The sequence below is a fragment of the Xiphophorus hellerii genome, chromosome 23 (assembly GCF_003331165.1).
Source record: "Xiphophorus hellerii strain 12219 chromosome 23, Xiphophorus_hellerii-4.1, whole genome shotgun sequence".
NCBI classification, from domain to species: domain Eukaryota; kingdom Metazoa; phylum Chordata; class Actinopteri; order Cyprinodontiformes; family Poeciliidae; genus Xiphophorus; species Xiphophorus hellerii.
In genome coordinates, this window is record NC_045694.1 from 18,345,266 (window position 1) to 18,633,623 (window position 288,358).

At 37.7% G+C, this 288,358-nt stretch overlaps 8 protein-coding genes and 2 long non-coding RNA genes across 12 annotated transcripts; 7 read left to right on the forward strand and 3 right to left on the reverse strand.

The window, feature by feature from the left end:
* Positions 1-20,626: 20,626 nt before the first annotated feature.
* On the reverse strand, positions 20,627-26,372 carry LOC116713933 (uncharacterized). The gene is made up of 3 exons (XR_004337953.1): positions 26,361-26,372; positions 21,309-21,313; positions 20,627-20,736 (listed from the first exon to the last, which is right to left on the reverse strand). It is a non-coding gene; the product is annotated as an uncharacterized LOC116713933 (long non-coding RNA).
* Positions 26,373-51,900: 25,528 nt separating this feature from the next.
* Positions 51,901-174,907, forward strand: LOC116714359 (A disintegrin and metalloproteinase with thrombospondin motifs 2-like). The gene is made up of 22 exons (XM_032554880.1): positions 51,901-52,228; positions 55,880-56,304; positions 109,246-109,420; positions 142,520-142,725; positions 151,463-151,546; positions 153,038-153,194; positions 154,001-154,106; positions 154,312-154,455; positions 154,979-155,111; positions 159,061-159,174; positions 159,268-159,413; positions 160,081-160,241; positions 164,250-164,377; positions 164,471-164,594; positions 165,025-165,105; positions 165,205-165,368; positions 165,470-165,626; positions 165,727-165,862; positions 166,834-167,041; positions 167,167-167,296; positions 167,935-168,021; positions 171,594-174,907. Exons 1-22 carry the CDS (start codon positions 52,141-52,143, stop codon positions 171,887-171,889), a joined length of 3,450 nt encoding a protein of 1,149 aa, XP_032410771.1. The 5' UTR covers positions 51,901-52,140; the 3' UTR covers positions 171,890-174,907.
* On the reverse strand, positions 151,047-160,074 carry LOC116714360 (uncharacterized). Its single transcript, XR_004338046.1, has 3 exons — positions 159,860-160,074; positions 152,219-152,223; positions 151,047-151,056 (listed from the first exon to the last, which is right to left on the reverse strand). It is a non-coding gene; the product is annotated as an uncharacterized LOC116714360 (long non-coding RNA).
* LOC116714358 (adhesive plaque matrix protein-like) lies at positions 172,385-175,648 on the forward strand. Its single transcript, XM_032554878.1, has 2 exons — positions 172,385-174,213; positions 174,244-175,648. The coding sequence occupies exons 1-2, from the start codon at positions 172,413-172,415 to the stop codon at positions 174,723-174,725; spliced, it is 2,283 nt and encodes a 760-aa protein (XP_032410769.1). The 5' UTR covers positions 172,385-172,412; the 3' UTR covers positions 174,726-175,648.
* A 6,387-nt stretch (positions 175,649-182,035) lies between these two features.
* On the forward strand, positions 182,036-185,058 carry LOC116714929 (uncharacterized). Its single transcript, XM_032555750.1, has 2 exons — positions 182,036-182,288; positions 183,681-185,058. The coding sequence occupies exon 2, from the start codon at positions 183,683-183,685 to the stop codon at positions 184,451-184,453; it is 771 nt and encodes a 256-aa protein (XP_032411641.1). The 5' UTR covers positions 182,036-182,288; positions 183,681-183,682; the 3' UTR covers positions 184,454-185,058.
* An 8,447-nt stretch (positions 185,059-193,505) lies between these two features.
* LOC116714436 (C-X-C motif chemokine 10) lies at positions 193,506-194,676 on the forward strand. The gene is made up of 4 exons (XM_032555023.1): positions 193,506-193,661; positions 193,754-193,874; positions 194,140-194,214; positions 194,335-194,676. Exons 1-4 carry the CDS (start codon positions 193,598-193,600, stop codon positions 194,414-194,416), a joined length of 342 nt encoding a protein of 113 aa, XP_032410914.1. The 5' UTR covers positions 193,506-193,597; the 3' UTR covers positions 194,417-194,676.
* A 1,153-nt stretch (positions 194,677-195,829) lies between these two features.
* Positions 195,830-205,831, forward strand: LOC116714435 (putative monooxygenase p33MONOX). The gene is given in 9 exon segments (XM_032555022.1): positions 195,830-196,137; positions 198,134-198,231; positions 198,321-198,499; positions 198,671-198,782; positions 198,951-199,078; positions 203,250-203,374; positions 203,546-203,660; positions 203,662-203,725; positions 204,595-205,831. Coding segments are annotated over 8 exon segments (957 nt in total). The 5' UTR covers positions 195,830-196,137; positions 198,134-198,203; the 3' UTR covers positions 204,801-205,831.
* Positions 205,832-219,706: 13,875 nt separating this feature from the next.
* LOC116714738 (glutamine--fructose-6-phosphate aminotransferase [isomerizing] 2-like) lies at positions 219,707-236,568 on the forward strand. Its single transcript, XM_032555468.1, has 19 exons — positions 219,707-219,842; positions 220,757-220,864; positions 222,487-222,597; positions 222,745-222,867; positions 223,416-223,474; positions 224,560-224,694; positions 225,855-225,916; positions 227,570-227,649; positions 230,668-230,785; positions 230,980-231,143; positions 232,016-232,111; positions 232,300-232,397; positions 232,522-232,642; positions 232,841-232,998; positions 233,997-234,111; positions 234,288-234,415; positions 234,621-234,788; positions 234,913-235,074; positions 235,601-236,568. Exons 1-19 carry the CDS (start codon positions 219,836-219,838, stop codon positions 235,643-235,645), a joined length of 2,058 nt encoding a protein of 685 aa, XP_032411359.1. The 5' UTR covers positions 219,707-219,835; the 3' UTR covers positions 235,646-236,568.
* Positions 236,569-238,030: 1,462 nt separating this feature from the next.
* On the forward strand, positions 238,031-254,694 carry LOC116714406 (mitogen-activated protein kinase 9-like). Of its 3 annotated transcripts, none has more exons than XM_032554969.1 (12): positions 238,031-238,263; positions 243,743-243,889; positions 245,457-245,586; positions 245,850-245,908; positions 246,062-246,200; positions 246,908-247,073; positions 247,268-247,339; positions 251,299-251,481; positions 251,610-251,734; positions 251,819-251,882; positions 252,823-252,894; positions 253,014-253,150. In XM_032554969.1, the coding sequence occupies exons 2-12, from the start codon at positions 243,774-243,776 to the stop codon at positions 253,148-253,150; spliced, it is 1,263 nt and encodes a 420-aa protein (XP_032410860.1). In that variant the 5' UTR covers positions 238,031-238,263; positions 243,743-243,773. The 3 variants fall into 3 exon arrangements, with proteins under 3 accessions (XP_032410860.1, XP_032410857.1, XP_032410858.1); XM_032554966.1 differs by lacking the exon at positions 247,268-247,339 and adding an exon at positions 249,061-249,132 and having other exon boundaries at positions 238,033-238,263; XM_032554967.1 differs by lacking the exons at positions 238,031-238,263; positions 247,268-247,339 and adding an exon at positions 249,061-249,132 and having other exon boundaries at positions 243,774-243,889; positions 253,014-254,694.
* A 678-nt stretch (positions 254,695-255,372) lies between these two features.
* LOC116714407 (uncharacterized) lies at positions 255,373-260,127 on the reverse strand. The gene is made up of 2 exons (XM_032554970.1): positions 258,953-260,127; positions 255,373-255,779 (listed from the first exon to the last, which is right to left on the reverse strand). The coding sequence occupies exons 1-2, from the start codon at positions 259,888-259,890 to the stop codon at positions 255,542-255,544; spliced, it is 1,176 nt and encodes a 391-aa protein (XP_032410861.1). The 5' UTR covers positions 259,891-260,127; the 3' UTR covers positions 255,373-255,541.
* Positions 260,128-288,358: the final 28,231 nt, after the last annotated feature.

Sequence of the window (288,358 nt, forward strand, 5' to 3'; positions counted from 1 at the left end):
TGTTAAGCATCAACAAGCTCATTCAGTGAGAGGTTTGTTTCATGGACCACAGCTAAATTAGGGATTTAGTGAGAAATTTATGAAGCTGTAATGCAGTTAAAACTCAATTAGATTATATTAATCTTCATGCATTGATCTGAGACAAAACTTAATTGAAAATCAATGTGACAAGCAAATATTTTAGTTTTTCAAGACACATTACTTCAGAGGGGAAAAAAATCTAAACTGAGTTACAAACATAAAAGAGCTGATTTGTTGAGTAGAAATTAAGAATTGATCAACAATCAATTCTGTTTGATTGATAGTTACTAGACATATTTGGCAAGTTTACTGCTTAAACTTTACAAAATTAATTATACATGGCTACAATACATCTAAACTATGAAGGACCAAAACTGACATAATTAAAGAATATATATATATATATATATATATATATTTATCTTTAATTATGTCAATTCTGATCCTCCATATCTTTTGAGGTAAGCTTTCACCAAGCCTTTAGTTTAGTTTCCCTATCCGTAATTCTGCTACTACCATGCTGCATGAGAAAACAATATATTCAAATTAATGTTCAGTGTTGTACATAGTATTTTGCATGTTTGTAAAACAAAAAAAAGTTGAGTTTTGGTTTAATCTTCTTTTACATGTTTGCTCTGTTCCCTAAATGACAGCAAACACACTATCTTATGGCTTCCTTTCACAATAGTTTTGTTTTCGTCTCTCTTCCATGAAGGTCATATTTATGGTGCTCACAACTAATAACATTCCTATCAATGGACACTCAAGCCACATCTTGGGGTCTCTGCAGCTTCCCCAGAAGTACCACAGGCTTCGTGACTGCTTATCTGATTAATGCTCTTGTTGACCCGCTTGTTTGTTTGGGTCGTGTCTTTTTTAGGTTTGCACTTGTGCCGCCCTCTTAACAGTGTTCCTTGACATAATCAAAGCTTGGCATATTGTTTTATAACCTAGCCCTGCCAAAACCTTTCCCCTGACCAGTCCGCTGTGTTCCCTGATCTTCATGAAGCTCTTTATTCCCTAATGTTCTCTAGTAAATCTCTGAGCTCTTCACAAAACGACTAGATTTATACTGAGATTAAATTACAAACAGTTGTGGTTGATTTACAAATCAGGTTACTTTACACGGCAAATTCTTTGCACTTCATGCAGTTTATGGTATGATAGTAAAAAGAGCTGATTAGAAGTGGATATCGCATTTTTAAATTAAATTAAGATGCACTGAAATACAGCAGGAACACCTCACTGAGTTTTTTAAAACCAGCAGAAAGATTCTATATACTGATAATACTGAAGAAAATTAGTTTAAACTGCATTATTTTGACATATACTGACATGCATCTAAATAAATCAGGCTTCTTATTGTCAGAAACATTTTATTTGGTTATGGTTTATATTCTTTGGAATTTAGTGTCATTATCTGTAAGACATAAGACTATTCCATCTTAGTATTCTGTCATGATGGTCAGATTTGGATATAAATGTTCTCTGTGTATGTACATCATTATAAAAAGCCTGTTTTCTGAGCATCAGTAGTGCTGCATTATGAATTATGAGTTTGTGGATCAAACTTAAACCCAGATTGGTTATAGAAATGACTAATTCCTGGAACCTGAAACAACTCGGACTAAAAACACCTGCAATATAAGGTGCTAACAGGGTCCCTAGGATATCATAATTATTTGCTGTCTGAAAATGTACACCTCTAAACTTTTTCTTTGGAAGGTAAAGGCAATCACCGGATTCTTTTAAAAATGAACATGTTCCTACAGCGGTGCATTGAAGCGGCGTAATGCGGTTACAGACAGCACAGAGGTCTGAAATGTCTGTTGTGTAAGCAGTGGGGAGTCTTTGAACTAACTTTTCCTGTTGCGCAACCACTGAGGGCACCTGTACTCGCTATCCTGCCATGTCTTTAACCTGTGCTTGGCGACACCTGAGTGTTTGTTCTCAGACAGCAGTGTATTAGTTTGACCTTTGGTCTGTTCCTGCAGAAATGGCAGCCTTTTCCATCATATTGCTGCTCAGCCTTGCAAATCCCAGTAGCCAGTGTAAATACCAGGTAACACTCAGATGGCTCACTCTGTTCCTCTTTCTGTGACCTCCAAGAAGTTGAAAGAGAAATGTTACTGAGCGCAGGATGAGAGTGGAAGGTGATGGATAGCCCTAAGCAGTGTAATGGTGTTGCCCTTCTGTATTGAAAGAGAACAAATATCTTCCTGGGCTGTATGATGTGTGGCCTCTTCTCGCATCATACGTTGTGCCAGGTTGTCTCATGTGGCCTTCTTCGGATGTTCTCTAGATGCTGGGGGGGAAAAAAAAGACAGAGCTGTGCGGACAAACAGCCTGACAAAAACGATGGGAGACTTGAGGAGGAAAATGAGATGAGACAAAAAGAAAATGCACCAGGGATGGAGCAGATATGGTGTGACATTGAGAGGCAGAGAAGAGAGATCTCAGCTCTGTCAAGCTTCTTGTCTTCACACGGCACTGAAAGATGGTCCATGGCTTTTTCCTGTTCTAATGATCACCCTGCAGGCTTGATGTCTTATTTCTGAAAGTAGGTAGCATTTTCAAAATCTCACACAACCCTACAATCATACACATTTTTCCTTTTGTAGTCGAGGATAGGACAAACAAAGAATTCAAATCAAATTTTCTTGAGTCCTTTGTCTTAATCTAAACCCTGGGCACAATCTTTGATCTATATTTTAGACAGTCGGAGTACGTGTCCAGAATAGATGAAGGTATCGCAAACTTGACACTCCTGTCTCATAAAACCTAGCAACGCTGTTCATAAATTATTGCAAGCCAAGGAGAACTGTGGCCCTGAGGGGTTTGGAGGAGACCTTTAGCAGAGCAGAGACTGCTTTACACCTGTAATATAAATTAAGTGCAGAATGGGGAGGGGAAGGGATGGACACCTGAACCTGGGAAGCAATAGATGGAGCTTGACTTTAGCAGCACATGATTTATTGTTGATGGTTGAAGCAAGGCTCAATTCAAAATCCCACAGCTCTCCTGTTTTAACTTCATGTAGAATGTTTCTCTTAATAGGTTCACTATTATGCAAAATTCACTTTATGCATTTTTCTGTACTTCCAATGGGGATCTATTGCTCCAGCTGTTTTTTGGGAATAAGTAAATGTTCTACTGGTGTCTGCTAAACTACCAGTTTCAGAGACCATTAAGTTGTTGCCACAATTTATTTTTAGCCGTGCTACTAACCCTAACCCTTCACCAGTCAACTCAAGTGGAGCTCCACCCACTTCACTTCAAGGCAACTCTACATTTGTTCTGCTGGTTTTACTGCTGTACAATAGTTGCTGGAAAAGAAAAATGTTTTGTTGTCTGCTCCAAGACACAGCTTGTGTCCATGCATTTTCTCAGTCATGGAGAACAGAACTGCATGGCTTAATTTTATTTTTGCTTACAATGTCCCTGCAATATTGCCAAAGAAAGTTGTAGTTTTGGCAAATCAGTTTAAGGAGGAGTTGTTTGGAAGTTTGAAGTTAAACTACCAACAGTACACTGCAAGATTTGTTAAATACTTCAACTGAAGGAAAGTTCTGTTCCTACTGTTCATCATCGTCAGAAATCTGTACATGATGGCAATGTTTTTGTGTCAGACATTACCAATATCATCTGAATGTATTTATTTTTGCGTGTTGAGATAAGTGCTTCCCCTCTAATCTTAAATATACATTTAAAAAAAGATAGTATTTGTGGGAAAAAACCCCAGTCTTTGCTGAAATAATGGTGACATAAATGTGCATCAGATCCGCAGTGTTTCATCCTTCAGTGGTTGTGGCTTGATGGTTGATCAGGAGGCTCCACTTTTGCTTCTGAATCTGCTTCAGGATCAGAGATATGATTGTACCATTGTGCATCTGCTTGTTGTAGCCATTTTCAGGTGTTTGAGGTGCAAAAGTAAACACTGAGATGGGAGGGCTTTGCCAACAGCAGCTTATCTGCATAATTGTGACATAGCGCTAAAACGACACATTCATAAATGAGCTACAAACGGTCAGAACTGATCGGGTGAAATCTCAATATCTGAGAATAATTTTGGTTATTACATGCAATGACCATGTTTTATATAGCCTACAGACCTGACCTAGTGTATTCTAGGAAGCATAATAGGTTTCAAGCATTTAAAAATGTACAAACATTGGAAGTGCCATAAGATAATAATGAGCAGCAAATGATTGTAACAATGCTGCAAAAGGCTTAAAATAATTTCCATAATTTCCCACTAAAAATTAAGGAAAATGCAACCTTTAATGAGAGAGAGGAAAATCTCAAATTATGAAAAAGGATATTGTAGTAACTGGAGAGAAGAAAAATATGGGCCACTGGCTAAAATAGATAGGCTCCTTTGTCGAGATATATTTATTCGATTGGGAAAACAGCAAATCAAGGATTCCTTGCAACTCTTATGAACTTGAAAACTAAAGTAGATTCTTCTTTCATGCAGAAATTATTTGATTTATCAGTACAGCCAATTTACCATATTTATAAATCCTGAGCCAGTGAGACTGTATTAATAATACTGGTGATTAAGACTTGCAATTTTAGTCCTGTTCCATCTCAGGAGAAAATCCAATCTGCTGAGTGCTTTAACCTGAAGAAGTACTTCACTCTGGAACAAAATGTCTGCCAATCTAAAGTTGATCATGATTGTGTCCACATTCTCTAGTAAAGACAGTCCTTCAGGTGAAGAGGGGTCTGAATTACCATGTTGTGCTGTAACTTCACTATAAAACTAGAAACATTAAAAAACCAAATCTAAAGGTAACAAACACACACCACTGTGACACTGTTTGAATACCTGGTGATCATTTTATTAGAAGCCACCAAGTGTGGCAAAATCCCATGAATTGTGACCCTATAACTACACTTTCCCGAGCACTCAATCATTCTTGTTTTGCTGTGGTGTGGAGAGACATAGACACTATATAAATCTCCTCAATTTCTGTGATGATTCTTTACACATGGAATAATAATAATAATAATAATAAAAGAAAACACGTTTATCCTTTCTTCTGGATGAGTCATTATTCTCAGATTTTTTTTTTCTAATTAAATGTACCAGATTTCTATTGCAATTGTGATAAATCCACATAGGGAGCTGGATAAGCAACAGGTGGATTATCTGGCTTATGACAAAACCAGCATTGTTACTTGGAAACACAAAAAAATGAAAAAAAATCTAATTTAAAATGCACAAAACCTTAACGTTGTGACATTTTAGTTATATAGTTCGTGCTATTTTGAAACAGAGTTTGGCTGGTTGTGTACTCTTTTACTTGGTCAGCTGCATTAATCTGTATTGCTTATAATTTATACAATTAATAATGGGGACTCTCAAAGGTTTAACTATTACTGCCTTTGTAAATTTTCACAGACAACATTAGACAAGAAACCAAGAGATGAGCAACAAATTTAAGTCTTAAATCTGACTTCTATCAGGGTGCTATAACCTTGAAATATTTTTATTCATCTGAAAATCTGAAGTGAAGTTCAACGTGCTGACGTTATCTAACCAGTCTTTTCAGAATGTCTAAGATAATGTCTGAGATTCTTCCTCATAAATTTATATGCATTAATATTAAGACAGAACATTACCTTTTTGAATTAAGTCTTAAGCAAGCGAGGATGAAACTGTTGGAAATTTTGCCCGTCATGGCCTCACTCCCTCTCTCTCCCCCTTCTGCTTCCTGAATGTTTGCTCAATGTGGGAGAAACAATCAGCAGTTCTGGAAGATTCCAGGGGGCTTCCATGAAAAAATCATGACTCAATTAGAGCTAGTTCAAAATTTCAAACAGAGCGATCATTAAAAATTCACTGGGACTTCTGACTGCCACTTTTAAATACATCGTTTGTATTGCTTTAGCTGCTGAGGACTGGGTCAGGCTAAGCTCCTCATTTAGATGCTTGATCTTTTGATTTGCTATCAAGTTGTTGCCATGGTTCATTTAAGGTCCCTTGAGAAAGTGATTAATGTTGGCAAAGTTGCAACTTTTTATCACAATATTTAACCTCTGCTAAGCCATTTGTTCTTTGTATCTGTTTAACCAAAATTTCACACTATTTATCTTGTACATCTTTCCATGATTTAAAATCTCTCTTTACTCGGATTTAATGAGAACAGCCAGGTGTTAAAAATGAAGTGAGGACTGCAAGGTGCAAGCACTTCCTTACCTGCATACACTCTTGTGCTTTTTCTCTCTATGCCAGCTCTTACACAGGCACAAACACCCCTTCACACACTATCTCCCTGCTTTTCCCTGGTTTCCATGGTGAAGGACCCGAGAATTCAAGGACAGGTATGTTTTTAAATGAGACTTTGCTAGCATTATATGTCCACTGATACACCACAAGCCATGATTCTCAAAGGCAGGCTGAGTTTGTCTGAAAGTGAGGGAGATTTGAAAGTGTAGAATTCAAAGAACATGACACATGTTGGTATTTGTCTGTTGGCCTGCTGCAAGTTCTGTACATCTGCAGTCCATGCTGTGTTTGCATGTTTGCTTGCGTGAGTGAGAGCGTGTGTGGATCACATGTTTGGCTGCTTCCACATACAAGAACAGACACAAACACAGACATGCTCCAATATGGTCTCTGATTAGGAGAGCAGACTGCCCGACTTAAAACTCAACATAAAAACAACCAAACAAGAACGGTAATGTAGAAAGAAAATGTAAACGTGATGCTATGGAGAACAGTTGAATCAAGTACATAACATTTGCAGTTTGTCACTAAGCTTTCAATGCACTCAAGTAAGAATAGCTCAATTTCAAGGAGGCAAAAACCCTGTTTAATCTGATTTAATTTCGGAAAATAATGTAATTATACACCAGAGAATATATTACATTATTTGCAGGTTCCAGTACTTAAGACAGATCAAATAAAAAAAAAAACCAAATCAAAATAAATCACATCTTTGCAAAATATGAAATTTGGATAGAACGCTATCTATCCGACACCAACACGAAGTCTAAGCTAATCATCTTAAAGTAACTCACACAGTAACATTATACATGATGATTAGCTTTGTTTCCAAAAGACAAATATGTTCATCAGTTAAATTTATTGATCTTATTTCACTCCCTGTAAGACTGTTGTGTTACAGGCAAACTTTATGACAAGATTCTAACCTGAAAAATTTCAATTAACAAAGACTTGAGACTTGAACTTTGGGTAAAATACTTTTTAGGGCTTACGTTGGAATTATTCCTCTGTAATTCAGATATAGCTGAAATAAGAGATTTCAAACTGAAGGGTGTGTTGTTCTAAAAGATTCAAATGGATCAGTCCTCTGATTGTGATTTTTGTGACAAGGATATATGGCTATTTAAAATTTTATGTGTTATTGTGTAATGTGTGGTCATTGTTGCACTTTAATAAGAATGAAAATGTTTCGCTGCATTCACAGGACATCAGATGATGCAGCGTGTAACTTTACCAAACACAAGTCACTTCAGTTCTAAAAAAGAAATGAAATGCATTTTGATATGGTTATCAACCTCCTGAAGTTGTCCCATTGTAAACTAAATGTATAGGTAACTAAGTGATGGGAATAACCTTACTACTTTACAATGTATTTGTCATTGTATTTGTCCTATCTTCAATGGTTGGTCTTGTTACTATGCTCTCAATGTTAGGGACTGCATACCTCCTGTAATGCACAAATGTATACACAAGCTGTTCTGCCCCCCTATAGCACTCTAAACCATATGTCACCCCTGGAGGAACAGCTATCGCACACTGCTGTCTCCGACTGTGAGTTTTCTCTGTCATGCTGCAAACACCGCAATACAGAAGTCACACACTGTGGTTTTACTTGCATGTAACGGTGGGTGTATACCTGTACGGTTTTGTGTGTCCCAATTACTCAGTCTGTCATCACACTTGTGTCCTATATATCCAACGTAGGTGTGACTCCAGAGTTAAAAGGCTTGATTTTCTATTTTTATTTTTTTTAATTTTTATTTATTTATTTATTTTCCTGTGTGATGGGTTGAAAACTGGGGGATTCTCACATCTTCAACACATCTGCATGACAAGCATCTTGTCTCTTTGTCTCTCTTGTTCATCCCCATTAACTCAGTGTCACACTTATAACGCATTAGTTATTCTTGAAATTACAAGAAGAAGTTGTGGCTCAAAAGAATATTAGTTTAAAGGTGTGCACATTTATGTATGGAAGCAACAAACCCGCTATAAATATATTTCAGTCATTATCCTAGGATAAAGGAGTAATTATCTTGCTATCCCAGGTTTTTGAAACTCATTTCCTTTTGATAACCAGTCACTTTTAAATATGACTAGTATTAACATAAAGCTGTTTGTGGATCCTACTAGTTTCACGTGTTGCTCATTTACATGGTCCACATTAATGATTAGAGTGAATCTGATCCCTCCAATACTTTCTTTGATCTTATCTTACTTAAAAAACTTTTCTCTTCACTTATGTGGAAAACCCCTGCCATACTGCTTCGTCGTTAGTTCATCATGTTCCAATGGGTGACTGTTAAGTAAGGTGTGCCGTAATATAGCATAAAATGTTTATTTATCTTTCTAGGTCTGTCTGGCTCCTGTAAAGGGCCAGATGTGGCCTAGTTGCTGTAAAATACCTAGATATATTCTAAAGTAAACTTTCAGTTTCTAATCGGTGTTTCCAGCAATTTCACTACATCTAGATAATTTGAAATCAGGGTCAAATTGATCTCCGATACTTAAAGTAGTTTTAAAAGGCTAAGGACAAAAACTAAAACTACTTTGAAGCTGTAACAAACAAAGTAAGTAGCCTTTAATATATATATATATACAGTATATGTGTGTATATATATATACATGGAGGTTAGTGAAAGCAAAAATGGAGCTCCCCTGCCTTCTCTCTGTTGCTACTTTTGTCTGGAGAGTTATACCCAGGCTCAAACAACCTGGAGGAATGTCTTAGCACTGTCCATCATTCTTGTATACATGTTGCTCACCCCTCCATCTTGCTCTCTGCTACGTGGAGCCTGCTGTGAATACACAGGTTAGTTAGCATGACCACTGATGACGTTAGATAGCAGTTGTCACTATTAGCACAGCATCATACCCTCTGTCACAACATAGTGACAAATATGTAAAAATTAAAAAAAACAACAAATAAGCTACTGCAGCTTTAAAGCTGTGCGGGAGTGGTACTTAAACGTAATTGGAAGAGGTGTAAGTGTTGTTTTGTATTTGTGACAGACTGAAGAAAATCTACAATTTCTTTTCAGAAGAATGTTTTTTGGATAGCTGTTGACCAAAAAGCACAGTAGCATAATGGAGAAAGCGAAGTAAAAGATCTTGGCACACGCATTGTCAGCATAGTAGTGGAGGGCTGATGGCTTGTTTTACAGCCACAAAGTCCTGGGCACCTCTTTAACCATCGCATGAAAAAAAATAACTTCTCTAAATTAGTCAAAAGTGAGGCTGTCTGACAACTGATACGTGTTAAAGATTGGATCATACGGCAAATCTGTGACAAAATGGCTGAGAAGTAGAAAACAAAGATGTAGTAAAGACTCGGCCTAGTCTTTTTGTCCCAGCCTTCAAGTTAACTGCGCTGCTTTGGCAGTAAATTTTAAAGAGCTTTGGACGAATGATAACCTAGTAACCTAAAACAAACTAGAGCAACAAGTGTCTGCAAAATAAAAATCTTTAAAGTTGCTTCAGGGAAAATGAAAGGTGCAAGTCAACAGGTTAACCACCATTTACACTGAGGACAGACAATGTCAACTTTGGCTTAACACAGTGATTTAAATATCCGACTGAAAGGAAAACATTCTAAAAAGACTGGCTTGAAGCAAGCAGGAGTATACCTCTTCAGTTTAGACTTTCCTGTTTATGACTTCTTCTTGCCAAAGCCAGACAGAGGGAAAAAAAAATAGATCTGGTGTGCATTCTTCCTCCATCACACTCCCTCTCTCCGTGTTTTATCTTTAATTGGCTGTCATCTTCCCGTCTGCTCCTTCTCTCTACGTTTGCCTTTCTTCATTTCCTTACCGTTCCCTTTTTCTTCCCCCTGTCTGCACGTCTTTCGCTGTGTTTCTTTTCTTGTTTATTCCCTCAGTCAATCTCGCCATGCTTCTCTCCCACGTCCTGCATGGGCTCTCTGTTTGTGTCGGATCCTGGCATAGGTGGCACAGCTTCCATATGGAAGTGTTCAGTAGATGATATAGAACATATGTGACCCCAGCTCGCTGGCTTGGGACTCTGCGGAGATCACACCGTGTCATTAGTGGCAGTGAAAACGCCAGTGCTGCAGTGCAAAGAAGGAATGGAAAGGACAGATATAATTAGGTTAAGGAAGGGGGAAGAAGTAAAAAGGACAAAAAGAGCAGGTTATAGTGTTGAGTACATTGTGTCCTTTGAGAGGCTTAGTGTGGGTGTGTGCGTGTGTGTTCTCAACCCCTACTGGTTACATCTGGGAGCTAATGTGAGTCGAACTGAAGCAGAAATGCCAGGTAGGCGCTCACGCTCCAGTGTGCACTCACTGTTTGCTTTGAAGCTTACTCTTCTGGAACCAGTCTTAACAAATTGATTTTGTCTCAACAACTGCATAACAAGATCTGTCAGGATCTATTAACTTTCTGTTCTAAAGGGGGGAAAAAAAGTGCCGAGTACAGTGCAACGCTTTCATAACGACTACCAAAATGTCAGCATGCCTAACGGTGAATCTGAGGTTTCACAAAGTCATGAAGACATGCGCTGATGTCATACAGCTGGAACAGAGCTCATAACGAAAGAAAACTACACATTTTCCACATGGCGTCTCACTGGGAATGAATCTATTTTGATTGTTGTTTAATTTGCCTGACTTGTGGAATGATTTGGTCAAGCCAGAGTTATTTTTGGTTTGACTTGTGAAAGTCAGCAGAGCCCAACTTGATTTCTCACACTTCATACTGCATGAGAGATATTGCTCATATAAAGCCATTTCATTTCTTTATGAAGCCACACAAGAAGGTTTGACAGATATGATGTGCGCTAGCCTCACAGTATGGGGACCTTAGGATAAATATTAAAGATTTAATAAAAACTTCCAACAAAATAAGAAGCAACTGGCATAAAACCTTGCATGCCTGTGGAGCCAGTTCTCCTGGACTAGATGCAATATACATAAGGTTTATTAAAATCAAACATATTTAAATCCTTGAAAAACATAGTTTAGTCAGTTGGATCTATAAAGAAGAAATGTTATAAAAATAAATAAATTTGCAGTATAATAAAATGTATTGTTTTAAAAAAGTTTCAAAATTTTTCAGGATTTCTTCAACAATCTGTACAGAATAGTAGATCATTTTCAAAAGTCCCCTAAATCTCTCTTGCAGGTGATACAGCGTTCAAACAATTCATGAAAAACATTTCAACAAAATAAGCTTTTCATCACTTGAAATTTTACAATTTCTTTATTTATCAATCCAATGGGGTAATTACTTTTTCTTAATACCCAAATTGTGTTTCTTATTACAACTGAGAAGTTTGCAACTGTTAATTTTATTGACCAAAAAGTCAATTTAATCTTTTTCCAAACTAAAACTTTAACTCTGGCCACTCTTCTTTGCAGAATTGAATGACCTGTTTAAAGTCACACGCAGCGTCTCAGTCTTAAAACCTTTGACTAAGCCGCTTTTAATGAAATGTGTACCCCAGGAGTGTCAAACTCCAGTCCTCAAGGGCCGGTGTCCTGCAACTTTTAGATGTGCCTCTGCTGCATCACACCTGAATAGAATAATTAGGTCATTAGCAAGGCTCTGGAGAACTGATCTACACAAGGAGGAGGTAATTAAGCCATTTCATTCCTGGTTTTGTACCTGTGGCACATCTAAAAACTGCAGGACAGCGGCCCTCCAGGACTGGAGTTTGACACCTGTGACCCGAACCCCAAACTAGTAAGATGTTTTGGGTGAGTTGCACATGAGCACATTAGAACACTTCTAGGCAAGATTTCATCCACATGTAAGTTATTTCTTGACAAGGCAGCATTTATAGTTCTCAGTAACTTGGATGTCAAGACAAAAAATCTTATTGTGCTGGTTGGCCAGATTGTGCAGTTACAAATCCCAGTTCCTTTGATTTTAGATCAGATCAAGGCAAACCACAAAACAAGAGTAAAAACTGGACAAATATGGGTCAATAAATGTCAGCAAGGTTTTATAATACCAAAATGGTCTTTTTACCTTTTAGTTAATCCTATGAGGTATCTTTTTAGTAAAGGCCTGTGAAGCACAGAAACACTAGCAAAGACAGAGTCACCACAGCTTAAAAAAAACTTTAAAAGTCGCTGATATAAGAGAATATGCTCAATCCAAGTTAAATGAGATTTTTGTGTAATGTGTGTTTCTGTATGCATTGTATTAAGCCACATTTATAAGATTTTTAATAAATGTATTAATGCATACAGAATAGGGAAATAAAGCTGAAAATGCATAGCAGGAGACAGATGAATTGTTAAGTCAATAGCCTGAGGACAGAGGAGTCACGGTTTTGAATAATTTAAGGGAAATAAAGAACATTTTGAAGTAAAAATGTTCCAAAATTAGTTGATGATGAATACTTTTACGTATTTAAAGCTAAAAATAAGATTAAAGAAGATAACAGAGGATGAGAACCATCCAACAGTGGGAAAGATGGCGTCTGGCGGAGAGAGACAGACAAAGCCTGTTTGCTCAGGCATTGATTCGGGGGGCCCCTGAGGCTGCGTCTTCCATTTACCAATTTGTGTCTTTCCTACACTCATCCTCACCTCTGCCCGTCTTCCCTCTCTCCGGCAGATCATTCGCAGGGAACAAACAACGCCGCTCGGGAACGCCGGACCCTGGGTTGCCAGGCAACCACACACTGACTTGATGGAGTGGAAGCAACTTCAGAGGCCTCTGTGAGCACAGCATCAAGGTTGCTATTAAACTCAAGTCTCAACCCTTCACACAGACACATACACATGCAAATAAGGCAAACAAATCTGAGGGCGTGTGCTAAAAACAAATAACATTCAGAAGCTTCTTTTAGTGAAACGACTGCAAACTCAGGGCTGCAACTTTACCGCAGCTTTCTCTCCAGGTCAGATGTGTGCTTTCTCCACCTATACTCATGTTTTTTATAAGTTGTAAAGGAAGTACTGTTTCCTTCCTGTAAGCAATGGGTGTGACTATGATAATAACAGGGGCACTTATTAATTAAAGGGAGAAGAAACACCCAAATTGTCCACTTACACGAGAAGCTGACAAGTAAAAGACAACAGTGGATGGCTTTAAGTCTTAGGTTGAATGAGTTTTTCTGACCAGATGTGCATGTGTGCATACTTACATTTTAGTGTAGCCACTTTATATTAAGCTAAACTTGTTCTTAAAGCCATATGAAAGCATCAGTGATGGCCTGAGCAGTCGCAAATGTTCTTCTGGCGGAGAAGCACTTTGGGCTACATTAACTCAATAAAAGCAGCAACTAAAAGCATTGTATGTTTGATGAAAGATGAAAATCTTGCAACCTGTTATGTTGTTGCTAAATAGAGCAAATAATTAAATAATAATACTAAGATCAAGGTAATTTTTTTGTTTGGACTCCTGTATTTCTGAAACTCGCTTTGCTTTAAACAGCACTGTTGAAAATATCCTAAATGTAAAAAATATCTGCCACTAATTGTATCAAAATTTTGCAGCATTTTAAAAGTGGCCAGCATATAACTGGTCAATTAATGGGAGGTAAGTGGAAATAGTCAATGAATGGACATGGAATATCCAACAGTAAAAACATCATTAAATGTCGACAAGAGGAAGAAAAGATGGTGTAAAATTTAAAAGTTCAAAAACTTTATTTTGCTGTCACTCGCAAAGAGTCTAAAGAGCTTCACAAGACTTCTATATATATATATGTATATATATATATATTTAAATTTCTTTTAATCTCTGGACTTTTTTCTGATTATTATTATTATCATCAAAGTTGTTTCTAAGTTATGTAGACTCAAAGTTTATTGTGTCCAACTTTCTTGAAGTTTGTCATAAAATACAAAGCAATAAACCAAAGAACGAACCTCATCTGATTGATCACCAGGCTGAGACACCGAGAAGTGTTCTGAACACTGTGGCAACAAGATAATCGGCTTGTGAGAGAATAAAGTTTGGGCAGCAGAGAGGACAGGCACAGAAAAATCCAACTATTGTTCACCACCACCAAGGTGCTCTGTGCTGCTGGGAAAGCTCTTTTTGTTCCCTTTTTGTGTTTTTACAGAACATAGAAAAGCTCTGACTTTTGTTTCAGTTTCTAAATACCCCCTCTGGGAAGCTGCATTTCATGCTATTCAGAGGATATGCTCCAGGTAGAGTGAGCAGAATACGAAGTCTAAGCAATGGAATAGCCAGAGGAGGGTATTCAAGTTTTGGAATGCTGATTAAAAGGGTTGAGAGCTACATCTGTGACACAAATGATGCAGGCAAGATCCAGTGTTTGCTTCAGTGCTGGGAATAAGTTCACTTCAGCTGTTGACAGCGTACTGAACTGAGGCGGCTGCACATTTGTATAACAACTGCATTTTAATTAGCTCCTCCTTTAAGCATTGTCTGATTCTCATATCAACAGTGGGTAGCACAGTGGCGCACGGTTGTTGATGCCTTTAAACAAGAAGATCTTGGGTTCAAGTCGCATACAATTTCTCCATTAGGTCAGGTTATTTGTTAAATTTTTTGCATGTGTGTGTGCACGCATGGTTATTTGTCCTGTATATGTCTGTGTTGCCCTGTGACAAACTGACCTCCTGTCTGAGGTGTTCCCTCCCTCTCGCCCAAAGACTGCTGAAGATGGATACCAGCCACTTTGCAAAGACAAGAGGGGATAGATGATGGATCATTTTAACATACAAATAGACCCAAGATAAACTCAAACAAAGAAAATCTAACATTACAAATTCATAGTTTTCTGGGCAGTTTAATTTATTTATGCATTTATTCTCATAGTTTATGTTTTAGATCTGTTTTCCTAGATCAGTGATTCTTTCTGCAGGTTTCATGTCTCCCTTTCTCTTTCTCTTAGCCCAGTGGTTCCCAACCTTAGTCCTCAGTGACCACTGACCTGCAAAATGTGTTTACTTGCTGCTGTACACTTGACATAAATGAATGGGTCATTAACAGGCTTAACAGCACTTTATGGTATGCAGAGGAGGTCATGTAATCATTTGAATCAGGCTTTGGTGGAACAGAGACATCCAAAAATGCAGGACAGCGGTCCCAGGGTTGGGCACCACTACCTTAGCCTGCCACTTTGCTCACTTTCCCAGCTGCTTTCAATCTCCTATTTCCCTCAGTGTGGTCTCTTCTCCAGCTGCCCTTACTTACCTCTGATTAGCTCCTCTTGTTCCTGTGTCACCTCCACCTCAATATTTAAGCTCACTGTATTGTTCCCCACTGACTCTTTCTGAAATTCATTGTCATTTTCCATCTTCCCTGCAGTGCCACCAGTTTTGTAAGTTATTCCATTTCTCATTAAATGTGCACTCTATGATTATCCAGAGTTGTTGTCTGTACTTTGGTCCACTCAAAAAATCCCCTTAGATGACGGCAAGAGATTATTTCTACAATGAGAAATCGCCTTCTGACCCCCAAGTTTTAATCTCGCATTACAAAGATTTTGAAATAAATGTATGATTCTCTTAAGCTTAAAAAGGGGTTGATATTTTTCATGTGTTTTTAAATGTCAAATATTTATACATGGTTAATGTCAATGAAGCAGATGGATAGTTACAAATATTGACACCTATTTATAGTCAATCTAATGAATGGAATTCCTCCAGCAAAGCTGAATGTAGTGCAGCAAAGTGTTTTTAGTGGTTAACAGAGTTCAGATATAAAAATTAAAGTAAAAAATGGAGAATTTTTTTTGTGTGGATTTGAACACATCCTTCGGCTTGTTTGTTTATTGGATTGGTGCACAAATGTAATTCCTGCACATGTGCTTGTGACTCCTTACACATAAACAGCTGGTTTGTCCTGATTTATTTGGATGAGGTACTACTATTGTCAATATGAGCGTTGTGGTGTGAGTGAGCTGGTCCTCACAAGTTATTCTCTGCTCCACTCTAATACATGCCATCATCCTCTTAGTAGACCGCAGGTCGACTCCCCACAATAAAATGTTGCAGAGAAAATTATGGGCGCAGTTTGAAACTTGGATTGTGTCTAAGTCATTGTTCTGGGTTGATACTAGACCTTTACAAGAAACGATTTTTATTTAATCTGCAGATGAAGTCATATAAGAGAGAAATAAATAATGAGGAAATGTCATAAAACTAGATGAATCAAGAAACATGCCATATTTAGTTATATGTTAATATATAAATATGACTTAATTTGCTATATTCAGCTAGGCAGTTTCAAGTCTGGGAGGCCTGGGAGCTTGAGGGCTCTGAGTCGTATCTCGACTGTTTATCTGTGCTTTTCTGAAGCTAGATCTGCTATGGAAACTCCTCCAATCAGGTGCCATCATATACCACTGGTGCCAATGAGGACTTTCCTTTCTCCAAAATCTCTGTCCTACTTGAGCCCTTAGTATTTCTCAAGCTTTCTATATTTTTGCTTGGATTCAATATGTCTGCCACTACTGCGTTTTGTGAGCCTGTCCATCACCACATTGTCTGGATGGTTAGCCATCACCTTATTCTTATCAGCTGCGATCAGGAAGTTCCACAAGATCTTAACTTCATTGTCTTCAACCAACTTTGGTCTTTTTTTCTCACTTTGACTGCGGGCCTAACAGGAGGTATATATTTGTACATGTTCCATATATTTTTGCATAAATCAAATAATTTTTTTGTGCTTAAGTTGCAGGCATAATGTTTGTTTTTTATTATATTCAAGAGAAGAAGCAGCTAAATTGAGTGTATTTTCTACAGCAGAACCAAAAAGCCCAAATGTAAAGGTGAAATAAGAAAGAGACAGCCATCTCCCTCTGGCATTTGTAAAACAGTATATTTCCTGGTTGGTATAATGGTTTTATCTCTGAGGAAGACCTCCTAGGAGCACTGTCTACAGATTGCTCCTCACACCATCTCTTACAGGGTTATTTGTTTGTCAACAGCTGTTTCAAAAAGGGGCAGAAGTGTGAATGGAGATGGGTGATAAAAAACTAAGACTATTTCACACAAAACATGCGGGGGAGAGATTTTTCATTTACCACGAACTCATCTCACGCGTTCACTCATCTAAACCTCAAATTAAGAAACAGAGGGTCTCTCCAGCTGTTGCTAAGCGTGAGGCAAGGGGTTCTAAATCCCTCTCACTTATTTTATGGTGACAGACATAAAACCAATCATTCTATGATGCGCTGTTTATTGCACTTTTGGCTCCACATATATTAGATCAAATCTGCTGCGAAGATGCCTCTGGCAATTTGGCCGCTGGGTGGGGTCTGTTTTACCGTGGCAAGCCGGTTCATTTTTAGCAGAGCCCAGGGGGAAGCGGTGAAGAGCGAGGTCAGGAAAAATTGGAAATTTGATCACCCTCCAAAAACAGTTAAATGGCCTTCTAATAACCTTGGGACCAGCCTCAGAAAATGGCCCCGGGGCCAAAGATGTGTGTTTGCATTGTATTTATTGTGTACAAGTTTGAGTCTTTTATTTATGTATGTGTATGTATATATATATATATATATATATATAAATAATCTGTGTATGTGAAGCATAAAAAGAAAGCAACACCATTTCTGCATAAGGATCACAGCCTCAATAAATGCTGGCCATGTTTTCCCAAAACAATACTTTAGATGCTGAGAGGGATTCATGCTCTGATTTTGTTGTTTTTGCCTGTGATTTTAAAATGGGACACAATACTATACCGTTTAAAATGCAATGTCCACAAACATGCTTCAGAGTTAGTTTTTGAGGATTGTTAACGTTTTCTTTTAAGTTTTAAGTTAAAGAGGATAGTTTATAGTTTGTAGAGCTTGAGCTAACGGAGAACAACATTAAGATAATAATCTGGATTAGTACATGGCATTAAAATTGTTCCTGTTTGCTGGATGATTTTAGGGAGTTATTTTGGGTTCATTAATAACACTGTGTATCTTTCATTACACATAATAAAGCATGAGTGGCCCCTGACTTTTTGGGAGAATGCACAAAATTTTTGTAATGAGATTGTAGTATTTCAAGATTGATGTTATGGTACCTTCCTATAGGAGGACATCGGCTGTTGAAATTCCCAGCTCATTGTTCTCCTCCTCCTGCTATTAACTTTTCACTTTGGTGAACTACGTGTCATGCAGATGTGAAGAACAGTTGTTATACAACTACATATTAGTCACAGAAAGTTTGAATCATCACATATTTTTCAGCTTATGCAATAAATGGTCAAATAAATTTCTGGCGCTAGTCCCCTTTAGTCACCAGACAGAAAATACGCAAAGGAAGAAAGACATACAGCAAAGGTATCAGGGTTGGAAATCGAATCCCAGACTACTGGACTACAGCCTCTGTGTATGGGACACCTATTCCACCTCTACACCATGCACAGCCCCAAAGTACATGTTTGAGTTTGTAAAGAAAAATACTAGCAGTTCTGATATTTTTAATGTAACTGGACTTTAAATTCAGCCTGAGTATGAATATTTTTTCTTTTTTTCTGTGAGCTAAACTTTGAATTAGTTTGTGTGGGATAGCTTGCGCATAAGTGTTGAGACATAAATGGTAAGTGAAATATTAAAACAGCTTTTAATAGGTCGTAACACAAGAGGCACTTATTTCTGTGTGCAAAACAAAACGTGTCACACTGACAAAAAAAAAAGATGAGATAAAAACAGCTAGGTTATCGTGAATTAACAGGATAATTAACCGCTGGTCTCACATCATAAATTAATTGCAGGCATAGACATTTATAATCTCCAACAACCCACGTTAAAAATACATTTTAATAAGATGAGGCGTCACTAAATACTGAGAAATATCTAGTTCACTTTCTATGTCTCTGTAACCACATGTTGGTCAAATATCCTATAACTTTCTGCTTGTCATATTTGGAGTGTGTTTGAATTTTAATGAATATATTTCAGCACCAATTTCTTTAAGCTGTAACTGAAGAGCTTCCGCTGTCTGACAGAAATTTCTATGTGGTCTTCCTGTTGCAGAAAGAACCCACCACTTCTCCTCCTCCTCCTTTTTTAGTCTTCATTTTAAAGAGAATGCCACCCACCTGGAAACTGGTGAAATACTGAAGGTGTGCAGCTGAATAAATTAATGAATGGCCAACACTAATGAGGGGAGGAATTTATTTGCACTGTTGGGGTGTGTGTGTTTATGTAGAAGAAAAAGAGGGATTAAGAGAGGAGAAACGAGAAATTTTCACAAAATACACAGAGGTGTATTTTCACGATTTGTGGTACATTAACCCTACAAACGTAAAGAATTTAAACCCTCCAGTGTTTTAGTCCACAATATGATCATGAAGGCTTATGTGGAGAACAAAAAATTTTGTTTACTTTTGCATTAATAGAGCTTGCAGCGTCTAGTGGTGATGAGAGTTACTGCATGCAACTCGTATACAAGAGTGGCAATATGTGAATCCATGCATGTGATGGGGTACAATATGGCTATTAAATATATGTATATTCTTAATTTAGTATGCATTTAAATTTAGCCTTCTTTAATTTGATACCCCTAAATTAATTAATGTGCAATCAATTGCCTTAAGATGCCAGCTAATTTTGTAAGCTGAGTTTACTGGTGTGATGTAACCTGAGTATTTATTGTTAAAATATACCCATAACAAACTCATTTGTAATTTGCAACAAGACATGCAAGGAACACAGCAAACATGTGATAGTATGTGCTCTGGATAAATGCCAAAAAGCTGAGTGTAATGTAAAACTAATACTGTTCAGCGCCCAGATGACACCAATGAAATCTAAGGGTAGAGAATGCTTTTCTTCAGCAGAGACAGGGAAACCTGGTCATAGTTAATGGGAAGATGGATGGAGCTAAATACAGGACAATTCTGGGAAAAAAAACCTCTGAGTTTGTAAAGTACTTGCAACTGGGATGAAGGTTAATCTTTCAGCATCACAAAGACCTTAAACACAGTCAGATACACAATGTAAAAAGTTTCATCAAAACACTTCCATGAGTTGGAAGAACCCTCTCAAAGTGAAGACATCAGTTCACCTAGTTGAGATGACTGACTAATTATTTGCATAGTTCCTCTACCAGTTATCTGACTGATATTGCACTATTGTGAAACAATAGTATAGACAAAAAATTATTTCAGAAAAAACCTTTCAGGTTATAACTTTTCAAAATAAATTTTTTTCCCACTAAATAATTATGCGTTCATTTGTACCAATCTTTCTGAATATTTTAGAAAGGCACTACAAGTCCTTTCAACTGACTTGTTGCAAGTATTATGGATTTGCATGCTGCATGTATTTTGAACTTTTCTGTCTGTGTATTTTGGCAGAACTTGATTTGATGATAATTTATTTCAAACATATCACCAACAAACATAATAATAATAAAGACTTTCATGTTTCTAACTGTAAATACAATACCTTACTATCAAATTTACTTACTCAGATACATGTAAATCCACCACTTATTCGGTGACTGTAAGTCTGAAAAGGAGTATGATGAAGTTTAACTTGTATAATCATACCCCTTTTCCATACATTAATTCATAGCATAAGTAGTCTTCCTACTTGGATCATGATGAGTCAGTAATGGCACTAAGTCGATGTTAAAACAGCTGGAAAATATTACATTTAGGAATGAGGTGTATTTGCCTGAAGAATACGAACAGTTTCCATTGTTTTCAAACAGACTCATTAGCTAGGAGTCATATGCACTTGCCCATGTTGGTACAAAGACATTTAGAACTGTAATATAATGTTAACAAAGGTATCTTTTCATTTTGTTATTATTATTTTGTGAAAGTGCTGGCAGGTGGGCATATGTAGTACTGGAAAGGACCAGAGGTCATTTGGCAGCAGCATTCAGGTGTATCTGGCAGTCAGTACTTCTCTCACTGGGACACACCCTCTGTCTAATTCTGACCTGCCAATCTCTTATTGGCATATGGATGTCGGCCAGTGACAATAATGTGGCATTACTGCCTAACAGCATGGCTAATATTCTAATTGATGCTTATTCAGATCTAATTGAGTAGTTTTTGTTACCCAGATTTGGCATTTCACATGAAAAAACTCCCAACACAGGCCTCAAAGCAAAATGTGAGGCCAATTTCTTTCCTCAGTTTGAGTTTGAGTTTACTTTGTCTGATAATTATTGTTAAATTAGTCTTACATAAACTGCGTCTGATTAGTACAAATAGTGATTTCCTAGCTTGATGGTCAATTACCTGATTTAAAGTGTGTTTGTCAAATTTAGGGTAGTATCCATTTACACCAACCAATATGCATAGCTGCTCTATTGTTTAAATCCTCTATTAAAAAAGTCTTTTACACACTAAACATAAATCAGAGAGAGTACTGGTAAACAAAATCTCAATTCTACATGAGACAACATAAAATAACTTTAAAAAAATGTAGTATTTTTCTTAGTTCCTAACTATCATTATTTTGCTTTAGTAGATCCAAATTTTTGCAAGTTATGTAAATGAACTTTTTGAACTCAATGTTTAGTGGTGAGGGAGGCATTGTAATCTACAATAAAATGGAAAAATGTTATTGGGAGGAGATGAGACGATAAAACTGGGGAAGTTGTTAAAAATATCTTCTTAGTTGTTGCTACTCATTAACAAGACAGATGGACTAACCCAGTGTTACTTTGCTGTTTAACTTTGTGGTTATTTGTGCTTACTGATTATAAACTCCTGGATTTGGAGCTTAAAATACACAATTTTCTTGGCTGTACCTCAAATTCCCAACTTTTTTTTTGTTTAATGCACACTCCAGTGTATCGGGTTTACCATTTCTTTCCTCCCACACTTTATCCAAAGCTTTGGATTTTGGATTTTTGGATTTCCCGTCATTTCAGTTTAGGTTTTAAAAAAATAAAAAACTTTAATTATTTTCACTTTCTGCATTCCTCTGGAGTTACACACAACTGCCTGTAACTCTACCACAATAAGTCACTCATGCTTAGATGGTTTGAGGCTGAAAGCTGTTTGGCCTGATGCAGTCTAGTGAAACTGATGTCTTGCGTCGCTTTATGTCCAGGATGGTTTTCATGTTAATTTCACACATGCTCTTTAAAATCTTGGTTTTCTTCTACAGGCCACATCATTTTAAGCATGAAGGCTATTTATATCTAAATTATAAAGGCTATTTGGACCACATCAAACAGGCAAATTGACCCTCATTTACAACATCTTTGTTGAGGCTAAGCTGACAATATTGAAATGTGGGCTATAAGATGATATTTTCCAAAGTACTAATCCCATGATGAATAGCTAAATTGGCAGCGTAATCTAAAAGAGAAACAAAAGAGATTCTGAGGACAAGTTAATGCTTCAAACATAAAATGTATATTAAAGCACAAGTATTAATTTCAGATGTTCAAAAATTTAACAAGGTGGCGCCAATTTTTTTTTTTTTCTGCTGTAGAACATCTTGAAATGAGTTTTCTACATAAGGTTAATTAACTCAAACTTTACCAATGAACCACAACACTGATTTCATGGTTAAAATGTTCAGACTGAATAGTGAAAGTGGAAGAAGGTCTGATCATGAGTTATTTATGCACATTGATTCATGGGTAAAGTGATGTAACCATCTGCCATTTGGGGTTGAGGATGGGCTTTGGGTTCAGTAGCTGAAGGTCTGACCTCTGGAAAGGTTTTCTCTTTGCTGTGTGCCTTTGGATAACAAAAAATAAAGCAGTGAAGGTAGAGATTGTACAGCTGTCGACAGTATGTGCTAATGGTGTGTATAGAAAGCAGATGTTTCACTGAACACTGACCCGTGTGTGTTGACTTTATGGATTTTTGTTTTTGCTCCAATTTGCCAACTGCTCATATGGCACAAGAAATTGAAGACATTTGTCTAAAGATGTACATTAAGGCAGATGTACTTGTTTTTATGTTGTTATGGAGGTCATAACCTAACAGAACACTAAAACTTTATTTAAATGTCACTTTATTTGCTGTATTATTGTTTGGGATCCAGTTGTGACAGTCATTTCTACAATGACGAAGTAAGATAATGTAAGATGAGAAACAAGTTAAGTTTGTCTGCCTGATTTATGATTATGGGAACTTATTAATACTGAAGCACTCACAAGTCTGTTCATTTCTTCATGTTTAGATTGGCTCTACAGTTTAAGTTTTTATGTCTTCATTATCTTTTGCTGCCTCTTCACTTGGTCTAAAGAAGCCGGGAGGTTCTGATTATCTGTGAGGCATCTCTGGCAATGTGCAGATGCAGCAATGAAGAGGTTGTCCTGAATTTAAGCAATTCCTGCAGAATTAGAGACAGATTTTGTAGGGGCTCTAGTGAGATTACAAGGTTTACCTGATCCACACTGATAGTTATTTTTTCTTTTTTCAGTAGATGTACACACTAAACTGAATTTGAACTCTCGTTTTATCAGTGGGATCTGGGAGTTTATTAGTCATGCTTCCAACAGCTGTATTGTTTTTTTACATTTTAAATGGCTGATGCCTAATTTTAAGAGTTATGCATACCAGTGTTGTATAAAGTACTGGAATCTCAGAGTCAAGTAAAAGTACAAGTACCTCTCCAAAATACGACTTTGGTAAAAGTCGAAGTCACTGACTGAAATGTTACTTGAGTAAAAGTCTTAAAGTATCTGAAACTTCTTGTACTTAAGTATGGAAATTACTGTAAAAATGGATGTACTCAAGTAATGTAATGAAAAGTACAAGTAAAAAGTAAAACAAGGCAAGTTTGAATGACATTTCTTATATCTTGGTAAACTTGTCAAATAAACTTAAAATAATGTACCCAACCAAGTGCAGGCAAAATGAAACCTGCTAATAAATTGTTCCAGTTTTAAAGAGTAGCACATGTTAATGGTTTGTGGTTTTGAACTTGCATGCCTTTCCTATATTCGTTAAATTTAGTCTAAATTGCTATCGCTATGGCTTCTGTCCCCCATTGAACTAGGGTGACCAGACGTCCTCTTTTTCCCGGACATGTCCTACTTTTCAGACCTAAAAAGATGTCCGGGGGGAATTTAAAAATTGTCCGGGATTTTGGTCAATTGCCTCAAAACACATTACATAGCTTACAGTGGATTATAGGGCACGGCGCTGCGTGTCACGTAATCCCTGAGCCGCGTCAGTGCGGGCAGCACTCTTCTCTGTTCGACCCACCCTCCCACCCGATGCAAGGTGTTCCGATTTCTGATTTCCCCAACAATGGGAGAAGCGAAACAGGTGTATCCTATTGGAGGTGATGAACAAGCCAGGCAAGCAGGCTACGACTTTGTTCGGTAGCCTGCTTGCTAATCAGTAGGTGGGGTCAAAACACTTCGTTTCTCTCTCTCGCTTTTTTGTAACGAGTAACTAAACCACACATTGAAAATGTATCGGAGTAAAAGTACGCAATTGAGTTCGGAAATATAGTGAAGTAAAAGTGAAAGTCATCAAACATTTTCATACTCCAGGAAAGTATGAAGTACTCCAAAATGTACTTAAGTAAAGTAGTGAAGTATTTTTACTTCGTTACTATACAACACTGATGCATACAGATGTTAAGATTAATACTTGAGGAAGATAATTCACTGACAGACGTGAGGGGAAAAGAAACAAGGATGTGCTCTTGAGTTGACCTGTAATTTCCTTCATTTATACTATGTCGTAGTTTAAGCGTACTCTGTGACGTAAACATGGATTTACACATTGTTTTTAGGATTTAATTTCAACACATGGTCTACAGCTGTCGATATTCTAGGTCATACACATACTTTGGACAAGCAGTGGGCAACATAGAGTTTTATCACAATATTTTTTGGTACTATTGTGATAAAAGTGACAAGAGATACTATTGTTTTTTAACAAGCTGTACAGCTGTGAGTTCATGACAGCAGTCCACACAAACACAAATACTGCTCTTGAAAAACATACCCATTTTTATGCTGCTTCAGGACATCAGTCACATAAATAAGTGTGATTTGTATTACTAAACTGCTCACAGTAACTGGATTTAATCATCTTGTCAATTGTATTGATATTTATTGATACACTCATTGAACAGAAAAACAGTAAAATTAACAATCCCAACAATACGGACAGTTTTGGAGTTTTTTAACATCGTTAATCAGAATTTATCGTGATGACAATAATTCAATTATATCACGATAATAAATGTGTCACAATAAATGATAAACGATATGGTAATTTGTTATACAACTGCATGCCCATGTTCCATGAAATAAAGATTATACTTATTATTTCCACATTGTCATAATGAGGTAGTTATGTGTTGAATTTAATACAATTTAAAATAACTCTTTAAAATGCGCAAAAAGTGAAGCACTTTGACTACTTCTGAATCAAGAGTATTGATTTCACTTAAAGTGCATCAAAGAACATGCTGTTCCAAAAATCCTGGGAATGTTCTGTAAATCTACTTTTAATGAACTAGGAACAAATTGTACATTTTCAATATTAGTCCTGTTGATCAGTGATCAAGGGCATTTGAACGATTTTGATCATCGACTGGCTGACTGGTAAAATTGAAGTTGAAAAATGATGTTTTACATTAATGTTTCCACTATGAAAGGACAGTGGACAATTTTTGAGAAACGAATAATAGGAGTCAAGGAGTTTTTCACCAGCAGCACACAAGAGTCACCTTTTGTCCCTCATAGATTTGTTGATGAAATCTGAAATTAGAGAAAGCTGCTTTTCTACCAATGTGTCCCACAGATTTCTTTACTGTTGTTCATTAACACTGCTTATTTTTGGCAAAAACCCTTTGACTTTTTGGCATAAACTTTGGCAAAGCATTATAAGAAAAGCAGAAAAGATTCTTGTCAGAGTCCTTAAGAGTCGATATTGAAGGAAATGCAAACACACATACAGACATTGTACAACATAGACAGCAACCCTCTCACAACTCACAAACACTCTTGAGTTGCAGCCTTGGCAACTGTTTTTCTGTCTTTTTTTAATTAGAGCAAAAGATCAGAGAAATACCAAGTGTCAATACTGCAGAGAATGAGAATATGGCAACGGCGACCTTTTAGAGCTCTTTGATCTTTTATAATGTCAGGGATGGAGCATCTTGTTCTTTTCTGCCATACGTTTGGGTCCTCTGTCACACCCTCGCATGGAAAATCTGAGAACTGCATTGTAATAAGAAAAAAACAAAACAACTTATCAAAGAAAGCGGTAACAGTCTCCTGCTATTAAATGTATGATGCATGTTAAAAGGTGTTTAACCGCATTAAGATGTTCTCGCATACTTTCTGGTCATTATACGCATGAGGCATTTTTTAGCAACATGGCAAATGACTAAGTAGTGGCAATGTCCACCTCTGACTGTGAGGAATCTGTTCCTAAATCCCCTTGATGTCACACAACAGGGTGCAGAAAAGGCTGAGAGTTTTTCTTTACTTTGAGCTATTCAGGTGAGCTAGCTAATTAGCACTATCGGTCCAGTTTAAAACATAAAAAATAATCACAGAATCGTTTGTGAATGTATTATGGAGATGTGTTTTGGGAGTATTTTGATAATCTGATACATTTCCATTAATGAAATGGTAAGAATTTAATGGTGTGTCAGTAGGTCGACCATGAGTCTACTCCAAAAACTATGCACGGCTCATAAGGCTGGTGCTGTAATTTTGGTTGTGAGAGATGCTCATTAATAGCTACATTTGGGAGTTTTGGGGAAAAAAACATGGACTTGACTTTAAAATTTGAACAAGCACATATTGCATGTCTTCTCCTTGTCTGCTGCGATGCAGCCTTCCCAGAGCTCGCTGTGAAATGTGAGAAATTGACAAGTTTCTCGTAAGGTTAGGTTGTTTGCCCACAATTAGCACAGCTAGGCACCAGCAATCTTAAGCTTGAATGATGACAAGCACCAGAGAGGTGAGCAGCACATACACAAGCTTGATTGACATTGCAAAGACATTCCTGGGTCCAAGACATTTAGCACAAGCTGGATTTAGTTATTGTTGATATCACTCCCAGAAGCAGCAGCATAGATCTGTCTTATAGAGAGAACACATAGAAGTAATGTAGATTACACTTGATAGATGTTGCTGCTAAGCAGGATTATCAAGCTTAGGAAGTGATTATTTTTTGACATAGAACCAGGTAGGTTGAAAAGCTTTTCTTCTTTAAATGAAATTGTTTATTAAAAAATGCCTTTTGTATTTAATCTGGTTATTTTTCTCTGATATAAAATTTAATTATGACCTAACACATTAACAGATGACAAAAGCAAAACTGAATGACTCTCTAAGGGAACAAATATACATATGTATTTTTTTGTTGTGATGTATTGTAAAAGTTACATAAACACATGGATCAGTTTTAACTTCATAGGAAACCAAATTGAAAGCTATGAATCCTCACTAATTGGCATCAATTATAAACTTAAAAACAAGCCTTTCACAGTAATTTAACAAAATAGAATGGGTTGAGAAATGCATGAAAATTAGCTGGTTCAACAATACAGGCAACGACTCCCCTGGTAATTGCAGTGAAAACGGGGGGGAAAAAAAACAAACTTTACTTACCAGAGATTCTTCGGATGAAATTGAGTCTTGGTCCATTAGGATAAATCTGTCATGCATGCATCTCCAAAGCGTTATTGTGATCATTACCTAAAGACAAACTAAAGCTGGATTTTATGAACAAAACTGAGCTTTGGTTTGTAAGTTGAATTAACAAATCTGGGATAGAAAGAACATTGTATGACCTTCCAACAAGTTTACCATGCCCAGATCAGTTTGATATGAAAACCGTCATCAGGCCTGACGAGAAAAACTTAAATGGATGAAGAAACCCCTCCCCAAAAAGGATTTTATCAGTCTATTCATGTAATGCAAGAAAAAAAGAACCTTGAATGAATTGTGGTGTGTGTGAAAAATGCTTCATTCCCTTGGTTTTGCTTTCCTAATTAGACCCAGTTTGAGATCAACATCAATGCTTTGATGTTGCAATGGACTGTGCTGGCCACATGCTCCTTTCTCCACATTCCCTGAGCATCAGGCTGAGAAGGAGATAAATCATCCAGGCTAGAGGCCCAGTGGCTGGGATCATCTCTTTCTGCAGAGATGATCCCATCTCTTCTTTGTGTGGATGTCCGTATTAGCAGTTGGCATGAGTTTTTGCCTCCGGCTGTGAGGCAAGGGAGGATTTCAATGTGGCAATGATGGCCTGGTCAAGTTGAAAGCAGTCTTATCTCCTAATCCTGTTAAATAAATGGCCTGCATTTAAGTTGTAAGTTGGTTGAAGCAAAAATGGAGAGTGAAAAAGTGAAAATATGTTATACCCATCAAGATTAAACGGTGCTCCTTGCTTATTTCCACTGATAGGAGGTGAGAGGAATTAAATAATAGCCACCATTATGGTATTTGTTGTTTGTTACTTTAATTAACTATATCATTATGAAATTATTATTTCTCTATAAATAGAGAAAATAAAGTTTTCCATCATACCTGATAAGAACTAGATAAAAAGCAACTCAAAGAAATGCAAATAAGATCAGCAGTACATTGATTACATTTATCATATGGGATCAGAAAGCTTGAGAGAGAGTAATAAACTATTTCTTACTGTGACATTTGAGCATAAGTGGAAGGCACATAAGCTTAAGTGTACTACTATATTTGTGAAGTTCATGTAAAATATATGCATGCTCATATGTGGGTTAGTGATATCATGTGCATGTCTGACTGCCAGCAAAGTGGGTTGGCCTGGCTTGTGGCCTACGTTTATTTAGCTGTGAATTCTTCCTTTTGATCCAATGACTCACAGCCTGTTTGTGTGTCTAGAAAACTCTAAGCTCTGGCAGACAGTGTCCAGTATCACAGCAAAATCCTAACTTCATTTTGAGTCGGCCCTAGATTTTTGGGGACGATTGGAACACCTTGAGGGACCTTTAGAGACCTCGGCACCACTGATGAAACCACGTCATGGGTTTACAACGCTCGCTCACACACTAACTTATTGGATATTCTGACTATTATTACACTTTTGCTTTTTAAACATATTTCAAATGAAATTATTGTAATTTTTTGTATTAAGTAATGGGGAAAAAATTAAATCACTCAATGTTTATTCAAAAGTTGATTCAATCTCGATTTTAAAAAAAAAGTACCGCATTGCTTTGTTGCACGACTTCTGATCTTGATTTGAAATCCAGCAATGAACACAAATATTCTTCATTAATTATGTACCAATATTGCCATTCAATTTCTTTAAGATGCAACTTGAAATATATTGTAATGCTTTTGTTCCTTGAAAAGATGGCTTATTATCCTCAGTTATTATCGTCACTAACCCTACACTCAGTTGACGCTGTACAATGTAGGTCTGACCTGCAATGTGAATCGTGGATTCAGGAGGAGTAATGTAACATTAATGTGCATTTCCTTATTTCAAAGCAAGAACATGCATCCTGGGGCACGTTTTGTTCAAGTTCCTTAAACGGATCATTTAGACCCAGACTGCTTAACAAAAGCGGAGACTTGGGAGTTTGAGGCCATGTTTAAAGACTTCAAAACTTTGCTCTGTTTCTGAAGCTATAGAGTAGTTACTGTGTTGTTTCCGGCGTCATCACAACTAATTTTACTTAATTGTTCCACAAATTCAAGGAACTCAGAACATATGCTGTTACTAGCTTAAATGGCACACTATGTATGTTCCTCATCGGTGGTTTTCTCTGTATGGCCACAGAATATAAACAGTATTCCTCTTGCTATCATGCGAGAAGAACCACCAAACTCTGACAGACAACTCTTATAATCAACACATGCTGTGAGGACAAAGCACCAGGGTATGTGTAAAACAACAAAAGCTCAACTACTTTTTATCTCGTACTTCTTGTCTGCTTGCTCCTCATCACGAATGACAGCCCTGATTTGAGCTTTCACACAGCAGTTCGGCTCAGACACTCAAGCCTGTCTTGCTGAAACTGTGGATCCAGTGTTTTCTAAAACATGTTGAAATGGAACAATCCAAGATGTCTCTCTCACTGAATTTGTACAGTACATCTTGGGGAAGAATTCATCACTCCCATTTTTTAGTGATGTACTCGCAATGTATTTCTGCATTGATGTAGAAATAGATCCTGGTATTGTTTCTATCGTTTTCAATCTTTTAAAAACAATTCAGTAAAAAGCAAACAGACAAAAGAGAAAAAAACAACAAAGCTACAGTGCATTTCCAAAGCATTCATACCCAGTTAGCTATGTCATTTTCTACATTACCATCACAAACTAGTTTTGTGATTGTATTTGATGAATGTGCATAGATTTGTACATTCTTTCTGGGATGGAGGATGAAATACATCAGGTTTTATTTTTTCTAGGAAGAGAAAGAAAAACAATACAGTACATACTTTTACTGGGTTATACCCATATTCCACTTAGTAAAATAATCTCCTCAGTAATCTGTTGTAAAATGCAATAAAATCCAGCTGTTAAATGAAGACATCAGAGGTTTGTTAGAGTACTTGTGAACGTAGAGCACCAGGAAGACGAAGATGAGCATGCTTTAAACTGAGCTAAGTTATGAGACAAAGTTTTTTGGTGTATTCTGTTGCTTTTTCAGGGCTATGTTTGACTTTATTTCATTATTAATTCTTCATGTTTGGTTCATGAGCTTTGGAGGTCTTCCCTTTTTTGGCAGGGTTGTTGTTGAGCCAAATTCTTTCAATTTTCTAATAATAGATTTAACATGTCTCCAGGGGATAATCAGAGTATTTGATTTTAAAACCCAGCCCAGGGTTGTTTATTTCCCTTAGTTTTTGTATGAATGATTATTATTATTATTATTTTTTGTTATTCTCTCTTGAAGCTTATTCAGTATGTTTTCTTACAATACTGCAGGTTCTAAGTCTCTTCAACACTGAGCGTGTCTTGAAATTTAAGGTTTTAGCACTGAACAAATACTTCATTCAGGATGGAGCATCATTATTTGGATTTTTTGCGATCATCCTGAGTTGTGATGATCAGACACAGACTGGGAAGAAAGCAAGATAAGAGAATTTATAAATAGTGTGGTTGTGTGAGAAACAGACTTTGCAAGGCCAAAGGGACATGAAGGGGGTGTTAGGAGCAGTACTGGCAGTACACTCTGTAATTGTGTGTGTGTGAGAGTTTGTGTGCGTGCCATGTGCGTGTGTGGAGCCCAGATGGACTGTACTAAGGTTACTTGGAGAGAAGAAAAGACTCATGTTGCTTGGGAAATGGACTGGCGTACAAAAACTTGTTAAATTTGCTACATCTTTATAGAAAAGCAGATCTGCTTTTCAAGATGTTGTTGTCCTGCATCGTCAGCTGTCAGAATTCACTTGTGCTAAAGATGGGTTTAGGCGAGGAGGCGATGAAGCCAGAGAAAGGCAAAGACATAAACAGAGAAGGTAAACAAGAGAAAGCTGTTTTCTGCTTGTGTTCACTAAAGTTTGCTTTATACTTGCATGGAATTAGGTTTAGGAAAAACTCCTACCAAATGATTGTCAAAGCAAAATCCTAATTCAGATTTGTTTGCGTACACTGTGTTGATGCTTTGACCACACTCATCTGCCAAAACAACCTTGAGGTTTGTACATGATATGAATATGGTCAGATGAGTAAACTGTAAATAATGTTAGTTTAACTGTAAAATTAGACTTACAACAGGTCTTTACTGATTATGCAGTGAACACAATTTTGCTGTAGAGATGATGGTTTTCACAATAAAACTACATTATTTTCAGCAGTTCTGTTCTTTATTACATATGACTGTGGATTGCATTCTGGTAAACATCTTATTACAGCCTCCTTATTAGTTCAGGTCTGTCTGAACTAATTACCAGATAAGGCAAGCTGTCAAGGATTTATTTATTTATTTATTTTCTTTTCTTGAAAATAGCAACAATTCTGCCATGAGTGTCATAGCTCTCACATGCCTGGTTTACTCAACATTTACACAACAGCATCTCAACCTTCTGAGCAATGGCCAAACAAAAAACACTTCACTCACCTCTGGATGCTGGACGCTTGAAACGGAAAATGAAATTGATTGCATGACCAATACGGCTTCTCAAGGAGCATAAAAATTTCACAAAGTGACAGATTACTCTTTTTAGTCTTCATGGTAAAATAAAAATAGTTATGTTAAAAGTAAAATACCTGGTCACAATTCAGCAGAACACTATGAAAACAAAAATGCACACCTATTCAAAAGGAGAACATGTACTTCAAGCATGCATTTTTTGTTTATTGTAACAAAACAGGTAAACAGGCACACCTGGTAAACAGGCACGTTTACCACATGTTACACAAAATCTGAGCAACATCCAGCTTGAGCCTATTTCTTGTGATCCCCTAGACTCTGAATTACTGAGGCATTACTGTTCTGATCACACCTTTTCTGCAGAAAGCCCAATAAGCATCCAACTCACTAACCCCCATCGATGTGGACAGATGACCGCGTTATAGTCCCTGTAACCTAATAGAAAAAAGAAAAAAAACACTTAACACTCAGACAATAGGAACAAACCAGAGCATTGAGGAGAGTTGGAATATAAACAATTCTAAGCACTCTATGTGTGCTTTTCTGATTAACTTGTGTATTGCATCTACACTGGGAAACAATGCAACAAACAATCCAATGAATGAAACCCTGCCCACTCTGATGTCATAGAAATTAAGCATTATATATCTATGTAGTTAGTCATGCTTGCCCTCCCAGTCATCCACACTGCATACCCGTTGGCTCTATCAATATTTATTTTAGCCGCTGAATTTTGAATCACAACTTATATAATGATTTGATTATGCATTGACACAAATTATTTTGCATCCAGTCTTTGTGAGTTGGCGTGTGTGAGACAATCTGCGGCTTCGCATGAGCTGCAGGGGCAGTTCCATAAAGTTTAATTATATGTTGCATTCCCAGTAGAGGGCCTGAGATTAAACTAAATTAAATTGTGTTGGGGTGCATAAAACGTTTCTGTGCTGCAGAGCAAATACATGCAGCGCAGCTGAAGTGACTGAAATTGTGGCATCTCTTTCGCAGGTGACATGTAGTGACAAGTTAGAGTCCATACGGTTTTGTCTAGTTTGATCTTGTGAGCATTAATCAAGTGCAAAAAGTTGATGACATAATGTGTGAAGAGGTCAGAATGTTTCGAGAAGTACTTCCATGTGTCGTCTTAATGACACATGGAAGTTTTGGGCCTTAGTTTTAAAGTGCTACCAAAATCATTTTATATTGACTTCATTATGAGAAAGTTCATATGATTATTATGAAGCTTTACCAAACATGAACAGCTTAGTAAGAACCTTTTGTAGCTCACAGTCTAATGTTCTAGGTTAATAAACCAAATGCTCCTCATGAACAGTGCATTGATGTGGTTTACTTACTTTAAATTGACTTGATGAAAGCACTATATAAAAACAGATAAACTTGACAAAAACATACATAAACTGACTGACAACCAGGCATTTGTATACAATAGTGGTACTCCAGAGAAGATGTTAATAATTTATTGAACTGTAATTGTTGGTGACTTAAAATCCTATACCTCAAGCACGAGCTGAGTTGAGTCGAGTCGTGCAACTTTAAATCCAAGTCTGATGTTTGTCTTTTAGTGGCTTATGTGTGTCAAGGTTGTATAATTATTTTTGCCATCTGTGCCTTTAAATGGACAATGAAGCAGCCATAAAATGCCCAGATGTTTAACTACACTTTTCAAGAAAGAGCAAGAGGTTTTTCTTCAACAAAAGTCTAATGCAAATATTTTGCAATGTTTTTCTAATTTTATGCTGAGGTGCAAAGGTCAGCTATTTTTTATTTTTTTTTAGTTTTTAAACTAAATGCATTTTTTTAGCTTGTACAAACCATAATCCTGACATGGACTCAGTTTGAGTCTATTTTTTAAGATATTTTGGTTCTTGTAGTCTGTAAAAACTAAGATCAGAACAGCATAAGCATATGGGCTCATTTACTCCCTCTTTTGAGAAACGGAGGTACTGCTTACCATACCTTTTGCTTTTCAGTGTGATTTTGTTGCCAGTTGGCAAAACTGCATATGCAATAACAACATTACAGAAGTGTAATAAAACAGGAAAAGGTTTAACTTGATTTACGCTGTATATGCCCTCTAGAGTGAGGCTCAGTTTGTCTCATTTGGCTGAGTTCACATATTAGTCTCAAAAACAAACATACAATCCCCGCCCCCTTTTTTTTCTTTTTCTTTTGAAGCAATAATGGTGACCACACTTGAACTGAGCCAGATAAGCATAAAATAAGAATAGAAGATTCTTTATTTTATTTTACTTTTTATTGTATTATATTATTTTTAGTATATCTATGTATGTAGTTTAGATAAATAGAATTACATTTCATTCCCCATAAAGACCCAGCAAAACTAAAAAGAAAAATATTAAATTGTGAGAGAATTCAGTGTGATTGCAAGTTGGAATTATTAAACGAGTGCATGTTTACAGGACATAAATACCTCGATACCCTGACCTTCACATCATTAAATAGAGTTTACTTTAGTTTCATACTTCATTAGCATCACTAATTGAAAGCAGACTGGCCTCCAAAAGAATACATCTGTCCTTCCAAGTTCTCTTAAATGATATCTGCTTTAGAGACACAAACATTTAAAAACATATATAAACCTTATGATTTGTTATGGAATTGGTTTGTACTCATAATGGTTTTAGCCAATAACTATTACTTAACCCGTTTTTCACATGTTAAACACTTTGGATTCAATTCAAGTCTTCCTACATCTCTGCGTAAGATTTCCAGTCCCTGTTCTTTGCAAATTAGAAGTAAATTTGTCTCTGGTGAACCCCAGAATAAAGATATTGGATCATTCCTCTCAAAGGCTTTTCTGTAGCACTCAATATGGCTCAGAGTGCAATTTCTGCTTATTTTAAAATCATGTCAAAACACGCCAAGAGCTTAATTAGGATTTGAGCAGTGATTATGTTTTATTATTATAGCAATAATAGTATGGCATATTTTATATTTAGCTGTGTTAATCTGTGGATAAGTCGTTATAATACTGTAACAAATACAGGATTGGAACATGGAGTTGTTTACAACACTTAGGCAGCCTAATGTCGTACTGTTTTTTTTAATTAACGCCTGGACCTGAGGACCTGTTTTTTTTTGTTTTTTTTTTCTCTTTAACGGGTTACTTTTGCAGTCAGGCCATATTTTCTGCATACTCACAGTACCAGAAATGAAGACCAGTAAGTAAGCGCAGACATGGCTTCCATATGGTGTTTCCATATATGTTCTCTGCAGAGAGTTTCTGTGTGAAAATAATTATAGAAATCACATCCAGTCCAGATGCAGTTCATGTGGTGAGTGTCTGCACATGGCAAAAGTTAGCAGCGTACTGAGAAATTATAAATAACTACTGGTGAAGGAGGGCGGACCTGAGTCTTTAAAGACTTTTCCATGGCTCAAGCAATTGTGAAGCTACTCTTGGTTTTAGAGAGACATCATTCCAAAAGTTATGCATTTTCTCAGCAGGCATTTTGTATTTATTACATATGTTCCACAAACCTTTCTCATTTCATCAAAGACATTATCTTATTTCTCCATCAGTCCTGTTAGGTTTGCATACAAACAAACTAAAAATAAAACGGTACAAAAACACACCAAAAAAAAAAATCAGATTCCAAGCTGAAACGGATCATACATGGTGATTTTTATTTTCAAACATATTAAATATTCAGTTTTCAGATGTGAGAAACAGAGAATGATTAACAGCTTCTGTCTTGCTTAATTTCCACCTGAAACACAACACTCAGTAATACCTTTAAACAGATGCAGCAGTTCATTCTCAACACCTTCAAATCACAAATCATTTCAATAATTTTACTTCCGCTGAGCTTAATTTGGTAATACACTGCCTGGCCAAAAAAAAAGTCGCCACCAAAAAATGGTCACACTCTCTAATATTTTGTTGGACCGCCTTTAGCTTTGATTACAGCCCGCATTCGCTGTGGCATTGTTTCAATAAGCTTCTGCAGTGTCACAAGATTTATTTCCATCCAGTGTTGCATTAATCTTTCACCAAGATCTTGTATTGATGATGGGAGAGTCTGACCACTGCGCAAAGCCTTCTCCAGCACATCCCAAAGATTCTCAATGGGGTTAAGGTCTGGACTCTGTGGTGGCCAATCCATGTGTGAAAAAGATGTCTCATGCTCCCTGAACCACTCTTTCACAATGTGAGCCTGATGAATCCTGGCATTGTCATCTTGGAATATGCCCGTTCCATTTGGGAAGACAAAATCCATTGATGGAATAACCTGGCCATTCAGTATATTCAGGTAGTCAGCTGACCTCATTCTTTGGACACACAATGTTGCTGAACCTAGACCTGACCAACTGCAGCAACCCCAGATCATAGCACTGCCCCCACAGGCTTCTACAGTAGGCACTAGGCATGATGGGTGCATCACTTCACCTGCCTCTCTTCTTACTCTGATGCACCCATCACTCTGGAACAGGGTAAATCTGGACTCATCAGACCACATGACCCTCTTCCATTCCTCCAGAGTCCAATCTTTATGCTCTCTAGCAAACTGAAGCCTTTTTTTCTGGTTAGCCTTACTGATTAGAGGTTTTCTTACGGCTACACAGCTGTTCAATCCCAACCCCTTGAGTTCCCTTCGCATTGTGCATGTGGAAATGCTTTTGCGTTCACAATTAAACATACTCCTGAGTTCTGCTGTTTTTCTTCGATTTGATTTGACCAAACGTTTAAGTAATCGCCGATCACGATCATTCAGGATTTTTTTCCGACCACATTTCCTCCTGGAAGACGATGGTTCCCCATCATCCTTCCAGTTTTTAATGATGCGTTGGACAGTTCTTAACCCAATTCTAGTAGTTTCTGCAATCTCCTTAGACGTTTTCTCTGCTTGATGCATGCCAATGATTTGACCCTTCTTAAACAGACTAACGTCTTTTCCACGACCACAGGATGTGTCTTTTGCCATGGCTTGTTTAAGAAATGAGGAGTTACTCATTGCATCAGCTGGGGTTAAATAACTTGTTGCCAGCTGAAAGATAATCGCCTATGCAGTACTTATCCAACTAGGAGGCTTGTACCTATTTGCTTAGTTAAATCCAGGTGGCGACTTTTTTTTTGGCCAGGCAGTGTATAACAAACTTAGACTTCTGCAGTTATTAACACTACCTGACATCCTCCCCATTGATATCAATTCTTCATGTGATTAATTGGCCACTGCAGCAGAAAGACATATTCTTCACACTTCACTTGTGCATTTATGCTCATTTAGTTCCCATATCTCCGTAGAACCAGTGTGACATCTATTTATTCTTCTTTTTTTTGTGATGGTTCACATTAGACTACCGCAGTATCGACTCTGAAACCTGCACAATGCACAGGGGACAAAAAAAGGTTTCCATTCAATTACTAGACCCTTCTGCCCCCTCGCGCTCTGCAGAGCCGATAATATACCTACAGTATGCGCCCATGTGTGGGTGTCTGCACACTGGCCACAATGCTATCATTCCTCTCATTCCTCTGAAAGCAAGACATGCTTCAGAGGGATTATCTCACCTCATGAACAATATGGTGAATAAAGGTTCTTTGTTCATGTATAGCAACCTCATGTTCTATTCTACATGCTTTTACACACAGAAGCAAGTAAAATTCATCCAATTTTTTTCTTTTCTTTTCTGTGGGGTAACGAATTACTTTACAGTGTAAAATTATCATGTTACCTTGAAAATAATTGAGAAAATGAATTTACATCCATTTTGTTACAGTACAACCACAAATATTTGAGGTATTTTGTGAGGACTTCATATGAAAGTCCAACACAAAGTAGTGTATAATTGTGATTTGGGAAGGAAATTTACTTGGTTTTCAAAATCTTTTATTTATAAAGAATCCAAAAATTCTGGTATGCATTTGCATTCAGACCATTGTTACATTTGAAGAGAAAAGACAGAAGTTTGCAGCCCTGAGGACACAGTCACAACTATGAAGTTTGGGGCGGTAGCATCATTTTGTGTGGGTGTGTTGCTGCAGGAGGGACCGGTGCACTTATAGAGACATAAAAAGAAAAGAACATTAACGTTATTTGAAAATACTGAAGCAATATTAGAAGGATGCTGATTCAAAACTGTAAGAAGAGAGGTTAGATTTCTTTTATGCCGTGTATGTAAATATCTACTTTCAAATGGATGTTAACATTTATGTGATCTGGGGTTTACACAAAACTAAAAGTTCATCCATCATACCATCACCAACCCTGGATGCTGAATGCAAGATTTGAAAAAGAGACAAATGATGTGATAGAAACTATTATAAAAAAATGTCACAAAATCAAGTTTTCATATGATTTAAAATGATTTAAAACTTCATTTTAATGTGTTTTAAAAACAGAAGTAAAATCATTACATTCCTTCAATTTTTCCTTTTACAAAATTAACTTATGTCTGTTAGCAGGAATGCTGGTTCATTACTGCAGCAAATTTCAGTAATCATATTTATAGGGGAAAAGTGTTTTGGCTTGCATCCAGACTGAATTTGAAATAGAGAAATGCTGTCAACTTTCTGTGTTTGATGTTCTGAAATGTACTATTTTAGTTGTTTCTACTCATTAGATGCTTCCTGTCTTAAAAAGTACAAGTGAATAGACAAGCTCCATCACCATGGATGTTCCTTGTGCAAATTTGACTCATGCTGTCATGCTTTATAAATGTTTTTTCTAAAGTCTATGGTCAAATCATTAAAGTAGTTTCCCCTGAAATGTTGAAATGCTTGGGGAAGATGTCACAAAATACTACTTTTTTAGGTCATGATTGTTTGAGCATTTTACATCATCACAAATGGATAATTTATTTTCAAGAAGATTGACTCCAAGAAAATGAACAAAAAAAACACACAATCTAATCAGTGCAAGCATTGTCTATAATTATCTACTAACTTCAACATTTTACTTTATGCAAAATTTGAAAGTGACTGCTTCAATAAGAAATACGGTAACAAAAGTTTTTAAATATATATATATATATTTCTTAGACAGAGTTTGAAGTTTGGGAGTATTTCAAGTTAGTTGACAATTTATCTGCCATATTTACTAGTTAAACAGAATCCCAGCACAACACACTGAGCGTCTAACAAAACAGATGAAATGACAGCTTGTGTGTTGTTAAGGTATTAGAAGAAGATTTGTGCACTTCTACAAAACACAATTCACAATGCAAAAACACTTCCCTTGCTTGTTCAATGACTTCTTTCAATGCATTTCCAGAAACATAAATAAGGTCAGGCTAAACTTTAAGAGAAAAATGTATTTAGTAATTTAAGAAATACAAATACGGAAGAGGATTACGGCCACCGAAAAAGAAAAAATAAAGATTTCTGACTTTAAAGTCAGAATTCTGAGATTAAAGTCAGAATTCTGACTTTATTCTCAGAATTCTTTTTTTTTTTTCGGTGGCCCTAATCCTCTTCCATATACAAAGGTTTTTAAAATGAATGAAATTAATATCCCCCTTTGCCCCAGATTATTTGCTAGTAAGTGTAACAGAGTAATAGAAAACCCAATAGCTATGTACAGTACACCTGCTAATTCTGTTTGAAATATTCTTTAAAATGACATGTTCAAAATTGTAGCAACACTGAGGTCAGTCAATTAAATGACTGAGAATTGGTTAGTGAAGAGAATAGAATATACTTTATTGAGCCTCAAAGGGAAATTGCTCCTTTGTTGACATGCTACTGAGACAGAGATGGAAACAAAGGAACCAGATGAACTAATCAGAAGAGATATGGTACAGCTGTGGCAGGACAAAAACTGTGAAGTTGAGGCAGGGAGACCAATTAACAAAAAGGGAGCTGAATAAACACTCAAAAATCAAAGGGAAAAGACTAGAGAACTAACTCCAAATGTACAAAGAACAGAACACAAGAAACTAAAAATGAATGAATGAACTAATGTGACAACAACTTTCCAACAATGAAATGAACTAAATATGCCAAGAACTATCCAACATAAATAAACATGAAGGAAGTAATCAAAACACAAATGAAAACCAGACCACAAACACAAGGATTTGAACAAAATGTCCCTTTGTTCAATAGCAGCAGCCTAAGTAAGGAGAAACAGACGTCGCTCTCCCCAACCACGTCATCCATAGAATAAATTACATACTATTTTAGTTTACTGATTATGACTGTAGTTTCAACTTTACTAAGGCTTTTCATGTCATGAAGCGGTCTTTGTTGCCTGTAAGTGAAAATCCAGAAAAAAATTATATTTTGACCAAACATATTACATTAGCCTCATATTTTGTTTTTTTGGCGTTAAGTATTTGCATTGTCGAGAACATGACTGTACCCAGACAGCACAATATGAGTGAAACAACATTGATTCAATGACACATTTTCAACATTGTTTACTTGGCTAGAATTGGATGATTGATTGATGGTTGATCCACCATCATTTGTTGACCTCAACCAAAAATCAACCATTCTGACCATAATTCAACGTTGAATTACCATCATGTGCTATCAGGGTAATATTCTGTCAATCACACTCATGCATTAACTTGATATCTGATATCTCTCACTATTTTGCAACAGCAGTAATACTTCTTTTTTAAATATATACTTTATACCTACGCCGTCATTAAGATTTTTATTTCTGTTGATGAAAAAAGGGGTACTTTCAGGATTCGGATTTCCTCTTTTGCCATGGTGGATCATGTTATCTGCCTTCCACTGATAAGAGCTTTGCATATCCTTGCACTCACGCATATATTATCAAATATTATTTCAATGGTTAATATGAAAGCCAAATCTTCAGTTTATACAGTATGTGTTCTAATTTGTAAAGAAAAATGTTTACAGTTCCAGCCTTACATTCTCTCTTTCTGTTTTATTTTGAAAGGTAAAAATAAAATCATGTTCGATTTGAAAGAGACTATGCATGTCCATCCAACACACTGGATCCTATTAATAATTTATCAGTTGAGATAAAAATCTATTTTGAGCTTTTCTCACAATTAAAACTATTATTTTGAAACCAACATTAGTTCAGCTTCTGATAGTGACAGACTTGGAGTTTGCCAAAACAAGGCCAGTGAATAAGTGATGGATGGTGGCGGGTACAGAACCATGAGCTTACAGCAAGATTTCCTGTCTGAATCTCAGCTCTGTATGCCTGTCTGTGTGGAGAAACTGATCCAGCTTTCCAAAGCCTGGATAATTCCTGGAATAAATCTCTGCACCATTTCCAGAGGAGGAGATGAAACAGGAGAAAAATGGACAGCAGACAGAGCAGGAGATTAATCAATCAGTCAGTCCTTTAATTAAATAGACCGCTTTCAGCAGTCAGTGTAGATAAGTGTTTTAATTACCGAAAAACCACAAATGCAGCCAAATTTGCTTGGATTAGATATCCACATAAATAAAAGTAAGATAGAAATTCTAAAGTTAATAAGGTCAAGTAAAAATGTTAGAAGTTGTAAAATGGATAGAACAAAATCAGAGTTCCAAGTGCCTATCAACCAGCAGGCAGATGCAAAGATAAAAGAAACGGATCACAAAAATATGCAGCGATTTATGGTCAGACTTGGAAGCATCACTATAAGTCTTAAGTATAATTTTTTTTTTGTCTGAATTTAAAGGTAGAGTGCATCTGACTCTTTAATGAAAACATGCTGGTAGCACCGTAGTAGGGGGATATAATAGCTGAAGGCTATGCTAGACTGGGAAACTATAGGAAATCCTGCATTCACATTTCAAAGTACTCCATTAGGTTGACAGGGGACTGGGATATCTTTAAGATTTGATGGGGTTTGGGCATTGGGAGTTCTGAAGGTGCAATGAAGAATGTGAAAATCTGTTCTGGCTTGTAGAGGGAGCCACTGCAGATTGTACAGTAGAAGAAATATGGTTTTATTTATGTTCTTGCAAGGGCTCTAGTTTCAGAATTTTGGACGAGTTGAAGACTTCTTTCAAACTCAAGGAATGTCAGAGGCCAGAGGTGAAGGCATGAATTAAGATTTTGTCAGTGTTGTACAAAGTAGAGAGAAGATCACAAATATTTAAAGATAACTCTTAGTTTCCTAAAGTTTGCCCTTAAAGTAGCTTAAAGTTACTGGCAGGAAATTGAGGGTTTCCATTTGATTTACTTTGCTAAAATCTAATTTGCCCCTTCATCAAGACACAGTCATATCCATACTGTATATATCCATATATGGATATGACTATCCATATATTTCTGGTTCAGTGAACAGTAAATCACCAGGCCAAATTATTGCCAAACAATAAATCAGTTTAGAAAATCTGACTGCATAAAGTAGGCCAAGCAATAAAACCCACCCCCCAAAAAACAATCATGCATCAATCTAAGAAACAGATTAAGATAAAATTATTCATTAGTCTGGGAATGGTTACAAAGCCATTTCTGATGCTTTTAGACTTCAGTACACCACAGTGATTGTGCAAAAAGTAAGAAAACAAACTTTCTCTGGGACTGCGGACCTACCAAAATTACTCAGAGATCATATCGAGGATATATCTAAAAGAGGGGTGCTCACATCCAGTACTCGAGAGCTACCATCCTGTAACTTTTAGATGCATCTTTACTCCAACAGGCCTTGATCAACTATGAACAGGCCTGGTAACGAGACATTCATTTGATTCAGGTGTGTTGGAGCAGGGAAGCATCTGAAAGTTGCAGGATGGTAGCGCTCAAGGACTGGACTTGAGCCCCGCTGATCCAAGAGGCCGCTTATGAACAAAGGACAAAATATAAAGTCTCCCTTGCATCAGTTAAGTTCAATGTTCATAATTTCAAAATAAGAGAGGGGACTGGGAAAAAATTATACACACGGTTGCTTTTCCAGGAAAAACTCAAAAGTATCAGTGATTTTGAGGGCAATATTCTGTAGACTGTTCTGAAAAAAAATCTGTTGCATCTGGTGTTAAATTACACTTAAGTCAAACAGGGTTGTGGTAGTATCATAGTCTTGGTTGCCATGCTTCTTCATGACTTGTCATAATTCATGGAGCCATGAATTCTGGCATCATCCAGAAAAATCCCAGACAAAAATATCTGACCATCAGTTTGCAACCTTGAGTTCAAATGCACATAGGCTTTGCAGCAGAAGCAGAAAAACAAAATTCATAGACTAAATCATGGAAAACATCTAATACATAGTCACCATTTACAAATTAAACATGCCAACAAACTCCAAATGTTAATCCTCTGGAATGTATCAAATAGCCAAAGTGAATTTGGAGATGGAAAAGGCATTCAGCTTGATTTTGATGAGTCAGAAAGAATCCGATGAGGTAATTGTCTTGCAATAGCTGAACTCATCATTTGGCATCCTAGCTAATCTCAAAAAATATTCTATTTATATTGCATAATTTAGATTTTTTTTAAGCACCTTTATGCATTTAACAAAGTTGTGATGTTTGGGTGACTATTTCAAGCTTCAGGTGGCATACAACAAAATTTAATAATATTTCCTCTGATTGTACGTTGTTGAAATATAACAAATGTACGTTGTTATATTTCAACAACGTACTGATGCATACCGAACCACTGTGAAAAAAATGCATGTCAGAATTTATCAACTATCACATTGAAAGCTGTCAAACAAATGGATGGAAATTTTATCCTACTGATGCTATGAAATTACTTTCCTAGACCTGAAAATGTTCTTATTGCACTTAAAACCCTGAATAATAAAGCCCCATCACATATCAAAGATCTGATTATTTTTGTGAGTTCCCAGCAAAATGATTCTGTGCACACAAAAAGTATCTTTATGTTGATTTTTCACTTGACTATTGGGTAGTTCATTGGGTAGTCTAGCACCCTGTGTGAAAATAATCAGGTTCAAAATGGCATGATGTTTTTCTTTGTTTTTATTTGTGCATGGTATACATCTTAATCACCTGCCAAGCAAAACAATTAAAAAGTAGATGCATTTGCATTTTGCTTTGTGAACATGTTACTGCTCAAGCGACAAAAAAAGCCCCACTGTCAGTAGAGGTAATCAAACAGAGATAAATTGCAACTGATGAGCAAAGAGAAGCATTCACTGTAACAAGCTATGAACAGCTGTTGCCTGTACTTGGAGCTTATTAGACAACAGGGGCAGGTGAGCTGATCAGATGATCAGCTCTGCACCGGTGTGGTGGCCAGCTCTGAAATGGAAAGAGAACTGAAAAACTTGTAGAACATGAACATGGTTTGACATTTGTGACACTCGCTGTTAAACAAAAAATCCCCTACAAACAAGAAGAACTTGAATGATTCCTAATTCAAGAAGTTACATGAAGGTGGTATCGCAAGAAATGCAATGTGTAGAATAAATCCTAAACCTATTCACCGGCTTTTGGAGGTGAAATTTGTGGTTTAGTTGAGTGCTATAAGTCTGTCAAGTTGCCAGTTGTGATCACAACCTCACAGATGTGGTTTAGGAAAGCACATCTGTGCATCAACATGAGATCAATGAAAAACATTTGCTTCAGTTTTTGGCTCTCTCTTGTAATTATAGTAGAAAACAACACTTACTACTGGGCAGAACCTTTAGCTTCCTGTGGTCAGTTGTCATTTAGACAACTCTGCCTCTTATTTCTCCATCTTAGTGGGATGTCGGATTGCCCCGAGGGTAGCTGTAGTTACTATCCAGTAGCTTTCCACCATCAGTATGTGAATGTATGTATGAGTGGGTGAATAACTAAATGTAAGGTAAAGTGCTTTGAAGTCCTATGGACTTGATAAAGCAAGTACAAGCCAGTTACCATTTACCACTGTTGGAATTACAGTCCAAACAGACTTTTAATTATTGAGGCTCATTTTGACAAAGTGGCTGTAACTCTCAGTTCTGCAATATTCCAATAAGTGTAAAGATTAATATCATCTGGAAAAGAGATTCCTCATAATCTTCTTATATGAGAAAAAGATTAGGGAATATTAATTTAGATTTGATCAAGAGGATAATTTGGAAAACAAAATAGCTTATTTCCGAACAGAGCTTAAGGGAGCTTTCCTGTACTGTATTTTATATAAAACATCCCTCACTGTAAAGCTTGCATAGCCCTGAGTTGAAAGGAGTAAGTAAGCAAATCTTCATTCCCTAGATTCATAGTCATCACTCAGAACAGAGGTCATATAAGCCTTTAGATCCGTTAGGAGCATAAAAGAAAATTGACCATAGATACCCGATGAGAGCTTGGATAACATATGGTGCTTAAACAGTCAATAGCAAAGTCTGTATAAACCTGTCTGTGTGCGAGGCCGACATAAACGCACCTGGTGGTCCAGCAGCAGACTGCTTTGTGCTGGCACTGTAAGAGGTATTGAGTCCGATAACTGAAATGCAACATATTACACAAGCCTTTTGTAGAGACAGTTATCTATCTGTTGCTTTTAACTCTTCGATGTTTGATATTCGTTCAACATGGGAAAGGTCATTTCTGCAATTAGCAAGAAACAAATTTAGCAATGCGTGGCGCTGTGTAAAAGTATTCATAGCATACCCTTTGAACTCTTTCATATTTTGTCATAAATAACAACAAACTGTAAAGTATTTTATCTATATTCTATGCATGAAGTAGAGTTTAATATAGTGCATTCTGAAAAATCAGAATAATTATGTACATGTATGTCACATAAAAATCTTCTACAAATAATTGTCATTTATTATGATGAAAAAAATACTTTTTTTTTTTTTTTTTCCTTCCATGCTTTGTTTTATGCTTTGTTCCACACCAGCATAAGACAAAAATAGAAACAGATAATTTTTGAAAGACAAAATTTATGAGGCAGGCCATCCCCTGTTTTCGAGTGGTATCTGCCCCTCCAGCCAAACTGTGGCTCCTTCATTTTAAAGATAAACTTGGTGTTCAGTCATCATTTCCACCCAGGTCATTTTGTGGGCAACAGAAAGGAGGAGACCCACTGGCAGACTTCAAGTCCATGTGTCGTCTTCTGTTGCATAACAATGACCCTCCGCATCTGGACAAAAACTCTGTATCTTTCTTTGTATTTATATTTCTGGAAAAGTGACATCTCTTGTAAATCGAACAAAATAGACGTTTTTAATTTCTAATTTTGTAATGGTTCAGCTGCCTTGTTTCAGGATCAAACTTCCTACATATCTAGCTGATGCGAGTTAACTTTCTGGAGCCGATTATGTCAGAGTTCATCGCTTTGGCCTGATGCGCTGTCGTGAGGTTTTGATGCCTCATCATGTAACCTCTCTGAGAAACAGGGAACACCTGTCCTTGCACTCATAAGTTATGCTAATACATGCAGACACATGGTGGCCCGCTGCCTGACCTTGCTAAGAGAGCCTGTGTCATTGGAGAGAATAGTGGTGACCGCGCTGCAGGACACTCTCTGGCATATGTTCACTCAGTATAGTCTTTAACAAATCCAGTGTGAGCTAGCTGTTTAAAGCTGCTTGCTGGTATAAGCAAACACTGTATAAAACCAGAATAAAGCAATAAAACAAATCTGGCCAAAGATCTGTTTGATAGCCAAATGCCTTCTAATAAGAGGCATTGTTGTTGTATACAGTATGTAACAACACAGATGGAAAACTGTAATAAAAAAACATAGCATTTTTAATGGCTATGGTAATTAAGATTTTGTGGCTGTTGTACTGAAAAGAGAGGCTTGTGAATGAACAACACAACTAAAACTGTTTTATGTACAAGCTAGAGTCAACTCATGTAGCACAGCTAGCTGCTAGGGAAAGTTTGAAAGTTAATGTTTAAAACTCCAAAAAGTTGACTTATTGTGTATGATTTTTTTTTTTCTTAAGCTACTGTTAATGTGTCTGTAATCATTATCCTTTTTGTACACCTAAATGTGTTCAAGTTACAACCCTCCTGCATGGGACTGCATGATATTGGAAATATAGCTGCAATTTGCTTGTTAAATATTCCAGTGACAATATTGGTCATGGTAAGCCCACTCTTCATGTTCCAACCCCTTTCCTTCAGCTGAACCACCTTAAACAGTGGCTATGTTTCCATTACAAATGTGTGCAAAACTTTGTCGATATTCCATTGTCAAAGAAAGTAATTTCCCATTAAATAAGAAACGCAACTAAAATCAAATGTGAATAATGTGTTTTTAAGTCATTAAAAGCCATTAAGTCATTAAAAAGATAATGCACCATCTTATTTACTTATTAATAGTCAAATGGAAGCTCAACAACTGAAGGTAGCTATGATTGATTTTATGTATGTAAATTCTAATGGTAACTCTATGGCAGCATGAAAACATGAACTGCAGTAACTGCAGGATTTACATTTAAGCACCTTTGTATGCTAATGTTTATTTTAAGCATTTTATAGAAGGCAGATTTTCACAAGCCTGTATTATTTAAGTCATTACTCACCCGATTTTGCAAAATGCGTCAAGACTTTGTGCCCCTCTTTCTTCCTCTGGCTGCAAAAGACTTGGGCTTTAACATTGGTTTCTCTGTTTCCCGAAAATAACCTAACAAACCTGATGTAGTACTTGTTGGAGAATTTCATTGCCTGTTGTCTTTGTGCTGTCTGATAAGGCAAAAATGACTCAAAAACTGTCTTGAGTAAGACATTGAGTTCCACTATGTCTGTCATTAGCACTATTTGTCAAGGTTTGCTTTACTTTCGTATGGGGTGGAGCCGGCATCATGTCACTTGAAGGATTTCATGCCAAATGGCAATTCACAGAAGTGGAACATGAAGTATTTACATAGCTTATGTAAATACATAAAGCATTTCTGAATTTGAATCAAAATTTTCAAGCCAACAAAGTTTACAACCTCCAAAAGAAAATAGATACAATAGTGACATTGCATTATACTCCAACAGAACAGCTTTCCCCCCCACTTGTCTAACAAGATGGCTCCTTGTCTCTGCATGCAACCTGTTTGCACATGCACAGGCAATGGACATTTGAACACTATTGTCAATGACAATCGCACAAATTATGCAACTGCACACAAACTCTCCCAAACAGTCATGCAAGACTTTGTTTGAGTGGCTGTTTGTCTAAGAAGAGGGATATTATTGTCTGTCTCTCCCATTTGCCTTCCGAGTGCACTTTTCAAGGTGCAGGGCTTGGTATCTCCATAGAAACAGCGAAGCGACCAGGAGTGAGGGGAGGGAGAAGAAGGTGGGCGGGTGGGATTTAGTCGTGGGCAGGGAACATGGGAGGACGTTTTTAGGCATATGGGGGGCGGCTGGTCTTCTGGTTTCAGACAGACGAGCAGGGCACAGAGACTTGGGAACACGGTGACATTTGTGTCGTGACAGCGGAAAATAAAAGTGAAAAGGGAGTGGCTTTCTCTGGAAGGGCTTCTGTGTGCATCTTTAGTGACATCTTTGCATGTGTGCTCCTGAACAACCTTGAGGAGAACTGGTTTCTCAGAGCCCAGGTATAATCCTGATTCTTGGTGAAGGCTGACCTCTCGCTGTAAGTCGCACACCCCCTTGATGGTCAGTGTTTGTGAGGCACAGACCTCCAGGTATTACTGGATTGTGTTTACATGTACATGTGTCCACGTTGGCCCAGAACTGTCCACCTCTGTAGATTCTTCTTTTCTTTCTCTTGTTTTTTCTTTAATTTGACCTTTATTCTACTGCAGTCACTTTTGGCTGTCTCTTTGTCTTGGATGACAAAAAAAATACAAACGTTTTAGAGAGCAAATTTCTCTTGAATTGTTCCTCTCCTGACTCTTCACATCTGTCTGAAGATGATTTTTCGTTTTACCCATGTTGGTTGTCTTTTCTGAAACTGTAATTGTATGGAAACACCTACACAGCAAGTTAATTCGTGACAATGTTATTAATTCATGGCCACATAGAAGAAACTGCAATTGTAAGTTGGAAGAAGCTCTTCTTTTCAATTTATCAATGTCTTGTTTTGGCTGCTAAAGATATTCTCACCCTTGAAACTTTTTCATATTACTTTTAAGATACAACCACAAATATCAAATATTTTTCATTAGGTTTTTAAGGTTTTTGTAAAGATGTTTAACAGATACAACTGGAAAGTTTACATTAGGAGATGGATGTAAAAAGTGAGAGACTGAACAATAAAAATAACTTTAGAGATGGAGAAACAGAAGAAAAATCTCACTGAGTACACTCACTTCACAAATTGAATACCAGTTTGCAAATCACAAAATGTGATTAAATGATTTGTAATCAGAATAACATGGTTTCTGTTTGGATAGAATTATCTTCCATTTTCAACTAGATTATAGAAAAAAATCCATATACAATAAAAAAGGTAAAATAGCCATTTACTTTAGTGTTCAATTCACACTACAAATCAGATGTCGATTAGCCACCCGCACTGCTAACTCATATTATTTTACAGTGTTAACATGTCAGAGTGCCTAATCCCAATGCCCACTTGCAAATATGCAAAACTTACACACCTGTCCAAGCCAAATTGCCCAGGACAGAAACCCTTATTGCCTATATCAAACCCCCCACTTCTTGTATTGAAATAAATCAATATTTGAAATAAGTTTATGTGATTGTAGATGGATCTCAGTGTATTACAGTGATTTATACTTTTCCTGTTTGCAGCAGTAAGAAGTTACCTTACTGATCCAGATGACAGCAAAAAACCCTAATGTTATTCTCCCAAATCAAGTTTTAGTCATTTTCATAGCAAATTTCTAACAGAGGATAACTAAAGAAAACCACAGATGTTTTATCAAGAAAATTATGGAGTGTAAATAAAAAAATATATTGTTTAAATATTAATGTTTGAAACCAAATAGTAAATGAATGTAAACTAATTAATTAAATATAATATGGTTGTATATCGCTAACCTGTGTTCTGTATGTCACAAAAAGCTAATTATGAGATCATAATGATGAGTGATACAATGAAGGCGCTGAATATTTGCTGTTTATTGTGTATTACACTGTCTATTGTGTTGTAAAATCCGATGGCTTTTAGTACATTAGCGAAAATCAATGAGCTCCACAAGCTGAAGATAAATCCAGACTGGATTTTCAGATGGGATATTTTAGATATGTCAGTAACAGATATTTTTATTGGTAATATGTTTATTGGATCATACGTTTTGTAGTTAATCTATTTTAGTGTTCAACTATTTGTTTTAAATGCATAAATTCACTTAAAAGGCTTTGCATTCTTAACTAACCTCTTCACACTTTTCTCATGTTAAGCCCATTACCTGTTTGCATTTTTACTGAGATTTGATGTGATAGACCAGCATATAATATTATTACAAAGTATAAAAGTTGTTATACAGTTTTCATTTTTAAAATTTTTTTTTACAGTAAAAATATTCTAAAAAGAAGGTTTGCTGAATTTGACTCTGTAGTTCCCATAAAAAGTCTACATGGGAAGGAAGCTCACACGGTACATCTGTTATCCCATTGTGAAACATTGTGATGACAGCGGATGATTTTTCTTTGGGACACTAAGACAGTAAGTTGAGTGAAGCTAAACACAGATCAATGATGGAAGAAATCATGTTAGAGGCTGCAACAGACTTGAGTCTGGGAATACGATTTGCCTTCTAGGGAAAACTGCAAGCATACAGACAGAGCAGCAACTTAATGGGTCTGAGCTAAACTTACCCAAGTGTTAGGAACTTCTTGTAAAAAACCTAAAATAAACTAAATTAAGAATCGGTTTCAAGGCTGGCAAATTGTTGTTCATGCTCACGCTCCCCATCCAGTCAGTGTGAATTTCATCTATTGTATAAAAAATGGAGAGAAATGTAGTCTCTGGATGTGCAAGGCGGGTAAAGACGTGGCCTAAAACACTTTCAGATGCAACTGCAGTGAATTGTGGCTCCACAAAGTTATGAGTTTATTCTGCTTTCCTAGGAAAACTAAAGAAAAGCTTCGCTGCAGCATGATGCTGCCATTGCCAAGTTTCACTGTGGGCATGGTGTGTTCAGGTTAGTAATTAGTGTTAGATGGATTGCTCTGGATTTTATCAGTATTATAGTAGCAGAAGCTGAAATCATTGCACACTTTACAGGAAGATGTATACTTTATTTTAAAAAAAAAAGAAGAAAAACTTCAAATTTTACTTCAAATACAGATTTACTTTGTGTTACTCCATTACATCTAACTCCTATGAAATGTTCACAAAATATGGGAACACTAATAGTTTATTGCTCATGTCTGTTGTCTAAATTATAATGCACATCTGTATTTAAGAGTTTAGTAGTCAACAAGGGTAAATGATGTGCTAAATGAGGGCAATGCATGCTAGGAAGGACTGGAAGGAGCTCTCCTTTCTCTGCCTGTAAATTGGACCCTTGGGTCCTGCTAATACCCAGCACGTTTCCCGCAGGCGGCCGCAAGAGGCGCTGGTGCTCAGCCAGTCCAGGACGGCTAGCTGAATATTCAAAGTTTATGAAAAGGCTTGCAGCATGTCAGGGACCGCTGGAGCGGAGCGCTGAACTGTAGTTATGAACCTGGAAAGAGTGGCCAAGTTGTGAAAAACGACTTTAGGCCGAGGCCCCTCTCGCGCTGGAGGTGTGATGAAGCAGCGAGCTGTCAGCGGGCCTGTCTGTCAGTGGGCCAGCGCTCCGTGAAACATCTCCCCATCTCACACACGGGCTGTGGGTGGGAGCTCAGTGCCCGGTGCGAGTGTCAAGGCGGCAGGGGAGGAGGGAGACGTGGAGCGGAAAGAAAAGGAAGAGTTGAGTGAGAGAGGGGGAGAGAGTGAGAGACCTCGACTGAAAGAAGGAGAGAGAGCGAGAGGGAGAGAGAGAGACACCGAGGGAAAAAGAGAGAGAGAGAGAGAGAGGAGGAGAGCTCCGTCTTTCCCGGTGCACTTGGCAGTCTAGTTGCGGGCTGCTGTGCTGTTGCTGTTGCTGTCGTGGCGTGGCTGGTCTCGCCAGGCGGGGGAACTTCACCACACTGGAGCCCGGAGTCCCACTCTCTCACCTGCGCAGTTCGGAGCTGCCATGGCTCTCTCGCCAGGATTGACTGTCCTAATTATTCTGCCGGCCTTCCTGCTGCACACCAGCGGCCTTTACATCGCCAGTAGCGTTGGTGAGTACAGTACAGCCAAACGTGGCCAGTGTTTATACTCCGTATCTGATCTGATCTCTTATCAGCGGGGCTCCTCTGAGCGCTCCCCGGAACTCCGCTCCAAACTGTCCGGTTTTCTCATGCTTGCTTCATCTTAGACCTGCCTTTTCAGCTTCTTTCCCCAAAATAACACAATTTGCAACTTCTGTGCGCCCTGCTGTTGTGCGCGTACTTTCCGAGGGTCCCTTGGCGGTGCAACTGCAAGCAGTGTTGTGATTTGCTCTCTTCCTCCCCCCTCCTCTCCCATCCATTCACTGGATTAAATTCTTCTTTTAGAGAAGCACCAGATTTACCGATCACACTGTCGGGTTTTGCAGGGAAGTAGCCGTAACGTTATCTGATTCGGCCGCTGTCGCATCTATCGATCTGTGACAGGACGCATGGAGTCGGATGTCAGCCTATTGATCACACTATTATCAAATCGTTCCTCAAACATAGAGAGGTCCAAGAGGGATTAAGAGAGTGTGCTTGATTTTATCAGTCAGCAAACTTTATACATTTAGACTTGATGAGTGCGCCGGGGAGATGCTTGTAAGGAGGTGACACACCTGACTCATGGATAACACTGGCACCATGAAACGGCCTTGGCTCACGGTGTTTGCGTGTGTATCAGTAGGTGTGGGAGCATCTCTGTAGTGTACCTAAGGTCACTGTCACGTGTGAACTACGGTTAATAACATAAGAGCATCTGTAATGTATCCAAAGTAACGCTTTTTTAAATGCAAACTATTTATTATAAGAAAGATGATACGTGTCTGAAATATTAGGTCGGTTTAGTATCGTGTTTGCACGAATGCTTTTCCTTCTTCTTCTTCTTCTTTTTTTTTAAAAGTCGGGCAGTTTGACAGTGATAAAGCAGCGTGAGAAAGCTGCAATTAGCACCTTGATCTTGCTCCGGGTTTCCGGTTGTCGGTGGAAGGGCACAGAAGGTGTCAGGAGCGCAGCGCGCACTGCTGAGGCTGCCGTTTCCAAATGCACGCAACCTGAGCGTCGGGGTCGCCTCTGGGTGCATGGGTGGGGTCTGCTCCTGTGTCTATATGTAGGGGTACAATCGGAGGGGATTATAATATGATGGTGGGGAGTGGGGGTTTCGAGTCCCCTCATACCCCCCAAAGTCAGAGCAGAGCCTCTTTCAAAAGTATTCACGCCCCCGGAACCTTTTCATACTTTGTCAAATTGCAACCTAAAATTGAAATGCATTTTACCGGGGGCTTTGTAAGGCAAATGAAAAGTAACGCATGATTGTAAATTGGATGGAATATGATACATGGTTTTGCACATTTCCTCTTACTAGAAAAATGTGACAAGTGTGCCATGCATTTGTAAACAGTCCTTCGTATTTATGCTGCAATTATTGCTGTAAATCCTTTGTGCTACTACATTAAATTTTTTTTATCCATCTTTCTTTTTTCTTTTTTGTGCAAAATAGCTTAAAGTAAGTAAAATTGGATGGACAAAACTATAAACAGACATTTTCAAATCTTTCTCAATTGGATTTGTGTCTGGACTTTGACTAGGCCTTTCTAAAGAAATGAATATCCTATGATCCAATTTTCATTGTGACTTTGGGTTAGAACAATGTCTTACCTGAGATTAAATGTCCTGTGCAGACTTAAGTCTTTTTTTTTGGCCTTTTTTCAGCTTTTCTTCCAGGACTGTCCTGATAGTTCCACCCATTTTCCCCATCAGCACTGACCAGCTTCCCGAAAATGTCACTGCCGAAGAATAGTGTCTGCATGATTCTGCCAATTCCTTGCTTTCATGTGGGGATGATGTGTTTTCAGTGTGACGAGCAGATTTAGTTTTCCGTTAGTGTTTGGTATACAGGACAGAAAGTCCAGTTGTCCAGTTTTGTAGAACACAGACCTTCAACATAAAATATATTGAGAGTCTGACTACCGCAGAAACTCGAGCACCTTTGACTATGTGCTGGTTGTGTACCCTAAATTACTAGTTTATAAAGTGTAAGTAGTGTGATTTCTTTTGATCTTTTTTTGAGCATTGGATTTCTGCACTCTTCAATACATTGCAGTTTGTTTCCCCCACATGAGCTATGAAACTCTGCAGCTCCTCCACTATGACTACAAGCCTCTTGATTAATGCTCTTCTCACCCTTGGAGCGTTGTGATTCTGTTTGTCCACCAAAGTCATCTAACAAATCTGTGAGGCATTCACAGAACAGCTGGCTTTATTCAAACATTTCATGACACACAGATGGACTTTGTTTCCTTCTAAAACTCGGATCCACTTTGTTTTATTTGTGGAGATCAGAGTAAATGCACAACCATTTTTTAAATTTTCTGTTTAAAACAAGTTAAATTATGCAAAACTTTGTTTTGCTATACTATGTAAAATCACAATAAGCTACACTGAAGTTTATGGTTATAACACAACTAAATTTGAACACGTTCAAGATTTATGAATTACAGGCATATTTTTAAACTAATGTCTAATCTTGTAGTCCTTGTTTAAATGTCATGTTATCTACATAGATCACCTTGATTCATATGTAGTCCAGTAAATTAAAGGGTATAAACCGCAAATTAATATATCTATTCTGTATGACACCTGCAAACTATCCATGTGTAAAAATTGGTAGAACATACAGTGTGTTGAGAGTCTGTCTGCAACAGAAAAGAGCAGACCTACATAACACCCAAAAAAATCATCAACTAGATATAGAGGAAGATGTTCTCTGCACACATTTACGACAACTCTCTTTCTCTATGTCAATAAAAATGTCTCAGTAATTTCATCTGGCAGAGGATTTCTAGAGAATTTAAATAAAAAATCTTCACTAAGTATTTCATTTTTCAGTTTTACAACATTGAGAAATATACATGTAAAATTAATAACATAATACAAGTTTTAATAGTTAAAAGCTTGATCTTAAATGCTATACATTTTCTATATAACTTCAAATTGTAGCTAATTTGATCGATAACATTAGGAGATTAATAACAGCGGCTCCAGAAATGATTGTGAATTGGTGTGATGTAAATAAACTTGCAGATTCTCAACTGATTGATGCATCTTTTGTCAAAACCCCTTCTGTGTTGTAATCTGTTGGACTTTGAGTTTGAGTTTAGCTTGATAATTTTGGTTTCACTATCTTATGTTTTCTTTTATTTCTGTTTTTGATTACTAGTGTTACACTTTTATTTCAGTGCCTGAGTTACCTAGTCTCTAATAGCTGTTCCCATCTGTTCATTCTCTCTCTCATCTGTGTAGCATCAAAGTGCCCAGTATAAATACTTCTTGGTTTAGGTACTCCATGTCAGACTCTCTGTTATTCACACCCTGCTGTTTACAGTCTGTTCCTGGCTAATAAGTTCTGGTAATTGAAGTCATCTTTATTTCCACAATGCTTCTGCTATCCTGGTTTCTGCAAGTGGATCATTAGCTACACCCAAAACATAACAGTGTACAATTCCACGATTTTTACCTTTGTAACTTTTAGTGTTTGATTTCTTACTTTTTTATTACTTATCCTATAACTTTGTTTCATTCCCCATCCTACTGTTCTTCACTCTCCTCTTCACCCAACAACATTCTTTACATCTTTCTTCTGGATTGATTCCCTAATCCAACACTGCTTTTCCTTTTTCCCAGACTCCCTGCAGCATATCCTGGGGGACTATGGACTGGTAAGGCCGATCAGTGTGGATGCAGAGGGCCGCTTTCTGTCACATGCCATCTCGGGTGGTCGCGTGGCAGCGGGGCAGTCCCGTAGGCGCCGGAAGAGGGAGGTAGGAGAAGGCAATGATGAGTGGGAAGGACATAGAGGAGCCGAGGAGAACAGAGAGTACCATGCCAGTCAGGAGAGGCTTTACTACAATGTCACCGTCTTCGGCCGGGAGTTCCACCTGCGCCTGCGCCACAACGCCAGGCTGGTGGCCCCCGGAGCCAAGATGGAGTGGCACGACGACAGTGACAGCATTCGGTACTCTGAGCCCCTGCATGACGAGTGCCTGTATGTGGGGGACATCACAGACACACCAGGAGGCACCGTGGCTCTCAGCAACTGTGACGGACTGGTGAGTGGACAAGCAGTTACGAGTGGATGTGGGGCTCACCACGAAAGCATCTGGCAAAACACGAGGTGACACAGGAGAGCGCAAAACCCATCCAAATGGATTGGGTTACTCTAGGGCTGCATAATACATCACAAGTATATCATTAAAACAGCAACAGGAAGATAAAGTGATAAGGTGATCAAGCCATTTAGAAACTACAGCTATCCTGTGTCGAGGCCAAAACAGCAGATGTTGTCTGGAAGGAACTTTTTCAATAAAACCTTCTTCTTTAAATCTAAATAATATTTTCTTTTTTCCAGTAGCTGAATTGCACACTGATTATTTAGGGACTTTAACACATTTTAATTGATCTTTTTATTACTTTTTATTAATTATTCATCTCAAGTCATATAGTTATCACATCATTCACCAATATTACTGCATATTGCATGTTTTCCTAGGTTTCTCTGTGGTGTGAGCTCCTTCTCCTGTCACATCCACTCCTTACAACTCTAGACCTGCCATGAGATAAAGCTGAATCATGTTTTAGCCTCTTCAGTCTTCTCAATATACTGAAGGAGTTTTCAAAGGACTACATCAATATTTCTATAATAATTTCATATTAAGCATAAACAGGTATGAGGTTCTTATGATCACTTTGAGCAAAATTGCCATAGAATCACATTATTAGCCCAAACGTCCAAAACAAAAATGCATAATGTAATTGCATTAATTTAATACTGCAGAAAGGTTTGCTGGGATATTGATATGCCTTAAGGAATTTAAACATTTTTTTAAACATCCTTTCATGTTTTTTGATGCCCTCCTACTTTGAATAGTGTGTGTGCGTCGGAATCAAAGATGTGGAGTGTTAACCTGCATCAGAGCATTTCTTTTGCGTTCACACCCCTGTTTTGTATTTTTCACATATTTTAGCATCGACTGTTTGTTCCACCCTGGAGGGAAATTTGAATGCTCTTTGTTGGCCGTCTAGTGGTCAGATGATTTTTGTGAAAAACTCAGAAAGTAGGTCATGTTGTCAGTTTAACTTTCAGTTTCAATCACAGTTTCAATGACAGAAGTTTTGCATAATCCTGAATGAGATTACATGATTTTTTTCTATATTGGGTCTTTGATGCCATGTTTCAGTAACAGTTGTGTAATTGCTGTAGCAGTGGCACACATTTGCATTATACATGGTGTATCTGTGTGATGGAAATTTTAAACATTTTAGTGATCATCACTAGTGATCAAATGTTTTTGCATCAAATGCGCCCTAAATCGATGTTGAGTGATTTACCTAAGTTAGCATGCCTTTCTAAACAACTGAAATACAAGAACAAATATGAAATAGTGTGATGGGAGCATTAGCAAAAGTGATGGGTGACACTTCTTTAGTTCCTTCACTTTGAGTGTCCATGTTTTTTTGTGACCAGAAATATTTCCAAAAAGCAGAACTTGTCTTCCATGATTAAAAACATTAAAAAACAAATAGTCTTGTCTCAGCCAGATAACTGGTGGTAACAGGTGGCAGAGAGACAATAATGTATTCATCTACCCTCCAAATTGTAGTTTTGAATCCAACAAAAATGAAAGAATTAAAAGATTTACCCAATTTATGCGTCAGAGTGCTTTGACGCATAAATTGGGTAAATAATTAGGGGAAATTTAAAAAAAAAAGAGTGAATTAGAATATATGCAGTCTCAGCTTTTTGAGTTGTATTTGGCTTCATTTCGATGCAAGCAGAGAGAGCAGACTAAAAACTATCAGTCCAACAACACTCAGGATTTAAACTGCCTCCATGAAATGTTTTGTTGCCCAACAGTTGCTCAAATAACTTTTAATAGATGGAAGGAGAAAAAAGGAAGGATATGGCAAACTGTTGGTGAATGACTGTCAGTGAGGGAGCGAAGTGAGATGTACACAGTGTGAAGACTGTGCACAGAAACTGAGATGAGAAGATGAAGAGAGACAGACCCAGTGCTAAAGGAAGAGGTGGAAGGGACGACTGTACGAGATAAGCCTAAGGCAGTGCAGGAGGGAAAAGGAAGGTAAATATGGAAGCAATATGCAAAAAAAGGAGGATATGTACAGGAAATGTCGAGTTTGGGGAGGGAGGGGGTGGTCCTCTCATTAGGGAAATGGTTCATTAGTCAGTCAGATCAGCCCACCATTGAAGCTGAGCAGCAGCAACTGGATCGATTTAGGGTTGAGGACACTGGGGACTGAGTGAGCAGCTGAGAGAGCAGGCAAGAAGCCAGAACAGGACTGGTCTGACATGCCCACTTAGCTTGATACCAGCCAGCGGCACCTCACCGCTGTTACTTCTTGTTCTGCATTGTCCTTTCAGGCCTTATTGGCAATGTCTGGAAAAGCTTGCTGCTAAAGCAAAGTTGTAGCAGATCACAGATCCGTCAGTACCAATCATTAGTTTGTTAACTGCACTCTTGTTCCACATATCCAAAGGATTTATTAACACATGTAAATTTCCTATCATTTGCATGCGGGAACAGGTTCAGCTGAGTATAAATGTCTGCAGAGAAGCATTTTTTAGAGGTTATGGGCACAGGGAAAAGGACCAGGCTTCACTGCTTCAAAAGCATATAGCATCTTTGAATGCAGGATGTTGAGTTAAACAAGGATTTACATGTTTTGTCAGCAGTTTTTGTTTGTCGTCTGTTACATGTTGGCTGCAGGGCTTTAGAGGTGGGCTCATGTTACGGAGGTTTCACTATTTAAAATGTGAGGGCTTTACTTTCTTTGAGACTCTGGCTTACCTAATGCCAGATCACCTTAGATTTTAACTATCAATTTTAAATTCTTTAACAGCAAATATTCGTGGGCATCTTTTGTTATGAGTGTGTATTGGCCCTGTGATGTGTAGAGACGCAGTTACACATGACAGTTCCTCATTCTTTACAATTGATTTTTGTCTCACTTTTAATTCCAGGTCATTTTATTACCAATAATTACTTGTCTGTCTTTTTATTTTACTCATTTATTTCATTTTGGTTATTCGATTGTGTTTGTAGTGCTTAAATGTCCAAATCATTTGGTGTTGTACTTGGCTGCATGAAAAGTGCTCTAGAAACATAGCCTGGATGGATGAATGGATAAAAATAAAATGCTCCACATCTTATTTACAAAGTTGAATGGATTTGATTCAAGTTTGTAGCAATATTAAGAAAGCTTGGGTTGGCTGGCACTCTTTCATAAATGTGTTTTTTCCGTGGTCTAGAAAAATTGTTGCTTTTTTGGAGTGATGTTAGTGGCTCCATACAAATGACGTAGAAATCACCAACAAAAGCTTCTCAATGTCTAAAATGTATTATTCAATGAAGGTTTATACATTTTGAGTAGATGAGAAGCAATATATTTCAAGGTTAGAAAGGAAAAAGAAGCTACCTTTAATAAAAAAAAAAAAACTATTTAGTGGAATTGTGTGGTTGTGAAACTGAGGAAAGTTGGTCTCAGATACATGTAAACAATAATGAAATCCTAGAAACCGTTTCTGATTGCAGACGGAAGAGGATTAGTGAAGAGAAATTGGACCAAAACCAGGATCTGAATTCCTGAATTTCCTTCGTCTCTGTGTGTTTGTTTAGAGAGGCTGTTGATTGTTCTGGCCTGATTCTGTGCACATTTGGGTTTGTATCTTTTGTCGCAAAGATTGGATTGATGGCTATGGTTATGACAACATTGCGATTTATGTTTTAATGACAGATGCTTATTTTACTGCATCTCGACATGCTGAAAATGACGCATTCATTTTCACTTCAAACATTTCATCTTTTTTCATTCCACTCCTCTAAGGCTTGTGCTGCTTTGAAGGAACTCTATATTCTACTTAAAGTTTTGCTCCATGTCCTTTTTGCCCAGTTTCTGAGAACATTTCGTTAGAGCATGTTCCCCAAGCTCATTGTTAAGTTTTCTCCATTATGTAGTCGTGACTCTTCAAGGTAAAGTATCCTTGAAGTCGATAAAGCACAGTGAGAGATGCTCTATTCAGAGACATAAGTATATTACTATATTTTGATTTATTATGAACTCCAAAGTATTTGACCTGATATAAAAAAGAATAAATTATGAGTCAAACACAAGAATTGAATAGGCAAGTAAGTAATAAAGTTACATGACTCAACCTCTTGAATTTCCACAGAATCATTTTTCACGCTTCAACTCTAGAATAAGAATTTATCAATTTATAAGTACAGACTTTGACAGGTGAAATGTGCACATTAAAATAATATTTTATTGCATTTCTATAATTTTGAGTTGAAGATTTTTGAGAAACTCAATATCTATTTTGATTTCAAACAATGCAATGTGGAAAAATCCTACATTAAGAAATGATTGTTTTAATCAGAAACACTGGTGGGACAATTACAGATGCTCCTAAAGATCCTGAGGCATTTTTAAAAATTCATATCTTTGAATCATTTGAAGTTAATTAGTTGATTGGCTTCTCTTGAGAATAAATGACACGGCATATGCCAATTCATCTTAGTCACTAGAACACTAGAAAGAGGGCCTATAATTATGTTTCCACTGAGTCAGGAGGCTGGTCAAAGGGGTTAAAAGAAAACTCTAATGCTCACTGTAAGAGAGCCGAAACAGTCTCCTTGTGGTCAACAAGTTTCCATGAGACCAACAGAAAATATCTACAAGCAGAGCTTTTCTGTGGGAAGCCAAGCAGAAAAAACAGCCTTTTCTGTCTTACCATTACTAACATAAAAATGTATGTATATAGATGAAACTGAAACAAAGGTATTTAGCATCAACGAAATAAATTATGTAGAAAACCACATTAGGTTTATTGTAAACCATAATGAGGGATCTGTGATGCTGTGAGACTGTTTCTCTTCGAAAAGCCCTTCTCATGGTGTCTACACCTCTTGTCCAATGATGGCTAGAGATATTTTTCCCAATTTATTTATTTTTGCTGTTGTTTCCATGAAATGACATCAAATTTAAAAGTCAAAGTACTTGAAAAATCTGACATTAATTTAGGTGCTACTTTTTAAAAACAGTTTGGGAACTTCTGTAAACCTATATATTGTCCAAAGAGGACAATGACCCCACTTTGTGTATGCTTCAACTTTGTGAAATGTATTATAACTCAATATTCTCCTTTTGCCAAAGGGAAGTTGAATAAAGTATTAATAGCTGGAGTACCAATAATTATGCCACTGGTTTAAACAGAACATGTATTTCATCTTATTTTTGTAAAAAAACCAAAAAATAAAAATTGTTTCTTAACATTGAATGTTTTGCCAAATGAATAAATATATTAAAATTAAAGTGTAGCTTTTATTACATTTTCTGTATACGCTTATGCTACTGCAGTTAAAGATGATGTTTAAAGGCATTTTGTGCACAACTTTACCATAAGTACCTACAAAATAGTCCACCTCTGTATAAAGAAAATAGCTCTGTTTCTCAGTGCCTTATTCGTCAGATATCAACCTATACTTTGAGGACTTTATGTTCTTTTAGATGGACCACAGTAATCAGTAGATTCTGAGCGTTAATGTGCCAGTTACAGTGTGAACAGAGTCTTACAGGGAAATGAAGGGCTGCACAATTCAACTATGGAGAGGACTGATATCTTTAACAATGTGTTTCATAGAGGAAGTGTGTTACATCTCATCCTCGGTTTTACAGCTGCAAACCAGGTGGGTGCACACCTGGATGATTAAATACTGCTCTGGTGTTAATATTTGCTGCGTGTTGCATCCCTAAATAAATGCGCAGTATATGTGCATCAAATTTCAGACATGGGTGCAGAAATCAAAGCGCCGTTCACTCGTCTTGTTGCATTCGCCCCGCAGTTCCCCCTCGTTCTTTCTGTGTCTTGGCCAGCAGCAAAGCAGAAGGACTCTCCTAATGATGGTATTAAAAGAGTCAGGAAAATGACAGAGAAGGTGAAAGACAAAAGAATGTAAGAGATAGCTTCTTGCTTCCTCACACCCACAGATTCAGAGCTTCAGCAAAAAAAAGGAAGGAAAAAAAGAGAGAGACAGCGAGAGGAGAGACAGTGTTCCTTTATGAGCACTCTTTGTCTGTTTTTAGCAACAGCTCTTCTCCTGTGCAATGATCAGACAAGTGCTGTTCAGGGTTAAGGGTATTGTCCATCATCTATGCAGAAAGTTTACAGCTGTTGAAATTTTTCAACAGTTTTTCAACAGCACAAATTACCTCAAGTTGATTACTCTTTAGCCCTTATTCCACACAGGTGATACTCTTGTATTCTTTTCCTTGCTGTGCATTTTGTGTGTCTGATTAGCACACAGCATGAATGCTGTGACTTTGTGCTTGCATTGAAAACACTCTGACATAAATGGCAAAGAGAAATGCCAAAGAATTGACAGGTTGTTTATTGATTCATTTTCTTTGGGTTGGAAACATTGCTTTTAACTCGTTCCACACAGAAGCAGCCCACTCAGTGTTTCAAAGCTTTTCTGGAGTATACAGACCCTGAGGAAGATGCTGCCTATTTGCCGATGTCACAAAGATGGATGAGGCCAAAATTTTCTTAACTCCTCTCTAAGACTGTACAGATACAGAATTTATTTTATGCAGGATATTTCATAAATCTTAGATTCCATTTTTTTACTGAATATTTCCACTTTGGGTTTGAGCAAGTGTTGCTTCATATAGGGAGCCATTTCATTCAAGTTAAATAATGCTATTTATAAATTATTATTAATAAATATTCCATTAAGCAAAAATAAATATAAAGCATTTTTTGCACCTTATTTGTTTAGTTTTAATTTATTTGAAGATTTATTTATTTTACCCAATGGGACGCAGACTTGCACATTACACTCTCATGCAGATGTGCTGAATTTCATTAAAACTCCACCCCCAAATTTAAATACAATATCATGACATAAAAATCCTGCCGTAAAATCCTTGAAATCAAAACGGTGCTAAGAAAATAAGTCCCTGAAATATGTAAAGTAGCTTTACAAAAAAAAAAGTCACAACATAAAAAAACATTATGAAGTGAATAAAAAAATGAGGACCCCATTCTCATAGCTTCAGGTCTTAAGTGTATAAGCTGCTTGATACTTGGCTTTCACTTAGTTTGTTCTTTTGGTTTAGGTTTGACCCTAATTATAGCACGCATTAAGAAAAGTGTTATTTATATCTTAATTTCTTCAGCAGTGTTAACATCAACCTGAAATTATCATATCTTTTTACTCAATGCACTTTAGGGGGGGTTGTAAATACCTTTAAAAACTTTAACATAAGTTTTACATTAGAGCGATTCAACATTAGATTAATATGCAGTACAAGTCTGCTTAACTAAACGTTATTATCACTGAATCAACTTGGCATATCTAAAAGTTCACCATCATCTGAGCCTGACCAGATGTCAGCAGCAAAGTTTGCAGACTTGCACACTTTCCTAGCGTATTAAAGACTTGATCTGACAGCTTACTTTGTGGTGCACTTAAAGGGAAAGTACATTTTTAGTGGGTCATCAGCTTTGTCAGTCAGAAGCTCTCTAAATTAAGCATTTCTTCAGCTTCTTCTTTTCTCATGTGACCTTCCTACCCAGCAATTTATTTATTTTTTTTATAAAACCTAACGGCTATAAACGTTTTGTGGTATTTATCTATAAAGCTGCTATACAGCTGCACTAAAATACAAACTGTTTTTTATACAAATACTTAAGTATTCCCATAAACAAGTTAACAAGTCAAATTTGTAATACATTTTAGATCGTGGCAATGGTGGTGTGAACTTATAAAAACTTGTTTAAACTCATTTTGGTGATTTTCTACCCTACATGGAGTCACTCTTCCAAACAGAAGGACTCTCTGTGAAGAAAATGTAACTGTATCACCTCTACGCAGATATTAATAATGCAAGAATTATTACACTTGAATGAAAGCCTAAAATGATAAGAGTAATTTTGCTGTTTTCTGTTGAGGCTTCCTGTTATCGACTGGAATGTCTTGCTCTCTAATAACCAAGCGGATATGTTCATGATGTATTTATTTCCATTTATTTATTTTTTTCAAAGGCAAAGTAACAAGTTTTACATTTGTTTCTGAATTTAGTTTTAAGGCAAGCGACTTGGATTGAAATTTGATAAGATTGGTAAGAATCTGCACTGAATTTGATTATTTTGATTTGTTCAAAGATTTACAACAGGATAAGTTAATGAACATTATTATCTTAAGTGAATTTTAAGTTTAGATAACATTAAATATTATTAATATATACTTTCTCAACCACTTGCTTGCATGTCTGCTTAGATCTCAATCATGTCACAGTTTATAGATGGAGGTGAACTCCGATTCCTAATAATCAGAATCGCAATAAATCGTGTCAGTGCCACTTGCCCCAGCCTGTAGCCCATGGAGCATGCTCGGCCATTACCTCCACATTAGGAGTTAATAGAAAAGGCAGCTGTGTGCCGAGCCAAATCAAAATATCCATCCAGCCGACCCAGCAGCTAAGCCTGGTCAGGCGTAGCAGCTCTGGGCCCTGCAGTGTGTTATTCCTCCCTGGGTCACACGATAAGCAGCTCTCAGCTATAATCAGCTCAAATTGAAATGATGACATCAATTATAGCACAACACGTAGCTGTTATTGACCCTAGCCCTGACTGACTGTAAAACAAACCCCAAAAAAGAAGAACAGAAAAAAAACAGTGGAGTGAGGCCTAGAGGAACCACAGGGCTGGAGGGAGAGCCTGGTACACTGGATAAGAGGCCAGTATACAGCATGAATGAAGTGAGGAAGAAGAGAGAGAGAGAGAGATGCCCCCTAGTATCTGATTGCAGTTTAGCTCTCCTCAAACATACAATTACTCAATCTGGAGCTATTATCAGAATCAGAGGAAAAGACGGAGAGAGAGCGAGAGAGACGTAGAGTAAACTCATTCTGAGGAATGTTACACTGAGCAAACGAGTGCTTTTACCAGAGCTGTGATTACTGCCACTCACTCCATGCACTTAACCAGCCCCCTCGCCGCTCTTCCTCCCCTCGCTCTCTGTCATTCACACAGGGCTGCCTCCGTTTATCTGAGTGCTTCAAATAATAGGACTCTCTACAGAAAATAGAGCAGTGGAACCCCAGCAATTTAAAGGAAATGCCTGTGTGATGTCATAATACAAGTGGGTTATTGTTATACTATATACTCTACAGCTGATGTGGCAGCTATATATATCTATATATCTATAGATATATAGATGTATATAGATATACTGTATATATAGTTTACCAAAATGAGATTATGTTCTTGTAAATATGGCTGTGAATAAGCAGATTTGTACTCATTAATGATAGCAAAAAACAGTTTTTTGAATTGTTTGATTTGATCTATTTATCTCAAGCAGGTTTTTAAAAACAAGAAGTCAAGCAATCAGTAGGACAGATAAAACATGTGCATACATAACTAAGAACAAAATAATTAGTTTTTTGTGTGGTCTATATAATTAATTATCAGACATGTATGTAATTGATTGCTAAACTAGGTTTTCATCAATTCATAATATATTAAACCATATGCGATTGCATCAACCCGTCCAGGGATTGCAGGTGGACACAAGCTTTTCTGGCTATAATCTGTATAATGTACATGTACATTGTCTCTGTTTGGTAAATTTGCAGTGGAAGGAAAGTGTGCATGCTATTGTGGCTTTTTGTTACAAATAGAAATCTGAAGTGAACATTTGTTTATAGCCCCTTCACTGAGATATTTCTAAATAAAACCTGCCAACACACGACCCTTTACTTACAGTGCGAAAGTGATCCTTTACTCAGGTGGAAGAATTTGTTGATTTGGACACCTATCAGTCATGCACATCATAAATTTGGCCTTTATAGAAGACTACCATAAAATGTCCAGATTAACCTTTGCTTGAATCAGGGGTTAGGGCGACCCACGTTTGGAGGCCTTTAAAAGAACATAAAATACTATGTTTGGCAGAAAACTAAAACGTTGCGTAACCCTGAGTACAATCTCATTATTATGGAACATGGTGGTGGCAGCATCATGCTGTGGGCATTCCTTTTCCTTTTTTCTCTTTCCAACAGGACAACAGCTGTTAATATACAGACAGGAGTCGCAAAGGAATGACATGTATTTATGAAGAGTGATTTTTAAATAGTATGAATCACCAATATCTGAGGGCCCAACATCTGATCCTCTAGTGAGTAATGATTCCTTTAGCTGGAAAATATGTAGATAAAAATGTAGATAGTTCAGACTTCTTTTTCCTTCATATTTCTTCATCATTGCAAACTTGTCTTATCAAGCGTGTAATAATGTGCATAAAAAATAGGGAAATAATTTAGAAATGTACAAGGCACAAACATGAAATGCTTTTTGTGCCTGTTTGACCAGTTCTAAGCATGGGAGTCCCCCGGGCTGCACAGCCATGCAGAGAACTGATCGATGCTCGCAACATCAGCAGTTCTGCAGATCTCTGCAGCCTCCGTAGGGCTTGTTAGAAAACCAGACGAGACATCATCCTCTCATCCCACCGTCTTAACAAGCTGTCTTCCAGCCCCACCTCCAACTGACCCTGCCCACATCATCTGGAGCTTATTTTACCTCCCGTTTCATGTTTCCCCGCAAAACAACATCATAGAGAGCGTACGAAAATGTGAAAGGTGTGGACACTTGTTTATAGCTATTTTTGGTAATGGAGGTATAATTAGCATGTACACTTCAAATCAAAGGTTACATCCTTGATTTAAGAAGCTTGAAAACTTCAGTGCCTGATCATGGGGGTATGTTATGTTTGCCAGCTGTTTCTGCCTCATATGCTCTTTGTACTGCTGCCCTCATACTGTTGATTTGTTTTATTGTCTCTCATTTGGATTTTCTTCTTTTCTTCTGCTTTTTTCTGTAACAAAAACATTACACATTCTTTGTGGTTGTGCATAAGGACTTCAGGAATTGTAACAGTACAGGCATATGTAATATATTATATAATGACATGTTGTATTCTAATAACTGACACTGTGGGGGCTGGAGTGAAGAAACAGAAACAAATAGACATGCTTTCCTTTGATCAGTCTGACTTATTGTTTGCCAACGTGTACATGGAAAGCTTTGGATATGGATGTACAATTACATAACCTGTTTGCCAAGAAAATAATGGACATTGTGAGAGATTTTTTATTTTTTTTTTTACATGTAAAGCACAGTGGGATATTTTTTAGTGTGACATTAATGCTTTCTTGATGCATCCTCTCAATTATGGCAAGGAAAAGACAGCGCTTAGTTATTAGGAGGTAACAACCAGGCTTTACTGTTCTGGAGCAAGTTTTGTTTTTCCAAACTTTTGCTGATTTTGATTTTTCTGTGAAAATATTGTATATTATAGAAGCTCATATGTTTAAACATCGTTTTGTCCAACAAATAAATCCTTCAAATTCTCTGAAAGAGATGGGAGTTTTTAAACCACCTGGAAAAGGAAGCAATTGTAAACCTACCCCCATTTTCCCCTCTTCGAAGCTCCTGATGTTTCTTGTGCTTGTAGAAAGAAAAGCTTGAAATTTTCAGGTACCCGGAGAGAACCCACGCATGCACAGGGAGAACATGCAAACTCAGTGAAGAAAGACCCCGGGCCGGGAATCAAACCCAGGACCTTCTTGCTGCAAGGCAACAGCTCTACCAACTGCGCCACTGTGCAGCCCTCCGGCTTCCTCCCACAGTTCAAAAACGTGACTGTTAGGTTAATTAGTCTCTAAATTCTCCCTAGGTGTGTGTGTGTGTGTGTATGGTTGTTTGTCTCTGTGTTGCCTTGCGACAGACTGGCGACCTGTCCAGGGTGACCCCACCTCTCGCCTGGAACGTTAGCTGGAGATGGGCACCATCACCCCTCCCGACCCCATTAGGGACAAGGGTGTTTGAAAATGGATGGATGGATGAAATTTTCAGGTGTAATTTGTGTCGTGAACAAAATTTTATCAGAATTTTCTGCATTTGACTGGTGGATTTAGTAGTTAAGACCAATTATGGGAAAACTGGCCCATTTCAAACCTTAACCAATTGATTGTTGCATCACTAATACTTATCGTCGTATACTGTAAATGAAATAGTACACTTCTTTAATAACATAATCAGACTAAGCAAATCTTGTTAGACTGTTTAAAATTTTAATTGTCTCTGTACAAAATACTAGGACATTTGAAGCTCCAAGAGTTTACATATTAAATGTAAACTTTCAGACTGGTCAAAGGAAAGCATGTCTTTATTTGTTCCTGCTTCTCCAGAGCTCAGCATTGCCCTTATTGGAAGAGACGTTGGTGGTACACTGGACAAGCTGACGGTCAGTTTAAGAGCTGACACAATGACAAGACCATTAGCTTCTCACCTACACCCAATTTAGAATCACTAAATTACTGACAACTCTATAGACAGACAGGGGGAAACTTGCACTGCAGCTGTTTTGTTGTCGTTTGTACTGAGTCTGCACTCAGGATTTAAGATTCTACTACAGTATCTTTAAAAGACAATAATATTATATTTTTTCTGGTATTGAAATGATACCTTGGAAAGTTCCAGATTTAAAAAAAAAAAAAACAGAAAGACGAGCTTTTTAATAGCAAAATCTTAAATATGATTTTTAAATGTTAACTAATAACACTTAATATTTATTAAGTATTAAATTGGAAATGATCACATTTACCAATATGGTTAATGCAATGCATTTCTTTGGTGATAATGTGTCCTTTGTGTGAATTACAGTTAAGATTTTCAAAAATGCTCAATTTCCTCCTCTTCTTGTGGACTGCTTTTGAAAAAGGCAAACAGCAAAGCATCCATATCTTTTATTATTGCTTCCTTCATATTTGGGTGCTTCTATGTTATTTTTAGATCTTCCTCTAGAAAAAAAACAGTAGCAAAAACAAAAAGAAAAAAAAACACACACACATAATGTCACACTCAGTGTGTGTACCCTGGTTTATTTAACTATTCACCCCAGCTTTACTTTTTAGTTATTTTTGTTGTTTTTGTACTAAGTGCGCTGTATCATGTATACATGCCAATAGTGTCTCTCAGCAGTTTCTGAAACTGTTGCGAAAAGTAACATCTTCAGCCATAAAAAGATTCCAGCGATGCAGACGCGCCGTCCAGTGCCATTTTCCAACCACTAGCATTCCACACTATGGTGGGAGACTCCTTTTAAGATAAAATGCATGTTTCACTCACTTTTTATTTGTTGTAGGATTTAGAGAATTATAGGTGATTCCATGTTTTTATTTATTCTACAAGTTCAAAGCATAAATCATGGAACATCATGTACTTTTCTAAGATTCATGGCCCAGCATGAATCGTTTTACCATATCTTTTTACATTTTAACATTAATCTTTGTATTCACTCACTGTTCCGTTTAGTTTTTGGATCAAATTCTACTTTGTGATTAAGATATAGACTGGCAAACATTGTTTTTGGTCAAAATTATTTGTTTCTCAGTTCTGTTTGCACAAACTTTAAGGTGCAGAAAATATATCCTGATTTATTCAGAGTGTAAAAGTAATGGGTACATATAAAACATTTTAATTGACCATCTCCAAATCCTGACTCAGGACTACAGTCAGGTGTTCATTCATATATTAAATGTTATTTTTTAATTTAAATGCACATTTACTGATAACTATATTGTTGGAGCATGAGACGTTTTTGTACCCTATGAAAATACTAATAATCTTTTAGAGAAGGAGCAAAAATTCCTGCAAGAAATTCCCAAACTTTGTCAAATTCTTTTGCATAAAACTTGTTAAGGATTACATTGGCCTTGTCCAGGAGTGCCAATCATCATCATAATAAAGCTCTGTTTACGTACATTATGTATGTTTGCTTTGGTATATTTAGTATAGTCATATCTGAAAACATTAATAGGAAAAAATGGGACTAATAAAATAATAAATGTTTTAATAGCCCTTTTGTGTCTTTTTGGCTATTGCTAAAAGCCATTTATATTTTTAAGGTCAATTTACATTTGCCCAAAGGTCTCCCTGTAGTTAAGTGATTGACAGCATTGCTTGAAGACAAAGAAAAAAAATATATATTTTTTTCTCTCAAGGTAATCTTTTGCCTCTATCACAAATACACTGACACACATTGACACACAGGGGTGTATGGACTTTTTGTCAGGTTGCGCACCATCTCCACAGTTAATTTCTAATCCTCTTGCTCCCTTTTCTCCTTTTATTCACGATTACAAACAGTCACTTTGGCCCAGTGCAGGGATTCCACATTACTAGCACCCGGTGGAAAGCTAAATCTGGGGGATTCAAAACGTGGTTGAAAGAGAACAGAGCTGTTCAGACAGGGAGCAGGTTAGATGTGTAGTGAAGAGCTGAAATGAGACTAGAGAAGAGAGAGTAGCATAAAAACAGAATGAGGCTTTTCCATTTGTTCTGTGCTCTTGAGCTTCTCTCCTCTCCCAGCTGTGGGGTTTTCCCTCTCAGGGCGGGTGTGGCTGCAGCTGACTGATGCGACTGTGAAGGGACCCTTCTCTGTGTTTCTCTCACTTGAGTATGACAGAATGAAGCTGTCATTCAGTTGTGTCTTATTTCCCAATTCCTTGCTTTATTTCTTACAGCTGCAGGTTTAAAGCTTTCTACCAGCACTGGAGTCCATCCAGAATGAATAGTTTGTATGGATATTGCATTTGTGAAATTTTTTCTATACTTTCCTCAATGTTTACCCTTGTCAGTGTGTTGCTAAAACATAGGGATAATTAAGTTTTATTAATAAATGCTCCAGGAGAAGGTCTCAAATACTCTACCTTCAATTTTCAAGAAACAGACTTCTTGGAAAAGCTTATGTTTACTTCTAAAAGTGCGTCAAACAGGCTTTCTAGTATTTTCACTTTATCAGAAAACATTCATCAGAATGTACTTCTTGTCTGTACTAAATGAGGATTTCAAAGAATTTCTCTTCTCAGGTTCTAATGAATCACTGTTTTTTTTAATAGCAAGGACATTTTTTTTTCATCTTGGTTGTAAACTAAGGACTTTCTCAGTCCACCAAGATCAGTTCTCCTACACAGTGTAAAGGTGCCGAAGTTTGAGCTACACTGACCGTCAGAAAATATTGACTTTTAAAAGTCACTTTTGGGATTTAAGCCTCAACCAGCCTTTTATTTTTTATCTCAGATCCCAGATGTGTTAATTGTGTAAATTCCTTTCCTGTGGAATAAACGTGATTGTAGATAAATGACTTGAACAGCTCAACTGCTTTTTACCATGACGTGCCATAAATCCAGTTATACGTTGCTTCAATAAATGAAGAATACATCCCCCAAATCTGAGGTCGGTTATAGGATAATTATGGTGTTTTTTTTTTTTTGGCTGAGGAAAGGTTGTAGTTAACATCTGTCTCTAGAACACGGACATAAAATTTTATGACTCGAATCTGTGTAAACCCATTACACTTTTTTGGCTGAGTATATCCGCTTGTATAATCAAGGAGGCTTTTGGCTGCGGTGCACAAATGGTTTGCTTTAACCAGCTACTGTAGCCAATGTTTATTAGACTATTCATGTATTTTCTGCAGTGGATGAAAAATTATATATATATATATATATATATATATATATTTTTTTTTTTTTTTGCAGAATCAAATAAAGACTTTGTAGAGGATGGGAATATGGGAGGGCTTCTCAAACTTCTGGTTCAACGGTTAAATCCTTTGTTATTGTTCTTATTCAGTCCTTTATTACATTTGCAAAAGCATTTGCTCAAATTTATGTGGATAATAGTATTTTTTCCACATCTTTCAGTTGTTTTAAAGTATTGTTATAAAATGTATAAATTTCATTAGTACAAAGTTTTGGCACACAAGGAAAAGTGACCATTTAACAGGAAGAAAACTCCAGCAGAACCAGGTTCAGTATAAGCAGACATCTGACTCCACCGACTAGGTTTGAGATAACAGCAGATACGCAAAAAAGCAACGGTACAAGAACCTGTCTCTGTTGAAGAAAAGTGAAAAGTCCACAGCAGGAGAAGGAAAACGTTTATTAGTTAGCAACATTATCTCAGCCAATCTGCATCCTAAAGAATGCATCGCAGCTAAAACGATTACCAGGCCAGGTATATGAGGAGAGAAAAACACTAAGAGAAAACAAAGTTAACACTGGAAATGACAGCAAATTATGCAGAGTAGTAGAAGAAGAAAGCAGCTGAGTGTTGAGAAGCTTTTAACCTGAGATCATGATCTCTGGTCTTCTGTAGCATAATGTGTCACACAGCTCTGTTAGCTAATCAGCAGAAATGGGAAAGAGAGGGGAACAGGCTATTTGAGTAAAGGTGAATGCACATAGGGTGCCCAAAGATGGGTCCCATTAATTTATTTATATCAGTAGGCACCTCTAACACACTGTCTTGCTGAAGCCTTATGAGACAGAACATATTACAGCGTTGAGCCGTGGCTGGTTTTATCAGAAGCATCAGTGCTTGTTAATAGATCAAGCTAAACAAGATTTGCTGGGCACTGATCCTTAGAGCTCTGGCAGCAGACCAGACAGCTATGCTGTGCATTGTTTAGTGTTAAATAAAAGGGGTTTATTTTTGCCTTTGAGGCAGATGTGTTATAATTCTCATAAGTCAGGAAATCACAAAAAGAAAATGAGTAATTAATCTAAACCTAACCATATCCAGAGTCAGAGCATAAATAAAAGTTTTAAGCAGCTCTCAATGTGACAAACACTGCTTGATGAGGACCTGAGTTAATATTCTATCCATGCACAATAAACTAGATGGTTGGTAAAATAAAACAATTTCCAAAACTACTGCAATTGCAATCAAAGGTGAATTTATTTTAAGCTTTTTGCACATCCTACCAGGAGTGTGGATTTTGTGGAAGTAGCTGTACAGACCTCCTCAGTCAAGTGTTAATTCAGTGAAACAACCTATTACTGATTGCATGTGTGAAGGTAGCATGAGACTGCATGAAAGGTGCTCAGACCAACTTAGTGTTGCGAGATGGTAATTCTTTGTCTGATGTGCTTTTTTTCTTTCTCTTTTTCCTTCCTCTGCTGCCAAATCAATCATTATCTTGGTATTACCCTCTCCTTATTTCTGTTGTACTTTCCCACTACAGTGTGTAGAGGTCATAACCCCGACTGAGCCACAAGCTGTTGCTGCCCGAACCTCAGAGAGCTCAGTTTACAATGTTACTCTCACACTCTCTGGAAGAAAAATCTAACTCACTCACCTTTATTCCTGCAGAAAAGGAGTTTATATCTCAATATCGTTTCACAATTCTGATTTATTTAAACATTCTTGTCCGAAATATGATTTTGTAAATGTCAAATAAATACTTTTACTGCATCCGACCATAAATGATACAACCTACTTTTTAAAATGATTTATGTGCATACTTTTACATCCAAAGCCAGGATGCTGCCTCACTTATTCATCTACAATATGGCATTTTTTTAAAAGTTTACAGCATATGTGGTGTGATGCGTAGTGGCATATTGACAATGCATACAACATAGCAGCTCCTGTAAATTTACTGAATAATGGCTTCTAATTTCAAGCATTGTTTCAGCATCCTGAACCATCTAAAATGCTGCTGGATTTTGATCCCATCATTGTTAGAGAGGAAGGTGAAACTTTAATTTGTTAACCCTAGATGACACATGCTGCTGTGCTCCAAAAGGTATCATTTCTACCTTCTTCTTCTTCATGTTGTTGAGTGTTAATTTGTTTCACGTTGAAGGCTCAGTTCTTTAGTGATTGTATTTTTAGACTTGGTTGTAGAAATTCTTTATCTCCTTTTAAGTGAAAGCGTAAAAGAGGTGGCAAACTGTCTATGGAGAGTCCTTTTTCAGATACTAACGGAGGGAAGGAAAAAGAAGTTGTATTTACTATATTGCTGCAAATGGCTTTTGATTTACAGCAGAAATGTGTGCACCATCTCTCCTTGTGGAATGCATTTGTTTACTCTCATTTCTCCTCAAATGCTGCTGGACATTACAGCCTTCTTTTTCTTTTTTTTCTGAAGCTCATCTCTCAATGTCTAGAAAATGAGGGGGTGGATGAAGCAGGGGTTGGGGGTAATTTGGTTAGAGGAGGTAACTATGAGATATGGCGGAGAAGAAGGCAGGCTTTTTGACACAGCCATTCGCTGGTGCTATGCCGTGATGTATAACGGCAATACGAGCTGAGCTTGCAGAAAGCAGAATGCGTTGCACAAACTACACAATTGTGCACACGCGCACAGTAAATTGCAAACAAATTGAACCTATAGGCTTTCCTACTACCGGATGAAGTGCCGAGCGCGGGCCTGTGTGAGTTCTTGGGATTAAGGTGTCTGTTTGATCTCTGTCAAAGTATCACATGAAAAAGAAGGACTGTGGAGGACATCTCTCAGCAAAATTGCATAAGATCCTTTTTCACCAGGAACTGAGGTCACTTTTCCTTTTCTTTTAGAACATGATGGTTTAAGTGCTGAAACATAACAGGCACCGCTCATCTCAAAGCAGCAGTAAAAAGCGTCTGGTTTCCTCTCAGACAATGTGATTGTATTAAAAATGTCGCTGTTGACTCTGTATCCAGGTCCCATAATTGGGGGTAATAAAGGAGCATGGTGTTCCCCCTGTGGATGAAATCTCTTTTTAGAAGAGAAGAACGATGATTTGGAGTGTTCAGAGAGAAAAAGGATGCACATGTGTCTGTGAATATGTGTCTCTCAGAGTGTAAGGGTGCACAAGCACATATTTATTTGTTTGAAAAAGTGGTGGGTTTCCCTGGTGATTGCCAGTTTGATAGCTTTCCTCATCTTTTATTTTTCAGCTGGCGAGTTTTCTCTGAGGAAAAGATGTAATAAGTTTTTTTTTGTTTTTTTACATATGTGGCATGTACAGTTTGTAGATTTGGGAATAGAGGTACGTGTTAAATCCTGTGGCTCAGATGTTAATATGTGGATGCTGTGTAGATGTATCAGTGTTTTAATTGGCACCACAAATATATGCAGTAAAACATACACTCAGGCATTTATTTAAACACTTGCACTGCCTCAGGCTATCTACACCGTCTTCTGTGTCCCCTAAATGTGCTTACATCTATCTCTACTGTATACATCAGTTGATTAATGCTTTTACATCTCATTTAGGGCTGACTTCGCACCAGCTGCCTTGCCAATTGCATGCTGTTTCAATGCAGTAATGTTTTTTTTTCTATTGGGGATATCCATGCTAGCTGCAAGTTAACAACTGCTTGATCCATGCTGCAGCTTGGTGTCATTTAGAAAGTTAGAGGAGCCATATGACATATTTTTTGTATTGATATAATTGGAGGCCATTGCCAATGGTAGTTTTTATTATGGAAATGTGTGACTGGTCACCATTTGGCATATTAGAAAAGAAGCCCAAAAAAAAAGAAGTTGTAAATTGTGGACTTGGGCGTCTTCCTTACACATGGTGTAAGTGAATGCTTTTTTTTAAAAAAAATGGCAACATGCCACAGCTGGTTTATGATGCTGAAGTTATTATTTTATTCCTGCACGCTATTACATTAATGGGGTTTTCACTGTTTAAAAAAGCAGCATTCGCTCTATTTCATGCTAAAAATACCAAATCTGATCCAGTCTAACTGGATGAACAACACTACTCTGAGCAAATATTCTTTGAAACTCACTTTGAGATTTAAGAGAATTTGTTTTGTGAAAAAAGCCAAAGGGGATTCTAGGTTTCCTCTCATTTCCATCTGGAACAAAAGAAAGGAAATTTACCCATTAGACCGCTGCTGGCCCTTTCCAGCAAAATGCAGGTGTTTACATCTGATTTTTTTAACGCACATATAAAACATTATATGCATGTAATTAAACTGTCAGGGTGTCAAGTCAGCTGTTGAATCTCTTTATAATAGGAACCAAAAAAAGAAAATATAATACTCATGTAGAGTTGTGAGTTCCTTTTGCATTAGCTCCACTTTTGTGGTTATTGCAGAGTTGGGGGAAAAAATCATAGACAAGAGGCTGTCTTTCACAGGCTTATTGTCTTTGCACATGGATGTACAAACAGAACAGAGTGGATCGACAGTCAGCAGGGTTTAAAAGTTTTTGGTCAGACTCTAAAGAAAGAGAGAATAGAGTAGTTCAACAAAAATAAAATGCACAATATGTTTCTGAGCAGGGCAAGCATGAAGACAGCACTGAGTTATCTGGACACCAAACTGCATGCCAGCTGTCATGTGGAAAAAAGTTCATAAAATGCAACTTAAGGTGAAAATGTGCTTTCTTTATGTAATTTGATCATTTTCAAAAATTCAACTCCATCTCAGTCAAACAATGTTGTGAGATGATCTCACAACAGGTAGTCTTCATTCAGTATGCTCCAGGTGGTCTTTTATACCTGTTAAAACTGACAGTTCAACTTCATGCTGCTGTTTCCTACATATTAAGTATATTTTGCTTGTAAAATTTAGAGATTGTTCAAGTTTTTGTTTTGGATAATGCAATATTTGTACAACAGATGAAGGACAACTCCTGCTAAAAACTTTTTTATTTTAAAGTAAACAATTTCTCTTGTTCAGCTGTGGGCTTATCATTGAGCTTTCAGCTCAAGTCATTTTTATTTGATTGGTTAAAAAAAAATTCTGTCTAAAATTGAACAAAAAAAAAGCAGGAGAAAAAATCCTTCACTACGACTCTTTGATTTTCATATTCTGAGGTGGGGTCGTCTTGTTAATGTAATTATCTCTGCATTTATCAAATACCTTCTACTTCCTCTAAAGAATGACATAAAATAGGAATGGCTTGTGATGAAGAACAAAAATGCAGGAACCGTAATGTGTCACCATATAACATCTGCAAGAATAGACTATCTGCTGTTTCTTTTTTCAGATGTGAAACATTGAAAAAAGAGTTGGCATGTTATGAACGAAACAGGTCATCTGATGTTCAAATGATATAACTTTACACATATAAAGCACAAAAGAGTAAAATGTAGACTTCTATTGGCATTTTTTTTCAAACAGCAAAGCCTTGATATGGAGACAGATTTTTAATATTTTCATGTATTTATGACAGATGAAGAGCCAAGTGATTTTACCCCCTTGTTTTGTCGCAGAGCTCGGAGCATGCCTAGGAATATTCCCTCTCAATTTGTATTTGAGTGCCATGAATGCAAAGGTGCTGGTGGATGCCCTCCTGTGTCATGGAAACATCAATTTTTAATCTGGGATCTTTAAACACATCACATAAGCAAACTAATTCAATGACTAATAAATGCAGTCGGGCATAATGGATGGACCCAAGACGTCTGGCACATTGGAGAGTGCAGAAATTGTAATGGGAGAAGAGGAGTGCAGAGAGGCGATAATAAATTAGTGTGTAAGTATTATGACCAGTAAGGAGGTTGATAATTGATAAAGGTGAAGTGTTAAATATGAAAATGAATCAGTTTTCTCTGAGAAAAAAAAACACAATATTAAAATAATTTGAAGAAAGTAGTTCAATCTAACTTTGCACACTTGACATATGGAATAGGTCAGGTGAATGTAAAGTATTGTTTCTGATTAATTTTTATCTTGCTAACCTTTTAAAGACTTAGGAAATAAAACGTCATTTGGTTTGGTCAGCCCTCCAGATTTCATTTTTTGACACGGAGACGTGAACGTCGACAAACTGGACTTCAGCCACACCCTTCTTTTCTACATTTTCACAAGCGGCTCCGATGGTATCCCTGGCTACCGCTGGTAACCTTGGTGATACCGGTGGAGATATGCTGCAGTCAGTGGGCGTTGCCAGGGCGTGATATGAAAGCATAGCCGGATCTCTGTATGCGTGTGTGTGCATGCATGTTTAGGGGTGTTCTTGTCTGAGATTCTGATAGCAGCCCCTGCCAGAGCCTTCATTTTGACATATCCTTTGATGACTGCATTGGCATTCGAGCAGCCACAAATGCACACGCAGGAGAGGAGAAGGGGGGGTAGACATGAGGAAAAGCTGCAAAATATGAAACGGGAGCATCCAAGTTCAGGTACACACTTGTATAAAAATCGATTAATTAATAGAGGAATCCAGCAGCATGTGAGAGAAGATGTTAAGTGTTTCTTGATAGTTTATGCACTTCTGCTGGATAAACTAGTGGTTCTGTGTCTTTCTTTGGGCCTTTAAGGCCTGTGTGTATCAAGATTGACTCCTCTGCATGTGATTTATGGCCAAATAACTGGGCTTAATCAACATTATTGCACACCTACAGTATCACTACTAAAGTGGAGATAGGCTGCTATGACTGGATAATAAAATAATCAATACATAAATTAGCATCTTTTATGCCATTTTGTGACCTGCAGTTTCAGCTTGAATAGCTGCACTAAGAAAGGCAAATGTTTGAGCAAAAATTTTATTTCAATTATATTTAGTCTTGAGGTTTTGTCTTTGGTTTCATAAATTGTCGGTGGTATGTATTTCTATTCCATTTTTTTTAGCACAATCAAGTAACTATGATATTTTCAGTTGTTATGAAAATGCTGTATATATCAAACATGACTCAAAAGTAATTTAACTTTGCGATTTGACGCCTTGAATTAGCCTCTGTCTCTTTAAGAAGAAGAAGAAGATTTTTCCGACACTCCGCCTTCAGCATGTCATCACAACAGTGTTTGTCCATTATGCCATTTACAACCATTCTAAAGAAGGCTGAGAAGTAATGTGTATGATAAACTCAACAGGGTCCAGTCGCCAACAGTTACTTTTGCTCATTAGGCCTTTTGGGGAACAACTTTACTTATCCCTTCTCTAAACTAATTTAATTGCCAAGCTGTAAAACTTTAATTCTGACAAGAATTAGGGAAAAAAAATATTTTTAGTCTTAGTAAAGAAAAAATAACAATCAGCCAAAGCTGACAGTTAACAAATGAAATACCGATCCTTATTTCGCTACCCTTTATATGTCCTTCATGCTCTTTCCTTTTACTTCTTAGAAACACTTCCCACATTATCCCAGGATAATCTACAGAAAACAGCAGAGCCCAGAGTGGAGGAGATGTTTTTGCGGGGTGAAGCTACTAGCTTCCCAGAGAGGGTTGAGGCGGAGGCCAGCGATGTTCACTCATCTGTCGAACACGCACACTGTCTGTCTTGCACCAGAGAGACTCCCTTGGCCTAGGCTGCCTTCATCAAGACATTAGCAATATGCTACAGGCAGCGTTTTTCTCTTACTACAAAATCACACAGGCCTTACCTCGACTCTGAAGGGAGGAGTCGAGAGAATGTTTTACTCACCAGCCGTAGACAAAATAATGTCTGTTATGACTGAAGCCAATGACTGTTGTCAAAATTCCTCAACTGAGATCTTTTCGTTTTCCATCTCTAGTTCCCACTGTGGTTCCTCTCTTCTTTTCTTTTGCTTCCTCCCCCAAGAGGAAGAGGTCATTACTAGATCCCCCTGTAGGTTCTCCTGTAATCAAATATTTGACCTAATGAGGGGATTTAATTACTAGTTGCTCAGCTCTGGAGGTGTCGGATTACCAGTTCCCCTTTTCATTTTCTCTGCAATTCATCACCGTGCTGTCAGCAAGATGTGTAAGTGCATGTGCACTTTTGTGTTCGGTACAAGAAACTGTGTTGATATTTTCTTTGAAACCGCACAGTGAAGGAGTGAGTGTGGACTTGTGTACAAATTTGTAGTTTGTTGACTATTTGAGACTCAGGAAACAGACAGCTTTGTTTAACGTGGGATGTTAGCCACACTAAAGCACGTAGATTGTCTGGACAATTCAGAAATGTATTTTGCATTCTTCCTGTGATATGCCCAAAGAAATGTGATGATTCCAACTACAGGCTGCTTGATATTCAACAGAAAACACACACACAAAACAGTCTTCATTACAATGCATGAAAAAACAACCAAAAGAGAGTATTCCTCTGCCCTTGTGTTAAAAAATGTATGTTAGGCTAGATATTGAAATGCTAGGAAAGCGAAGGCACAAACTGTGTTTTGAAAAGTTTTGGTTAAAAGTATGTCTTGGTTTAGTGGAGCTTCTTGCATGAATGGCACCGCGGGTGGGTCACTCTTTCTGCCATCCCCCAAACAATTATGATGCAAGCTGTTTTTTGACATTCCAGGAAGGCTGAATTGCAGTGCACCACCCTGTCTAATGCCACCTTGGGAAACTGCCCACATGGCCTGTACAAAAGTTCCTTAGTACTATACTTTTTAGCTGTGTTTGTCAATTCATTGGCAGGCCTCCAAATAAATAAATAATAGTAATAATAACAAAACAACAAATGAGAGTTGGAGGAAGTATTCTCCTTATGAAATTCTGACATTTAGTAAAATCTGGAGCAGAGGTTCTGGGGAGGGGGGAAAATAGCTGTCATAAAAACAGACAGGAGAGAACATTGGAGGAATTTCTGAACATCATTAGCGAATCAGTATGCGACAGATGCACAGTAACGTGGCCCACTCCATGTAGATGAAATGTAGAGGGAATTGTGATTTCTTATGTTAGACCCTTTATTTTACAAATGAAGAACTGCTTTTACTCTTGTGTGAAACACACGTTAGCCTGTTGACTCACAGGAATATTAGCTTTCCAAAAACATGCAATGATCTTTTGTACTGCAACTGGTACAGAATACTTTAATGAAATGTATTAACAGGAAGTATGTGATATTTTGTTATTATATTTTCAAATGTACATATACAACTGATATTAAATATTTATGTGCACTGGTCAGTTAGGATAAACAGAATTATTTCTAGGCATGCACCAATAAATTGGTACCGATTTCCTTAATTTTGGCAAGATCTGAGATCGACCAATACTTACATGTGAAGCCAAGCTTATTGACCTCGGCAAAGGTCTAACAATCAACCACTGTCCTCTTTTCTCTGCTGTGAAAGAGTTTTGACTGACAGACCCAACCACAAGGTCATGTCTGTACATTTGCAGTTAACAATAGTCACTCCACAGTCACCGACTCATCAACTTCCTTGCTGTATTTCATAACATTTCAGACAAAAAAAAATCAGTATCGCCCAAAATTGGAATCAGCAGGTCAGGCTTTTTAAAGATTGATAATTGGCAATCAGCCGGAAAACTGCTATTGGTTCACCCCTAATTATTTCTAATCGCTACATGCCAGAAAAACATTTATTGAATTTGGAAGCATACATGTGCTTGGATTATGAAGGGATTAGACAATTTGGGAAAACCCAGATGAAGATGCCACAAGCTGTGCAAGCTTCTGAGCAGTTTTTAACATTATTAATAATAAACAACACCTCAACCACAATACTGTCCTTTATGACATCATAAGAAAAATCAACCAGGATATCAGGAATAAAATTGTGGACCTCCATAAATCTGGCCAATCCTTGATTTACTTTGCGGGTGCCTTAATGTGCCACCTTTGTCTATTCAAGCAATATGCATGTGTAAACTCAAAAGAAATCCACACCCACTTTGCTCTTTAGGAATGAACATAGGTTTCCAGAGATGAACTGGTTTCAGTATGAAATGACCTATGAAACCTAGAAACAATAGCATCCACAGTAAATAGTCATTATCCGTTTGCAATGTAAAATGCCAAATTACACGTCACAAATGCACAATTTCCTGAAACATGTCTCTGGTCTGGAGGAACAACTAAAGCAACTATTTGTACTTGTTGACTACTGTTACGTTTACAAGAAAAATGTGGGTGTACTGAAGCCTAAAAGACATTTCTAATGGTGAAGTTTGGGGGGTGCCAGCATAAAGTTGTTGGGATGTTTTACTGCAGGAGTGCTCTTAAAAAAATAGATGGCATCACAACAAAAGGACAGTATACGTAAATATGAAGGCAACATTTTAACACTTCAGTCTGAAAATTGAAAGTTGAGCCTAAATACTGAGATAAAAATAGTACTCACTATTTAAGTTTTATTATCCTCCTGCTATATAATAAATAATAAAACTTATTACATAGCAGGATGGCCCTCCTGCTATGTAATAAAACTTAAATAGTGAGTACTATTTTTAATGTAAAACTTTATATCAAAATTTACCTGCAATGAACATCTCATTGCACCTTGAGTTCATCGGGGCTTTGTGAATTTTTGTTTTCTGAATGCAAAAAATGAAAGCAAAATAAATTTTGCATTCAGAAAACAAATAATCCCTGAATTCACCCTTAAAATGTGTAAGACTAAATCTCATATTTCATCCTCTGCGGACCACAACTTAGTCTGTCAGTTTTCCACATGGCCATATCTAACGACAAATTAGGCTATCAATTGGTTCGTGTTTTGAAAATACCTACAGCTTTACCTAAATATCTGTGGTTATTAAAGACAGGCATCATGATGCTGGTCATGCATGTTCTTGATAAGGTGCTGCACATGCTGGTAAAAAGAAGCAAGAGAGTGGAAAGATCAATTTTTGCTCCACTTCTTAACAACACAGACATTTTTATGTGGTTGCCCTTTGCCAAATCCCGTCTCTTTTCTCCACAGGACGCCCCAAAGAATGATCCCTTTTTGCCTCCCTTGCCTCTGCGTTCTAACCATGTGGGAGTTAAATAATTGTGAGCCAATTTGAGGGAATGTGCCATATCTTCCATTTTCCTGTTTAGGAATTATTATGCTAATTTCCACACACGAATGAGCATGTATGCATTAACAAGTAAAACTAAGATAATCACTCAATTCTAAAACTGCACGTTACTTTCCTAGTGACCCCTGTGCTAGCATAACAACCAGGAGCACTTAAACATTGGGTTTATTAATTAGAGATGCAAATCTCTGAAACCCTCAGAATTTGATTAGATTACAATTCATTGGCTAAAGGTCTGATTCATCAAAACATGATCATAAATGGATCTCAGTTTACATCTTCTAAGTACCATGTAGCCAAACAAATTAGCACTTTTAAGCATCTAAAGATGCACTAAGATTCAACTAAGTGCCTTCCCTTTTGTTGTTTCTAAATAACCTTGGCAGAACAATTTTATAGCAACACAGCCAGATATATAGCCGTCATAAGTACAGAAGAATAAACGGTAACACTTTATTTGACGGGGTGTGCATAAACATAAACTGTGCATTAAAGTGTCATTATTTACAACATAACACAAAGTTGGCACTTCTAATGGACTTAGAAGTGCCAAGTTGCAACTTTTAAAGCAACTTTGCATTAAAGGTGTCATTATTTACCAAATGACACTTCATGTCAACAGTCATAAACATTCATAAAGACTCTTTCATGTTCATGACAGATGTTATGTCATGTTTATGATAGTTTCATGTCAGTCTTATGCACACCCCGTCAAATAAAGTGTTACCGAATAAACAAAGTGGCCCACTTCATTGGGTAAAGTGGTATCAAAATCAAACTTACTCCTGAAGCTTTCTGATATAACATCATTTCATATCAACTCGCTGAAAAATAACCCAAACTTGTTTTGTTTTGTTCTATTTTGCTTAATTCTCCCTTTTAGAGTAAAATATTCAAATTTACCACATTGTTCTTGTGTTTTTAGATATTAATATCTTCAGCAGGGTTTGTATATATATAATGTATATGCTCTTTTCAATAGTAACCTGTGTAATTTGGTCATACAATTCACTAACTTCAATAATATTTCATTGTTTAATTTAAATTATAATTTTTTGAGTCATTTGTCACAAAAGCTTGCTTTCAATATCTGTTTTCAAATGGGTATAGCCTATGTACTGTACATTGCAGATAAATACATATTCCTAAATGAGTTGGCAAGAAAGAATTCAGTCAAATTGATATGTCTGAATAAACAGCAGAAAAAAGACTTATAAAATAGTAGAAAATGTGGAAAGAAAACCAGCAAATGACTGTTGGTGTGAGACGTGAGGTAAAAAGCAGGGAGATCTGACAATAAAAACAGAGAGGGAGTGATTACTGGAACAAGAGACAGGTGAAAATACTTAGCTAAAAGAGGATCAACTGTGGGAGATTTTGTTGGAAGGAAGATCGCTAGAATGTCAAAGGGGAGCACAGAATAAATTGACCAATCAGAATAGACACAGAGAAACACAGGAATTAGTGGAACTACACCTTTACACAAGAGAGCATCAAGGAAACACAATTTTAGACAAATTAAAAGGATCACATTTACTTCTGAAGCTTTCTGACATTTCATCAGAAAGCTTCAGACATTACTCGCTGAAAACATTTGAGAACGGATATCCGTTCTGTAAAGAACTACATCGATGTTAAATATGATGCAGATGAGAATTTTGTCTGCCTCAAACACAGTGTAAGCCACAATCATATAATGTTTTTCATGCCAACAATGACAAGAGGAGTGATGGGTCCCTAAATGCTTTTCAAATATGTACACCCATATGTACACAAACACTCAGTGGGATGTAACTTTCTGTCTTAGTATCACTGTCATCAGTCTCTGCTGTAATGCCAGGGTGCCAGAGGCTTTTCAGTTGTTTGAAGTGTAACAAGCTGCTTCTGTCCTCATACAAGTCACCGATGGGGAACCTGAGCTGAGCATTATGTGAAGGAAGGGGCATCCCCGGGAGACGACCCAAAGGAAACAGAAAAGGGTACAAAAGCATGTACTTGTAGAAAGGAAAAGTGCATGGCACTGACACACAGAGAGCCTTATTGTGATCTGCAAAAGCGGACAGAGGGGACTGAGAAGCAGCCAAAATCAGTCCGAGCATCGGTGTCACTTCCTCCAAATCCTTTGCTGTGGGTTCTGTGAGGAGCTTTTCAATGAGTTGGTTTATGATCGTCTTGCCAAATTCTTTTAGACTTTGTTTTCTCTTCTGACTGTGATTTATTGCCACGGCTTCTCTACTGTGTTTTCCAACTAATATCTCAAGTTAAACTTATCATTTGTCTTTATTTAATGATAGCTTTAACATTTTGAAATTATCAACCAAAAGGCTTTTTAAATGTCAGCATGGCTGCTTGGGGAATTAAGTTTGTGCTTTTACATTTATTGTTTGAAGTCTGAGTAAAAGATTTAGAGGTTAATGAAGAAAATAATCAACAGAATTTGTGAAAAAATGCTGATGGGTTATTCTGTTTGCTTCGGTTTGTACATATACATTGATTACTGTACATATGTCATATTGGAATTAATTAATGCAGCTAATAATGTGTTTTAAAATATTTACAGACAAAAAGTATCAACATTTTTTATTTTTCTTTAAGAAGCACATATAAACTTTGACTGTACACACAGAGAGACAGCAGTGAGCTCCATGATTGGGTGCACAGAGACCATTCAGTGCAGGCGCTGCTGCTCACATCTCTATTGGCGTCAGGGCCAAAAGAGGAGACATCAGGTAATTAAAAAGAAAAGTGAGAGAAAGAACAGGAGAAGGGAAGGCAGGGAGACAGGAAGAGTGGGAGGGTAGGAGAGGAAGAGGCCAGTAGGGAGAAGGATAATGGACGACCTCATGCAGCTTTGGCTGAGAACATAACCTGTTATTAGCAGGCTATCAGCCACAGTCATGTTAAGTTTTATTTATATATATATATATATATATATATATATACAGGGGTGTGATAAAAAAATTGTTTAATAAAGGCATGAAGAAATCAAATGCCACATTCACTCAGATGCTTCCACTGGTTAGCTTATTGGAGCTAATGTAGCAGAATCACAGCAGAAAAAGCTGTAATCCAAACAATGTAACTCCTTTAACACTGAGAAAGTAGCACTTCCCTTTATTCAGAAAGGTGTAATGAGACATCATTATCAACAGAAAGTGTTGTACAATTGTTGCTAGATCACAATACCATGAAGTAATCCATCTATAGTTTTCCTAGGGAGCAACAAAACAGCTCAATTTACAGCTCCCTACCAAAAGCTTCCTGGTAATTTAGTTTGACTTGTATCACTTACAAGAAACATTAATCATTGTGAATGTTTAGCTGAAGGAGTATAACGGACAGTATCCAACACTATATTTAATGGAAAGGTAACATGAACCACGCAACAAGTTTTAGCAGAGCTTTTTTCATGGATGGGACATTATGACACATAATGTCCCTTGTGTTCTCAACACTGTTATACTGCTGATATTGATAAAGAAGCTTTACCCTCTATAACAAATTGTCAACGCACAAGAAAGTTGCTTATCTTTCTTCTTTAGAGTGTAAACTGCACTGTGTAACTTCATCAACTGTCCATGTTTGCCAGGGTCCAAATAATTCCTCTGCAGGTGGTTGCATGAAGCTCAGAATTTTGTGACAAAAGAATGTGATATCTAAAAGGTGGTGCCACATATATAGCAGACAAAGAAAGACCAGGAGTAAAAAAGCTTGAGCAGAGGATGAAAAAGGCCTTTGTATAATATATCTGCCAGAGAGCCCAGGGACACATTTTCATTGAAATATCATTTAGAATTTACTTAGACTTACCTTCTTTTTCTTTGATTCCTATTAGAAAGATCACAAAATAGTGCATTATTGCCACTAATGATTTAGTCAAGACCACAAAATTATACCAAGACCAATACTTTAGGAGAGGAAAGATCTTGTCCAAGACCAAAGCAAACCCAATGTGAAGCCATTATGAACACCATAACACAGTTATTACAGTGTCTGCTACAGACAGATCTTTAAAGAAGATCTGTTGGTAGCAGTTCATTAGCAAGCTAATCCATAACAGGGCTCTAGACTAACTGGCTGCACTAGTGAATGTAACTCTTTCAGGTAAGTGCACTCACTGTTGCAACATTTAGGTGAACACAAACTTAAGAATGTAGGCACAGGAAGCAGCATGAAAACTTTCAAGGTAAAAAACTTTATTAGATTAGATTTTCACTCTAAGTTGCAGTAAAAACTGATGTTGCAGCTGTGGTTTTGGTTTTGGTCTTGGATAAACAACTTGAGTCTAGCTTTTCTGAGACCGAGACTTCGAAAATATATTCTGCAGACCGCTCTCAAGTACCACACTGCTAATTGCCCTTTATTAGACAGTAGTGAAAACAGCAGCCTAATGACTCAATTGGTTTGGTGCAGCTGGTGCAGTACATGCATGTGTGTCAGATCCAAACAGCTTGCTTATGTGGATACTGAGAGGTCTGCTGACATCTTTACGTAGCCCTGTGTAAAGGTGTCAGAATGTTCAGAAGAAATAAGCTGGTTACAAAACTGTGCAAATAGTTTCTGCTGCACAAATTCAGAAGCTACACAAATAATGCAGTTATTTTAATAACATGTTTAGCCCTGTTATTAAGATAACGATGCTAAACATGGAAGCAGGAAAGAAAAATATTAATAAAAAAATACATAAAAAGAAGAACTTGCCAAATCAAAAACATGGCATAGTCCCTGGACTATGACAGAGATAGACGGCAAAGTGGTGCAGATGTATATGAAACCATAGACTGACTTCACCTGAGTGAACTCTGCAACACACATTTGATATGTTTGCTCACAAAATATGTCCAACGCTTCTGTCCTCCAAGCTGGCCACAAACAGCTTGGACCAGTGTGGTACACAGTGTTACTGACTTTTAGCTCCGGGCTGAAAGTTTTGTCCTTTCTGTCTATCACATCTGTGCTGAGAAAAAATAAGGGGACCAACCAACATTATTTAAGAACTTTATAACTTTTACAGGGGATCTCACAAGTGTCTGTTTATGAGTGCATTCATCCGGTATGTACCATTCAAAGTTTCTTGGCTGATTTGGGATCTCGGATGTTTTACAGCTTTGACCTGCCAATACTGATTTGTCCAATTTCTCTTTAACAGTCTACATATAAATGACATTAGCATGAAAAATATACTTTATAGAATTACTGCTTTGAATATCATTAATTATTAATAACATTTAAAATTTTAAAATGACATAGGTTGAACGTTTAATAAAAATAAAGTTGATATCCTTTCTAAGTCTGTTTCCTTTTAAGAGCTTTCTGCTTGTTCCATGCTTCTTCAGATTTAAGTTTTAAACACCTCGCTGATAGAGAAAATATTTATCTTGAACTATTTTTCACTCAGAAACAACTTATCAAAGAGCATTATTCCTGTGAGTTGATTAGTTTCTCTCACTAATCAGCAAAAAGCATCCAGTTGAAATTAGCCCAAGTCCAGTCCTCAGTCCCCCATTGTGGACCGTATACATGGTTGTATATGGAGCCATGATCAAATATTAAACTGGAGTTATTAGACTTGCATAGCAGGAACTTTGCCTGTGGCTATGTCCACCTTGGACTTCTAGCAGTGAAGAAAACAAAAGAGAAAAAACAAGATCTCATTGCTGAGAACAAACATCAGCAAGAGAGGAGTTTACCAGAAGTATTATTAAGAAAACGAGACAGTTCTTGGTATTGTTTATGTTTTCTGTTGTCAGGGTTACAGCAAGTGGATTTGGCTTGTGTCAGGTGCCTGCTGGTGTGACCTGTGTTTTTTGAAGCTGACAAGCACCCCCCACCCCCCACACACACACACACACACACACACAAAAGAAGTTCCTTGGAGCTTGGATTGTTCATTTTCACACACCCACATGGGCTTGCCTGCTTAGAAATGGAATTGCTTGCATGCAAACACAAACTAACTTTGCACTTGCTTAGTTTGGTTGGGGAGGATAAGGTTGTGAAAATACTGGAATTTAAATTGATTTGGACATGGTTCATTGTGTTTTGTGTCCTCCAATTTACATCATATCTGGACTTATGAAAAGGTCTGGAAGGATTTAGTGTTTAGCTAGAGATGGAAAGAAATTTGTTCCAAAAAACTTGATTAAGGTTTTGAGCTGGAATCCAGAAAATTCAGGAAAGCATGATGCCGAAATAAGCCTTTAAATGTAACAGGGTCAAAAATACTCATCTCTGTACATCCTCATCTTAAACCTTTAACAAAATGAAGAGAGCATCCTAACACACTTGGGCAAAAATGAATAAGTAAAACAAAAAAAGTCACACAGGCACATTATTCATGTGCTGCTATCCATTTGAACTTCATGCTGTTTCCTCAGTAAGTGAAGAGGTGGAAGAGTGGCCCAGCTCTCTGCCTCTCTCTGCTCCAGCTGATTTGAAGTGAATGAGCCTCTCGTTCTGTAAGCTGTGTAAATATTTCAGCAGTTCATACGCCTGCGCCAAGCCCAGCCACAGTGCCATGTCACTGACCATTAGTGCTGACCTGCTGCTTCTGGTCCTCTGTCCTTTTGTGTTTTTGTTTCTTCCAACTTCGTTTTCCTTGCTGTTTTTTTTTCTCCTCTCTTCTTACAGTGCGTCCAATTAAACAAAAATAGAAGAAGAAAAAAACTATTTATTTTATATGAGATGTTAATGAGAAATCCAGGGTTTCTACAGTCTTAAGCAGTTTTAGAATTATATAAGTTGGTATCAGTATGTTCCACGTCAGGACCAGTATGAAAAAAAAAATTAGAAAAATAACTTGCTTTGTTAGACCTTTATTCCCTGTCCATGTTGCCTATGAATTCCCTTCTGGCTTATATATTTCCTTCTGTCGTGTTGTCCCTTTTTAAATTTTTTTCCTAGTGTCCTTTCTTTTTTCCCATCTTGGGTTTTTCCTGTCTTTTGTCCTTCCATTATTGTGTCTCACTCCCCTTGTCTTTCTGCCTTTTTGTCCTAAATTGATTCCAACCTCCCTTGTGTCCATCCTCGTTTCATATTTTGCACCCATCTTTTCTCCCTCTTGCCCTCCTTTTCTTTCCTTCCTTCCTTGTGTCCTTTCTTTTTTCTTTTCTTGTATAACTCCCTTCCTCCTTAGTGTCTTTTCTTCCTTCCTTCCCTCCATGTCGCCTTTCCCTCTTTCCTTCCTTCCCTCTGTGTCCCACATGTCTTACTTCTGTCCTCCTGTCCAGTTTGTGTTTGTGCAAATACTAGATTTTAAATCTCTCTGCTGTAGAAATAAATGCTATGAAGTCAGAGTGAACATTAGTGTTTTGTATTTTAAATGAATAAAAAAGGACAAAGAAATCTGGAAGGTTGTACCTTTAAAAAATGTGGGAATGTATACATCAGAAATCTGTAGGGAAATGATTCCCACTCGAGCCGATTTGAACGAAAACACTTGAGGAGGTATTTTTACACAGATAACCTTAGGTGTGTTTACCTGTTTTATTTGATAAGGTGAGAAATCTGTCAGCTAGATTGTGGTGCTGACAAATAGCCCTCCTCTGGCTCTGAAATCTGTCTGTCAACTCAGTGATCTGTGTTGGCAATAATGTAAAAAAAAACCACACACGGTAACTTGTTTGTGCTTCTCTCCAGCACATTGTTTCCTCACTAAGTTAGCACATAAAAAGCAGCATCAAAAGTGATTTTGTTTTAATTTGAGCCAAAAGTTTTACATATTTCAGAAAGAGTAGTTTTCTAAAATATTTCCATTGCAGACTTTTTTTTAGACATTTTCATGTGAGAGGATTTTTGTTTTAGAGCAGAGGCTCCAGAGCAGATGACATTAGTTGCACTACATGAAGGGAGGAAATGTAAAGGCTCACCCGTTTTCCGTTACTTAGTCTGGCGCTTCTGATCAGAAGACAGAGGGTGGTTTCTCAGTGTGAGAAAGAACTTGACATGACTTTGTTTTTTAAATGTTATACTGTGCTAGTTTCTGTCTTTTATACCCAGAGACATGGATGTTTATGCACTCCCACATAATACAGAAGGTGGATCAATCAAAAGAACAACCAGCTCAGTCTGTCAACTCATGCACAGTCTGAGTCTGATCGATCCGAAGGCAGATCTTATTGGTGTTCTCTCTGTTTGGGCTGGTACACAAACACACATATACTGTATTTACTCACACACACATTTAAACATAGATACAAATCCTTTTTCTTACACAGAAGTTTCAACTGCTTTTATAAAAATCTACCAGCTATTTCCTTAATTTGTGGCTTATTTGATGAACATTGTCACCATAAAATATTTTGCGATCTTATTGCTCAGGAGTTGATAGGTACTGTAAGTGGGCATTTCAACTGCTATAGATCTATGAGCCAGGAGCATTGCATGGAGTCATTTAATCTATGTGTTCATTATTCTTTGGCTGATAAATTAATATTAGCATTGTCCAAAATAGATTTTTTAATAATCATTCAAAAGTGCTGAATAGAAATCTAGTGTAATCCATGACATCTGAAAGGTGCTATAATTCAGCTGGGTGATAATTGTTGTGTTTTTAAACATTAATTTATTAATGAGCTCACCTCATATTTTAATTTTGCTTTGAGCAATGTTCTTCTCCGTTTGTGTTGGAGAAATGTGCTCTTGCATATTTTGTCGCATGACAACCACAATGTGGTAAACCAATACAAAGTAGTGCATAATTGTGAATTGTGAAAGAAAAATGATACACTGGTGAACTACTAGGTTCATAAAGACCCAGGAAAAGACCAGGCAGGTAAAGTTCTGAATGGCTCTGAACATCTTCCATGCACCAAACCCATCAAGACAGGACAGAGCTTGTTCAGAGAAGCAGCTAAGGGTTTCATGGTTGATCTAGAACAGTGTTTCCCAATCCTGGTCCAAGGTTTTAGGTGTTTCCCTGCTTTAATACACCTGATTCAGCTGATTGCAAATCAGCAAACACCTTGAAATCAGCTAGAGTTAAGGAAGGAAAGGCCTAAAACATGCAGGACCGTGTGCTTTGAGGATCCAGGGTTGGGAAAGATCTACAGCTGTGGTTGAAAACTCTGTTGAAAGGACAACTATTGGGTATGTAGGCTGGAGCACAAATATGGCTTTTTATGAAAGAGTGGCAATAATAAAGCTATTATTGAAAAAGGTTTTGTTTGCCTGCGACAGACTGGCGACCTGTCCAGGGTGTACCCCGCCTCTCGCCCGAAACGTTCGCTGAAGAAAGGCACCAGCACCCCTCCTGACCCCACTAGGGACAAGGGTGTACAGAAAATGGATGGATGGATGGATGGATGGATGGTTTTGTTTGTAGTTTGCTGGGAGACATGGAGGACACAGCAGTAATATGAATGAAGGTGCTACTGCTATGGTTATATGAGATCAGAATGAAACTTATTTGGGCTTCTCCACTTTGTGTGGAGGAAAACTAACACTCCACATAACCCTGAACATACCATACCTTCCCATAGTTTAGGGAAATATGGCGGTGGCAGCATCCTGCTGTGGGGATGCTTCTTCTTTTGGATGAATAGGGAACCTGAGGAGAATTGAAGATGAAAATCCAGAGCCGTCATGTTAGAACATGTTTTTGAAGGTCTAGTCTTGAAACAGGGTCAATAGAAAATGACCCTAATCATACAGAAAGAGCAAAACTGGCTATGATAAAGGATATCCCAGTCAAAGCCCGAGATATAAATTTGTGTGAGAATCTGTATGAAAACTTGAAAATTACCTCTAAATGTGCAAAACTAGTAGAGGCATACCTCAATAGATGTACACTTTAAGTCCAGCAATGCATGGATAGATGCTTAAACTATAGCAAAATGTAAAAAAAAATATTTTCTGATTTCTGCCAGATTTACTAATATCTCCCACAAGTCTGCCTATTGTCTATACCCACTTATTGTCAAAGTGAAGGTATTCTGAATATTAGATGTTGTTTTTAGTGTTTATGTCTGCTAGGTTTTGTTCAGTTTTAGTACTTCTGCCCATATCCTGTACAACTTTTTTGAATGACCCTTGAAATAAAGCTTTGGTGAATGTTTGCTCTGTCAATGGTAAAGCATAGCCCATGTCTTATCTGTCCTGGGTAATTAAAGCTAAATTATTGATACAGTGATGCATTATTCAGGAGGGACAATTAGAGGTAGAAAGAATAGCAAACACAGGTAGCTCCGCAATATCTGAACGGAGTGTGTGCGTGTGTGTTGGGGAATAAGGGTATACTACAGCCTTTATGCCTCAGAAACATCTCTCCCAGCAGCCCCAGGCCAGTGTTCCTCCATCTGATTTCCCATCAATAATCTCTCTATATTTTACCATTTTCATCTCTCTTCCCTCCATTATATTTTATTCTGACTTAACCTCTCTCTTCCCCGCCATGTTTCTCTGTTGTACCTGCATTTTACTTTCCTGTGCCGCACCCATTAGCTTTTTCTTCTCCCTGTTGCTATGACATTACCTAGCACTGAGTGTCAGACTTTTCTTACAGGATGGGGGTAAAGAACCAAGTCTTGTTCGTGTAATTTAATTACCTCTGCCAAACAAAAGCAATCTCAACCTCCAGGTTCTTGAGGCATTTTTCCATTTTTTTTTAATCACACCTTGCTTCCCCACTCCAATTCGTTGGCCCTTCATCCCATTTTTTATTCATTTTTTTGTTGGTTCCACATTTTTTGTTTTACTCTGCTTTTAATGGACCATCCCTCTTCTTTGTTTTTTGCACTGAATTTTTAGGTCCCATGTAAACTACAAATGAGATATTTTACTTTTCTTGGTGCTATACCTGTTTAGCGAAATGGATTGTTGATTTTAGTCAAGCATACACAGTCGCAATCTGGTCGAGTTTCAAACCCTGCGTACTTGTGTGTTTGTCTTTGTGTTTTGGCCTAGGCTTGACCTTGCTTATAACAGTGATGGTGAGGTTCCTCATTAACACTGGACTGGAGGAAACAGGGTAATGAGGGAGCAGGTTGTCTTTAGGCACACAAGTACTCTCTCTCTCATTCACACACACACACACATGCACGCCCGCGCATAAATGCCAATACACTGCGTTGTGTTAGTGCTAGCATGCACCTGCTGACACCTGTGCTTATGCAAGATCTCACATAAGCTTCCTGCTCACTCACTCATACACAAACACACTTTCTGAGTACTTCTCAGTCTCATGGCCCCCCCACTCAGTTGTCTCGCCTCACCTTCTGTTTAGTGTTTTTTCTCTCCCACACACATTCTGCCTCTTCCCCTCGACTCTGTCTTCTTCTCCCTGTTCTTCCTACTAGACAGACCTTGCAAACATCACTGCCCAGATTAGGTGGACCTGCAGTTCCATGGTTGCCCTCTGCTGGTAGTCTCTTTAAAGGGCACACCTGAAAATAGTGCTTTGACATGTTTATTTTTTAATAAATGTTAAACAATATTTTTTTTTTTTCAAATCAGGTTAAGCCATTTGAGCAACAATATTCACCTTGTGTGTTTGTCAAGATTTTGCTTAATTTGACCATGAGAGTGTCACACAGCCCGTTCGTAGCTTTGTAAGACCATAAGAAACATGAAGAACAATAACTGGTAGTTTACCGTTTTACACCAGTAAGCTGTATTAAGATCATTAGGACAGTTAGGTGGGATGCACAGTGGTGCAGGTAGTAGCAACATTGCCTTGCATCAAAAAGGTATTTGATTTAAATCTTAGTGTGAGATTTTTCTACCTGGAGTTTCTATGTTCTCCGAGTGCATGTGTAGGTTCTCTCAAGATACTCCATTTCCTCCCTCACGATAGATGGATCTATCCATCCATGATGGATGGATTGATGGATGGATGGATGGGAGGCGATAGGATGACATTTAACAATTGTGCATACAGTAAGACCGTTTTCAATGCTGAATGAAGAACATTCACAACTGCTACCTTTACAAATCAAGCCTGTCATACAGTATTGCAAGTTGCTATCCATCCATCCATCCATCCATCCATCCTGCATATTATGTTCAGAGGTTAGAGTGTTTAAATAAGTCAAGTTAATAACTTTGGTCAAATTAATCAAATAAATACATGTAGATGCTTAAACTTGCCCTGCGACAGACTGGCGACCTGTCCAGGGTGAACTCCGCTTCTCGCCCAGAACGTTAGCTGGAGATAGGCACCAGCATCCCTCCCAACCCCTCTAAGGGTGTTAGAAAAAGGGATGCATGGATGGATGCTTAAACTATAGCAAAATTAATACTGTGGCTTTTGAATCAACAAGCATTGGCTTAAGAATGAAGACCTTTTTTTCAGAATATATCTGTTCAGAATTACCATTAGCAAACTTATGAGTGTAACACTGCTAGCTCTCCATTTGTGTGGTGGAAAACATATTGGGTGTAGTAACAGCAGCAATACAGTAGTGTTTACTGAGCAGTCAGTTCCTGTGTGATTTAGTTGCAGAGCTGCTTAAAAGTCGAAAACAAATTTTGTGGATATTTTAATTGATTAGCACAGTCAAAGCTGAAGGGTTCTGAATTTGGATACGGAAACTCTGTTTTTTGTTGTTTTTTTTGGTTCATCTTAGATTCTGTCCTCTTTGACCCTTTGCAGCCAAATATACAATGCATACATTGAAAAATACAGTTTTACCAGAACAAAGGTCATAAAATGGTTATTTTAGTATCTTATTTTCAAGTTAGCTAAAATAAATAAGACTTCTCAAGTTAAAAAGTGGAAAGGCTATATTGGCATGTTCTTTGATTGCATAGTGTTCATTGTTTGTCCAACGTTGAGGTCAATTTTAAAAACCCGATTCTTTATTTATTTAATTTTCTTGTCTGGTTTTCTAGTCTGAGAAGCTATTGAAACGTTGGCTACACAGAGCTTGTTGTCTGGGTTTATATACAGTAAATATGGCTGTGTATCTGAGGCATTCAGGTGTTGTTTTTTTAGGAGTGTCATTCTGTCAAAATGCAAAAATTATTTTAATTCAGAGAGGCATTGTTCTACAATGTCATACACAAATAATTTTCTTTTATGATGAAAAATTAAGACGTTATCTAACTTACCTTGCACGCCCTATATATACTGTATATAACATCAGGAATTCTACAGTCATTTCTAAAATTCTGAATGAAAATAAAAGTAAAGACGTAGTTGCTGGTTTTTAACACATTTCTGTAGAGGGTGGCCACACACATCAAGGAGACAATCTGCTTTTACTTTGCTGTAGCACTGACAGACAGGCCTACTGTGCATAAGTACATACGCACACAGTGGTCCAGATAGAGCTCCACTTGACTGCATACTTTGAATTTTTTGAATTCTACGTTAAGACCTTGGATGCATTTTAATTCCCTTTTTGGAAATACAAATGCATTTTTGTGGAGGAAAATAAAATGTCAGTCTTGTCTTTGACATGTGTCTGATTGTAAGACTGGAAAATGTACACTTGTGTAAACTTCTAAAAGCCAAGATGACTTCCCTTCTTTTTCAGTTTATTTTTCCACTGTCTTTCCTCCCCATCCATCCACCATGAGTCTAATTAATCCTTCCAATTTCCGTGCTTTGATCGCCCTCCTTAGAAGCAGTGTGATTTGAGCTGCCGACACAGTGAGAGGGAGATCATCTCGCTACCTTACTCCCACCACCTTCCACTGGTTTTGACAGTTTCCAGTGGAGAGGAGCAGGAATGTGAAAATAAAAGAAGTGAGACGCAAAGGGAAGGGACAGAAAGTTGAGGAAAAACTGTTTCACACCAGCCTGACACATGTGTCATAACACCTGCTGATAATGTTAAAACAGTCCTACATAAGGTAAAAAAAAAGAATAACAGGTTACTGTCACGGTAATTTGAGCTTGAAACACTCGGTGTTTCTGTGTAGCTGAAGTAGATAAATTCCTCTAAGAAGACACAGTCAAAGCTTTTTTTCTTTTGCTACCACAAGACCACAATTCATGTTTTGTTAAAGTAATTTATTTTGTATTTTATTGTCTGACTACTTGTACCATATTATAATTCCAATTATTTTGATTGTGATCCTTGTTTGCACCTGTGACATTTAACCAATTATGACCAATTATGGATATTAATCAAGATAAAGTTATTCTGAGCATCCTTATGACAGTTTGCTAAAGTTATTTATCATGGTTTCTATGCAACAAACTACAAGAACATTAAACAACCTACATATGTCCATTTATATATACTCCTAATATCCCATGATTGGTACAAACATTCAGATTTCAGATAGTCTCCTGTCCAAAACCAACAAAATGACAAATTGGTAATGTGAATAGTCGCCATTATGTCTGTCAGTAAAATAAACAGAAAACTTCAGACTGGCTACCAACTATCTAACATCCACTGATTAGGTTTCCAACATTTACTTGCACAATGTAACAGGTTCTCTCTCTCTCTTTTCTTTTGCATTAATCTTCTACCATAAATATATTAATTATATATCATATAAGTTGACTCGAACGTAAAAGTTTATCCCAGTTTTTTAGATTGCAATAAAATTTAATGGATAGTTTAGCATTTTGATTTGGCCACAAAGAAGACAAATTTATTTATTGTTCATAATAGGGGAACTTCATTGTAACTGAGAAAAGAAACTACCTGTCTGATACAATTTTCTTCTATTCAGAAAGCTCCCAACATTTGTACTTTTCCATATGATGTGTCTTCTCATCATCAAGCCTTTAGTTATAATTGATTGGTTGCTATTTAATCAATCGTGAAGTTAGACCAATGACCTCAACAGACCGACGTGTCTGTGCTTGAGTATGGTTGCAGTAGTGTGTTCATTTTACATGTGCGTGCAGATGCCTGTTCTTCCCTCACATGAGGGGTCAGAAAGGTGGCGAACAAGGCAGCAACTCCCTGATAAAGCAGACATTTGATTGGCTCTTGCTGTTGCTCTGAAGCAGCCCAATTGGCTGCCGAGTCCAGCTGTCAGTGTGGCGAGCAGGTAGGGGTGGATCTCTTCACTCTGCTCTGTTGCTAGGTTACAGGTATACCCAATAGATTTGGAGATATGGAGATAGAGTAGAGATAAGGTTGAGGATGGGTGTGGATCGGTGTGTGTGTGTGCGTGTGTGTGCAGATGTGTCGCAATGTATTTGCACACGTGTGAGGGATTTTTAGCAGGAGGGGAGGGGTAGATAGGTCAGGAGGGTGGACGCATAATTGACATTTGAGGGCAGAGACAAAGAGCTTCCTAGAAAAATGACAAAAAGGTGGATTCTATTCATTGAAAAATGATGTTAAGCCTATGAACCATGTTGATAGATCATCCTATTAATATCTAAAACTGATTACATTTACAAAAACCTAAAAGTGCTAAAGCCCTCATGCTTTACTTTTTGAAATCGCTTCACAAAACAAATACTACATGGGTTTTCTCTGACTTCCTCTGAGTTTACAGGTACAGTTGTGTCATTATTACTGGACAGCCGATCCCAGGCCTGTGGTAGATTTGTAATTCATTAAAGTGCTGTTGTATTAATTACAGACTGCTCCAGACTGCACTGCTCTGAGAACAGCTGTTCCGCAGGACTTGGATTGCAATCATAGAGTGGTCAGTCGCCACTAATCGTGGTCATTTATCAATCTGGAAGACCACACACTCATATGTGAGCACGGTAAAATACACAGACGCACACACACTCAGCAGACCCTGATCGATGACACGGCTGGGCTGGTAAAAAGGATTGATGGGTGCTTTGTTTGTGCGTGGGTGAGTGTGTGTGAGAAAGAGAGGGTGCTTGCATTGGAGCAGGTAGGACCCATAGGGCATCTCATCAAAGAAAACATTTTGGAGCCTGCATTGAAACAATACTGAGAATCGGTGTAGACAATAAAAGATGAACATGCTTTCATGAACTAAAACATAACAATCTCTAGACTTGCCCGGGCTCCTCCATGTTGGTCAGGCCGAGAACATCTGGCTCTTTGGGAAAGCTGAGCACCAAGTAAATTTATAAACATAATTATAATTCTCTCATGTTCTTCTTTCTTTCAGTTGAATCACTGCTTATTTATTTTGCTAAGTGCCTTGTAAAAGCATTCACTTTCCCCTTAAACATTTCAACGTTCTCTCACATTACAACTATAAAGTTTAGTGTTTTGATTGGGATTTTTTGTGACCGATCAGAACACAAGTAATGGAATCACAGGAGAGGAGGGGTAGATAGGTCTGAAGTCACCTATTTAATAAATAGACCTGTGTGTAATTGAACATATTAATAATACAAATTGAATAATTTTCATTATAACCCCGATATTGTATCACATTTCATCCCTTCTCGTGAGATTATATCTTCTTTTGCCCACTTTCACTCCTCTGTTTTGTGTTTGTTTTTGTTTTTTTGATTCATAATCTCTGTTTGGAAATAAAACAGAGGGAGGGAGCTTCTGTCCTTCTTAATAACAATGGAAATTTGGAGACAGAGAGAGAGAGAAAAGGCGAGAACGGGATACTGAGGCAACCCAAACTGGCTGTCTGGCGTTCTGTCTGCCAGACTGTTATCAACTATGTTTCTGTCTGTCAGCGCTCTCTCTGGGAGCTGAAATTTCCACAGATCGAGTTGTCACATTAACCAGGTTTGGCATACGACAGCTATTCTTAGACTTGGATCGTGCTCTTTGTTTTTTGCTTCTTTTTCCCAATTCCTGGATTTGTCTTCAGTTATTTATTTACAGCCACTCCACCTGTTGCAGTATGAAATAAATAATATAAAAGATGGTGTAAGGTGGAAAGGAATACTAACTGAAGTGCAAAAAACATTTGGAAACATACCACAAGAATCACAGAAAAGCTAAGAAGAATGCAGAATATATCGCTAATATATGAAGACAGTTTTTAAGTAGGTTTTGATGGGTAGAAATTGTTCGCAAGTTCAGCTTTTATAAGAGTTCAAAGTTGGAAAAACTTAAACTCACAGCAAGCTTTTATTATAATTAACATGTACTAGACAATTTTCAGTTACTTATACTGTTTTAAATAATTAGATCATGCCTACAGTGTTATTTTATCTTAAATTATGCTTATTTGTGCAGTGCTTTTGACTGCATCTGTATGGTTGGATGCACCACAGCATATAGGCATAGCTATATAACATATTTTAATAGCAGTTTCTTACTTTGCAAAATCATATCCACAACCAAATAGAAAGTTGTTTGATGCAGCCATAGTGAGCTTCGAGCTTTAGGTTCAAAATTCCCAGGAAATATTTATGCACCTCATGAATCAACTCATTCGAATGCATGCGTTCACACCATGGAAGAGGAAGAACGGCTTTCTGCAGAAAGATCTGCTTAAAATTGAAGTTACGGTAGAACTTCAAGTGGGTGCGCCGTTTCCTTCACATGCTGCACATTTACTGTTGAGTTCTTTTGTTTTTATTCATTGAGGGAAGTTCATTTCTGTTTTACTGAAGGTTAAGATCTGAGGTCATTTAATATTTATTTCAGTGTTTGTGAGAAACACAGAATGGAGAGTGTGTTATTTGTTGAACTACTATGATCAGAAATGTAGGTCATATGAGGAGCAGCCACAAAATCAGAAATAAAGAGTGGCCAGGACGGGGATGTCACGCGTGTGTATTTATATGAGAATGATGTATGGTGCTTAGAGTTATTTTTTGTTCCCAATTGTTTTCTTGAGAGATGATTTATGGAGACCACTCTGTGTAATGAGCTGAGCGTGGTGACGGCGATGAGCGGTCATCACTAAGTCCTCTTTGGCTTAAATCGCCCTGAAATCTGGCTTACACCACTCACAGATGTAAAACCTGTGGATAGCTTTCATATCTTACAGAGAACAGTGGAAAAAAGGAGGAAAAAATATTTTTTTCTGAAGTCTTGTCGCTGTCACATACATGATATAAAATATTTTTTGGTGAAGGAGAGTAAAAAGCTGCTTTTCATTCTAAAATCTGAAATTTTCTATTTTTGTCTGAACTTATTGTCAATTTAGCAAAAAAAAAAAAATACCAGTGTTGACACCTCCCATTGACCGCAATATGATCCTAAGAACCAAACCTTGGTTGAACACAAAGAAAAGTAAAAGCCTGGATATAACTAAATCCTTGAATGGTTTGTTTTTTGGAGTCTCACATTGTCTTGACTGGTTCCAAGTTTAATAAAATTTTAATTGCAGTGAGCTACAAAAAAATGATTTCTGGTAGAGAAAGAATTTGATTTTTAAACAAGATGTAGTCTGACAATGTTGCACCATGTGAAGGCAACTGGAAAAAAAGCTCAAAGTGTTTTCTGATTGGCTGACAGCAACAAGAAAGAGAGTGGTATTGAAAAGAACTATGGTGCCCACAGGTAGACAAAAAGCAAAAGAGTAGTCCAACTCTGCAGTCAGCCCTATTTTTTAGTTGCTAAATGGATAGTTTGAATATCCTGAATTGTTTCAAGGAGTTGTGAGCAGTAAGGCTGATCAAAGCTGGACCTAGAGCAAAGTGTATTTCAACTTTTTTTAAAACAACTCCTATTATCAAAATCTTCACAGCAGCTCATGCAAACACAATTTCATAAACCTTTACACCATTTGCACTTTGCATAAAGCTATTTTCTATTAAGTCTATTGCGTAAAAAAACTCTCCAAGCCATTTTTAGTGCAATTTATAATGTAGGCATAGGCAATATAAGGACAGATCATCACAAAGGCAAAAACACCTGTGTCATTTCCGTAGTGAAACATAATGTAAACAAACTTTCGATTATATGATCAAGGTTAGATTTCTGTATTCTCATGCTTTCTAACTTACAGAATAGCAGAGTGTATACATCCTCAAAAGACTTTAGAAACTATACTTATAGAGCATAAATTTCATGCTAATTTATATGTGTAATCTGAACACAAAACTTGTCCTATTGAGGCTAATTTCTGTTTGCACGAAACAGTAATTTGCTGCTGATGCGATTAAGTAAAACGTGTCTTCTTAATCTCTCTCGTTGAAGTGTGCCTAATTTTCTTAATCAGACTTACTATTGTACGAGGCTGATTCTGTTATGACTCAAACGCTGAATGAATGGAGGGTTACACAGTAGGAGTGAGTCACTATCAAAGCTATATTTGTGCACGGAAGTGTGTTTGTGTGACTGTGCTTGCCCTGCCTGCCTGTGGATGCACGTATACAACTGTGTGTGTTTGCCAGCAGTAGCAGGGTTATGAATCGGATCAAACATACACAGTGACACACAGGGACAACGGATCAAACGTGCACATGCATGCTGCCTGGGCTGGACTGAACAGAAGGGCTCTGACTGGGTGTGACTTTGATCCTGACCACAACATCCGTTCCTCTGCTCCAATGCTGTTTTTCTGCTACTCATCTGCCTCATGTGCCCCTCTGGTCTCTTACCCTGGTCTCAAGTTACTTCTCACAAAGCTTCAAATAGGGCTGAGTGTGGTTTTGAGAAAACGGTATCCAACAGTGGTAAATGGACACTCGACACTCGGTGTTTAGCATCCTTACTGAAGCATGGTCAGTAGCTTTTGGAAGAGAGTTAGAGCTAACTACAAATATAATATAAAAATAAAAGGCCACCAAAAAAACATGCACATACTTTTTTTTTAATAGAGATTTTGCCACAAAATCAACAAACTGGTCTTTCTCTTTCTGAAGTTTTTAATCTCTTCAGACTTTAGGACAGTGCTTCGATGCTATTACGCATTTCCAGGTTACTCTTGATTGAGTCCACTGTGATTAAGTAACTCAGTTTACCCTTAGACTTCCATCCATTGGTTGTTAATGTGATGCATTTTGAATTTTTTGTCTGAACAACTTGGGGAACTTAAACATTGCTTGTGTCTTTTCTGCCACTTATAGTTCCTAGCAGAAACCAAAAATGGTGCCAAACAAATGATTTAGGTGCAGGTTGGGCATCTTATATTAGAACTTCATCAGACAAAGCTATACTGACTGCAACTGGCTGGTGCTCAGATGATTTCTGTCCCCTTAAAGAGGAGTAATGTAATGTTTTAATAATACGAGATCTTGTTACACCTCTAATAAATAAAGTCCAGTTTCACCACATGCGCTCACCGTAATTAATAATTAAAAAGGATTCAGTTGTGTATAATGTGATATCATTAAAATGCAGCTATTGTGTGAGGGCTTCAGAGGTTTGTTAGAGAACATTAGTGAACAAAGTGTCATGAATATGCCCTCTGTCCAACCTGACTGAAATAGAGATATTTTGCAAATTAACCTTTAGGAATAAAATCAATTTCTAGACCTGCAGTGCAGACATACCACAAGACTTAAAGCTGCAATAGCATCAAAAGGTGGTTCTATGAAGAGCTTCAAACACAGGCATTCCATGATTTTCAAAGTCTCATTTGTAAAAGATTTTCTAAACCGTTTATTCTTTTTTTCTAATTAAAGATCTTACTTTGCGTTTCTCTATCATATAAAATCCCCCCAAATTACTTTAAAGTTTGTGGTTTCAACAACACAGAATGTGGAATAGTTAAAGGAGTATATTTGATTACTTTTGCAGAACCATGACATCTCCAAACAAAAAGCCAAAGCTGTACGTCATCAGAGTTTTGAGTTCACCCTTCTATACTGAAGATCTCAAGTTCAGGAAAATAGATTTTTTTTCCCCATTGTGAGAAATATTTAAAACGTTATCTTGAAATGTACAAAGAAAAAAAAAAACATAGATACTAATGTAAAAAATATGACATCTGGGGAATCTCTTCCTCACTGTAGCTTTACTGCAGCATTTTCGATCAGTTACTGAAACCTTCTCATTGCAAGGAATTAAATTTCAGTCTGGGAGAAACATATTCATAGACTAGTCTGACAAAATGCTTTTAGATGAAGATATAGTGTAGAGACTGATTGTGTTAGATTTTAGTGGCTCATGAGGGAAATGAAGCTAATAAGCTAAATCTTAACATGTCAAACTTAATAAAACATCTTCCGACTCATCGCCCAGAGGAGCACAATGAATTTAGAGTAATAAGAGAGTAGCAGTCAGAAGCATCTGAAGCTGTAGCACTCCTTAAAGAAGAGAGTGATTAAACTAAAAATCTGACTATTACACAGGAGGAATCAGAAAAACTCATATGAGAAAAACCACTTGGAATAAGCCATCATTATTGAATGTTTATTTGTGAATATTGCATTATTGTTAGGAATATGGTTAATGGTGATTAAAACAGCAATACATACTTAAATCTGTTTTAATGAGATCTGATAGGATAGAAAAACATACAGTAGTGTAATATTGTGAAGTGAAAGTAAAATGATGCATGGTTTTGAAATTGCGAGTCAACATGTTGTGGAGCCACGTTCGGCTGTAGTCAAAACTCTACAGCAGGCATGTCCAAAGTCCGGCCCGGGGGCCAATCACGGCCCGCGGTCAGATTTCATACGGCCCGCAGCTTCGGTCTTATAATGTATTATTTATGGCCCGCCTGCACTGTCAAACAGAATAAATAAATCATAAAACTTGAAACTGTAATTCCTCCTTTCACCAAATGGTGGCAGCACCACTTTAATACTATCAGTCTGCCTCCGTGCAGCGAACCCCTCTCCACTCATTTCTGCCATGGCCACTGCAAAGAAAACAAGTTAACAGTGAGGGCCGCCGCTTTCAAGAGAGATGGGAATTACAATACTTCTTTTCTGAAAATCAAGGCAATTGTGCTTGTCTAATTTGTAATGAGACGGTTGCCTTGTTTAAGGATTTTGACGTAAAGAGACACTACCAGACTAAACATGCTAACACATACAACAAGCTAACAGGAAGTGACCGTGCTGAAAAACTGAAGCAGCTCCAACCTGCCCTGGCATCACAACAGCGATTTCTTTGGGCCTGGGTCAAAAGAAAATACCACCAAAGCAAGCTACGATGTTAATGTTAATAGCTAAACATGGCAAACCTTTTACTGAAGATACATTTATCAAAACTGTGTTATGAAAATGGTGGAGAACATTTGCCCTGAGAAGAAGCAAGAATTTGCAAATGTTTGCCTGGCACGTAACAGTGTGGCACTGAGAGTTGAGGACATGAAACTGAGTGTTTTGAACGGTAACGTCTGTCACTATCAGCAGCGAAAAGCCAAAAGAACATTTATGCACTTGGATTTATGGCACTTATTTTTATTAAACTCTTGAGTAAGATTTGGTTATGAACCTGTAGATGAAAACTATTACTTTCTGAAAGATATTCTAAATGACAAGAGCAAAATTCACTTGTTTTAAGATTTAATAATAACAGACAACTTTGCATTACTTATAACACCTGTTTAAAATGTTCTTGAGGCAAAGATATTTTTAAACTCATGTAAATTTAAGGTATTTCAAAAGCAGAATTTGTGTTTTTAGAGTTGTTCTCATCTGCCTGACTGGCTTATATTTGGTTTTTTTGTCATTTGAAAAATAAAGATAATTGTAACAATGAAAATTGTTTTATAAGTGCATGACACTTTTGTAGTTAAAAAATGTCCGAACAAACTATTGGCCCCGGGCATCTTGACTTTATCAAATCTGGCCCTCTTTGCAAAAAGTTTGGACACCCCTGCTCTACAGCCTCGTTTACATGGAGCCGATTTCCAGTGGAACTGTAACATTTTTATTTACACTTCTCTAGTGATGAAGTCTCTGACTTTTTGACACCATTTCTCAAAGTAAAACCTGGAGTCATGCTCTTTATATTCTATTCCAATGGTTTTATCAGTGTTCTGAGGAACGTTTAAAGCTTGTTTTAAAACCGAATCTTGTTATAAGCTTTTACACAACATTCTCCTTGACCTGTCTATGTTTCTAAACCTTCATGACGCTGTTTATTCTTTCATGTTCTCCTACAATGCTCCGAGGCATTTACAGAACTGTATTTATATTGAGACTGAATTACACAATTAGTTTTGTCATCTTTCTTATTGTCATTTAGAGGTATCAAAGTAAAGAATATATGAATGCAAGTCACATTTTTCAGATTTCCATTTGCAAATGAGCTGACGTGATTCTCTTTATATCAGTTCCATCCATGACCCTGCTTGTGTTGGCCTGTGATAGCTGCTAGTGTTCTGCCAATGAGTCTGATTTCCTCTCACTTTTCCTGGACACAGTGTTTGCACAAGTATCTCCATAATCCTCTTGTCTAGGACTTGGCTGCTGCTGTTTTAGAAGAGATGAAGACAATTCTTCCCACTGTGTAAATGTGAGCACAGCCTTTGATGCTTTATTCACGTCACTTTTTTTAAAGAACGTGTCCATTTTTTTTCTCATACTCCCAGTCCCTCTCTGTGTAACCCTCCCACCCCGACTATGCCTGTTTGGATCGATCTAGCCATGTCCCCTGCTCCCACATGTCATTTTTTTTTTCTTTGACAGGCTCTCCTCTGCCTTCTGCTTGGTATTCTGGGGTTGGAATGCATGCACCATCTCAGATCCATCAGATCCGATAGTAATGCCGCACCATGACTCTATGAAATAGCAAGATGTGAGCAGAGGGAAGACAGAGATGGTTAAACAAAAGTGTGTCTGTGTGTAGTGGTTGAGGTTAGTGGAGTATAGGTCAGTGGTTTGTCAAAGGAAAGAAAAAGGTAGGTAGGTAGATATTTTATTTGTTTTATGGTACCTCTAAAGTGCACTCTTAATTGTGTTGTGTTATATTGAACACATAATGTACTAGATTGAACACAAAAATTAAAATAATAAGATTAGATTAATCACTAAAAGAACAGTAAATAGCTAACTAAAATGATTAATAATAAACGTAAATTCTATGTACAGTATATTCCCTCTCTGAGGGAATTATGGTACAAAAAGATGAGGCGCAACTTCTACCTTAAGAAAATAAAGGTACAATATACTGGCTCTCATCTCCACCATCAGCACTTTGTGAGTGATGTGTGTGGACGTGGGGGGGGGAGCGCGCGCGATGTGTGTGAAGGGTTTATAAATCAAGACTATCTGCTTTAACACCTTTTTCATTACTTTCAAAAACTTTGTAAACATGAAAATGGTCAACCACAAACTTGTTAACAAACCGGATGTTGTGATCATTTCATCTGGAGTGAATTTAACTCAACTACAGGGATTAATATTTAACCTGCTTGATTGACAATACTCACAGAACTTCCTGATCAGAACAACTCCAAAATCAACACCCACTAACTCAGAGTTATTAAAATTGAAAAAAAATCAACACTACAGATTTTGCAACTGTCGATGAAAAAAAAAAATATATATATATATACTGTATATATATATACAGTATATATATATATATATGTATATATATATATATATACATTTATACATTCTCATTGAATTCAATGAAAAGGTGTGTCCAAACTTTTGGTCTGTACTGTATATATACAGTATATATATAATTTTTTTTTTTTTTTCCCTTCTCACCCACCGCGGGTGGTTCTTATCCTCTGAGCTCGGGTCCTCTACCAGAGGCCTGGGAGCTTGAGGGTTCTGCGCAGTATCTTGGCTGTGCCAAGGACTGCACATTTCTGGACTGAGATGTCTGATGTTGTTCCTGGGATCTGTTGTAGCCATTGGTCCAGTTTGGGGGTGACTGCCCCGAGGGCCCCGATGACCACAGGCACCACTGTGGTCTTCACCTTCCAGGCCCTCTCCAGTTCCTCTCTGAGGCCCTGGTATTTCTCTAGTTTCTCGTGCTCCTTTTTCCTGATGTTGCAGTCGCTTGGTATTGCTACATCTATCACAACGGCTTTCCTCTGTTGTTTATCCACTACGACAATGTCTGGTTGGTTCGCCATTACCTGGCTGGATAGCTCAATAGATAAGGCATCGGTATATCACCCGAGAGGGCAGGGTTCGAATCCAGTCTGGGTCCTTAGGCAAGACCCTTCAAGCTACTGCCTACCTCATACCATGAGAGACACAAAAATGCATAACATGCCGGCTCAGACGTCGCCCGGCCAAACAAGGTCTGCGTCAGGTGTTGGGGAACCAGAGCACCTTGATGACAAATGGGCTACTGGAACAAGACGGAAATGGGCGAGAGATGAAAATGTGGAAAATGTGGATATATATATATATATATATACAGTATGTGTGTGTAATTTCCTTGAGGGTCATTGTACATGGTTTAGCCTGCAGACGGAGATCATTTCTTTAAGCAGACTATATTACAGAAGATCTCTTGACTCTTTTGCTGTAATAATTCGATCGGTTGAAGCCACAGAAATGTGACAGTTCAGATTTCTTAATTTTAGAGGTAATCAATAATCAGTAATGTTAGTGAAACTGATTTTATAAACATTAACACAGTTAAGTTTTGATTTAACAACAGAGATCTGTTACAGTTATGACTTAATATTACCTACAAAGTATTATTTTTTAACATTAGCTGAAACTCAAATTCAGAGAGGAAAAGAAATGCTTTGTTACCCTTCAAGCCAAGCGTATTATTTTTTCCATTCAATATCTCGTATTTCTGAGGTAGTTGTTTGAAATACAAGCTCCATATTCTATTTCTGGTTTATGTAAAATTGCACTCCTGTTGCACGCCACTCTGCAGCTCTAAATTTCATCTACTTTATAATAATACAATTTTCTAGAAGTGAGTTTATATGTTGCTATTCAGTGCAGTAGCATAAGCTCACACAGCTTTACAATGCACATTCCTCTGCAATGCATCCTGCAAATTCTTCACATTGCTCATTTTGTTCTCTTTAACTTGCTCATCATTCCTTTCTTACATGTCAAAGCTAGAAGCAGACAAGCAAGTGCTGATCATATTGATGTTTTCCCATTTTTCATTTATTAGTCGCTCTTTTTTCTGCTCTTTTCCTTTCAAAAGCCTCTCAATCCTCAGTGTGATCTCCCCCATGGCTTTCCTCTACAGCAGTGCGTTGCCTTGGTAATTACCAGTTGTCTTAAACAGACAGATGGAATAAGAGAGAGTGACGGGCAATTTTCCCAGAGTCTGCTTTCCCCATATTTGTGCACGCTACTCCTTTTTTGCGCCTGTGTTATTTGTATGCACGCTTCCTTTCTCCTTCTTGTCTCTTCCTTCTTTATGTCGCTCCTCCTTTCACCAACTTCATGTGAGTTTGTGCACAACTGATGTGTGTGTGAAAAGCAAAAAAAAAAAACGGAGGAATTACCTGACAAGATGTGTTAGCTGAAGATGGGAGAGCGATAGTCTCATCTCTTTCTTGTGTGCTGGTCATTTTAGATGCCAGGTGTCACTCTGGACCACCACAGGGGACCCAGAAAGCATCACCTCCCTTTCTTCTTTTCTCTTTCTTTCCAGCGTGGCCCAAACATAGCAACAGGATTAACGAAAGGGTTATTTCTGTCTGTAAAGGATTAGATAGGTGAACGATGTAAGAAGAGAGTCAAGCATAGTACACCAGCTGCTGACATCTTTTATCACGTTTCAGAGGTCACTTTATCTTTATATTATCCATTTTCTTCTTTCAGGCTGGCATGATCAGGACAGAGAAAGAGGAGTATTTTATTGAACCAGTGGAAAGGGGCGATGGAGTAATAGAAAAAGAGGAGGATGGAGGAGGAGGGAGGACACACATCATCTATCGCTCGTCAGCTGTTAAGAAAGTGCCCATCAGCAGCCCAGCGGCGGACTACCACTCCAGAGGTTAGTCTGTGGTTCCCATGGTGCTATCCTCCACTTTTATACATCCTTGACTAAAAGCTCTTCATGCACACTTCAGCACCATTCTCGTATTTCTGTCTCCTTGAACTTACACCTTACGGACAAAGCAAAGTCCCACAGTATCGGTGCAAAAACTGCCAAATTACAGAAAAAAGCTTTTCTCATCAGTATTTTCACTTCTAAATATTTTATTTGCTTAGCTATTTTTATTTTAAAAGTCTACTGTGCCGCTTGAGCTATAAACAGTGATTCAATTAAAAAGCCAGCTCTGCTCGTAAACGTTTGACACAAACAACACGAGTCATTGTTTTCCATATATTTTGTAATACAAAATGTTTAAACCATGTGGACAAAGCAGATAATGAGTCCCACACACCTGAATAACACATATGGTCATATTTACTTTTGTTATTTTGCTTTTGGCATACTCTGTCTGGTCATTTGGGGCATTTCATGCCAAACAAAAGCCGAGTTTGTTTGACTATTCTGCTGTGGACTGCATCGTGTAAATTTACACACTCATTATCTCATAGTGTGCTGTAATTGTCCTGGAAGGTGAATTTTTTTCTATTTAAAATTAAAAGAATTTACTTGTTTCTATAATATTTCATTGCATAAAATAGAGGAAAATTGGAAAGATTGTTATTAGATTATGTTGTCAGTAAATAATTAGTCGGGTCACGGGATCATAACAATTGTCAAATCTTATTAGTTCTTCAATTTCTGACAATAATGCACTCAACTTGGTCTGAATAACATATGGTGCCCTCCATATCTTTCTCATACCTTGTTTTTATCAAACTATAATATGCAAAAGCAGTGTGTCATATGGTGCTATCAAAATTAAACTTGTACTCAAATGTACCCTGCTGCTGGTGTATTCACGTCCCAACAAGAAAGGTGTGACATATGGAGCAACACATGGTCTACTGATAATGGCAACTTCAGTATCTAAAATGTCCATGGAGGTGGAGTAAGTCTGCAGATCAGCACCTAACAGACCGACACCCTTCCAGTGGCAAACCATCTGTCTGTAATTCTGAACTAGTTGTCACAAAAGTAGGAAGTAAAATCTTTACATCGTCCAAAAAGACATTGTAATTTCTGAACAGTTTCTGGGCAGCATTCAGACTTTGACTCACACATATGTTTTCCAGCTTTTCTTTTCCAAAAATATTTGGATGCTTGTGTAGTACTACGACTAATCACAAAGGGGGAGCATACAGGTGTGAGTCAAAGCTCATTATAATGAATACATTGCAACAGATGAGATCTATGTCTTCCTATTCTGAGCGGTTGACTCGAGAATGTCTAATAATATACCGAGAGAGTGAGAGAGTTTCCATAGGAACACCCAGCGAGGACAGACTGCATTTGAGTAACATAAATCTGCTCCCAATGTTACTAATACCTGGCAATGCATCCACTTACAGCCACGTCTCTGCAGCCTGACCACATGTACACGCTGGGGAGAACAGGGAAAAGTTTATTGAGAACACAGGCATGTAAAGGATGTAACCAAAAAGCTTACACAACTCCCCTGACTGTGAATTTACACTTTAGAGCACACATACCCGCACACACGCTGTGTGTGTGCAGACAAAGGAAACACACACTCTCTCAGTGCGTCTCACTGCTGCTTGTTGCCTTTGAATCTGTCTTTCTAATGAAGAGTGGGGTGCGGATCAATAGCGTAGGATAGAACAGGCCGCTGTGTGTGTGTGTTGGTGTGCGCGCGCGTCTGGTGTGCGTGCACATACAGCGTGGGCATCAGTTCTGTGGTCGTCTGGCTCTGAGAGCTGGGATTTTCAAGGCTAAGCAGACAGACAGACTGACTGATAGACAGACAGACAAGCAGGCAGGCATGTGCTGCTCCCAGTGGTATTTCATGTGGATGTCTCTTCACTTCTCACCACTTTTTTTTCTTTGCTTTTTGTCTTTGCTATTTTAGAAACATTATGTAAACACAAAGTTTACCTTCCAGCTGTTGCATCATGTTGTTGTAACATCAGACATATAGGAAAGCACCTTGCAGAGTTTATGCAGAGCTTGACTTCTAGTTAACACCAAACTAACTTCTTTTTATACTTTTTTTGCCTTTTATTTCTCAGGTAATCACTCCTGCAGATCAATCAGGGATATTAACATCATTAATTAAGATCAATCAATCATTTCTGTTAATACCCCGTGTTAGGCGTGCTTTATCCGCAGCCTGACTTATTTGCTCAGCAAAGTCAGAAGGAAGGAAGTTATATTTAGCAAGGCAATACAGGATCTGAAAAAGAACAGAAGGAATTAGGAGCAAGATTGATTGCTTTCTTGCACCGTAAGCCAGGGAGGTGTGAATCAATGCTCTAAATGGAGAAAGCGACCCTCATTATTAATGTGGTACATTCATCAATTAATCGCTGCAGCGATAGAAAATGAAAGATTGACTTTTTTTTTTGTTCCACAGCGGACGGAGCTCCATCGTTCAATCTGTCTCTTCTCTTTTGTAAAAATTGTATTTTATACTATTCCATCTGCAGCTTTGATCGTTGTCCCCATTTTTTATTTCACTTTTCTTTTATTTTATTTCTGTTATTGATACTTTTCTTGGCTCAAGCTGATTTTTGTTCTGCTCTTTTTCATCCCACAACCATAACAGAGAGAGCAGCATTAGTGTTTTGTCTGATAGGACTTGGTTTCTTGTTTCTGTGTGTTTCCAACTCAAGGGTATTGAGACTTTAAATGCCTCAATTTCTCAGCCACAGGGCATCTTTCTGTACTTTTTATAGTTTGCATGGAAAACAAAATTGAGCGAAATCTGCTTCATGTGGGGATATTAAGTTGTATTTATGATGTATGGCATCAACCAGCTAACTTTTTTAAATAATTTTTTTGGCTGCAGTGACCTTTATTTGACAGCAAATGACAGAATAGTGGACTATGAGAGAGGCTAAGAGATGCAGAAAAGGTCAAAGGGTCGGGACTCAAACCCGTGACAGCTGCATAGAGGTCCGGTGCCTCCATAGATGGGCCGTGCGTTTTACACCTGCACCACCACCATCGAATTAATTCAGTTTTGAGCAGCCAAACGCAACAGAGTTCAGCACAAATTTGCTGTCCTTTGCAGCAAATCTGAATGTTTTATTGTCAATAAATCCTTTTTGCCTTTATGCTTTTATGAGAAGCTTTATACTGTATTTACCTCATATTCATACAATTGTATTTACGTAAGGAGGCATTCTTACTTATTTGGAATATTTTAATCAAACTTTAAATTTTTATTTACTACAAAGACAAGTGAGGGAAATGCTGCAAACAAATCTACTATTGGGTTAGTTATTATTATATTATATGATATCTTCCAGATGCTGCTTTGCTTACAGGTGTCAGTTTTATCTATGGGTTTTGGCGACACACTCTGGTGTGTCTACCAATGGTAGACACACCATTGGTTATTTTTGTTTCGAATAGAGGCCATGTTTCAATGTGTGTGTGTGAGAAGGTAGCCGCTACCAAACAGGCCAAACCAAACTTGGTATGTATTCCAGAAACTATTTCCCAATGCAAAAGATTGAACTTTACTTTGCGAAAGTAATCCTTCGTTAGTTTTCACTGAATTGGAAACCAGTAAGCTTTTGATTTTAATCTATTTAACAATTATTAATAATTTAATACTAGATAGTTGGCATAACTATCTAGTATTATAGTTTTTATTTTTAAAAATAAAAATTTGTATTTTTATTTTTTCTCTCTTCAAGTGATCCCTTAAATCTGAAGCACCAAAAATAATAATAATAATTGTTTATGAATGTCAGGGGTTTGATGCAGATGACTACTCCTGCAGGCAATTATTATATTTTTTTAATACTTTAGCCAAATTTAGCTGGGCTGACATTAGTTATAAGAAAACCGAACATTATGAATGTTTTAGGGCTACTTTATGTAACTTTGTGGCAAGAAAAGGGAGTAAAACACCAATAATAAACTCAACCTTACTGGACTATACAAGATTAAAACACTCACTGGCATGAGGTCACTGCCAAGACCAGTCAAACCTAACTGTACAGCTGGTACAGTTAGGTTTAACTGGTCACAAGACCAGTCAAACCTAACTGTACAGCAGGTAGACCAGTCAAACCTAACTGTACAGCAGGTACAGTTAGGTTTGACTGGTCTTGTGACCAGTTAAACCTAACTGTACAGCTGGTAGAGTTAACTTTAACTGTTCCAGCTGTATCCTTTCTTGTATTTCTGAATCAAAGTGCGTAAAGTCATATTCTTGTAGGCCAAAAAAAAAAAAGAAAACAACTCCTACATATGTACACAAGAGACACGCAAACACAAACTTCACACACATAGACACTCCATATGTGTGTGAACGGCCCAGGTGTGCCTCTGGGAGGAAATTACAGGAGGGGAAGCATTTCAGCAGCCAGCTGCTTCCGCTCTCCACTCTTTGTGGCCATTGGCTCTGTCCCTGGAGACCACCACTGCCTTATTACCACACTCTATGTGCCTCTGTATGTGTCACTGCAGCGCTTTGCATTCCTGTTTGCACTTTGTGTGTTTCCCTGTGCATTTGACGGTTTTATTCCATGCCTGTTTTACTCACAGCTGACTGACAGCATTTGTGTATCTGCTGGTGTGTGTCTATGAGTGCGCCTTTACTGTACGTCCCTCAGTGTGTGTTCTCCCTTTTGCTTGTCAGTCTCCTCACCTGCTAGTAAACTCCCAGCAGGCCCTCCATTGAGCCGTCAGTCAGCACGCCGCAGCGCTGCCTTTAAACTGAACAAGTCTCTGGGGATAATAGCAGGGTGCGGCCGACCTCTGCTCCAGTCTGCAGCCAGCGATGCTGCACTGAGCCTCATGAAGCTTGTGTGTGTGGATGTCTGGGGTTTGGTCTCTCTGTTTGGGAAAAAAAAAAGCAGAGGGTGAGTTCTGGAATCGAAGCCATGGAATATGACTGAAGAGGTAATGTGTTATTACAGTCCCTGTGATTGAGAGAGTGTCACTATAATCATGGTGATCATAGCACTGACAAGATTAGCACCTTTGTGGTGCCTCTGATGTGATGTTCATATTTTTAGAAGCTGATCTTATTGTTGAAATATCACTAGGCCTACATACCATGGCTGAGCTCATTTTCTCAGACGTGTTTTTTTTTTTTTTTTTGTGTATATTTTTTCTGCATGTTGCCCAGTATTTAGTACACTCTGGTTTATAAAGTACCTCTTCATTTACAAATGAAAGAAAGAAAATAGAAGATCTTTACTGGGATAAAGGAGCAGGTTTAAAGAGCTTCAAGACATAACACACTAAATCTATCAGTCTGGGATGGATGGATGGATGGATGGATGGATGGATGGATGGATGGATGGATGGATGCTGATGTTCTAGTTTTTTTTATTGATCTCATGTATTATTCAAATTTTCTCAAAAAATAGAATATAAGAATTTGAATGTTGTGTATTAGAATATTTCACCTTATTTTTAATGAATTTATCATATATGAGTTTCAGTTTCTAAAATGATTGACAAGGAATATTAAATGTTTTTATGACATCCAAACCTTTTTGAGACAGACGTGTTCACCTAACTTTATTTTTCTAAAAAATCACATCCAGAAAGTGCTTTTGTTTTACTGAGTTTGACTTTCATGATATTTCAAAGATTGTAAAGCAACGTTTCAGAGTGTAGTTGAGGTAGAGATTTTGCGCCTAAAATCAAATCAAATCTACACCATTAAGTGTTACCGTAAATCAAAACATGTTCTTAAGAGAATTATAGCCTCAGGTACTGAGTGACTGCAGTTTTGAGCTCCATGAAGTTGGCCCACGTTCTGTCTCAGCATCCGTTATGCAACTAGCCAACCTAAGGGACAGAAGCTCGAGGAAGATGAGATGGTGTGTGACTCCCTTCCTCCCACTACTGTCACTCCGCAGCAAACACACTTGAAGCATGCACACCCACCCACGTATATGTTGTGTTAAATCTGGCACTGCTAAGGGAACCACAGCAGCTGTAGCCACTGCTAAATATTCCTTAAAGTTAGCAGCAGTACTTTCAGAAAATTACTGTGTTTTCTAATGTTTAAGTTTAGCAGTAGCCTAATACATTCTGTTTTGGGTCATTATTTTGACCTTTGGTGTGAGTTTTGATGTCTAATTTTATTGCAGCAAAAATAAGAAAACGTATAACTTTGTTAGTATAGATGTTTAGTAAATAGACTGTAGAACCACAGTCTATTTACTAAAGATGTAAGCTAAGATGCGCATACTTTTTTGGTTAGTTATTATTTTTAAGTCACTTATTGAGAAGAGTCTTTAGTTTACCTCTTTTATGGACCCTCTAATTGTTTTTTGAACACCGTTGTTGTTGAATGCTTTGATGCATAAACTGGAATAGTAAGTTATTTCTTCAAAAATACCACCACTACCTGTAGTCCTGCAGCAATTTTCTTCTCTTTCACTGTCGCATTTTGTTAAGTTTATTAAATTAAAATGATGCTTTATGCAAATCAGTTTGTGAGTGTAATTACCCTTAGAATGAAAATCAAAACCAGCCAAAGTCGGAGATCATAGGCCAAACCACGGAGAAAAACATGAACCAGTAGAGGCCAGTAAAAGCCTGATCTACACGTTTTGAGGTATGATGACACAAAAAACTGTACTTAAAAAACATGGTACACTGAGACTGGATTATAACCTTATCTCAATCTGTTTATAATTGTATTCTTAATTGATTTTTCTTTTTTTTGTTGTTCTTTAAATAAACATGACACGTAGATTAGATTAGAGTGTGAATTTCGAGTCTTCCAGCTCAGCCCATGCACCATCAACTTGATAAGCTTAATCAGCTGCTGAATACAGTATACCTGAGTTGGTGTAGAGAAAAAAAAAAAGCTTCAGCCTCATCCAGATCCATGATATGAGGCACAGTTCACTGAAACAGCACTGAGGGTAATGTAGATGTGTGTGTAAAGAGGATGTAATAGCGAGCCAACTGATTTGGAGGTTAATGGAGCCTCTCATGTGAATGAAGCTTTTATCACTCAGGATAGTCTGACAATTACACGGCTTTCACAGCAGTTTCCTCGTCCTGTGAATGTATGTCTGTGATGTTTTCAGCCTCTTATGAGCTGTAAACATGCACCATAGGAGTGAAACTGCAAAATATGAAGACTGTAAAGCCTGTCAATACTGTTTTAAATGTAGGTCTCTTTTCTCATTTATAGAGTTGATGATGTGGGTTTAAATGTACATTCAAGGTTCAGCTTAATGCTAATCGTGTTTTTTAAGAAATCTCCCCCGAGGATACGGTCTCCGACTGACCTTTTCACTCCAGTTGGCTATGTATATGCATTGTAGTTCATGTGCGGCGTGTGTGCCTCATTGCTGCTGTCTGATTAGCAAAGTGATGTGTGGTGGTGGGAGTTTGTTACGCTCCAGTTTATTTGCCATTGCACCACCCCCGGGAGTTTAATTGAATAAAACACTGCTCTGTGGCTTCTCATTCAACAAATGCTTTATTGCAGCTCATAAGACTCAATGAGATACACACATTTATAGCTCAGACAAACTGCACAGGTGGAGGGAATCTTTTTTTTTTTTAATTATTATTATTCCTTGATTTTGGTGTTTTTTCATCTGATTGGCACTTCAGTCACCGTGTTCCTGGCAATGGCATACAGATAATGAAACCACTTGTTCTTTGCTACAGTCAGTTGGATAATATACCACCATTTTATCAGCTTTTATATCAACTGTTATACTCTAGTGTCTTCAGTCCATAGGACTATCAGTTTTTTTTTTAGTTTTTTCTTTTTCTTTGTACCATATCTCTAATTACCCTCATCTGAACCTTTCAGACTTTGAAAGAGCTTCCCAAAAGGAGCAAAAGCTCCTCAGTAGGAAAATATTTTTGCTGTGAAGGCCAATCACTGTCTTTTTTTTAGCTTAGAATCATATATTGAAAATGCTCCAAATGTCATGTCCAACTTTAACAATACACAAAGAGCATGTAGCAGAAACCCAGGTTGGCTGTAAGAAACCAAACAACTGGCACTCTCTATGGTCAGAACTTCCCTCAGATTTATAAATGGTATTTAAAAATGATTGGAAAAAATATTGCATTTGAATTGCAGAGATGTGTTAATTGATAGAATGAACTTTCTCAGTTTTCTTTGAAATATCTGCTTAGGTTGTTTTCAGGTTTGTTTAATTATGTTATATGTTTTGTATATTTATTACTTGATCATTAAATAAACAGGCATAGCAATTATAGATGTTATATTGGAAATGTTAAAATATAATCAGTTTAAACTGAACTGTCATCCAATTTTTATTATTAATAAATTTCACACTAAAAAGGAAAACATAATAGAAGTATTTGAATACACAAATCATATTTGAATTTAAATGATCATTTCCTGCAACTGTTGCCATTACGGGAATTTTTGAAAATCACTAATGTTACCATTACTCCTTTTGATGCTATGTGTTATAATCAGGATTTGTTTTTTTCCTTAGATACTTCATTGTCTCAACAGCACAATGAAACAAAGAGGGGAGAATGTATCTGTTGCTTGCACAAATGTGGGTTTATGGTAATTAATTTAAAGTGGCAATAAACATTAATTTGCAAGTAATCCTATTGATAGTACTCATCAAACATATATTACTCAATAGAAAAAAATGTGAATAAATATTGAGTGGGATTAGCTTGCACCAACATCTGCTAACAGTTGCTTCATGGGCTTTATTAATGATTATATTCATAGTCTCAAAGGCTGTTCATCGGTTCAGATCTTTTGGGTATTGTTGTGTCAATGAAAAAATCAATTTATTTTATTTGCACAATGTAACTGATGATGCAAGTTTTGGATGGTCACACTTTTAAGTTCATTACCGGTCTCTATGGGTTTGCAATAATCATGCAAGAAGCTATAGTAAACAGATTACTGTCTCTGAAGTGTGTTTGTGGTAGCAGTTTTATCTGTGAGGCGTGTGAAACCGATCCAATAAAGTCACTAGTTTACACAGTCAGTGGACAGTATCCATGGAGGAGGGTCTGCTTTTATGTAATGTGTCTTCCACAGCTGTGGCCACAATCACACTGAGACAATTACAGAGCATGCTGGCATGTCTTCAGTGCCTGTGCCTGTGCACATACTCTTCCTCTCCTGCCATATGCGTGTTCGTGTAGTGAGGAGAGGGAGATGGATCTTCCTCCATAACACATGTGCTGATGCCAGTGAAAACTTCTCTTTGGCATATTCCCCACAATCCCCCATGATCCGTCTCTATCAGTTCTCAGAACTCTAACTCTGGGAGATTTCTGAAAGGATTCCCAATCAAGCTGACCAACCCCAGTTTTCTGGCTCCTTGTCATCTTTGTGTGTATGTGTGCTTTTAGTTTTTACACTGTAGCTCACTCCCCTGTTCTCCCATCTGCATTCTCCTTTTGACCTCTATTCTTCCTCTCTTCCTCTTTATGCTCAACCATCTGTCCCTTTACTGCTCTGCTCTCTAGTTTCTTTTCTCTTTCTAACTCTCTCAAGGCCTCTAGGAGCAGCCGAATGTCCCCAATAGTAGTAACTAGTTAGGATGTTCTTTGTAAATATTCTTGGATTCATTAGTGTAAATTAACTAAAGACGCCTTCATCAGATCATTCAACCAAGTTTTAGAAATGTTTGACAGGCTCATTATGATTTTACCAGATTCAATGTTTAGATGCAACATATTTTGATATATATTCATAATGACCTTATCTTATATCTAATGTGTCAGCTCATTAAAGGAAGTAAAGAAGACACAAGAACCAGAGCTGTGGCCAGAAAAGACATGAAACTTATTAAATGGAAGTAAAATAAAACTTGAACAGATTATTTTTAAAAAAACTATTTTTTAAGTTAAAACAAGGAGGGATTATCTGTAATTTAACTGGTAATATGATGTTGCAGTTATCGTGTAAAAAATATGAACATTTAAAGTTATAAATATATTTTATAAAGTTATTTTGTTGTATGGGTTTAGTGAGAAAAAAACAAGAACAACATATTTTGGTGAATTATTTTTACTCACACAGCAGATAAGCATGTCTATTACAAATATTTAACTGAGTAGCTACACCAATTAGCCGGCTAAATCCACCTAATTAGCTTTAAAGGTAGAAGAAAAGGAGAAATTGTTCTGTGAGATAGGAGATAAAGAAGTCTAATCTGCTTTAATCACACATCTGCTGAGGCTATGATACATGTACACAATCAACACAGGCTTAAAATGAGAACTACCCTCACTATACATTTGTGTCTTGGTGAGTTATTACATTATACTAACAAGTATAATTTATCGCATGCCTGCCATCACACTTTCTGCAGCAAAACGCACACTCAGAGGCAGATGTGATAGTGATGTCTGCCTGTGGCATGCGTGTCGCTCTCTCTGTCTGGATAGTTAGGGCTGAAATTGCCAATAAATAGTGGCCGGTGGCCTTCAGCATCACCAGCGGGGAGAGATTTGTGTCCTCGTACCTGATTGGCCCGGGGCGGAGAAAGAGAACAAACCATCCTGTTAATAAGGGAACACTGCGAGGACACTGGGTGTGTTTTTCTGTAGCGGTCGCGCTTGTTGTGGCGCATTGTCAAACTTATGTGTGTGTCCGTGTAAAAAAGAGAAACCCTGAGAAAGTGAGAGTGGTGTGTGGGCGTGGGCGTGCGTGAGTGCAACATTGTTCCTGCTGTTGAGACGTCAGCAGTGTAAAGCTGAGCCTGTGGATGACAGATGGGTGTTAAAGGCCACTGGAGCAGCGATGATTTAGATACGCACCGTATGTCTGTGCACAAACTTCTGGCTGCCGAAGCTGTCATAAAACCCTACCTTACGACCTCCTTTCACCAAATTTCACCTTCAGGGCTAAAAAATAAAAAATTCAGGATATCCATGACTCACTTTAAGATTTTTGTGGTATGATATCATTATTATTCTGACAGCATCATAGCGTTTGTAAACACATTTTTACTAAAATATATCATATAATCTAATTCTTTTTAATTAAAACAGAAAAGAAAACTATTATTGGAGAAGTATATTCTAGTTCTGTTGATTGTACTGACCTAAGTTTTGTAAAAAGTAACAATTTGCAACTCAAACACACACACCAACCACTGACAGAAATATGATGCAACATACATATATATAAAACTATATTGTAAAGCCAGACCATAATTACATGCAGTGGATGCCATAATGTACTTTGAGGTAGGGTAAAGTATGAATTAATGTAGAAAGGAAAATTTTCCAAACTATTGGGGGAAAAAAGTTTGGTGTTTATTAGAGGCACATCTAAAAGTTGCAGGACACCGGCCCTTGAGGACTGGAGTTTGACACCCCTGAGTAGAGGATTTGCTGTTTTGTCACTCTGAATTAACTGAAATACTCAGTTAGTGAAACCTCAGCTAAAATGACATATCCTTGTTACAGTATAAAGATAGAAGTTATAGAGCTGACATAAAATGAAATACATTGAATTAGAGCCACTATTTTTGTATGTAGGCTTTCTCAACTTGTTCTGCTCCTTGTGATTTTCCTTCCCCTCTTCTTGCTCCATCATGCGTTCTTTCCTGGAGGTAGCCTCAGGGCTGGCAGGTGTGTGTGTGTGTGGTTGTATATGCACATGCACGTGTGGATGTGTTCATTCCAGAGTGAGCAACATGTTCACCTTACAACTAAGGCACAGCAAAAACACACTCCAGTTTAAAAGTTTTTTGCCGTTATCTGCTTACATTTAAGTTAGATTATCCTTCTTCCTTCCGTATATCTTGAGTCCTCAGTGGGGAAAGATGTTCCTTTCATGGATCATTTAATTGTTCCTGAATTATTGCTTCCATCAAGCAGGATTCCAGTTTCCTACCTTGGGAGCTCTGATATGTGGTCATTAAAAGTACTTAAATACAAAACTACAGTTGAGGGATTTGGCTTACAATAGATAGGAAATAGTATTTCTTCTTGTTTGTTACAACAGAGAAGCAGAAAAAAGGAAGATCTGCAGTAGCAGCTAAAACACGGGTGATAATTTCTGTGTTTCTCTGAGACTTTAGCAGTAGCAGATCAGATTTTTCCCCCATCAATATGCAATAATACTCCCTGTGGCAAGCTTTGCTTGGTATTTCTCAGTTTCCTATAAATTACTTCTTCTTGAAATAACACCTTCTGCAGATTACAGCTAATGGAGTTTTATAAATCTGAAGAAAGAAGCTTTTCATGCCATGCCAAACTCTTTCCAGTCTGCTTTAAAGACTTTCTGCACAGTCTTGATTTGCTTCTGTTAACCATTTAACTAGAACCTATGATTGTTTAGTTTCATTAAACTATCATAGACGATGCTTTTACTCGCTGCAGTAATCATCAACATACAGACAAACCTCACTTACAACTTGTCAGAATTGCCCTTTTACTTAGCTCATTCAGTCACTGCTGAAGTAAAATATCCCCACAGTATGATGCTGCCACCACCACACTCCACAGTTGAGAAGGCGTGTTCAGGTTGATGTGCATCATTAGTTTTGCTTATAAACCCAAGAGTTACGATGGACCTCTTGGCTTCAAGTTGAGATTTATAATGCAGCTCTGCTTTATCTCTGACCTGTCAGGTGTATTCCTTGATCTTTATGAAGCTTTTTATTTGCTAATGTGCTCTATGAAACTGGTTGACAGAACAACTTGATTATGCTGAGATTAAATTAAATACAGAATAAATACAGAGGAACTGCTTTTGCCACACCTAAAGCTAATTGGTTGCACTCTGATAATCAGGGATATCAGAGTCAAAAGAGCTGAACAGAGAAGCACAAGACACTTTTTAGAGACTCTTTTCTTACCACTTCAAAATTACTCTTTCCTTTCAGCTGCTCTGTCAGACAAAATCCTGATAAAACGTATTAAACTTTGTGGTTCTAAAGTTAAAAACTGTCAGACATTTAAAAGTATGCATATTTGTGTATCCACTGTACAGTTGCATGTTATTCAATAGGCTAAATACAATATAATAAAAAAATATATATTGAATTTTTTTTTCTCTGTGAAAACAATTTCCCCATCCATAACCACCCATCCTGACTAACTTGGCAAGCGGTCCTCTGCAGGGTCAGAGTCAGCAAAGGGAAAGGTGATGTGTGCCGTTCAAATAAATGAAATATTAATAAAGCCAGCCAATTAAAATGCGGGCAGGCGAAGTGTCCCAGGAATTCAGAGCAGACATTATCTCAGGCTTAATAAGATGATTTCCATTAGCCATAGCCAGACATCACAGATTAACGACAGACAGGGACAGAAAGTCCTGTGGTTGCTGCTGAAGTCAGGTTTGTGTTTAGTCAAGTAGAGGAAAAGGAGCAGAGAGATCAGACTGGATGGGCAAAAGCAGGATAATGCAATAGCTTATGTTGTATAGATCAGGAAACTGGATCTTTGGTATTTTCCGTTCATCTGATTGTTTGTAGTAATAAGGAGCTTTTCCTTTATTTTGATATTTGATGTGACTGTCTTTTAAATGCAGTACAAGCTACATAGAGTGAAACAGTGATTTCCTTCTTTTTGTTACTTGTTTTTTCCCTCCCCACATTTTTCTGTCTCAATGCAGTTTCATGTAATTCATCAGGGAAGTAAGAAATGCTTTTTTTTTAGAGGTTGGTGAAAAAGCAACAAAGAAAACACAAAGCAGAATAATCTTTTCAAGGTATGTCTATTCAAAACACAGAAAACTGCAATATACTTTCATTTTAAAGACCTAAATATATTTTAGAGTAGGAGTACAACAACTATAGCTTTTACATTCAATGTGAAATTTCTGGATTAGTGGATGCTTCATTCTAATTTGCCTTGCACTGTCCTGTGCTGCTGTATTTCCCTGACTCATCAGTAGTAAAGGACACACAGCTCATCCTGTCACACTCAGCTGCTGGCTCTCTTTCTCTTCTCTCATTTGGCTTGCTACTGCTATTCTTAGCAAAGGGGATGTGTAGCATTCCATTACAAATCTCTGGATTTTGGTCATGCTCTCAGTTGCACCTATACGTATATGCTTTAATATCACCTTATATGTCCAACTCACAAAAGTGAGTAATTTAAGCTTATTGTCAGTATCAGAATGCAACATCGTGTAGATCAGGGGTGTCAAACTCCAGTCCTCAAGGGCCGGTGTCCTGCAGTTTTTATAAGTGCCACAGGTACAAAACACTGGAATGAAATGGCTTAATTACCTCCTCCTTATGTAGATCAGTTCTCCAGAGCCTTGCTAATGACCTAATTATTCCATTCAGGTGTGGTGCAGCAAAGGCACAACTAAAAGTTGCAGGACACCGGCCCTTGAGGACTGGAGTTTGACACCTGTGGTGTAGATCAATGAATGCATAAGACAGGCCAGGAACAATGTGGAAAAGGAGGTCTTAATGTCATAAAACCATATGCCAGGTTTTCAACAACTGGAAAGAGCACAACTGCAAAACCACCAAAACAGGATGGTCCACATGTTTTGGTCATAGAAGTAGCAAAGAAAGCCGGGGTAACTCTGGAGGAACTGCAGAGATTCAAGTCTCCGGTGGGATATTCTGTTGAAGTTTTAGTAGTGGCTCTACTAAAGGATCTACTGCTGCCACTAACTTTTTATTAAACAACTCCCAGATCAGCTCTTCTGTTTCTCTTTGTGTGTATGATCCGTCTTCAGTGGCAGATGGTTGTTCACACTGAGCCGGGTTCTGCTGGAGGTTTCTTCCTGCTAAAGGGGAGTTTTCATCTCCACTGTCGCTACATTCAGTATGAAGGATTGCTGCAAAGTGAACAACACAATGCAAGTGGGACTGTTGCCGACTGTTGCTACGTGTTTGTCCAGAAAGAGTGAATGCTGCAATTCAATGATTTGATTCAATCTGCTGGGTTTTCTTGTACAGGAAACTTTTTTAAACCAATTTGAATAATAAACTGAACTTGACTGCATTGTTTGATCACTAGGATCAATTGGAATGACTGTATGATTGCACTGACGCAACTTTTAAGATGATGTACTGTGAATTGATGCAATATACTGTATATAATTGAATTGAATAGGCATCTGTTATTTTTGCATTCCACTTAAATTATCTTTATGAAAGAGTGGAGAAAATATATCCATGTGTTCTAAAAAATGTTACACAAATTGCTTTTCAAAGTTTGCACCAGCCATGTAGAGGAAACGTGCAAGAAAGTTCTCTGAGAGGAAATCACAGTTGAACTTTTTGGCCAAGGAATCACTGTGTGTGAAGAAAAATTAACACTGCACATTATCTAAAGTGCACTATCATGGTGAAGCGGGGTGTTGGCAGCAAGATGCTCAAGTGAATGTTTTCTAAATCCCTTGCCACAGTTTTGCAGAAGAATGTTTTCTTCTGCAAAACCAGGGAAGTAGGATTGGTGAGAAGATGTATGGCGATCCCGGCAATCTTGAAGTAAAATCTGTTAGACTGGAGGTAAAGATCCAACTTCCATCACAATAATCCTAACACGCAGCCAGAGTTACAGTTGAATGCTTTAAATCAGAAAATATTCACATGTTAGAATAGCATTGACACTTAGACATGAAAATTGATGTTCATAGATGCTCTCCTTACAATATTGACCAAGCTTGAGCTATTTAAAAAAATAAGTGGGCAAAAAACGCACTATGTTCATATTATAATCAGAAACACACCCTTAAAACTAACTTGTAGAAAAGGATGGTAATCCAAAGTATTAATACTGGGGCTCTAAACACAAATACACTCCATGCTTTTCAGATTTTTGTTAGCAAAAACTATTGAAAGTCATCACTTTCAAATATTCTTTTGTTTTATCATTTACATCCTATTCTATTATCATTTTCTGCTATGATATAATATATTTATCTCCTTTTTGGAAAGGTGCATAGTTATAATACAGACTCATGATACCTGCCTCCCTCCCCCGCCCCACACACACAAACACACACCCTCTGTGGTATTCCCAGAGTGATCAGCACTGCAGTTATTATTAATGAGATAGAATCAGGTCATTAATATTTAATCAGTGTCACTGGGGCCATTGCCATGATAGTATGTGTGATCTGTTTGTCTGTGAGTCCCACATATAGAAGAGGGGCCATAAGGCAATTTGCCTCAGGCAGCGTAGCCATAGCTACTACATAATAATAAAATAGACAGCGATGGAGACACATTACTGCCTGAAACAATAAAGGATGAGACGGGCTGGAGAGGAACAGGTTTCAGATCCTGCAGTCTGTCCTTAAATTCCTATCCTGTCCTCTCCTTTCTTCCCTATCAGTTGTTTCTGTTCTGTGGAGGATGAAGAGGCTCAAATTGGAAACAGCAGATATCTCATTACATAGCATTGGATAGGATAGGATAGGATAGGATAGGCTAGGAGCTTCCTGTGTAGTGTGTGTGTGTGTACTAAATGAACACTGTTGGGGATTGTGACTCTTTACTCTGTGTAGTCTTCTGTCTCTGGAAATAACACACATATGTATGCACAAGCACAAAAGACGTACTCTGTTTTCAATGAGTTCTTACTTTTAAAAGTGACATTGTGTGAATGGTTGATAAAAAGGACTAAAACTGGACCTTTTGCCCTTTCGATCCTTCCCCCTCTTTCTCCTCCCAACAGTCCTTTTGATTTGAGTAAGTGGGTATTACTTGGTCTGCGGAACAAGGAGAGTGAGACAGGTCTTACTGCCAGTTCCCTGATTAGACGAAGCACAGAAAACATCCATTCATAATCAACTCTCCACTTATTAAATCAAGCATGATGTGAACCTATGTGTGTATGCCAGTAGCTTTCCTCAGATTACATTCGGTGATTAAAAGTGTACCAACAGAGAGCGATTAATTTTATGTTGTTTATCCTTATGTTTTGATTGCTTTATAAACAAGTTAATAATTTGTTGATTTGCTCAGTCCTTCTCCATGACTACCCCACTTTTCTCTTTCGCTCTGTTTGCCATGTGGTTGGCGAAACGTTCCAACTGATACAGTCACAACAATTACTCAACATACTACAGCTCCAAGACGGCATGAATTTAAACATAAGCGCAGAAGAGAACTGAAACTGTTTTCTTTTTACAGATGTGCTGGAGTGAAATCTGAAAATTCAATAACCCTTCATGTGTGCTGTAATCCAAACATCGATTTTCCGCGTCTTGCCAGTCGCTTTAGCTATGACTGCATGCTAGGGCAGTCTGGAGAGAGCACATTTCCAACAACTTTTTCCAACAATAAATAAAAGACATTGTTAAGCCATAAGGCTCAAAGGGAGGTAAAGGAGCAGATGTTATAGTGACTTTTCAGAGAGCCAAAAAGCCTTCTCAAAATGCTTTGTAATGTAAGCCTTTAGCATTGTTTTAGCTTGGGAATTGACAGATGGGGAGCTCAGAGTAGAGCCGCTTCTCCTCAGCATCAAAAGGAGTCAGATAAGGTGGTTGAGGCATCTGATAGGGATGCCCCCTAGTTGCTGGGGGTTTTTTTTAGAGGTTTTCCAAGCACATACCACTGGGAGCAGAACCTGTTGCAGCCCCAGAATCCTCTGAAGGGACTATATTCCTTCTGGATGGATAATTTCTCAGGAGCCCAAAAAATAGGCCAGAGATGGTTTGCTATGAAGAGGGATGACTTGTGTTTGCCCGTAGAACCTGTTTCCCCCTGTGACTCAATCTCAGATAAGAGGAGAACAATGGATGGATCGATACACTAAGTACATAAAAAGAGTATTCTTGACATGTCAATGGTAGAAAATAGTAAAAACTAAACTTGTTGTTTGAGGTTTTTTTTATTAACAATGGAGAGGGAGGGGGAATCAGTGAAGTGAAAGAGCAGTTTGCTTCTTTTTTCTTAAAATTCAACTACTTTTAATTTTTCAATTAGTTTCGACGCTTTTATATTTCAAATAAAAGACAGTGAGTAATTAATATGTTGCTTATTGGCACATTATAACAGAGATCCAGAAATAAATAAACAAGTTTAACCATCATTGTGTTAGATAGTTGGATGTAACGAACTTACAAAGTTTTTATTACTCTATTGTAGTAAATTGTACAAGGCTTTATGAATTACAGTAGTTCGGGTTAATAAAATTTAGGATTATGTTTTATTTATAGGTCATCTAAAATGCTTATAAAGGTTGCCAGAACTGTGTGGTTTATATCTGTTTTATAAATGATAATTAAGTCCAACTGGATTTAATTATCTAAGTCCAGTTGCTCCAACAAATAAACAGACTATATTTAGAGGTCAATCTGTTAGATTAGGGGTTACAGAAAGGACACATGGGCATAAATAATATGTTCTGCATATTGAATTAATGAAGCCACATGTTCATTCACTTTTTATTAATATTAATTAGATGCTAAGGGAGATGAATAAGATAAGTTTAAAAACTTGGTATCAGTCCCAGTAGGAGCCGTGGTGGTCGCTCCCTTATTGGCCATCTGCCTGTGTTTACAGTGATTTGATTACCTTGGAGCTTCATTAGGATAGAAAGACAGGGGAGACCACATCGGTAGCTCCCCTATCTTCCCTGTTTGAGTGTAGAGTTACGCTTCTGCGGAGGAAGCCGCATTGATTAGCCATATGCCTGCAAGGCTGGAGAGGTTGTAGCTTCACTGTGTGCCATCACAACCACCTCTTGGGAGCTCAGGACTGGAGATATCGTGGGTATTAGATAGAGGCTGCTCCCCCTCCAACTGCATCTTTGTATTAAGACCTTAACCATGTTTATTCCTAGCAAAGCTTTGATAAAATGGATCTCAATATAGTCAGTAAAGTATTGGCCAAGATCTTCCAGCAAAGTGGGAAATTGTGTGTAAAGCAACCGATTCTGTGGCAAAGGATCAATTGGCGGGTCCGTACTAAAAAATTTGTGCGTCTCCGGCGTTTGCCAGGTGTCCCAGGATGTAGCTGTTTCTGTGAATTATGACAGCCTGTTTTGAAGTTGCTTCACCGTTTGAATTTGAACTTGTTTTTATCTTGTTTTTCTTCCATCCTGTCACTTTTTTTCTGCATAAACTCCGCTTCAGTGGCCATGTGTTCATCTGACAGACATGCTCAGGGATTTGTCCTGCGAACCTAGTCAGAGGTGTGATCTTTACATGAAAATATACCTCAGCCCTGTCAACATTAGCTTCTGTTCAAAAGCACTAAATGATTTTGTTTTTCATTATGTTTTATCAGCATCTCCACTTGTTCTGCTTTCACAGAAGAGCTTGGCTCTATGAGAATGATGAATGGGTCTTTTAATTGTCTCTAATTTTTATCTGCACTGAAAGACTTTATGAAACACCACCAATCTTGTAACACTGATACACTGTAGTTCCTTATTAATTCTCTTTCTTCTGGCTGCAGCACCTTCACTACTAAAAAAATTATATGTGTGTTTGTATGAAGCCTGTTTTCAGGTGAAAAGATGTATTTTTATACAACTGTTTCTTCCAGGTCTTCAGATTGTCTGTAGAGCTTCACGTGTTAATATTTAAAAACAAACCTAACAGATTTTTTTCTGATTCACTCTCTGTTTAGGTAGCTTGCTTACAGATGATGCACAGGCTTTTTTCTTACAAATGTGCAAATGTGTTTATTGTAATCATTTGTAATGAGATGATATTGGATGATAAATCCTCATTCAGCTTACTCCATGGCAGGCGTGTGGGTTCAGCTCCACCAAAGGAAACATTTGCATACATATTGTCTCACCTTCAGATAGACTTTCTCCTTACTTCCTTTACGACTTCTCAATAATTTTGAGATATATTTAAGGAAAACTGCAACGCACATATATTGCTCTTTAATGCGTGGAGGAAGAAAAAAAGAAACCCAGAGCTGCACTTAAATGTTTATGGTTTCCTTCTTGTTCAATTTCCTTCCATTTTAATATTTGCACATGTAAGGTAATATAGCAACAAATTTAAAGATTTGTTTCATTTTACAGCAAGTCCTACAGTAGTTTGGACTTGCTGTCGACCTGAGGCAATTTGTAGATGAGGAGAAAAGAAACACCCTATTGCAAAATTATGCTTTAGAAATGAAAAAGTAAACACCCTCTCACAGATTTTCTCTGTTTTTCTCAAATGTTTCAGATTAAAGAGAACCTGGGTAAATGCAAAATGTAATTTTCAAATGATAATCACTGTAATAAATAGAGAGCAGCTATCCACACCAACTTGGATCTGTGTGAAAATATTATTGCTATCATTGCTAATTAATACATTAACTAGTGATTTACCTTTTTTTCAATATTATTGAAGCACTGAGCACTTTGTGAATCTTAATCAAGCTCTTAAATTGGATTTACTTCACAGTCCTCTAAATGATGTGGTTATGTCTGTTGTTTCTGCACCTGTTTCTACCACATGTTTCCTTCCACTAAACTTTCCATTGTTATGGTTTGATTCAGCCATCTATGAACAGACTGCTTCCTCAGCATTTACCTTTCGCTTCTTACTCTTCTTGTGGCATATAGGGAGTGAGACTCATTATTGTGTAGGCCATACCATAAGATTTCTGTATCTGTTTTGTAAATGAAATAAAGTAATATTCACATTTTTCTAAGAAACAAGAATTTGGCCTTTTGATTAACTGTAAGCCACAATCATAAAATCTACTGAAATAGTTTTGAGACATATTACTTGAATATGAAATGAATATACATAACATATTATAATTTTTATCCAATTATTAAAATAAATGTATTTTTCAATTTTATATTAACCTATTATGTAAACATACTGTATATGTTTTGACAGTAAATCACAAAAATAAAAATGGATAAAAGAAGCCCTATTAAGACTTCACCTTGTTGCAGTATGAAACATCAACTCTGAGATTATCATCATCCCAGTGTAGTTTAGCTTTAGCCTGTTCTGATCCCTAAATATGTTAATTTGTCAGCAGTTTGTTTTAGAAAGGTGTTACAAACCAGCTGGTTTCACAAGCTTACAGGGCTGCCAAATCATGGGTGCTAATGAAGAAAGTAAATTTAAACATTTTAGGCAACTTTTAGTACAAAGCATTTCAGCTCCCTGTGCTAAAAATATTCAGTTTTTCAAATATAGTTTAGCATAGCATTAAAATTTTTTTTAATATAGAAAGTTACAGTGTCCATTAAGACACTCCAACTAAGGAGTTTCAGAAGACGTCTGCCAGAAGCAACTTTTCTAAAGACTTTGTTGAAAAGTGGAAATGAGTTCTATTTTATTTTAATTTAATTTGCTTGAGAGACTACTCATTATATGGGATTTGTTATTGCTTTGAACCCAATCAGAATTAACACTGCTTAAATATTTATTTGTGACAAGTCGTATTATCCATCCATCCATCCATGCATCTATCCATTGATTTTCTTACACACTTGTCCCTAATGGGGTCGGGAGGGTTGCTGGTGCCTATCTCCAGCGAACGTTTCTGGTGAGAGGCGGGGTACACCCTGGACAGGTTGCCATTCTGTCTCAGAAGTTGTATTATCGTTCATCATTATTTGTTGTTAGTTATCATTATTCTTCATTTATCAGTATTGTTACGTTTTCCTAACACTGTGCAGCCCTGGGCCAAATCTATTTGTAAGGATTTGAAATGCTTGTAGGACAAGCATTTCCAATTAAACATCTTCGAATCTCAGCATGAAATTCCAACACTAGTTAATTATTTCCTCAGGTCCAGACAGATTCGAACAGATCCTCTTTGCAGTCATTGGCTCATTGAAGCCCAGTTTCAAACTCAGACGCCCTATTATTTTTTCCCATCTCTCACATCCTTCTGTCTCCTTCGTGTTTACTTTGCTCTGCTTTTGTCTTTCCTCTGCCTCATCCTCTCCAGTCATTCTCCCTGGCAACAGCCTCCACCACTCCCTCCATTCTCACACTGCTTAGGGTGACAGATGTTTGGTTGGCTGGCCTGTCATAATAACTGTGGAGCTGTGTGTCTTGAGTGGTGGATTTTCTTTGAGCACTTCCTTGCCAGGACAGGACAAGAGTCTGGAGTTACAGCTGAAGGAGAGAAAGATGAGGATAGGAGCAGAGGAACAAGGAGGACAAACCTAGCCATTGTGTTTGGTTGATTCCATTTTTTTTTCTATATAAGATCTCACAACTGTACTTTTTTTGTCTTTGTGTAAAAACAATGAGCATTCACCTCAAGCAAACAGAAGCATAATGACCACTCGCTTGCAAAATTATGTAAGAAATTGAGTAAAAAGGTTTTCAAATTAAGATTGAAGCAGATTTACGGATTCCTCTCCTGGTGCTGTTTAATATCACTAAAAGATTAAAGAAATCTGGAGCACCTTTAGCTTTTGAAGACCAAGAGTGAAAGGCCTAAGCTGGACATCTGTGATCTCTGATCCCTCCGAAGGCTTTGCATCAAGAACTGTAATTCATCAGGAGGTGATATGAGCACGTGGACGTGGGATTACTTTGGAAAAGCTTCTTCTGTCAGATAATACAATTGAAATCATCAACAAAATATCAAATATTCTGGAAATAAATATAGTGTCTATATTTCCTCTCTCCAAAAGGAGTGTGTCAACTTCATGGTGTCAGGGTATTTTGAGATGGACCATCAGAAGTGAAACTGGTCCACTGTAATCTGTGTTTTCTTTCCCTTTTTTTATGATTTGAAAAACATTAACACATCATTCTTTTGATTGTATATTATGAGAAACAAGTCCAAAACCCTTGTATTTATATTGGTACCCTTGGCAATAACCATTGATGTTTAAGTACTAACACCATGTGATACATTAAAAAGTTGTTAAGAAGAGCTACATTTTTTGTTTGTTACTGCAACATTTTTTCAAGCACCAACATGAACAAAAGGCTGAAAAATAGAAAATGCAAATAGAGAAATTCCCCACCCTTGAATTATGTTTAGACATTATCTCATTTTGTTTTATGGCACTGTGTCCTTTATGTCACAGAAGTGACAGGAAGTAGGGAGGATAGGGGGGCAATGTTAAGCTGTTGAAATCACACAGCATCACACCAGATGTTGCTGGTTAAAGGGAAAATTGTGTTGGTAGGTTTTCAGACTTTTACGTGTGCGCTTCCATGACCTTTTTGTTTCCGGTCTGTTTAGAGACTGATCATGGTTCTTTGAAAAACATCTTAACTTAGTCTGAGGATTTTAAGTCATTGGGTCTGATGTTGCCAGTCCAACAGATGATGGCAGAAGAGTTAATACTCTCCAAATGAGACTTATAGAGTAAATGCAGCGCCTTGCTCCACACTCTGAAGGACGTAGGTTTCTCCATGATCTACATATGATCTAAACCCTTTTGTAGGCATCTTCACTGTTGTGTCCCCATTCTAGTCTTTTTTGTGCAGGTGAATACTGAGGCATTTATACTCCTCCACCACTTCTACTTCTTTTCTCATACTGAAAATAGTGTTTGACCTGCACATTTTCTTTGAATTTTTTAACTATTTGTTTTGCTCACATTCAATATAAGATGATTGATGCCACATCATGACACAAAGTGGTCCACCTGCTCTCTGTTCTCAGCTTCTTGTCCATCCCTGATACATCCAGCAACTGCAGATTCATCTGTCATCCATCTTGGTGACTTCTTTGGTCTAAACTTTCTTCAGCCCTGTCTGCTGGGTTCTTTGGTCTTTGTGATTTTGTTGGGTTTTAGCTTTAACAGAACTCTGAGGCTCTTAGAAAACAGCTACATCTACACAGTCATTAAAGTATACACAACTATCCGCTTGATTTTCTTTAAGGGTATCAGAATAATGAATGACAAATAGAGATTTCTACCCCTCGTTCCTGACTTTTATTTCACTTCCTCATCACAACTGCGCTCTATTTTGTAATATTCTAGCCCCTAAAATCCTAATGAAATACAATAAACCTTGAGGTGGAAAGATGGAAAAACTGTGGAAACATAGACAGGTTTTACAGACATCTCTCTGTACGATATCATAAATATGAGTTCCTAGAAGCAGTGCTAACAAATTAAAGATGATGTGGGAATTTCCAATAAAGAACTTGTAAACATTGTACATTTATTGATGTGCTGAAAAAGACCAGGCTTTGAATTTTTCCATGAACAGTAAGTCTTTCAATATACAACTTGTCATATCTACACTGCTTAGTTTTAATATCCACACTTCAGTATTACAAACTAGATCTAAATTAGGTGTAAATAAGAACATCTTCCAATTTTGTGGGACTTCATTTTTTATTTTGCTTTTTTTTATTACATGAGAAAAAATACCAAAAAAACTGAAAAGAAGAAGAGCTTTGTTCAGGAGCGTATCTGCAGTTTCAGGCAGGAGATGTACATTTTCATGTGTCAAGAGGAATTTTCTTAAATCCTGTAGAAAAAAATCTACATTGCCTTTTGTCTCAGAATCACTGTGCTAAATAAACTGAACAGAGCTGTTGAAAATGCTTGTTAGAATATAAAAAAAGTCACAAATGTTTTAGGATAGGCTTTCACTACAGAAATTCTTTTCTACAAGGAAGAGATGTTTAAAAGTGTGGACTTGTGTAGAAAAGGATGGATGATTCATATTAGGGGATGAAGTGATGGGAGAGGTTGCACCGTTGGGAAGAGAGGTGGCGAGGGGGCCACAAACCCTTCAAGCCAGCGGGAGGCCGTCTCTGCAGAGATTTATTGTTACTCTGAAAGCTGAACCTTGTGGCTCACTGTCAGCCTCCCTCATCTTAAGGCACACACAGTTTCCCAGTAAAACTCATCTTTTATGGCTCATATGTCACCAAAGCAAGTCTGCAGGAATCATGGATAAAGATCATTTTTCTTCAAAATGCTGTGATCTACATTCTAGTAATCTTAAAAGTTTATTTGTTCTCCCCTGTTGTGAGTAGAGATTTTTTTTTTTTGGCTTCTGCTGATTTCATAAGAGACCTTTATAAATGTCTTGAGACAGACAAGGGGGAGGACAGGCGGATGGGCCAGTTTCAGTGTACCAGACCTGCAATAAGCCTTATATCAGCCTGGCTTTACTGTCTTATTGAACACTGAGGTTATCAGTTTACACTGAGCACCAAAGATCCAAGCACAGAGCAAACTGGAAGACTTGGAGGGCCCGACTGAAGCTTTACAGAAATATTCCCTCTTCTGTGAATACATGTGATTGGATTACTGCTTTAGAGTCGTCTTTAGGGTGCTTAAATAGGTGGTTCATGTTTACCATAAGAGGTATTTTCAGTCACTTCTAACTCTATGTGCATTTGTGGATTGTTTGCATTCTCTGAATATTAAAGCACAAAAGCTATTATTTAATTTTGCGGCTTTGCTTCATGAATGTGTAGGGGGGCTGCATACATCACAGATTGAGTGAAGGTGGGACTTTTCATAGTTAATGAAACTGAGGTGTAGCAGGTCACACAGAGAAATGATGTTCACCACCTCACCTTTGCAGCAGTCAACAACCCTGTGTGCTTCTGACAGACAGTTACGTAAGGAAGATGTGGCGAAAGGTTGCCATGTCTTCTGAATCAGGAGAAAATCCACACAGATGTGTGAAGCAGCGGTGCAGATAGGTGGCCCGTCCACCTGCTGATCCCAGAAGTTGCTTCTTATTGTTCGTCCTTTATTTATTGATATTAAAATGTTGGTCATATTGATCGGCACAAATGGTAATGTTGTTTAAAAGGTATACAGAACAAAAACTTGAATGCAGCATCATTTTGTTCAGAACCTTAATTGAAACACAGAAGGATTTTTATTGTTGTTGTGGTCTACTGCTCAAGTGTTTGGGAAGAATATTTAGGATTTCAGCAGTCAGAAGAAGAGATGGGTGTGTGTATTATTGAAAAGAAACACCAAAGGCTTATTTTCTGAATCCTGTATAGACAAGTGAACTTGTCTTATGAAATATGACAGGTTTTTCCTCCTGATCACCTCCAAGGAACTTCCTGCTGATAAATATTAGAAAATTACTTTAAATTATTGGCTGTCAAAATGGGTACAAAACATCCTCCTGGCAGAAGTGAATCGTTGCAGTCAGAACGAAACCTCCTGAGGCAAACAGCTCAATTTATACCCGAAAACTTCTGGTAGGAAACAACCAAACCTGCATTGGTGTGAGATGGAAAAATGAGCAGCACCTTATTACACCATACTTTATTGTCTTTCAGTTTTAGGGACAGAGGCTTTGTGATTCATTATTAAAGTGCTTGTAGTGTAGAAATACAACAGATTTTTTAAATGGCCTTTAGGATTGACAAGTCCCTGCCTTTATTTGTCCACCAAAATATTTTAAAATTTTAATTGCTTAAAAATGTACCCTGAACAAGAATATCAGGCATGCTTATGGAGGAATAGATCATCATCTCGTCTAGTGGCTGAAAGAAATGAGCCTCTTTGCCAGATCTTGTTTACACCCAAGAGAAATAAAGTCAGTGTTAGGTGTACTACTAATTGTGTCACTATTTAATATTCACTCCTTAAATGTTTTAACTTTAAAGGATGCATTTTATTGCAAAATGTTTCGATCCTTGCCTAAATTAAAGCACAAAAGGAATCCATTAAAGCTTTTACACGTCTTTACCAGGGTGTGAATAAATGCAGTTGGGATTGTATTATTTTTTTTTTTTACATAGAAATTTTTTAATAGCAATCCTAAATAATTAACAACCACGTGATTATAAGTGGCTGTATTTCAATGTGATCTACAGTCAGAAAGTGAACCACAGGCTGAACCATTTAGAGCCGTCTCCTGGTAGCTGAGAAATAATGAGCGTTCATTATGGAGACATTGTTTTGGACAGCGTGACATGTTGCTACAGGCCCAAATGCAGCAGCCGCAGCATTAACAATCCATCGTCCAAGCTTCTTATCACCTTGACAACCCATAAAGCTGTCACTGAGGAGACAAAATGTTCTTGTATGTGACCAAAAGGTGTGTGCAAGTGTGTGCGTCTTCACCTAAAATACAGCCTTGAGCTCAGGCAGTGAGTAATGAGCTCAAAGTCTACTCCACTCCTATAACAAAGCAATACAATTAAAAGAAATACACAAAATAATTTTAATAGGTCTCTGTTGGGAAACCGTGTGTTAAAGTCACACAAGTCTGTTTCAATTTCAAGATGTAAAGCTGCTGACTGGTGAAATGGGATAAAGATGTTCAACAATTACAGCAAAATGTCCTTACATTTGAGCTTTTCTGCTGTATTTCTTCATGCTCAATAAATAACATTTCATTTAAATCCTTAATCTGGAGCAGATTGAACCCCCACTGATTCATGTCTATACAATCTTTTCTTCTCAGCTTGTTTGCTTTAAAGTCCTTCGAAACTTTACAGCCAACACTGTGAATGAGATAATGTAGAAAGCTTACTAAGAACTTCATGTGAAGTGCATATTGCTGAAGGTTTTCTTGGTGAACAGCTTCTGAAACACTTTGGACCTTGAAATATATCACGTCTCCATTAGTGTGTCACTGGTGAGACAGGAAGAATCTGAATGAGTGTTTTGCAATTTTGAGAGAAAACTAACTAAATAAAAAAAATAGCTTGATAACTGTCTTTTCTATATTAGAGTGCATCTTGTGGTTTTGGGTTTATGCATACCTCGAATTAGAAAAGTTGGTAGGAATTGATCAACAAAAATTAAAAATAAGGAGCATTAAGTCAGTGAGCAAAAAATAAATTGTTTGCCAAAGTTAGTGGCCGTGTTGCATGCAGTCAGTTGATAGTTCAACTAATGCAGGCGCAAAAGTGGTGCAGACCACCTTATTCAAATGGAGGGTGTCAAAGAGTGAAGTGGGCATAAAGGAAAGATGAAGTTGAAAGTCATTATGCTGGATGTATAGTAGAGCAATCAAACTAATAGATGTATTTGGTTTCACAACCCACACACCATTCTTCTCAAACTCTTTCTTCCAATCTTCTGTGACAATTTGTCCATAGATTTCCCCTAAGCGCATCCCTAGTTTAAATGTGTTGCTTAACTTTAGTTTTAGAAAAGTTTGTAACATTACCTCTTTGCTGAATCATTCTCAAGTGGAATTGGGGCCACACTTCTGTGGTGTTTTTCTTTATATTATTTTAGGCTGCACAAAACCCTCAAGTGTTCACATGTTATTTAAATTTCATCCCCTTAATTTCTTTTCTTTTTTTTAGAATTAGGATTTCAGGGTGACAATTCTGCCATGGAGTTACACTCACTATAGTCAAAAGGCATTGTGTTGAAAATACCAAATAGGTCCAGGACTCTGTCACCATCGAGAGTCAGAGGCAGTCATCTTGCATGCAAATCATAGTGATGTCCACACCTTCTTACCAAAGGTCGCTGCTCAGGAGTAAAGTGTTGCTTGACCCAAATTATTATCGCCGTTCTCCGTCTCCTGTTATGCTGTTGTTACTCTGTCAAACAACCCTCTCTTCCCGCATAGTATTCAGCAGGCAACCAGACATTCTTGACATTTTGCAAAGGTTGAAAAGACAAAGAACCTTTGTCTCCTAATAAGGCCACACTCCATACCCCACCTGAATGAAAACACAGGGCAAGCAGGAGCAGTGTGTGTGAGAAGGGTTACATGTAAGGTGAGAGTGTGTGTGAGACTGGTTAGGGGGGTAAAGACTAGAATCATTGCAAAGCAATAAATGAAAATTATTGCTCTTAAGAAAATTGCTGCTCTTAAGAAAAGGAAATGAAGGTTTATGTATGATTGAGAAAAGGTTTTAGGCTAAAAATCCCACCTAATGTTGACTTTTTTTAAAATTATTTTTACCATGAGTTCCTGACGGTGCTTTGCAGAAGTATCCTTAACTCTGAGCGTTTTTTGCATTTTGTCCTGTTCCAAACATAATTTTCAGTCCTATTTACTTTGATTCTTCTAAATTAGTTCAACTATTGTGCATGCAGAAGCCACCTGATTAGGAAAGACCATCTGTGGCTAATTTAATCACAGCACAAATCCATCCTTTCTTTAAAAGTCTCAGAGATTTGCACCTAGAATGAAGGCACCGATGTCCTTTTGTATTAGTAGTTTGACAGGATAAAGCCAAAGATAGAAGGTAAAGCCCTGCATTAAACATTATAGATAAGAAATCAAACCTAGAGCAAGAACTGTAACCTCAGCATGAGGGGAGTCTGCCACCTCACTCAGCCACTCAGTTGTGGACAGCTTTAAAAAAAAAGATATTGTAAAACAATATGAAAAGCTTCATTCAACATGTGAAACTGGAAACAGCATGGCGCACCCACCTAAGCTGGCAGGTTTTACAAGGAGAACTGTTATCAAAAAGAAGCCAAGAGGCCTGCAATATAAAATGATGGAGGCATGATCACACTGTGGGCCTGTTTTGCTTCAGCAGGGACAGGGAACCTTGCCAAAGACAATGTGAAAGGTTACTAGAGATGCAGGAAGGTGGTTGGAGCGGATGGGAAAATAGATGAGACTAAACACAAGCTAATCCTTTACAAGAACACCTAACACTCAGGCAGAAGTTCACTTTTCAGCAAAAAATCAACCCATGCATACAAGTCTCTGTGTAGTAGCTAAGATTAAATAATTTCCACATACACAAATGGTTCATTCAAAGTCTACTTAATATAACTAAGAATCTGCCTCAGAAATTTATTGATTTTCAAATCATTTTCCTCTAACCTTACTGACCTTGTACTATATTGAAAAGAGAGTGTAGTAAAATGTCAGCCCCTCTGTTGCAAAGCTGGTTGATACATGCCCCAAGTCTTGAGAAAAAAGCCATAAGTATTGATATCATAGGGGTTAAATGCTAATGCATGCTACTCTTTTCAGATTCTTGTTTGTAAGAAAAATATAAACGCATATATTATTTTCCCTTTCACATCTCAATTATGGTGTTTTCTGTTCGGAAATCTCTCATAAAATCCCTAATTAAATACACTGAGTCTTTTTGCTTGTAATCTGATCAAATGTGTCTCTAAACACTTTTGCAACGACTTGTATCTGGATTCTGTCAGTGATATGAGGCTAATGTGAGTCGTTGCAGTAAGAAACAAAGCAGTACAGCTTTGCTTCACCCCCCAGTCACCACATCAAACTCGGATGAAGACGGAAAGCCTGAATGGAAACTCACAAGAGCCAAGGTCCTTCTGCTCTTCTCTCATCTCCATCTCTCATCCATCAAACCCCTCGACGCTGCTTCTCACCTCCCTCAATCTCTCTTGTGCCTTATTGCTCCATGATTTTTTTTTTTTTTTCCTGCTGAAGTTCTTGCTGTAAAACAGCTGAAGTAATAGAAAATAGTGCTTTTGCAAGTCTGGGCAAGGACATCGATGCAATGAAATGGGGATATTTGATGGTTTAACACGTTAGCCGATTGCTGTGTATGCGTTAGTTTACTCGAGCTTCCAATTCTAATCTTTTTTGGCCTTATGCTATGCAGCATAATATGGTCTGATTTGTTTTCAAGGTGCTAAGTTAAGAAGTTCAAAGACAGAACTATTTTATTTTGTTGCCCCTTTCACATTACATAAGTAAGAGGTAAAAATATCTTAACCTGTTTCCTGAAGCAAATATGGAGGTTATGACATCAGGCTCCTTAAAGGCAGCTATAACTAGGAAAAAGCCAAGTTGTTGTGATGTAAACCACATTAAATGCCAATTTCTGTGCTAACAAGCAGAAGCAGCATTCAGTGTCTGTATATTATTGTTTCTCTTTGCCCCCACCTCCTATTTTTCTGCTTCTGTGCTGGTGTTCTTTCACTCGCTGGAATGTGGGCAGATATGGGATAATAGTCAGACTTTCAAATTAATTCTGCTCGCGACTCAGGAGCCAACGTTAACCACGTGTTTGTTGTTTTACCCATGAGCCCGTTGTCTTGGAAACGTTGCATAAGAGGGAGTGGGAAAGCAGGATGCCCCTTGCTGATTGGGAGACAAGGTGGCGGATCTCTCTCTTCCTCTCCCCCTCCTTCCCCACCCGTCTTTCTCTTGAGGCTCTCTCTTTTTTTTTTTTTTTGCTCCATTTGACGCTCACTTCAACTCAAGGTGTCAGAGCTCCGTTGGTCCCATAATGTTGCACTTTGAACCCCTCGCCCCCTCCTAATAAAGCTTCATGGTCAGTCGGTCCTGCTGCCCAGCTTCAGCTAAATTAAAGCTCATGCTGCAACAGTGATTTATAGCCCAATCGGAAATGTTTGTTCACAGAGTGCTCACACACCCACACCTGCTAACACACCCACACAGCATCTCTTTGAGCTGCATTTTGAAGCCTTGAAGTCAACAATGATGGCGCTTTATTAAATCCACCTGTATTGCATGAATTGGCCACCCATGGCCTTTGCATGAGCACAGGAATAGCAGGTAAAGGAATGATGGCCCTGGTTCAGGAGACAAGACGCTTTATATTCTTTACTGGCTTTAGCTTATTGTCTGACTTGACAGGATTAAACTGGAGTTTAAAATGTAGTTTACTTTACAACACACAAGCTTTAATTTACTATGTAACATAAGTAGTTCATAGTTGCAAGGGAAAAAGAAAAGATGCATATTTTTTAATATCTTTTAAAATAAAAGTTTGAAAATTGTGTCTTGCAGTATTTGTTTAATACATGATTGAACCTCTATTAAGTGCAATTACAGTAAAAAGTCTGTTAGGTTTTGCACATCAAGATTATAGACTTTATTTATGGATCTTCATGTATTTATCAATATCCATCTTGCAAACTTTCCAAAATGTTCAGTTTTGGTCTCATATAACCCAACATCGTCTTGCTGTGTGTCATTCCTCTGTTATGGTAAACAGAAAACAACAATCTTCCACCAAAGATCCTTCCTTCTTGCCTTTCTTCCAAAAAAAACAATCAGTTCTGTCTAAAGATTGTTCCACCTAAGCTGTAAATCTCTGCCACTCCTCCACAGTTATAATCTCTTGACTGCTATTTTTAATTCAAGCTCTCTTTAAAAGGCTTTTAACTTCATCCTTTTATCTGCTGAAGTCCAAATGCACACAGTTGAACTCTGTTTACTATTAAGGGACTAAAAACAACTCATTGCACTTTTTTTCAGGTAATAAAGTAAAATGGGATTGAAATAAATCCACACTTTTAAGATTTTGATTTTGAAAATCTTCCGTCCACTTCACAACTATAAATACCAAAAAAATACAATGAAGTTCATGGTTGAACTTATCTAAATATGCAAAATGGCAAGGAACATAAATGCTTTTCTGACATACTTTACCTGTAAGAAGATGAGTAAATGTAACCTCAGAGTGAGTTTCCTGTGTAATTTGCATTTTTCATGTATTTAGTAAGCCAAGGAAAGAGCAGAGTGGGCAGCCCCTGTGTGAAGGAGCTGTCTTAATCCATGTGTTTAGCAAGCACCATCTGTTCCTTTTATTCAGATGGGAGTAGAAATATTTGGTTGATTAGGAGAGGATCTGTGAAGGATAGCCGCACCGTTACCAATGGTTACAAAGGACACACATGCTCGATTCCATCAACTGGTGTCTTGGAGAGCAAATGGGAGACAGACACAGACATCACATATGTATCCCAGTTTGAACACACAAGATGCAAAAGTGTTCAAAACAACTCAAGACTGCACAGAGAATGTGATTGTTACACAGTAAGATGGTTAGAGATATAGCGTGTTTTTTATTACTATCAGTGTTATTTAGGTCAGGCGTTAAAACAAGGTCAACTTTTGTCTTTTATTGCAAATGTAGATGCTTTCAAAAATGGGGTATTTTCCTCTAAGATGGTTTGTGTCAAGTACTTCAAAATGTACACTCTGATAAACATGCATAAACATTTTTGATATGCTTAAAATGGGAATGTGCTTACTTAACAAAAATATATTTTGTTGAAATTTTCTATGTGATTTATACTTGTTTGGTTTACACATTCTTCTCTCAGTGTACTCAAAATGTTTTCTAAAAGATGTGCATCTAGCAGCTGAGACGGACATGAAATAAGTTGGATTTTGAGCCAAGTGAATAGTTTCTCCAGTTATTTGGCCTCATGTTTCCGTCCTGCTGAGAAACCTGGAATTTTATTTAAAATGCATTTGTATGTATAGATTTGAGATTCAGTATAAGTACAGTATAAAAGGTGTGTTTTTTGTGTGCTCCCTGTCATTAGGTGTAGACCTGGGTGGTCTCATGGACCTGGAGTCTCTGTACCGTGGCGTGCAGCAGAGCATCAACAACACACGGGCTTCACGGGTGCGCCGACAGAGTCTGGACAGAGCCTACAACATCGAGGTGCTGCTGGGCGTCGATGACTCCGTGGTCCAGTTTCACGGGAAGGAGCATGTGCAAAAGTACCTGCTCACACTCATGAACATCGTAAGTGTCCTTGTCTCTGGGTTTTATTTGGATCACACAAAGGTTTCCAGATATTTGAAACCCACATCTGTTCTCCTGCTTTAGATTGAATTAAATTAAAATATTCTTCCATTTGAGTTGAAAAGAAAGTCACAGAGAGGTCAAAGAAACATAGACAGACACCCCCACCCCCACACTACCCCCACACACAATGAATGAGGATTCAATTCCCCTCCTACACGTGAAAGGATTACTTGCAATCAGCCACAGGTAATCCTTTCTTCTCTGTCTGAATATGATGAGATTTCATTTGTGTATAAGTGTGTGTGTCTGCAAGGTGCTCTGTCTGTGCTAAAGGGGCTTCCACATATATTTTCATCAGGATTTGTGTCATATCATCATTCTGTGTGTGTGTGTGTGTGAGAGAGAGAGAGAGACAGAGAGAGAGAGAAAGATGCAGAAACAGCAGGTAGTCTGCTCCGGGCCACAACAACACTTAGCACTCACGCTCCCAGGTGTTGTCACAAGTGTGCGTGTAGGTGTGTGCGTGAGCTTGAGTGTCACACTCCCCACTCCACACTTTAATCTTTGCAAATTAAACCTGTGGTGAGAGTGGTGTTTCCATGCATCCATTTATGTGTGTGTTTGTGCGAGTGCCGCTGTTTGCTTTTGCTTGTACTGCGACCCCACTGCGCCAGGAACCAGCCTCCGACTGTTAAGCAGGTGCAGGCGCAGAGCTGCAAATCCTACCACACCTCTTTGTCTCAGTTCAGCGCTTGGAAAAGAACAAGAGCTGCCGTTGCTCCCTACCTCCCCTTTTTAGATATTTGTTAGACAATATAGGCGAAGGGAATACGCAGCCCTGTCGCAGCCCTGCTTTAATCTGCGGGGAAGAGATGGAGAGAAAGGGGGAAAGAGGAGTATTTTAAACAGCGCATTTGGAATAAATTACTGACAGCCAGATAAACAGAAATAAATAAATAAGGGTTTCCTCCCACGCGTGGCATCTGGGCGACTTTCTTCTTGAAAGTTTGCTTTGCTCACTTCAGGATGGGTGTGCGATGTCTGACTCTCTCCCTCTCTCTGTCTTTCTCTCTCTCTCCCCGGCTGTCAGCAGCACTGCTTGGGTAGTTTTATGGCAACAAATCTGCATCAGTGTGAAAAAAACTTTAGAAATATAATGCAAGAGGTAGGAAAGGTTTACAAAGGAACACTTTTGGTGAAAAGAACATTTTGGAAAATGACAAGCTATTGTGAAAGTGAAACAAAGTCCCATAAACACAATAGAACAATGGGTAATTTGCCTATTTTTACGCCCCTTTATTCGTTTACTTTTGAAGTAAGTATATCTAATGTATTTACATTAAAAAGGCATAATCATGAAAAAAGGCTTAAAAACTGACAAAATTAGCTAAATATGTGCATGAGGTGGTCATTTTCTTTTGGTATGTGGTTAACATTTTTGAGTTTCCAACATATTAAAGTTTACATTTGGCCGAATTTAGTTACATAGAAGCATTTCACAAGGATATTTCAATATCAGAACAAATTCAATTATATTCTTACTGACAATTGCCAGTTTCCCTCATTATTAGCAATGATCAATACCTAGAAAATAATAGCTCTGCACAGTAAAAAATGGTAGCAGAAGAAGATTTACTGCAACATTATTTATGCAGCTTATAACATGAAAAATTAACCAAACCTGAGCAAAATTTTCATAAGGTAACTTTTATAATATAATCTTTTATAAAGGCCTTTAAAATTATTTTTAAAAATCTTTTTATCCTTAAAATTATTTTTACCCTTTTCGTCTTGCGTGTTTTCGTAATGCGATCATTTTCCAGCTCTGCTGCTTTCACTTGTGTGTTTCCACCTGTGTGTTAAATGAACTTTGCAGAGAGCCAAGGGCCAAGGTGGATCATCTGTTTGTGTTTGTGTCTGTTGAAGTGCAGAAAATAATTGACATTACTGCTGTCTGCAGGACATCAAAGCACGCCTACTGAAAACCATTGAGTCCTGTCTGCAAAGTTCAGCAGGAGTGTCAAAATCTGTGTGCGTGTGTGTGTGTGTGGGTGTGTTTATTTGCATGTCCATGGTAGACTAAATGTGTCTTTGTTTGTATTATGTGCTTCCCACTAATTTCCCATGTGTTTTCTTCTTTTTTTTCCTGCTGTATTAATAGGCTGACAATTTCTCCAACCAAATGAAAATTCAAGCAATGTTTGCAGTGACTGTATTTTGTTTTTAGTCTTTTGTTGAGGTCACTGAAATTCATTAGCGTAAACAAAGAATTTGCCTGCTTAACATGAGGCTGAGTAAAGCTAATATTGGGTCATTGCTGCAACGATAGAGTAGCAATTACATATATTTCATAGCAGTAGTGCCTAATGGTGGTATGTATGGCATCTGTATTTTCTGATGCTTATGCCACAGAATCTTATCAATGTTTTCTAAAAATCGTTGCCAATCTAATTGAAAAGCTTATAAAAATGTCACGTGTTAAGCAAGATGATGACAACCATTGACTTGATGGATCACACCTCTTAAATTTGACTTGATTTTTCTTGTAAATCACCCTGAGATCATTTTTGTTAATTATAAATGTAAAGTTTGATTTGAACTAAAGTTATTCTTGAACATTCACTTATACAGGGTTGTTTCTGGGGGGTATGTTCTCAAATTAACACTGAATTTAGCACAGTGTGCATTATTTAAAACAAAAATGGAAGTGAGTTACTGCGCTGGGTTCTGTAGGAACCATGTTTCATGTGATGTGTGTTTATATTCCAGGGCTAAACAAAACAGTGATAAACTGAAGAACTTGAGGTAATCTGTCTGTCTACCTGTCTCTCACTCATTAGTAAGACCTTTAGAAGGGAGCCACAACGCGTTAATCACTCGCTCCGAGTATATTAATAGTCACTGCTGAAAAGGGTGGTTTGTTTATCTGTGCATTTTTAATTTTGATGAGCCCTATTAGTAAACTGATCTGCATTTTGTCTGCCTCTGTTATGTGTGGTAATTATCATTTGTGTAAAGGTTGCAGGAGATCAAAATCATCCTTTTTTTTTCCCTTTACAAAACCTTCTGGAGCCAGGTGAATAGACACAATAATACATGAAGGAAGAAGGTAGGAAAGCGAGTGCACCACAGGTAGAAATAGACTTGTTAGCTTGTGACAGATACTTGGTTAAAAAGCCACCGAAGTTTATGGGCTCAGCATAGTATTCCCAGATGTGTTGACTATAAGAGATAGAATGTTATGGAAAGCCTTATCTAATTTATGTGACACTTTTGCCAGGTTTTTTTGATTGCTCCGCCCTGTCTCATCAGCAGCTGACAGTAATTTGTAAAACAAATTTTCCAAAATGACTAAATAAAACATCTTGCACCTTCAGTGACAACAGTAAAAACAGTGACACCAAGTTTTAAAGCACTGTATTAATAAACATATTTTCCAAATTTTCCAAAATGTACAATGAAACTATTTCTACCTGTTAAACTGTTCACCATAAGTGGTAACAAAATTAAAATCCAAATAAAAAAATGCATGTTTAGGTATATAAGCAGGCATTGTATGGCGGGAAAGTTTTTGTCTATTTTTATTTTCAGATTAAGGTTTTTCTGATTTACACCTGTGCTCTGGTGCCAGACATTTATGTTTAACTTTGCACACAAAAACCGTGTTGGTTACATAAGATGTTGTACTTTCACTGTGCTCAGAATGTTTTTAAGTAGAAATGTCTTTCTTGTTAGACTTGAATCGATGCTACCCTGGTCAACTGGAAGTCAACTGGCCCTAACTGGCTTAGCAGTTGTCAAGGAAACACGTTGAATTAGGCATAACACAGACTGACGCACCCAGATGTCCACTTCTATCAAACAAACACAACATACAAACAGATGCTGTACGACTTCTCATATACTTTTAAGCTCCCAAGATGACGAGGTGTGAGACAAAAGTTATAAAACCTGGCAGCAATACCAAGATGGGTTGAACAAAACATGAACAACACGGACATGCAGGTTCTCCATCAATTAATTTTGAAGCTATTATGGGATACTAATTAACGTAATTAAATAAGTATTCATTATGGCACAGTGGATATGTTTGCTACAGAAAAACACATCTATGTTAAACTCAAAAGACTAAGAAAAGGAAAAGCAAAGATGTAGGACAGGGTTTCTTTTCCATTAATATCATGTCTGAAATTTGATGAATGAAAGTTGAAAGGACCACATGATTTGTAGAAAACCTTCTTATTCAGAAAAAGAGAGACAGCAAACACATGCATGATCTGTCTGTTAAACTGTGTTGCATTTGTACATTAATCAAATGATCAAAATGAGAGTGAATGGTGTCTTTGTTAGGAAAAGAGAGCAGTAATGGTTCTTTCCTAAGGTGTCTAATATGTGTAGACACAATTCTGGTTAATTTAAAATACTTTAAATCTGTAGACCAGTCAAAATATTGAAAGACATTCAGATTACCTGAATGAATATTGATTAGACTAATTTTAGCCAAATCAATTCAAATTTGATTTACTGAGCAAACAGCTGAACAGCTGAAGCCAAAATGCTTCACAAATCAGGAGTTTGACTTGTTCACTATTGTAATTTAAATAACTGCTACAGGGCAAAGCTGTTTTAAATTTTAAAATAAACAAATGAGAAATGACTCGAATCTTCTGCACTGCACAAGGATTTAATTTTATTAAAACATCTTAAAAGTTGCAGTTGTGCCATCACAAACTAAGAAGTTCAATGCGTACAAATACGTTTGTGGGAGACATTTCATTTCAGGAGTAGATCTCAAGTGTATTGTGAAATTATGCTAAATATTATTTACTCCTTAAGGAAATGTAAGTAAATACTGAGCTCAATACGAAGTGTACATACAAAGAATGTGTGACAGTGATGATAATGGCCCGCTAAACTGTAATCGCTTTAGGAGGACCAGGTCTAATGCTTCTGCAGTAGTAAAGTGGGTAAAGGCTGTAAAAGCATATGTAATGTTCTCTACTTGTTTACAAGACCCAAACAACTATTATTGCATTTTTACTGCTTTACAGAGAGCTAACTTTGCTGCTGATGACACTTAAGAGTGCTTGTCCTTGCTGAGCTGCATTCCACATGGCAATCAAAACACAGAATAAAAACCTCACATAAACCCAAACAAGACACTTGATAAAATATTTATTCCAAGCTTTCACTATATCCACTTTATCCTGTACTGACTCAGAGGAGGATGCAAAGCATCTTAACAGTCATTGTGTGAGAGGCAAGGTCCACTCTGAAGTTGTATATTGTATAAAAATTTCGGACTTTCAATGCAGTGCATCTCTCAGCTGGGGGCTTGCGTCAAGCCCCTGCTGGGTTAGATTATAACAACCAGAAAAAAATACCCTCACCACCATTTTTAATAAGGTTGGCTACACCGACTCCATGCTACAGAACATTCTACACTGCTTGCATCATCAGTTAAAGAGATAAGTAAGCATCAAATATCAAACTTCCTACCAGAATATGAATCCTGTTTGGCTTTTCTCGCTATTTCGGGTCATGTTTAAATTGGGTTTTCTTGTTTTGTCTATCTCTTTGCTTGCTTTTCCCATGTGTGTCAAATAAAAATCTTGCTCCCTAATACTGTATTTTAAGCAATCTTGTTTTTCTAAAGATTTCTAGCCAACCCAAAACAGAGAAGCAGAAAGTTCCGGAAGACAGAAAAGATTTAAAGCAGTCAGAAGAGTTAATTCTTTAAACAGCTGCAAAGTAACTTTGAGTGCTAGCTGCAGGACCAGGGGTGGGCAAGATCTGTTCAGAGATGCTTAAGGCTGCAGACATTGCTGGAAAGTTGTTGATATCCCTCTTCAGTGTTACATGGAAGACTGAGACAACAACAGCTGTAGAGAGACAAACCAGGTTGGTGGTCCCAATTTTTAAGTAAGGGAACCTGAGAGTGTGTTACAGCCATCGAGGAATCTCTATTGTCAGACTGCCTGTGAAAGCTTACCGTAGGACAGGACACTCCAACTGATTGTTGAAGCTTGAGATTAGGAGGATGAGTTGACCAAATCCTTACTCTGAAATTAACCAATTGTTAATGAAGTTATGGAAGTTTGTTTTTCTGGCCCAAATAGCTGTTGTAGATTTGGAGAAGGTTTTCAACCATATCTCTTGAAACGTTTTCTAGGTGGATTGCTTACCCAAAGTTATAGTTGTGACATCATTCTCAAAAGGTCAAAGCTTGTTACCAGTGCAGAACATGGGAAATGGATACACAAATTGGGACTTTCTATCTGCAGTAACCCGGGTTTGGTTTTGAACTGGTGATAGAAAAAGTTTAAGCTCCATGCACCTGTGGACATTCATATGGGCCTGCTTTCCTCAAAACCCATACGGTGAAGCATTCTATAAGTTTGTTTTTGATGCATTTTTATTTTTTATTTTCATGTGAAAGAGACCTTGATAGATTCAGATATACTTTTAGGAGTTTTAGCTGTGGTTGTGAGAATATGACTCATTTTATTACAGTTCAGTTATTTTGTTTTCTTGTTCAAACATGCTGATATGATTAAGTGAATTATTTTCACTTAGTTTAACAAATAGCTTTTATTGTTATTGTGTCATTCTCAATAGGAGGTTTGGAGCTTGGTATTTACTTTTATAAACCAAAAGGAGGAAAATCTAGCTTTTTTTCTCATCCTCTTCTTTCAACAGTAATTGTTTCTCTGCTACTTCGGGATATAGTTGCTTTCTAAGAACTCATTCCTTTTCAAGCTTTTCTCCGTATGTTTTCCCCACTGCATTCAGCTTCTTTCCTCTGTTCCTTTGCCTCTCGGTCTACGTTCGAAGCATTCCACAGCTTCCCCTCATACCTGTCTCTTGCTCCATGTCTCTGCAGTGTTTCCTTCTTATCGCTGCACCTCTCTGTGGGCAGAGTTTGTGTGGTGTGTGTGTGTCTCTGCAGCATGTCCATCAGCCATCTCATTATGGCTGTCTGTTTTTACATCCCTTTGCCTCATTAAGCACCAAACACAGCCACTGAGGACAGCAGGCCTTGACTTTAGTGCCAATTTTCCCTCTCTCTCTCTTTGGCTTTGTGTCTCTGTGTGTCAGAGTGCGTGTGCCAGAAGAGTGCTCTCTGCATCTCCCTTGTTACACATTACCTTGTTTCCTTGCATTAGGCACTTTCCATCCTTTGCATCTTCTTCATCTCCTCTTCATCTTTGCTCATGGGAGCCCAAATTTCCTTACAATCTCCTAATTGTTTCTTGTTCCCTTCTCTCCCACATTTGTTAGTCCTAAATAATATATTTCTTGGAGTGGGGGTATTTATCACCTCCTATAAGGGTGTTCTTTAAAAAAAAAGGTTGAAATATGCCACTAACTGACTTATTTTAATTAAAAATTATTTTAAACTTCTTGGCCAGTTGAGCAGTTTTGAATCACAAGTCTTCTGTAAAGGCTGTTTTGGATGATCCAAGCTGTCCTTCGGTACACAAGAGACCATTTGATCATGTTACAACTAGAAACTAGAAACTTCATAACACTGTTGCCAACTCCTCAGCAAGAAAAGTAGCTATTGGATGTCTCAAAAGTCATTAAAAGTCACCAGATAATGTCATTGTTTAATTTTCATATTTGGTCGTGAGTGATCTGGGGAGTGAAATACGCCCTCATATGTGGGAGCATTTATCTAGCAGAGCCTGGAACCTTTCTGTACATGTGAGGCAATTGATCAATGTTGCACTATTGCTAATATTAAAGACATCCTTATTTTTCACCTGATTTTAATAGCAGCATATTAACCTAAAGGTTATAAAATTGACAATATTTAGAAATAAAGATATTTAAGAGGTTATTTAGAAGACCATAAAGTCATAAAAGTAGTGACATAATATTTTTCTGTCTGGTTAAACTAATTTACAAATGTGAAACAGAACTTAGATATGACTAAAAGTGGAAAATTTAATCCATGTGTATTGATTTTTATGAAAATACAAAGAAAAGTTCAAATGTATTCTTAACCAAACAATTGTTGTTATAATGGCACCTAAAACGCAAACCACATCAAATGATCAAAACGCACCACCTTTTTTGTTTATTTTGTTATTATGAATGTATTAACCGGGGTTTTATCACCAGATAAAACTCAGGTTTTATCTGGTGATAAAACCCCGGTGTCAGATAAACTGACACCAGATGTGTAACACTTAACTTTAAGCTTAGAAAAATGTGATCCTATGGGGTCCACTCTCCTCCAGGTTGTTGATGTTTCTATGCGTTAGATTTTACAGTCTCGGTGAAGGTGATGAGGGTTGTTATTATGTTTGGTGAACCATTTCTCTATTGTTTTAACCAGATGTTATGCATCACTTCCCAGCTTAAAGACTCACTGATGACCAATTTTTAGTTTTCTGTCAGAGGTCACAGTGTTATATTAAAAATGTCCTGGTATCCTAATGTCATGAACTCTAACAAGGTCTCCCAAATCCATTGACAGAAAAGTTGGCCTGCAACTTACCTAACAGTGGTCATGCAGTGCTATTCCATTTTAATCTTTTGTTTTTATACCTAACCATGCTAGAGGATTGCGTCGCTGCAAAGCTCAATCTTAGATTCATCTGAACAACAGTGTGAATCCAATTAGTCTTATACAACTTCTGGACAGAAAATGTTTTTCCAACGTTTTATCTACTGGTGCATCTCATTTAATAGCTCCTGCCTTTTGTGTTTGCTTTTGTGGTTCCAGGTGAACGAAATCTACCATGACGATTCTTTGGGAGCAAAAATCAATGTGGTGCTGGTGCGGATAATCATGCTGGGCTATGGCAAGGTGAGACCTGACAGGACTCGAAGTCCTGCTGAGAAAACAACTGAACCGCAGTTCCTGAAGCACTTACGCTTTAGAACAACAGGATTTGGGCTCACCCTGTTTGTCTTTTTGTTTCTATGTCAGCACTATCCATGACATAAGGATTTCGCTACTCTTCCTTTAAGTACCTAAAGCAAACTTATAAACAAATATACAACACACACATCCAGTCATCAGGACACACACACAGACCGATGCCCAGAGCTTGTTATTCCAGTGGACTGAGCAAAAGAGGAACTAAAAGCATGCAGCATCTCAGGGGAGTTTTTCCAAGTCGCACGCCTTCACAGTTCACCAGCCAAAGCACACAGAGACTCTGGCCGTTATGCAATCACTGTTCTTCCTAGCAGGTTGCCTCACAGAATCATCTCCAGTCTAGACAAAGGTAAGTAATCAATGACAGCTCTCCTTCATTCATAAAGAGTAATGGCAATAGGGGCAGCATCTCTTTCTTCCTCACTGTAACTTTATCTGCATGCCTGTGCTGAGAAGCATGGCAGGATGCTGAATGGCAGGAATGATGGGATTACCCACTGAATAGCACATATGATTTTATTGGTGAATAGGTGTTCTCCGATGTTCTTCCACTGTTCCTGCCCGTACAGCCCCAATAGAAGTCAGGAAACAACACACACAGGCTACAATGCATTGGTCATTCAGGGCCAGCCCCTGTGCAGCTTCACCCAAAGCTTTGGCTGTCCATCATTCCCAATTACCACAGCAACAGAGCTGCACCCAGACAGCCTGCAGATTGACTGTGTGACCCTGAATGCAGCCACACTCATACACCCACACTTTACTCACACACTGTCACTGCGCTACATTTACACCCATTGCAGAAACACATTTTTGGGATCATGAAAAAAATGCTCTCAAACACACGTAAGCAGCTTGGAAATGGTGCACACGTACAGGCTACACCGTCTAAATGAGGGCTGAGCCGAGTGCATACTTAGCACTCCATCAAGTGTTCAGAGGCAGGCCATATGTCTCGCTCATGTTGCATTCCTTTTGTGAACCAACTGCACCTTAGGCATGTGTTCAAACACTGAGCAAAAACAGAGGCAATGCAAGAGATATGAAGAGAAACCTTGATATCAGACTGTTAAATCAAGATCATAGAGGGAACATATTAGATAGGGAAATATAGCTTTAAAGGAGCTTGGTTAGGGTTTTTGTTTAATCATAAGCAGATATTTTGTAAAACTCATTAACAGAGTACTCCTTTCTAGCATCACTTTGAGACTGTGTGTTTCTCTGTGTGATGAAGTGGAAGAAATGCTCCAGCAGTTTGTGAGATCTTCTAAAATCAAATTTAAAAAAAAAAAAAAGTACACAGTGACACTGCCCTCTACAGGGTGAAATAAATTGTTGTACATACATAAACTAAAATAGGGATGTCCTTGTTTTTAAATAATCCCTGCACTTTGTTCGTGTTGCTCTGTGTTTCAGTCCATGAGCCTGATTGAACTTGGGAATCCATCTCAGAGTCTGGAGAACGTGTGTCGCTGGGCCTTTCTGCAGCAGAAGCAAGACACGGGGGACGCTGAGTATCATGATCATGCCATTTTCCTGACACGCCAAGAATTTGGGCCCACTGGCATGCAAGGTATTAAAAGACACGATGAACACATTCAATGCTGTTGTGCATTATATTCTTGCTGCATGCTCACACTTTTAAAAGGATTCTAGACATATAGAGAAGTGTGCACCTCCTTCCTTTTGCCTCATATAATTTGCAAGGTGCACTGTGGCTTTAGTGGTTGATGGTTTTCTGTGCAGAAGAGCACAAGCTAACAGCCAGGCCCAGGGGAGAGGCCTCTAAAGCCAGTGGCCTAGCTAGCCAGAAGCCCTTCAGCTGCCCTTGGGCGCAGCCTTCAGCAGCAGAAAATCAATATACAGAGAAGAGGCAGCCACAGCTCCACAATTAAAGAGAGTGCAGGACACACACAGGAAGCTGAAGACTGGCATTTGCAAAGAGAGAAGCCAACATCTTGGAATTAAGATTAGACACATGAACGTAAATGTTTGTGGCTTACACTTCGACAGTGCCCTTTTCTGAACTATACATCCAAAATGTGATACCCCTAAAATAAAATTCTGGCAAACCAAACAGCTAAAAGAGTAAGAGTCCTAAATAGAGTCCTTGTGTGTGTAAAGTAATCTTAAGATGAATAGAACTGCTCTGTTATTAATAAAGCAAAATTGAAACAGATATGTGTTTTTGATTTGATAAAGGAAGTCTACTTGACCAAATAAAAAAAACACATATTTATTCATAGAATGCACACCTAAATGAGGATCAAACATAGCTAATATAGCCTTTTATCATTTTGTCTATGATTATGTTTCAGCACTACTGCAGCAGTAAGTCAGTAAATCTCCAACATTACTTCTCTCTCCCTGGTTGTTCAGGTTATGCTCCAGTGACGGGGATGTGCCATCCGGTGAGGAGCTGCACCTTGAACCACGAGGATGGTTTCTCTTCTGCCTTTGTGGTGGCCCATGAAACTGGGCACGTGTAAGTGTTACCAGTAACAAAGTAGACCAGAGAGGAAAGCAGTCTCTTACTAATTCATCACAGTTTTGTTCAAGTGGTCAGTATGCAATGATTGAATCCTCCCTCTGTTGTTCCTTGATCTACTTCTTCCACACATTCCCGCTCTGTCTCTACTGCTCTTTATCCTCTCCACCACCATTCTTCTTTTTCTTCTCTTCATCCATAGGCTTGGGATGGAGCACGATGGCCAGGGAAACCGCTGTGGGGACGAGGTCCCCATGGGCAGCATCATGGCTCCTCTGGTGCAAGCTGCCTTCCACCGCTTTCAGTGGTCCAGATGTAGCATGCAGGAGCTGGGACGCTACCTTCAGTGAGACATGAAAACTAGAACATATCAGTACATGCAGGAGGCTTTACATGTACATTTAATAGGTCAGCTGGGATCTCAGTGTTTTTGCTTTTTACATGCAGCTGCTATAAGATTTGACATGCACAATCATCGTTGTTTTTAATAATCTCCACATATCCAGCTCAAACAGACAAGCGCCACAAAGAGTGTTTAAAAATCTTAGGTTTTCTCACCAAGATCTTGTTTTACCTATTGTCAAGAGGTACCAACAGAGCAGAATGTGTCTGTTTTATAAAATATTCATATTAGTGTGAACAGGGCACAGAATCTTATCTGTCCTAGTTGGATACAGTTTTTAAATCAGATAAGTCAGCAAATCTGAGCAAAATATTCTGTTTGACAAACTTATTTTTAAGTACATTCCTTAACAATAAAAATGTAAAAAATGTTATCTCTACTTGTACATTTACACCAGCGGTACCAGAAAATGTAGGAACATTACAGGCAAGGAAAGAAAATTAAAGACTTTTCACTTCATCTTCAGGTCCTATGACTGTCTTCGGGACGACCCGTTTGACCACAACTGGCCATCGCTGCCTCAACTTCCTGGTTTGCACTACTCCATGAATGAACAGTGTCGTTTTGACTTCGGTGTGGGCTACACCATGTGCACCGCGGTAAGAGACCCCTGTAGTCTATCAACACTTACTTTCACTCATCATCATACTGAGCGCATCTTCAGTCAAAGCTTAGTGTTACTTTAGCTTCTAAGCTACAAGTGACAGGTAAATGTTAAGCCTCAACAGACAGAGTTTGAAAGTGATTTTTTTCACTGTGGTTTGTAAAATAGCTTGAATTATTTAAGTATTTTCTCAAATTTTAAGAGTTGGGCTTCTTAACTGAGCCCAATGTTGTCTACTAGTGGATTACCTTTGACCAAAATAAGTGACATACATAGCCATTGACATTTTTCTGATGTCCTCTGTTTCTTCTCCCGGCCTCTGGTGGGATTGACATCTTGCTTAAAAGCAGGTAATTGGTTTTGTTAGCTATTACTTTTTTATGTCATTAATTTAATTACAAAAAAGTTTCTTTTTATAGCCTCTCAGTTGCCTTAATACCACAGTGCCTTTACATGAACCTGCTAGAAATAAAATTTTGTAAAGACAAAAGCATCACTAAAGAAGTTTCATCAAGCTGCAGCATCTTTTCTGGTATCTTTACTTCCTTTACAGTCAGTATCATCTTTTCTGTGACTGTGAAGCCACTGTGGCACGCTGTTGCAAAGCTGTTTTTTGACTAAGGGTTTGCTCAGGGGCTTGCACACGTTGCTAGATTACCCTCTATTCTCTTGTCAAACTCATTCCCCTCAGCTACAAAAGGTGGGCCAGACAGGATCGCAGGTAAGTCCACCCCACCTCCAGGAGGACGTGTGGACGTGTCATTTGTTTTATTAGGTTTTCTCGTTGTTTTTGTTCCCCAAAGTCATGTGTATGTAATGTTGCTCCTTCATTTCTGTTTTGATTGTACTCTGCGTCTCAGTTTTGTCAGGATTTGGTCTGCAGGATTCTAAAATGCTTGTGCTCTAAGAGAAAGCCACTACAAAATCCTCCAAAACAACGGGACACTTGCAATTCATTTGTGTGGCCCTTATGGCTCTGTCCAGCACTGTACCTGGAGTCACTGGTGCAGTGATTTACTGACGGTAAATCACTGCACATCTTGTAGTAAGAGACGCATTATATTGGCACGTTTATGACTGTAAACTGAGTGGAAAAGATTGGCGAGAAGTCTTCCCCATCCTTGGGGAGAGGGCTCAGCCAGAACAGAGGCCCTTTTTCCCCCTGTATTTTAGGATCCTCCAGTCTATATACAGCTGACGATTACCTACCACAGTCTAAGCCGATGTTTGTAAGTCAACTCCTGACCTGTAGAAGTCCCTCAGGGTCATGGTAGGTGGGAGGTTCTCGGGAGAGGAGAGAAGAGGGCAGGCTGGTTTGTTTGATGGCATTTTGATTCATTTTAGACAAGGAGGGGAATTTGCTGAATTTGCTTCTCAAGCCATGTCAAGAGACATCTCATTAGTCACAGATATCTCACCTTTTGTCTTAAAACACTCTGCCCTCTGACCCTCCTTACAGTGCTTTGCAAAAGTATATATGACACCTGAAGTTCTAAAATTGTTACAGGCACATCATGCTGTGTGATTCACGTGATAGATCAACACAAAAAGTAAATGTGAAGTGGAAGGGAAAATTATATACATATATATATATATGTATATAGATTTTGATGTAGATTCTTATTAAGCCCTCTCTGACTTGTAAGAATCACCTTTTGGTTCAATTATAGCTGCAAACGCTTTTGGTCATTTTTTCATTAGTTTTTGGAAACTAGAAACTGGGATTATTGCCCATTTTTTTCATGTTTATTTTATTTTTTTGCAAAATATTAGAAAGTCTGTATAGACTACTTTTGCCACAGTTTCACAATCAGATTCCAACGCTGAATGCACTGATCCAGACAGTTGCAACTCTGTGGGTGTTTGTTAAGGTGTTTGTCCTGTTGAACAGTGAATTTAATGATCAGTGATGTATGCACTTAGTTTTTCTTCAAAGAATGGTTTACATGAAGGTCAGAATGTTCAATGTTGGTGTCCTCTGACTAAATTATGTTCTTCCACCCGTCTCCTGCAGTGGTAAGCTACTCATTGGACTTATTGTGGCTTTTATCGACTATGTCTGTCTTCTGGAGCCCACAACTAAAACTTGCCCTGTAAACAGATTCTCCCACCTGAGCAGTGCATCTCTGCAGCTCCTTTAACATTACCCTGAGTATCTTGGCATCCTCTGTTATTATAGCTTTATTTACCTGGCCTGTACATTTAGGGGAACTGCAGTACATTGAGAGGTTTGCTGTTGTGTCATACTTTTGTTCAGATGAAGGACTGGGCATCACGCAGTAGAGCCCGCTTCTCCACTAGAGTGGCTTCAATCAGTTCTGCTTCGGTCCATCCCGACCAGATTCATCTCTGTTAGCGGACATGGCTCAGCACAGCTCTTCTCCGTTTTTTGTACCTAATTCAGGAGTAGTACTAGTCACTCTAAGAAATGCCATGCATGCAAGCAATTTGATCGAGAACAGACTGCATTCATTGATTGGCCCGTGATTTACGTCACTGCAAACTCCAAACAACCTCTCAACCAGCACTGTGGACAGGCAGTCATCCCGTCTGCTATCAAAGAGCTGCACAGTGTGGACTAGGGTAATTATGAGTTTAATCACGAGCAGCGCCAGGAACACTGCGCTGTTCCTGGCGCATTCTGCATTTTGGAGCAGAATGAACGTGATTTTGCAGCGATGCAAGCAGCAAGTCTTTCTGAGGACTGGGCAGCAATGAAGAAGCGAGGAACTGTGCAGCTCTGGTCAGCATTTTGTCTGAGCTACAGCTTTGTGTGAAACTCTGGATCTAGATTGGTTTGGCATCATGTGTCTTTTATTCTTTGTTTGAAATTTTCTTTTAAATAAACTTCACTTCGGGATATATGTTTTGACTACATTACCTATATCCAAAAGGTTGCACATTTAAAAAATAAAAGTACCACCATATGTTCATAGGAAAATAATCAGCTAATCTGAATGGTTTTCACTATGTTTGCTCCAGCACTGGATTTCTAGAAGACAAAATGAAATATCTGGTTTAGTTGGCTCCATAACAACCATAACCAAGAGGTTCTCCATTGCTGAGTGTCACTGAAAACATCATTGGACCATTGACTGCAGCTCCTGCACACCATTGGCTTGCCCACGCTCCTAACTATATTCACACCCATAATAGTGAGGAGCAGATCGTAATGGAGACGCTCCAAACAGGGGTAGAACCAAACAGGCTGGGCATCAAAAAGCTGCTTTTCCACTGTAAAGTCTCACTCTAACCGGAGTTTGGAATATGATTTTATGAACTTTACAGGTTTTTTTTACTATTTTATTTCTGATCTATTTTTCTGTGTTCGTTTGTTATGTGAAGCTATTTGTAGGGAACAAGCAGCTTCTCTTACAAAAACCTCTAACGCTTTAAGAGAACTGTATTTATATGCAGATTAAATTGCACACAGGTGGATTTGTATTACCGTAGACTTAATTTAGGGTTATCATAGTGAAACGGTCTGAGTACAAATGTATTTTGATCAGAATTTTATGTTTGTAAATGAATTTACAAGCTGAGTATCATTTTCCTTCCACTTCACAATTTAGTGCTGCTTTGTGTTTGTCTGTCACCTAGAATCCTATTAAAATGTATAAATGTTAGTCATTGTACAGTGAGATTATGTGAAACAAGAGGTAGGATTACTTTTGCAGGGCTCTGTATCTGTCAACAGAATTTGCATGAACTGCTGTGTGTTTCTCAATGGGTCCCAGTGTAAACTGCAATGACTGCATAGATTAAGTGTTGGTATTGTTTGGTATGTTTCTGTCTTTGCTACTGTTGTGGCATTTCTCCTTCCATCTCAACTTTATTAAGTGTTAAACTTCCCATAAGTTTACATTTTGAGTGACCTGTTATTCAAAATGTTTATTTTGAGCTGCTGTTTTTGACTATGCTGGAATCTCTGTTCTCCCAAACAGTACCGTACGTTTGACCCCTGCAAGCAGCTGTGGTGCAGTCACCCAGACAATCCGTTCTTCTGCAAAACCAAGAAGGGCCCACCCATTGATGGCACCATGTGTGGGAATGGAAAGGTATTGCTACATTTTTACAAAAAACATATTGTAAAAGATTTTACGCACAATATGTAGGTACTAAAGTAGGCACATCTTTGTGCTCTCTGGCAGCACTGTTTTAAAGGTCATTGCATCTGGTTGACTCCTGACATCATGAAGCAAGATGGAAACTGGGGATCATGGAGCGAGTATGGCCAGTGCTCACAAACCTGTGGGGGAGGAGTGCAGTTTCGCACCAGAAACTGTGACAATCCCATGTATGACATTATTTTCTAGTTTGTGTCTAGTGTCCACCATGGCTATGAGGTGAAGGTGTGTAAACAGACTTAAAATAAGATAATCATTTATTGCAATAGCAATAGTAATAAATGATTACATGTAACTGGATCACATCAAAAATTTAATATTTTCACTGACAACCAACTAGTGTTAAGCTCACATAGTTCCTTTTAAATTCACACAGGCCCCCCCCTCCTGCCCCTGATTGGTTGTTTCCAACAAGGAGCAATGCATTTTTGCGAGTTGTCTGTGTGTGTATATATATATATATATATATATATGTATTACCAGCACTGTATATTTTTCAGGCAGCCTTACAGAATGTTTCTTAATTCCAGTCGTCAGCCCCCCTGCCCTGCATACTTTAGATGTGTCTCTGTTCCAGAACACCTGATTCAAATGATTGCATGACCTTCAGTGCCACCATCAAGTGCTGCAGAGGCCTGTTAATCGCCCATAGGTTCAAGCCAGGTGTGTGGCACAATGGAAACACCTAAAACATGCAAAGCAGGAGAGCCTGAGGACCGGAATTGAGAAACACTGGGTTAAAGAGATCATTTTAGTTTAAAGTGTAATAAAAAAGGCCAAAGAACAAATTACCGCTTAAACGGCAAGAACATTTTTTGTGCCTCTTGTTTTTCCCAGACCAGCCAATGGTGGCCGGCCCTGCAGAGGGGCAACTTACCAGTTCCAGATGTGCAACACCAATGAATGTGAAGACATTTACAGTGATCCCAGGGAGGAGCAGTGTCACGCCTCAGAGTACATCAGCAAGCACCTCTGGCTGCCTTATGAACACCCAGACCGTGAGTAGATTCTGAACCAGCTTGACAGTAGCAAACCAGGAGTGATTAGGTTCTGCTGGACCTATATGTTATGCAATTTAGAGCATGTGGTGTTGTGCTATTTGATTAATTTGAGCACAGCTTTAAGGTGCAACCAGACCCCTCAAAGATATGGCATATTTTTAACAATTGAAAATGATTTGGGAGTTTTTGCCTCCTCTACCCATTGACATCTTAATCTCATTAATCCTCCAATTTTTCCAGGTTTTATTCACCATATGTAAATAATCCCACTAATACCAAACAATAAGCCCTAAGTTCTCTATCTAATACACAGAAACTCTTTACAATGAAGAAATAGTAACATCCACATGGCTGCATGCATAAAATTGACAGCTCCAACCTATCTAAGAGCTGTATTGTCACCTCCATCTTAATACACGTGAAATTATCATCCACCTAAAGGGCAACTGTACAGCAAAGCACTGTGCTTACTTCCTATCTAAATGACCTTCCTAAATTGTTTTTCCTTCAATCTTGTTACTTCTAAATGCCATATTTTTTCTCACTAAAGCATTCAGCATCATAAATTACCTCTCTTTGTGTGAACACGCCAACCAGTGTGTGTTTGTGAGAGAAAAATGATTCTGAAGGAGGTGAAACTGAATTCCATTCACGATCTATCATCTTTGACTTCCATGATAAGTGTGAGAATGTCAACTGCAGATCTGAAACTATAATATTTGTCTAACAAATTGTTTTTATTCCCCCTTTTGGGATTTCCCTTGTATCGACAGCTGTACTGTGAATTACTCCTGAGAGGAGAAACATGAGGTATTAGCCAAGCAGCAAATTTTGGGGTTTTGCAGTCTGAAGCTTTCTATGTTCTTGCACATAGGAGATCACATGTCTCCCATATACAGCAGCGTTTGCAAAACACTTTGATTAACACCTTCTGACCCCCCACAGCATCTCAGAGCAAGTCTTGACAAACTGAAGATGCTGTCTTCTGTTGCTCTAAACTGTAATGTTATGGTTATTATTATCATGTAAAAATGTTACTGGGAGAAGAACAGACTGGCTCTGAGTGAGCGGGTTGATTTATGAATAGTATATCATGCTGATGCTATAAATACAGACTCAACCTCTGCAGTGTTTCTTTTTGACTGCACTGAATGCACATGAACAACACTGTTTTGATCAGGTGTCACCACACTGTGGAGGATTCTTTATTAGGAGCTTCCACACATATTGGTGTCCCTGTAAATACATGTAAAAAAAAGCCTTCTACCCATACTTATTTCTTAAGTAAGGATTAGGACTTCATAATTTGTGAGTAATGTGTAATTAAAGCAATGTACCTGTATGCAGTATCTGTATCACAAAAAAACTGTGTGTATTGCACCAAACGTTCAGGCTCTATATGCCAGTAATAGATTTGTTGATAAGAATCAGTCATTGAGAAATTATAACTAAGATTTTTTTCTTTGTCTATACACCAGCTAATGCCGCATACAATTATTTTAATGAAGCCAAATTCTTCCGATAAAACAGTATTTTTATGAAGCCTAAGTTTGCAATGAACTAACAATAACATAAAATAAATGTTTTCCTAATGTTGTACAGATCTACTAAGAGGGGGATTATCACAGGGTCACCAGTTCTTCATAACATCTATTCAATGTTATAAATATGTGATGAAGGACCTCTTCTCCTTTTGTTAAGTATTGTGGAGGATTGGTGATGCTGTAGGTCTGTTTCTGGGGCCTGTTAGAGTAAAATATCAGGACATTTTGAAAAGGATCGGGTGAAATCATCTAGAAAACTGAAGATTTATCAAGTAACAGTGTAAGCAGCCAAAACGTAGTCAGAAAGCAGGGTGCTGGTACTCAAAAACATGTCAACTTTAACTGCGTAATATTCAAACAAACTTCATTAACCGATAAACGACGAGGATTTGGGCAATTCACAGAATACAAAGTAGAAATCTTGACAAAATAATGAACAAATCATAAACACCACAATGTGAGCTACCATTGTGTTTTTCTGCTCTACAATGAGCACAAAATCAGTATTTTTCCCTGACAATGTCAAACCTTAGACCTAAATTATCCACAAAACCTGTGGTGAGAGCTGAAGACAATAGAGAATGAGAGAGGACCAAGGACTCTGGGTGATTTAGAGTGATTAAGCCAACAGGACAAGTCAAATATCGCAATCTCTTCATGCACCAACCTGGTGAAAAGGTTGGTGCATATTCATTTGCCAATATTTTTGCCGCTGTTGATTTTGTTTAAAATAATAATTTCTGAACATGGGATTTATTTTCCCTCTGAATAAATGTACTCAAAGTAATTAATTCTGTGTGAAATTACTGTTTCCTACTGCAATAAAAGACTGATAAATTTGAAAAGATATTTTAAGGCTTTTCACACGTGTTTACCAGGGATAGCAGTATTTGTGAAGCTAGCTGAGATAGATTAGTTGCATGTCTGCCACCTGTTCATTAGAGTCAAAGCTCTGAAAGACAAGGTCTTGGTGTGTGTGTGTGTGTGTGTGTGTGTGCGTGATAAAGTAGGAGTGTTCGTTCTCACCGGGACGGTCTGCCAGGTTTTGTCTCTGTGGGCTCACGTAGTTGTAGTGTGACTAAGAGACACAATAAGACTCATCATTATTCTGACTCACTGAGATCTCATTCAGATTATTACAACTACTTACAAACAATTGAGACCAAACTTATTTATATGCCTTAGTGATTTAGGTTTAAAGTTATGTTTTAACTTTGAAAATTTTACATAGTTACCAGCAAGCGTTTTGCATATCTTTACTATTAACCCAGTATGAATATCTTTGACTATTCATACTGGGTTATGAGCTCAAAGTGTTTGAAGTTGGAAGGCCTCTTTGCCATTACTTTTACCCCCATAGACTGTCTATCACAGTCAAATCAGGTTTCTGAATTTGCGACTCCAATTTGTTAATATTTTATTTAGTAAATCTTCTCTTCACTACTTTAGATATGTGTTGCCTAAGACCAAGTTCGTCTGTGAACTTTTTGTTGAGAATCCTGACATGGATGACCCCCAAAATCATTATGTTTTCACTACTGTTTTAGGCTGCAAATGCTATTCTGAGTGTTTCTCTTTTGTATGCCAAATAAAATACCTAATTGTGGCTAAATAACTAAACATGTTTCATCTCGCCATAAAACAGAAGATCATAACATTTTGTTCTTTGCCTTGGTGAGATTTTCCAAAAGTCAAGTGGGCTTTTATAGGCCTTAGTCTAAGAATAGCCTTTGTTTGTTGTTCTACATCAATGGTGTCCAGCAGTCTATTGGACTGTCTGTCTTGAGGTGTTGCCACCGACACGCCCCACGTTCTTCACAACGACCTTGTTCCTAGGATACTTTTTCACCTACTGCACCATCAGCCTTGGCAGTGAAAAGGTGTCACTTATGACTTACAGCCACCTCCTTCATGGTTTTCTACAGTGTTTAAGCTCTTGTAGTGTTTCAACATGACTTTATACCGGGGCCCTTGGAACTTGAGGACAATTACAAATTGCCTTTTTCCCCATTCATTAGTCTTGAACTGAGAAAATGTCCAAACATGGGTTTTTACTGAGCTCTTTAGTTTTAGTGTTTTAGTGAGTTTTAGTGTTTTTCTTTTCAATTATTATTTTTTATTCTGATGCTTCAGAACAGCATAGTCAATTCTCAGTCCTGCAAAACTTTGAATTTTACCGCTAACTCACAGTCGTATTAATTTCAGATATGTTACTTAATTTTTAGAAGAAGTCAAACCAAAACTTTTCTGCTGAAATCTTTAGCACATTGTTGTATCATATTTTTATACATAAGTGCATCCTTTCTTGAAAGAAAGAAAACGTGTTGGCCAAGTTAAGGAAGATTTTAAAACTGCACTAGAATGAGTAATTATGGGATTAACAGTGCCAACTAGTGCAATTACGTAATCAAGGTAAAATGGAGCTTTTTTTATTTCATGTGAAAATATGTTTGCTTTCTAGCTAACAAACGCTGCCACCTGTACTGCCAGTCAAAGGAGACCAGAGATGTGGTCCTCATGGAGAAACTGGTGCTGGATGGCACACTCTGCTCTTACAAGGACCCGCACAGTGTGTGTGTGCGTGGAGAAGTGTGAGGTGAGGTTCTTCATATGTGTGTTTGTGTGCCTCAAAGTAAAACAGCTGCACTTATTCTTATCAGCTTCCTTGGTTTCCATTAACAGAAGGTGGGCTGTGATGGCGTGGTGGGCTCCTCGAAGCAGGAGGACAAGTGTGGCGTGTGCGGAGGCGACAACTCCAGCTGTAAAACCTTTAAAGACACAATCATGCGGACTGCTAAAAAGCAGGGTAAACGGAGAAAGCCGAGTTGATTCTATCCTAGCAGAAAAACTGCTGGAATGTATTTCTGTCTCACGTCTTCTCTTCGTTCTTATGCTTAAATAAACATCGCCCTCTAGAGGAAGATGCTTAAAAATGACCCTGAACCTCAGGGAAATTTGACCATATGTTTCCATGCGAACATTGCCAAGACTTTACGTCAAAGTTTATGAGCTAATGTTGAGTCTATTATCTAACTCTTACAGTCTGCGCAGACCTAGCTCATGAGAGCTGAATTCCTGGAAGAGTCTGTTTTTTTCAGGCTCAAGCTAATAAAAAAGTTTCCAGTGAGGCATTTTTTCTTCTTAGGTGTTCTATCTGGAAACTACAAATTGAGCTCTTTGAAGGGGGCGCTGGAGGTTTTAGATCCAAAAAAAACTCATTGAGTCTGTCATTTCAGGCTTCCTTAAGGTTCTTGAAATCCCCAGAGGAGCGAGGCATTTACTCATTCAGGAGCTGAAAGCCACCTCACACATTTTTGGTAAATGAAACCTTCCCTTGCTCCTTTTTCTGTCATGCACGTCTGTATATGTTTCCTTTTTTTTCTTATAAAGAATTATTATTTCTCATTCATTCACAGCTGTTAAAAATGTGGCATCAGGACTGTTTTTTCTTAATGGTGAAAACGACTACCCTGAGTCACGCTCTGTGATAGAGAAGGGCGTAGAATGGGAATATGAGAATGACAACGACAAGGAAACCGTCCAGACCACAGGGCCCCTCAGACATGGAATTCTAATAATGGTACAAACAACAGGATCAAATTAAAAGTTTAGTTTTTATGATCATAAATCCTAAATTAAACCAGTTTTCCTTTGATTTTTCTTTGCTGATGTCTCTCGTAGATGAAATTGCATGGCGATGAGGATGTCAATTTATCGTATAAATACATGATGAATATGGATGGTGATTCGAACATTCAGGACAACATGCTGGTAGAGGACAGTGCCTACGAATGGGCTCCGAAGAGATGGTCTTATTGTTCCAAAGCTTGTGGTGGAGGTATGTTAAAAAGTCAATGACTTCACAGCCTCCCTTGTCACATGTATTTTTTCCTTCGTTATATCCTAGAATTATCAATTGGCTGTCACCTTCTCTTTAGGGAAGCAGTATCTGCGATATGGATGCAGAAGGAAAGTTGACAGTAAGATGGTTCACAAAAGCTTCTGTAATAAGTCCAACATGAAGCCCAGAGGAGACATAAGAGACTGCAACCAGAAGCCTTGCCCTCCACCCATGTATGTATTCAGTAATTCCTTCCGGAAATTGAAGGTAGATATTGTTTATTATGACCAGTGTCAGGAATATTAAAAAAACTTTAATCAACTGTCTTGTGTAGTGTCGCTGTGCAAATTTATGCGTAAGAGCTGACAATTTTACATGCACGGATTTCGTCAGTCACTTTGCTGGAGGAGGGCAAAAGATTGTTGCCTGAGAGTGCAAGTCCCACAGGAAATGAATTAAGAGGGAGCAATATGGCCTTCCATGTGTCGAGCCCTTAACTATGTGAGTTAATGTGACAAGAATCAACTTGGGATGGCTCTGTCACTGGGTCAGAGTAAGGCACATGTGGAGAGAAACAATAAAAGGCTACTATTGTAGTGTAGCTGTCTTCTTATGGACATCATTTCTGCTTCTGATGGAAAAGTGACAGAATTCAACACGTATTTTCTTATGCAAAACCCCAGACAAGTCCCCTTGCTGAGTCCAATGATCAACTAGTCATTAGAACGAAAGCACAGTGTAAAGAGGGACTAGCCTGAAAAATCATGCATTCTTTTGCGTCACATAGATGTAATGTATGGTATTCCCTGATGGTTGCCACAAAGTATAGGTGGTTCAAGTTTACAAGTTTGAGTTGTTGACTTAACCTCCAAATTCCTCAGATGTTAATCTAGTCGAGCATCTTTGGAATGAGCTGGGCAAAGCATGAGGTCCATGGGCACCAACCCCACAACTTACAGGACTTGAAGGATCAGCTGCTAACATATTGGTGTCACATACCACAGCACACCTTCAGGGATCTAGTGGTTTCCATGCCTTGACAGGTCAGGCCAGTTCAGCAGCAAAGAGGAACCCAACATAGTGTGAGCTGGGTTGTCATAATGTTATACCTGATCATGTACCGTATATTTAGACTGTCTTTAAGCTTCTACCACTTTTAGATGATTCTCTTTTGTATTTTTTTAATTTGGTATTTCACTTGCAGCTGGGTGACAGGAGAGTGGCAGAACTGCAGTAAACCCTGTGGAAAGACAGGGATGCAAGTACGCTCCGTCACCTGTGTTCAGCCTTCAGAGGACAACACAACGCGCCTCATTCACAATAAACACTGCAGCGATGACCGTCCTGAGTCCCGCAGGTCCTGTAACCGATATCCCTGCCCCACGCAGTGGAGAGTCGGCCCCTGGTCACAAGTATGCACCCAAGACATTAATAGAAAATATGAACAAATGTTTTTGAATAAAAAATGTTGTATTTATCCTAAATTATGTGTGATATTTGATTGCATTGCGTTTATGTTCTGGTCCTGTGCCACCAGTGTTCAGTGACTTGTGGAAACGGGACGCAGCAGAGGCAGGCACTGTGCCACACCAGGGACAACACCATAGGACTCTGTCTAGACAGCAAGCCTGACACCATAAGAGTTTGTCGCCTGGAACCATGTCGCAGTATGTGTTAAACAAACTCCACTATTCTTCAATCAACTGTATTTAGAGCTACTGTTGTGATTTGCATGTTACTTATGCAATAGTAGTGAAGCAGAAATGTTCAGTATGAACATTTTGATATTTGCTACACTTAAATACGTACATAAGGTTACTGTCAAATATTTGATAAACCTAATGGATATTTGAGAGGACAATGGAAAAATATCAAACATTAAAACAGACTTTTTAGTCATTCAGAAAAAAAAAGAAAAGAAAAAGAAACAAAACTATTGTAGTATCTGTGTCTGTATTATGTTTTCTCTGTTTTATTGTTGTGGACAAACAAAATGGCATTTTGCTAAATTGCTAAGCAGTTACCGGTACTTCAAAAATGCAACCCATTGAACAAAACAAATCACTTTTCTTCAGATTTTGTTACATCCATACATCCAGGACTAGTTAGTCCTGAAGGTGATGGACATGTGGGCATAGGCAATCAAGTGAAGGAAAATCTAAGTCAAAGTGAAAATATCCAGTGTGGACATGTGCAAAAATGTCCTAACTTCTGATAAAAGTGATAAATGTCTCAGACGCTCCTTCGTAGAATACTCCCTTTATTATCCTTGAGTTATCTTACCATTTCTGTGTCCCCTTTGCAGAGGGCTCATCAGACCTCAACAAGAATGGCAACATTCTGATCCAGTGGCTTTCCCGCCCCAACCCCAACTACCCAAGGATCTCATCACGTAAAACCTCCCTCTATAGCTCCCAGCCCGGCCTTCACAGCGACAGCCGCAGCCGCATGTCTGTCCTCTGCTGGGCCCTGCCCATCTCTATCCTCCTGTCTCTGCAGGGCCGGCCCTGGCTGGCCCCCTGACCTGCCCTTCCTGCTGCGCCTTGTGCCTGTGCCCACGCCCGTATGAGCGAGCGGCAAAGCTTTCGCTTCTCTTTTGGGGGGGGGATGTTGTCTCTCTCTCTCTCTCTCTGTGTCTGAGGCGGCTCTGACCGGGGGAGGTCTCTGGCTCCTGTGTGTGCTAGTTGGTTCTCTCTTGCTCTGTCTCTCTTTATCTATCTCTCCTCTATGGAGCATTGTGTTGTAACCGCTGGCCAGTCGAAAACTTAAAAGATCAACAAAAAATGTGGTGTGAAGAGGATTCTAAGTGGCAAACAGGTTTTCACTGACACCTCCTATGATGTGTCAAAGGGCCGTTCATGTGTGAGGGGACCCCCTCTCCTCTCTGCATTTGGCAGCCATGTTTTGCGTGATGTTATGGGTTACCACACCTGAGACGCAGCAGGGCTTTTCTTTTTTTTTCCCTTTTGTAGCGCACTGTCAGTGTGGGAGAAAAAGAGATGTGAAAAAAAATCAGAAATGGTATATAAATATCTATATAGAAAAAATATTTATATCTGAAAAAAATATGAAAGCTTTATTGTGAATGTGATCTGAGGACATCTTTGCTAAAGTGCTCATCTTGACATCTCGGTTCCATTCGGGGATGAAAATGGCGCTCCCATTTCCAGATTGACAAGAACTCAGCACAGTGAAAAGATATAAGGGGATCTTTTTTTGTTTTGTTTTGGTTGATTTTATTTTTGCAAAGTGAACTGAGGAGTTGAAAATTGTGAAGTATGATAAGAAAAAAAGAATTTAAAATAAAAAATACAGGGTAGTTTGACCACTTGAGGTTGCTTCCCATTCCACCTCATCAGCCATCCTCTCTTTGACTGTTATACAAAAGTTCAATAAATGCAGCTTATTTGTGCTTGCATACTTTAAACAAATACATCTATAAATATATTTGTATTTATATATACCTATAAATCTAAATCTATATGAGTACCAATAATATTAATAACATTTTACCATGAATAAGCTGTAGCTTATTTGCCTAAAACCTTTGGACTGCTATTGATCGCTTAGATCCTTGACTGTTATGTGTATTTTTTTAATGATTTTACATGAATACAGATAAATATTTAATAAAGGCAAAGTGTTTTGTGGGGAACGGGTTTGACCCATATTATGCAGGACTTGGTCAGTTAGTTGCCTCTCCATTCGCTCAGATGGATCAGTGGTTTTCCTGTTGCTTCTTGTTTTTTCTTTCAGGATAGGATCATGTTTTGTCATGCACATTTGCATCCATCACCTGGATGTTTGGACACATGTCTGTGCGAGCTTGCACCTGTCCACGTGCAAGTCCACGAGTACGTGTGCAAGGGTGGATGTGTGTCTTGTCATGTACGAGCGTGTGTGCGAGGGTGCTAAATCATTTGGGCTTTTAACACACTGCGATCAGCTACAGAAATACCTCATAAACTTTGATTTTGAGAGCGTCCGGTGGTCTCACTTTATGTTTTTGTCGAACATGAACAATGCCTTATCTTGGATTGAATGTAATGGCATTTATCTGTGAAAGAGATGGCTTTACTCATTCAAAGTTTCACTCGGAATAGAGGCAGCTTCAAACCAACTTAAACTCACACCCGCCAACCATCAAAACCTACCAAGCTGATGTCGGACCAGTGTCCGACTACCGGAAAGGATTTTCAAAGGGCCTAGGATACTGACACATTTGGCATCTTGGAGAACAAAAAAAAGAACACTTCAGACTTGTCATTGTATTGTGATCACATATTTCTGTTGTGACTATGTAGCGAGCTATCCAAGGTTTCCTTCTGCTGGAGTTGGACTGTACGAGACCATGCCAGACCTAGCAGTGCGATACTGTATATAAAATTGGTGTTGACTGTATTTAATAATGTTCATGACTGTTATCTTCTTCTATAATATTCTATACTTTGGGTAACTGTTTCGTGGCTTCACTGGCCTGCTGCGTGGGGCTGGCTAATGTTCGAAGAAACATTCAGATGGACTACGTGCACTGCGTCTATATGCACTTTGATTTATCAGGGAAATTTTATTAATGTTTTGTAAATGTTTCATATGACACTTAATGTGCCATTCCAGTTTTTACATCATCATGGAAATTCTGTATTTTCTTTAAAAAGCAAATATAATTTATGTACTTCATGTTCTTTTCTCAGTCAACTAACAGGTTGACTTGTTGATTTCCAAGTAATCAAGTGTTTTACCAAAGTGACTGTGAACTTGTAACTTTCGATACAGTTGAATTATTTTTCTTAAGAAAAAAAAAATCTATATATCTATATAATGAGCTGGAGGTGGGGGCGCACATCTCATTGTTTCAGTTCCTGTCATTCTCAACAGCAAAGTTGTATCAATAAAAATGTTTTAAAAAGTGTGACTTTTCACTCTGCAAAAATTTTTACAATAGAAAATATGCTGTTTTGTAGTGACACAGTATAGATATTTTCACTAGGGATTTCCGATTTTTTTTTTGTCACTGATACACATCATGTATTAGGGATGTCATTTCTGAGTGAACATTGGCTGATACTGACAATCAAGTGTGTTGTTAAAGCTAGTAAAATATCACTTTCCTGAAAACTGGAGCTTTAGATTGCAGTAAAGTGCCATTTTACATTCGACCAGCATTACAACTAACTCAATTATAAAAGTCTGAATGCTTCAGTATCACCTAGTTTTCTTTTTTTGGATAGCAACAGACATTGTGTAACAACAGGAGTTTCTACGGATCAGCCTCAGTATGCTGCTCCACTGTGGATTAGCATGACTTAGAAAGTCACTTTTAATATTCTGGCAAAACATCACATGAAACACATGTAGCATTATCAATTATTTGTAAACATGTACACTGTATGACTGCAGACATGTACCGATGGTCTTGAAAGTTATGTCTTTCTTTTTGCTAAGCTAACCCTGACATTTTCCCTGCATCTTGCTGACATAATCTCAGCAATGGGGGAGCTGATGGAGTTCCAATATGGATTAATTAAGAATGTCAATATCTGAAGCCCATATCAGCAGGTGGATCTGGATTTCCCTAATTTGTTTATTCTGAGTGACTGAGTTTGACATTAAACTATCAAAATGAAAGTTAGATCTTAAGTTAATGATCAGTTGTTCTTGCACCCAAGAAAAGTTTTACTGACAACTAAAGACTGGCAATCATTTTGTTGTATTTCAGCTGCTCCGGATTAATTTGATGACTGCTCTTAAAATTTTCTCTTCCTTCCTGCATCCTCTGTTGATGATCTGGCTTTACTCCTGTATTTTTCTAATTACATATACACCCACACACACGCACACCCCCACACACACACCCACAAATGCTACTATTTTTTAGAATACATTCCTTAACTTAGAAATATTACCTTATTGCATCATGTTCTTTTCTATTCCCAGTCTGAGTTCTTTGTCTCTTCTTCACAGGCCTACCATGTAAAGGAGATCGCTCTGTGTTCTGTCGTATGGAGACTCTGCAACGCTACTGCTCTTTCCCAGACTTCTGGCGATTATGCTGCAAAACCTGCAGCACCATCAACAGCACCAAACCTGAACCCAACTCCACTGCTACATCCACCTTCAACATCACTGCCACACCTACTCCATCCAAGAACATTCTCTGCTCCATCTTCACCACCGCTCAACCCACTAAAACTGCCATCCCCACTACCTCGACTTCACCAGCCACTCACGCCCCAACCCTAAGAACCATAGCCCTTTGATTCCACTGAATCTTCACCAAGATCAACAAAAACTATCCCCACTCATCAGTTACTTGCAACCAGCATTCCTTTCATCCCCACTGTCTTTTCAGGATCTGTTTCACCTTCTACTAACACTCGTTTAGAAGCCTCTACAAGCCCAGATCTTTTTTCCATCAAATCTTCACTGAGACCCTCAACAACAATTTCCACTCATCCAGCGGATACAGTGAGTTCTCCCCCCTTCAGCACCAATTATCCAGCTTCTACAATTCAAACCCTTTATTCCATCCCATCTTCATCATCTACCACCAAAGAGACTCCCACTCATCCACCAGCTCAAACAAGCATTTTTTTCCTCCCAACCATCTCTCCTAATGCAATCACAACACCTTCTACTAGTCATGCAAATGCTGAGATCACAGAGCCACTTTTGCAGAAAACTTCAACTACTTCAACAGCTGGGACAGCAAGTCCCAAAGTCCTTGCATCAACACCCACTCCTGTGATAAGTCCAATAGAAAGCACTACTAAAACAGTCACCATGCCAAAATACAATCCTGATAGGAAAATTCAGCCACAAACTAAGAAAAGGGTGGTTCCATCACAGGAAAGTGGAAAAAAGGAAATCCCACAAAGAAATACTACAAAAAAATATGTTCCACCAAGGAATAATCTTCAAAAGAAAACAAGTACCACTGCAAAAACTGGAACTCCCAAAAAGACTATTGCTTCACATTCTAATGTGAAGAAGGCCACTCCAACAAACATGATCCCAACTAATACTTCAAAGAGTACTCTACCTAATAGACCTCCAAAGAAGACCATTCCACCAAATACTAAAGTGATAAAGACTAGCCCACCAAGCACCAGTCCCAAAAAAAACATTCTTCCAAACCCAAATATGAAAAAGGCCACTCCAACAAATACAACATCAAAAGAGACTTCTCCATCAACCCCTACTGCAAAGAAGAAAAGTCTGCAGGATAAGCCTCCAAAGAAAACTATTCCATCAAACACTAAAGTGATGAAGACTAACCCACCAAGCACCAGTCCCAAAACAAACATTCTTAGAAACCCAACTATGAAAAAGATTGCTCCAACAAATACAACATCAAAAGTGACTTCTCCTTCAACTCATACTCCAAAGAAGAAAACTCTACAGAATAAGCATCCAAAGAAGAGCATTCTACCAAACACTAAAGTGACAAAGACTAACCCACCAAGCACCAGTGTCAAAAAAACTATTTCAAACCCAACCATAAAAAAGGCCACTCCAACAAATACAACATCAACAGCATCAAAAGGGCCTTTTCCTTCAACTGATACTGCAAAGAATACTTTACAGAGTAGGCATCCAAAGAAGAGCATTGCAAGTAACACTAAAGTGATAAAGACTAACCCACCAAGCACCAGTCCCAAAAAATCTAGCCCTCCAAAGAAGAGTATTCTACCAAAGACTAAAGTGATAAAGACTAACCCACCAAACATAAATCCGAAAAAGAATATCCTTGCAAAGCCAACTGCAAAGAAGGCTCTATCAAATATTACCCCATCAAACCCTTCAGCAAAGAGGACAACTCCACTAAATAATACACCAAACAACATTTATCCATCAAACTCTACAGTGAAAATGTCCATTCCAGCAAATACTACGCCAAGAATGACTGTCCCAAAGAATAGTCTGAAAAAGACTAATCCACCATACAGTGGTACCAGAAATGCATCTACACCAAATACAACTCCAAAAAAGACTACAATAGTTAATGATCCTTCGAAAAGGAAAACTCCAAACATCACTTCTAAAAAGACAGCTCCAACAAAGAACATTCCAGAGAAAAAACCAAAATCTTCACCTAAAAAAGAGGTTAGTTTAAAGGCCAATCCCAAAAAAACTACTGAACCAAAGAAAATTTTCACAAAACAACCTCAAACAAAGACCAACCTTAAACACAACCCAAAAAAAGCCCCAGAAAGTGCTAAGTCAAAGGTCAATGTTAAACAGAATAAAGTGAAGGAGATAAAGACCAATCGAAAACAGAATGCTTCTTACTTTACCACATCTTCCAGCCCTTATCAGGTATTGTCTTCCATGGTTCCTTCCAGCAGCGTTGTACAAATTACAGTGGTGAGCTTGTCTCCCTCTGATTCAAAAGTCAGTCCTTCATTCATCAACAAGGATGCATCGGTCACAGACAGAACTCCAGTCATGGACTATAGCAACACAGAGAAAGAGTCTTTTACACCAGACCCTTCTGATGATTTCATAACACCCCTTAATGATATTAACACTGAGGCTGACACACGAACTATTCCATCTAGTGAAATCACAGTGACAAGTAGTGGTGAAGCTACCAGCTGGACTTATCCAAGTGGTGATGACAATAAAGAGTCTTACAGCAGCTCGGGAGTGGTCACAGATACTGTTGTGCTGGAGGATGGCCTCTCCATGGTGATCCCGATTACAAACGGAGAGGACACAACAGAGAGAGCCTTTCCACCCTGGCTTGACCTTTCTGACTATATCCCTGTAGGTGTACCCATTTCTACAATGACCTCAGACCTTCCTGCCTCCCCAGTTCCCACTGTGGTCCCTCACACAAAGGAAGAACAAGTGACAGTAAGCCCTGAAATCATCTCCACTTTGAAACCTCTGCAAAATGCTGCGGAGAATAATGAGAGCAACTCAATCGCTGTATTTGATAACAGAGTCATTGTTGCAGAAAGTGACATTTCTCAAAACAATCTGATCCCAAGGCACCTCAGAGAACGAACAAGGAACAAACGAATACAAGAACTTCTGGAGGAGAAACGAAATTTTCTCCTCAGAATGAAAAGGGGCAACACAGAACAATAGAACAGCAGAGATAAACTCTTCTTGAGTCCAACAATATTTTATATTGGACCTCCCAAAGGGAAAAAAAGAAAACAAGTGAAAAGCAAAGATTGGACAAAAATATTTTTTGAATGTTGCAGAGTTGGTGCTATTTGGCATGTAGACACTGTACTGAGAAATAAACAGGTTTGATATTGCACAGGGCCTTTGAAAAGCCAAGTTGTTTTCCTTCTTCATAACCAGGCCATTGTCTGAGAATTGAATCACCATGTAGATAAGATGTAATGTATTTTTTAAATATTGTTCTTCTAAGCACACAGAGAACAGAATTTATCACCAATTGTCTCAAGTTACAGTGTTAAACTACTGCCAGTGACTGCAGCCGGCCCCTCAGACGTTAGCGTCCCATGAAATGGTCATTTTGATTACATTTTTTTCTGGTAAAATTAGACATTTACAAAGTTCCTGTTGGATGTGATTTAAACCTTTACACTTGTTAGAACAGTGCTATTTTCAAAGCAAACATTTTCTGTAACATTTCTAAGTTCTCAGGAATCTAATTTTGAAAGATTTTTTACAGGCATTTGAAAATATTTGGTGCTTAACTTTCCCACAAAGTCAAATAAAAAGTGCTAAAACACAAAGGAAATAAACATTCACTGACTGCTTTTTGGTCAATGAAATTGTTCTTTCATCAGTGTTGCCAAAAGTTAAGATGTTTCTCATGCATTTATTTATGAAAAGATACAGATAGAAAAAAAAAGATTCTCTTAGCTTAACATCCGAGGACCAGTGTGTTTTTCTCTCTTAAAGTTGTATTATTTGTACATGTTAAGTTACATCATCTGAAAAATCGCCTATATTTCTGTACTATATATGTACATATGAAAAAGAAGTTAATGTTAAATATTTATTAAAGTTTAAATGCTTTTGATATGTTGCAATTTATCTGAGTTGTGTGATTTTTGCTTGAAGAAAAATATACTTTATTTCTGGATTTTTTTCTTTCTTTCATGTTTTTAATGGTAATGCAATATTTGACAGCCAGGTGGAGACAGAGCAACGTAGTTATCTCAGTCTTTCTTTACACTGATGCTACTCCTCACATCAGTGATTTTTAAGCCTTGCTTTACGGCGACGAAATGACGTACCTCCAAATGTTATTTATATTACTTGTGTCTATCTTAATTTTTTAAAAAAGTTAACTGCTGAAGGAAAAATTTTATTGTTGCCATGATTTGAAGTTGGAGCAAACCATAAAAACCAGTTGATGCTAAACAATCTAAAGCAACAAATTAATTCTCAAATTCTATATATTTAAGTTTATAATGTTTTTATGAAGGCTTTAGACTTTTTAAAGAGTCTTGCATCACCATATGGAAAAATAAATACATGCAAAAAAATCTAAATCCATTATAATTTCAGGCTACATAAGGTACACAAATTGTCATATTTTATTTTTTTGTCCCCAATAGACTCAGGTTTTGTTTTTTTGGGTCTTTTGACACCACTGGGATAGTTTTCATTTTGCAAGTAGAGAGAAATGAGACTTTAAATTTTTTATTTTGCAAATAGCTTTTCTTGGGAAAATTAACGGACATTGTGTTTTTACTAATACTTTACATAAGACCTTGTTCATTCAGTTGCTTATGTGGATAATATTAAATTTGTATGACACAAAATGATATTGTTTGTAAATAGTAATAAATGCATTTCAAGCATTTCAGAAACACCAATCACATAAAATCTTTTGAAGAGGAGCCTAGTTTCTAGTCAAATAGATGAATTTAATATTGACATCTATAATATGACTTATTGCAGTTATCCTTTAATTTATACCACATTTAACATGTAATTGGAATTGGTTATAAAAGCCCTTAACCTTCAAACAGTTATGTATGTAAAAATTATTCAACCCAATCACAAAAGGTCTAGTTGTCTGTTCCCCCGCTATAATTCAATTTCCTCCAAACGTTTCAAAACAAATGTCTCCTGGAAGTGCCCCTCTTTTCAAGGAAACATCCATGTCTGCCCTCTGGAGGACAAATGATCATTTCTCAGAATCTCTCTGGCAGCTGGGAACTGAGTGATAAAAATCAATAAAATGGTTCGCTTTAAGATGTCCAGTTGTTTTGACCTGGAGTGTACACTGAAGCTTTTATCAACCACAAATGCCGTATGGCTGAACAGTCCTAAGTGGAAGAGGACAAGATTTCAAACAAAGTGTGGGGAGATGGAAAAACCTACTGTGTATCTTAAAAGTGTGCACACCATTGACAATATGTCAGGTTTTTATAACGTAAAAATAGAGATCACAATAAATCACAGCAGTTAGATACCTCTTAGCTCCTGACAAATTCGTATCTATCATTAGCTTCTTTCACAAAACACTTTTAAGTGGCATATAGAGACTTTTTTTGCCATCTTCCCTTGTTTTGTTTTGTTTTTTATTATTATTATTTAAAGAACCAATATACCACAATACACTAAGGGAGGTAGAAGTCAGCTCACCTCAGTCATACCCCAGACTCGTTAAGTAAGGTTTCCCAAAGGCCTACATCAGCGGACTATAGGAGTCGATGGAGTAGTAATGATGAATATTCAGCCAGCCATGCAATTGAAAAGTGTAAGCAGAACAGATAACTGTAAAAGTTTTGATTACTGAAAATTGTAGGTACATTTTGTGAATTTGCATTAATAGTTGCAAACAGAACATTGCAACTTTTTGGTTGAGATTAGTTTAAGGCTGTGTACAGTTTTGTCGCCAGGTCACTGAACTTGTTTCATTTTATACATATGCAATTTCCCCATAGGAACTGGTTTAAGTTTCAGTTATATTGTGCAGGGTGTATTACTTAATTACATTATGCATTAATGGAGTCATTTTTTAACCCTCCTGTTATGTTCGTTTGTGAGGTACAGCAATAATGTTCGTGGGTCAATTTGACCTGGGGAGTGTTTAATCATGCAATAGTGTCAGAAACCAAAAAATTCCTCCAAAACATTTTTGTATCTGATTATTAACTCCAATACTAACCATTTCAATCAATATTTGTGCAATGATGTTTTTTTATTTCTCACAAATTAAGGATCAATGATAACAACTTACTCATTTACTCATTTAGACATAAAAACTGGAATTTACATTTTTAATGTCCACTGAAAAAAACCTAGACACAAAAAAACAATAATTTACTTGAAATTGATCTTTGGTAAAAATTTTTATATTACACTTTTTTTTTTTTTTTTTCCAATGGGTGATCTTTATAATTAAACTTGAGATAAGTACACTGTTCAGAGTCAAATTGACCCGCTGATTAAAATCAAGATAAATGAGTCATGCAGAGAGTATTTATGTTTTCCCCCATTTCTGTTGAGTGTGCAAATGTGTAAAATGAATAAATTTTAAATTTATATGTAGAGTGCACCTATTAAGACAAATAGAAAAAGTTTCATGCAAAAAAAAATACTTCCAACTATTTAAAAAAAAAAATTCAACTTTAAAACGGATCAATTTGGCCCGGAACACAACAGGAGGGTTAAATGGAATTTGTTAGTCTCCTTAGGACAAATACCACATCAACACCCCCTCAAGTTTGATCCACAGCAAAACACCACAATCAATCATTAGCGATGAGTAAACTCACTGATAAGACAGACATTTCCCTTTAAGCACAATCTTATGGATACAAAAAGAATGTCAGTTTGAAACAATCCCACGTTTGTTGCTTTTTCCATATTTTTTTTTTTTCTGCTGAAGAGTTAGGGAGTAGTGAAGCCAGACTAATGTGGAAGTTGCTGTTTGTCATCAGCGACATCCACATCGATGGGAGCCTTCAGTGTGGTGCCTGAGAGTCTGTCTGCTATCCAAAACAAGCAATGCGCCTGCGTGTGTAAATGTCTGTGTCTGTTTGTTTGAGGAGATTGCTGTTGTGAGCTCTCCATTAGAGAGCCATATAAAGACAGGAGCCTGTTGATGGAATGGATGCAGAAACCGCAGACTCATCTGCATCAACCCAGGTCACTTTATCCTGTACAGCCACACCCACACCTATGCACTAAGCACCATTTTTTCATAGTTGAATCCTTCAGCCCATATATAGGGAAAAAAGCAGTTGATTTTACAGGAGAAGGGGTGTCTGCAGAGAATATCCATAACAATTATTTAAAAATGTCTCAATTTTTTTTTTTAAATGTTTTCTTCCACAACAGATCTGGTGGAGGAGGTAGAAGAGCTTGATTTTCTTTAAGCAGATTATCTGTCTCATACTGTCAGGAGGACTTGGTGACAGTTTTAACAAATGTGGAAAAAAACAAATTTTTATAAAAGTTACCTACTGCAAATTTAAAAGGCATTGTTTCTCAAGTTTCCTGGTGAGGTTATGCTACTGCAATAAAAGATTATTTGAAGAAAATGAAAATAAATTAAAAAATTTAAGCTATATTTGCTGATTAGGTGACTTCGAAAACAATTCTTTCCACTGGATTTCATTTGGAGGTGTCAAACTAAAGGGGACAGTATACTATTCTACCCTCTTTTAAATGTGTATTCATAAAAGTTAGCTTTTCTGAGAGCATTTGTTAGCTTGGCACACAGGAGTGGGAATGTAGTCTGCACTAAACAGGTTTGGTGTTTGTGTGATGTTAGTGTAGAGAGTGTCTCTGCAAACATTGTAAAGGCCAGTAAGCCACATAAATCTGCATGCTTGTGTTTATACTACCTGATGATGCTTTTGTCCTCTGGTAGTAATTGGCAACTGTATCAAAGCTAATAAATGAAAAAAGAATATTGGGTGAAGGTTAACCTGCTAGACAAGCATTTGAAGTGGAAAATGATCTTTAATTAGACTTTGGTGATATAGTGAATCAGCCAAGGTCTGGTTTTTCTCATGCCGGCGATTGTGAGAATAACAAATATTAGACATTGTTTACTTCTTTGTCTATTTACTCATCTAATGTATAATTGCCACCACAGTGTGCTGTTAGGTCAGCAAGAACTTCAAATTTTACCTAAAGACAGAGTCACAAAAACAGTTCATCGTTCTCCATAAACTTGAAAGAAACATTTATTCTATATGTGGGATTTAGATTACTTTGAAATTTGATTACCACTAACTGTGTTAACATCCCAACAAAAGCTGGTTGTTAAATCTGCGAATGGGAAAATTTTGGTTTTCTCTCAGCAGTTAGGAGTCATATTTGATCATGTTTGAAAACCCATGACTGACCTTTGATGAGAGCAGAGGCTCCACAGAAATCCTTGTGATTTGTTACATGGAAAAACAAGTTAACCAGCAGCTTGTTACATGAATTCAAAATAACTTACACCACAAAATTTGGAGAGACTGTCCTGTAAATTAAATTTCAATCAAAAACCAGGCACAGAAAACGAAAATAATAATTATAATGGTGCACAGAAAATAAAAAAACAATTTTACCATTTGCATGTTCATCATCATGATCATGTCTCTAAGCCACACAAAAAGCCACAAAAAACACAAAGTTATAGGAATAACTTTGTACTGTTAGTACAAAGTTATATAAATCACTTTGCATTTCTATAAATACAATGTGATAAATCTTTTTATAACAGCACCGATTCCTGAAAATTGGATTTTTTTCTCTCCCCGTTTGTAACCACAATGTATTTTTAGTTCTGAGTCCACAAATGAAAACCTTTTTTCTCCAGTATTTTATGATCATACTCTTAATTTTTTTTTTCTATAATACACAACGATATTTTATTAGGATTTCATGTGTAATAAAGTGTGTCAGCATATGTTTGTTGTCAGTTATCTAGAGTCAATTTTTTGTAGAGCAACATTTCTCTGTAATTACATCTGCAAATCTGTTGAACTATATCTCTATAAGCTTTATACTTCTATTTTCCTCATTCTTCATTGCAAAAAAATCAGGTTCAGTCAGACTGGATAGCAACTAGAGCTGCTAACACCCGTTTTCATGTCTTTCAAGATGCCTATATGTAGTCCTATGATATGCTAAGTCTCTTTAAAAACAACAGTTTTACACATCCAGAGACTTCATTAAGACACATTCTTCACTGTTCGCTGTACAGTGGTGCAGTTGGTAGCGTTGTTGCCTTGCAGCAAGAAGGTCCTGGGTTCAATTCCCGGTCCAGGGGCTTTCTGCACTGAGTTTTAATGTTCTCCCTACACAGGTGTTCTCTCCCACAGTCCAGAAACATGACTGTTAAGTTAATTGGTCACTCTAAATTCTCCTTGAGTATGTGTGCATGGTTGTTTGTCCTGTTTCTCTCTGTGTTTCCCTGCGATGGACTGGTGACCTGTCCAGGGTGTGCCCTGCCTCTCGTCCGAAATTTCTCTCTGGAAACAGGCACCAGCAGCCCTCCTGTCCCCACTAGGGTGTAAAAAAATGAATGGCCGGACATTCTTGTCTGCAAAATGGCTTAAACTCAGTCAGATTGGATAGAAAGTTTCTGTAAACTTTCTATGTAAGCTATTTTAAACTCTTGCAATGAATTTGCAATTAGGTTTAGGTATGGACTTTGACAGAGCCATTCTAATACATAAATATGTCTTGGAGCGCTGTATTTTTACAATCTTTTGCATCCTCTAAAAGGTTTTTTTCAATTATTACCCATTGAATAGATTTCACACAAGTGACAATTTACTAATTAGGTGTCCTCTTCAGACATTATTGCCCTGGATTTTATTTAGTTTCATCATAGTAAGATGGGCTGAATGCACATGCACCCCACTCTTTTCATCTGTTAGTTTGTGAACATTGTTTCAGTTATGTACTACTTTGTGTTGGTCCATCACACAAACCTTGTGTGTACAATGCGGTTTGCTAACTTTAGCATGACACTTTAGATCTCAGTGAAAAATGAAATGAGGCTTACAGGAGTATTAAAGGGCTAAAAATGTGTGTTTGAAGAGGAATGGGTGACTCATGTGCCATGTATTGAGTCACATTAAATTCTTCTTATAGATCTCTGCTATGTAGTCGTGATGTGCATGCACACATTGGTCTCCCAGGCAGAGCAGCCATGTGCAGAGCTCTCACATGCACGTCAGCAAATCAACATTTCGAGCATTCCACGCTGTACACATGAACATCAGGTGTTTTTGAAGCTTGTCCGCTTTTATTTAGACAAAGGTTATCAAGTTAAGAATCAATATGTTTGCCAAAAAACAACAATATATATATTTTTTTCTTTTTTTTGTTTGTCCTCTTCTTTTCTGTCTCTTCCTTAACTTTCCCTCTCTTTCCCTGCCTCTGTTTCCTTCCCTCCATCATTACAGTCAGTCAGTGCTGGAGCTGAGGAAATGGACGGTGTGCCTATTTTTAGAAGCAGGGAAGGAGGGCAAACCAAAAGTAAGCTATGGAGAGAGGGGGAGTAAAGAGAGAGGAGGAGGGATGTGTGGAGGAGATAAATCTCCATTCAGCCTCTGCCTCTGCTCAGAGACAGCTGATGCTTCAGAGCAGCACTACTGGATTCAAGCACAGGAGCTGAAACAAGGAAAAACTGACTGATTCAGATTTCAACTGCAGCGAAAAGAAAGGATTAAAGGGACACCAACAGCTGCCGTCTGTTACCAGGTGAGTGTGACATGCACGAGTTGTAAAGGCAATATGTTCTGTTTCAGCCTTGAACTCCGAGCGTGGAGCCATTTTTAGCCATTGTGTATCAAAGGAGGGACTTAAATTTAGCCCTGGTTACACCTTGGAAGAAACTGGGAGAGGCTGGCGTTTTGTGGTTTGAGGCGTTACTCTATTTTTGGTCATGAAGGTTAAGACAAAAATATGTTGCGAGCCTCATTTGAGGTTGAAAGCAAAACGCAGCCTGACATGATCTGTGACTTGACATGACTGAGATGGGGATTTAAAATAGTCATCTGTTTATCCAGCAAGATCGGTTGTGTTTTGGGGATGCAGTTCCAGAATAAGCAAGGGGATGATGCCCAAAACAGGAGAGAGAGGCAGAAAGAGAGGGAGAGAGAGACTTGTTTGTTTGGCTTGATTGATGCAGTCAGTGGATAGCTGTTTTGAAACGCAGTCTCTGGACTGCTATGGATCATGTGAGCAACTTTCAGATTATGTCACTGGAAAAACACATTAGTCTAATGAGGGGAAAGGAGGAGAGTTAAAAATCAAACAAAAAGAGACTTCTCCAAAACATGTATGTTAATTCAGATTTATTCTGCTAATTTACAGAACTCCATTTCACATAGTTTATGTGAAAGGGAACTGAATATTTGTTCTTTCATAAAAACCCATAGATGAGATTCAATTCAAAATTCTCTATCCTTTTTATTGGTGTCCAAGTTGGTTAGTCAGACCAGGTATGAAGGAAACACCACCAAAGATGTGGCAGTAATCTAACGCATACCCTGTGGTCATGTCCAAAGATTATGGCATTTTGGAAATGGTCCATTAAAGCATTATGCAGGTTACAAGGCTAGATTACAATTTTTTACTTGGTCTTAACTCTAATCAGGGTTATACAACGCTTGCTTGTGGCACAACATCTGACTTCTAAACTCCAAAATCTGACATGTGTATATGTGTTGACCAAGAAAATTGGACAACATTAAAATTGTGCAAAGTCTAAACTAGACTGCCTAAACCTTTACTGGCTTATTTTATGCTGCATAGGTTCTTCTAAAGACAGGTTGGGAATTATATTTAAAAAGCTGTTTTTTCAGTATTTTCAGAGTTGTCATTGATACAACCTGTAATAGAGATAAGCATGAACATAAAGACCAGTTAAACTGAATTTCATTAATTTACCCTGACTATAGTCTTTGAGACACAGTTTGGGCTTCAAATTGAAATTCATTTTCTCAAAATAAGGAAACAATAGTGAAAATAACTGTTTGCCTCATTTCAGTCTTGTGAACCAAATGGCTGTATTGATTGTCAAACACACTCCCTGCACGCATCCCTAAGGTTGTTTTAAATGTAAAAACATTTTCTCCTTCCTGCTTCTAGATATGCGGCCAAGGTCAAGACTGCTGAGCAAGAGGAGAGTTATGCTGCCCACAATCAGAGAGGGCATGGAGGAGATGGTGAAAGACCTAAATGAAGCTAACACATTTCATTTTGCTGACAACACCCAAGGTGTCTCATCAGAGGACTACTTTCTCTCCATCTGTCACCTGGCCCGCCCCACCTTTCCTGCCAGAGATGTTTTCCCCCAAAGTCAGGAGACGGTGCAGCAGAGACTCATTGCGACTGCTTTGTCTCCGCTGGAGTTTAGTCTCAACGAGGAGGAAAATGGCAGTGGTTCACTGCAGGCGGAAGAGAAAAAACTGAACGCCGAGCTTATGTGCTGCAACTCTGACCCATTGGAGTATCTCTATGGAAATCAGAATAACCTTATAGCCCTTCCAGGAAGGGTGAGGAAAGCATTTGTTAAGGGAAGGTTGGCAGGTCAACATGGAGAATTACTGGAGGGCCCAGCTCGAAGCAGAGCAAACAGCATCCCCCACACTTCAAGCCCAGATTTACCATTCCAGCGCAAGAGCAGCTGCCCTGAAATCCTCTCTGACATCAACACCTCAACTGCAAGTAGTTGCCCAACACACAGCTTACCCAGGTCAGAGGTCAGGAGAGTCGGACCAGTGGACAAAGGAGAAAAAGGAACAAGATTCAATCCAGCCACCCAACAATCCTTAATCTCCCAGTGGATCTCAGATTGTCGGTCAGCATGGAGAGAGGCACGTCTTCGGGCCTGCATGCTGCCTGCTATTGCTGAAGTGTAGCGAGTGCAGGGACAGTGACTGGAAAATTCCTGAAAAATAAACACAGAATATTTTTCAAGCCAGAGCATGAGACATTCAGGGCAGAGCTGGTCCCAGGTCGTAACAGGAGCCGAGGTAAAATGCAAAACCAGTTTTCAACCATAAAGTGGGAACCAACAAACCCAGTTAACAGTACTCTCAGTGATGTTTTCACATTCACAAGCTACAGGATAAAACCTACACTGACATGATGAAGCATATTCCCAGCTTTGAGACAAACAGTGGACATGAATAAATCATGAGTAGTTAATCATGAATTTGTTTAAATAAATGGTTCTACAATTTATTTTGCAATTTATTGATTTTTCAGCTATTCTTTATTGAAACTGAAGCCCCCACGTGAGCAAGAGACCCAAAGCAGCTTATGCCTCAGACAGGCTTTGATTCTGACATATGTAGAAATACATGTTTGAAAACATACAGAGGAAAAGAAATGTTGTCAATGTTTCATACTCTTAGTGTTTGCTGTTGATCTTGTAAATACACGAACATGGACCAAGCTTGTTTTATATATTGTGTGTAATGACTTGTAAAGCAAAACAAATAAACCTGTCTTTTAATATGCAGTCTGTGATATTCCTCTCTGTTACATCTTTGCATGGTCTTGTCGGTGGAAACCCCTCAATAACAAGCCTTTCGGCTGAGCCTGGTGCCAAGCGGTAGAGTTTCTATGGTAACTGACGTGGGATCCTGTACTGGTAAACATCAGTGTGGAGGAAGACAGGCTGAACACAAATGACACCAGTGAACCCACACATGCAAGATGCAGGCTGTTGCTCTGCTGCTCCTGCATGGCAAGAGAAGACAAACATGTAAAACGAGGGCAACCATATTGAGCCTACTCATTATGGTTCCTCTTGTCAACGAGTCATAGTTAACCTACACATAACTAGAAAGATTTGTATTTCCTGCGAAATGCATTGTGAATGCCGTAAGCTGAATATTTTTAGTGAAATTGCAGAAGCAATTGAAGTCAGAAGACTTGGAGAAATGTAAGAAATAGGCAGAAGAAGCCGAAAGCAAAAGCCCGCAGAATGCAAATAGAAGAGTGAAAACATTCAGCTATGCAAAAATTTCACCCAAAGACTATAAGACATTTGTGCAAAACACTATTTACAAATAGTGTAAAGTCAGATGTAAAGTCATAAAAGTTTATAAGCTAAAATGAGCTAAAAAGCTAAAGCTTGCTAAAATATTATTGATAGCCTCTAGGTTAGGACTAGAATCAAGTATCATCCTCTATGCAGAGTGAAAAAAAAAACTCTAAAAGTTGCAGTTAAAGCTAAAACTAGATAAAATAATAATGATAACATTGAAGCTAGCACTATGTTGACCTACTCCTGTTAGGTCAACAATGTGGGGAAAAAAACAGGAATGTATAAATCAGAAACATTAAAAAAGTAAAACAGTCTGCAATATCCTTTCAAAGCAAAACTTTCTGCTTATCATATGTTGAAGAATATAAAGAGTAAGAAAATGATTTTAGCTCATCTAGTGCAGAGTGGCTTACATGCTGAAATTAGCTAAAGCTAATTAGCTTAGCCTCAGCTGTGTAGGTCGCTACCATATTTCATAACAATAAATTCTTCCATCTAGTGTGATAACAATTAAGATGCAATAAGTGTGATAAGATGTTAGCTAAAAAACTAGTGTAAACTGAAATGCTGTCAATAGCATGCTATCACTAGCATATTAATGTCATATTAATGTTAATGCCAACATGCACATTAATATTACTGTTGGCATTATTAGTGTGAATGCCTGCAGCATTCACACTAATAACATTATGAGATAGGTCTGACAATGACTGTAGAGTGATCTGCAATATCTGAATCTAGGATAGGTTTCACATTTTATCAGCAAACAGAAAGTAATTTTATTTTGAGCCACAAGAGGGCGGAAATGTACTATTTGTTGATGGTGGATAAAACAGAAAATACCTGTATAGCATACTATATAAATATATAGTATATAAGTATTTTCTGTTTTATCATCCATCAAGGTGCTTAACAGAATACTGAAGAAGTGAGGACCTCTTGTTAATGTTTCACAATTCACGACATATCGACATATTTCAACTGCATTTACATTTATGTGTACTTTATCATATAGTAACCTCCGTAATGGACTGGCAACCTGTCCAGTGTATATGTCATTTCTCACCGAATAAATGCTGGAAATAGCCACCACTTCCTGCCGTCACCCTGCAAGGCAAAGGCGGATGTAGGTAATATACGGATGTATGGTAACGTATTGATTATTGTTTATGGGATTTATTCACTACATTACCTCCATTGTATCCCAAAAATCAAATGAATGTTACTTTGCCAATTTGGTCACCTATTCTAGCAGTTGAATTCAAATATTGCAAAACCAAAGAGTGATGAAACTACTATTCTGCTCTAGAAAAAATACCATATGGTCTGATTAGACTTATTTTAAGTTAGCTGTAAAATAAAACAGTTAATTATAAAGTTAAATTATGTTGAAAAAATGGTATTACAAGCCAGTCCACTGCTGCCGTCCTGGCTTTAAAAATTCCCAATTACAACATTAAACCACTTTGTGATATTCAGCTAACATAATCATAGAAACAGAATTTTCATATGATTAGTGGTCATTTACAGCTCAAACAAAGGGAATAATCTCATTCAGATAATAGGCAGGAAAATAATAGATAATACATTGAGATTTCTTAATTAAGCCAATACTGCTCTTGATGTCACTTGACATGCTGTGAAATCTCATTTATCACACAAAGTGCCTTGCCAGCACGTTGGCTATGGGTTTGTCTGGTTGAAGCTGTGAGCCACATGTCTGTGAAAGTGATGGTGTGAAGAAAGCTGGTGCTTTTACTGACAGATCGTTTTACAAATAATGCAACCTGGAAGTATATATATATATATATATATACAGTACAGACTAAAAGTTTGGACACACCTGCGTGTCCAAACTTTTGGTCTGTACTTAACACAGACCAAAGGTTTGGACACACTTTCTCATTGAATTCAATGAGAAAGTGTGTCCAAACCTTTGGTCTGTACTGTATATATACCATGACTCAGTTGATACAGTTGGGCTAATGTGAATCAATAAACAGGTGGGAACATGATAAGCAAGGAACAATGAGCTGATCTAAATTATATGGGCAGAACTTAAAAAGACAAAAGTATGTAACAGCCTGAGGAATAATAAAACTCTTACATAGATTAACATTTTTACAGTTGTCTGTCTTTTAATATTTTTTAACTTCTATGGTCTCCTTATTACAAATCACAATTGGAATGGATTAATATTAATTTTCTTTGACACGTATCAGATTTTTTTAAAGAAGGGTTTGGAATCTTTACATTCATTCTACGAAATTCATTATTTTCAGAGAACATGTATGAGCAGAAAGGTGTGAAGCTTTGTTGGAAATGTGTATGTTCTAGTGAAGCCCTGTTCTGTCACACAGGAAGGAGATCATGGGGTCTTGTGCAGTGTTGCTTTTCACACTTACTTCAGGAGGTTTTTTCTTAAAAACCGCAAAGCCCGTCAAACCTGAATCTCATGTGAAGGATGCTTTTGAGAATAATGTTGGTCTCCTCTGCTATAATTTTTTTGAAGGGGATTTTTAGGTGAAAAGCACATTTTGCAATGACTCTAACTTCAGTCCCTTCCTTCATTCTAACTGATGCAGCAATGTTTAGTTATAAGAATGTCAGAAACACAACTTCCCTTAGAAAAACTTATTTCTGTGTCAGGAACACCAGTACATCAAATATAAATTAAAACAAATAAGCATAAGACACAACATTTTGACCACAACAGAACGAGCACAAAGTGTGGCTTACAAAGTCAAAAATGTAAACGGATGAACGGAGGCAAAGACGACACAGGAAGTTTTGAATAATTTTGTGGTAGCTCTGAGCCACCGTCAAGAGCCACACGAAGGAGCATTTCTTCAAATATCAAGTGAAACTGGTTTTTAGCCTTTTGAACTTCTGTCTTTGCACAATAGCTTAGAGTAACAAGTTATTGCTGTGTAACTGGAACAAAATATGCTACTTGAATCTGTCTGTCACTATTTATCTGTATCATAAAGATTTAAAATCTTAAAACTCTGAGTCATTAAAAAATGGACTAAAATAAGTACAGTAAATCTTTCAAGAGCAATTTAATTTGCATTGCAGTTGCTTAATTCAAGGCAAAAAATGTAAAGCCTAAGAAATAAAACATTCACCAAGGCCACACTTATTAGTGGTGCTTCATATGATTTTTATCAAATAAATGTAAGCAAAGAGTTGTTAAAACATAAATTGCATGTTTATGTTGATCGGAGTTTCTAGAAACTTTTATTTTCTATGTTCCTGGTGAATATGTATGACAAAGACGAGCATTTCACTTACGACAGTGAACCCCTGGTATCCACAGGGGTGAGAGACCACAGCTGCCTGTCAATAGCTGAAATCCTTGATACCTGAAGCACCCTCTAAAAAATTACAATTTTAATTTTTCAATCTATCAAAATATACCTTAATGTACATAAATACACACAATTGACATGGTCTAGACACCACCATAAACACTAACATTTAAGGTCTTTCCTATCTCCCCTATTGGGGGTAAATCTAATCAGCTGCCAAGAAAAATTATTGCCACTTCTGGATTGCTTGCTTTGCAAATCCCCACCAATAGTAATGGAAAGTAGCATTGTGGCTAGGTATTTCAATTTGATCTGGTTTGAGACAAAGGACAAATATGCTGAAAAGCAACAGGGTTTTCAGCTGTTACGAACAGTTGTACTGTTACGAACAGTTGAACATGTATGATCAGTTGAACATGTATGATCATGTGGGCCTATTTTTCTTTCATATCAGTTCCCTGAGTTACAGGCGACCTATGCTTCCTTGAACAAGTTAGGATAGGTCTTTGGACTATACAAAACATGTCCATTACATTTTTTTGCAAAAAGTCATTCTGAGCATTTAATTATGGACAAAAAAGCTGCAGTGTACTTTTTAGTGGACTGTTTGTAGAAGCCCTACAGACCAGAATGGAAGTACCAAAATGTGCAGAAAGTGAATTTTGCCTAATAGGTCTCCTTTAAATCATGTAGAAAACCTATGAGGTGAGCTGAAGGGGAGGGAGTAAAGGCCTCTCTCTCTCAATGTTCCCGTCATGTGAAATCCCATAGGAGAAGACCAAGCACTCATTTAAAGGGGATTGTGCAAAGTGTTGAGAACAGTAATCTTAAATGAGTCTCACTGATTATTGTTTCTAAAGTAATTACAGTATATCCCTTTTTTAGCTTGTTAAATAAGTGTACACACAAACTAAAGGCTAAGTTTTTGAGATTGTAGGCATTATATTCTTCAGTTTATGTATAAAATGCAACAAGAGATATAACTTCATTGCCCATGTTTCAATTTAGTTGCATTTCAGTGGTCTAGTTTCTGTTTATTTTTCAGGCTTTTCCCTCAAAAAGGTTGTTTATAGAAAAATGAGAAGTGTAACTGAACTGGACGGCTCACGAAAAGTCTGCAGAGGAAGAAGCATTGCCGACGTATTTTTTTCCTCTCGGCTCATTGCTACATGGGGCTTCTGGTGGAAATGTGGTCTGACTCACAAGGACACAAACCAATAAAGACACGTGTGGTGGGCAATCCCCAGTACATCCACTAGATTTAGCTTGTCACCAAAAGGGAAAAAGACAATGGAAAAGGAAAGTTTGCATTAGCCACTCAGGCCCTTTCACTCTAAATGGAAGATATAACATCCTCCACACATCATGTCTAAATATTCAATAAGCGTTTTTTTACTGATATGTACAGTCCAAACCCACAAATGCAAAAACTATAACGTATTACCAAAAGATTAAAAAAAAACAAAAAAACATTTAAACTTTCCGGGTGCTGTCAATCCGTCAGAACAAAAATCTAAATAGGAGTGGCAAAACATAGAAATGACCATTAAATAATATATAGTCATTATGAGAAAGTATTAAAATTACTCAGTCAGCACCTGCATTTTTTTAAAACTGAGGATAGTTTCAGATCACACTTTCTGGCCACAGGATCATCAGAGTTGTAGAGCGTGAGCTCTATGCTGCAATACACAAAACTCCCTTTCACTTCTTTTAAATGTCAGGCAAGACCATTGTTGCAGAAATGCCAGATTTAAATATTTGTTTTGCTCAAATTTACACTTGATATTATAATATATACCCCTCTAAATATGCAAATAAATATTTTTAAGGTTTGTCGTTGTACATAAAGAGTATATTTTTTAAAAATATGATGCTGCAATCATACTTAAGTGTCATTTTAAAGTGGCATGTAAGACATTTTTAACTTATTTACAGATGAAACCTTTAGTCACATATGTGGTTTAGAGTTGACCAAGTTTAGGGATATTTCAGGTCTGAAAAAAAGAGCACAGAATTTTCAAAATTTCAAAAATTCACAGTCAGACAACATTCACAGTAACCAACTGAATTTAGATGATGTTAAATAAATAAATAGAGACCATGTCTGTGTGAATGTGGTGCAAATGCAAACCTACCAAGACATGGCTAGATCTGAGAGATCAGCCAAGAAGAATGTTTACAAGAAACAGTCAAATAGCAGATGGTAACCCTGGAGGAGCTGCTGAAACTGTAACATGTTGGTTGCAGCTTCACGTCGTGGGTTGCTTTTATTAAGCAGGAACAGTTGTAGTTGGTCAGAGTTGACATGAAAAAGGATGGAGCAAAATACAGGGAAAAGAACAGCAAAAAATCATTTGGAGTTTACAAAAGACTCAAAATCTGCTGAGGAATGTTCACCAAAAGACTTTCTGGTGTGCAAAGTGTAGGTCATGAATCTGTGTGTGTGCGTGCGTGCGTGCCTCCAGCCATATTGGATTCTGAGGTTGGGGTTGGTGAGAAATCTGTGACTGTCCAAGTAATAATTGTGACATTGTTGGGGTTTCCTGCGGGAAGCTTAGAAATTCTTGTTTCAGATGGCAAACCAAGAATAGTTTTCATAATTATGATGGGTTTTTTGCTTGAACTCCACCATTAGACCTTAACCAATTGATATTTGACTATTGTGCAAGAATGAAGCCTCTCTTATCCACTCTTATCTATGGGAAGAGTGGCATATTTTTTGTTAGAATAATTATGTTTTGTTATCATTCTTATATAAGTAGGTACCAGTTTGTTTTTCATTTAAAAGGTTAGTATTCACACCCCAGAGAGGAGGAATTTGTTAAACCGTGTGAAAGACAAAACTTGCTTTTCCCTAAACCTTGAAGGTACAGCTGCTTCTTATCTTGGGATACTCCTTAAACTGCTTGTGAGTAGAATGAAGTTCTTCCTTGTTTCAGAATAGCCACCCCTTGATTTATTACCTCCACATTCCATTCCTGACTCCCTTCTTTCTCCTTTCTTAATAAAAAGACAGGCTCTGCTACAGGGAGTCAGAACGCATGGTAAACACCTTGGAGAAGTGGTTTGCTATGCTTTCTCCTTCTGCAGAAGCTGCATTTGTATTGACTTTTTGAATCATGAAACATTATTGAATCATACAAAAAAGTCTACCCTCAGACAGCCTCTTATGACATCATGTAAGGCATGAGCAACTAGTCAGATTTGTTTTGTGTATATCCTTATTGTTTTTTTTTTATTGATTATCTTAATTGCACCCAAAATAAAATTAGAAGGATTTATACAAGTATGTATTTTTTTGTTTGTAAAATCCTACATCAGAAATTCATCATTATCCAGCTATGTTTTTAATGGAAAAAAAAATCAAAAACATAAAGGCCTAACACCTACTGTAACACGGCCGCCTTTGTCAACACAGAACACCATGTATTTGTTAATTGCTTGGAATTAAAGGAGTCCTATTCATTTCCATATTGTTATTTTGTTTTTGTGTCATTTTTTTAATTTCAACTTTTAGTAAAAAGTTGCTAAACTTGGTTTGGTTACCTCTTTTTTTTTTGTTACACTGAAACTTTGTGGTTGTAAAGCCTGTGCTACAGTATATGACAGTGCAGTTAGAAATAGAGAAGGAAACAGAGTCTGGGATCCTATTTGACTTTTGAGACTTGGAAAAAGTGAAAGAAGACCTAAAACTGAAACACAAGTGTAAAGCTATGTTCTAAAATCAACCATTTTTCTGATAATGCATGCGGTGTGAAAATAAATCAAAAATCTGTGTCTGATAAGAGGGAAAATATCAAACAACTGTGGAGGAAATTGAAATAATACTCTATCAGATAAGAGACCACATTCTCACATATAAAAGTAAATGTCAAGATAAAATCCCACACATTTGCAGTGGAAAGAATTAAAAAGCCTGCTTTGGTTTTTCTTTTTTTTTTTCCGGGGCCACTGGCATTTTATTCAGCGTTGCATTTGCTAGAGGTGTTAACCACTGCTGCTTGCTGTATAGACATGAAAAAACTTTGCAAAGATCACAGCCCACACTTTAGTCTGCCAATTATCCACACATGTCTGAACTACAGTTTTTTCACAAGGAATGGAGTCATCATCTCACCTTTTAAGAATGATGAATTTGACTTTATTTTCATGATTGTACAGCAAGAAATGTAAGGACTTGAAAATATATCTTGTTTGACTGATTAATAAAGTTCTTAGTTAATAAACAAAAAACTAATCAAGAAGAGATAAATGTTAATTTCTAGTTATAGGTTTTCTAATTGAATGTAATTCAATCCTGTGTCTTTATATCATACATAATTAAATGTAATATCTAATATATTTGCTATTTAGCTGTTAATTCAGTCTTTACCAACTTATGTTTTTCTCAGTTCTATAATCATGCATTTGGTTAATTTAGTTTTTATTCACCTAATACTGTCCAATTTCAAACGCAAAATTGAAAGCAGGGGGGAATAAGATGAGCGGAAGTTTGTTTTTTTTTTCCTGTGGGTTTTAGGGTTTCACTTTCCAGTCTGAAAAAATTCCCTTTTGTCACAGGAGAGATGAGGTAAGCATCTCAAGACTGTATTAAAGAGGGCTTCCACTGCCTCTATCCTTCACAGCTCTTAAGTCAACAAACCTGCTGCTTTCTCATCTTGACCACCGGCTCTATCTCAACTAAGAAACCAAAGATGTCTGGCATCATGAAGGTGTTTCTGCTCCTGGCTGTTGCAGTCTGCATCTCTAAAGCTCAGCGTAAGTTTCTACTTGTGATTAGCATTTTGAAATTCAAAAACTGTAAGAATTTGTCAAATTGGAGTAATAACTTTATTTTTGTCTGTTTTTAGTGAATGAACCAGGACAGAGCTGTCTTTGTCAGCGTGTCAGAAACGGCGTCTTCTCAAAGGCTGACATAAGGGACATCCAGATTTACCCTGCTTCTATCTTCTGTGACAAAGTAGAGATTGTGTAAGTTACATCTTTTAAGTTAAAATTCTCTTTGCAAATAGACAATTTGCAAAGATTTACAATTTGCAATTTTATTTATATATATATAAATATATAATAACATCACATAAACACCTTACAATAATGAGAAAAGGTGTCACTTAAACAATTCTTTAACGTAGATCACTATTTTTGATTCACAATCTATGCACGTATGTTAATTAGATGTTGAATGTTTGTTCATCTGTTCAATTTTATGCTAATCTCTCTATTTCTATTCCTACAGTGTCACCAGTGCAAACGGTCGCTACTGTCTGAACCCTGAACTTCAAATTGTGAAAAAGATGCTTACCAGAGTCTTGTGAGTATTACATAAATCTGGGTGCCTTTTTCCATACACCCACCATTCTCTTACTTCAGTTTCAGAGTGAATTGCACCCTGTGTTAAACAAAATCCTGTTTGCTTTGTTGTCATCTTTAGAAGGAGAAAGGCCGCCTCCACTTCCAAGCCCACCAGTCTCAGCAACAGCTCAGTCAGCAGCAGAACCACAGCTCAGATCTGATTCTTCACGTTGAACAAGAACCTCCCCTCACCTCCAGCAACAAATGCACCTTCGACAAAGACTGCTGAAGCCTAAGCATATTAAACTATATAGATTTGTTTTTATTTATGCAAACGTGTGTGTGTACGTAGCACAACAATGCTGAATGTCATGTTTTTATGCGCCACTGTTCTGAAGTAAGTCATTTTTATTATAATTATTTTATTTTTATTATTGTCTTTCATGGCTATTTTTCTAATAAAAAAAGAAAACAAACCAAATAAGTTACTGATTCTTGAATTTTTCTGAAACCTGAAACACGTTGGATCCTGCAACAACAGCTCCCCCAGTGTGGTATAAGGCTGCAAATACAAGATAGTTGAACTGTGTTACGTCACTTTCCATGTCAGGTGCTTTCAGGCCTGCTCAGAATATCTTTCATTGAATGTTAGGAGTTGCTTTCCAGGATAACCTCAATGAACGGCTGACACCAGAGCTGCATGTGGACATTTAGGGGGTCAATGACCAACCAATGCAACATGTTCCTGCGAGGGGTGGCACTGCTTCATTCACTCCCATTTGCTGCTGACCTTCACACCCACACACAAACATATAATTAATCTTAACACTGGCATCAGGATTAAATACTAACCATTACATTTCATATTAATTGCAACATGGTACTCACTATCACTTAGTTTGAAACTAAGTTTTAACCTTCAAATGTCTTTTGAGGGTTACAAATAAACTAGCTCAATGTTTGTGAATAACCATGGATTCACAACTCTTATCAATACAAATCTGAAAAGTGTAGAATAAATCTGCTGAGTCTTTGCTGGGTAAGCTTATTAGTCATAGCCTACTGATTCCTGCAGCTCCTCCAGAGTCAGCCATGAGGCTCTTGGCTGCTTCTTTTGTAATGCTGTGTTCGATTTGTCTTAGAAATTTGCCTCCAAAATTGGAGTTTAGCTGGGAATTGGTCTTCATTGTGCTGTTCTTTGATATTCTCTCACAAATCTCAGATTTTCACAGTATGGCTGCATTAACACCGAGATTAAAGTAATTCACAATAAAAAATCAGATTACTTCTGAAGGGAACTTTGGATTTTATTTATGGAGTATTAAAATGGGCTCCACCCACTATAATATTTTCGAATTTTTCCAGCAAAAAAAAAGAAAACAATGGCTTTCTTTTCTTTTCAGATCAATGTGTTTTGTTGTTGTGTCTCAATAGATCAAAATAAAATACATATCTAATATGACAAATAATGAAAAGATTCAAGAGCAAGGAGTACTTTCTTAAACTCACTAGCTCTACTTTATTCACTCATTACTTGTGTGAGCTAAACTCTGATAGTAGGACGGCCTAGTTATTTATCTCAGGTTAATGACACTTGTCCTCCAGTTGCATAAAACAATAAGAACTGTAAACCACGGCAGCGTCGTTTCACTCTCCTCTGCCCTTTGTTCCCGCGCCGATTCTCCCGTGCGGGGCTTCAAGTTTCAGACGGTCATTTCTGCCACCGAAAACTATACAGAGGGAGAGAGAGAGAGATGGTAGGCTCCATCCACTGCTGCCGCGTGTTTAGTCTCTGTTTGCTGTTCGACCAAAAGTCATGGACGAACTAACCGGTGAACAAACATGCAGCGTTCATTCCTGCCATCTGCTGCTGCTGCGGGATCGTGGGGACATTGGCACAGAAATCAGCGCCTTTGAGTTATTTTAACAAACTGACAGAAGGGTGAGTGTTATAACATGCATCGTACACATGTAAACCTATGAAAAGTACAGGACCTAGCACAGACACACACATAAAAATGAGGATTGAATCTGCTGAGAAGATTTTGAATGCAAAAGTTAAAAGGGATCCTGGTCATTTGAACTCCGGCTTTTGCAGAATAACAAGCTATTACTGTAGCACGTTTACGATAGCTTACATGTATTTTTATTTTTGCAAGTCACTGTAAGTGGCTTCCTTTATTTATGACGTGAACAAGTCAGCTGTCTGGGCAGCAGCAGAATAATAAAACAGGCTACCACTGATAGCAAATCAGATTAACTCTAAAGAACTCTGCAGGTTGCGAAGGATGTTTTGTCTTATCTGAGAAAGAAATGGATTTTAGTCTAAATCCAAGGGTCTTGTAGTCAGTTCATCTTAGAGTAGATCAGAATTCATGCCAAAGATATTTTATTCATAGTTCATATTCATAATTTATAAATTTTTTTATGCATGCAATGGCTGCTACTCTGCTCATGGAATAAGTCATTAAATGTGCCATTATACATTACAGTTCTGAGTGTTTATTATTTAACTAACTAAAATTAGCTTGCATAGTTAAAACTGGAGATCTTACATGACAGACTGGGATTTTCCTGAAGATTAAAGTGTGCTTTTACTGTTAGATGGGTAAAAAGAATGTGTCCATATAGACAACAGTCTGCTTGAGTAAAACATCCACTTTTTCTAGGCAGAAAAACTGAGGGAGGCTGATACAAGAGAGTGTCTCTGACTGAAATTCATATTAATGACAGTGCTGTACGGTAACCAGACTCTGCAGTTCTATTTAAAGCAGGTTCCAACAAGACAAGCTTTGCTCTGTGTTCATTCAAGAGAGAATTACTTATTCCTTACTATCAATAATTATTTGTCCTTTTCTAACTCTCTGTCTAAAAGAGAGGCTGCGACACAATGAGAGCGGGGAATCAACTTTTTTAAAGACTTCATTTGCAACAATACAACTAATTATATTTTTTGAAAACAGTGTTACTGTTGCAACTGCAGTTCAGCCTGTTGTCTGAATGAACACAGAGGTATTTAAATTCCTCAACCACCTCCACTTCTACTCTCATGATGTAAATATTGTTACTGTTGTTTAGAGTCACGTAGTGATAAGAGACAACAAAAAGTTTGTCAGATATGTATGAATAAAATACAATAAATAATGAAATGTCTTATTGCAGTAAACCAAATAAGTGCACATAAAGATAATAGGAATTAATTTTAAAAAATCACATTTCACAATGGCAAAATTTCTATATAGAATAAACCCATGTTATTACACATTCTTAATTTTTATTTACACATTCCAGCTCAAACATTATGTTGTTATGTTAGAGATAATAATGTTTTTGCAGCCAACATTAAAACCCACAAAAAACTCAAATAAATGTTCCAAACTTTCACCAATAGTGTAACAAAGAATGCAATCAACAGCATCCAAATTATATTCACTTAACATATTCTAAATAGTTTTTCTGTCATTTTTAGGTGACATGCCATGCAGGTAAATCTTGTCAAATTCCTGACAATAGCTCCTATAACTGCCACAGTTTGTTTTAAAGCCTTGCCGTCCTGAGAGTTTCCACATGTTTTATGAGCTTTAGTTGGTTTGGAAAATCCAATAATCTGTGATTCAGCAGCATACGAAATTGTTAAGTGTGTAATCCCCAGTATTTCAGTCATAAAACAAAAACAAGTCTGTTAGTGTCAACGCCCAGTCTATTCAAAATTTGTCAAGATTGGGAAAGTCCTGAGGTGTGGGCCCAGATTTAGAGTTTGAACTAGAGCTAATCAAATGTTACTCAGTTTGCTTAAAGAAGAGAAATAGCTTCTGACTTATTTTGTAATACATATGCCACTTGAGATTATTGCACCCACATCAGTACGCCACAGCAAAATCACCCAGAACTGATTGCTGCACAACCATTCAACACAGTGTGACGTTGTGTGTTTGCAGGTGTGTCACACTGAACAGAGAGAGCCAGCCTTCTGTCTTTTGTGGTAATACCCCTTGTTCTGGTGTCAAAATGGCCACAGGCCAAGGAGACATCCCAGGTATTTAGAAACAACACATTAACTTTAATAAAGACTTGAATCTGTATCTATTTATGCTGAACTTTGGCTTGTTTGTTGCCATTTTTCAGCACTTGAGTCTGGCATGTCTGGCCTCTGTGTTGCCTTATCATCTCCCTCTGGAATACCTCGCCACAACATCAGCTACGATGAGCACATGGATATCCCCATGCATCACCCTCCTGCAGACGTGACAGTAAACCTCTGGAAAGACCCTGTCATTCCTCGGCACAGGTTCTGGAACAAAGAGGTGCTCCTTGTTTGTTTACACTTTTAAGCCCAGATAGTTTTTAGCTGGGTACTTAATGTTCTTTGCTTGAACTTCATGCCAAACTGGTCATGCATATTTGAAGGCTCTTGCTCACTTTGTGTTCTAGAAAGAAATTAGTTTCTAATTTCTTCCTTAAACCTGTGATATTAGGTAAGTGAGAATGGTGACAAGATAACAACGTGTGAAGCATCATTACCACCCAAGTCCCCAGGGCCTGTTGTAAAGGCCAAAGCCACCACACTGATGAGTTCCCTTATGTCAAGTAAGTCAACTGAAGGCATTTAAAAATTATTTGTGTTTCTGTTTCCAAATACATACTGTCCTTTGAATATCACCGAAATTTCTAATCCATCTTAAGAGTATCTGTGAAGCAATAGAAGAGAATATGTAACTATCTGACTCTTTCTCCTGTATTTCCATTTGCAATCAGGAAAGTCCCAAGAAAACCTTCAGAAGTTTGAGCACCAGGCAGGACTGACTGAGGCTGTTTATTCCCCCCACAAGGGCCTCACTGCAGAGGAGACCCAGTTCCACAGAGTAGCTGATGGCAAACTGCCAGTAAGTTTGAACAAATGTGGGCAGCAGTATTTATCCCTAAGCACCACAACAATCTGAAAAAGCAAAAATAATTCAATACAGTAGCGTTGTTGCAGATAGTTGTATGGAAAGAGTGTCAAAACTTCTGTAAAATAAGGCATTGCATTTCCTTACTTTACTGCAAGTCCAAGCCTGAATCATTAATTCTTCAAACATATGCATAACTCTTGAGCTTTTGATATTTTTTCAAATTACAACACACTTTAATGTTTGTCATTCAGATTTTACCTAATAGAACAACACAAATTAGAATAGGTCAGAGTGGTCAAGTCCAGTCCACAAGGGCTATTATCTTGGAAAGGATGCGTGCCTTGGCTAAAACCCCTGAATCAAATGAAGGACTCATTAGCATGGCATCTATTGAGCTGCTAATGATGCAGCTCAATAGATGACTGGCTTCTTTTCCCAGAAAGAACCCAGTCATCTGATTTAGGTGTGCTGGGGTGGGGAAGCATCCAAAGGATGAACGATTGTAGCTCTTGAGGATTGGACTTTGGACGTTAAAAGATAAGGCTATAAAGTTTTCAGTTTCTTTGAAAAATACAATTTACAAAGTCTGGTACACCTACATGTACACAACCACCATGGTAGGACATGGAGGTGTCAGCATCATCAAATGAAATTATGTTGTGTTGTGCCACATTCCCAAAGCAATTATTGTAACAGCTCTAGAGTCTTGAGACAAAATTCCCTACAAGCAGTGGCAGTTCTAGGGCATATTTACCGGGTGGTGGGTATGGGGTGTCAGTGCTTTTTCATGTGGTTGTCACAAAACAAAAACAAAACAAAAAAACAACATACTAATATTTTATTATGAGTCAAAGAGCCAATTGTGGATTCCTGAAGTTGAACGTGCAGCACCGCAATTAATTAATTGTTAATGTAAAACTCTAAGTGTCTAGGATTGTCCAAGCCTACACGGGCAGTAAAGTGTCTTAATAGGAATGGCATAGGCAAATCAAGCGTAGATTTGATTTAATTTTGTGTTGGTGTGTTATATCAATCCCCACTGAAATACAATTATATTTATTGATGTAGCATGAAAAATAATGGACCTTTTATAGTTGAATGCAGCATGGTGAGTATAAATTGTCTTATATAAGACATTTCATTTGGAAACATGTTATTTATTCAACATTCAAAAAGTGTTGATAGTCGAGTAGGTTGTAGTTGAGAACAATGGGAAATAAAATGTTTTACTAAGCTTTGATCTTTGATTTTTGGATTATTTGGGGGATCCATAAAAATTGAGTGATAACAGTTGACATTCACAGAGTGCCTGTTACTGTGTGGTTGGTTTTCTGGACAGAATTGTTCTGTTTACAGGTCTAATTTTAACTGATAGATTCCTTCTTACCAGCTGTCAAATGACTTGTTCCAGATCCACATGGTTCCTTAACTGTTGTTGCTAGAACACCTGACACAGACGGATTCTCCCTGCACGGATGCGTAGATTCTTCAAAAACATACTTTTATTGCAAAATTATATATTAAATGTTCAGCAAAAACACGATGATGTTGTTGAAAGCGAACGAAACGGTGTACAACATCTTGATAAACAAATTACGCAACGGGTTCTATGCCTTATCAGTGCTGTTGCTAGGTAACACCCTTCATATGAGGCGAGGCCTCCTCTTTCAGCGAAACGAGCCAATCATCGCGCTCCTCCCAAAACAAGGCCGTTTTCGGTGTATAACGCTGACATCGTCGTGTTTTTAAGAAATAATCCTACACCGAAACGAGCAATTATGGACAAAATGAAGAGAGCTATCGAACTGCGGCGTCAAAGAAAACTCATCATAAAAAGGTCGGGCCTGATTTAGCTTTACTTTTATTTCTAGAATTCTACATTCTTACAAAAGGAGGCCATAGCAAACTGCTATGCTACGTAGCAGTGCTAGTGCTAGAGCTAACGCGATAAAACAGACTATTGTATCCAGACGTTTCTCTGATTAATTTTGCTATGCCACAATAAATCACATGGACGAGATTGATTAATTAAAGACGAATATTTGTTGGTTAAGTAATCATAGTTTTGTAACAATAGTTAACCGTCCGTCGATTGCTGATGTGGTCGCCTACAAGCGGTTACTACGACCTGACTGGGCCAAATATTTAGAAACGCTTTTGAATCAATTACCGTTATCAAAACCCTAAAACAACGCAGACTATTCACCAATTGATAATGTTAAAAATTAAGACGTATAAGGTTAGTTTAGCTTCTGCTTCACATTTGCCCTTCAAATGTTGTTGTTTTCTGGAGATCATTTATGCTTTTATTGTTTATGTAAACTAAATGGTTTTTTTTATAGGAGAAAACGTAATGAAGGTCGAAATCGTGTTATTTTATTGGGTTAAAATAAGGGGATGTAACTGTTCTTTGCATTTCTTGTCTCTGACTTGTTTCAGCAGTGTAAGTCATATGGAAATTGAAAATGCAACCTTCCTAACACAAAGCACGTTTATTAATATACGTAACTAAAATTAGATGTCACTAAATTTAATAATATAAGCATTTATACACTACCTGGCCAGAACAGTCTCCACCTATATAAATGTCACACACTGTGGTTGTTTTGATAAGCTGCTGCAATGTCACATAAGATTTATTTCCATCCAGTTTCTTTCATTTCACTGTCATGGAAGAAATTACGTTAACAAGAGTCTGGATGAGAAGAAATAAGAAATTTATTAAAACCTTGCGAGGTGAGAACAGAAATACAGAGTCAAATGAGTCTGTCAACAGTGTGCTCTGACTAACAGTGGATCTGGCTTCCTTTTGTAGGTTCTGGTCAGAGAAGAGAGACTTTATTGGACAATAGGTGTGAATCCCTGATTGTTATGTACCAAGAGTTCTGTGGAGCCCAACACAGATGGTCTTGCCATTTGTCTATTGTAAGGAAAGGGGCAGTTATAAGGAAAGGGGGTTGTTCTTTAATGCTAAAGGGGGCAGATAAGTTCTGGGTTGGGGAATTAACACAAGATAGTCTCCAGGATCAAGGATGTCCCCTGCTTTTTTTATGGCACTGTAGAAGTCTATAGGAGAGCAGCTTGATCAATCTCATGATAAGATCATGCAGACACATGATCTCATCATCAGACACAATCTAAAGCACAAAAGAGCACATTATAAAATTTTCCATTACATTGACCTCAAGATCCTATTTTGATGATGAGGAAAGTCTTAACCCTGCATAAAGCCTCCAGTACATCCCTAAAAATCTCAATGGGGATAAGATCCTGACTCTGTGGTGGTCAATCTCTGGGTGAGAATGACTGTCATGATCCCCACTTTTTCACAATTTTACCCCGATGGATCCTGACATTTGGCATCTTGGATAAGCCGTGTATTCAGTGAAAAAAAAAAATAAAAAAAATCTACCTGGCCATTTAGTATATGCAACCATAAATATTGATATTTATGGCTGCCAGACATTAATGAATCAAATATTGAGAGGATTCCAGTTGTTTTGTAGTTTAGTGTGGTATTAACTATGGATGCATTATGATGCAAGTTGATATACAGTATATATACGTATATATATATCAAATTGTTGGAAATTATTAAGCTTGTTTAATTTATCATGCATGAATTGACTCATTTATTATTGCGACAGGCCTAAATATGAGTTGATTAAAAATCAGATAAATGCAATGTACAGTTCCTTTGAATAATCAATGATTATTCAAAGGAACTTTGAGCGCAATCTTTTTCCAATATTTTCTGTTGGATTCAAAAGAATCACCTTGATAAAGAACCTGCTTTATCTTTATGTGTTTGAATTTTTTTCAAGTGGTTTATTGTTTCTTTTTTCATGTCAGTCATATCCCCTTTAACCCCACGCCTGACACCACAACAAGTGAACTATGACGCACATTATCATTAGTTTTGACCTGAGTGCCCAGTCAAACGACCTCCGCCCTTTTGCATTGTGTACTCAGTAATGTTTGCTTTCTAAATAGGATCAGTGCTGTGCCTCCATCTAACTTGTTGACATCCTTGATTTCAACTTGTTAAAAGATGTATAACTTTCACATTTATAAGCTTGTTGAGAGACCAGCAGGTTTAATGAGTGTTGTTTTTTTTCTGTCTTTTTTTTATTTTGTTTGTTTTTTTTGCTCTCCTGAGTAGAAGTTGAGAATGCCGGGGGACTTCAAGGAGGACAGGCTTTCAACATCTGCACAATCGACCCCAAGTGGCACGCCTTCAGTCACCCCCTCTGTTACCCCTCTCTCATCACCAGCTGTTAATCGCAGGTGAGGTTTGTCTGTGAAACATTTTGCTTATTTTCACAATTATACATTACTGATTGAACCTGAATATTAAAACAGTAGAAAAAAAAACTTTGAATATTGTTGTTTGGCTGTTTTTTTTTTTTTGTTTGTTGTTTTTTTTTCAAATTACACTTCTGGTTTGTGGGGATCCAGGAACTGGTTCCAGCTGAGTCCGACCCATTACATTACTGCACCTGAGCCTAATAGACCCGACCCTAACATAGACATGGGAGGAAACGAAGGAGGAGGAGGCCTGGATAAGTGGAACATTCTTTGGAACCCGGTCTGTGGTCCACAAGTCCCCCACGGACCCAGGCTCTGAAACCAGCACAGGTGGGAGCTTTAAATGTACTGTCCTACATCGTGGATGGGAACAATGTTGCTCTAACTGTGATGCTAGCTCTTGAGATATCATGATTTAACTATGATAATGACACTACCTCCAGCTGTGAAGCCAGATTTTTCCTCATGTATCCCTCATCAGACATATTGAATGACAAATACTTCATTTGTACACAGTGAGTGATGTTATGCAAACCATCAGACTCTGGTGGTTACATGTTTTAGTTTTAGCACCTGAAACAACATAAACCAGTCAGACCGGCAGTTCCCAAAACCATGCAAAAATAAAAACCTTGTAAAAGCGCATGCACGGGGTAAAAAGCTCGCAGGGTGTAATGGACTCGTCTCTTAAGACCACGGGAGAGTTGGAAATTAGACACCACGATTTATATATTTTATCACATATTCATGTAAGAAATATTTTAATTGCTTTTCGATGTTTTTATTTATTTAAATCTAACGGTTTATATAATCATTGTTCTTAATTATACCTTCTCATAATGTCTGTTGTTGCTGACATTAAAATCTAAAGTACAACTGCTAACTGTTTACCCAATTTGCACCTGCATTTGTGGGTGCGAAAGATTTAAGTACATAGGCATAAAATAGCTTGTTTACTGTTGCTTGTGGAAGCAGGAAGGCCCTAGATGTTAACGAGTTACAAGAAATAAAGAAATTGTGAATTGTCAAGCTGAATTAAAACAGAACCTGTGTTATATGTAGTAAACACTTAATTTAAAGCAAACTAACAGGAAATTGCTTGTTTCCAGCAACAACAAATATTTAAAAATAACTCTTTAGCTCTTTCTTTTAAACTTGAATGGTCTGTTTATTAATCAAAATCTACCACATCCTTCCAGGCTTCTCCCTGCAGTCCTACTTCGGTCTGCAGAAGTCTTCTACGATGGATGGCACCAACACACAGATGAGCCAAAAAGTGGAGGAGCCTGCCAAATTCATGCCCCCCAAGATTGAAATCTCAGACACTGAGTCTAAGCGGGTTTCTCCACGGCCCCACAAACTGAAACCTCGGGATATGAATGTTTTGACACCGTCAGGCTTTTGAGGCCAGCCCAGATGTCTACTTCCCTTCTCTCTCTTCCCCCCCCTTCCTACATGGTTGCTAATTTACTTTCCTGTCCTCTTCTGCCTCCTCTACTTCCCTGCAAATTCCTTGAGAGGCTAAGAGGAATGAGGACCACCTGAGAGTGCTGGTTCATCACCCCCTATGAGACGCCACCGCAATGTTACACTTCCCATCAGACATTTTCATATGTCCATCTTTTAGGTAGTTTTCTTCCTTGGCCTACCAACTCAATGTGCAATTTAAATAATAATAAAAAAAATGGAATAAGCGATTTAATTTGTGACCTTTACGATGCTTTGTTTAATTGATGTGTCACTTTGTGGGTGCATTGGAACGAACTGACTTGGTTCCATTGTTTGCAATGGTGTGAGATTGGAAGTTAAATATAATCTCTGGTTCTTTGCAAAAATTAGTCACTTTACATTGCTTCCTTTACTAAAATGGAACTCCTTTTTTAGTTTAAAATACTCAGATGCCTGTTTTATAATTTTGTTGTTGTTGTAATGTTAAATAAGCTGATAGATTTACTGATGTTGTACTGCTTCTCTCTGTCAGCATGCAGAGTATAGCATGGTGTATGACTGATAATGTGCTTAAACATGCAGTGTGCTTGCTTTGGGCAGAAGAGTTGGGTCTTTGTTTTTTTATTATTTGAAAGAGTGTGTTATTGTGCTCTGAAATATGACTGTTGTGAATTGTTTTTATATTGTTTTAATTCCTTAATTTTCATATTGTCCTGCTTTCAAATCAATTTTATTTTAAGGTAGCTGGTAGTATTAATACTTTGGATTTATGGCACAGCAACAAACTACTGCAATGCAAAACAAGCTACACCACACATTTGCATTGAAGTGGTTCATTTCCATATATATTTTTTTTCATTGTGTGTTCAAGAACTGAGCTGGATTGATGGGAAGAAGTTGAATTTTGCCAAGTAATTGCACAAGGGAGCAAATCCCCTACTGGCGTCTGAATAATAAATCATTCAAAGCAAATAAAGATGGACTTAAGGCTTGTTCTTTTACATCATCACATGCCCAGATTAACTTATAACAGTTATGAGACTGCATGCTATCCATTGGTAAATCTTAGTAAATTAGAACATCATTTAAAAGCTTTATCAATAATTTAGTGCAAAAGGTAAAATTCTGACTTGGTAAACTGATATTTTTCAAGACCAAATATGTGACCATTACCAGCCCAGTGCTGTGCAGCATGGAGGTAAAGGAAGTCACGAGACTTGCCAACTTTGTGGAGAGTTTCAGTGATTGTGTGTTGAACAACTGTCAAACTAGGTCTTCTCCAAAATTGTATTGGTCATGACACGGCCTTTCTTAAATTAAAAATATATTATTGATCTGGGTTGGACTAGCGACGTGTCCAGGGTGTACCCCGCCTCTCCCCCACTGACCGCTGGAGATACCCACCAGGACCTTTCACAATCTCATCCGCTTACTTACTAATGTTGAATAATCCAACATTATAATGTTGGATAATGGATGGATGGATTTTTTTATTGATCTTATGTAAAATTGAAATGTAAACCATAGAAACAAAATTTAAAGTTTACAGTAGCTGTAAGTCAGTTATCAAATTTAGTCGAAATAAATGACTGGAATGATCATTTAGTGCAGTTTGTGATATTTTGATTTGAATTATTGGGAAATATGTTTCAGTGATGACTTATTCTAAAGGATATTTTGTCTCAGTATAAATTAAATGAAAGCAAAATCAGTAGTATTTGTCTGTTAGTACCAATACCAACAGAGATGTAAAGCACTTTGAACTGCTGTGTTGCTGAAATGCCCTATGCAAATAAACTTGATTGTTAAAATATTTTTTACAAACTTCTATAAATATAGACTAGTAACCTTGGAAGTATTCCTTACACATTACTGTTCTTTTTGCATTTGTCATAGTAAGCTGTGCAACGAAATGTTTTTCTAACTTTGTCAATATAGAAACTACAAAGACAAAATCCTGACAAAAATGTACGGAAAGCTTTTTTTCGTGTGACGAGATTCTGACTAAATTCACTTGCATTTTTTGACCAGAAGATGGCACAATTTGTCCAAAGTGAGCGCTCTAAGAGATCACGACTTCATGTTTCCTTAATGGCGTTCATTGATGATGAGTTCAAATTGTTAAAATAAGGTGGCAGGGAAATCAAAATCATCTTTTGATTTCTCTTCTTACATTGATGCTGAAACAATGACACACAGAAAATCTAATATACTTCTTCATGTAAAGGGAAGAATTTCAAATTGCTTTTAGTCACAACTACCTGGAAAATGTTTTATATTACTACCTGCTAAATAGAAAACTAGACTCTCCCATTTTTATTGTAATTATGAGCTATGAGTTCAAGAATCAGGAAACCCACTTTAGAATCAGACCATGACAATGAACTAATTACACATATCTCTTTTATTATGCGCTTATGTTCTGATTACATTTTCTTTAGAACACCCGTTACACCCAGTTACTCAGTTTAATTGATATCTGTCCTATTTTTTTTTTTATTCCTGCGTAATAATAAATAGTAGCTCATGTAAATATTTGCTTTCATTTCATGAACCAGTCTCAAACATTTAATTAGTTTTGTTCTGTCGTCAGAAATTTTATTGTATTAATAACACTGTTGACAGTTTTAGTACGAGTATCATTTATTTTGATCTCTTCCCATCGAAGCAAATATGAGGCTAGCAGAGAAACGAGCCAGAAGGAAACGTCAGCATAAATCAGTTTTACCTTTCTAAGCTCAGCTTGAGTTACAGCTTTTTAAATTTGCAGTCAATGATCACATCCTGCTTATATGTGTACATGCAGCTTATTTACAGATGTGAGAAGAAATTGTTGGTACTCTTAGTTAAGATTAATGAAAAGCCTGAAAATATACTTACCATTTATTGCAGTAGCTTAGTCTCACACTTGAAATTTTAGAAAAACACATTTTTCACTTTCCGTGCCTTTTTTTCAATGGTGAAAACAAAAAAAACTAAAATAAAATATGGAAACAATTGCTTTAAATCTCTGGCGGTACAATTATCACTACTTTGTATGTCAATTTTTGCAATATGCAATCACTTAGTCTTTCTTTGGAAAATTTCCCAGACTTGGGAATAAAGAGGCATCTCTCTTTCCACCATCTCATTAAATCATCCTCATTCCTGGGTTCTTTTTCATGCTCCTGTCTCTTCAGCTCAGTCCACAAGATTAAACTCTGGTAATGGCAAAAGATTCATTTTGTGTCCAGTGAATCATTTGAAGGTTGACTCCTTTTCCATTTTTTGGCAACTTCCATCAGATTTTTGTTTAAAATCCAGTGGTATTTCAAAGCGTTTGTGGAACTGTGCACTCAAATAAGATTCCCTTTAAGGAGCCAAATGAGCACTTTGAAGGAGAAACAGGCTTGCATCACCACAGACCCTTCAACATATTAATTATTTGCTTAATTCTACATTCACCGGAGAATACTGAAAAGCCCATCCTGGACTAATCTGGCCTAAGGTTCCATTTTCAGTTGAACTCGTCCAGTTTAGCAAACTCCAAGCTGTTTACACATGTGATGTTGGGGCAGAAAAGTGTTTTTTCAGCCATCTCTCCCAAGGAATGGTTTGCTTGTATATAGCATTTACTGGTTTACAATGGAGACTTGCTGACCCAAGATAGCACTCTTTGCTGTAGCCCTCTAACATGGGGCTCTGAAGACGTTTTATCTCCATCAATATTGCGCCTTATGGATTACCAATTAGTGTTCTAGATCAACTACAAGTTCTCACCTATATGAATTAAAATGGGTTTGAATTATGTATATTTAAAATGATTTTTTTTTTGGGTACCATTAATTGTTTGAGTGATGCTTTGGTTAAAAGTTGCTCATACTGTAGACTAATTTAATGAGATATCGTTTTAAGTAGATTTGATTAAGTAGGTATGATTTTTTGTTCTCTTTTTATGCTGTTTCAGTGTTATCTTTATGTCCTTCTTCTTCAGCTTTTGTGTTTTTGATTTTTAAGATTTTTTTTAGAAAGCTCTTTGTGGTTTTGTTCTGTGAAGTAAGTAAATAAAACCTTTGTTAATAAAGGTTGGATTTTTTTCTTTTGTCAGTTCTAAGTTTGAGATTAATCTGTGCTTTTAGCCATATTTACTAGGGGTGCCAATAAATTTGTCTTCGTCTGTAATTAAGGGTGTGCCTGCAGTCTCATGTTTTAGTTGTTTTTGCAAACACTGGAAAGAAAACCTAACTCATTTAAAGCAACTCAGCTAAAAGGAAAAAAAAGAAGAAAACGCTAGAAAAAAAAAGTCTGGATGTTTTGTTGTGGCTTAGGCTAGAAGTGATGTAGACAGGACACAAAGCAAACGGCAGAAACGTGGTGAAGTTGTGGCAAGAGAAAGAAAGCGTTTGTGTAAAACTACAATGACAGACGAAGGTATTCCATCTTGAGATACATTGTTTTGAGACATGAAAGACAGCACATACTGCTGGGACACAATGTCTGTGTCGGTAACACTAAAACAAAAACATACACACAGCAGCACCGCAAAGCTAAGTGGGTGGGGGACTGGGAGGAACAGAAACATGGAGATGGGGAAACTGAGAGGGATGGGTGGAGTGCCCAAGCCGTCATGATGTAATACAATTTTTTCTCTTTCTCACTGGATCCGACATAACATTGCAGCATACCCCTCACCCCACACAAATCAGAGCACCACCCAGCAAGAGTGACCACGGCTCTGAACAAAACAGCTCTGCTGCCTCCGCAGTCTGAGACACTTCACTTACTCACCTCCATGGGTTTAGAAAAAGAAAAATATTGTTTGGCTAAAATCTTTCCTTGACAACCTCCAAACAGTGACTTCAAATTGGTGACACCCTGACCATGAAACAACTTACCGTTACCAGTCTGTGTACCAGTTTACTGGAAACCACGGCATCCAGTATCAGCTGCCTACACGTATCCGGAAGCACGTGTGTCAGTAGTAAAACGTCTGGGAAAAGGTTGTTAAAGTGTAAATGGGAATAGAGGTCAGCTAGGAGCATGACATGAATGAGCTTTTATCCAGTATATATGTATGTATCCCGGGGTTTTATTGGGACTAAACCAACATGAAGCAATGTAAAATTGTGCAGTAGAAGGAAATTTCTTTTTTCACAACTAAAAAGCTGAAAAATGTGAGTTGTTGTTTTGCATATGGTACCATCTTCTCTGTCACCTTTAAATGAAATCTCATATATTAAATGAAAACTTCTGGGGGTGATCCATTAACCCCAGAAGTTTCATAATTAATAAATGGAGTTCAATTATTTGTAAATTAATCTTAGTAGAAATGCAACTTTTCTGTGTGGTCCTGGAGAATATTAGTGAAGAAACAGCACCATGAAGACCAAAGAACAGAGCAGGTCAGGGAGAAAGCTCTGGAGAAGTTTAGTTAGTATGAAACTAACTCTAGCTACTGACTAGGTGACTTCAGAGGGCTGTTACTTTGGATTTTATCAAGGGGGAACAAAGTAACTGGGCTGAATACAAAGGCACATCAAACTGAATGTGTGTAAATACTTTGCAAAAAAGTTATTTGCTCCTGTGTACACTTAAGAGTTAACAGGGATTATCTCTTAGGCTGGTATAGAAAACAAAGTCCATATTTATGACTAAAACTTGATCTGCACTAAATAATTAAATTTTTTTTTTTTTTACTGTAGTTCCTTTAGTGTCTCAATCTACATTTTATAATATAAATTCCTTTAAGAACCAATGAAATTGAATAGTCCACTCAGGTAAAGGTACACTTAAGATGTGATAAGATACTTGCACTCTAAATTAGAGATTTTATTACTAATACTGATATCTGTTTATTGCTTTCTGTTTACATATCCAGTTCCTTTTATCTATGCAACCAAGGTCATTAATGATCACTAAAAATTAACCAAGACAGACTTTTACTTCTGAGTAAATGTGGTTATTCATACAAGTGATGGAAAAGTGGAAAGAAATACTCGTACAGGGGTCTCTTTTGACGTCTTTTTGTGTTGCAATATCCGAGTCCAGAACCCCTCAAACACATATGGGAGTGATTCACAGGGAACTGGCCCTCAGATGAACTGAGATGATGACGGAGAGAGAGAGAAAACTTTGGTCTCAGTGTGTGTTTGTGCGTGAGCAGGATAGAGATGTGACTGCAGATCAGATGTTGGAACTGTCCTACTTAAAGAAAGTATCCTCATCTGATTTCATGAGCCCTGGAGGTTTGGGCTGGGCTGTGCTGGGCGCTTTCAACCACCAAGCTGATCATTGTATTTAGAAGATCCGAACAGTCAAAATCTAAAACAAACTCTAAAAATGTTAAAATATCTAAAACAAAAAATGTAGTAACATTGCACTGGCATTTATATGTTTATTCACTTATCATATATATTTTTTCATCATATTTTTCAAATTTGTAATGTCTCTGACAATTATATCAATGTGCCTTTTCATTTATGAAGAATTAAGTGTGCCAGCATTGAGTGTGTTTTTTTTTTTTTTTTTTGGCTAATAGAATTTGAACTTATGGCTTATTGATTAAAATGGTTGTAAAGAAATATTTTTGGACAAACTTCAAGAAGAAAAGATTCCCCCAATAGTTCCTCTAGTAGTGGATGAGTGTTGTCTGTGTATTACACTCATCTCTACTTTAATATAACCTGTGGTAAAAGAAGATATGTAAAAAATGTTCAAGCATGTGTTAGTCAATTCATCCCTTCACTTTTGTGTATTTTGCAGTTTTGATTGTTGTACTTAACAACAATCAAAACAATGTGTCAATTCATTACTGCTGGGAGCTTGTTCTTGTGAATGACAGTTTATGGATGGATTCAGTATTTTATTTTCTCAATATGTGTATCCATGTCTGATTTCTCAAATCATTCATAAGTGTTTTTTTTTTTTTTTACATTTAACTTTTAACCATATTTTATTCATGAGTAAGACTTCCCTTCACAACGTGTCATAGAAAATTGCACAACTTAAGAGCGGTCGGACTTTCTCTAATGAAATAAGTCACTGGCAGGAATCTCCACCAACAGTAAAAATCCTAAACCACAGAAGGATGAGAGTCTTTATGTGGTTGCAAAACGTAAAATAGCTTCCAATTCCAGACTATAGATATTGGACAAATTATTTTTAACAATGTAGATCTTTTTTTTATAGTAGAGTTATTTTAAAAATGGCAGCAATAATTTGTACAATATCAATGTATCCATTGTAGAACCCGTAAAAGTCATTAAGGCAAATTTTTCCCTGTGGATGGTCAGCTTTCTAAAAGTGTACTAAAAACAAAAAACAAGAAGATAAATCAAAACATCTTAAACTGAGGGGATAAACTGCCTTCATTGATCTAATTGGAAGGTTTTGACATAAATAATTGCTATGAATCAGATATTTTGGAAATAAAATCCCTATTTCTCATCTAAAACACATTGACCTGTGTGTCCTGGGAAAAAAGGCTCGTGTTTCTTTTTTCTGGGTTTTGACAGTTTACATCCACCATTGTTTGTGACTTCTAGCCAACAGTGCTGATGGTCTCTGTAGTATTTGACAGGCCTCCTCCTGCCATCCCCCACTGTGAAAGACTGCTGTGGTGGCCTCAAGGCTCTAACATAAAGCAGATGTGAAAGAAGAGAATCCCTAAAAACAAATGGTCGAGGTGCTCAGCTCACCAGTTCCACGTCCAATCGATGTGCTCAGGCTGTGTGCATTCGTCTGAAAACACACCCAGTGAGCTGGGTGTGTGACGCTGAAAGAGGAAAACATTAAAATATTGTGTGTACGTACTTTTTTAAAAAGACATGCGTGCACGGGATGACTCAGATGTTGGATTTTACACTTTGCAAAAAAAAACCCAAACATGTCTTACAAAACGTAAGATGTTGTGTGAGGTTGACTATGGTGTTTGACAATCTTCTGATGAAGGATGACGTGTATGAAGCTGAAATGTTTCCTCATGCAGTCAAAGATTAATGTATAATCCTCTCTGGCTACTGACCAGTTTTATCTATTGTTCACAATCATAAATTTTGATCCAGAACTTTGATGTGGATTGTTGCAAAATCTTTATTGCTTTTATGTAAGGTGGACCCAGACATTTATTAAAGCCTGGTTGAATCTTCCTGTTTCCTCCTTTATATCTCTAACGCTGTTACTGCTCTGATGCAATTCTGACTTTCAGTTTGGATGGCAACTGGAGTAGGCGTGTAATCATAAACTGCTTAACTAAATCATAGCAATCAAAGGTCAACAGGTGAAAAGATCAGCTTGAGTTGTTGAAACTCCCTGTAATTTCCTGATAAGATGTTTATTTTATTTTCATTTTATTGCGCTTCATTTTCCCAAGAAAATTACTAGCTTCCTTCTTTAAGGTGTCTCTAGAGACAACGAGATTGATGAAATGAAACGTTGTTCTTTTTATGAATTGAAAAGAATAAAAAACACTGTAATTGAGTCAATTCCATAATACCTTGGAAATAAATAGAGGGGTGTTTAAAACAAAATAGATAATATCCAGCGCATTTTTTCTGAATTTGAAGACTAAGTAAAGTCATTTCTTTCACGTTAAACATTATCGGCCCTTGTTTTATAAGAACCTTTCATCTTTGGAGTGGATCTTATTGGATAACAGCGTTCTAATTAAAATTCCCTTAAGCCAGAAGATAATTCATTTTTTGGCTCTTGTTGCTAGTCCTTGCTCACGCACATCTACATCACAACTGGACACTTGTCAGCTTGCCTGGACTTTAGCAAGGGCTTACCGGGGCCTGACCCGAGCCCGTGGGTTTTGAAATATTTATTTAAAATTTATTTAACACCACGTATTGCAAATATGGCATTGGATACATTTCCAAAGACATCATAACTGCTGCTGAGTAGGACCCGAATGAGGCACAATGTGCAGGCAGGATTATTAACTATCACACCATAGTTCATACATAGTAGTAAACTACAAATATATAAAAGCCAAAGATCAAGCCAAAAACTGAAACTGATGCAAAGAATAATAACGCGTCCTGGACAAAAAGATCAGACAAATGAGTGACTGAAATGTGAAGCTAAATCCTGGGGAGTCTAAAAAACAACAGGCTGCAGCCTGGGGGTGAAGCTTTGAGATGAAGAACTGCTGGATACAACAAGGTGACACAGGAAATCAACTAAATACGGTACGACTAAAAACAAAAGTGATTAGAGATGCAAGACCAAAAATGACAAAAGACTCAAAAGGAACAGGAAGTAAAAAGAGCTTAGCACACACTGACAAATTAACATAGGAACTGTAAAAAGTAGTAATTAGGAGCAAAACGGTGAACATATGAAATTCCCATAATGAAGAATATTGCTTATTTTTACCTTTTATTTGGTGGATTTTTACATGCTTCGCAACAATTTGAAAGAAGTAATAGTGCTTATTATCTAGCCTAAGGTTCCACCTTAAATACCTCAGACAAAAAAATGTAAGTGAATTTTCCATGTTTTCTTCTTTGTTTTGGTTGTATTTCAGTGAGTGTGCCACATCACCACATACAGACCTGGTGTTTTGGTTAATTTTCTAAAAATAAAATAAAATAAGGCTTTTTGTAATGACCACATTTTTAGAAAGGACAAATTAAACGAATGTTTAGCCCAGGTTCTCACATCATCATGATTCTACCCCTACACTTTATCAAATACTGAATTTTTTTTCTTCAAGAATGGTCACGCAGCTTTAGAAAATTTTCAAAGAATTTTAAAAATATTTAAAATGTTCTACAGTTTTTATCTTTTTAGGAATAAAAAGATAAAAATATTGGCATGAATGTCTTAATATTTTTATTTTGTCTTTTGAGTTGCCTTCGAGATTTGAGTTGCCTTTTCTGCATGGGTGGGGCAAAGGGGGTAATTCAGGACAAATACTAACTAATTTTTGTGTTTTAAACACAACAAACCGAAACTGTGGACTCCTCTTGTCCCGCCTCATGGCTACATATGGGGTGACGCAGTTTGGAAAAAAGTCAAGGAGAAGACGTGTGACTTGGCCAGACAGTTTGCATTCCTGCTCCATCGACATGAACTGCAAACGGACGTGATGTGGTTGGGGAAAGCACACGAACTACAGTTTTTCACTGTTCTGAGACTGTCTTGAACATTTATATGTGTCAGTGGTAATTACACATGCATTCACTATTTCTTAATAACAAGATGAATTTCTGAATTTCTCAAAAACAAAAATAAATTCACAATTCAGTCAATAATAGTTTCTCATTTAGCTGATCTAAATGCACTTAAACATGCCAAGCTCACCTGGGTTCTTTCATTATTAAGTTGAACGTTTCCTTGGCATCAGATTAAAGAGCAGGCTGGACCTTTGCACCACAGGAGACATAGAGCCTTCAGCGGTAATCAGAGTGATATAAGCTTCAGTAAACGAGTGATGCAGTCAAAGGGTCATTTACTGTAACTCCTGCCTTTTTAAAGCTTTTATCCTCTTACTGGATTGTCAGTAGTGCTACTACAATATATGTGAGATCTTGTGTCAGTTTTCATCAGATAAACATAAAAATACAGGGAAATGCCTCATATATATGGGAGACACGGTTAACTGAATATTTTACTTCATTGTTCTTTTTTAGGGCTGCACAGTGGCGCAGTTGGTAGCACTGTTGCCTTGCAGCAAGAAGGTCCTGGGTTCGATTCCCGGCCGGGAATTTCTGCATGGAGTTTGCATGTTCTCCCTGTGCTTGCGTGGGTTCTCTCCGGGTACTCTGGCTTCCTCCCACAGTCCAAAAACATGACTGTCAGGTTAATTGGTCTCTCTAAATTCTCCCTAGGTGTGAGAGTGTGTGTGGATGGTTGTTTGTCCTGTATGTCTTTGTGTTGCCCTGCGACAGACTGGCGACCTGTCCAGGGTGAACCCCGCCTCCTGCCTGGAACGTAGCTGGAGATGGGCACCAGCAACCCTCCCGACCCCATTAGGGACAAGGGTGAACAGAAAATGGATGGATGTTCTTTTTTAAACAATACAATCTGAAGTTTACAAATTAACTTTACTATCAATCAAAAATTAATAATAATAAATATTATTAATAATTATAATGAGTATCATCTCAGATCTGGACCCTGTGCTCAATACATCTCCCTCTCTGGGAGCTGACAGCACGTTTAAAAGTTATGGACAGGAGGCTTTGGAGTACGTCTGTGACCGTTCGGGTCACAGACTGCGGCAACTCATTCGCTGGTCCAGAAGGAGCATGCACTTCTCCCAAGCTGTGGGACTTCTTCCAGTTTTTACCTGAAGGTTGAAGTATTTTGTTGGTAAATGATTTTTGGATAAATGATGTGTGTGTTTATTCTGTATATGTGAGAAGGGCTTGCTGTTTGAGAACATCAGTGTGCAAACACGATCCTTTAACTTTTGTTATTTAATACTAGACCGCATCAGGCAGGTGGCATTCATTAAACATTTTTTTCTCCTACTTCCTGATAATCAGGTGGTTCCCCAGCTCAGTATTATTAATGAGAAATACAGCATTTTGTTAATAAGCTACTGGTTGCAGTTATTGTTGCTCTTAGCCAAACAAAACCAATTGCTGCACACTACCACCCATCTCAGAGTGTGTGCATTTCCTCATGCCGTCCTTTCTCTTGTATCTGTATGTGGGTCACACACACTCAAGCCCCAGCACTATTTTCCCTCTTGTTTTGTCTGTTTTCACAAAAAGGTCGGTGGTTCCCCATCATCCTGGCTCAGTTCTTTGTTGAATCTCCACAACAAAGAATGGGATATGGATTCTCCATATTCTTTGACTATAGAGAATTATTTCCCTTCTTTCCTTGTAACCTTCTAACCTTGTAGGGTTAGTGCCCTTTGAACTTTATGCAGTGATCCCTTCATTATCACAAGTCCAAAAACCCCAATGAGTGGGCAGCTAACCAAAGATTTCTGTTTTTAAGATGATTGGAAGAGCTAAAGTACCCAGAGGGTAAAAAAATGAAAGACACTGATCAGAATTTGAACCCAGAACAAATTTATAACTGGATCACAATGCAACACCGAATGGTTTTTATTCTTAATTTGATTCTGCATCAAAATAATAATAATAAAAAAATCTTTATTGAAAGAATTAAAGACAACAATCTCATAAGGTCTAGTGAGATCGATATTAACCAAAGATAAAAGGAAAGAAGTAGAATAAAATGACCAATTATTTTTATTAAAGTTTGAGTGGTGAACATAGCAAGACCCTTCAACCACTTAATAACTTTAATTCAATTACAATAGAGACAAGCACATATTAGTTAAAGAGTACATGTAAGCGTCTCAAACTTCAGGCTTTGGCTAATTACTATTGGCTATCCCTTGCCAGATTGATGACCGTTCCAAAGAAACAAAAACAAAATATAACACATTACTCTTATATAACTGTACAAAAGGTAAATTGCATTATGTCTGGCAATAGAGGTATACCAGACGATGCATACCTTCTGTATACCAAAAGCCATAGAGGCCATAATATACAAAAGATAATGTTATCTGAAATTAATTATCTATGGTGAACTACTATCAATAACATTATTGTAATTTTACCATTTCTTAATCTTTTGGAAGTGAGAGAGTGAAATCTGATCAACTTGTTTATGTCAAAATAGCATTTTCTGATCCAATGATTTGGCTCCTTATAGTCTCTTGTCTAATATAATTATAATCAAATCTTCCAAATTTCTATTCCAACAGCAAAACCAACTATTTTGGTCTAAGAAAAAACCTAGTGGTTTTGTTTTGTTGTTATTTGGTGGGTCTTATTCCATTCATTGCTGTGGAAGTTAAAAGAAATACAAAATTCTTCAAGTCCAACCAAGAATTATGTGTTAATGCAAAATGAGTAAAACATGAGTGGGAGTAGAATGGTTGGTTTTATGTTTGCTTAATTAAAGGGACCAATTATGTCAACTAATTATCTTGTTAAAGATGTTGTGGGAATGACAGCATGAAAAATAGAAAATATGCAGTTCCCGGATAACAGCTGCCAGCTCCCTGAAAGAAATAGGCCATCTAAATGATCCACCACAACTTCCTTGTTGTTCTTAAAAAGTACTCATACAATTCTTCAGAGGAGTAAAAACTTAGAAAAGAAAATGAAGATAAACAACTGTTGACTCATAGGAACACAAAATAAGCTGAAGTTTCTTAAGAAGTTACCCACCCTTTCTGACTGTTCTCTATAACTGTGAACACTTAGCTCAGGAATCAAACTAATTATATTGTCTAATAGTTTGCCAAAGACTAATATTTCTCTGTGATTTTATTTTTGCAGGCAGGTAAAGAAAGGTTGGTCAGTCACTATAAAGTGAGTCATTTACAAACAAATTAGCACATAGTCAGTTTATCTGTTAATTCTGAAGAAAATAAATAAGAAACACTACCATGATTCATGGAAACAAATAGATTTGTCCTTAGTTGTCTCCTCATTTATTTCCAATAATTTTCTCTATAAGATTGTGGTGTTTTTTTTGTTTTTTTAATCTCTGTTGCACTTGATTCATTACGAACAAATGAAAACAATAACCATAGTTGTTAACTTTATACAAAGCAAAGAGTGAGATGAGAGTAAAGGTGGGTCTTAAAAAACATAAAACAATAACATATGCTACCAAAATATGTCCTCCTACTTCCATTTTGCTCCAATAAGTAAATAATTTTGTGTCAATTTAAATAAAACACTGCATTTCTGTGTAATTCTCTTTGGGATGGAAAACTTTAATGAATGGATCTAGTCATAAAAATGGTTAAATCTCATTCTGAAATTTTTAGTATTATTATTTTCTGCAAATTACCAGTTATTTTTAATGATTTCACATCTGTTTACCATCAGTTACTGCCGTCATTGAATATGACAGAGTACAATTTCAGTTTAAAACAAACTCTGAGTGGCTTCTCGTTGATATATTTTTTATTAACTAGACATGTATGACTATTCTCTGAACAGTAGACTATGAATAATGAATAGGAAACAGAAGACTGCTTAAAATTGTTAATTGTCAGAGCAGCTATGAGACGGGCACACAAATTTAGAGAACCATTTTATTTTTGGTTTTTTAAATGACAGCCTGGTTTAGATCTTCAGTTCAAGCTGTATCACTGAAAAGCGATTAGCAACACAATTTCAGATTTATACAGCAAATATTTATGCTTGTTTTTGGGCTGGACGGTGGTGCAGTGGTTGGCAGCTACAAGGTCCTGCCTGAGGTCTTTCTGCATGAAATTTGCATTTTCTCCTCATGCAAAAGGTTTTCTCCTACAGTAGAAATGCTTTTATGTTAATTGATTACTCTTAGTTGCACTGAGGTGCCAGTGTGTGCATGCATGGTTGTTTGTCCTGTGATGGCCTAGCAACATGTCCTGCCTCAAGTTCATGAAACCTAAGAAGAAGCTTTTTCAAAAAAGTGAAACTACTAATTTTCTCCACACCTACTCAGGAAAAGCTGATGTGTATTGGAAAAACCTAAGTTAAAAAAATACACATTATTAAACTTTAACAAATAGGAATACTTACAGAACAGCAAGATCCAGGAAGTAAGTAAAAGAAAAGACGAAATGGAAGTTGAGGAATTCTCCACACCCTCCAATCAAGCTTGGGCGACAAAAACAGCAATCAAAAACCGGTCATACTCATATCTAATAAATACCTTACAATTGTATTGAGAACACGAGATTGAGGTTAACTGCAGGGAGGGAAACAGGAAAGTTAACAGCGGCTAATCATCACGTACAGGTGAGGTGAACACCTGACAGATAGACGCAGGATGGCCTGAAAGGTCATGGGATAAGAGACGTCAGAGGAGGCGGGGCAGCTGCCCTGTGCAGGAAACTGCATTTAAATAGAAAAGCCCAGGGGGAGTGTGCACTACATCCGAGACTTCACCGCGGAGAAACAGAAGCATCATTTTAGCTGGAAAACTAAAAATCTGTTTCAGAAAGAGTCGAGCGGTGAAGAGGAAACTTGAATCATGTGTGGTAAGTCTTCTTCTTAATACCCGTGAATTATCATTCTTGTTTCTGAATTAAAAAAAAAAAAAAAAAGCTATTGCGCGCATTTTGTGAAGAAAGCAACACACGATATGCTGATAAACTTCTACTGTTGTTCAGATTTGGATGTAATTCTAAGGATGAAAACTTGAGTTTAAATGTCTGTGATTTCCGACATTTTCGCTGTGGATCTTGAAGCGTGAAGGACTTTTACGCACAGCTGCTACGTGTCAGTGTCGTCGTTTGACTGTATACTCAAGGGCAAGGAAGCTGCAGATGATTGATCCTGTTTAGAGATGACTTAGAAGCCCGATGTTAACTTTTCTCCATTGATTGGCAAATACCTATAGGCTACATAGTGCGCGCTGCTCCTCTGTCTGCTATTACAACAAAACCATTTTTACAACTGAGAGTAAATCTTTAACCGTTCCCCAGCCTCGCCTCGTTTATGTGAAGAAGAAGGCAGGATCAGCGATGTTTAACCTCACCCTGCCTCTGCCTGTCTGCTCCAACACTGCGCGCAGTGTGCGTCCTGTCAATGGGTTAGCTGTGTACTCACAAAACGTTTTTAAGACCCCCCACGCACACAATTTTGGAGGAAAATACACACGCCTATTGACATACATTCACAGTTTGTGTAGTGCCTTACCTCCAACACCAGCAAGAAAAATGTGTGTAAAGATTGAATGAGACAAGTGGTCATATACAGTACTTGATGATAGAAGGTAGAAATCTAGAAAAAATGCCTGCTTGTATGACTTTATTGCATTATTTATAGTCAATGTGTCCAAAATGCCATTAAGCAAAATTATAGTGCCAAGCCTGAGTTTGAATAAAAGAGGAGCACTGTGCTCTGCAACCAAGACTTGAATTATATTTCTGGTTCTCTTTTTTATTGAAAGGGATTTTTGCTTACCTGAACTACCAAGTGCCACGCACCCGAAAGGAGATATTTGAGACGCTGGTGAAGGGTCTGCTGAGGCTGGAGTACAGAGGGTACGATTCAGCAGGTGAGACAGTTGCACAGTACTTGCACTTACACAGAAACACACACACAGAATGAATAATACGTAAAGCTTTAAGGAAAACAGCTTTGGAAATACTTACTCAAATTCAATCATTAAAGAGATGGTTTGGATTCTTTGAAGCATGGTTCTGTGAAGATGTTATGGGAAGATGCCCCCATAACATCTTCCCATAATTTGTAAATAAATTTTTACTAATTTATTTATATTTGTAAAAATATAAATAAATCCCTATAGTGGTGGAAGGCTAACAGACCACAAGGCATGAGTGTTCCAGCTGAGTTTAGCTATTTAAAACAACTCACAAACAGAAAATGTTCATATCTACCGGATGCAACTCCGTATTAGCACACCTTGAACATCTATACCTCACATTGTAAACATAATAAGTTTGGGGAGGTGAACAGCTACTTTCCTAAAGAGATTATCAGCTTGATCAATCCACCAGGCTAATTTTCCAATACCTGGAAAAGCAGAGGAACGTCTGATCTTTGATGACGTTGCACAAGTGACAGAATGTTGCACACTTCAAAAATTTACTCCATTCTTGGATCACTGACAAGTTGCAGCTTATAAGGTTGATTGTCACAGGAGCCAGCCTCAGCCAATGTCACTTTGATGAATAAAACACAAATCCTTTAGCAGAGAAATTCTGCATTGTATCACATTGATATGGGCATTCTCAGATTAAATTGCTTAAAATAGTTTAAATCACCTGAAACCTTCTGAATAGCTCTTAGCCTTTAGCTTTTCTCTAAACTTAAGACATCATTGAGGGAAACTATTAATGATAATAACTTAATAGAAGCTAACTACAGGTTCATAAAATTGGAAAAAAGTCACAGTCTTCCAACATAGGACTCTACAGGAAGCAGACTGTTGCTGCAAGGATTTGATCATAAACACCCCCATCAGTTTAAAAACGTTATAGGAAAACAGACCTCACAACTGATATTGTGTAAAAACTGGTTTATCAGGTTGAGTCTATTAAAATAACTGATTTCAACATTGCCCAAAAATCGGCAAATCTTTTCATCTAGGTTTTAAGGGTTGAAGCATTTGTACTTCAGTTGTTACTCATTTAGTTTTGTTTGGAAGATTAAATGTTTCAGATCTGTTATAGTTTGAGAGAGAATTTTTAAAGGTACAATCATTCTGGAGTTAGGTTATATGGTTAAAATTACAATTGAATAAAAAGTGTAACTGACAGATGTTTTTTTTTTTTTTACCTAAATGCTTAATAAGCTCCAAAGAGACACACCCATATTTACTGCACCTTGTGTTTGTCCATCCTATTTGAACAGGATGAGCTGCTTTAGCTTAGACACACTTGCAGATAGACAGACTCCTCATTTGGACATTAACTAGCAAAAGATACTTTAACTGTGTTTACTTCACATCCACAAGCCAAATCTTACTGCGTCTCGAGCCTTATCACACTGTTTACATATTTTCTGCCCGCCATGAGTAAGACATGTCTGGGGAATGTGGTTTTGTAAAAACCAGTTGGAGTTGTCATTCATAAAAGGAGCAATAATTGCACGGAAGCATTCATAACTCACATTCCAGAGACCTGAGTTTGACATTTTCTGGTTTTCCGTCCGCAGGTGTTGCCGTAGACGGCCCCACCAAGACAACCACTGACCTCAACAACAACAACAGTATCTGCTTAATCAAGAAGAAGGGCAAGGTCAAGGCTCTGGAGGAGGAGATCTACCGTGAGTTCTCATATGATTGATTTCATTTCTTGCAGTTCCATAAAACCCTTTAATGATATGTCATTTTTAGTAATAAATAACACAAACCAACTTGCTGAATTTGATGACATCCAGCATTATTCTCTCATGTTATTCTTTGCTGTTCAGAAAAAGACCGGGACATCAATGAGACTCTTCACACACACTTTGGCCTGGCTCACACTCGCTGGGCTACGCACGGAGAGCCGAGTGCTGTCAACAGTCACCCCCAGCGATCCGACAAAAACAATGGTAATAAGTCCTTTCCTGACCTGATCATCAATCATATGAAAGGACTGAATTTCTCCTCCACCTTCCTTAGTAGTGACTTCTCGCTTGTCTAGTTTAAATTGTGTCAATATAAATCTTGTAAAACTGCTTTTAAAATTATCCTATTTGAAAGAACACAGTGCAGTAAAAGACACACCCATCTGTCTTATTGGTTTTTTAAGGTGTGTTGGTTATGTCCCTTAGCTTTTCCTCATAAGTCTGAAATGAAACAAAATGATTCCACTCTAAAATCACATTAATTTTGCAAACAGGTTGTAATCCTGTAAGTTATCCTTCTAGATCTTTGCGATGTAGTAATACTTTGTTAGCACATTGCAAATTGTTGCTTTGTGCAAGTGCTAAAGCCAAATTATTCTTTAAATAGCCAGCCAGACTTGCTTCACCACACACCAAGCTTGTATTTCCGAGAAGGTGTGGCAGCTTTCCATTGAACTCTAGTTTTTTGTGTTTTGAATTCAAAAAACATGAAAAGCCTTGAAAAAGAACTTATGTCTGGTTTCCTTTTTTAGAGTTTGTCGTCATCCACAACGGCATTATAACCAACTACAAAGAGCTGAAGAAGTACCTGGTGAGTTGCCATGAATTTCTTTCTGAAGAAACAGGTTAGTGCGATAATTAAACCTGCCCTCCACTACAAAGTTTATATTATTACTGGAGGCCTTATGGTTACAAAGGAAAACTTTCATGATGATTTCTTGAATGAAATCTGAAGACCAAAATTATACGATTTATATCATATTGTTTTAAAAAACAAAGTCAAGGACAGAGCTTTTAGCGTTGAAGAAGTAACAAAGTTGTAACTATGATGAATAAAAAAACTACAAATTGGAGAAAAAAGTAGAACTATTAACTATACAAACTGCTTAATCTTGTTTTTTGAGTTATATAGCACAAAGGTTTGCGCATAATTGTGAAGTGGAAAAGAAATTTCACATTCTTCTAAATATTTAAGTGTGATGTGCATAAATATTCTCCCATTTTCTTTCTAAAAATAACCCAATGCAAGAAAATGGGCTTTGAAGATCACCTAAGTAAAGCCCACCTATATCTAATTTGACCTTTGTAGCTTTACAGCTGTTCTGTAAAGGTCTGAAAAGCTTGTCAGAGAACATTAGTTAACAAAGTTGTAGAGAAGTTTAAAGCAGAGTTAGGTTATAAAACGAAATTTAAAGCTTTAAACATCTAATGGAACATTGTGGTACTCTGGAGAACTTGCAGAGTACCACAATTGGCAGAATCATTTGGCAGAATCTGTTGTTCAGACAAGTTAGTCAAAACCAAAAGCAACAGGAAATCCCATTTTCAGTTTGAGGCCACAGCAAACACATGGAAGAAAGTGTTCTGGTCAGATGAGACCGAAATGTAACTTTCTGTCCTACCTGCAAAACAAAACATGTGGTGGAAAACATTCACCACATGTACATTTACGTACAATAAAAAAAGATTAACACATGGTGAAAAAAGTTCATGAGGTTAAAAATGGCAGCAAAATCTTACATGTTGGTAGCATATTTTGTCAAAAACTTATTTCATAGCAGACTCCGGACTGATTAATACAGTGTTGTTTAATTATCAGGGGGAAAAAATCAGTTAAATCCTTACATTCTCTGACGCCATTTTCATGTGTTAAACCATTTTCTTTCCGTCCCTCAGATCACCAAAGGATACGAATTTGAGTCAGAGACAGATACAGAGGTGATCCCAAAACTGATCAAATATCTGTATGACAATCGAGAAAACAACAGCATCACATTCTCCACACTGGTGGAGAGAGTCATCCAGCAACTGGTGAGCGTCTCACACAGTAAAACCACAATCTAACTTCACACCACCATGTACAGTAGGTTATGTCCTGCTCTTCTGGTGAAACTCAACTCTTTTTCATTATTAATGCAAGAACCTTCCACTCCTCAGCTGAAGTGAAGGAAACTTGCTCTGTTTCGTAAAGTTCTTTCTTAAGTGACACATATTTATATGAGCAAAAACACTTTTAATACTGAGTGAAACAAAACATTGTGAAAAAATATCTCCATGGAAGCGGTCCCAACAGAGTCACATGTGACATCATTACTCATAGAATCAGATGTTTTTTTTTTAGATGAAGCATACTGTTTTACGTTTTCTATTGTGTGAGTAATGTTTTAAAGCTTCATTCAGTCTGCAGTGAGGCTTAACTAAAACGTGCATTTTTGGACTGGAAGTAATGGAAACCAGATAGTCCAACCTTACACTAGTGACACCCTCCTTTTGCTTCCTGTTGCATTCACTCATACCCCCTTTCCTCCCCACCACAGTCCCACACTCAGCCAGCTCTGTTTCCAGTAAGCACCGCGAGCAGCTGTGTGGCCAGCACTTTCGAAACATAGCTGATGTTATACAATACAGCTCCTATTGCTTTTAGACTTTCCCTCCAGTACCTAAATACTCCCAGGCCTCCCCAAGTCACCCCCCGCATCTTTTAAACCCCCACAGAGTGAGAAAAAAATAAGATTTTGTATATTTTAAAGGTGTTTGAGGCAAGACAAATTTGTTTGTCCATTCATGCACAAGGAAATTTTAGTCATTTAGTCAAAAGCTTCACAAAAGCACTTGGCTTGTCCTTAATGGAACACATACAAATTGACAATTTCTGCATGTCACAGAAATACATTATTGTTTATAATTAGCTTAAAGATGTTTAAGCATGTAGCAGTACTCACGGAGCGAGGATTACAACTTAGATAATAACTACATGTTGTCCAAAAACAGAACCTTGAGGATTCCTACTTCTTTTTGCACTCCAGTTCATATTTAGCAAATGTCTTAAAATAAAAAGGTTTCACTTTTTTCTGATTTATCTGACAGTGACACCTGCTTCTCTTCCCTTCTTTTAACATGCAGCTGTAAGATGTGTTTATTTTAGGATGTTCGTTCAGTTAACACAACGTCTCTGTCTCTGTGTGTTATAGGAAGGAGCCTTCTCTCTCGTGTTCAAAAGCCGTCATTACCCTGGAGAGGCTGTGTCCACCAGGTTAGTCAGAACTCACTGACTTGTTCACAGGCAACGCTGAGATTAGGCTTCACATATCATCCATCCAGCCAGATGAGTCGTTGCTGTTATTAACACAATGAAGCAATATCTGGACTGATTAGGAGACGAAGCCCCCGCTTATTAATTATGGCATTACTCTGGAATCCTTTTTGCTTCCAGTAATGGGCAGCTGTGGTCATGTGGGTAGCTCCTCGTCCAGTGGAGTGAGTTGGTATGTTCTGCATATTAAGATCTGAGGTTCAATTCAGACTGCTGTTCCCTCCTGGGCCTCTTCCGAAGCTTTGAGGGCAACGCCCCCCTTTCTGACTCATTTACAGAAAGACTACAGAGTTTCCTGTTTCAGCTCTGGGAAACTGAAGGGGCAAAAATCACCAGGTTAATTACTTCTTATCAACTTTTTTTTTTTTTTGCGTTATACCATTCCCAGGTCAATGAGCGGTCACAGATCAGGAGGAGAGTTATGGGAGTAGGGCTGGTAAATTGAGACGGGTTGGGTGTAACTTGTGCTTTATGCAAACAGTTCATCTAGCAAAACTTGCTGGCTCACTTGCTGGTTAAACCAAAGGCTTGGTTTTCCTGTTTATCAACATGAGCTTGAAAGAAACATTTAAACCAATTATTTTAGCTTGCAAAGTCTATGGCTACACACACGATCTTCATGTTTTAAATGTTCATCATAGTTGATGAAGGTGGAGTGAAGGGCCTATTATCTGATGTAACGGCCTCCACCCTTCTTGTGGTATCAAAGATCAGCCACCCAGCAGGAAAACTGCTGTCTTAATTTCTACTTTTCCTTCTTTGACCTATTTTCACTGTTAGTCATCCATTTAAAGTGTTTGCACATATTTATTTTTCTAACCCACTGAGACATTTCTAATTAATAAGAAAATGATGTGTGGAGACGATGACAACTTAGTGTATAGTTTTCAACCTAGAACATATTTGGAAACTGACCACGTGTCTGTTTGCATGTCTCCTTTGTCAAATCCCACACCCTCTAGAACAATTAAAGAGCATGCATTAGTGAGGCCCAGGAGAAAACTGATGCAGAAAGAAAAGACTGATCTGTACAATAGAAAAACAAAAAGTAAGGAGAGGCTGCTGTTTCTTGACAGGTGGTGTCAAACTTGCATTAAAGGGATAGTTGAGGATTTTTGAGGTGAGGCTCTGTTTAAAGGTTATGATCCATTAATATCATACTTGCAGAAGATAACTCTCTTTATTTCTGTTTTTATAGGGGTCACTTAAACAAAAGTATCCTTTGTTTAAGTAACTGTTATGAAAGTAAAGTGCTAACGATAAAATATATTCAAACTAATAGTTGTGTAAACCTTTACATCCTAAAATGATGCAGACACACCTTGAATATCTGCAAAACTTTAGTTAATAAATGTATTAGATTTGGTACAATTGATATGATAAGGAAGTAAACAAACAGAATTGAAGATAGGGGGAAAAACTTTATTTTAACTTACAATGACACAACATGATCAGGTATCAGGCTATAAAGGAGAGCATGTTATTGTATCTGACATTGCTTTGTGTTTAAAAAACCTAACCATTGTCCCTCTCCCGTTCCTTCTTTCCGACTCCATCTCTTCCGCCTTGCCTGCTTTGTTCTCATCTCGGCAGGAGAGGAAGTCCGCTGCTCATCGGTGTGCGAAGTGAGCACGAGCTGCCAACCGAGCAAATCCCTGTGCAGTACAACAGTGGTAAGCTCTGTTCCTTTTGTCCTGCTGTCATCCACTTTTACCACATCTTAAATTCACTGCCTCAGCAGCAGCACATCACCTGATCACAGTTGTTCAAATGGGTTGTATTTAGAAATATCCTCCAGCTGTTTTTTTCATCAATTGCACAACTTATGAAAAGTTGCTGATTTAAAAAAAAATCTAAGAGTGGAGGACAGACTCTCTTATTTTTAACTGTATTTTCTATAGGAACAGTCTTCATTTTTTTGTCTTTTATATCTTGTTATTTAGATTTTGTTATATGATGTAACTCTTCTTTCGAAAACATTTTATAAGTTATAACCACAAAGAGCCTTTTTGTGGTTGAGCAACAAAATAAAATATGTCTATAGCTACAAAACCTTCTTAACTAATACAAAATATTAATAGATTTAAAGTTATACACCATTTTAAAATTAGTTTTTATTGTGAAATTAAAATACATTTATTTTCTTTATTAGATTAAATAAGAAAAAGGTACATTTTTAAAATGAATCCTTTCCTTAGATAGATCATAAAAATGAAAGCTACACAAAAGTAATTTGAATAAGAAACAAACTGAAATGTAGCAAGTTCTTAAACCAGCGTCTATATTATCATTGATTATACAAAGTAATGTTATTCAGTGATTGCAGTTTTGTTTGCATTGTGTTTTTATAGTTCTGCAAAAAAAAAATACAAGAACATACATTAGTTAAATGTAAGGAATGCAAAGAATAAACAAGTATTGTACACAGGTTTCTGGGGTACTGTTCTCTCAATCCTAAGCATAATATACAGACTAACAATAGATTTAGCAAATTCAAACAGGAATAAACAGCAAATATTTGTCATTTGTCTTTTAGCTGCTCATATGAAGAATCTGGGAATACAATAGAGTCAGTCATTAATATATTTTATGTGTTTGGGCCTGAAGCTTTCTTGCTAATTCTTTCAGGTTGGAGAGATAGTTCTCTCAAGAAAGATCAATACATCCCTGTCCATAAGAAACTAAATTAACACACTTTCTCATTACTGTATAGAAATTAAATAAAACAATCTTTACATAGAGTTTTTATTGGAACTAAAACACCAAATATGAAACCAGCACCAATGGACTTCACACAAAAAAAATATGTCCTTATGTTTCTGGATAAAGGTCTCTTTTCCTGTGGGTTAAAGTTTCAACTTGCTTTTCTGAACTTTGTCTGCTGCTGCCAACAGAAACAAGCCCACAATGTCTGCCAAAAGACATTGTGTTGGAGTAACATGAGATGTTTTTGGTCAATGATAATTATTACACAATCACTTTTTTCGGAGGACTTTCCTTGAAAGATGTTTTTATTTAAAGAGTTACTGTTGAACACCTCTGCAGGTTTTGCTAGAGTAAACCGTAAAGAGAGTTTTTCTTTGCTGTACTTCATTCATTACTTTGCTTAAGAATGGGACACTGTGATCCCTCTCTGTATGATAACCCTAAGTGCCACATTTAAACAAACTCTTTAACAAACATGTCTTCCTTGATCTAAATGTTTTTTATTCAAAACTGAAAAGTAACAAAATTGCTTTAGGTGTTATAAAACGTAACATATTGAAATATTAAATGTAGTACTTCTATTTTGGTTATTTTGATTAACTAACCTAAGTAAAAAATATAGAACAAACACTGGACAAACTATTGAATAACTTTAAGCATACATGATTATTTTGCAGATCGTTACACCTTCTTGGTGTTCTGCTCTATTTGTTCTAGAGAAGGACAAGTACACTGAGATAATATTAGCCAATTTACTGGCCTGTCTGCTACGGGTCGCCAGCTGCTGTTTGTATGTCCCTATCTCTAGTTTTAAAACAGTTTTACCATTCATAAAAAGTCCGGTCAGCATTCCTTTAGTTTCCCCATTATCACTGTTAGTCTTGTAAGCATAGGCAATGTGTGGGAGCTTTTAATCTGTCACCTGACTGGCAGTGTGCTGCAACAGGTTGGGGACGGCCAATGCTGCTCTATTCTTTACGCTACGCAACCAGAGAAAAACTCCACCTAATCAGGTGTTTCCTTTAGCAACTGTAATTTTAAAATCTTTATTACACCTTGAAAACTTTATAATTGGCACATGCCTACTCCAAACTCAGTTATGCTCTGTAAATGTGAGCAGTGTAAACAACTGCATACTTCGTCTGTTTGCTTTATTTCTCTTGTGCTTATAAATTATTCTTCACTATCTTATCAGCAGAACATGCGGTTATTAATGATCTATATAAGAGAAGTGCAAAGTCCAAAGCAGCACAATTATTTTGTTTAAATGACGCAGAGAATTCTGGCCAGGTGTTTTGTAAGTGTAATGGAAGATAATAGTTGTTGAATTGTTTTAAAATTGATTAATTAATAAATTGATTAATTGAAGAAGGAAAGTATGAGTAAAGACTGCACAATAGAAGAAAGAGCTTTTCGTGAGAGACAGAAATTTTTCTGTGGGAAACAATGAGACTTTAATTAATGGGATCATTAGTAAGGAATCTGTTATGGTGACAGTTAAACTCAGTATAATTTTTGTTTCTGTCACCTGCTTCCTTAAGCTGAAAGGGCAGATGAGTTTAAATCTTAGACTGAATATCTATAGAGCTAACCAAACCATCTCTGCTCTTCAACTATTTTTCTAAGTATAAAACTCCTGGTTCACTCTCTTGAGATTCACCAGTTTTCTAAAGGTTGCTTTTAATTTAAAAATAAACAGTAATATACAAAGTAGTTCTGAATATATCATAGAAAGTAATAGTTTGTTGTACTTAAATGTATCAGTGTCAGTTTTTGAGCAGATGAAGCAGTCTCTTGTCTTGGAAAGCTGCTACATGTTTTATCTACAGTCTCATGATTCTGTGCTGTTTCATCTAAAAGGACATCCTAGGATATTTTCTTTTGTGTAAATGTACAATTACAGTGAAACTGGAAACTTAGTCAAAGATTTCTTACTTCCTAAAGATCTGATTTAACCCACTAACTCTTGAATTAAACCTATGTAGGTCACATAAAGGAAGACGTTCATGAGAAGAACAGCCATAATCGCACGGACTCGCCCAACGCCATCAACTCAAACGAAGATGGCAGGGCTGTGGAGTACTACTTTGCCTCTGACGCTAGGTGGGGAAGAATTTGTCTTGTGAATTAAGCATGGAGCTATGTTATTCAGCTTTTCACAGCCATTATGCCTTCTCATCTGTCCCCACGTCTGCCTAGTGCACATTTCTATTGCACTAGGCACGTCTGCCTAGTGCACATTTCTATTGCTTGCTGCAGCACTCATTTGCTTCCTTCCTGTGTTTCTGCGTCCACAGTGCCATCATCGAGCACACTAACAAGGTGTTGTACATGGAGGATGATGACATTGCAGTTGTGAAAGGAGGTGAACTCTCCATCCACAGGATTAACCGGCAGGCCGGTGAGGATCCAGTGAGAGCAATTCAGACGCTGCAGATGGAGCTGCAGCAGATCATGAAAGGTTGGAAAACTGTTTCTACCGTGTCAAATTGCCTTTGTTTTAATTTAATTGACAGGAACTCCACTAGAAGAGAGTAACACTTAGATAAATGCTTATATGGGGGTGCCTGCACTATGATATTGGGTCAGATCAATGTAATAGACTGATACTTGCTCGCCCTCTGCTGGCTGAATAGGGGAAAACACTATGCCTATAGTAATTTTTCAGTTAATGTTGTCTGCACATTATTGCCAAATGTTTTGAAATAGTAGGCTTTACACTCATAACTTTTGAGAATATCCCAAAAAGGATATTGCTTTGTGGACAGAAAATACCCTCCCAAAACTATTTCTCACAGTTGCATGATTCTCCAATCCAAAGAACCAACCTCCAACACTAGTGTGCCAACACTTTGCATTACACCTGGTTATGTCAGGTTTGGATGCAGCAGCTCAGCTATGCTAACCTATTCTGCGCTCGTTATTCTTGAGCTAGTCTGAAGCCGTCATAATGTTTGCAGCCAGCTGTAGACAGACGATGCCTCAACTTGCCCCATATTCACTCTGATCTTACAGGGCTTACCACTGGCAGTTGAGTTGCTGCTGTTCCTAATCTACTTTGTTATGACAACACTAACCGGTGACCAAGAAATGTTAATTGCGGAGGAAATTACATGAATGCACGGCACCATGCTGGAGTTTAATGAGCTCTTGAGAGGGATGCACTCTATCACAAATGTTTGCAGAAGCATGACAAGTTGCTTCAATTTAAAGATTGGAGTGGTGTCTCAATACCTTTAGCAATAAAGTGTCTATCTTTTCTTTTTTTTTTTGTTAAGAAGAAAAATTTCATTGTCATTGTGTATCGTTCTTATGTCTTCTTAATCTCTGCAGGAAACTTTGAAGCTTTTATGCAGAAGGAGATCTTTGAGCAGCCGGAATCAGTAGTTAACACCATGAGAGGCCGGATTTGTTTTGAGACTAATACAGGTGATCACATGTTTTTTTTTAAAAGTCCTGTTTTTAATCATTTCATACTTTCTTAGCAAAAATCCTATTTAGAATCATTAGGAATTTGGTAGATTATTTCTTTAAAACTTCCAGTGTTTCAAATATGAAACAGGTGTCGAGATAAACTGTTCCAATAAATTAAACTGTCTTTTCCTTTATTTCCCAAGTGATTCTTGGAGGCTTGAAGGATCACCTGAAGGAGATCAAACGCTGCAGGCGGCTTATCGTGATAGGCTGTGGCACTAGTTTCCACGCTGCAGTTGCTGTAAGTACAGCTAGTCAATTGTCATATATGCCTTTAGAAGATCTCATGACATTTCATGGTCAAAACTCGAACATACCCATGACAGTGCTAATAAAGCGTCTGTTTTTCTTTTTCTTCTGCTCAGACCAGACAGATCCTGGAGGAACTGACAGAACTGCCCGTCATGGTGGAGCTGGCCAGCGACTTCTTGGACCGCAACACCCCAGTCTTCAGAGACGACGTTTGCTTCTTCATCAGTCAGTCAGGTAAAATAACCTCCATCCGAGGTTGTGTTTTTTTTTTTTTCATTTTTCTTTCTGTCACTAAAGCCTGGATCCTAAAAATATCTTAAAATAACTTCTCACCTCTCATGTGAAACAACTTCATGCCAAGTTCTGCTTTAAGCTTGACCTTAATGTTCTATAATTATACATTATAATGTTTCACTCTCTCCGCCCCTTCAGGGGAGACAGCGGACACCCTGATGGCCCTGCGATATTGCAAGGATCGAGGGGCTCTTACTGTGGGTATCACCAACACTGTGGGGAGCTCCATCTGCAGAGAGACTGACTGTGGGGTCCACATCAATGCAGGACCGGAAATAGGAGTGGCTAGTACTAAGGTACACTCCCCTCAGCATAATCAGTCTGTAATTAACTACATTTCAAATCACTACATTATTTTGAAGGTTTTCTTCTATTTGAATCAGAGCATACATACGCTCATCATGGACTTTTCATTACATATTTGAACTAATCTTATTCCTGGATTAAGTAACATACAAACAAACAACTCCAGAAATTTTTCTGAAAACTAAGTAGGAGCACATTTAATTCATTGTGGATTGTATCTAATCACACAGTCATTATGCAAACTGTCCAAACTATTTACATTACATTCACACATATTCATCAATATTTGCCTACATGTCACTTTAACAAGTTGCAGAGAAACTACATGGCTTTTCTAGCCACTGACGAGGTCCTGGCATAATTCTCACCAAATATTTGGCAAGCTTTCTTATCAGAATTGGTGGAGTTCATTTAAACTGATTACTTTCCTGGATTTTAAGCATACTGCATAAATATTTAACAGACCAAAGGTCAGGACTATTCTGGAAAATAACATTAGTGTCCTTTGTCCATTCCATACTAGTTTCTGTGTGTTTTTGCCATCAACCTTTTTCCAAGTTTCTAATATTGCATCCAAGTTCAGAAGAAATGAAGTTATCAGTCATAAACTGGCATTTAACCTTAAGAGGAGTGTGTGTAAACTTCTCTCCAGTGCTACAGATTATGAGACTGATAGAATATCAATTTGGAATCCTCCTTTCAGCAAAGTCATACTTAGGAAGCACCGCTGAGCACTAAAATAAACATTTTCCTTTCAGAGAAAAAGCTTTATTTCCACATATGTATAGATTTTTTTTTTTACATGAATAGCCTTCAACAAATCAAATGATTTTCACTTATACACAAACCAACAGTTTTAATTAAATGCTAACTAAGAAAAGAGTAGGTCGAGGAATATGAACACAGAGTTGTGCAATTTGATACTGTTTTTGCTTTTACTGGACCAGATAGTCTTTACTCAGGTGTTGAGTGTCTGCTTCCCTTTCAGGCCTATACCAGTCAGTTTGTGTCCCTCATCATGTTTGGCCTGATGATGAGTGAAGACAGACTCTCACTGCAGAAGAGAAGACTGGAGATCATTCACAGCCTCAAGATGCTACCAGGTTAGTATTACCAATTGCAGGATCTAAAAACCAAAACAGAAATAACTCTTTAAATATGTATAAGGATTCTAGATCATGTTAGAAAAATAGTGTGATGCAATAGCTGTGTGAAAAGGTAGATCTTTAATCCATAAGATATCAATGTGACCATGACTAACTTTTATACATTCTCACAGAGCTGATAAAAAAGGTGTTGTCACTGGATGAGAAGATTAAGACCATAGCCAACGAGCTGTATCAGCAAAGGTCACTTTTGGTTATGGGACGAGGGTACAACTACGCCACTTGCCTTGAGGGGGCGCTGGTGAGTTAAGGATTTCATAGTACTGTAGCCTCTGAATAACTAATTTCTCCCTGCTATTACATAAATTTTATACATGCTATATATATGTGCACTTTTTATGCACCTTATATTAAGAAATGTTAGAGTAGAGAAGTTACATTAATTAATTTATAATCACATATTTAACATAATCTCAATAAATTTTATTTTCCTTATTTTATTGTAGAAAATCAAGGAAATCACATACATGCACTCAGAGGGCATCCTGGCCGGAGAACTGAAGCACGGTCCTTTGGCACTCATCGACAAAGACATGCCAGTCATCATGGTTATCATGCGTGACGGCTGCTACACCAAGTGTCAGAATGCTTTGCAACAGGTCACTGCCAGATCGGTAAGCCCTGAATAGAATATATAAAAAAATAAATAAACACACACACATTTTGCTAGAGGAAGCCCTCAAGGTGGTAAAACGTAATCCTTACGCTGTGCAACTTCTTGGTTTCTCTCTCCAACAGGGCCGACCCATTCTTCTGTGCTCTCAGGATGATTCAGAGCTGATGAAAAATGCATACAAGACCATTGAGCTGCCACAGACTGTGGATTGTCTGCAGGGCATCCTCAGTGTCATCCCCCTACAGCTGATGTCCTTCCACCTAGCTGTCCTGCGAGGATATGATGTAAGTAGCAGATTTTCTTACGCACAAGAACTTTTGACATACATCAGACATTTTGTACCAGATTCAAATATTCCGACTCCTGTAGGTCAGTGCGATTTAATATAGCAAAACATAGAGGTGCAAAAATAAAACACACAGGACATCAGAATGGTAGCAGCATTATGCTTAGGGATGTCAAAGTTCAGACCTAAATCTGGCTGTGAATTTATTCATTGTCTGTGAGGTGTGCCTCAGGAAGCTTCTTTTCCCAGATACTTTGTTTTTTGGTGTGTGGCAACAAACTGGCTTTGCAACTCGTTGTATAATGGCAGTGTTTCCTTCCAATGTAAAAGAGAAGGAACTTTTTCTTAGTTGTTGCGTACATTTCTCCAGGTTAAGATTTATGTCTGAATTCATGGGAACTTGACTTTCTTGTACAACTCACCTTTTGTAATACAGTGTCCAAATTTGGTCATTTTACTGTACACCCGCAGTGATTGATCTTATGTAATTTTCTCAACTGCTCTCTCACACTCTCTTTTTCCAGGTTGACTGTCCCAGAAACTTGGCCAAGTCTGTGACTGTGGAATAATTACAGTCTACAAAGCTCAGCAGAGGAGACATGTGGCCTTGGGTGATTTACGGAGCAATTGTGCAATCAAACATCGGGTGTGTGTGGAAGGGTTGGGGTGAAGAATGGGGACCATAGTGTGTTTGGATTATACTGTGAGTTAAAGAGAAAGCTGCAGAGCAAAGAAGGGTTTAAAAAGGCACTATAAAGAAAAAAGACACAGAAAATCAGAAATGTGAAATCTGACCACAGCTTTATGGAACAATCCATAAAGCATTCTCAACAATGCTGACAGCCAAAGAAACCTTCTGTGCCTTTTTATCGTTAGTTGAGCCAAAACCTGTCATATGAATAACCGTAAGGAACGGAAATGGTACACTGAAGTGTTTACTATTGTGCAATATGGACCGCAAACTCAGATTTTGAATGTACATTATGACAAGGTCATTAATTCTCCCCCTATGTTGTACGTCATTGTAAAATTCAAAAATTTTGTTATTATAGTGTCATTTTCTAAATTTCATTGTAAAATCATCAAATTACTGGGCCTGAAGAACCAGTGAACTATAATCTTATTTTTTTATATTGTAATTATATTTTAATTTAAATATTTTGTTTTGAGGCCAGTTCTAAGGTGTTCATCCAGGTCTTTTTTTAAGGTTTCTTTACTTCTTTTTGCCATGGGGAATTTGTAAAAGCACAAAAAGCACTGCAACGCTGCAGTAAAAAACTAATTATTATAAATCATTTTTATTACATTTGACAACTATTTTTATGGATCCTATGGCAATGATATTCTGTATATAATAGAATTTTTTTATTTTGTTTTTATAGGGGCTAAGCAGATAACGTGATTGACATCTTTATGATTGTATTTGATATTGTGTGTTTTATAATGTTAAATAAGCACTACCAATCAATAAATTAATGAATTATTACTTTCAGGCTGGTCAGTTGTTTTTTCTTTTCTTTTTCTTTCTTGTATGGATCACTCTTCATTGGACAATTCATTGTGTGTGTTTTAATTGATTTAGTTTGAAATGTTTTTGGTATTTTTGAGGCTTTTAAGAGGCTAAATGTTAGCCTGATTTGTTGATTCACAAAAAAGAAATTTGATATACAGAAAGTTGCTGGAACTCCAGTCTCACCATCTACACTGAAGTTTTATACTAATAATGATTGTGAGTGTTAACCAACAAAATAAAAAATTGGAAAACTCCACATATTTAAGATTTGCAGGCTTTCCACATGGAGAAGTCAAGTGTCACATCAAGCGAGATAAAAAGCTTTGCTATTTGACCTAAATGGCAAGAACAGTGTCTGCACCACCTGTTGAGCATGACGTTGGTAGCATCATGCTGAGGGTCTGTTTTGCTGCCAGTGATACTATTGCATTGCAGTTGATGGAATAATAAAAATGGAGGAGGGCGTCTAAATTCAAAACCTTCTGAAATCAGTAGCAGAATGTTTATAACTTGAAAATTATTAGGTCGGTGTCCCAGCAAGACAATGTTCCCAAACACATATCATGACTAGTTTTGGGAGGATAAAGCAGACTAACATTATTCTTCAGGAAACCTATTGAAAATGTAACTTGTAAGATGGAAACCAATTTAAATTAATATTACCAACTTTTTATATCATCAAGAAGCATGTAGGCTGTCTACATTGTTTCTGGATTTTTTTTAATTTAAGTATAGATTTCAATTTATTCACATTTTTAGTGTTGATCAAACCGTATAAAAAAAATATTGTATTAATTTGGTTTTATGGTTAAACAGAGTGAAAAGACAAAGGTGGAATAATGAAGAGGACATTGCATCCCGTGTGCTACTGAGATATTCTTATTTTATGCTTTTTCTTATCCAACCAGTTTTCGGTTCATTTAAATGGCTGAAGGATTTCCTTATTAATCCATATTAAAATTGTCTGGTAAGTAGCCTGTGCTAGTGTGTGAAATATTAGTATGATAAATTGCATTAAAGCTACATTACAAAATATTTTTTTACACACAAATTGATCTAAAAGTACACCCCAACTGTGAAATTAAGATTAAAGAGAATTGTACCATAATGACATATTACAGTCAAAATGTATACTTAAAAGGTTTGCACAGAATTCTTAATGGGAAGTTCTGTCAGATGTTAATACGAGTGCATAATTCAGTAGATATGGTATCTTTCTTTACTTTGAATCCAGTGCCAGAAGCTGACAGCTAAGTGAGAAAACCAAAGTACACGTCTACTATGTTAGACCAGATCCAAAACATGTAGCGATTAAAAACTAGGGTTTAATCTGTACCTTTAGATATTTCTGATAAAAATGCTAAACAAACTTTCTCAAGGAAGTTAATATGTTTTCTTTTTTTTTTTTTTTTTGTGAACGTAAACTGTGCGGAATGACGTCACCCTCTTTCCTCGCTCCTCTGTCTCTGCTTGTTTCGGCTTCTCCGCGCTGCGCTGCCGCTGGAGTTAGCTCGGACCAGGGTCTGTCTGTTTGTCAGTGGTGAGAGTCACGACTCTGGTTGTTTTAAACTTCCCCCCCCCCCTCCACTTCACCGTCGTTCCTAAAGGAGTGGGAAAGAGTTTGACTCGCGTTTTGGATGCATGGGAGCTTCCTGGGAGCGGCGAAAGGAGAAGGTAGGTTTGACTGCTGCAGCTACCGCCTCCTGTCGTCGTCCCTCTCGGACTGCCGGGGCTTCCAGCTCAGCCCCGGCGGCCCGACTACCGCATTGCTGCCCATAGATTGGAGGCAGGCTGGTGGTTTAGGCCCCACCGACTGTGTGTCCGGTTAAACATTTGATTAATTCAGGTAGTGGTTATTTTGGTGCTTTCTTGTATCAAAGCTGCGAATACCAGCGGTACCCGGTGTCACACTGCTTTATTGCTCGCATACCTCCGTGTTGTACCTCTGCTTTAACAGCATGTCATCAATTCACTCCGTTCACAAATGACCCATATGAGTTGCATTTCATTGGGCCTAACGTGATCAGAGCAACAAACATGCCCACAGCTGTGAAACACAAACACAGCTGCAGATGTGATGAACGCATGTACTATTTTCACCCCCATCTAGTTTATTTGGTATGCCAGATACTTGTCAGCGACTGAGACTGAGCTTGTATACAGTGAATTTACCTGTCATGTGTAGAGGAATCACAGAAGCACTCCCTTCATCCTTTATCGCCACTTTCCCTTCATCCTTAATTGACATCAGAAGCAGCAGCAGCAGAGTCTTGGATGTAGATGTGTGCTGTTTTATAACGCTGCTACATGACAATGAGACATACTTTTCAGGTCATGTTAATCTGATATGACTCCTTATCCACCTCCCTACTGAGAGCCACGTCAGACCCCAAAGCTGGGCTAGGCTCATGATGAGCTGGACAATAGCCATGATGAGTTACTGTGGAGGATGCTGATGATTATGTGAAGGTCACAGCTCTCTTCTGCTCTTTAACTGGTAAGATGAAAAAAGTACATATATCCACAAAGTCCTGTTGGTCACCATTAGGCATACCAGTATGAGGTTCATGGTTACCTTGAGGCAGAATACTCTGGTTTCACATTATCACAGTTTATGTGCAAGAAAGCAGTGATTCCTTACAGTATGTACTGCGGCTAAAATAACTGAGTGGTAGTTCTTACGTTAATAATAATGATATTAATTATTCAATGGATAGACTTAAGCAAAAATATTTAAATGGATTGATAACAAGTTATGTTAGAATATTTCCATGGTCAGGTGAGATTCAGCTGTTTGGCCACAGTAACAATATTTGGAATCAAGATGGATTTTTCACACCAAAGAATACTACACCAAGTGTCAAGCATAGTGGCAGTAGGGTCATGCTAAGGAACATTTTTCCTGCTAGTGGTAATGGCTCATTGCACAAAGTAGATAGGCTCCAAGTCCTTCAACCTCACCTCAAAGCAAAAACTAGATGTTGACACTTGGATGCAATTTCTAAAAAATAAAGTACAGAATAAATGAGGTAAATAGAGATTATGGTGGTTAGAAGGACTGATTGAATAATAATAATGATTAAGAGGAGAAACGCTGGAGAAAGACTTCAACAATTTCAGAACCCTAAAATAATACCCACTAGAACCACAAATATGTAAAAAGAAAAAAAAAAGATAATAATAAAATACAACCAATCTAAGGTAAAATGAAGGATGAGAAAACTGAATATACAAGGAATCTTAGATGATGTTAAAATTTAAGAATTACAAAGTTTACACTGGACATTTACGTGTGATGTCAATTTTAAAAAAATTAAACTTCATCCTGCATTTTTTTTCACTCTCTTTTTCACAAGATCTGAGGAATCTGAAAAACTGGTATGATAAAATCAGTCATATATTGTGGGGTACGACTATTTATGATGAAAAACTTAATGAAAAGCACCTTACTTACTGTTAGCCAATGTAGAAACTTAGAAATTGCAGAGATGTGAACTCTCTGTCAGGATTCTTGCAGCTGACTTGCAGTTATGGTACAATATTTTTACTAAGACAAAAAAGCTGAACATTGCAGTGATGTATTCGTGGTCCTCAGGGCTCACAGTTCTTCATCTATTAGATGGTCTGAGGAGGGCATTACCCTCCTCAGCATCTACTCAGATGTCTGCTAATCACGCATTCATTTAAATCAGGTGTGTGAAGAAACATGTAGAACAGCAAGCCCTCAGGACCAGGATGAAGTAACGCTGATCTATTCTGTCTACGGCTGAGAGAGAAATGGTCAACTTAAGGCGATTTTTTTCTTTTGTTGCTATAATACTTAGTTTGAAACATTTTTAGTGTGAGGTAATATCATACGTGGGGTTTTTTTAAACAAAAATAAAATATGACAGCAAGATCTAAACGGTTGCATCAGTAAAATCCCAGTTAATCTAATGTTAATTCACAAATGCTTCTTGCACAAATCACTGTATTTTTCTTTCATTTCACTCTTCACTGAGTAACAGATGGGGTTTTTTGTGAACTAGAAAAAAGTATTTTAAATGTTCTTTATTTCTACAACCAGGTTTTTTAAGTCAGTCATTAGTCTAGAAAATAATCATCATCTTGTAGTAGGCCTGAATATTTATAATGTATTACTTTACTCAGAGCAGATATTTTTTATCCTTTAAATCAATGTTTAGCAATGTTTAAGTTGCTAAACATTAACTAAAGCGTTTCTTTACTAAATGATTGGTGGTGGTCTCTGCTTTCTTGCTGCTTAGGAACAAACCTCTGTAAACGTCTTTGCATGGCATTTTATGTGAGGTTGATTTTTGATGGTCAAAATATTGACTTCATTTAGTAATTTTATTCACCATTGTGTACATTTTTCTTCTTTAGCTGTTCTTTTTGACAAAGGAATGAGGTTTGTGGTATGCTTCAGATTTTAACTACGTTTGCAGCAGCAGCTTTGTCATGATGTAGTCACCACTGAGAGCCTGAAATGTGATCATAATTGATGCTGTGACTCATCCACCTTGCAGGGTGGCTTTAGTAGTCCAGGTTTTATCATGGGAACATCAGCGTTACCACATACTAATCAAATCTTATTTAAATATGCACACATGTCTAAGATTAAATTCAGATTTTAGACAATACTGAATCTAAATTGTTAGGATAAAAATAAAAATATCTGTATTTTAGTGGTGGTTCTTCTATACTTAAATAGCGAACACAATGTTGTAATTGAGTACTGTCAATCCATTAGCATTTGGCTTTTCCTACCCATGCTATTATTTCATCAAGTACCTCAGAAGGCATGCTATATTGAGAGTGCTGAGAAAAATAAATCAGCCAGCCTTTCTCTGGGAGGAAACCTGGGGAAATCCAGAAAAGACCAAACGAGTGAAGAGATCCCAGTGCCAAAAACCACCATGACAAATTCCTGACAGAGGAACACAGGCGGCTAAGTTATTTACAGCTCTCCTTTCAGGTGTAGGAAGGGAGCTAAATGGATGTGAGAAAGAATCCATACAGCAAATGAAACAGAGAAAGAAAGATTTATGCAAAAGTATAAAGGTAGAAAGTCTATAGGGTCAGAGTGTAGTTAATTTAGTCAAATAAAGGTTACCAAATGAGGAATGGCTTTTAGGAAACATCATTTGCCTCTGCAACCATCTTCAAATGCAACAAGCATAAACAGGATTCAGGATTCACCCTAAATATTGCTTTGGGCTTCACTTCACTTGATATTAGAAAATCTTGCTTTTGGCATAAGTTGTTTAGAAATAACTTTAAGCAGTTTAGAAGTGCACTGTTTACTTGATTTTTACTTAATTATATTATCATGAGAATCTGCATATTCCTAAAGTACATGTATAGGAAAATTATGGTTTTTTATAATAACGCTTCAGTTGTCATGATGACATGTTAAATTTCATTATTGATGATATTTAGAGTTTATCTCTATCAACATATTTTTGGAGTGATTGAGTTCAGTCATTAATCCGGCCCTCAATTTCCCACATCTCCTGTGACCCAAATGGGAAAATGACTGGCCAGCCTTGTTAGGAACCAGACCAGCTTCACAGCATGGTTTGAATTAAAGAGCAATAATGTTGCAGGGCTACGTTATTACACATGAACGCTGCAGCATATTTTTACGAGAAAAGTGTGTGGCCAATCCAATGACCCGTTTCAGCTGATGTGAAGAAGACAATGAGAAATCAAAGTTTCACTAAAAGAGACAGGAAATTCAAACCGGATTATTGTTCAGGTTTGTTGAAAATGCCAACATGTCCAGAAAAACAATTAAGAATTGCCAAATATGAACGATTGAGAAAGATTGCTGCCTCAAAGCCACAGAGGCCAACCAGACATCACTGTGTTGTTTTATATAACAGGAGCTTATTATTTTTCATCTCTATTCCCAAACAAACTGTGGTTTTTTGTTAAACACAGTACTCTCTTTCTGCAAATAATATATGCAAGTTATGTTGTCAAAGTTGTTATGTTAGCCAGGGCAATATATTTAAAAAAGCAGTGTATTTCTGTGTGAAAACAAACACTGATAACAGGGTTTTAACACAGTCTGAATTTAAAAAAAATATTTTCTAGGTCTGGATAAGAGGGGGAAAAGAAAACGGCATAGAAAATATTTGTGTACTTCCAGCCTTTATTTCCAATCATATATGTTTAAATCTCATCCTTCCCTTTGTTTTGCTTGTTTTTGTCATCCTGTCTTTCCTTCCTTCTTTCTTTGTAGTATCTTTTCCTCCTTGCTTTTAGTTTCTGGGATCTTCAGGACATTTAAAACATTTCCACTGTAGAAACATTGTGAAAATATTGTGAAACGAAAGTAAAGAAGTCAACAAAGATTGCCTGGAAAGGCCCAGTATTTTTACAATTTTAAAAAATGTGTGGCATTACATCATGTAATGCCACTCCATAAGGTCTGCGCTGCTGATTCTGTGTGTGGATTTTATCTGGAGCATCCAGACCAGTCAGTTGATGTCAAAGAGCTAAAAAAAAAAATCCATCTCCATTTAACTTGTGGCTGTTTTTTTAGGGAATGGCAAACAGCCGTGACTCGTTGCTGTTGCATAGCTACACGATAGTGTGTCTTCGCCCACATGCAAACACACACACAGAAATGACTGCCAAGAATAACACCCCTCCACTTCCTGCCCCAGGAATCAGCGCTATCACGACTGTTAGAAACCCACAAGCATGTTGTGTGTTTTCCTAACATGTATGTACTCCTGCTGTACAGTTAATCTGCCGTCAGATCACAAACATGTTCAAGCCGACGGCTGCCTCTGCTAGTCAGTGTGTTCTGTCTGTGTTTATTTAGCATGAGCGTGTCAGTCCGAGTTTGAAGATGGCATCAAGAGCCTCAGGATCTCTTCATCAAGCTTTCAGCCTTCTCTGTTGACCTTGATGTTCACATACAGTCACAGACCAAAACATTAGCAGCTTCAGCATCAGCATATCTACTCTGCTTCTGTTGTTGTAAAATGATGAAAGAGAGCAGCAAGACATGATTGTTGGGTTTTAGACTGCTCTGGAAAAGGAACAAGTAACCCGATTTCAGGCTAACCGGCCTTTGCGTGTTCTTCATCCTCTTGTTTGAGTGTTAATAACATGTTTTTGTGTGTGTGTGTGTGGACAGACTGTGCTGCTGGTCCTGACTTCTCAGCACGATGAGTGAGGCGGAGGGCCAGTTCTACAGTGTCCAGGTGGGGGACTCCACCTTCACTGTGCTCAAGCGCTACCAGCAGCTTCGTGCCATTGGCTCAGGGGCCCAAGGCATTGTCTGGTGAGATTCTATTAGAGTTTGTTTGCTGGCTGTGAAAGTATCTCAGTGCTGTAAATTTCCAGACCTCGTTCCTAATTCTTTCATAATCAGGTTGTTTTTAGGTCATTTTGCATCTTTTTCTACTGTGCAGTTATTACAAAGTCATTAGGCATAAGCAATCTATTCCTGATTAAAAAAAAAAAGGTTTAGCACTCTTCAAAATATCAAGTTGGTGTTTACAGCCAAGACTTTCCTCTTATATTATGAATAGCTATTGTACCTCATTTTATAAAATGTTTGAGTTGATGTCTTTGAAAAATGAAACATTTTTTGGTTATTAAATGCATCTTGCAGGGATACCAGACAGTTAATGTTAAAATGTAGAACAGCGTCAGACCAAGATGATGCTATTAGTAGAGATGAATTGATCAACTATAGCTGATCTGCATTTCTGCTGTGAACAATCATTACTAGTCACAGCACAGGAAATATAATGCAATGTGTTTGAGAGAAAAGTCACCCTAAAATACCTTTTAGTTTCATTTTAAAACAAATGATATTTTTACAGAGTTGTCACCTAGAGTGGTGTTTAAAAACCTTTATTAGCGGTTGCTACCATAAGTAACACAAGTAAGCCATAATTTAATTGCTACATTTGCATTTAAAAAGATTTTTTTTCTATATTTTGTTTTCCAAAAGAAACCTAAATCTAACTTTTACTTAAAAATGTTTACACTGGAACTTTCTGTATTTATAAAACAATAAGTACGGTATTTCTTTGTACTATGTGAGTTATTGTGTTGTGGAAATTCTTTGCAGATATGCTATAGAAATACACTGCAAACGTGCTAAAAGCAGCAGCAATTTGTCCAACGTCAAGATCCACAGGTTGCAGAGCAACTTTTCTGTAATATTTTCAGCTCTTCTTTTATTTGTTGTGGTTTTGCTCCCTATTGAAACTTGCAGCCTAAAACAGCAACTGATGTGCCTCCATAGAAAGTCTTGTTTTCTGAAAGTTTCTTACAGCTTTTGTGATTCCTCTAGGAACACTTTACTGTCAATTTTCACATAAAAGGGTTGTTGTTAGCGCAACATGTTTCCGCTTAGAAAACTCCCCAGATTTTTTATTTAAATTTCTGACATTTCAGATTTGTTTTCTTAACAAGAGTAATTATAAAAAAAGTTTCAAATGACTAGCTTTAGAAAACTTTGGATGTGTTTCTAATGATTCTCAAAGCCAGCCTAGATAGAAGTGCTATTATTTATAAACTTAAGCTGTTCTCTACATCTTAATGGATGTATAATATTACATTATTAATACAGTCAAAAATAATTGTAGCTGGTTCAGTACTCAGCTAGAACACGTCTTCTGTGTAATCCTATATTGGATTGTTACCAGTAACCTTACCATTGTTTGAAGGGCTGCACACTGATCTCTCTTGTTTAAAATGAGAGAAACTCAGTAAAAATGTAACTTGGCTGGTTTTTTCTTTCTGCCTTGAGGCAAGGAAGTGCCTCTCTCAGTAAGAGTCACATATGTGCTTCTAACCTTTTTTTCTCTTTAATTTTTCATGAAATGTGTGACTAGCTCTGCTCTGGATACAGTCCTCGGTATACCAGTGGCTGTGAAGAAGCTCTGTCGGCCCTTTCAGAACCAGACCCATGCAAAGCGGGCCTACAGGGAACTGGTGCTGCTGAAATGTGTCAACCACAAAAATGTAAGATTTAATGCAAGGCAACAGAATGTTATTTTTGATGTAAAGATGCAAATAAGCTTCAATAAATATGTGATTTAATTAGTTATGCAGCAGGATAAAGCTGGTATAAGATCAAATCATTCTTTGGGAAGAAACTCTGGAAGTCGCTGCATAAAATACTTTAAAAAATGAAGAGACCTGAGAGGAGGAAAGAGTGAGCTCTGTGCAGTGAAGTGGATGGGAGAGTAACAGGGTGAACTAATGGTCTGTTTTTGTGCTCGCAGATCATCCGTCTGATCAATGTTTTCACGCCTCAGAAGTCTCTGGAGGAGTTCCAGGATCTGTGAGTGACAGCGGAGGCTTCTTTAGAGCTTAGTCCAAATATTTTATCCAAATTTCTTTTTCTGTCCATTTTTTCCAGTTTCTTTTTTATTGTTTCTAGGTTTGATTTTCAAATAAATCTTTGCTTGCATCATTCACGCTTCCTCTCCTTTAGTTACCTGGTGATGGAGCTGATGGATGCCAGCTTATGTCAGGTGATTCACATGGACCTGGACCACGAGAGGATGTCCTACCTGCTCTATCAGATCCTTTGTGGCATCAGGCACCTGCACTCAGCTGGGATCATCCACAGAGTAAGTCCAGGTGTTTGTGCTTTGAGCTGAATCGGCAGAGAACATGGTGCATTTTACTTCCCTCTCTTTTGTTAAAAGTATTAAGAAAAAATGTGGAGATGCCTGAATACAAAAAATCCTTAACTCTCCTCCCTAGTCATTAAATGTGAAGGAAAAGGGGAAAGATATGTAAACTCCATAATTTAGTAATTCTTGTTCATTCTGTAGTTTGACTCCTGGATGCTTCAGTATGCAAAGGAGTTCATGGTCAACTCCGTTATTTCAAGATGCCCATATCCTATGGGAAACAAGGGCCAAATCATGAGCCGTCTTCCACCTTGCTTGATAGTTGTTTGAGACAACTCTTCTGACATTCTTTTTGATGTTTTATGGCTCATTCAGAGGCAGCTTTGTATGTTCCACTGCCATATTTTGAATTATTAGAGATAAATGCTCTGCTGCTGCTGACTTCCAAACAAGCCGCAGTTATTCTGTGTTTTCATGATTTTTCACATTTAACCCACTGACTGGAGTCTGTAGAGCCTGAGATGGAGCTCCCAAGTTCCCTATACATTTTTTTCTGAGCATTTCACTGCCTACACTTTCTTTGGGTAAAGTCGCTGAGATGTAAACTCTGAGGAACATTACCTAGCATCTCTTGACAGTCTTTTTCCAGTGAATGTGGGTTTTTTTTCCCTGTAAAATACTTTTGTTGTCTTCCTCTTCAGGATCTGAAGCCCAGCAACATTGTTGTGAAGTCTGATTGCACTCTGAAAATCCTTGACTTCGGTCTTGCACGGACAGCTTGCACAAACTTCATGATGACCCCCTATGTAGTAACCCGATACTACCGCGCCCCAGAGGTCATTCTGGGCATGAAGTATAAGGAGAATGGTGAGAAAAAATACCCACCAGATTTTCACAGAAATTAATAATTCTCAAACAGGTTTTCAAATTTCTGCTTTACAATTGAAAACAATTTCAACTGTCTGTTCTTGTTGATCCAGTTATGCTGTTAGTTTTCTGTGTGGTAATTTTAGCCATTCAATGTCATTGAATGCTTTCAATCTGCAACTACTCTGCTTCAGTGGACCTGTGGTCAGTTGGCTGCATAATGGCTGAAATGATCTGTCATAAAGTTCTCTTTCCTGGAAAGGACTGTATCCTTCCTTGTTACTCCAAGAAAACCTTCATTCAAATGTTTCTGATGTTTTTCTTCTGTTTTATTTTTCTTTGTTATCTTTGAAACGCATCCCAGAAAGACTCTCTTAGGATTCTTTCAGAAATACTTTAGATATATATTTTGTACCTAGTAGTTTAGTCAGTCACAGAATTTTTAAACACTAAAACTATGTTATGTCTCCATGCCCTGGTAGTTGCCAAGGAGATGAATAAAAGTGACTTTGCAGGTCTTCTTGGTGTTACCATTTCATGCAATACAAACGCCTATCTATATCATCTCAGATTTACACTACATGCGTCATTCCTGCGCATTACACCGGTGGAGCCGAGTTGCTCCTGACCGGCCAGAATTAGAGCACGGACATCGGTGCGTCAGAAAACGCCAGCAGTCTCTGTGACATTGCTTAAAAACATGTAACTGAACACAATATGTCACGTTAACATGGACGAGGGTCCCCTCATGTTTGACCATTTCTAAAAAAAATTCAACTTGTAGTGCATTGAATTTCTTCTTATCATTATTTTAAATAGCCACGTAAACAATGCCATCTTAATTATTTTCCTGCCTAATCCAGAATGTCACTTGGACATTTTTTTGGCTCTTTTCTTTTTTCACACTGGGGAATTTCTTTTAACTGACTGCAAGAAAATCATTTATGTAGACTTTTTTTTTTCAGTGAAACATTGTAAAGATTTTAGAAATGCCGTGTGTCTGTATGGTTCCACTTCTTATCAGTTGGTGTGTACCCATATGCACCTTTGGGGATGTGTCCATGAGCAGCTGATGAAAGCAGGGGTCTCTTGTGGACTGGAACAGGTGATAGAAAAATTAAAGTCAGTCAGTCAAGCAAAAGGAGATGTAAACATTGCGATTGTGCTTTAAGAGCAATCCACACAAAGTAAACGCGTTTTAGATAGATCTGTTTATTTGTTACACAGTCATAACTTATGTCAAATATCACTGCCTAATTGTTGCTGTGTTATATAACCCAGTCATGCTTTCAGAGGCACTGATGAAAACACTCAGAGTGAGAGGGTGTGTGTCCCTCCCCACATTCTGTTGAGATGCATACAGCCTTAAAAAAATCCCTGGTGTACTCTGCGCAAAGTTTACATTTATGATTCATGTGATATTTGTGAAGAATCGACTTGGAATTATGTGCAGGGCTCTGGAGATTTTATCAGAGGCAGAGGGAGCTTTCAGCTTGAGGGAAAGTGGACCGGAGGAAACAGTAAATGGCCATTTGCCACTTAATAACGCTCCCGAGCAAACAGGCAACTCAAGAGAGTGAGGGTAAAAGACAAACTCCGTCCTCCTCTATTAAAAACACACACACTCACACACACACACACCCATGCACACACAAAGAGAAAGTAAGGGAGAGAGCAACAGCTGTGTAAACTGATAAGCGTAGGCGAGAAAAAGGCCTGGAAGGCTGCAGCCGGTTTGAAGCCAGACTGAAGATGTGCACCGCATGAAGAAATCAGCAGAACATTTCTCTGAAAACAATGAGGCGTGGCGTTTTTACATCTCAGTGTTTGTCAGTCAGAGCAAACCATGCGTCTGTAGTTCATCTGTACAGCTTTACTGTGACGTGTTACTGTGTATTTGTTTTTTTGTTTTTTTCATCATTTCAGTGCAATAATTTTTGTTTGTGGGATTTTGTGTGTCACATTTGTGTGTGTTTTCTGTTCCCAGTGGACATCTGGTCAGTGGGGTGCATCATGGGAGAGATGGTAAAAGGCAGCGTCATCTTCCAGGGCACCGATCGTATCCTTCACTCTTCTCATTGTCTCTGTGCCAGTTGGTGTCTAACATTCAGAGCGTTCTGTCTTGTAGTCCTTCAAACACATCAAGATGTTTTCTGTTATCGTCATAGATATTCATTTCATTTTAAAGCATCCTTGAGTCCTGAAAAGCGCTTTGCAAGTCTGACGTCATAGATCTTTATAGTATTTGTAGATTTAACCCTACTATTTAGAGCAGATCTGGGTTTAAGCTAAGATTTTATGTGTTCCCGCCAATGTTTATTAATCAGACAATTTCTGGTTCAGACGACTGCAGTCTCCCTAATTGACAGATGGAATCAGACTGAAATAATTCACATCATTAGCATTTATAGTGTTTGTCTCTCTGTCTCTAATTATCGCCTCTCACTTACCAGGGACTGCGTTGTAGGCGAGTAGCTTTGAATGGATTCAAGGCAACAAGTGTGATACCAGGTTATATCGCTTTTCATCCTGCAAGATAATTGCCTTCGCTTGTATTTATGTTCTGTTGGGGACCAAACCGAAAAATGTCAAGATCCACTTGATGAATTTGAGCCTCCCGCCCAGCCCATTTCTCTGACAGACAAACATGGAGAGCTAGATGGATTCTCCACTCCTTGATATTTATCAGTTGTTTAAGTACAAATGCCTACATTTAAGTACAGACTGTCCGATGCCTACTTGATGTAGCACTGCACCATATAGCCAGCAGCAAACTAAAATGATCAGATGATCAATCAAATTTTTTTTTGGCTTATTTTAAGAACTATTCTGGCCTTTTCATTTGTTTAATGAACAGAAAAGGAACGAAAAATGACAGGAAAAGGGCAGAGAGAAAGAAATTAGCCTGAGAATCGAACCAGGGACTTTAGCCTCTTCACGTGAAGCATCTGCTCTCCCACTGATTCAGTCAGATGACACCACACTAAAAATATTTTAACATGAAAAGAAAATTGAAGTATTTGACTGGATGCTTTGTAAAACCACTTTTTGCTGCAATCACAGCTGCAGGTCTTCGGGAGTATGTTCTTTATTAGTTTTGCATAACCATATAATAGAGTTGTTGTTTTTTTACATATTCTTAGTAGTGGCAAATTGGCAAAATCTGGGAATGAAAACTTTTTACAGATTTTTAAGACCTGGACTTTTACTAGGTCATTCCAGCATATAATTTGCTTTTGCTCCACACCGTTCTGCTGTTGCTCTATCTGTATGTTTAGTGTTGTCGTCCTGCTGGAGTCTCGAAGCTTTTATTTGCCTTGAACGTTTTTTTTTTGTTTGTTTGTTTTTCCAGTGTTGTCCTGTGTTTACATCCATCTTTCCATCAACACTGACCAGCTCCTTGTCCCACAGAATGATGCTGCCTCTACTGTGCTTTATTATAGGGGTTGGTTTCACAGTGTTTGTAGAGACACATTGAGTATTTACTAATCAGGTGGCTTTTAAAGCAATTGATTGCACTGGAGTTGTTTAAGGGTACCATAATAAATCGGGCTATATACAAAGGTATTTAAATTATTACATTACATCCATGTAAATGGATATTTGTGTATCTCTGTTTTCAATAATGACACAATCAATCAACAGATTTGTGTTGATCTGTCACATAAAATGTTAATATTGAACATTGTCTAAGTGATGACACGTAAAAAGGTTCAGTTGGTGTAAATACTTTTGCAAAAAACTGTAAAGGTTATGATTCCTAATCATAACCTTTATGATTAGGAATCATAAGGTTCCTAATCATAAAGGAACCTTTATGATTAAGGTTCCTTTAATCATAAAGGTTAAAGGAACCTTTATGATTAAGGTTCCTTTAATCATAAAGGTTAAAGGAACCTTTATGATTAAGGTTCCTTTAATCATAAAGGTTAAAGGAACCTTTATGATTAAAGGTTCCTTTAACCTTTAATCATATGTTCATATGAACATATGTTCATATGAACATATGAACATATGTTCATATGTTCAAAAACCATATGAACATATGGTTTTTGTTCATATTAAATTTATTGACACTTTGAACCACTTTATGGCCCACTAAAATCTTGGCACTGATTTCTTGTTTTATATTCTTTGTTTAAATTTTCAGGCGTGTCTTTTTCACTTTCATTTATAATTGTAGTGTACATGCCTACAATTTTCCATAACAAACGACTTTGTCCAGACATCGACCAGTGGAATAAAGTGATTGAGATTCTGGGTACGCCCAGTCTAGAGTTTATGAACCGACTGATGGAGACCGTAAGGAACTATGTGATGAACAAGCCGCAGTATCCAGGCGTCAGCTTCACAGAGCTGTTCCCGGATTGGGCTTTCCCTTCTGAATCTGAACAAGACAAAGTGAAAAGTAAGAGCTTCGGGAACTTAAACAAAACCAATACTTTGCATAAATGCTGGCCTGGCAATCGAAAGTCACCAGCTTGTCCCCAGAGATGTTACAGACACGGTAATGCTTGTCCTGTTTTGCCTAACCAGCTGTTCAAGCTCGGGATCTGCTCTCCAAAATGCTGGTCATTGATCCGGAATGCCGTATCTCGGTAGAGGAAGCCCTTCATCACCCCTACATCCACGTGTGGTACGACCCTGCAGAGGCGGACGCGGTGAGGAAACTAGTGGTAGACTTTCTCAGCACAGGAATAGTGCTAGCGATTACTCTGATGGATCTGTTCCCTTTTGTGTTTCAGCCTCCTCCTCAGATTTCAGATAAGCAGCTGGAAGAGAGAGAGCACACCATCGAGCAGTGGAAAGGTGGTACACCGCCCTCTAGGGACGCAAAACAGCATTAGATTATTTCCAGGGTTTCTGCAGTCTCCAAGTCTGGAATTTGGAAATTTTGTGTTTTGCAGAAATTACAGAGACAATGGAGTATAACATTATTTGTAATTCCAGATTCATTGTTTGCATGATGAATATCTAAAGCTTAAAAAAAATAAGCTGCTTCTGACAACCTGCCTCTTATGCAGTTTTTTTCAATATACAGTATGTTGCAAATGAACTATTAGAATTATCCATTCATCAGTCCATTCATACCTCCTTCAGTCTCCCCACTTATCTATTGATCCATTGATCTATTTCTTCATCCCTGTATTAATTAGTTTTTTCATCTATCCATTTTTGCATCAGTTTATCTGCCTTTCCATCCATCCATTTGTCATCTAGCCTCCCATCTGTCTTTATCTCCATCAGTCTCTCCCTCTCTTCCTTCATTCACACTTCCGTCCATTAGTGTGTACCTCCATATATCCATCCCTTAATCTGCCAACACATCCATCTGTTCCTTCTTTCTTACATTTCGTGTTTTTTGCAGGCATTACATTTGAACCCTGAAGTAGAAAAATAACCTCTGAAATCTATAAATTTGAAATCTGGATTATGTCTTATAATATTTTGATCATTCCTTTTGAAGGAACACACAGACATATATGCCCATTTTCTCATGAAATATTCTGATTGTAGTCATTTGCATGGATATCCCGCTAGTAAAAGAGACGGGATGAAAATATCAAACAAGCTCTTAATTTTGTGCGGCACCATTGGAAGCGCAAAAGTTTTAAAAAAGCTTTTATGTTTTTGTGTAGTTTACTATTATTAGAAATGCAGACATAACATTTATTTACCTACAGCTTCACAAATCTTAACCGAAAGACCCGAAATTACATTTGACCTTACTTCTTCTACTTCTGCACAGAACTTATTTATGAAGAAGTGATGGACTGGGAGGAGAGGAACAAGAACGGTCTAATGAAAGAAGACTGCTCAGGTTGGTTCAGATCACGTGCCACCGTTTTTGTCTTAAAGTGGATGGAAGTGTGCTGGAATGAGCTGCTGTCAGAAGGGTTTAATCACCGTCCTGGTTCTGTCTCACGTGTCGCGTCTCAGATGTGGCGTCCGGTTCCGCTTCCCAGTCGTCCTCGGCCAACGACATTTCGTCCATGTCCACAGAGCACACGCTGGCGTCGGACACAGACAGCAGCAGCATCGACACGCTGACAGGGCCGCTCGACGAGAGTCAGTGAACGCCTCGGTGTCCACAGCTCCTCATCTGCCTCTGTTTAGGTTTTATCCCCTCTAACTTGTGTTTCTGTTCTTTTCTCTCAGTGAAGCAGTTTTTTTTTTTTGTTGGTTTCCCATTTGTGATCAGGTGGATCTTGTTTGCGACTGTTGCCTGGAGGTCAGAGTTATGTTTGTGGAAAAAAAAAACGAAAAACATTCACTCTTCTTTTCCTTGGTGAATGTTTAACTTGATCATCTATAAAGTTTGTGGTGTAGGTGGGGAATTAGAGGTTTGCATTGTATGCCTGTGTTTTAATAGTTTTTATTTTTTTTTTAGAAAACGTCATTATTGTCATCTAATAAGGGCAAACACGGACTAAACAGCCGTTCGCCGCTCTGTTGCATGTTACGCCAAAAAGAACAAAAGCTTCTCAACCATCTGAAGTTCATCTGATGGTCCAATGCTGATCTTATGAATTAGAACCCTTAGCACGCTGAAAGTATTGCAGATGTCCACGGTGGTGCTATCTGCGCTGAAACGTTTTTGCTTTTGTTTGTTTGTTTTTCATGAACTGGCACGTGTGATGTGGATTTTGAGCTTTTTACTCCAGGCCGCTGTAGTTTCAGTGTTCAATTTTGTTTCCTCATTTGTTGTACTGTATGTAGAGCAAGAATCACAAAATTCAATTCAAGGTACTGATGACAAATGTGTATAAGCGGATCATAATCCTATAAATCTGAAAGAGGCATAGTGATACATGTATTTATATATATTTTTTTTGTTCTTGCAAAATTTTGCACACAAGCCACATTATAGCCCGTTAAAAATATTTCAAAGGCAAATAAAGGCATGGGCTGCTCTTTTTCTAAAGCATTCCTTTAGCACTGGGAGAGTCACCAAATTAGTCATAAAGCCAGAAAACATGTAGGATTCACCTAAAGGCAGCACAAAACGAAGATGTTTACCTTGCATGAAGGCATCACACCTTCAGGATACTGTGGGTCTGAGAGAAATCCATCCGGATCTGTGTTTTTCACTTGCAGTATCACGATGCATATTGTTCCGACGGAGTATTGTTTGCTTTGTTTTGTTTTTTTTATCATTATTTTAAGCCTGTATGTGTGTTGTACAAGTTGTACAGTGCTGTCCTTATTTCCTATGAATCATCACTTAAGACAGCAGTTGCCCCATTTGTAGAGGACGAGTTCGTGGGAGAAGTTTGCCCAGCAACAAGGGCCTGTTTAAGAGACCGTGGAGACCTGCAACTCGAAGAAGAGCCTTTTATATGAACTGCAGAGCTGCTTTTTGCCTAAATGATTGCACAGTGTGTTGAATAATCAGAATTATGACACTACAGAGCCACTGAGGACTTAAGCACCACATTGTACACCAACATGGTTTTTATTCTTTCTGTCATGCCTTAAACAACCTGACGAGTGGCCAACTCATTCTGTAATTCCTTAGCTCTTCTCTGAGCTATCTGAGATGTGTGACTGCAATGACCACAATATCACTTGGCCAACATCTTTACCCAAACTAAAATCTAATAAAGTGGACATCAGTGATTCTTCTTGTTGGTTGTGACGTTCTTTCTTATCACAGCAAATACAAATATCAAAATGTGAAACTATATGTTAGATTCTTTACACTAGAGTTGAATTTCTAGTGTTTGTTTATGATCGTTTTAATAATTCTTTCTCACAACTAATAGAAAACCTAACTTAAAACACAAAATACTTAATTATAACAAGACAGGAAATAATTTTAAATTTAGAAATCTAAGTCCAATGTGCTTCACAGCGTCTCAATAACCTTTATCTCAACAGTTTCTCTCTTTCGGTCTTGATTTCCAAGTGAAATGCATCATTTTGCAAGTGTTTATTTTTCTCTTATGCTAAAGTAAAAATGCTCCTCAGTTCACTCTCTTGTTTTTTCTTTTGAATAGATTGTTTCACAGTCCCTTTGAGCCTTTAGGTTCAAGGGAAAAAAAGTTTTTTCACACTTTTTTCCTCCACTCAACTTTCCATTAATGTACTTGGATCCAGCTCTCTGAACAGCCAGATCGTTTAACAACAATCTGTTATGGCTCACCTTCCCAGTGGAGTGCAAAATGATGGCTTGTTGAATAATTGTCAAGTTGTCATGATCATATCTCCATTAGAAGTCATTTTTCAGTTGCTTAAATGCACGTTTCTTTACTTTAATTCACATCAACTTCTGTATGAAATGACTTAACACAAGTGCCACGTTTTGAGAGATTTTACTGAAATAAACTTTTTGATCATTTAATTTATTGAGATGCTCCTGTTACAGGGAAGAATATGTTTTGTTTTGCTACATTATCAGAAAAGCTTTAAAGGAATCAGTCTCTGTCGACTGGTCATGCCATCAAACCCGCTACATTTAACTTGGTTCAAAAACTCTTGACGATGTATTCTGTCTTCTTAGCCTCGTTGTTGAGCTCACCGAAGGTGTCAAAGAACTGATCCATCTCCCGCTGCAGCGTTGCGTTACGGAGCTCTGCAGCAACTTTGGCCCTCTCAGACTCCACAATCTTAGCCTGGACCACCTGGTACCAGTGGCGCTGCTGCGACAGATTTGTCTTCAGGCGAACAACCTCCACCTCCAGCTCCTCGTTTCTCTGCTCCAGGCTGATGGGAGTAAGAAGAGAAGAAGAAAAGTGCAATCACAATGACCAGTAAAAAAAAAAGTAAGAGGTCAGTGGCTTTTAAAAGTGAGTGAGAGAATTGTTTTCAGTGTTTCAATTCTGCCTCTTGTAGTTTGGAAAGAAAAGGGGTTAACACTTTTATCTATCTAAAATACAGCATAGAATTGCGTTAAACCATCTTATATATTGATTATTCTTTGAAATTGAAGAAGTTTAAAACAATAGTGACCAACCACAATTTGTAAAAGGTACATCATGAAAAAATCCTGCTAATTACATGCACTTGATTAACTTATAGTCAAGAACTGTGCACACCTCTAAAACAGCAGGAGTTTAGTGAGCTTGGTGGGTGTTAGCACAATACTGAGAAGAAAACAACATCAGCGATGACCTTAAAAAAGCAACCATCACTTGGAGGAACGTAAAACCAATACAAAACAATTCAAAAACATTGTTCAACAGTGAAAGAGAATATTTACAAGTGAAAACATTTTAGGACATTTGCCAATCTTCCAAGGACTCGACATCTCACTAGACTCAGCTTCAGGTCAGAATATAAAATATATAAAGAAAATAGCAAAACAAAAAAATCTATGGCTTATTTGTCTCAAAGCTACAGACCTCACTATCCTTATTAAAGCATTGTTTTATTCTTTTAGTCCTGGTTTTGTGTGCCCTGTTGATAACAAGGCCTGATTTTCTGTTCCTTAAGTCTTTTCATATTTTAAGATTAGATAAGATTTATTGATTGCCACAAAACAGCACCATGAAATTTAATTAGTGCCACACATCTATCATGGGTATCTGATATAGTTTCCTTAATTTTTTGTTGAATCAGAGCCTAAGAGCTTCTCCCAGCAAAGGTTCATGCAGACAGTTCGGCTTAATCAGCTTAATTTCTGACACTCCTACCTTATTTCATTGACGACTGACCTCTGGAAAAGATTAAAAACTTCGGCTGCAGGTGTTCAAAAACGTTTGACCCTTGGTGCTGTCCTCTTACGCTCCCTGTCAAGCTAAAAGAATTGCAATAGCCTCTTGTCTTCACCGGATAGTTCCAATGCGTGACCTTACACCGAGACATGCTCTATCTATATCGGTAATAAATGAGGTATGTGTTGTGTCTAGGTCAGCAGCATGGCCCCTTAAATTAGCTCTCTTTCCAGTGTCATGAGCTGTTTTCTATATGTCAGCAAGTCAGGCTATATATGTTTTTTTCCACTTTACACCCACCAGCTGTTAAGTCATGGAAGCACAAACTGCAGCGCCGAATTCACGGAAATTAGGAAACTTGATGTTGCATTAGCATTTATGCAGGAGGTGTTGGGATCATGGCGTGTTATCAGAGACCTGTGGGAAAATTTAGCTCTGTGAGCTGAACAGGATGTAGGGTGAAAGTTGGAGTGGACTGGGAAACCAAAACAGCGCAGCTTTTTGTAGACGCACCCTTTATGGATATTGGAACATTGTGTTACCCTTCACTGAAATGCGCCGTAAATCAGTGGTAAATGTAGTATTTAGGCAGATGTGATTTACAGTGAGGGATAGACAAACTCAAAATAGAAAAGAATTGAGAAGGGAACTAAAATAAAAGTCTTAAAAGCTGATGAGAGCATTCACAATTAGTTCCTTTTAAATACAATCCAATAACCCAACTGGCTTCAGAAGTCACGTATTAGTCCATTTCTGTGTAATTTCATCTCAGTATGAACCCAGATGTTCTGTGAAGGTATCAGGTGTTTGTGAAGAACACACCGGATGGATCAGAGATAAAGTTACGGAGACATTTAAAGCTTGTTTAGTTTATGAAACAATATCTCAAGCTTTGAACATCTCTGAGAGCTCTGTTTAATCCATCATCTGAAAAAGAGTATGGAACAGCTGCAAACCTACTAAAACATGGCTGCCAGCCTAAAGTGACAGGCCTGGCAAGTAGAGCATTAATCAGACAAACGGTCAAGAGGATGGTGGTTATTCTGGAAGTACTGTTGAGATCTACATCATAGATTCTGGCAGAAGGTACATAGTGATAGAAAACTAACATAAACTCCACTGTAAAGTACGGTGGTGGCAGCATCATGCTGTAGGGAAGGTGTTCTTCGGCAGGGACAGTAAAGCTGGTTAACGTTGATGGGAAGATGGATGGGAGCTAAATACAGGGTAGTTCTGCTAACAAGAACTTTATATTCCAGACCTCAATCCAATTGAGAATTTGTAAAGAGAGACTTGAAAGATGATGTTCACAGACACTGAAGAGTTGCCAAAAAACAAATTCATTCTGAACATACGCAGGGCTGGTGGACATACACCCTAACAGCCTTGCAGATTGAATTATAGCTGTCATGTTCCGTGTTTTTCTGTGTGTTTATTTTGAGTTTCCTGTGTCTCTGAGTCTCTGTGTTGTCCTGTCTCCCCTTGATTACTCCCAGGTGTTTCTTGTTCCCTGATTACCCCCAGTGTATTTAGTGTCACCTGTGTCTCAGCGTCTCTGTCGGGTCCTTGTCAATGCGTTCTTGTCCATTCGTGTAGCCTGTTGCTACCAGTGCTGAGCCCTAGCCTTCCGTTCGACTGTGCTGCCAGGTCTTTTGGACTTTTGGAATTGTTTAAGCCTATTTTCATCATTAAACTTGCATCATTCATCTCATCTGGGTCTGCTGCGTTTCCCTCACCGCTTTCACCACCGCACTTCATGACAATAGCAGAAGATATGGACAAGGGATCGACTCAATAAACAGATTTACACTCACTGTTGATGAAGAAATGGTTTTATAAATTGTAGTTATACTGGTTTGCTGCATTTTGGTGAGATCAACAATAAATGAACAATAAATTATTGCATGTTTGTAATTAATTGTTATTCTGGCTTTTCACCTATTCATAATCTGGGTGAAAAGCCAGATTATGAATGGGTAATCTGATGATGTAAACAGCCTGACACAGGTTGAATTCAAATAACATCATAAAGGAAAATGATATATAAAAACTATATCACCATCTTTTCAATTTATTGCTACTCGCTGCTTTGTGTTTGCCCCAATAAAACACCATTGTAAGGTGATCCAATTGTGGAAGCTAAAGGAGTATTAAAGCTTTTGTAAAGCACTACAAGTAGCTGACTATGTCTGTTTTTGAGCCAAAAACCTAATTTTAAATCACCTGATTATTCGTTCCTCGTACTCTTCCCTCTGCTTGATTATCTGCTGCTGGAGGCCCGTCAGGATGCTTCGCAGAGCACTAGCAGAAGGGTCAGCCAAGGGAACCGGAGGGGGCACCCTCACAGACAACGGTGTCTCCTTTAAGTGCTTGGTTTCAGCAAGGGGCCACAGATCCTGGCTGTGGCTTGGCTGCGGAGGACCTTCTGTGAGGCGTTGCTGTGGAAATGACAGCATCGGATCCTCTTGAGCACAGGATCCTGAGTCCAGCTCTGGCTCCTGCTTCTTGTCTGGGTCTGGACTCTGGTGCTGTTTACCACAACCTTCGGTAAGGAGGATGTCACAAGGCAACCAGAGGTTCTTCTCTTTGCCCAGAGGATCGCCCTGCATCAGTCCTTGGATATGCTCAGGGGCCCATGAGGTGTATGCGTGCTCGTCAAAATGCTCTTGCAAGTTCATTTCTATGTCGAAGACCTCCTCCAAGCTGTCAGCTATTCTTGTGTCGGTGAGGTTGTCATACAGAGACAAAGCACTGCGATGCTCCTCGCTGTGCGACGGACAGGGGCTTTGGCTCCGATAAGCCCCATCCTCTGCTTGCCAGTCCACTCCCTGTTGTCCTCCTCCTTTGTTTTTGCTAGAACTAAGCTCTGATTCCCAGGCCTGTCCTCCCAGGGTCCCTCTACAGCTGCAGTAGCTGCGATCTGGCCAGGAGCCAGGCTCTCTTCCTCCAACAACCACTGTATGAACCTCAGCCAGAGCTGGGACCAAAGGGCTGCTGGACCCAAGGAGTCTGGTTACTAAAGGAAACACAGCCCTGCTCTCCATTTCCTTTTCCCTGGCCCTGTCCCGCTGGCCAAAAGGTGGGCAGTTGTCGTACATGGGATCCGTGGAGCAGGAGCTGGCTGAGGTGGGGGTCTCAGTTGGGAGACAGGGTAACTCCATGATCCAAGCAGGCACATGGGGTTGCAAAGAGCAGTGGTCAACCCTCCCCTTTTCTGCTTGCTGTAAAACTGGGATTAAAGGCTGCAATTGTGGGTTTGTGTGCGCAGCATGGAGCTTCCCTGTGCCAGGTTCCTGATGCTCCGGGAGGGGTGGGGGCTGGGGAGAGGAAGGTGCAGCGGCCCTGCTTCCCTCTCTGCTCTGTCTTTGAAGATACTGTTGGACAGGTTATAGTGTGGGTGTAGCCACCAGGGACTATGTGTCTTTAAGCAGGCGTGACATCAGCTGTTACTTTAGCACAGCTCCTGGGGGAGGTACCAGGGTGTAATATAGTCCGGCTCATTCCTGAAGACAGTCACACATAACTGAGACCACAGAAATAGATGTTGGTTGTGGGCACAAAGTGTGAAACACAGACAATAAATCTGATAAGATGTTGGACAAGTAAGATATGACAAAAACCTGCAGGATCATAGTTTTACATTTCTGTAGCTCAGACATTTTTCTTCGTTTTTCCTCCAGTGTATGAAGTATATGGACTACAGCTACTAGTTGAACACTTAAATTGTACCTTGGTAATTTCCCTGTAAATTGGTTTACAGATACAATAAAACCCACTTGAGTACTCCTACTTGTAAAAGTATGTAAACCCCTTAAAATGTTCTGTTCTTCTCACATTGCAACCACAAACCGATGACGCAGCCTATTAATTTCCTCTTGCCCTTTTAAAATGCTCTAGATCTGTATAATGCTCTAGAGTTGTGGAGCGCACAATGAGCAGTTTTTCTGTCAGCAGATTCACCAACCTGACTCATTGCAGCTCCTCGACCTCTTGGCTGCTTGTCTTACTAATACTTTTCTCGTATTATCAGTTGGTGAGAATGTCCATGTTGTTTCTCCTTTCCATTTTCAGAAGTATGAAATACTGTTTTTATAATACAACCTTGCTTCAGACGTCTTGACAACTTTATCCCTGACCCATCTACTCTGCTCCTCAGTCTTCATGAAGCTGCTTCTTCACTAACGAACCTCTGAGGCCTTCACAGATCAACTGGATTAAATCACTCACAGATGGACTAACTGGGTGATGTCTAAAGCAAACGTCTTGGATTGTTTGTAAGTATATCAGTACAAGGGGCATTTACATTCTACTTTATGTTAGTACGTTGCATAAAATCAAGATAACATAAATTAAAGTTAGTGGTTGTTTTGAGATGTGGAAACAGTTGTGTTGTGACTGTTTTGCAGGATTTGGTTGCCAGTTTTCTTGATTCAGGCGCATGATCAAGAGACTCATTAAACCTTAATGTAACAGGGGATATTAATATATTAATTTCTCATGTTGTTTCACTTAGTTAACCATTCGTTTCAACAGTTTGTGTTGTCTGAAACAGCTGATTATAAACGTACACAAAATGTCACCTACTTATCTTTAAATATTAGAAGTATAAAAACTCAGTGTTATGACTTGCTTTTTGTTGGTGTGTTTTTTTTCTTTAGCAAAAAGTACCAACATTATTTGATAATGTTTGTGCATTCAACAGATTCAACTAGTATCTGTTGAATGGTTTATTACTGCATGATATAGATATTTTGATTTGTTTTTTAATTTCTTTCCTGAACATGCACTGCTTTGTCATTATTAATCTAATACTTGAAAAAACTCTTCTGGTGATTGCATTCACTGATTCACTGCCTCCTCACTTTGTCATATTCCAGGCACCATGACAACTTAATATTTTGCAAAAATGTGACAAATTTCTAATTTTGTTATTGTCATGAAGTGAGGAGGCAGGGAACAGTTTAACGCAGGTTCAGTTTTCACGTTCAGTGTGTTTGAAACCACAAGGGGGCGCTTTAGACAACATAATGATCAAGTTTTGTTACGGCTTTTAATGAACAGTTTGTGATGAGCAGGACTTATTAAAATTAAACTGAAGTAGCTCTTCCACTCCTGTTTCATGACACGGTGCTCGTTTTAGCTTTCTAAATGTATATTTTTAGAACTCCATTAACCATGCTTTTTTTTTTTTAGTTTAAATAATCCGAAAAAAATTCTATCAGCAATGAGGAGAATGGTCTTTTTTTTGGAGGATGTGGGCTGGGTTGCACCTTTTCTTCAAACCACCTGCAGATGGTGGTTCTCTTTACATCAGGACTTCACAGATCACACCTGCTGAAAGTGTTTCTTCAAAATTTCTGCGGTGTCACTGCAGTGTCTCTCAAATCCAAGACGCTCTGCGTACTACAGCGCTGCTACTACTCTCTAAGCATTTACTCTCTATATGTCAACACTAATAAAAACTGTCCTTTTTTCTGCCTGTATTACCTCTGCATCCTTTAAGGCTGCACAGACGAGAAAACATTTTTTTATCTGCGATGCAGGAAATGCCGCTTCCTAAAGCGCTTTTATGCATACCACAAACCATTTCTATGTTATTCTGATAAAAGCAGATCCAGACAGACTCGTTCTGCTCTTAAAAGTAAGACCTAACATACTCTGCCATATCCCCATTGAAATGATCTGACCTCTTATTTGTCATTCAACAAAAGGAAGCTAACATGACACCCTTCTTCCAAAAAACCCTCAGACACTGAAACTCAGCCCCACTTGATCTCCAACCTCACACAGACCGAGTCTCCCTTGAGGACCTCTCATCATCTCTTCGCTCCATCCTTCTCTGCCTCCTGTTCGTCTGCGTAGTTGTTTGTAGTCATGACGACAGAATCCATGGTAACAAGGTCCCCATGGTGCTAAATAATAAAGGTGGATGTGCTGGCAGTACAGAGGGGGTCTCTGTGACTATTTAAGAAAGTATCTTGATGGAGAGTAATTGAGTGGGGCCTTTGTGAACAGGAGTCAGGGCGTGCATAACAGGCAACACAACCAAAGGCAACAGCGCTCTTTTCTTTGAATTAGTGCATCAGACGATGCTACAGAATCATGACTGTGTGGGAATTAAAAAGAAAATGAAAAGGGTGACCATGAAAATGGCAAGCAACAGACAAAGGTCAGGCTTATAGAAGGCGTTCTTGAGTGACATGGAAAAGTGAACAGGCAATGTGAATGAAGCCACCTGCCTTTACTTTTTGCTGTTCTCTGTTTAAGGGTGCAAATCTAAATCTGTTTTATCTTGCTGTATGCAGCTTTTTTTTCTGATCACTAATGCTTTCTGCAGGCAGTCATTGTGTCACCTTAATGGCTCTGATTAACCCAAATGTTGTACCATGCTAGGTGAGTTTTCCATGTATTATGCATAAAAATATCTTAAAAGACATCAGAGTCTTCACAAAACCAAGTCAGTGAGGTCTACTTTGCAAGTAAAATGATTTCAACTAGTATCTGTTGAATGGTTTAGAAATTTTATAAATTGTAATTTCTCCAAAATATGAAAAATCAAAAGACAAGACTCTCCCAATACTTTAGATTTAACCAGATATCTTCAAATGTATCAGTGTTTTTAGCCTTTCTGAATTAAGTAATGGGGAATTCAAATGAAAATATGCAAGTTCTATGAGATTTTACTGCATTGCACAAAAATCTAAAATGTAACCGCATCTCCATTTATAAACTAGCAAAGGAACCAATTTCTAATTTCTTTAGTTTGTATATCTCTCCTTGTTAAAAACAGACTTCCTGGATTATCAGAGTTTTACAGACTGTTGGACATATTCAGCATATTACACATGGGTAGAAAAGAAACTACAGATTCAGTAAACAGTTACTAACTTGTTTTTGTGTAAAGATTTTAGTTATCCAATATCCCTGTGAAAAATAAGACTAAATATTGATCATTGGTATGTTTGCTAAAATTACTTTTTAACAGATCTCTCTTTAAAACAAGCTAGTAGCTGCAACAAATAATTTGGTAAAATAAATGTTTATATCTGCTACCTGAACTGAGACGGGAAATTGGACAGGGTTAGATCAAGGTGTGATCTTTTCCACAAAGTTTTCTGAGTTTACAACACCACAATATTATGAATAGAAATTTGAAGAATATTTCCTGAAGTAATATACTTTGAAATGCTCAAATAAAATTTTCATTTATTGTCACTCTGTGCAGTGGTTTTAATCCTCATTTTCATAAAAGACTCTCCCTCCAGTTTTATGTTTGTTCAAATGTGTTAAGTCTTTCACTCAGTTTCTGACAATCAATCCCTAACTATTATGTTCACTGTGAAGTAGTGGCTGCAGGTGTTTTCGCATTTCAAATACTACTTGACTGCTGTGGCTCTTCATAAATATTCACTGAGCATTCTGAATACATAACTAGGAATGATAAGTATTCTCTATTTTGCTTTAAGAAACACCAGCAGGACACATCTGAAAACACACCTAAATCTGAGTCCATAACTAACATGTCAAAAATAAAATCAGCTGTCTTCATAACAGAGGTAGAACTCTGGTCAAAGATGCACCTTTTTAGTTCTCATTGGCAACAGAGACTATGATCGATGAAAAGCTTTGAGACATTTCAGTCAGCAAATGTATTTTAATTTATAATATTTCTGCAAATGGTGGTTGTAAAAGTAGTTATTACAATATGCATTTCCAAAATCAGTTCTGATTACTTTGCATTTATAGGCAAATCTGTTAATCATAAAGTCTTCCTGGGATGCTTAATGCTGTCATGATAATGTTAGCATCTGTTATTATTCATTATGTTTAATACTAAACAGTCTGAAGAGTTTTAGCATGTGTCCAAAAGCATGCATGCTACACAATTCAAAATGATCTTTACATTGAACCTTAAACATATGACAATTGCATATAATGCATATAATCTAGGATTTGCCCGTTCTGTGCAAACAATAAGAGCACTCAGATATTTGCATTAGCACGCTAATGTCAGCTTTTTTTAAGAAAGGATTTACGAAATAATAATATTACATTTCTGTCACTTGTTTTGTGTGTGGGTCGGTTTTGTTGTTGCAATAATAAATCAGATAATGTGTCTTTTTCATGAACACAAAAAAATTGTCTGAATGTAGAAACTCTAAATTAAAACCAAAGACAGACTTAGGTCCTTTTGTATTTACCCATTTGTGTCACTGTTTCATTTTAAGGTTTTTCAGGTAACAGTCCTTCCTTTGTTACCTCACGTGTCATCTTTACAGCAGCTGTGTAATGTGATTATCTTTCGACTAATTGGATGGTTCAAATTTGCAGAATTTTTAACACTTTGACAATTGAAATGTTACCATGAGAACAACTTCTTTTCAGATAAAAAAGGACAGGAACGCAGATGCAGTGACTGCATCTGACTAATTACAGCTCCATGCTATAATTAACCACACAGCAATGATGTGACACACAGATATCTGACAGATGTTCATTCAACTCACACATAAAATGAACGGACTAAATTTTAATCTAAGTGCAAAACACCTTCCATTGTCTTGCCGTTTGGTTAATTTGCCAAACAGCAAATTAACCAGACTTTGCATCAGGAGAAGAATGGTGAGTCTGTGCAAAACACTGCATTAAAAAGTAATACAAATACATAGGCTAACCTAATACAAATAATTTAGGCTAGTACAAGAAATAATGGATGAAGGAAATAATGAGAAGCAGAATGATGGAAATAAATGGAGGAAAATGGAGAGGTGGTCCAAGCCCGGAGAAATGTTTGCGTGAGTCGAGCACTCAGGGCAGGAAATATTAAAGAAAATATCTCATACACAATTCCTATGGCACTGTCTTCCTGTGAAATCTTTAAAAACTAACATGTTAGAAGTGTTTGTAGATGTGAGAGTTTGCCTGTCCATAGGAGGTGGAGGAAGGATAACAAATTGTGTGAGGTGGGAGAAAAAAATGGCCAAATTTTCTGAAAAACAGAAGATGACCAAGAATAAGAATAAAATTATAAAGCTTGCATTGAAAAGAGGGTAAAGGTTATGTAGCTTAATACAGAGGCAGATACCAAAATTATGAAATAGACAAACGAGACCTATGGAATAAGAACAGAAAAGGTAAAACTCCTACAAAATACAAAAGGAAAATCATTGTAAAATAAGCAGTTAAAAAGCTTGAAACCAAAGCAATAGAAGCAACACAAGGCATGATAAAATCAGAATTTGTAAAAATTTAAAAATTCAAATTTGCTTAAGTTGCCCAAAATAGTTTTGGTTTATTCTTGTGGCCTAAGTAGGGGCTGGTTTGGTTGCATGGCAAACATTTTATTCGAAGTTCACAGCCTTCGAAAACAGGCTGCACTTCAAACTGTGTTCTAAAAGCTTCATCTATTTAAAATGCTTCATCATAATTTAAATATCACCCACAGTGCATAATTAAATATGGGAAGTCTCACAACTGCACCCTATGCATAGCAGGGACCATCAAGTTTTCCATGGTGCTGTTGGGAAAATATCCAAACCGGGGAGCGGGCAAACCGAGGTGTGATGGTTTCTCAGTTTAACAGGACAATCTGGGCTCACAGTGCTGGCTCCCAGGCACCCAGCGTGTGGGCGTGCGTGCGTGTGTGTGTGTGTGTGTTGGCGTGCACATTTGAAACTCGTCCAGCTTGCACCAAACTCCAAGAGAACTCTGCTCATTGGCCAGAGAAGCCACTGCTCTGGGAGACATTGGATTGGTTCTGGCAGGGTGAGCAACAGTATGTGGGGGGGAAATGTCATCAGAGTGAATTATACAAACACAGGCTGTACATTTTCTACAACAGGTGTATATAAAACTGCACTCCATATTCATCCTGAATGTCCTTTACATAAAACAAATTAATAGGCATCTCTCAGCAACATATTGTTGCTCACTTTTACTTCAATAATTATCAATATGAGCTGCTTTCTGGAATTGATCGCTGTTCTTTCAGATGTCACTGTTGTCTTTATTTTAATTTCAGACCTCATGATTGTACTCATACCTGGGCGGATGCTCAGACAACGAAGGCCTTTATGTGCTGCTTATACCATAAAAGGACAGAAGCTGCGTCTGGCTGGTGTTATTGCAGTGAACACACAGTACTGTTGCTAAAATCAAGTGATAACAGCGGCATGCAGCACTGCTGAAAAATCTTGAGTCATCCATCATTTCTTTATTTCTTATTTCCTTTTAAGAGCAGCAAAAGAAAAACGGTGCCATTAAACTGCTTTTCTGAGTCAGTGACTTCATTTATTTTGGGGGAAAAAAGTCAATGGTAGAATGCAGTTTTTTACAAGAACACAATACCTTCTAAAAGTATTCATATTTGATATTTGTCCTTACATTTTGTATAAATACAGCTGGTTTTTTTTCAATGTATTTTAACTGGATACAAGATAAATAAAGTAGGAAGTAAAGGATGCATTGGTATTCAACCTCACTTTTCACTGTCATTCCCGCTGCAGATATTTTGGATTTCGTTTCAACCATCTTTTGCTCAACTACGTCCAAATAAGTTAAACCAAACCAAACATTGTATTACCAATAAACTTTCCCTGACTTTTCTTTCAATGGTTTTATTAAAAAAGCTTGGTCTAATTTCTTTTATTATGTTTTCCTTTTTGCTATAAACATTTAGCTATTTTATTTCACAGCATCTCTTCTTCAGGTACTGCTTCCTGTTTCTCCTCTGCCTGTTGTGTCGAGAAGGAAAGTTGGTAAACTGAGGCGCGTGATTGATAAGTACAGATGAAGCTGGGTGAAAATACCGCTGAGAAGAGCCAGAGGCGTGAGCTGACTCTCCCTGCTTCTCACTATCTGCTCCCTCGGTGGGGGAGCTGATGATTGCACACTCCACGTTCTGCCCCTGTGTGTGATTCTGCTCACCTATCAATCGCAGCCCTGCAGGCGCAGACATATGCTATCTATGGAAAGATCAGTTACTCTTTAGTTCACGCTCAGCGGAGACTTGTGCTACAAATGCCAATAATGAATGATTTGCAGAACAATCGTTTGTTTCCCTCTCTGAATACTCATCCACATCTGCCACAGAGGACATGAGAGGGTTTTATGAAGCTCAAAGGGAAGCCCAATACTCCATCTGTCACATTCCAACGCTTATCTGCAATAAGAAATCCAGGTATAGACCGCCTTGTCCTCTACTCGATGTGGTTAAGAGTGAGAAAAGAGACCATAAAATGTATCTTTAATAGGCAGAGCCTGTTCTTTAAACATACCTGCAGCTGCAGGGACTCACACTCAAATACTTTTCAAATTATCTCACACAAAGATGGGAAATAGGCTCATTCAAGCTTATAGAGGATCCAGAGAAAATCACATTTTTGAGTATAATACGTTTCTTCTCTCCCTGCTGTGTTTCAATCCTTTTTTCTTCCCCACATTAAAGAGTTTTTTTCTTACTCTTCTCTCCTCCCAAACATTATTTCCTGATATCCATGAAATGCCTTTGGGAAGATTTGTGATTTTCCATCTGTGTGCACATTTTTCAATTTGGAAGGGAAAATTACAGAATAATAACTGGCTACCTTGCATAAAGGAGGATTATTCTATATTTTGAGTGTAAAATATTTTATTTTCTTTAGCTGGTAACAAGAACTAAGAAAAAATATAAAAGAATAAACACAACCTCAGAAAATCCCACAACAGCAGGGGAATATGCAGACTTTAATGATCTCAGCTGCATCATCTGTTTTTAAGTCATGAGCAGAATTAGCATGTCATGTTAACATTTCCTTTCATTCACATGCATAAAAATCATGTTAAAATGACAACATTTGGACTTATGCGTATCATGAAAACTGATACGTTTTCATGAACAAAGCATCCTTCAGTGTTTTGTTGTAGGAGAATAAGGCTGCGTTCTCTGTCTATTCGGAAGTCAGATTTTCCAAATTCCCATTTTGAAGAACCAGAATAACGTTTGAATTTTGAATTTTTACTGGGAAAGTGGTCACTTGCAAATAAACCCTAGGTTCTGTATCCAGTAAGGCTGCACAGCTAGAAATTACAGCGAATATGGTGAATTATACTTCATTAGTGAACATTAGTGAACAAACACGATCATTAAAACCAAGCAGCGTAGCAGTCAGGGCAAGGTTAAGGTTCAAAACAATTTCCTGGGTTTTGAACATCTACTGGAGGAATGTAAAATTTGAAATGGAAATGCAATTTCATCTATTGGGAGGAGTTTCTTCAGAAATGGCAGTACTCTTGTCAGTGACAGGAAGCTGGGTAAAAATAAATACACTAAAAAATTTTAAGCTTATTGAATGTAGTGTTGATTGCAGGTTGAGCTCATCTTGTTTGGCACAATCAACAGAACCTTTTTTTGTCTATTCCCAAGTTAAATTAAACATTTGTTTCATCTTTGGTATAACATAAGGTGTTTTGGATATCTGAGGGATTTAATCAACAAGCAGTGGAAGCTTTCTTTGTTAAAAATGTCACGTTTTAGAGATGAACTGGTTCAAATTTATATATTTGAACATCTTAATTTTTCTCTCCAAATCCTCACAGGATATTTTATTCCTCATGTTGAGAGATAGCCTCTTACATCAGTTTTTGCTCCGTAATTACTTTCTGTGTTCATGAGGGGGATTCATTAAAAGACAGGCAACACCCAGTCTTCCTCTCATAATGACTATTCCCCTGGATCTTATTAGGCCTCGTATTTAGAAAATCAATGAGGACTGAGAGAAAGATTATGGCGGATTCTTATTCTGATCATCCTGCAGTTAAAGACGAGATGTGTAGTCATTATTTAACCATTAGAACCACATGGAGAGGAGAGAGGAGCCAACAAAGAAGCCTGGTTCAGTACTGCAGACACAGTGAGTGTAATGATGGGGAGATTAGGAGAAGGAAGACGGATGGAAAAGAGAAAATAAAAGCTGGAGAGTGATGTAAAACTTCATATTCACCAAAGAGAGTTGGCTCCAGGAGAGGGGATCAGGTGAAACAGTGAGAAAAATATTTTTTAATTAAAATTTTAGACATTTCTCTGTTTAATATTTGGAACCTTTGTAGTGGAAAAATAAAAATTCAACAGAGCATGTCTCAGTGTGTGCACTACGATAATGTGTCCAGAGTGTTTCTGAAGTGCTGTGATTTGTGATAATTCCTGACAGATATCAGTGCTATTTATCAGGCGAACGAGAAACCCACGCCAACCTTCCTTTCTGTCTCTCTCTCTCACTCCCTGCCTCCCTTAACTTCGCTTCTCGGTCCTTCTTCCTCCCCCCATTGCTGGCAGTCATTTCTCAACTATCCATTAACTTCACCAAATAGAGGCCTGGAGGAGGAGAGGCAAAGGTCTTCACTCTGCTAAAGAGATTTTCTTTGAGACGGAAGAAAATGGAAGGAGGCAGGCAGTGAGACTGAGGTAACAATGAAAGGCCAAGAAAGATGGATGGACAGACGGATGGATGGACAGATTGCACCAACGGCAAAAATAATATCTTGTGACCCACTTTTTCCACGTTGGTTATTAAATCTCTTTGGGAAAACGTCCCTCCTACTGGTCACCGACTAATTGTCTGTTTAGTCTAAATTTCCTACAACAGAGCAATAAAAAAAGCCTTTGCTAGTTGAATTTCTTGTTGATTTTTTTTTCTTGAACTTTCTGAGCTTTGCATATGCACGACTTTCCAAGTTGGTAGTTGCCTTCCACATCCTTCACACTTTAATAATTGGTCCTCAGACTTATTCCTTGCTAGTCTGCAGCTCCCTCGGTGTATTTTTCCCCCCATGTTTTCCAGCAAATCCTTGCCTTCTGGTTATACTTTGTTCTTCAGAGAGCAGCTCTTTACTTTTTATTAATGGAAATACCTTGTTAACAGGACAATTAATCCAGCTAATGTGAGTTAATTTAATAAATTATATCAGTTTTATGTCCCTTGATGTTTGGTATAGGCTTTTATTCCATCAACAACTTGAAAAAGAAATGTGTGACAATGAAAGGAGTCTGTTTTAGAAAGGGTTTAACAGCTACAGTTTAGGAGCAAACAAAGATACTCTTATCCAAGAAAAATGAAAACACTGAGGAATGGTGCGAATTTTGCCTGCCTGGACTGGTGTTTTATGTGGGACATATTGTTTATTTATTTTTTTATTTTTTTAGAGAAAGAATTTTTACTGACAAAGATAAAAAAAGGAAAGTTAATTACAGCACAAACATTTTCCATTTTATTAACCTGACTTTTTTGCGGTCATTTTGATTTAGCAGTAAATCTACTACTTAACTTTGACAAATACAAGAAGTTTTTCAAGGATGAGTGCAAAAAAAAAATATAGAAAACATCTGAATCCATGAATTAAGTGTGAGAATTTGAGTTTTCTGTGTGTTTATTTTGGTTTCTGTCTCAGTTGAGTCTCCGCGTTGTCCCGTCTACTCCTTGATTGATCCCAGCTGTTCCTTGTTGGGTCCACTTCTACCCAGTCTTTGTTTGTGTCACGTCTCTACATTTTTTCCAGTTGCAACCAGTTTCTGTGCGCCTTGCCTTCTGCTCATCTGTGCTGCCTGGACTTTGCATTCTTGTCATTTTATCCTTAAAACCATCATTTTCTCTACTGTCTGGGTCCACTGGGTTTACCTCACCTCCTAATACAGCGCATGATGACATTAAGGGCATTCTATTACTTTCCATTAATAAGCCCAACATGATTTGGCCTTTTTATGTTTCAGATCTATAATTATTTACTTAATATTCCACAAAAGATTATTTTTCCATTGTACTGCAATTTTAAAATGTTTTCTTGTTGTTGAGTGGATAAATCATAAAAAATCCCAATACACACAATCTGAAAATAATTATCAGCAATACAATGAGCAGATCAAGTATTTTTCTTAGGTTTAAGACAGAACAAGCATTAAAATTATGTTTTATGAGTGGTAGTGCAGGCACCAGTACCCCTCCCAACTCCATTAGGGATAAGGGTGTTAGAAAATGGACGGACGGACGGACGGACGGACGGACTGGCAGTGCCGGACATCTAGGTCTCTATTCCTGATAACAAGCAACCTATTCATGCAGAAGTCCTGTATGAGTTAGTAAGTATAACATCTGTGCTGAAGTTATATTTGTGACAAATTTGCATACTGTTCTCATCATGCAAAGAGAGCACTGAACTGCACAATTAATGTTGTAATTTTCCTTTAAATAAATTATTTGTTTGAGTTGGGAAAACCAGTTTGGGCACAGGGTGAATTATTATAAGTGCTCTTGAAGGAAATTGGCAAAAACTGCTTGTGGATTAAAATCTGTTTGATCCAAATATTCTGTCATGTTTTTTTTTTTTTTATAGATATTTTTAAAATCCAAAAACAATGATGTCAAATGTAAAAGTTTGCATGAGCAAATAATACAGCTTCTATTAAATAAATAAAAAATCTCGTTCTTCATTTAAATTCATGATATTGAACTAAAGGTTGCAGAGAACAGCATTCATATCTAATGGAAGACTAAGACGCTGACATGGAAACTATTAATCTCCGGGTGTTCATATCCTATTCAAATTTAGTTTCATGTAATATCACTTCACAGCATGTCGAATAATTACTTATGCAGCAATAGATATTAAACAATGTAAACGGACAGATTGGCTAGGTAACTGTCTGCAAAAAGTGAATGGAGACTCTCACACAGCAGAATGACCTGGATCTAGATGTAAATCTGGGTTCAGATTCCAGTCACACGCTGTGTGCCTCTTTGGCCCCGATGCTTTTAGCCTCCTCTAATATAAAAAGATAAAATGCCAAACTGAATGCTCAGAGGGTCTCTTCAGGATTTCTAATGATTGCAATTTTCATTTCATAAATGTACAAAATAAATTCTCCTGGTCAAGCTAGTCTTACTTCTCGTATTTTTCCCTCTGACACTCTGACAATGGAGAAATTAAAACCCTTCGGAGTACCCGTGTGCTTGTGAATGTGTAATGAAGTACAACAGGGTATATTAACCCAGAACGATGATGGGTTCAGGCTCATTCTCGCTCTGACAAGTTGCTATGACAACGTGGCATTTGCATTGCTGACGACCTGTTTAAGAAAAACAGCTTGGAAAAAAAAAAGGCAGTGCTGCATGCAAAAAAAAAATAAAATAAAATAAAAAATACTGAAACATGGCACCAAGTCCCTGCTGAAATGCAGAGTCCTGGGGTGGAACATGAGTGAAAATCACAGAATAGCCAATAGACACAATGCTGAAAAGATGCAAACTTAAAAGAAACTCGATGTAAATTATCATAAAAGGGGAATAAAATGTCCATAAAAAAACAGGGTATAAAACCTTACATGTGGTTCTTTTGGTTTTGCACAGATGAGCTCAGCAGGAGCTTAGAGGAATAAAGGATTTTCAACAACAGCCCAAGAGACATTAACAGTCCGCCGCCAGCAGACTGAAGACAACAGAGGTTCTGACATTGGAGTAACTGAACTATAGAGTATTTTCACATGGGAGTTTGATTACTGAATGCTACAAAGGTGATTTAATGAACAGATGTGGAACAGCTGTACCTGAGGCTGGTAGACTAGTATAAACTACTGCAACATTAGAAGCTACAAAGGACTAAAGGGATCAAACTAAACTCAAAACTAAAGATTGTGACATTAAGAATCATTCTGAGTGTGTTTGAGATGTCTGTCCTGCCTTTGTGTGCATCATGTGTTGCCCACACACATAAAGAAAGTCTAGTACATATGGAGACTAAGCTGAAGGATTTTGACCGGCCCTGTAAGAGGCTCTCTTGGGTTTTGCATGGATAGAGAAATATTTCCCAACCACCTCATATGATTCCTCTCTTTTTCCCTTTTGACTTCTGTACTCTTACACATTCAGTCTCTCCTTTGTCTGCACGCATCTCTGCTTTTCTCTTCCATACGCCCACATTCGAACATCACTTCTTCTTCCTCCCCTGTGGCCTTAACTCTCACAACTCCTCTCTGTCAGAGCAATGACTATGCCCTGCCAGATAAGAACATATTTCGAGCATCAACCTTCACCCTGTCCACTGTGCTGAACCTCACTAACCTGCTGTGAACTGAGCATTCCTTATTGTTGAAGTTTATTTAGTTCAATTTCTAAAAATAAGTTCTATAACTTTTACTTATTTAGTAGCACCAAAAATTAATATGCATACAATGCCTTGCAAAAATATTTATACCTCTCAAACTTTTCCACATAATGCAAACTCCAGTATATTTGACCATCTCATTGAGCACTGCTCAATCCAGAGTTGAATTCAGACTACAGCACAACTACTACCCACCTTGGAAGAAGCCAAGAGGCAACTCTGGAGGAGCTGCAGAGATCCACAGCTGGTTTCTAGTTTTTGAGATGTTATTAAAAATGAGAAAATCACATTTATCTGTGCATCAAAACTAAGACAAAAAGTTAATTTGACTGAACTTGAGCTATTTTGTATAGATGATTAAGTGAAAATCTCTAGATGTGCAAAGTTGTTAGAGATATACCCCAAAATCTTTGCAGCTGTGATTGTAGAGGAAGAAAGTTGAACCTAATTACAAAAACATGTCAACATTTTCAGAATTTTATTTGTAAAGAATTTAGAAAAAATAGCATAATTATACTACCACTTCACAACTGTGCACTGCTTTGTGTTGGTCCTACACATAAAATATGAATAACTGAAGGAACTAAAAAGAAAGAAGCACAAATGTTAAATTTTGTAGCTGACAGCTTCTGTCAGATTTTTATGCTATTTTTTTTTTTTATTGAAGTTGAACTCATTCCTATTTCTCACCTCAATGTTTCACTTCTCAGAAGATTTTTTCACCTCTTTTTTATTTCCTCTCTCATCCTCACACGAAGTCACACATGAAGTCGATCTCTTCCGTGTCTCTATCTCATTGCAGTCGAATGTCTCACAGCAGGTCTCAATAATAGAGACAGAGTGTTGGTAAAATGTTCATGACAGAATGCTAAATGGATTCAAGCTATTTAAACGTATATGTCATCTTCAGCATGTAAGCCAATTTGTCAACAGTCACACTGGCACATTTATAATTTGCACCCCCCTCCACTCCCTCCCTCTCCTTCTGCTTTGGCAATACAATGCATTGGACTGAGATTAGATTGCTGTTTTATTTTGCTTATTCCAAGCAGCTGTAAAGTTTGGCTCTACCAGACAGAATCATTGCATCTCTGCAGCAGCTCCACTTAAGACACAATACTCCACTGACAGAGGAGAAATGAGGTACATCCCAGCTGTCTCTCGGTTAGATGATGAGATTAAAGATGTAGTTCCCCGTGGAAAAAGCAATTTAAGCGTCTTTCACTGGACCAGACTAATTGATTAGGATCCATTTAATTGTCAGTGATATTATCTGTTGATAGGAGGCATGTGGGTTGTGTTGTTTTATCTGCATCTTTTATTATAGACAGCTTCAGCTCTGGTCCTAGAAGTAAAAATCTTGTTATAATCTCCAGTCCATCTTGTTTCAGAAAAAGTTGCAAATATTAGCAGTCTTAAGATTTTGAAAAATATTTTAAGCCCTATTTTTATTGGCCATGTTGGACTGTCATGAAAAATAATCTAATTATTATGCTATAGATACTACAGTTAAATTTTATGTCACTAAATGTTTCATATGATTAATAAAAATAAGCAAAAGCAAAATGCAGTTTTCAAATGATCATTTATTAGGTTTAAAAGTTATGTTTGTCTGTTATTGACATTTGCAACATTAAAGTGTAAGTTTAGTCATTAAACACTAGAATAAATGACTGCTTGTTGCTTAACACAGCTTGTTGTCTTAAAATACATTTAACCCATTTCTTCATTTGTTAATTTCCAAACTTAAACAGCTGCCTGCAGACGCAGATTATTATTCACTGTTTTCACCCTTGTTTTTAGTACGATGTTCAGAAAATACCCTTAGGCACTATTTAAATCCCCAAATCAAGCATTAGTGAGATTTGTGGTCTTACATGGGTGGATATATAGCTGGATGCATACTACAATATTAAAAACATGACCTAATAAAATGATTTGGCCTTCTGCCTGCTGCAATGCCTGAGACACATACAGTCTCTTCCAGAACAGAGTGGAAACTTTAAATTGGATTTATAGGCCATAGCGTGTCTGAAAAGGTCAACCTTAATGATTATAGCCTAAAGCAGCCTCACTATCCCTCCTCCAACCTGCTGAGGACTAAAATGGTGTCCATACTCTGGTTGTTATGCAGCCATCTTCATATTATTAGCAGCATCAATGTTAGCTTTTAATATGGGCTATGTGGCTTTCTGCCCAGGGAGGCATTGCCTGGAACAGAGGTGAACAATCTGGGTGTCAACAATGATGGCCTGCATGATTTGAACACACCTGGGTGAAATATCTAACTTATCTCCTCAGGTTGTGACAGATTCCACAGGAACCTGAAAAATGATCAGTTTAAGTCATTCAGGTGTGTTTGAAACATGAAGGGCAAGGAAGTTTTGATTAGATTTGATGATATCTAACTCAAAGTCTTACGTTTTTAGACTGGTCAAACTATTTTCCTGTTTATACTGTACAACCTTTACTCTAATTGGAAAAACAAAAATATGCTCATGTTTAATGTTTTCCCGGCATCAGGACCACGTTACGTTTAGACAAGCATGTAAAGCACATTATGCAGACAAGTCAAACGTGGAGTCAGATGTTGTAAAGAAATACTTAGATTTTTCAACAACTCTACATGAAATAAAGAAAAGATTGACAATGCAATCAAACATTTTCCTGGAACATCTTTCAATTTGTCTACAGTGGAAACAATGAGCTGCACTGGAAAATATTTTTTCTTTGGTTTTGTATGAGGCACTGAAATGAGGCTCGTCCAAGGTTTCCATTGATGCATTACTGAATACAATCACTGATACAAATGCATGAGCAACAAAAATGATTGACCCAATTTGAACACAACTTGTATAACCAGCAGTGGTGGTATAAATGCTTCACTTTCAATAAAGATCACATTGCTTCAAAGGACACTGGAAGGCATAACATGTCAAGTGGAGTGACATGCAACGATGTCATTAATATCAGGAGGAGTAAGTACTGCGCTCTGAGTTTGAGTATGATTCAGTTGATGAGGAAGGAGACACTTTGAGGTTGGGTCATGTCAACATTCACACAGAATTGAGCAAGAACCGGTGCCATTGTTTGACAATTGTTTTGATGTTTGAAATTTTTATCTGTGAGCTTTTGGTGCTGCAAGAAAAAAAAATCATGCCCAACTTTATGAAGATATGGGCCTGAATTCCAGTCACAACGTCCTTCCAATCTAGTGACAGATGATGAACTATTTTGCAAAGAAGAAATTGTTATAAATTATGGTTCCTAGATCTGGAAAGCTGGTAAATATCCATCAAATAACTTGCAGCCAAAATTCCCCACGAACTATCTCTCCACCTGTGATTACAACACTTACCACAATTTTGAAATTTTTCTTTGCAAGAAATTTTAAATCATCAGCTCTCTTTGATTTCTCATAGGAAGAAAAAGACAGTGTGTAGTACTCTGTGTACAACATAAAACTCTACATCAAAATTTTATTTTATTGTTAAAATGAGTATAAATACTCTACAAAGAGAAGTCAGTTTACATAATTTGGCAGCAACTTTTCATTACTAAAGAAAATCAAGCAGAGAAAAAATGTACATGCCATTATGAACAACTACGGTAAAAACTAGTGTTAAACATACAGAAACTTTCATTAAGATCTTAAATAAAGTAAATGTATTTAAGATTTTTTTAAATGAGCTTCTTTCAGGTTACAGAACTATTAAAAGTATAATTAGTCTCAGCTTTCACTTCTCTTTTCCTCACATTGCGGGCAGACATGTGATTTTCTAATCCAGTGTGACTGCGGTCACTCTCTGACCTCTTGCCCAGTCTAATGGAAGAGAAAACCTTTGATGCTGGATCATGTAATTACTCAGACACAGACACAATCATCCAGATGGAGCAATTTGAGAGTTCCTTCACTCCTCAAAAATAAATCTCCACACAGCCTTCAGATAGGGAAGAAAATGTCCTTCCTTGTGTGGCGTCTTCTTGTTAGCGTCACCCGTTTTTAAACCTGACTTGTCAGTCATCCCTCTTCAATAAAGTGTGTTTAACAGAAAGGCTCGTCTGGAAGAAGTCTCAGTGAACGAAGGTGTAATGTGAATTAATGCAGACTCATGGGAATGATTCAGAGATTGATCTGAGAGTGAGGGCGAGTAAAGAAACAGTGGCTGGTTATCCACTTGTTGATGTGGGACTTGGTGTAGGAAGCAGAATGTGGTGGTGACTAATCCTTCACTCGATATTGCTCTACCAGTTGTCGCCGAAGCCCCGGCAGTGAGAAGGGATAATAGTCATGACTATGACCAGTGAGAGGTATTCATTTGACAGAATAGACATTAATGTGCTTGGGCAGTAAGGTTGTGGAGAATCACTTCCCCTTTTTAAAGCAAACTCCACTGCCTTAAGAAATTATGGAAATATATTTTGGTCTGTGTTCATTGCATCTGCACAGCTGGGGTTGGCAGTGGTGAGCTGCCCTGTTTTCACAGATCATTTCAACAAACTGTAACCATTAACATCAGGTTCCTGCAGAAGGCTGTGGAGCCCAATGGGGAGGAAACCATAAAAAAAATTATTTAAAACTTGAAGTGATTTGTGTCACTATCTGTTGAAATAGAGCTACAGTTTAAATCAAAATTGCTTGCCAGACCGGAAATAGTAATTTTCTTTGGCAGATGCAATAATTTTCCAGAAGCAAGTAAATTGTTCTGTGGATTTATCAGTCGAGGAAATTGAGAAAGTACTATCCAAATTCATCTTGAATTCAGGGATTTCAATCACTTCAAAGCACCCTCATGTCCAGATTGATTTGCAAACATTTTTGTGGGGTTTGGAGTTTTGTGGGGTTTAATGCATTTTAACCTTTTTTCTACAAACTTCAATAAATTCTCACATAGGAAATTGAGTGTATGAGTTTGAATTATAATCCGATCAACTGTGTTTACGGTAGTTTCAGAGCTTTTCTTGCCTGCACTCCTTTGCTCCATTCTCCGCTGGGATATCTCTGATCTCAAAGACTCACCTAAGTTCACCAATCACCTTCACCAAGAAAGGAACCATAAGCACATTTTGACTTGCAATTGTCTAATCCATCTCTGAAGCAGCCGCTAAACTGTCTCTTTTCCACCAAACAAATCTCGAATCTGTCCCAGAAAGGAACACCTTCGCTGATTAACTTCTCTGTACATATTGTAAATAAATCCATCAAACATGACATTTTACCTACGATTGGAATCAAAGCCTTTGCAGAAGCTAAGTGTCTCACGTCTTTGTCCATTCTAAACTGAGTTTTGATGGTTTGGGGATTGTTTTAACACAAGAATACTAAGCAGGTGTAGAGGGGTGAAAAACAAGTTAGTAAACAAAACCAAGAAGCAAGAAAATAGGCACCCCAACATAATTTTTCATTTTGAATCTTTAATTTCTGATCGTAATAAGTTCTGTAGTGTTATTTCAGTTAGTCCGTGTAATTCTACACATGGCCGCTAGGGGCGCTGACGCGTTGGTGACCAAGAAAAGATTGAGCACACCAGAAGAATAAATCTTCCTGTTGAAGTTAAAAGGAGCTCAACGTGTTTGTTTCGTCTTTTCTATATCGCAGGTCAGTAAAAATGTATGTTGATGCATAAATGTGGTGTCCAAGAATTAAGAGGTTATAGACTCGAGAGTCAACTGGTGGGTCACTTTGTACAGCTTTGGATGGACATTGTGTAGAAAACGGGACGTATTTCGGGAGGCTAACTAATGCTAATGCGAGCGAACATTGTACACGTGTTGAGCTAGCTGAGAAACAGTTGAAGGACTAGAGATTGAGTTCATTTTGAACTTATTGTATTTTTCACGTTTGAAACGGTAAAAGATATTTTTCTGGTGTCTTTTCTTTATGGGTTATTTTAATAACACAGAAACAATGTTGTCAAACTCAATGAGTATAAGTTGTGCAGAATAAAAATTGTAAAAGCTATTAAAATAGTTAAAAGCAAATCCAGATATTTTTATTTTGACAGTTAAAAATACCAAAGGTCTGAGGAAAAGGGACAAGGTATTTGAGTTAAAACAAAGCTAATTGGTTTGGATAATTAAAAGCTATCTAAAATATTTTGCCATTCAATAAAATTCATGATGGAGCATGTTAAAATAATTCTCGTTCGGTTTAAAGGGATATTGCAGTCATTTGTAATGTAATGAATCGAAGGGTTATTTGTGTAACTTATACAGTGATACCTGAAGTATTTGATATGAAGTATGGTATATGGAGTATGGTCATCATAAGATGAGTAAATCTTCCTGTTGAAGTTAAAAAGAGCTCAACGTGTGTGTCTCGTCTTTTCTATATCGCAGCATCACACGTTGAGGGAAGATCACCATCTACATTACCCTCAGCCATCCGAGGTTGCAGGGTAACACAGGGTCCAACATTGAGCCTTGTTGCTGTTGATGGCAGCTACATAAAGCAACCACAATGATTCAAATGTTTCAAAGCCTCACCTTTTGTGAACATACTGCTTGTTATAGTGATCTTATATAATCATAAATATTTGCTCCAATGTGGGAAATTGCTCATTTCAGTGGAGCTTGACAATGTCTCCTTTGGAGCAGTCCTTAGTTTTAATGGCTCCCTCAAAATGTAGATGTTAGCTCACTCCACTGTGAACAGTAGCATTCCATTGTTTTGGTTTATTTGAAGTTTGGGCCTCAGTGTTTGTGTTGCTCTTAAACATCTTAAACTATTTCCTTTTTACCTGAGATTGAAGTTTGATTCAAATGTTTGAAACGTCACCTCTGTTTGGTGTCGCAACAGGAAAATGATACCAAACACATTCAAACTGGTTTTGGATGCCTCCTCAACTATATTAAAAATGTATGAACAGAGTAAGTCTGAAAGTCCAATCTGTGCTGGGAAACCACGTCTAAATGAACTCTGCTATTTTTTCTGAATGAGGAGGGATTTTTCAAAAACATTAATGACAATATACAGTATGTTTGTATCATTGAAGTACTGAACTGCATCGTCATTCTCCCATGAAAAAAAAAATACTTTGAAATAACCCTAACAGAAGAAGATGATGTTCATCTCCTGAATATGTTCTTATGCTGAACATGCTCAACACAAGATGAAGAACATCTTCTGTTCAACATAAGGTATTGAACTTATAAGATCTTCTTATGATGAATATCTTCAACATAAGCTGAAGAACATCCTGTCCTTCCCACCCCACATTGAACATAAAATGAAGAACATCCCCATCAGATAGAGATGTTCTTCATTTTATAAAGATGCTTTCATGATGAACATCTTCAACATAAGACAAAGATAATTCCACATTGAACACAAAATGTTCAACACAAGATGTTCAAGAAAATCTTCATAACATGAAGATGTTCTTCACTATATGAAGACGCTCCTACGTTGAACCTCTTCAGCACAACAATTTGTTCAACATCTTATGCTGAAGATCCCATGCAGGACAGTATGTGCAAGCGTAGGACCTGTTGAACTGTGAAACATCTACTCATGGCGTCAGCAAGGAACCAACTAGCGGTACTCAGATTCAGCGTACTTTCATATCCTCTATACCAGGGGTCTCAAACTCCAGTCCTCGAGGGCCGCTGTCCTGCAACGTTTAGATGTGCCTCTGCTGCACCACACCTGAACAGAATAATTAGGTCATTAAGGCTCTGGAGAACTGATCTACACAAGGAGATAATTAAGCCATTTCATTCCAGCGTTTTGTACCTGTGGCACATCTAAAAACTGCAGGACAGCGGCCCTCGAGGACTGGAGTTTGAGGCCCCTGCTCTTTAACTAATTTGTTTTTATTATGTCTGATATTGTTTTATGTTGTGTTTGGGAACTTGTGTGATGTGAGGGGTTAGCTGCAGATTGAGAGGGCAAGTGCAGGTCAAATGGAAGTTCAATTCGTACATCAATCCAGTTTCTTTGATATGTGTGTGTGGGGGTGTATTAGAGAAAGTTTGGGTGGCCTTTGAACTTTTTTTTTCTGGTGCTTAAATGCTTTTATAATGCACGGGTCAAAAATTACCCATAAGACAATCCTTGTACCCTAGTGGTGTACAGCCCACATGGAAATATAAACAAAAACAAAGTATCACTTTTTTCTAATGATGTGGTCAATTTAGGAAAAGTCATAAAATTTCAAGCCGGAAAAAGATAGTTTAGGGTATTTTTTCTATAGGTAAACGTGATAATGGGTCACTTTTGACCCTCAAGACAACACAAGGGATAAATGATTTTTGCAGCAAACTGTACAACATTACACTAAAAACAAAATTATTACTGTCCCAACATTTTTAGGCTGTGCTAGCATTTCCCAGCATAACACCTCGGCAAGGATTGTGCATCAGTTGCCGTCCTTTGTGAGACTGCAGAATAACATAAAGAACAGGAGGTTAAATATTTATGGGAAGATGTGCCACCTTTCCTCTCTGAGCCTGAGGTCTGAGCCTGCTCATTAACACGCAGGACAATACTACACACCACTATTGTATTACATGCAAGCACCGGGTGTACCCATTGCTCAGGAATACACTCGCTCACTCACATTTGTGCTGGTAATCCCCAGCTCTGTTGTACTCAAATCAAATTGTGCAGCCACTGCTGTGAACACCACCGAGACAAATTGGCTCCCAGTTAACTGAGGAAGTGGAGAGCGATCCTCAGATAACTGTGGCCTGAACCTTTGCAGGGAATCTGACTCCTCACTGCTGTGTTATGGACTCCCAGGAAGGCACACCTAGAAATGTACCCAGCTAGAACAAAGCAAGGGCAGGAGCCTGGAAAAGAGTAGGCTATGCAAATATCAGGAAATACAAATGATTCTGCACATGCAGAGATCTATGCAAATTCAGTCACAACATCCTAAATGCACATTGTACTCTCTGACGACCTAAAGCATGACCCTTTACCCCACACCTGCATGCAAAGAAGGGAAGTCGTTTAAAGAGGATACAAGGAATAGGAAATAAACTCATACATCTTTTTCTATCCCTCAGTGACACAACCAACATGACAGCGTGAGTAGGTTAGCTCAGTGCTTTGTTTAAGCCGGCAGTACTGATTGTTGCAGCTGAGTGGGTACAGCAGGCAGAGCGTCTTCAAAGACTCATTGTTCGGTGATGGGAGAGCAAATCCCCCAAAACGGTTTGTGTTTCATTCCCCCACACATTTACATCTTTCTGTAGAGCTGTGACAGCTATGCTGTTATGTAATCAGACGTGTTCTAAGGTTGTCAGAGTCTGTAGCTAGCTGTTAACACACTCTCTATACATAGACCTTTTTTCTTGCCACAGCAGGCCTACACTCTGACTCATCAGCAGCACCACACTGATTCTCCTACAACATTTAAGCGTAGACATTATCAACGTAAAGTAGATACCAAGTTTTGCAAATATCCACAAAACTTCTGTACATTTTGTTGGTGACAAACCAGCGCAAAGTATCAGGAAATTTTGGATGGTTTCTATCTTTCTTTACAACAAGACTGTGAAAAGTGACATGCACATTTGTTTTCAGTCAATAATTTGTAGAATTTCACCACAATGTCACCACCAGCTTTCCACAACAATGTTTGTCTATTCTTGATAAAGTAGATCTTGTTCTGTCAGATTTGACTGCAAGCTTCTATAAAAATACTTACAGCTTTCTTAATTGGATCTAAGTCTGGTCTTTGACTGGTTTTCTTTCAAACCTACTAGAGGTTTTGGCTCCATCCATCTTGCAATCAACTCTGACCAGAAAAGTCTCCCCACAGCAGGATGCTGCCTCCACTATTTGTCACAGTAAGCCAACAACTGTGACAAAAAATGACAAGAGCAACTTTTGTCACATCTTGTCTTGTGGGAAACTGCTGGAGAAATTACGCAACAGTTTTCTTCTTGCCACTCGTTTAGATCAGATTTAGGGAGAGAAAAACTAATTGTGCTATGAGCGTATTACCCACCTTTGGACCTCTGCAGGTTCTCCAAAGATACCAAAAGCCTTATGCTGCTTTTCTTGATTTGTTGAACCATTTAGGTGGGCAGCCATTTGCAGTTGTGCTATACTCTTTCAGTGTTTAAATGGCTGACTGAACAGAGCTGTGATGTTCATAGCTTTGGTAATTAGTTTATAATCCATCTCCTCCATAAACTTCTCCCCCTTAGCTTCGACTTGTCTGCTCTGTTCCTTCAAGATGTTTTATGTTCACTTATGTTTTAGCGAACCACTGAGGCCTTCACAGAACAGCTGGATTTATTATTCTACAGTAAAGGCAACTGGATAGACTGGATTTTATTTAGGGTTATCAGTGGGATGGGTACCATTTTCCTTAATAATCTTTCACTATTTTGTGTTGAACACTTTTGCAGTGAAATGTGTGGCACCATGGGCTGCTTCATATTCTATTTTAAGACTTTCTAAAACGTCACTATAAAACGATGGTAGGTGAGTTGCTTTTAGGAAGTCCCGTTACACTGAGAGAGGAAAAGAAACAGAATGCAAAATCAGTGAATGTTGTTTTGCAGCCTTTCACCATAGTAACCACTTTTGTCTCAGGAGGAAGGTGGCCTTTGCTGGAGGCTGAGAGGAAATGACACAAACAAATGGCAGAGCTGGAACAGATCAGTGGGCATTTAGCAGAATTTTCTTTTCTTGTCCAGTGTTTATTTGCATTTCAAACTATGCCTTTGGGAAGTGGGAATTGTAAGTATGTCTGTTATATAAGCAAATCTGTCAGGAATCTTTAGTGCAGGGCAACTAATATTAATTTCCAAATAAGGTTTGGGAGAATAAATGCTCAGTCTTTGGCTCATGTCGCATGTGCTTTTAAGCTACTCATTGAGAGTTGTCACACTGAAGATGATGTTTAGGGATTTGGCAGCATTAGTGTGTCAAAGCCTTTAATATGAAATGAGTTCAGTCTTGCTGATAAAGAGCAGGACAGGCACTGAGGTGAGTATTTAGCCTGAAGGAACATCTTTTATTAGTGTACAACTTGTTCCAGGGAACTCAACACATCCACCCACACAATGACAGGTGGGATGCATGTGAATGCAAAATACGGAGAAAGACACGCATCCATGCCCACATTACAAATTTAGGAATGCATTTTCTGTTTCTCCACATGGCCCTCTTTGTGCAGAGCAAAATATATTTTTTTCTTCTGCTCCTCACAGTTCCTCCTCCTACCTCTGCCTCTGCAATTTTCCTCTATCTTATCTGTTCAGCGTTTCTTCTCTCCGTTCCCATAAATGTCTATTACTTTCTAGACTCACAGCAACCAGATCTCCTCTAAAAATTACTCAAGTAAACTCAATGTCCTGTGAGTCCCTGGCAGGTGTACAGTGTTACAAATGTTTCTGTGGTAGTCATGCTGTTAGCTCTAAAAGTCCAACATACACAGGTGCTTATCTCAGTATGCTAACATGCATACAATAATATGCTGTGTGAAAGATTGGTGTCCAGAAAGGTTTGAGCAAGTTCTGCTAATATGCTCCCAGTAGAAGGAAATATGCAGCCTTTCTGGGAAGGGATCTGTGAGCAGATGGGGGTTCATTCCCAGACAGATTTTCCATTTGTGTGATTAAAAATCAATCAGGATGAAGCTACAGCTGACCCGACTTCATTCACCCACCTGCAGACCTATTTTCAGTAAACTCTAGAAATAAACCGGTGACACGTGTTATTATGAAATGAGTCATCCCAGTGGCCAGTATTGACTAAGAACAGGCAGGGCATTCATCATAGGCACGGGCTAATTTGATTTAAGTCATCTTAACGACACTGTCCAGTAGTATACACACCAGCCACCTTCTTAGGTCCATCTATTCAATTGTTTGTCTCGTGGCAGCTACTCAAGGCATTAAGGCATCTGGAAAGGATGAAGGCGACTTGCTGAAGTTCAAATCAAGTATCAGAACAGCAATCAGGTCAAGGTGCCCAAAGTGTAGCTACATCACATTTGTGACCCTAAAAAATTTGGTCAAATGAGTAAATTTTTTTCCTGAAATGCATGCAGTATTCTCACATTCTGGCCAAACACTTTGTGGTGCCTTTTAAAACTGCAAGTAAACATCTTCAAATAAGAAATTTAAACACAAGTCAAAGAGATAAAAACAGGATAAGTCTAAAATGAAAATACTGAAAATAACTGTTCACCATTTATGTAACAAAATAAGAAAACAAATTTAAAATCGGCCATGATACATTCTTCTGCGCAAAATTGTAGCTTTAATTGGTTTTCCAGGAAAGTCTTGGGAGCAGATGTAACAAACAAGACTAAATAAATTACAGAGGAAGGAAGGAAATAGCTCATGTTGTGTTTTCTTTGTGTTTTCTAAAGAGTGATGTCAAGGTTATCATATATTCTCTACAATGTGCATTAGTCCCATTAACAATGGAGCAGAGTGTTAATAATTAAGGAGAGAAGAGGAACACGGGTTAATTACCAAACATAATGAGGTGAGATTCCTCTTCCTCACACATCTTATTAGTATCTGTGCTGCTCTCGCTCATCGGTTTTCCTTTGTTTTCCATCTTCCCCACCTTCAAGCTCTCTGACACACAATAATACGTTTGTTCTAATAAGATTAGTTGGGTGTTCTCCAGCTCAACGGAACGGTAAAAGAAATACAGCAGGACCTCCTGACAAAAGCAGGAAGGATTTGCATGGAAAATTTAAAATAGCATCCTGGAAAAAAAAAAAAGAAATATAATGACAGCCTTTTCATCCTTTTTGAGTGCTTCTGCAGCTCTTCTTCAATGACTAATTATGTCCTGCAGTCCAAATGAGTACAGGGTGTCTCTAACTTTTCACCCAACCACAGAGCAGAATAGTGGGTCCCAAAAATGGCAAATCTTTCCTGTTTGACTACGATTCCCTTACAGCAGCGTCAGACGCTATCGACTGTGGCTCGTTATGCGTGTGAACGTAATGTTTGTGTTATGATGAGGAACTGCAGCATGTGCTGTAGACAGAACTCCCACTAAAGATTAACTCACAGCCAATGAGTCATACCAGTGCTCTCATCGTCAGAGAAATTTTATTTAAAGGATCATATCATCCATCCACTCAGTCGTCCTTAAAGCTCGTTTTACAATGCAGTGCTTACACTTTATGCCTCCTTTGGCTCTTGTTATTTAAAATAGATTCTTTGTGAATGTGAACCACAATTACATTGCTGTCCTTATTTCTTTGCCGCGGTAATGAAATACTCAAAAATCCTTGGTGTAACAAGGAGGTACATCAAAGGGATTTTCTTAATGAATGCTGGACTTTTGTGAAACCAGAAGTTTACATGCATCAAATAAAAAGACAGATTTTTTTCTTACTGAAGTTAAAGCAGACCAAACATCTTTTGTTTTAGGTCAGTTAGAATTATAGCATTATTTTTATTTTCTAAATAACACAATAATGTGAGAAAGAATGTGTCAGATTTAATTATTAATGTCTTCAAAATCAAAAGTTTAAATATAGAAAGCTTACAGTCTTTTTAAATAATGAAGGAAAGCCCATATGATGATGTCACTCGTTTGGAAACATCTGATAGGTTAACCGTCACGTTGGATTTAATTGGAGACACACTTGTGGATGTATTTTTAAGGCCACTCCAGGAGCACACTGCTTTCTTGTTAGACACAATCAGGAAGTCAGAAGAAGTCAGCCAAGGTATCAGGAAGACCATGGAGGAGCTGCACAAGTCCACACAAATTCCAGATGACTGCAGGTGCTGCGTTCATCTGTTCAAACAATTAGACACGAGTTTAGACATGATGGGAATGTTCAACCATCCTGGCAGTCAGGAATGAGATGGGTTATGTTCTGTTACTGTGGCATTTAGCAAGTAGAAATAATTTTGGTAATTCTAACTGACCTAAAACAGCAGACGTTTGGTCTGATTTCACGTGAGACCGTGTGTAAAACAGTGTATATGTATATATATTATATTTATTCAGTTTGAATAAACTTCAAGTTTCAACTGTACTGAACTTGAGCAAGGCACAATTATAGGCACATACCTTGAGTCCAAACCTGGAATATTTCTGCATGGCATTTGTATATTTTCTCTGTGCATGTTTGGATTCTGTCCAGATAGTCTTGCTTCCTGCCACAGTCCAAAAATGCATATTAGGCTTTTGGATACTTAAAATTGTATGTCTCCCTGTGTTGCCCTGTGATGGAAAAAAAATGAAGCCACATTTCAATATTAAATAAGCTATAAAATATGTAAAACAATAAAAAGGTGTTATTTCTTTTTACCACAATATCTAATGCACAAAGCATATTTTAATCTCATCTGGATTGTGGCTGTAAACGAATCAAACTATAATAAACTGAATGAACTATCGTCAAAGTTATTTTGGTTTTTAAAATGCATTGAATTTAGCATATGCTGGGTTTTTTTGTTTGTTTTGGGATGTCATAGTTTTTTGACCAATGATCATTTTAGCTGTACTAATATCTCATTGCAACTTAAATCTATAAAACATAAAAGTTAACAAAT

What these genes read in the sequence shown, in the direction of transcription:
- LOC116714359 (XM_032554880.1), top strand. Translation starts at nt 52,141, where the DNA reads ATGGCTCTCTCGCCAGGATTGACTGTCCTAATTATTCTGCCGGCCTTC. An exon ending in GCCTTATGAACACCCAGACC is followed by an intron (nt 160,242 to 164,249) that starts GTGAGTAGATTC and finishes TTTGCTTTCTAG; the next exon opens with CTAACAAACGCTGCCACCTG. An exon ending in GCGGACTGCTAAAAAGCAGG is followed by an intron (nt 164,595 to 165,024) that starts GTAAACGGAGAA and finishes CTGTCATTTCAG; the next exon opens with GCTTCCTTAAGGTTCTTGAA.
- LOC116714358 (XM_032554878.1), top strand. Translation starts at nt 172,413, where the DNA reads ATGCCAAAATACAATCCTGATAGGAAAATTCAGCCACAAACTAAGAAA. An exon ending in AATCACAGTGACAAGTAGTG is followed by an intron (nt 174,214 to 174,243) that starts GTGAAGCTACCA and finishes CTTATCCAAGTG; the next exon opens with GTGATGACAATAAAGAGTCT.
- LOC116714929 (XM_032555750.1), top strand. Translation starts at nt 183,683, where the DNA reads ATGCGGCCAAGGTCAAGACTGCTGAGCAAGAGGAGAGTTATGCTGCCC.
- LOC116714436 (XM_032555023.1), top strand. Translation starts at nt 193,598, where the DNA reads ATGTCTGGCATCATGAAGGTGTTTCTGCTCCTGGCTGTTGCAGTCTGC. An exon ending in CTGCATCTCTAAAGCTCAGC is followed by an intron (nt 193,662 to 193,753) that starts GTAAGTTTCTAC and finishes GTCTGTTTTTAG; the next exon opens with TGAATGAACCAGGACAGAGC. An exon ending in AAGATGCTTACCAGAGTCTT is followed by an intron (nt 194,215 to 194,334) that starts GTGAGTATTACA and finishes TGTCATCTTTAG; the next exon opens with AAGGAGAAAGGCCGCCTCCA.
- LOC116714738 (XM_032555468.1), top strand. An exon ending in TAGGAGTGGCTAGTACTAAG is followed by an intron (nt 232,999 to 233,996) that starts GTACACTCCCCT and finishes CTTCCCTTTCAG; the next exon opens with GCCTATACCAGTCAGTTTGT. An exon ending in CTTGCCTTGAGGGGGCGCTG is followed by an intron (nt 234,416 to 234,620) that starts GTGAGTTAAGGA and finishes ATTTTATTGTAG; the next exon opens with AAAATCAAGGAAATCACATA.
- LOC116714406 (XM_032554969.1), top strand. Translation starts at nt 243,774, where the DNA reads ATGAGTGAGGCGGAGGGCCAGTTCTACAGTGTCCAGGTGGGGGACTCC. An exon ending in GGGGCCCAAGGCATTGTCTG is followed by an intron (nt 243,890 to 245,456) that starts GTGAGATTCTAT and finishes ATGTGTGACTAG; the next exon opens with CTCTGCTCTGGATACAGTCC. An exon ending in TGAACAAGACAAAGTGAAAA is followed by an intron (nt 251,482 to 251,609) that starts GTAAGAGCTTCG and finishes TTGCCTAACCAG; the next exon opens with CTGTTCAAGCTCGGGATCTG.
- LOC116714407 (XM_032554970.1), bottom strand. Translation starts at nt 259,890, where the DNA reads ATGGAGTTACCCTGTCTCCCAACTGAGACCCCCACCTCAGCCAGCTCC. An exon ending in TACGAGGAACGAATAATCAG is followed by an intron (nt 255,780 to 258,952) that starts GTGATTTAAAAT and finishes TACTCCCATCAG; the next exon opens with CCTGGAGCAGAGAAACGAGG.